We start from the raw sequence: 232,244 nt of genomic DNA, 5'->3' as shown, positions 1-232,244 counted from the left end.
GTTTAATGAGTGTTGGGTATACTATGAGACAACACCATGATGATCAGTAATGGTGGAACTTGGGTAGTGTTTAATTATATTTAAAGAACGGCTCAACAAAAACTTATTTACATTAGACTTGAAAACAACCATGTTATAGTCAGCAGGGAAGCAGCTTCATGGACAGATAATTATAGAAAACAAAGACGTAACAGTGCTCATTTTTTTTTTCTAATTAAATCATAAGTATCCTTTGTAAAAAAAAAAAAAAATTTAATCCTGATTTTAAATCATTTGGGAATAGTTTAAGTAGTGTGGTCCATTCAGTAAATGTGGTATTTTGGTGACTGCTGAAGTGAAAGTATTGAAACAATGAAAAGAACAGTGCTAGGACGAATGTTTGGACCTTAGCTTGTTTAGATAGTGACCGAAATTTTATCTTAGAGAAAATGCTAAGATTCACTCTGGCGATTAAATTGTTATTAAAATATTAGAAAAATAATACAAGCAGATAAAAATATGAAAATTGAACGAAAGAAACCAATGTTTAACAAACACAAGATGGTTTACTGTTGCATCTTCTACTGATCTCTTATGCTTAAACAAGGTCAAAAAAAGAGTCTCCAATCTAATAGATCTCACACTATCAACTAAGCTACAACGTCTGTCCCCTCACCGCAATGTTGCATACCTGTGCTTGTTTTATAAGTACTTTAATGGAATATACTCCAATGAACTCATAGCAGTTGTGTCCCCTCAATGAACATACCAGCAACTTACCCAACAAGCAGCAAAATCTCACCTCTTTACTGTTACCTTGTCTATAGCAATTTTCAGAAAAAAAAACCCTTGTCTAGAACTGTTGTTAATTTTAGATACATATTTTGAAACGGTTAATCACTGATGCTAATTTCACTCTATGACATAAAAATTACTCCAGAGAATATCTTATATCTTTATAAAGTCACCATTCACCCATGCATGGGGTTCTGTTGCCACATCTGGACTGATGCATTTATCACTAATCTCTCTCACACTTAAACAGGGTCCAAAAAGAAAGTATCAAATCTCACATTATTGGCCAAGCTCCAACATCTATTATATTGCTGCAATGTCACATCCCTGTGCCTGTTTTATAAGGACTTTAATGGAATCTGCTCTCATGACACTTGTACCCGTCAATTTACATACTCCTGACTAACCCAACAAGCAGCAAAATCCCACTCCTTCACTAGTCCCTAGTTGTTAGAAAGTTTTCTACTCTAATAGTTTCATCTGTCGTACTGCTAGACTTTAGAATATCCTCTCTGTTTACTGCTTTTCTGGCTGTACTAATATGCAGAAGTTTAAATGTAATGTAAACAGGCATCTTGCTGCACAACTCCCCATAAGGCGTGATCCCAAATAGTAGCCTCTTATGTCTAAGAGGCAATATGCCTTGTTTTGGAGTGAAAAAGAGTAAAAAGTTTTGAAAAAAAAAAGATATTTATAAATTTACCAAACATTTTATGCAATTAATTGCTACTTTGAAATCTCCAGAAAAGTAATGACATGTCTGAGATTTACGACTGAGATTTATGACTGTGTGTATGCATGTGTGTGACTCTTTGGAAACATCTTAAGCGAGTCCAGTTCCTACAAAAAAAAAATCATGACTAAGAATTATGTGTATGCGATTCCATATAAATATGGGAAACTATACAAAGGTAAGACATATCACCCACTAAAAGTAAGGTTAGAAGAACACAGGAAAGATGTAATATGTGGATATACTGAGAAGTCATGTATAGCTGACCACATATGGAGGGAAATGGAAAATTATGTGATGAAGCAAAAATTATGAATAGAGAAGAACGGTAGAAAAATAAGACGACTCAAAAAACGCAGTTGTCGGGGAATATGGGTAAAGACCACCAGTTGATATATACACCAAAGAGTGACTTCCCTTGAGACACAGATACAGACATAGCGAGCCCCGACTTTGACAAGGGACGGTACGTTTTTATCCCTCATGGGAACTATGCCAACTAGAGACTGAGTAGAACTCTAACCACTTCTAAAGTGAGTACCGAATTATTGTTGTTCTATATTGTGGTTACTTTATTCTTTACGTTTGTCAATTTGTAATAAATGTGTATTTATGTACTTGCGAAATATTTGTGTTTATTAAGTATTTCTGTTTGTTTAGTATTTTTAGTTTCAGTGAATCAATAAACTATGAGACCCTTAATACTTGCAACACAGCATATGCTGAGCGATGATCTATAACTAAGCAGGCCTAGGATAGAATTTAATACAATATGGGAAACATTAATTATAAATGATATATAAGGTCACCATTCAATCCTGGCTTGAGGTAGTTGCCTGTCTAGCCGCACTAATGAGCTGTGAAACAGCGAAACAGTACTGTATGTGGATGAATATATATATATATATATATATATATATATATATATATATATATATATATATATACAGTCCTGGTCAAAATCATAAGACCACTTAAGAAAGTAAGCGTTTACACATATTATAGAATTTTTAATCAAACAAATGGTTGAAACCCTTGCCAAAAGGGAAAATATGATGGAAAAAAATGAAATCTGCTTCATTCGAAACCTTAACCCTGATCTAATAATTATTTTTTAAAAAACAAACATTTTTCCCTGGTCAAAATGATAAGACCACTTTAATAAAATCGGCTAGTTTTGAAAAAATGAATACGAAAAGCTTTCTATGTTACTAAAAGCAACTTATTAGTGGATAAAAAACATCTTACTAAATTATAAATGGCAAAAGGGAAACCATTATCAGAGTTTGAGAGAGGAAGGATCTTTGAGCTTAATAGGGGTGGACTCTCCCATAGATCCATTGCAAACGAAGTGAATCGTAGCAAAACGGTCATCACAAATTTTTTAAGAAATCCAGATCAATATGGGCACAAAAAGAATCCAGGTCAACCCAAAAAAAAAATAACCCCATCACTGGATCGCCATATCAGAAGAAGTTTTAAAAAAGCGACTGCAGAAACCACGTCTTCTTGAACAGCACAAAACTAACCGACTTAAATATGCCGCCAAATACAAGACTTGGGATGAAGAGAAGTGGGAAAATGTAATTTTCTCCGATGAGAAAAAGTTTAATCTAGATGGTCCAGATGGATTTCAACACTATCGGCATGATAAAAATTTGCTCAAAGAGACTTTTTCAACTCGGCATAGTGGAGGAGGGTCTTTAATGATCTGGGGTGCTTTCTCGTCAGCTGGAACCCTAAAGTTGCAAGTAGTGAAAGCCCAGCAAACATCATTGAAGTACATTTCAATGCTTAAAAATGCTTTTATCAGGACTGAAGGCCCACGTCTGTGTGGAAGAAATTGGATTTTCCAGCAAGACAATGCTGCGATACACACTTCTCGACAAGCACGAGAATACTTTTCTTCAAATAATATAGAATTGGTAGATCATCCAGCATGTTCTCCGGACCTCAGTCCCATTGAAAATCTTTGGGGATGGATGGCAAAAGAAGTGTTCAAGGATGGAACCCAGTATGATTCAATAAAGGAACTTTCTGATTCAGTTTTCAGTACATGAGATAAAATTCCTTCGCAACTGATAAAAAAAACTTAGTCGCAAGCATGCTGAAGAGAATTTTTGAAGTAATTCGTAATAATGGAGGCTATACTAAATACTGAGACCCTTTTTAGTAATTTATAATTGCCTTTTGTTAGATAAATTATCATTTTGACCAGGTGAAAATGTTTGTTTTTTAAAAAATAATTATTAGATGAGGGTTAAGGTTTTGAATGAAGCAGATTTCATTTTTTTCCATCATATTTTCCCTTTTGGCAATGGTTTCAACCATTTGTTTGATTAAAAATTCGATAATATGCGTAAACACTTACTTTCTTAAGTGGTCTTATGATTTTGACCAGGACTGTATATATGAATCTATTTATTAAACATTTGGATATTTTTATTCAAATATTAATTAAATTACAAATATTAATTAAATCACAAATATTAATTAAATATTTTTATGTGCATAAAAGTTATCCATGGACATGTGTTTCTAGGTATCACCCGTCTTCAATATGGCTAAACTTTTAACAAGGATCAAACTTGTAATAGCTCGATTGACAGCCTGATGTTTAGGCCATGCTACCTCATCAAATTTTATGCACAATTTTTATCACTTTTAAATGTAAGATCTATTGTTGATTTATTTATTTTTTTTTATTAACGATTATGTGATAATAAGATCCTGTTGTAGTATTATATTAGCATGCCGGGGCAATTATTACACTGGTCAACAAAAAGAAACTTTTTAAAAGGTGTCTGATATTTTTTAACTGATTTACTATATTTTTGCCATGCTAAATCTAGAAATAACATCCATTTTGCTCTCGCAGGTCAAATTTTTTTGTAAATTTGAATTTAAAATTATGCGACTTATATTTTTAAAACAATGTTTTCAAGATTTACTAATGATGTTTTAATGGCAAAATGTCAGTTTTTATGAGTACATGTAACTAAAAATGAAAACTTAATGTTTGTATTATTACGGTCTAAATTTTCGTTTTTTTGATTGTCGCGAATGTTTTGGTGCTTGCACATCTCTTTTTAAATTCCAACAGTAGTCCGCCATCAACACCATGTCCCACCTTCACTGGTAGCGTGATTCCATTTCTCTCAAGTCCTGGTGAAAACGCTCTCCATGCTCATCGCTTAAAGAGCCAAGATTTTCGGGAAAGCGGTCCATCTGCGAGTACAGGTAGTGCATTTTTATGCTTACATTGCAGCCAAGGTTCCTAAAGGCCACTAACATGTTTGCTACTAGATCTTTATAGTTCTCTGCTTTTGTGTTGCCTAGGAAATTCATCGCGACCTGAACAAAGCAATTTCACGCTTGTTGCTCAACAGGATTCATGGTCTCCTCAAACGCAGGAGAGTTTTTGATCAGCTGCCTAATTTGAGGACCATCAAAAATACCGCTTTTAATTTTTCGGTTGACAAATTGGGGAAGGTTTTACACAGAAACTGAAAACACCGTCCATCTTTATCCAGGGCTTTTGTGAATTGCTTCATCAAACTGAGCTTTATGTGCAGTGGAGGAAATAAAATATGTCCCCTGTCAACTAGAGGCTTGTTTATCAGATTTTTTGCTCTACAAATTGCAAGCTCTTCACGTACTGGCCATTCTTTTTTCAGGTAATGTTGAGTACGATCCCTACTATCCCAGAGGCATAAAAAGCATGGGTATTTGGTAAATCCAGACTGTTGACCAAGCAAGAAGTTGACCATTTTTAAGTCAACGCAAATCAGCCATTTATGTTGGTCATAAGAAATTTTTTCTAGGACGTACTTAATTGCTTCATGCTGTTCTTTTAATGTTGTCGAATGTGCCAATGGCACAGATTCAAATTGATTTCCATTGTGTAACAACACACATTTCAAAGACCTTTTGCTGCTATCGATAAAAAGTCGCCAGTCCTCTGATTTGTATTCAGGTACGCCGAGATGTTTCAGTAGCTCTACTATATCATTGCAATAGACTAATTCTTTTTCTTGAGCAAAATATCTTAAAAATTCCTGGTGCCTGGTACGGAAGAAACTTACCTTAACTTTACCATTTAGCATGTCCTTGTCCTTTAAACGAGATGCAAGAAGTTCAGCAGAGTCTTTTGGCAAATTTAAATCGCGAACAAGATCGTTTAGTTCGTTTTGGGAAAACAATTTTGGCTGCTCATCATTGTCATCGAGAAAGGATGCATCATGATGATCATCGGTAGTGGTAATGCTTTGAGTTTCATCCTGGCTACTGCTGCTTTCTTCAATACTTGTATCTTCAAATACAGGTACGGGAATTTCTTCACTATGAGGAGTAGGGCACATAGCTGACGGCAGATTGGGATACTCCAGTGTTGTGCGATTTTTTCTGTTAATCCCCATTACATTGATAGCACAAAAGTAGCAATCGGTTGCATGATTTGAAGGCTCTCGCCAAATCATGGGGATGCCAAAGTTCATGGACTTTCGTGTGCCTTTGCTCCATTGACGGAGATGCTCTGTGCATCTTTTGCAAATCATGTGAGGTGCCCAACTTTTGCCTTGATCGCCGAGCTTCATGCCAAAATATGCATAGTAAACACGCTTGATAAAGGTGGTGACAGTATTGCGATTTGGTGCAAGTATGTATTCACCACAAACATAGCAAAAAACATCTGGCTTATTTACACACATTCTTCGAGTCGCCATTGTATACCTGAAAAAAATTAAAAATTAAATTTGTGTACGTTGTTTCCATGAAATTTAAAGTCTGTATCAAAAAAATTCGGCACAATTATATCTATGTCCTGCGAACAGTTTTAATCGCACAGTAATGAAATAATTTGACTCTGAAACACACAGAACCAATACGTAAGACTTACCTTCTCGTCTGCTTTCATATGTTGGTGTGTTTTAATAACAAGTTTTACCATTGAATTCCCGTATGGGCCAAATAGAGTCTTATCTTATCTTTAAATATCGCATAATAATCGCAAAACTTAGACTCCCTAATTAAAATTCAATCAAAAATTGTTTATTCAAATGCTTTCTTCTTTGTATTGCTAGTGATAAAAAATTTAAATTTGTTCAGGTAATAGAACTTTAAACGCTAAATGGTTAATACTTCTGTTGTACCTTTCTCGGGTATTTAAAAGTTAAAAAATAGAAAATTAACGATAGCTTAAAATGTCGACCTGACCCAGCAAAAAGAGTGTTATTTTTGGATTCAGCACATCAAAATTGTCCAAAATCAGCTTACAAAACTGAGACACCAAATTTGCTGTTGACCAGTGTTATTTGTTAAGTGTTATAGAGAGAAAAATATTCAGAGAAAATATTTTAATAGAATGGAATGCTACAAAATAAAATATGTCAGTTAAGAATTTTAATTTTTAGATAAACAAACATATATGCTTGTGAAACTTGGACTGTATATGCCAAACATGCCAAGAAACTGAATCATTTCTTTAGGAACTCCTTCTCTAGATTGTTGAAACTCAAGTAGCAAGACAAGATACCAAAGACAGAGGTTTTAGTCCCGTGAAACCTTCCATCAATACACACCATGTTACAGAAGTGGCAGATTTGTTGGGCAGGTCATATATGCTGCATGCCTGACTCAAGGCTCCCCAAACAACTCCTTTACAGTGAACTGTCCAAAGGGAAAAGAACAGCAGAAATGGTTCAAGGACAAACTGAAAGTCTTTCTCAAATAGTTTGGTTTGTATTCTAACTCATGGGAAAAACTAACCCAAGACAAAAGTTTCTGGCATGCTGCAACTCACAAAAGGGCTACAACTGCTGAATCCGCACGCAATGAAGAATGCAAGAGAAAACATGACATTAGAAAAGACAGAGTCAACACCTCTGATACAGAATTATCCGACTGGTGTTCAACATGTGGGAAATATTTCAGAGCTCAAATCAGTCTAGCAAGCCATCTTCGAACCCACAGAACAATTGCACGATCATGGTCATCTTCACAAGCGATGGACAATCATCATCATCATCATCATCTAAACAAAATATGAACTATTTGCATCAGGTGATTTGGATTATTTTGTTATGTGGATGGTATATGTGTATTTATGTGACTTTGTTTAGTTAGAGAGTGTATATATGAACTCATGTGTACATTAGTTCATTTAGAAATAAAGTGTATGCATCTATGAACTTGTGTACATATGCATCCATTGAGATTGTGTACATGTGCTTCACCGGGGCATCGTGTTTCTCATGTGTGTGCTGCTTTTCAAGGAGCCTTTCACCCCACAAAAGAATTATATTGTGCACAAATACTGCTGTCAGCTGTGGTCTCCACAAAAAGTAACAGAAATCTACAAAATAGAAGCACCCCAGAGAACATTCACCAAAAAAATATGTGGAGTAGACCAAATGAATTACTGGGAGAGGCTGAAGAATCTGCAACTGTATTCACTACAACACCGAAGAGAATGATATTTTATCATCTACATAGAGAAAATCTTGGAAGGAAGGGTCCTAAACACAACAATAGTAGAAATAACCCACCAGCGGCGAGGAAGGCTCTGCAATATAAAAACCATACCTGAGACTACACACTGAGGATCAAGTCCCTCATCCACCAAAGCTTCATCTATAGTGGTACAAGCTGCAAAAGAGAAACATAAAGAAAGTGTCCCCCGACACTTTCAAAAAAATAACTAAATATCTGGCTGGAAAAGATACCTGACCAACCAGCAACACCAGGCTACCCTAGTCCCAATCTCAATCATCTAGTGGACTGGACTTCTGTATGAAGTGGACAGCTTGGGTGCAGTTGAGCTCCAGCTCAGCTGTGTCAATAACTGACAGAATAACACAAACTACAAATTACAGACTACAAACTACAAACTACAGACTACATGTCTGTTGTCTGTCAATAAAAAGAAAGAAAGATGTGTTTACATTTTTAAATCACGCTCTGAAGTTTTCTGAGTGGGTGAAAGAAACTGCTGACTGCAGATTTTGTCCAATCAAAATTCAATATGTAAATACAATATATATTATTGCATCCTCTTCAAACAATAGAAATTGTATAAAATAAGACCAGTAAATTGGGAGAGGGTGAAAGAAATAGACAGAAAAATAGTAAGAGATGGGTGTCTTGGTGAGTTAATGGCAAATTATGGCTAATTAGAATAATTAAAAGGATTTTTTTTTTTTCCCAAATATAATTAAATTCTAAAACAAAGGAATATTTTAATATGTATTTTTGTGCAATTAAAAAATATATAATAAAAAAAAAAACTTTGGGAAACAAACAATGATTAACTCTGCTTTTGTATAATAAAGAATCAAAATCTATTTGACCCATGCAATATTATCAAAGTTAAGTTAAAAACAACAGCAAAATATTTAAATGCGAATACAAAGTGTAACAATTTTATCTGATGATCTCTCAGGATTCCACATAAGCAAATGAAAAACTACCATCATTATTTGAAGGTAATAAATTATCACGGTTATCTCCCTTAGATTTACAAACACTAATTGAAAAGATTTACGTAACATAGGAACGTTTTCTGGCAAATTATATTTTAAATGCAATTACTTTATTTTTAGCTTTAAAGTGTCGTCTTGGTACTATTATTATAATTTAAAAGCGGGAAAATTGTAATTGTTAACAATTTTGGAGCATTTTCATCTCCCCAAGAGCCAGACTAGATTATTCTTGGGGTCATCAAGACTTGATTCATAAAACCACAATGTAAAGCAAACCTACACACCTCGTTTAGCAACGCAATAACACTCTTTCACTACAGGTTCTTAAATGCTGGAAAGCCTTCTACTCTATTTGTTTCTTTCCTGGGACTGTTAGACTTCAGAATTCCCTCCTTCTTACCTGCTTCCCTGACTTGCAGAAGTTTAAATATAATGCTTATCTTGCTCATCTCCCCTAAACATGGTCCCAAATAGTATTCCTTTACGTCCAAGTGCAATATGCCTTGTTTGGGGTGAACATCAGTAAAAAAAAAAAAAAAATGGGGGAGGGGTCTTAAAGTTCAAGAACACTTCCATTGTCTTTCCAGTAAGTTTTCGCCTAAGAATACATTTTTAAATTTTATGCAGATTCTTTAACTCTTCTTTCTGTAAGAAACATCACAGACACATGCACACATACAAACATTGAGTTTTATATAGAAAGATTTGGGACAGCTTTTTAAGTAGCATCCTGCAGGAAAAACCTTTTTTTTTATTATTCAATTTTAACCTCAAACAAAGCACAGTGCCACTTTGATGTAGGGTGTTATTATCAGGGAGATAAGTTGCAAGGATACTATGTAGGAAGTTGAGCAGCAAGATGTCTGTTCACATTGCACTTGAACTTTTGTATGTCAGTACAGTTGGGAAAACAGGAACCCAGAAGGGAGTTCCAGAGTTTAGCAGCTCTTTTGAAGAAACTATTAGAGTTGGAGGCTTTCTTAAATCTAGGGATTTCTACTGTGTAAGGGTGAGATTTTGCTGCTTGTCGGGTTTGTCAGGGGCATTTACATCGAAGGGCTTGTAGTTCGTCAGATCATCCACCATTAAAATACGTAGAACAAGCAGAGGGAGTCAACATTTCGTCGATGGGACCGGTTGAAGCTTAGATGACAGTTCAGGACCTATCAGATTGGCGACTCTCTTTTGAACCCTGTCCAGGAACGAGAGACAAGAAGCAGATGCACCAGCCCAAATCTGACAACAATACTCCATACATGGGCGAATGGTGGCCTTATAGAGGTACAGGATACTTTCAGACATAAGTAACTTTTTAGCGGCTCTGGCAATGCTTTTGTTTCTCTGGTTTTTTATAGTATGTGAATCTCACAGACATTGATTCTAATTTTTTGTTGATTTTTTGAGCACTTGTTGGCCATTTTAACAGGTTGGTGGGTGGGGTGTCTTGGCTTGCAAAACAAAAATGCAAAATGAAAACAGAAACAAAGACAAAGAGGTAGGTGTGTGGTTTCAATTAGCACTAGAGTCAAACTCTGTACCGCTAGCCTGCTTTCCAGCTGACTGCAATATTGTCATCTTCAAGTCCAATGTAAACAAGTTCCCGTTGAGCCGTCCCCTTAAATAATCAAATTATACCCAATTTGAACCACTAATGATCGATTACTACACTGTCGTCCTGGTGACTACAGTGCACTTTTTTTTTCTTTTTTTTTTACATGGGGGTCACAACTTATCAAGGCCCGTAGGCCACTCAGGGATAAGGGTTATTGTGTGTACAGTAATCAATGAGATAGTATTTTAGTAATCATTAGTATTGGAGATTTGATAAAGCGTCTTACTTAAGGGGGCGGTTCATCAGGAATTTGTTTATGTTGGATTTGAAGACATCCAAGTTGTAGTCAGGTGGGAAACAGGCGAACAGAAGAGAGTTCCACAATCGTGCACTTCTGAGAAAGAAGCTCTGCTCATGGAATCTACGTTTGGATTTAGGCACAGATAAAGAGTGGGGAAAATTATTGACAGTAGTCTCAGCCAGAGGGGTGTTTCTCGTGAAAGATTGGCGAGGGGCATTAACCTTTATCTTCAAGTAGCTTTCCGAATGTTCTTTATTATTTCCAGTATCTCATTGTGCATGCCCGGTAGTCTCTTAACTTCTGGGATGCAAGGGAGGCAACTAATGACAACACTAAAGTCTATTTAAAGGCTATTTAATTGACAATTATTTTTATGGTAAATAGAAAGAGGTTATTTATTTTAAATGATTTTGAAAACTGCTGGGTCCTTCAGCCTCACACCCTGAAACTCTCTTTTGAAAGGAACTTTTCTCATCTATCACCGGTTATCTGTCTTGGGCAAAAGCATAGCAGCTTATTTGTTTGAGTTTGGTCTTTTATCCCTCTGAAGTGTTGGGAATTCTCATGGTAAGTCATGCCTTTTTCCCAACCACGCCTACTGCTTCTTCTTCTTCTTCTTCTTCTTCTTCTTCTTCTTCTTCTTCTTCTTCTTCTTCTTCTTCTTCTTCTTCTTCCAGCCCCCACATATCGACAGCAGACAGAGCAGACCTTCTGTCTTTTAGAGGTGAGTGCGTAAGAAGAATTACTACTGCAGATTTAGATTGTTATTGTTAAATTTAATTTAAACAAGCGTTTTTATTTATTCAAAAAATATTTAACTGAAACTGAAAAAAAAGTTTATATTGTTGCAACTTTTAATAAATGGAGACATATTCGTTTTATTTATTTTAATAATATTTAGTTGAGAATGACAATTATATTTTTTCATAACCTTGGCAGAGATTTATTATTTCAAGAGAAATGTTATTGTTAAGGATAAATTATATAAATAGATGAAGAAATCCACTGTGGAAGTTGTAAAAAGACTAGCTGTACTCACATGACAATAGTCTTTTTAATTTATAAATAATAAGAAGCTAAAAGCCAGGGGTGCATTTAGCAACCTTGACATGGTCCCTCCTGTAAGTACCTGATAACCTTCTAGAAAAAATTCCTAATAGAAAGATATCAGGGAAACGAATGCCAATACAAATTATCATCTATTATGCTGCTCAACAAACAAACAAAAAAACAAACAGGCAGTATGACAGTAGCAATCCTAATAATAGTAGCAGAAACAATTCAGAATAGGCGATTTTGACTCTGTGACTAATTGCTTAGCTTGGCGCTGATTAATGCAAGCATTTAACTTCCTTTCAGGCTTGCTCAATCAGAGGCTATCTCTGAGGCAAGTTGAGTATGTTATCAAAATTGATAAAAAGAAGTGTCAGCTAAACTTTTCTTAGACTAAGGTGCTGACTCATTCCACAGCATTTTTTGTTCAACTGGACAAACTTCTTTCTTGGGCCGCAGAACCACCTCTACCAAAATTCAACAAAACGATCCATGGACACAAGATGGCTACATACACCAGTACATGCATGAATTTAATATAACACACACACACACACACACACACACACACACACACACACACACACACACACACACACACACACACACACACACGCACACACACACGCACACACACGCGCGCGCACGCACATACACACACACACACACACACACACACACACACACACACACACACACACCTGGGAGAGAAACTGAATATCTATTAGATACTATCCTCGGATGTCTTCGGTCTCTCTGTACAGGGGTTTCTCAAAGGCTCTGACATGACAATACTTCTCAGCGTAAGTAAATCCTGACAAAATATTAAAAAACATTGTGTGCTGTCTCCTCAAGTCATTCAAAATGTGTCTCTGGTTGCGAATGAGGACACCCCCTCTATTAATAGGAGGCAGCTTAATACCAAATAAGAAGCTATGGACAATAAGGAATTAACTAATAAAAAAAATGAGTAATAATAAATTTACATACCGGCAGGCCGGCACCCAGGATAAAAAGGGTCTCTCAACACATTTATGGACCAAGTGGGAAGCAATAAGTAATGGTATACACCTTCTCTCCCGTGAAAGTAACACTATGATTATGACAGAGGCCAACAAGGATCAGCTATCAAGCCTTGATAAAAAAAAAGGCCCTGTATTCCTATCATTATCAAGTCTAGCAACCAAAAAACAAAATATTAGAGGGTTAAATGCATAACCAGTTGCAGAAAAGAAATTCCTATTGTTTTGCTACTACTATTCAAAGTTTACAGAGGAGATCAGAAACACACACACACACACACACACACACACACAACTACTTACACACACCTTGACTTCAGCACCTATATATGTAAAAACATTGTCAAATATGAACTCTTTTCCTTTCCTTACAAGCAGGATATTCATCCTACCCTTTATATATAAACCCTTTTCTCACTTCTCTGCTAACAGGACATTTATTTAACACCATGTCTTCATCCATACACATACAGATATTTCTTTATTAACATCTGTGCCACCTTTTATCGGCCATTTAATTTAATAATTGGTCAACTTCTTTGTAGATAAAGGGTTTTTAGTTCTCTCCCACTGCAAGAACATAGGCCCAGAAAGTGGGATTGAGAAGTCAGCGCCCCACTCTGACCTGCAAAAAGTGGATGCACAGCCCCGTTGGTATTCCCTGGTGATGGTGCCTCAGGCGATCAGCAATAAACTAAAACCTTCTCAAAGAGAGAAGGCAAAGCCTGGGAGGGTGGACCTTCTAGAACTGCACAGAACTAAACTCCCACTGCAAAATCAACAGGGATCGGACCATTATAGGAATAGTCTAATCTCTGTTGATTTTAGCTGACTTCTATGTAGATAAAGGGAACACAGATAAATACGTTCAAAGTTTAAAGTAAACTTAATATATTACAAAATATTAACTTCAAAATGGAATGTGAAATTGAATTGTTCATTAAGGAAATGAAAGAATGAAAAAAAGTAATTGATTAATTTGTTTACAAATGTACTTATTATTATGTTTTTTGAGATATCTTCTTTCTGGTTTTTCAATGAGAGTGTATTCGTCTCTTACATTAAGAGCGGATTTTTCTCTCTACCGATTCCTGTGTTTTCTTTTTTTTTTTCTCTCTCTCTTTTCTTTCTTGGGTTCACAAAAAAGTTTGAATTTTCATATGCCTCTTTAGGTTAAAAAAAAAAACAGTTAACTGTCCATAGTATTATTTTGTGTGTGGAAACTTTTTGTTGATTAGAAATTAATTTTATAACTATTTTTTTCTTTTTGACTGGAAGAATGTGCAAAGTCTAGCTGTGCAACAACGGGTTTTAACTTTTTTTATCTGGCAATCATTGAGTTAGCATCCGGTTGGGAGTGTATTTTTATTGACTAGTCTCCACATAACCTTCTCTTTCATTCCACATTTATGTACATATTAATAAAGACAACTGAAAAAATGTTTTGAATAAATTTGTCCCCCTTTTTTCTGTATGCATACTATTTCTTTTTTATTTTCTCAATTATTTTACTTTTTTTTTTAAAATAGTATTTTGAAACTTAATTTTATTCATTATATTTTTTTAATTAACTGTTTCAAATAAGTTATTAGTTAATTAAGCAATTTTTTATTTAACAGTTATTTGTAGTTACAAGATTTGATCAGCTATTTTTATAAGAATAATCGCAGTTATCTCCCTTGCAATAATCAGTAATAATTAAAAAGAATGATTTTGAAAAGGACGAATGGATCTTTTTAGATGCTTGCAAGCATCTCTTTAAGAGACTCTCTTTAACGGTTGGTCAATTGGGGAGGGGGCAGTTTGAGATATCCTTTTCGTCAGTCTGCCATGCTTAAGTTTGGATTTTTTTATCAGTTTGTTACTCTTACGTTTGAAATAGCATTTTCAATGTTAAATGTACAACAAAGATGTCTTGTTTATAGCTGTGAATTCTTTCCTGTAATGTGAGCTATTTTGGATGCAAATATGTGTGATGTCACTTTTATTGCTGCTTTTATCTCTGCTCAGATTCAGTGAATGTGTAAAGGCTTGGTCTTCACATGGATTGTAAGATTAAATTCTTTAATATTTCAGGCTAGGAACAAAGTGCAGTATCTGTTCTGATGCTAGACTCACTATATAGTGAAGGAGGAGGCAAGAGAGAGAGGGTGTCTTAAAAAAAAGGGAGAAGCCTAAAAGCACAAGTCAAAAATCATGTGAATTCTATCTAGAAGAATGACTCACGCTCTCAGCTCTTGGGCATCGACAAAAAGAAAAGATGCATGTTGCAGGGTTTCCGTAGTAGCCAGTGCAAGGACACATGGGGTTAAAAGTCAGCCTACCTAAATATGTAAATGATATCTCTCCTTTCAATTTATCCCTCCTGAATCTCTCTCTCTCTCTCTCTCTCTCTCTCTCTCTCTCTCTCTCTCTCTCTCTCTCTCTCATATATATACGCATTTGTTTTCTAGCTTTGTTCTGCCATAAATAAAACTCTTTAAAACTAAATCAACATCCGCATGGTTCTTAATCAATACCCGAATTGATGAAACCTAGTTTATGACCGAAGATGCATGGGTATACAATGTTTACTCACCCGTGATGGTAATTTGTGAAAGTAAGCAGGTATGTAATGCACTCAGTCTATTCTGTCCTCAGTCAGAGAAGGAGAAGACCTTCTAGACTGAGAAAATATTATATTCCCATTACAGTCCAGAGTGTTCCTCTTGTCTAACTTTGCCTTCATGTGGAGGCAAGTAAATAAATGCAAAAGAGTTATCAAATGAACAGAAAACAAAGCTCATAAGTAAGAAATAGTATATTTATTTGAGCGACCTACACAGTGTCAAAAAAAAAAAAAGTGTCATAGTGGAGGAAGAAAAAAAAAGTAAGAAAGTCGGCCACACTAAAATATTATCTTAAGCCGTATATCTTTCAGTAGAAATAATTTTGATCCATGCTAAGTGAGAGAGAAGACATGCTCCTTGTTAGTGCTATCTGTGATCACTGTGTAAATCAAAATAAAAAAAAAATAGTCTGGACGTAGTCCTTCAAAGGTTGAGTCGAAATTAATATGCTCTGAAGGCTAATTGGTCATTATGTCACCTGAAAAGAAATAAATGTTAGTTTTTATAGCTGCTGCAGATGTAATGAGATGAAACCTAATTAAATGTTCTAGCGATAAAAAAGAGAAAGAATTGTTTAATATCTTTTTATTGAGGCAAAAAGATTGAAGTTCATTTGTTAACTTAGGCATGGAGCCCTAATAGTTTGGGGTGGGGTCGGAGTAGGTTGTTATACAATTTGGCGATACTTTTTTTACTTACCTTACATTAGACTCTTTTGTTAAAACACCTCAAGCACTCTGTGGATTGATCCTACTTATATAATTATCAATTTGTTTTAAAATTAGTTTATTTACAAAAAAAAGTGTTCATGAAAAGATTATGAAAGATTTCATCGTTATGGATGGGACAATGTTGGTTATATGTACAATGTTGGTTAGTATACTAACTAACCAAGTACAGATCTCTCACTGTTTTTCAGAATATCCAAAAACGTACTAGTCAGTCTCTAAATGGGAGTGAATGCTAAATGAGTTATGAAAAATAAAACAGATCTTGTTGGGGTGTGGGCATAGATGATGTTCTCCAAGATTTATTATAACAGGGGTGACTGGGGATAAAATGAAATGCAGAAGTAGGCATCTTTGAAGGTTCTCTAATACAGAAAATAAAATGATATCAACACTCCTTCACTCCACTAGCGAAGTGTCAAATCAAGAACTAGGTTTATTTGAGCAACCTACACCATTGAGTGTCTTGCAACAAATTGGTAGATCTTTGACTTTAGATGATCACAGATCTTGCAGTCACAGAGGATGCTGGTGGTGGTGTATCACCTGGGTCACATCACACTGATGCGTGCAGTGACCACCGATAATGTTGCCATTATTGCTGAGTGTCAAACTGAGGTATTTGAATGCTTGTGTTCATGGAAGATCCTGTCTATAAACTTGAATGGTGCTATGTTCGTTTTTATTGATGGACAAATATTTTGCATTCAGCCCCTAAAACAAATGCCCAATCTGTCCCTCCTGAACTAGACTTGTTGTTGCAGGTTGGATTTACTCTTTGACACAAGCAGAACCTTGTTGAGCACAGACTAATGCAGGTCCATGATGCGTCCATGACAAGAATGAAGAGAAGCTGGAAGAGGACACACACAAACATACAAACCAACGTTTGAGATTTATATAACAGATATAAAAGGCAGTGATCTGTGTGTATGTTTGTATGTCCGACTAAAACTAAGAAATCGACAAAACAAATGCCCACAAAGTTGGTATATTATTGATTGGTGTTGCCCTGGATGAATAATATCTAAAATTTAGGAAAAATTATTTATTCTTTAACTCTTAACTGGGGCAGATTTCATTGTCGTTTTCCCAGCTAGATTATTTACTAAATAAAGGAAGATGATTTTTTTATTTTTAATCAAGGACTTGATTCCTATATGCCAACTCATTCCTCAAGGAATCTATGAAAACGAGTTGCATGTGTGGATGTGTGTGTATGCCCAGAAAGAGAAATGAACTGGGTGGAAAAGGAAGATATGGTGAGGAGAAGGAGAGGGAAACCGGAGGAGAGAGAAAAATAGAGAAGTATTACAAGTTTTAATAGAAATATGTTACCCTTTTGCCCTGGCTAATGCCAGATAATAACTCTACTAGTTTTATCTAAATAGCACAAATAATCAACATTGCTGGTAATCAGTATAAATGATTGGCTAGCAAGAACTAAACAGCGATTTATCATATGCCATGCTATTTATGACATTGATAATCCAACTGACTTACCTTTATGTATTTGTTCTGTCTATCATCAAATAGATCTCCTATCACTTATCTCCCTTTGCTCGCCTTTTTCTTTTTAAAGAGATTTCTTCAGACTTCTAGTACTTTTCCTGATCTGCCTTCTTTATATCTTTTATCATTCAATATTTTATCTCTTTAAGTATCTCGACATTTTGAGCATTGCCAGTAAGACGTATTGCTTTTATCTTTCAAAGAAGAGAATTAGATAGTGTTAGCATAATTTTTAGAATTATTTCGTTTCTCCAAATGAACTTTATTTATCTTCTTACCTAATGTGAAACTCCATTTAGTCACTTGTGGGTCGGCTATTACATAACATAGCTTGTATTTTTACTTTCTATCTAGCATTATTTTTTTTTATGTTGAAAATATCTTTATTTCTGCATATCATTTAGTCTAAGGCCTCTTTAGGCTTTAGTGAACTCTTTGTCTCTGTCTTGTCTTCATTTTATGTTTACATGTTTCTGAAACAATGCTTTCTTTCTTTTTTTCAGTTTTATTTTTGTCGATAAGCAATAAACTTGTATCTAAAATATACCATGTCTCAAAGTTTTGATTGTTGATAAACATTTACGGTAACTGTCCAAAGTTTGCACATATTTCCACAAAATGCGCACATCCAGGAAACAGTATGATATTATATAAGTGAAGTAAAAGTATTTGTTGTAAGTCTTGGCAATTGACCCCATGTCATATTTGATGACTCTGAAAACAATTTCTACCTTTCCTTCCCAGACCTTCCAACGTCATGAACTTCTGACAACGATAACATCAAAGAACCACACAATTAATTATTAATATAATGAAAATAATATAATATAAACTGGGTATAAAAATTATGTTTATATTGCTTTCTGGTTGTTGTTTAGAAAAGAAAATGGAAAAGTTACTGGTTCATGCCAGAGAGCATCCTATATCTTTACAAAGCCACAATTCGCCCACACAGAATATTATTGCCATATCTGGGCTGATGCATCTACCACTAGTCTCTCACTCTTAGACAAGGTTCATTAAAAAATATCAAATCTAAAATCTTCCACACTGTTGGCCAAAACTCCAACCTCTGTCCCATCACCATAATGTTGCATGCCTGTGCCTGTTCTACAAGTACTTTAATGAAATGTGCTCTGATGAACTTATAGCACTTGTGTCCCCACAGCATACATACTCCTGACTAACCTGACAAGCAGCAAAATTCCACCCTTTCACTGTTTATGTCCCTAGATGCTGAAAAGCCTTCTACTCAAATAGTCTCTTGCCTCAGACTGCTAGACTTTGGAATTCTCTCCCTGTTTCCCACTTCCCTAACTATACTAACCTGCAGAAGTTTAAATATAATGTGAACAGACATCTCACTGCTCAACTCCCAATAGTCCCTTGTTAGATTCGATCCCAAATTGTAGCCTCTTATGTCCAAGTGACAATATAGGTTGGTTTGGGTGAAAAAGAGTAAAAAGAAATCCCTATGTTTGTTAATTTGTAATTATAAACATACATGTTCTCACATTGATATCAAATGTTGAATAATAATAATATGTTGTTTCAGCTTGGAACATACATATGATTCAATAATAATCTGGGCTTGATCTTTACTCCTGACCTGAAATGGAACACGTATATCAAATCCATTGCCTGGAACAATGGTGGGATTCTTCTACCGCTCCAATAGATATCTCACTCCTGATGCAATTTTCTACCTATATAAAAGCCAGGTACAGCCAACAATGGAGTATTGTTGTCACATCTGGCAAGGAGCTGCTAGAAGCAGCTTATCCTGCCTTGACAGAGTTCAAAATAGACTTCGTAGTTTAGTGGGGGATGCCCTTTTCTCTTCCCTGCCACCTCTTTCCCATAGAAGAGACGTTGCTAGCCCGCCTCTGCTCTATCGTTATTTTCATGGCAAATGCTCAGCTGAGCTTCAATCTATAGTCCCCCCTCGCCAAACTTTCATGAAAAACACTCCTCAAGCCAAAACCACTATCAATAATTTCTCACACTCTTTATCTGTGCCTAAACCTAAATGCAGATTCCATGAACAAAGCTTCTTTCTTCGAACTGCACGCCCATGGAACTCTCTTCCAATTGCCTGCTTTCCAGCTGACTACAATATGATTGTCTTCAAGTCCAATGTAAACTTCTTGATGAACCGTCCCCCTAAGTAATCCAATTGACAAAATTCCCACTATTTATGTTTACTACACTATAATCACATTGACTAATGTATACCCATTAGCCCATGTCCTCGAGTGGCCTCCGGGCCTCGATAAGTGGTGATTCCTGTGTAAAAAAATAAATAATAATATTTTAGCATAAAATATATTTTTTTTCTCTAAAGAGTTTCAACATACTGATGAATTAATCTCTCTCTCTCTCTCTTCTCTCTCTCTCTCTCTTTCTCTCTAGTTGAGTTAGTTTTTTTCTCATTCTGATATTGATATTAAAAGCCTACCTTTTCTACCTAAAGATTATTAAAATGAACTTCTTAATATACTCAGTAATGGATATGCGAGCGACTACATGAAGTCTAACTAATTTGCATAATTCTTTGAAAAACAAACGTTTATCAATGAATTATTCATTTTTTTATGTTTTCTTAGATGATTATTTTTATTTAACTATCATGTTAAAATCTATTTATGCATCGTGTCTACATTCTTCATAATTGCATAGAATTTGAGATAAAAACCTTCTAGCACATAGAAATGTAGAAAAGTGATCTTATCGGTGTGTGTGCGAAAAGTCTTTACCAAACTTCTCTCTGAATAATTGGTCTACAAACTTGAAATTTGATATATATATAAGGTATTTAAATATCTAGCACACTTTTGATTGGGTTTTTAGCTCGCAAAAATTGCTGCTAAGGGGTCAAAATTGAAAACAAAACAGCTGACCTTGGCAGGAGTAGTCTACTGAACCTGTTTGGATGCACAGATCTACTTTCATATCTTAAACAGCATTATTTTTAACTATTGACTATTTATAGGCGTGGCTCAGAGGCTAAGAAATAAGGCTGGAAAATTATATGTTCTGGATTCAATTCTAGCCAATGATACCCAAGCCATATATTTTTGTTTTATTTTCGAAAGCACTACTATATATTGGGTACAATATAATAATTGACAGAGATTTAACTCTATAATCATAAATATGAAATCTGCATAAATTAATATCATATTTAAATATATTTTATGACCTGACAATGTCAGGTGGCCTACTAGTAAATATATATATATGAGTGATCTTGTCTGTCTGTGCATGGAACCGTCTCTACGAAATTACTCTGTCAATTTTTTATCTACAGACTTGAAACTTGATATATAGGGAATTTGAACCTGGGGAACAAATTCAATTTGCTTTTTAGTCAGTAAAAATATGTGCTAAGGCGTCAAAATTGAAAAAATTGGAACTTAGCACAGTGTAAGTCAACTTAAAGTGCTCCTCTATGTATGCACAATTAGACATTTACATATATATGGTGAAGTTGGTTAATTTTTAAAGTTTTGATAGCCATCTTTCATTAGCTCAGATGGTAGCAAATAACACCGTGGTGCTAAATGTTGTAGTTTCAATTCTAGCTGATTGCACTCAAGTCATATTTTCTTTTTAATTTTTGCAATCACTACTATGTATTGGGTACAATGTAATAATTAATAGAGAATTGGTTCTATAATAATAAATATGAAATCTGCATATATTAAAATATCATATACACTTTACATTCATTGCCATTGTAGGTAGAAATAGACTTGTTTTTTTCCTTTGTTTTATTTTTTCCCCTTTTTCTCTCTTTCTCTTTCTTTTTCTTTTTTTCTCTTCATTCTTTCTTTTCTTTTGATTATCTATAATTTATGTGACCGAAAGATGTTTGCAATTAATTCCCATTTCAGTCACCTAAATTCTTTCAAGTTGAAAACAAAACACACACTCAATTATTTTGTGCTCATTCTTTTTCCCACAATGCAGACGTTCACTATTTCACCTAAGCAGCAGCAGCAGCAGTGGCGGCAACCCTTTTCTTCTTTTTCCCCTCTAACTAACAATAAAATCAAATGAAAGTAGTGCCCAAAAACTGAAAGACTCCTGTCAAGCAAAAAATTCGTCTTTTTATGCTGCAACCTCAAACTCCCAACAGCACTCAAATTTGCATAGTCATATTATTCTTGCGTTTGAAGGATTTCAGATTTACATGCCACTGCTTCCGCACAGCAGACACATGCCAACCGCGGCCACTTAATGCTCTCTCCACAACATTATAACACTTTTTTTTATTATGAGGCTGTCATACATCATGCTGAAAAATCATTTGCAGCAGTTATATGATTACAATCTATTTTCTTTTGCATTAGCTTATATACACTCACAGATTGATTGATATAGCGACAAACAAAATGGTGGCGGGTTGTAAGGTTTGTTTTGACAGAGTCTATCTTTAAAAATCTACCAAAAATCCAGTAATTTTTCTTTACCTTGACCCGTATTTGCATTTGATTATTCTAATTCCTTTGAAGATACACATGTGACATAAGTGGTATGTACCCTCCCCTGACATAGTTGTACATTTAACCTCTCTTCCCACTTTTTTCCTAGGTTACATTTCAGTGAGGATATTGCTATAAAAGTGTTAAACGTTATTCATTTTCTAGTCAATTAACTTCCATATAGAAGTTTGCATTTTAAATACACTTAATTTTAATTTTGAGTCACAGGGACCCTTTTAATTTGTAACTGGGGATTGTATCCCTTGATATTTTCATGGCTCAATATGCTGTTTTGTTTGTGCTATGGGAAAGGAACTTTATGCAAATACCTTTGTAACCTTTGTGTCTGCATTTTTTTGTGTATAACATTTGAATGCCTATTTTTTGCATTTGTTTGGATTTAGTCCAAATTTTTGAAAAAAAAACAAACGCTGCACGATGTTGGTCACTCGTTCTTCCGGATTTCTTGTAAGGAAATGAAAGTTTTATTTAGGGAAGATTATCGTTGTCTTAGATTTGTTGGGGTTGCAGAGGGAATTACCTAAGCCTTATTTTATGACAATGAAGGCCGATGTTGATGAATGGTTATCATCAGTAGATAATATAACTGAATTGTTGGATGATCGTTCCTTACATGAGGACGTGGACTGTTCGCTAGTAGAAGCAGATGCTGTTAATGTTGTAGTGTTCTCGTCCCAGGTTCAATTCATTCTTTCGAGGTTGGCAAATGGTGTGGAGTGTGATTCCTTGTGTAACCCTGTGATATTCGAAACCCCTAGGAAGATGCTTGGCGAGTTACCAACTACTAAACCCAAATGTCCAGACTCTGAAGACTGTTTGCTGAGTGCTGGTATGTTTGGCTTGAAAAATATTGCATCACAGTCTGAAAGCAGTGTTGCAAATGCCACTTCAGAGGATCTGCGTAGTCAGGTGCTGAAGTTTGATTTTTCTAGTGGGCAGTTTGCCAGTGATATTTTAAAGAAAAATGTATTGGGAGTGAGATTCCCAGGTATCATGAATTATACCACTCGTGTCCACGACTTGTTAAGTGTGGGCATGAATATTGTGAAATTCATGGAGGGATTTCCATGGGATGTTGGAATTGTTTTACCCTCTAAAAATGTGAGTTTGAAAACTCACATATGTAGTTATTCCCCACAACTTTGTCAGAATAATGAGGAACTTAATCATGACGGGGAGATATTACTCAGGTCATGTAGTTCTGACAATAGCCAGTAGTTAAAGGACAGGAGTCTATCCTGTGTGAAAGTGCAAGCTTTGTGCACTTCTTTAAGTGCTAATGTTAGCACCGGGAGAGAAATTCTCCATCAAGGATATAGGGCAGAAAGCACTATATCCACCTGTGAAGGTGTAAAAACCAAGAGGAGAATGGTTTTGGAAGAGTTAAGTGAACTCGAGATGGACTGGGGCGTCCAGATTCATGTTGAGTGTAACTCGATAAAGAATCCCATAATGGAGCCTGTCGAATTTGCTGACTACATGGTGTATAGTTCAGCTTCTCCGAGTTCCCATGAGAATGTAGGATATGTTGGGCAGAGATCACTTGCAGAACCTTCATTCTATAAGGTTGCTCCTTTAAGTAGAACGTTTCCTGTTTTGGAGTCACATGCAGGTGTTATCGTGTTTAAATGTTTTTTGAAGATCTGCCTTGATGTAGCTTACTGCAGTATTGCAAGAGCTATCAAAGTCAAGCTTGATTTGTCCAGGGGTGTTTCTGAGGTGCTCAGAACCATCTTATACTTAGTTAGAGGTGAGTTTTCTAATGCTGAGATGTTTGTTTCAGTGCTGAACACAAGAAGATTGGATCTCTCCTTGATAGGGGTCTTCCATAAGTATTACATCTCCAGCTACCTAGGTGTTTCTGACACCTATACTCAACTTTGTTTGTTTGGCTATATGTATATAGCTATACAAACGTTTAAAACTATAATCGCCTTGCATAATTTGTGTAGGATTTGTGTTTCAGTTTTATTTCATGCCACCAAGTTGAAGAACTTATCAAAGCATAGGGTTGATTGGATTCATCCCTCTTGTAGCACCGGTGTTGATCTCACTGGGCTCTTGTGGTTACAAGGGAGCTGAGATATTTTGATGTTCGCCAGAGATCCTATAGGGATGGGGAGGTTGGATGGTAAATTATGTGAACTCTCCAAGCCTTTATACTCTTTTATATGCAAATAGTTAATTATCTGGTGAAATATTCTCTGTTCAAACTTCTGTTGCAACCTTGCATCTGATCATTAGTTTTAAATTTATGAATCTGGTTAGGCACTCCTCTGTTTAAACATAAAACATGAAGGTTTTCATGTGAAATTTTATAGTATAAGCCTATTTGAATTTTTCTGCTTTTTTATTCTGATATGTATTTCCTGGAGTTCTTCTGACCATACATTGTGTGGTATATGTATATATAAAGAAAAAATTTGTATTATAATATTTACAGGTGTCATCCAACTGTAGGTTGACTGCCATTTCTTGTTGGGGGAGAATGTTGGATTTTTTTTGTACCAATAGTAGTACATCCCCTCTATTTACATTTATTATTTTTTATCTGGTTCTTGTATTTGATTTTTTGTATTTTGTATCTTTTTTGATTCTTAGTTTCGTACATTTTGGGTTTGTACAAAACTCCCTTTAATTGGAAGAAAAGGGAAATGCTAGTTCTGTGATGAGGTTACGAGCCCAGCGCGAGATTCGCCCTCTTTTTTGGTTCCAGTGACGTGGAGATTGGACATGTTCATTACCCGCCGCAGACAAGGAATTTTGGAGCCTCCTTCAAAGAAGAAAACCTGGCAAAAATACCCCAGGCATGCGACGAGGCATGCTTCTGAAAACTATCTACGTTGCTACGTTTTGCACGTAATTTGAAGGAGTGTAATTATTTTTTAAGAAAAGGCCTTATTTTACGTGACAAGGAATTTTGGAACCTCCTACAAAGAAGAAAACTCAACAGGAATACCCCGGACATGCAACGCGGCATGCTTCTGAAATCCATCTGTGTGTCTACGGTTTGCACGCAAATGTGGAAGGAGAGAAATTTCTAAAAGGATTTTAAACGAGAAAAAAAAAGAAAAAGGCACACGCCTGACTGGCTTTCAATTTGTGAGTACACTCCTAAAATTTACTACATATGAGAGTGTGATTAGAAACTAATATTTTGAATCTTATTATTGTATTCGTTCATGGATACAACATTTTCATTATAAGAATCAGTGTTATTTCAGTATATGTTATCTTGGCGTTTTTTGAATTTAATGCCCACAAAGGGAAAAATTTGCAACTAATTTTATTGTGAATAAAATCTCTTCTTCGTTTCAAAGCAAAACTTTTATATTTTATTCTTTACCGCCCCCCCTTTTTATTCCATGCTGTTATTTTCTTTCAGGTTAGTTACTTCAGCGTCGAATTTATCTGGAAACAAGATAAATTTCCGACAAGGTACATTTTTTTTCATATTCGATATATATATATATATATATATATATATATATATATATATATATATGAGAAAGAAAATTAAAACTGTAAATTGAACTTTACAATCAAAATTTATTGTTTGACTGAATACTCCAAAAAACAATTTACAAAGTTCTTATTCTGTGAAGTTTCAAAGAATGCTATTCTTGTTATTCTTCTCATCAGAGGACATAAAGCAGTCAGCAAATTATATTTGTAGCAATGCTAGAATTTACTAGTTACTGCATTAAGTGAAACCACAATTTATTCTGGCTATAAATTGCCAAATAAAAAAAGAAGTGAAAAAATGTTGGATATATAAAACAAATATAGAAACAAACCACGCATAATATTTCAGCTTGCACGAAAATCCTCTCAAGTTGATCCGAAAATAATTCTTTAGAGAGAATGGAGTCCAAAATAAGTCCAGCGTGACAATACATATAATCCGATTGGAAAGCCTTCAAAACAGCTGAAATAATGAAAATTGTTTTTTTCCGGACAGTGCAGTAACTCAAAGAGAAGTCGGTCTCCAGTCAAATGCGACCAAGCAATAGAAGGAGAGAAGACCAGTATGAGAACCTTCATCATCGGCTTAATTAGAAAAAGTGATTTCAGATTAAATTTTAAAGAAATTAAGATCAGACTAAGCGAAAAAAAAAAAAAGAATCAGTCCGTGAAAGCTCGTATTACTCTGACGGGAAATTGTCTAGACAGAACGAAACAGATCTTTCTATAAAGTGTTAAATTTGATGCCATTATTAAAACAAAGTTGGGGGAGTGAGAATTATAAAGTTTTAAGTGTGACAGAATCTTAGCTTATTAGTAAGTATAGGCTGTCGAAAGGCATGTTAATGATAAAGATGACAAAATAATAATAATAATATTATTATTAATAATAATAATAATAATCATAATAATAAATGAAAAGTAATTCTAATAATAGTATAGTCAATGATCATGTGTAATAATAATAATAGTAATTTAGTAATGATAGTAACAAATTTAGTAATAATGATAAAAATTTAGTAATAATTATAAAAAAATTTAGTAATAATGATAAAAATTTAGTAATAATGATAAAAAAATTTAGTAATAATGATAAAAATTTAGTAATAATGATAAAAAAATTTAGTAATAATGATGAAAAAACTGAAATAAAGATGGCAATAATAATATTTATAAAGCTACTACTGCTAAAAAAAATTAGTAATAGAACTAAACATAATAGCAGCAAGAGTAATAGTGTCAATCATATATCAATATTGATAAAATATATATATATATATATATATATATACATATATATATATATATATATATATATATATATATATATATATGATGGCAGCAAACTCGTTCTCGAGTATTGCCATTACTTAATACATCTCTGGCTCAAATGAGGCAAACAAGAGTGCCACTAGCAGCATATGTTGGACGGTCACTTCTATGAACCTTCTATAGCCCTGCACATCTGCTGATGACCGGGTCCAGGTTGTGACGCCCTGAACACCTGCCGGACCAGACCTTGGATGTTCCAGAGCCTTTATTTCGATTGACACCCATATCCGCATCAGTCCTCATTGAGTGTCCGTTTGCCGTTTCAGGCTACAGCCAGCCTTTTTGTTATCGAGATACACACTGATGGTAAAATGTGTATTCCATTGCATATCAAGTAATGTCTGTGCTTGAAGCTTTTTGTAGTGAGGAAAGACTTTGCACCGAGGCAATCCCACTCTCTGAACAACTGCCACATTGAACTAAAAAGAAGAGCAAGTCAACATCATTAGATGTGGCAGTTGCCGCAGGTTTTATATCAGGGTTTTCCTTCTCCTAGAGAAGTTGCCTTCAACATGGCTTATGGAGCCCTCTCCACCCATCATGCCATTTGATCCATGACTGGGACAGGTTGCTGGACACCAGAGCATATTCCACACACCGATGGGTCATGTATGCTGCAGCTTACAGAGCCTAAGCTCCTCTGGAGGTTTCTGTCAGAGTTACCTCACCCTTAGCCTTTGGTTGAAAGAACCTTGGCCCACAAGGCAGTGGAGGTCCAATTATACGGCGCAGGACACTCACCGTTCATCAGAGCCCCGTCTGTGTGGCAGTGGTCACGACATGCATGTGGGGTTGATTTGTCTGGGAGAAGCACAGTATGACTCTAAGACATCTGTGTGCTTTTAACACACGTCCACACCAGACCTTGACCATCATATACATACATACATACATACATACATACAACGTCTTGTCAGACGAGTGCCACTCCCTCAGACACTTAAAGTCCATGAGCCCAAAAATGACTTCTTTTTTTTTTTTTTTTAGTCGTACCGGTGAATTCACACGTTCAAGCAGGCATGATACTGAAGACGGTCATTGAGATCAATTATTACATGTTTCCAGTATTTCAAGCCTCCACACGTCACAACTTTTCCATCGCCACAGGACCATTTTTACAGCCAAATGCCTGAGGGAGTATCTATACACAGATGATGATACAGAGTCTTAGCTTTGTACGACAGCTAAGTCTCTCCCTTGGTTCAAAATGTTGAGATCCAGCAACAAGCAAGAGCAAGATAGCCAGCAACAAATTAAACTGCAGACCAGCTTAATGCAGGTACTGGTCTCCTGCTTTATGCTTTTTTAAATCAGAGATTTGCTTCTCCTAGAAAGGTTGCCTTCACCACGGCTTACGGAGCCCTCTCCACCCCAACACACACATACATACACACAAACACACACGGTGCTAGTTGGCTGTTGACCCCGAAAAAGGGTTCATTCTCCCTTTAGGTCTTGTTTTTAATCATTCAGGGAGACTAGCCACCCTTCTCACCAAACAAGTCTGGTGGAGGAACCAGTTTAGTCGCCGGTGACCAGACCATGAGGCAGGTAGTACTAGGTTACATGGTACCAGTAGCATATGACATGACCTGACATACATACATACATACATACATACATACATACATACATACATACATACACATATATACACAAACATACATATATATATACAACGCACAAACACATACATAGACATATACATAGACATATATATATAAAAAACCTACACACACACACACACATATATATATATATATATATATATATATATATATATATATATATATATACACATACATAGACACACATAAGGATAATTATATACACATATACAAATTATAATAGATGCTATTACTGCTACCACCACTACCACCACTAATAATAATAATAATAATAATAATAATAATAATAATAATAATAATAATAAAATAACTAGTGAATAATTAGTAATGCGCCTAAAGAAAATTAAAAATTGAAAATAATTCCTACCCTCTGACGAGAAGAAAAGTATTTCTTCAAAACTCCGCGGATTAAGGACTATCCACTTATTAGGTGTTTCCTTTTCAGATTAAATATGTTTTTAACTCTTTTTCAAAGTGTTTTTTTAACATGTTTTATTAACTATTTGCTCTTATTATTTTTTTCCAATACATTTTCAATTTTTAATATTTTAGATTGTTATTAAGATTAAGACAGGATGTAGGTTAATGAATGGGGATATTATTACTGAACTGGTTTCCAAAGTTATTATGATGGGAGTTGTTCTGTAAAGGACTATTTGTATTTATATTATTAGTACTGCTATTTATCAAGCTTATTAGAGGAGGGGGATGTTAAAGTTCATTGCCATTTGATTGACCAAAGATTGGCTGTTCGGAAAGATTAGTGGTGTTTCTTTGGAAGGATTTAGATGATATCTCAGTTACAGTACATGAATAAATCACATTTTTATGGATACAGTTATTATCGAAAGGGCATTCTTCTTTTTTGGCAATTACATTTGCTTTTCTTGGCCAATGGAAAAGGAATTGCTTGGGCATCTTTAATTTTCTTGTTAATAGAGGCTATGATAGTCTGGGCTAAAGTAGGCATTGTAACGTATGATATCTTGATAGAATTTTTGTTACACAAAGTGCTATATCTATGCAGGTACCTAAAAGAATTTTCAACAATATTGAAGAATTCCTTGGGGATATTAGTTTTTACAGTGGAGCTGAAAGGGGGATTAAACAAAATATTATTCTTTCTCCTCATCCTTTTTCTAGTGGAAGATCTGTCTATGTTAGTGCCCTTGTGGTTAGTATGGTTGACATTATTATTGCTATTACTTGAAACTTTATGGTTTCTTTTAGTTCTGGACATGTTATGCGTAATTAATAAGGGTAATCAGAAAGTTTCTTGGTTTTTATGGTTGTATTTTATCTTTTCTGTATAACCCGAATTTCTAAGGGCATTATTATAAAACATGGAGCTTTGATCAAAGGTCTTTATGTTAACTGATAGCCTAGAGATTTTGGTAGAGATTGAAGGTATTATGGATTTAATTATTGAATTAGGGTGATTTGAAAACTTATGTACATATAATAGTGTGACGTTTGGCTTATGGTATGGGCTGTATGTTTCAGAGTTAAGGTTAAGTGAGATATCTAAGAAGTTAGCTGTTTTCTTGTTAGGTTCAACTGTTATGTTGTGTATATATATATATATATATATATATATATATATATATATATATATATATATATATATACCATTTTGCATACAGAAACCCCCTTCTTCAGTTGTTATCTCCCTTTTCCAAATTACTTCAAACTCTTCCCGCTATAAATAGCGTTTTAAATTATAATTTATTTCAGTTAATTTTTTAAAAGTTGGTATCTGTCTGTTTAATTACATTAAAATGCTTAAATAAATATTCAGACGCTTTTCTGCTTCTATACATTTAAAAAGCTTATAATTCAAGATGGCGCTAATCAAGTATATTATTGACTAATCATAAAAAATAGAATTATTTGAAATTATTTGAAATTTAGATATCAATATTCTAATACTTTTGCATATTTTTTTTTATAGCAAATCATCCTAAATCTTATTTAATTGATTCAAAAACATTCTTAAAAATATTAAAAGTTTTTCTTAATGTTTATGTTTTTCAGCAAAAAATTGGTACTTGATTATTTTTTGGAAAAATCTAAAATTTAAGCTTCTATTAAAAATTATAGAAAATGTATTATATTATTCTGCTTTTAATATGACAAAATTCAAAGTTTTATCTTTCTGGAAAAATCAAAATTTGTTCAGAAACCCGTACTGAGGCGGTGATTGAGGCTGAAGGCGACTACATTGAAGAGATGTCAGCTATTCTATATAATCAAGTTACCTGAATATTTTTCAATAAAAGTTTTAAAATAAAGCTGTAGTGTTGTTTTCTTTAGGGCGACAAATTTATTGTTCCACCCTGTATTCAAGAACTTTAGAATTTTTCAACAAACTTTGGTCTTTCAAGGTATGTTTTATATTTCTGTAAAATTGTTGATGTAAAAATATATTTTGTGCATTAATTCATATTTTCTCATCTTATTTTCAAATCCTGTTGTTGAGTTGATACTTGCTGGTGATCCATTTGTAACATTCGTGTTCTTTTTATTCATCTTGTCAGTCACTAATTCAACTCCATATTTATTAATTGTTAGCGCTGTTCTTGGCACTTCCCAAACATGTACTATCATGAAAATATACTACATGTAGCCAAGAACAGCACTACAGAGCGACTCAGACTCAACCCAATGCTTTTAGAATGTGCACATCTACAAACTCAACATATTTTTGTATTATTGTCTACGTAAATCATTTAAGGTTGTTGTATTGATAAAGCTGTATGAATAAAATTGATTTAAATTGTGATGAAGAAGTTCGTCCTTTTAGTCTGTAGTGGACCAGGATATAAATACCCTAACTCACTACAAGAAAAAATAATGAAACAAATTGAATGAAGGAAACAAAGAACTCAAATGCTGGAATAAAATAAACATGTCATTTATTTTCTGTTGAGAAATGAAAGTCTTGGGTGTACACGTGTCCATTAGGCCATTGATGACTACGTGTATGGAAGGAAAGGGGAATGCAATAGAGAAACGTGAAGTGGCAAGCCGGCCTGTAGAAAGAGAGGGTTAAGCTCAGTAGAGAGTCGCGCACATGTCTGTTTTGATGGACCAAAACGAAGGGGAGATAGAGTGAGAAAGTCAATCCAAGTTATGGAGATAGAAAGCGTATAAAGTGTATGTACTGTCTGTTGGCTTTTTGTCCCACATAGTAGCAAGTGGTGTGAGGTACGCACGTGCGTGCATGCCGAAAAGGCATGCTGTCGGTCCATAGACTGTACAGCTCAAAAGCTGGTCCTAAAAGGGAGAAGTTGCTTATTGCTCTTTCTTTTATAGGTGTTTCCGGTGGTCTTTTGCGCATGTGTAGATTTCCTTTGAAAGGGGAAGTGACGTTGTCCATGCGTGCGTGTATGTGAATACATATGTGTACGTTAGCGTGTGTGTATATACACGTGAATGTGAGTGTATGTATGCAAACGTGAATATATGTATGTGTGTGGACGTGGGCGTGTATGTTTGTGTGCGCGTATATATATGACAAGTAATATAGCTTGAAATGTGAACGCGTGTTTTTGTGTGAGACTAGAAAAGGCTCGCGCAAGTCAAACTATGGTAATCCATTTTGCTTCCTACATAACGACGGCCAGAGTTTGTATATATTATATATATTGTATATTGCAATGATTATGTAGCAACTGAAACTCGCTACAATCACAGTCAGGAGCTACATCTTGCGATCCGAGATTTGAAGTCCATTTTCTCCCTGGCTTGTCCAATCACAAGCCAGCTCTCAATCATGTGACTGAGTACATAAAAGGCGAAACCATAAACCTTTTTCCTCTTTCCTCCAGGCTTCAGCTTGCAGCACACCTTAGCCTGGGGCTTTGGCCCCCAGGCTGAACATGAGTACAACAAGCTAAAATGGCGACCTTCTAACTCCCATTTATTTCCATGTGTGGTACCCACACAAACTTTGTTTATCATTCTACAGGACTACTCTCGTCGATACACCAAAACACACACTGTGATTTGGCCCTTTCTTCCTCCATCTCGATGACTACTAGGCGTAAACACGTGTAAATGGAACTGAACTATTCTCTCCTTCAACCAGCCGGCATGATATTAAATCTGTCTTTACACTTCAACCTACTAACCCGTTTCTCTCTTCTACTAACGCTATTAACGAAATAACAAATTAAGTTGTTTATTCATATAGAATGAAACTCCATTTCCTTGTTTCTTATATTCTATGATTACTTTTTACATTCAATTCGCAATTCATCTTCATCATGCACATTAATACCGAACAGAAAAAATCAATGCAACAAACTCATGATTTGTATTATTCTGACTACTGTTTTCATTTTGAGAGATATTTTCACAACATTTCGGTCAATGTAACGGTCGACTTTCTTCACGTGTATCTTGTCGAACTCAGGAATGTTTCTGTTGAACTCGAGAATCTGCAGGGAATTCTGAACGGAATCCTTTATTTTGTCATGATTTCAAAATCACCGTCTCCATTTTTCTTTGTTTTTTGTTTTGTTCATCACCCTCGCTGTTCCTCTCCGCCTTTCCCTTTCCTTAAACAAAGGATGCGATAGGCTAACATGAGTTAAACATATGAACATATCCGGGTTCAGTGAATACATTCACCTTCCCTTTCTCTTTTCATCATCGACGTCACTACGCACGTTGGAATTCAAATATATCAACAAAACGCCAATAAAACAGGCAATTGACTTTTTACTTTTTAGACAAAATTAATTTAAATGGAATCAACAAACTCCCAAGTTACTTTTGATTGTATAAATTTTGTCCTGGAATTAATTAGAGTCGTTTGTTTGTCTTATTAGGAGTGACACCACTCACATCACGCTGGCCAAATGAACACAGCTTGTTTCGGCCCAGTCAGGCAACTCGGATAGGGAGTAGGAGGAGGCTCTCGAAGCGACGACTGACGCTACCAGTCACGTCGACCGAATCCACCAGTGCCAAAGGATTCCAGCAGCAGCAGTGACAGCAGCCATCTCAGCAGCAGTTCAAACAGCCCTTATCAGGGCTAAACAACCATCACTTATCAGTTTTTCTACTAATGTGATTCACTACTGCTTGCCTCCTGAGACCCACCAGCAGCGAACTTCACTCCCAGTCTCCAGCGCTTCCAGCTCACTCTAGCGGCTTCCTGCTCATTCCCGCAGTCTTCCAGCCCTTGGAGCTTCCAGCTTGCTCCAGCGCCTCGAGCTTCCTCCTGCAACTTTCCTGCAAACTTGCCTGCACCTCGCTCCTCCAGTCTGCTACCTCGCTCGCACCTTGTTCCTCCAGTCTGCAACCTCGCTCACGCCTGGCTCCTTACCGACCATCCGTTCCTTAACACTGATCCTCCGTTCTCAGTGTCATCCGTTCCTTAACACTGATCCTCCATTCTCAGTGTCGTCCATGCCTTAACACTGATCCTCCGTTCTCAGTGTCATCTGTTTCTTAACACTGGTCCTCCGTACTCAGTGTCATCTGTTCCTTAACACTGAGCCTACGCTCCCAGTGTCGTCCGTTCCTTAACACTGACCTCTTCATTCTCAGTGTCCCCCGTCCGTTCCAGATCGCCCTGACATCCAGCCGATTGTTCCAGACCCAGTGAGCAACCCTGAACCACGCTACGTCTAGAGTACCTGTTCCAGACCTCCAGACATTAGCCTCCAGTGATGTGCGAACTTCCGGACAACCAGCATTCAGATGATATGATTTTTTCACTTCCTTTGCAAAATAAAGGCGAACCCTCGTCTTTAACCAAATAACCTGTGTCTGTCTTTCTTCTTTGCCATTTACCTTTTGCCCGTGTCTACCTTGTCAGTTGTTGGGTCGATTGTATCCGGACGACCGGCCCCACAACAATTTAATCCATGTAGGTAGCATACTCTCGTTCCATCAGCCATGGTAAGGTAGAAGTTCTAAATAATTCGCAATTGTATTTTGAGTATTACCCACACTGAGGATTGAAACTTCAACCTCCGGAGAGTGTAAGTTTACAACTAAATTTTACCAAAGTACCCTATCCACTATGCCACAGTTCTTTATTGAGTTTTACAAGATATGCGCAAAGAAGATCAGAGATTACATCAATCGAAACGTTGGGAAAATAATACTCAAGATGAGAACAGTAGTCTAAAGAATTCAAATAATACCAATAATCAATCCTCATCTTAAAAATTCAGAAACGTAACAAACTCATGAATTTTTAATTTTTCAAATTCTTCTTATAAAGTTTTTGGGGAATTAAAAAAAAAATTTTTGTTGAATATAATGAAAAAATCCTGTTGCCTATCTAAAAATTATAATTATAATAATTAATTTCAACCAATTTGAATTTTATTGTTTTCAAAATCCAATAAAACAAATCCAAAAATAAAGAACATTTTATTTATTTGTTTTAAAGAAATGTTTTGTTTTCAGCTTTTTTTGTAAGTTTTCATAAAAACATACCCCAAAATTAAAATCACGTGATAAGATATAGCCAATGAGACGCGTTTGATCTTCCCCCTCGCACCCACACTTCCGGTACACAAAATATTAAACGGATATGACGTCACAGTCGGTACCATTCACTTCCGGTGTTCTATTCCGTCTTCTATAGTTTTCCTCCTCAGTCTTCAGCCACTTACTGTTGGCTGTCTTCCCCTTTTTTTTATTACTTGCTTCGATTCATCCCCGGTTTTTAAAAGTTGGTTTTTGTTTGTTGTGTCGTTCCCCCTTTTCCCTTAATCAACCTACAAACCCTCGTCTATATATATATACCTACGTACGTATATATATAAACCCTCGGCTTCTTTCGACACGAACGGGCGCCGAGATGATATTACTGGAAATCAGCAATCGTATCATTGCGGAGACACTAACGAACAAGTTTCAAAATGCTTTGGATAGGTGAGTCCATTGAAATTATTATTATTATTACCAACTTTGTTGGTTTTGTGTTTTTTAAATTCACGTTTAAATATCGATCTGTATTTATGAAACCAGACGAATTGTTGATATTGACATGGGGTATTCGTTTCTTTTCAATTTCTAAAAATGGGTGGTGACTTTAAAACTCGTTTCAAAAGATCCGGTTCCTTTTATTTTTATCGTTTAATCATAGTATTTTATTTTTTAGATAGAAGCTTGCTTTTTGTCCTAATGTGTTTATGATTTTATGATCAAGCTAATCAATTATATTATAGTTTTAACATGTTAGAATGTTTTCTAATTAGAAACTTTGAACCTGATTTTGTTTGCTAATAAAAACGAGCATTTCCTCAGCTGTATTCTTGTACTCCTTACTGGGAGTTGGCTTAATATTACTATTTTGTGCTGGGAGTTATAATAATAATTAGTCGTATACTTCGATCAGTAAGTGAAGATAATATTCCTATTTATTTTCCTCCTGACGAGGGCAAAGTTAGATACAAGGTCGATTTTTAGGGACACTCTAGATTGTAACAAAAATTAAAATTGCCTCTGTCTAGAAGGACTTCTTGTTCATTGACTAAGGGCAATATAAACTAAGCGTAGTATCAAAACAGATGCTAAACTTTGTTTCTAGTCGAAAGGCCAAGGTTTTTAAACTAATAATGTTAACTTTGTTTCGTTAGAAAAAAGATTACGTTTAAAAATGAGTAATGTCATCTTTTATCGGACTCGTCTTGCTAAAAAGAAAAACAAACAAAAAAAAAAAAATGCTAATGCACTTACTGATCCGCGCTATTTTTTAAATCGTCTTTCCAAGTTTAATTAAAGTTTTGTTTGTTTTTTATTCAATTGTAAGTTTAAAGTACAGAATAGGTACAAAACACTCTCTCCTCCCTATGTTAAGAATGGTTTTTTAAATAATAACATTATTATTTCAGCACGGATCACTCTCTGCATGAGAACCATTTTTTTATTAGTTTTAATGTCAACTTTGATTTTAAAAGTTTGAGTTTTTCTTTTTATCTATTGACTTTTCTTTTCGTGAAAATAAAGAGAAAGTTTTACTTAATTCATATTGATGTTTACAAAATTATTTGTAATTACTTTAATTGTTTAATACCTAGCAAATAAACTTGTGGATGTTAACTTTTCTCTATGCAATTTAAGTATTTGCTAAAAGTGTTATCATTTTTTTTTTTTTTTTTTTTTTTTTAACTGAATCTGCATATATGTGAATTTGTTTACATTTTTAAGCTAAATAATAAATTACTTGTGTAATTCAATCATATAGAATTTGGGGTTGCGTATCTTTCCAACGTCCTAAATTCTTATTTTTTACTTTTTTTTTTTAATGTCATTCTTATAGGGTTATTTATAATTTTAAAATGCTACCTCAATTTTATATATCCTGTCAAAGTAAAAAAATATCAATATTTAATTTATTATCGATTCTGTTTTTTTTTTTTTTTTTTCTACGAGAATTTTATTTTGCTAGCTTTAATGTAAAGATTCTTTACTAAAGAAACAAAAACAAGTCGACCTAAGATTAAAAAAGGAACTTATATCACAAGGAATGACGATACATCCGGATTTAAAACAAAAACAGCCTCTCTTAAGAAAAAATAATCGATAATTAAATCTTTATGAACATTTTTACCATAGGACGATATCTTAAAATTGCAATTTAAGTTAAAAGCTACAAATACGCCGAAAGCGTATACGCACGAATTTGGAACATCACGATGAACGACGCCCCTCAAAACTGAAGATCGATAAAGATTAGTTTTATTTGAATTAATTTAATTTCACATTAAATATTTCGATGGTATGGCATTCACGAATTGATAAGTTTTTCAATAAATTTCAATAAATCAAATATACCCTTTTACTTCCTCATTTTAACAACATAAATTAATTTAAAATACTTTTTTCTTTTTTTTTTTTTTTTTTTAAATACTACCTGTTTCTACCTGATGTTACCCTGGAGCATTTTTTGTTTGTTTGTTGAAAAGTGTTTTTTAATAAGATTAAAAACAAAAGTTAAATTAATTAATTAGGGTATTGTTTGGTCATTAAATTATTACTTGAACCAAATTGTAATAAAACTATGAACGATAATTTTGTGAAATTTTCAAATATCTCCAGAAATTTATTACATGAAGATTTTCCGTTTTTCAATTGTAGAAGGGGCATTATTTTTGGTATTATTATACAAACACCGTGACAGCGTTAGGGTTTAGGGTTAGGGTTAGGGGTAGGGTTAATTCGCTGTCACGGTGTTTGTATAGTTTTACCTTATTTTTTGTTGTACTTATGCACTTTCGTTACCGTGCTGAAATAACGTTATTTTGAAAGCCATTCTTAATATGGGGAGGGAAAGGTGTTTTGTAACTATTCTGTGCTTCTGAAGGTCCACCTAACAACTTAATTAAAAGAAATATATATCGTGAAACTTGAATTTAACCCGAAAAACTATTGAAAAATAGCGCGGTATCAAAAGTGCATAAACACCATTATTTATTTATTTATTTATTTTTTATTGACAAAAGTTTAAAATTGCTGATTTGTTTACAAATAAACTGAAATGTTTTTGGTGGATTTCATTTTGTAATTGTTTTTGTTTTTTTTTTTAAATAAGATAATAATTCTAAATTATTTTTTTGTAATTTGAATAAAGAATCGATGATTAATAATTAACTTAAATGTTAAAAGCGTGACACACAGACACACACACACACACACACCCACACACACGAAGTGGCCGCACATTTTTTATTAATATAAATATTCCACGTGACCTCTTGGAATTATGATCTCTTTTTTTTGTTTCTGAAAGAATTGTCAGTTCATTTCTTGTCAAAAATACAGCGCACACGCATGAATTAAGACTGATATAGGATCAGTTTGAAACCAAACTATCTCCATTCTTTTAGATTGGCAAAAAATAAGGGAGTGTTAATAATATCCATAAAATACAAATGCCGCGTGTGAATCTACAGTAATTAGATCTCAAAATTGAATAACATTAACTTTAAGCTTTTACTCCAATTCCACTGACTCCAGATTAAAATGTAACATTTGAATGGTACTACATCGCGCGTTACATAATTTATTACTCAACCACACTTTTGTGTTGTATTAAAGTTCATTTTTAAAGAATTCATCTAACCATTTTTTTAATAAAATCTTTAAAAAAGCAAATCTTTCAACTTTTGGTACTCCGATGTCAAAATGAGATTGTCACATGACATAGCAACACACACACACACACTCTCTCTTTTAATGTTTCGCAGACTTTCTTGTATGGAACTAACCAACTTGGTTTCAAAAAAAAGCGCTTCTATTTCTCGGCTTTAAATTAAAATATTTATCATTTTCTATCGACGTCCAGTTTCTGTAAAATGAGTGTATTTAACTCAATTAAAAAAAAAAAAAACTCGTTTAAATTATCAATTTTATATACATCCCTTGAACTTTGTGTTTGATATGCATTGCATTAGCCAATCTCTTACACAGTGTGTGTATCAACCATTTTGGCTCTTTCTGTGGATTTGCGCCCTTATTAAAACATTACACTCAGGTTCACTGTGACTATCCGGAATGTTAGTACCTGCCAGGTTCCCATAATCACTTGCAAACAAGATATGAAGCCACTTGTGTAAGGAACTAGCGAAAAATGATTATCGCAAAGACTGGAGTTGCATTGGCCTCTCTCGGCTTTAGTCTCGAAAAAAAAAAAAAAAACCCAAACAAACCAAAAACACACAAACAACAACAAAAGCAAACAGGCTTATAGGTAGGAGGTAAACAGTAAGCGTATCTCAAAAATTGATTTATTATTATTAAGCCATGGTTAAAAAACCATTAGAGGCTACCTAGCTAATTAAGGAATGCATAAAATTTAGGAACATCACAATAGTTAAACAATACAGAACTCCGAAAATGTGACCGTAATACATGTTCAATCATTCAGTCATTCATTCACACAGTTCTGAGACAGCATGTTCAACAGGAAGAGAATTCCACAAGCTTGCAGTTCTATATAATATTAAATAGAATTTGTTACCGCGCCATTTTTTAAAAATAGTATTTTCAAGTTAAATTCAAATTTTACGATATCTTTTACATTAAATTAAGTCAAAGTAGAAAGAAATTAGAAAATATCTCCCCTCCCCGTGTTAAGAATGGCTTTCTAAATAACGTTATTTCAGGACGGTAACAAAAGTGCATAAGTACAAAAATTGATAAAACTATTTCTGAAATCTAAAGGAACTTAAAAAGTAGGTTTTTATTTAGAATTCGACTTGATAAAAAAAGATACAGAAAATAGAAAAATGTTTCTGCTATGTACGTACCCATCATGAAACAAAGATGTCATATTCAAAAAATTACGTAAATTGATCACTAATTTTTATATAGAAAATTAGTTTTGCGATTTTAAGACTAAATTGTATCCATTAAAAGGCTGCTTTTGATCTCGATAGTTCGAATTGTCTCCCTTTTATTTATAAAAAATGGCGGATCAAAAATAGCGCCTGCGTGTGCCTCACTGCCTTGCCTCGCTCCGTAATGAAATTTGATTTCTTAAAAAACAATATTTGATCAATTTACACGATTTTCGGAATATGACATCTTCGCTCCGTGGCGGGTAGGTAAAAGATTTTTCTGTAATTCTTAATTTCTAAACAAGAATAAAAAAAAGTATTTAAATTAAGTCAAATTAATAGACCCCCCCCCCCACCATCACCACATGTCGGAACAATTTGATCAAAGAATTATGAAATAGATTGGTTCTGGTTTTTGTCAATCATGTTTCAGAAGTGATTTAACCCCCCCCCCCAAAAAAAAAACTGCAGACGTTCTATTTCACAGCCAGTGTCAGTTGTGGTGGGGAGCATGCGTCTAAATTTGACTCAAATTAAACAGCTAAACAATCTTTAAGTTGTTTTTTGTCATAAAAGTCGTCTTGCACTCACACATGTTTCTTTGTTGCTTCAACTTTTTTTATGTTGATGAATCAGAATTTTGTCTAACGTCAGCTTTCCTCCTTGTCTATTGTTGTTGATACCTTTTTACAGCAATAATAAAGAGGGAAAGAAAACGCCCCCCCCTCTCTACTGCCAAGGCCATTACATAACAGCAGCTACTGAGCCGGTACACACACACACACACACACACACACACACACACACACACACACACACACACACACACACACATATATATATATATATATATATATATGCGCATATTTTTTAATTAGATTCCCTTTCACATTCATTAACACTCACGTTTCATATCGTTTATTGCATTTTTTGTTATTGATAAGTTGTGTATACTTTTTCCTCCTTTGATCTATTGGAGTAACTGAACTGGTGCGTGGTGCACAGGCTGTGTGTGTGTGTGTGTGTGTGTTTTGTCTACGCAAAACTGTAAGAAATCTGTGGGTGTTTTTTAGCCTGCCAAAGTAATTTCTCGAAAAAAAAAAAAAAAACAATAACAAAAAAAAAACAAGAGTAGTCTGTTTTATTTTTATTATTATTATGTTTTTTTTTCCTTAATTTCTTTTATGTTTGACTGCCTTTCGCAATCCTCCCATTATGCAACCGTCGGGTTATCCAACTTTAAAAAAAACAGTTCATCATTTTTAGTGAGAAAGTCAACTTTGTTTTGTGTTAAATCTGTTTGTTCAATTCCTGGTAAGGTTTGAAATATATGCCCCCCCCCCCCCCCAAAAAAAAAATCATGTTCTGTAATTAGATAATATGGAATTTTGATTAAAGGAGTACATTATCAGTGGTCTGCGTTCATTTAAAATTGAAAAAAAAAAAAAAAATTATCCCAAAAGAGGCATACTGCCATTAAGGGCTACTATGATAGGAACCAGATTTATAGAGAGAAAGCTGGTTGTGGAGTTGAGCAACAAAATGTTCATATGTGTATCATCCATGCAACGGTTTATTTTATACTATAAAATTGTATAATTTAAAAAGAAAAATGTTAACGACATTAGGTTTTTGCAAGAAGGTGTCAATATCGTCCTTCATAGAGTGCCTAGTATTCCTAAATGGTCACCAATCTGGTCACCTAGGCCATAGTGGTTGGAGCCAGACAAAACAAGAGTTTCCTTTTTTTTTTTTTTTTTTCCTCTCCTTTTGAAATGTCAGGTGTGACTGGAGTAGGTTAGAGACTATAAATTTATCAAAATTTATTTAAAAATCACATCCTTTTTATCATAAAGATTGATAGGTATATTTACCCCCCCCCCTCCCCCAAAAATTGAATATTGTAAAATGGTAATGGTAATAGATTGGCTGCAAATGGACGTGCTTATATATATAAGAATGTAAAGGAATTAATACCATCGGAGAAAAACAAAATTGTATTTCATGAAAAACGTAATTTGTACAAAAAAGAAACCAATATAAACCAGTATTTTCCACACAAAAAATGCGTAAACCCTAATTCTGTAAACCGTAAGTATGTAGATATTCTAATATTAGATGGAATAATTGTCCCAGCATTGATTCATAATATCAGTGCAATACTCTTAACATTTTGTTCTTTTCAAAAATAAGATCCCCCCCCCCTCACCTATTGCTGTAATAACAAAAAATTATGAAAATGAAGCCTACAGATGTGAAGTTATGGGTTGACGAAAGAAGTTTTAAGCTTCTCTTTATTAGTTTTAAAATTATTGGGAATCTATTCAAATTTGAAAAATCTGAAAAAATTCATGTTCATTTTAAAGAGCAGATTGAAAACTGTTTCACCTGATTTTCATATGGTAAGACAAAATATAAAACTTGACCCTTCCCTCTCCTCACTTAGCCTGCATGTGTAGGGGGACCTTTGCTACCAAATCTTTTGCATTCTTAGGCATGAATAGTTACAAAAATGTTTAATTCTTTGAAGTGAGAATCGTAAGAAAAGACAGAATCTGAATGACGATTCTTTTTACTATAACTTATCCAACGCAGATGGCCCTGTTATATTCAACCTCCCCCTCCTTTACAAACAATCCCATGATAATCAGTAATTATAATAGCATACCATACCAAAATGGTATTCATTCTAAGCAGGTTGAACCAGCTTACCCCGGAATAAGGAAATTTTATGGGAATATAAAATTCACAGGCATTCTCCAGTCGCTTGTATATCCCCGTCAGGGGAGCTGACAACATTAGTTTTTTTTTTTTTTTAGGGAGGTGTCAACATCGTCCTTCATACAGTGCCTAGTATTATTAAATGGTCACCCAGGCCATGTTGCTTAACATTCTTGCTCTAACGAGAACCAGTATAATTATGCAGTATATCATTATGATAACCAGTAATTCATAGTGCACAGTGTATGAATGACTGCTAAATGTTTCAATACACTTATAGACATGCACATTTTTTTGGAGGGGGGGGTAAGAATGAAACCTCAAAGTTTAATTTCTAAAGAATTGCAACGAAATTGTTACTTGAAAGTAAATACTTAAAATAGCCCCATTCCCCCCCAAAAAAAACAAATTGGTATTAAACAAAATGTAATTTTTTTTTTCACAAAAAATATATACAATAAAAGAGACCGTCAACTTGTGCTAACGACCATATCACTGTTTTATTTCTAAATCAAATAAAAAATGCGGTCTATTCAAATAGTTCAGGAAAATGTGATTAGTTTTAGGAAGTTTCTGTTCCAAAAAGATATTGGGTCATTATTTTTCATATTCAAAATGCACACTTTCATGTTTCTTTATTATGCACATAAATAGCATTGTTGATTCACAAATAATTGCGAATCAACAATGCTATTCATATGAACTGATCATGAACGCATCGTATAATCTGAAAGGTTCACTCCGAATGTCTGTTATTGGTTGCAGTATTGTGAGGTCTTTCAACTCTCTTTAATATAGGCATCAAAACAAAAACTGTTGATCAGATTAAAATATAAAATCAATGTATACGAATAAAAATTAAATTTGTTTTTAAAACACTAACCAATAATTGACCTAAATTGTTAATGCAGCAAATGTTTTTAATCTTTTTGTTATTCTGGTTAAAAGTAGGAACTTCACAGCATTACTTTATAAGATACATATTTGATTTTGTATAAATCAAATCTTAGTATCAATAAAACTATCAGACAAGATAGTCTTTTTGTCAATAATTTTGAATACATGTTAGCGTTTTTATGTGATTAAATATTTATTGAAACAAAAACCAAAATAAGGGAAAACTAAAATGTATTTAAAAACATCTTATTAAAACAAAATTGTAAAACTTTAGTTTGAATTTTCTTTAAGCCCATCACCCGACCACATGAGGTTATCAAAAGAATGAATTGTTCTAAAAATTTGAGAAACGGACAATAAAAATAACAATAATAAAAATAAAAATAACAACAATAATAAAAATAACAACAATAATAATGGATACGAAAAGGACATATAAACCGATAAACTGAATATTTAATAACTGCAGCACAAGGTAACTCGATAAGAACCAACCATATCAAAGCAAGGATCGATAAAACACAAGAAAACAACAAATGCAGATTCTGTGGACAAAGAGACGAAACGATAAACCATATAGTAACTGAATGCAGCAAACTGGCCCAAAAGGAATACAAAAACAGGCATGACCAAGTGGGGAGGGCGGTGCACTGGGAATTATGCAAACGACTGCATTTTGAGCGTACAGATAAATGGTATAAGCATAAACCCGCAACAGCACTCGAAAACGAGAACCATAAAATCCTATGGGACATGGACATACAGACGGACAAACCCATCCAAGCAAGAAGACCAGATGTCGTAATAATTAACAAGAAAGAAATCCTGTCAAATCGTAGACTTTGCTGTTTCAGCTGACCACAGGGTGAGTATGAAAGAAAAGGAGAAACGAAGCAAATACACAAAACTAGCCAGAGAGTTAAAAAGAATTTGGATGATGAAAATCAAAATAGTACCGATAATAGTAGGAGCACTAGGAACAATTCAGAGAAACCTGGAAAAAAGAATGGCAGAAATTGGAATCAGGAATAGCTGCAAAAATACAACGCCTAATGATAATGAAAACTACTGAAATATTAAGAAAAACCCTTGAATGCGGAGAATAACACAAGACAATATAACGAAGCGTTACAGGGAATGAGGAACATCGAAACTGCAGATCTACATGTTCTACACTCCCATCATGCACCCCCTTCCATTGTTTCACCACCGTTCCCCCCAATAGAAAAGTGATACCAAAGAGTCGAGAAGGGTCAAGGAGGATGGAAAAACCGAGGAGGGAGCACTGGTCAGACCTCTGCTGGACAAGTGCAAAGAGAACTGGGATCTTGGGGAAGCTTAGTGCCACTCAAATTCCAGTATAAACAAATGCCCACTGCCAGCGAGAAATCAATGGTAAGAGGCTGTTGCAATGATGCAAATTTATTTGCAAATACTATCGAAGGAGGTGGAGAGAGCTGGACGTCTGGGGAGACTTGTTGTCACTCAACTTCCAGAGACCACCACAGGTCTCCAATCAGATCGTTTGTTGACTTGTGTGAAAGCTCCATGTGAGCCAATAATAATAATAATAATAATAATAATAATAATAATAAAGCACCCCATCTCCTTTTAATAATAAAAATAGTTATTCAAAATTTATGGGAGAAAAAAGTATATTCCTAAATGAAGTTTTTGTCACAATCACATGCCAAGTATTAAATAAAACTATTAAGATGTGTCTGTTCAATTTATTGCAAACTTGATGTGACCGACCAACCAAACAACTTTCATAAAGAAGTTAGGGCATTTCTGAAAAATTGTTTTGAAAACACAAAAACTGAAACTATTATAAAAAAAAGAAAAAAAAGAATGATGACTCATTTTTTTCTTAGCTTATCTGCGTCCTGCACAGTTTTCTCCTCAACTCTCATAAGTTTTCAACACAGCTGCATTTTGTCTTCTTTTTACGGAGACAACTCTATAAACTGATAAACTCTATAAACAAGATAAACACTGACTCATTTCAGCTGATTCTTCAGCAAAATATAATGGAGATTTCGTGGTTCTCTGCCCCCCCCCCCAATCGGGATTGGGAAGACGAATTGTGACTAGAGATGAATGAAAATATGTTTTCAGTTTACCTCAAAGTTATGTCTCTAACCTAAACTGAAGATGCGTCGTTTTAAAATATGAAGCTGGTGGTCATCCATCCAATATTGTTATTCGTTGTCTATGGATGAAAGGGAATGACAATCAGGAACGAACAGAAATCTGGATGAAAGCGTATGCTTGGAATGAACATTTTGGGAAAATGCTTGTGTCAAGTAGACAAAATTCAAATGTGACTTGTATGATGATCTTTAATATTATATATAAAAAAAAAGAAATTTGTGTGTATGTCAGTTCGTTTCCTATCGACTCAAACTGCTGGGTCAATTTTTATGAAATTTCACCCAAAGGTACTTTATGTGTCTGGAAATGTTCTTAGGTAGGTTTTGTATTGGAATGTCTTTGATAAGTATCAATAATCGAAATAATCCAATGAAAGAAGGAACAGGCGATTTTGATCAAAGTTAACACCTTACACAACCTAACATCACAAGTGCATCTCATAATTTTTATTACTATACAGGCTGAAAGACCCAACATATAAAATAAAGTAGGTTCTTTGATATGGCATGGGTCCGTTCAAAATTAATATTTCTGTTTAAAGCACAATTTCCCAATGATACTCGACTTTCATTTTAAACTTAAATTCAAGCCATTATCCCTGCACAACCAGTAATGTCAGGTTCATAAAATCAACAGTAGGTTTTTTGATATGACAAAGGTGCATTCAAAATGAATGTTTCTGTTTAGAACACAGTTGAAGCATGATACTTGACTTTTGGCATTTTAAACTTTAATGCAAGCCATTATATATAAAAATAATTTTATAAAATAATACTTTCTCTACAGTGCAATGTAAACTACAATATATTGTGACCTTAATCACTGCGAGAGGCGTGTGAAGCTTCCTCTAGGTGCATCGCGATGGGTCCCCAATTAGAACAGGTAATCAATCGATTTGGTTGAAAAATGGGCTATTTCATCGATTTTGATGACAATAAAAATATGGGAGTGTGAAACATTCATTATCGTTCAATCCCGGGCAACGTCGGGTCACCGTGCTAGTAGTAAATAACCAAAAGATTCGGCAGCAAATGTGTTAATCACGATAGAATTTGTCTTAACATTAACATCTACTTAAAGTAACAAACGTTTCTTGTGTTGCATGACTGTCGAATGGCTTAAAGTTTTATAATTTTCTTAGTGTTAAATGAAGCGTCACATGAACATTATGTTTATTCTTTCTCTAAGAAGCTTGCAAATGACTTGTGTCCAACAAAAGAGATCAACTTTTTCTCAAGTCCAAAATTTGACCTTCACATATGAAATTTCTTTGTGGCAAATGCCTCTTTCTACCAAGTGATGGCTGCTCAGGGGAACATAGGTTGTTAAAGGTTAGGTACAGGCAAAAATGGACAGACAAAAATCGGGGGGGGGGGGCTAGTGTTGAAAGCCGATTTATCATAATTTTTTTGTAGGTTTCCGACTACTTTTTGATTGTATTTGAAAGATTAAGGACTAAACTTAATTACCAAAGGGGAAAAAATATTTTTACACGTGAACAAAAAAAAGTTATGAAAAATGTTTTCACGGCGAGCTACTCAATTCAGCTAAATTTTAAAGTTAAATAAATTCATTGTAAAAATCCTTTAAAAGATAAATATTAGTTTTCTGGGTCTATTTCAAAGATAATTAGTAAAGTCCTAAGATATTGAATTAGATAAAAGAAAACACCTTGTTTGTACAAAACATAAATTAATTAGTCCAAAACCGAGTCATTCTGCCCTTCACAAAACTTAGTGATTCTGGCGATCGCAAAACGCAACAAACTAAAATTGTGTAAACACGAAAATTACGAAGGCCCAAAATTTCAGGCAGTCGAAAGACTGTGAAAATGACGTCATGTAATTAAAAGGGAGGAAGTTCTTTGTTTTTCCCAATCGTGCATCCGTACATTCCTTTTTTAACGTTTGTATTAATTTTTGCATTTTTTAATTTAATTATTTTTCTATATTTCTATTTTTAAATTAATTTTTTTTCTTAATTATTGTTCAATATTATATAAAAAAATACGTTAGGCCGAAAGTTTCACATTCTTGTAAGCAAGGAAATTATTAAAATCTTGCATATAAAAATTATGCGAAACCTGTAATTAAAAAAAAAAAAAAAAAAAAAAAAAAAAAGTAGAAATATTTTTTGCAATTATAATTTTTTTTTGCGAAAATATTAAATAAGCAATACTTAATTCAATGGTAATATCGGTAGTTCGAAAAATTCATTTTTCTTTGAGTTATATAGAATTCATTAATACAGATTTGGGACTTTTTTCGTAATGTTCCTATAAAAATTATTTTATTTTTACAAATTACGATGTTTTATTTATATAAAAAAAGCAAAAATAAATTTTTTTTTTATTTACTACTGAAAACCATAACTTTAGTAAAGGTAATTTTTGTTTAAACAAAATAATACATTTCCACTAGGATTTAAATAAAAATAATTAGTTCATGATATTCTGCGATTATTATTTGATAAATACTGAAAATTTTATTGAAATTGGTTAGTTTCCTGATTTTTGGTGATTTTTTTTTTTTTTTTTTTTTTTTTTTTTTTTAGTAAAGGGAGAGGTCAAAATATTTATACATTTTGAGCATCGCCATTCATTTTGCCCGTACCTATTAAAGGTTATTCCAGTTTTCCTTTTAGACGAGCTGCTGTACTACTCTATTTCACCCATAGCTGGAGAGAGAGGTTATATTGATTTGTACCTTTCTCAATGATATTATTGAAAGTGAGTGATACAATGCAATAGTTCCAATGGAATTCTACCACAGCACGCTTAGCTAAAAGTCTGCATTTGGTACCAACTACGCCATCTTCAGAATCTAACAGGAAAAGTTGCAAGATGATTAGTCTTAAATTGATAACGAGCATTTTCCACTTTTCTCTTTATACTTCTAAAAAAAGTCTACCCAATTCCATCTCATTTCAAAGAATCTCTCTTTTGAGATTTCTGATTATTCTCATTAACAGAACCCTCTATATACCTCCTCTCTCTTTGCAAAAGCAAAATTCTAATAATGATTTTTTTTTTTTTTTTTTTTGCTGTTAAGCCATTCACAAGCTTTACTCATAAGTGGCTTAACACTGGCAAAATAGCTTCTAATCTATTAATGCTTTTTCACTCTTTCTGAACTAAAACCACCTGAAATGTTTTGTATTTGTGTCTTTTTGTTACGTAATAGCTACAAATTATCAGTTATTATCCCCTCCCACATTTTTTTGCAGGAGGATATTTGAGATGAGCTATTGTTGCTTCCATGTTTTGGACTGTTCACAACATTTCGGTCGTTGTACTCTACCGCCTTCTTCGAGTGCCTTTTGTTATAGTTTGTCTTACGAGAATTCCAAACTCCATTATTTAATCCCCTGAGCTTGGTGGATTTAATGGGGTTAATTTAAGGTCGGAAAATGAAACGGCAACACACACAAAAAAAAAAAACTTCCCAAAACCTGTTAATAAGATGTTTCCATGTTAAAGTTTTAACCAGTTAACATTTTCACAGGCATTGCTCAGTGTTGCTCGGGAATCAAATTTGTTGAAGGTAAATGCAGGCAGTGATGAGGTTTGCATAATATTCATTAATATAACTTTAGTTACAGGTCAGTTTTTTTACTTTTTCACTAGGATTAAAGTGGGCATAAAATCAATATTGTTGTTCTTTTTTTTTTTAATTTACAATTTTAAATAGAATAAATGATATATATAAATTTTTTAAGTTTAAAGCTTTATAAACTGTTGCAAGTTTTATCAACTTTTTTTTTTTTTTTTAATTTTGTAACACAGGGTGAGGACACCACCATAAAAAAAAAAATTCCTCTCGTATATTTAACGAAAACTGCTTTTAAAATATAAGTATATTTAAAGATGAGTAGGTATCGAACATTTCATGAACAGCTGACCATTAGTTGATTTTTGCTAGATATTTTAAACATGTGTATTTACGCTTTCTAAAATGGTCACTACATAGGAATGTTGTTTTAAGGCGTTGATAATGTAAACATGATTTTAATCTCGCATTTCAATTATCGTCTGCTGAAAATTAAAAAGAAATGATTAGTTTATTTGAAGCTTCTTCTTTTAAATGGTACAAAAGTTATGATTACAGTTACATCATCTTACATATGAGGGGGGGGGGGTAAATCTGTCACGTGCGTTGGATAAACTGCTTTGACCATTTCCGGAGTAAACAAAATAAATATATGTAGATATTTGAACAACTTACAAGGAATCTTGTTTTTAAAAAGTTTTTAAAACAAAATCGGAAAATCTTACGGATTGTGAAAAATAAAGTGTTTTGTGATCGAACGATATTTTTGCAGGAATTAATTAACTATCTGATTTACCTAAATTCTTCTTAGTTGAAAACAATCGGCGTTGAAGTTCTGTTTTTGTTTCTCCTAAAAGGAAATGAATAGGTTTTTGTGATCGAATATTTTTCAAGAATTAATTTCTATTTCAGTCACGTAAATTTAGAGTTGAGATTGTATCCATTTTATAATAGTGATTTAAAAAAAATACATATAAAAAAAAGAATGAACGCAGCTTCCATTCCAAAATTCGATTGGTGTGTTCTGGTCATAAAATGCACTTAAATATGATATTTTATTTTATCAAGATTTCGTATTTATTATTGTAGTCAATTCTCTATCCATTATTTCATGATGTTGTACTCAATATATAGTCGTGATTTCAAAAGTTAAAAAAAAAAAAAAAAAATTGTGACATCAGCTTTTTTTGAAACCGAAAGCAAAGGTGTAGCCTTTGACGTTACCACTCACTGGGCTATTGTCAGTCGGATATGAAATCGTTAAAAATAAACTAGCACGAATGTACAAAATGTATAACGATTTGCACTTGCGTATCAGAGCAGTTTTAGTTGACTCATGCTTGGCAGGTTGTAATTTCTGTCAACTTTGACCCTTAAGCAACTATTTTAAAAAAACGGCCCACAAAAATTCAGTCATTTGATCTTTATTTTTAATTTAATTTTAGCTGTACTTTTTAGCTGTTTGCTTCATGCACTTGTATTCAATCTAAATCCTATGTGTTATTATTTAAAGACCCGATCTTTCTGAAGCTAAAAACAATGAATAAATTAGCATCAAGTATTTGATCACATAAACGATAAATCTCAAGCAACAAATTAGCATTTCTTTATGTTTATGTAACACCGAGTGTTTATAACACGTCATGGCATCAACATCCAAAATGAAACCCGCTTCAATCAGACGTAAATATGCAACAATGAACAAATGTTTTTTATAGCTTGTCTAGTGGCAAAAGATGGTGACAGTCTCGCCTAAACCATCGAAACTGTTAATCGACCCTTAGCAATTGATGAGGACGAGGTATTACACTTGTCAAATTAAAAATAAAAAATAAAACAGGATCTTGTAATACAGTTATCATTTTATGATATTGATCTTTATTTGCAAATATGTACCATATCGGTTAATATGTCAATAGTGTACATATATTTAGCAAAATATTTAATTTTTCATCATATCCAAATAAAGATAGAATCAGATTTTTATCGATTGTGTTTCTTTTGAATTTTTTTCAAAGTTGATTTCATATATAACAAGAAACTTCAATTGTCAGTGATGTCAAAATGACAAATTTTCTGTTTATTTTATTTATTTTTTGTTTTTGCAGAAATCAATTTCTGTGAATTTCCTGTTTTTGAGAGAATGTTCAATTATGTTTCAAACAAGTTCTTTAAAACTGAATAAACATTTCGAATGTTCATTTCTATATAATATATCATTCCTTTTTTTCTTTTTAATTTTAAATTTTCATTTCACATTTCTTATAGACAAGGAAAAAATATTTATTTTTATGGAATCTGAATGAATCTGTTTTTCTTATTTGAATTCATTTTAATTATTTTGCTAAAAAGTTAATATTCGATGAAGGAAATAGAATTTTTTTTTTTTTTTTTTACAATAACTTTTTGCTTGATGTAATATTTCTGCATTTGCTTATTTAGGTTTATTGAAAGTCATTAGTTATTATAAACCTATTGACTCCATTGGATTTCAGTGTCCATGTAAAAAAGGGTTTGGTTTTTGTAAAAGAAAAACAAATTGGTTAGGAGCAAAGTTAGTATCTGTTCTGATACTGCACTTCACCTTTCCTGTTCTCAGTCAGTGAATTAGATGTCCTTGTAGACTGAGGCAATTTAAACTTTGTTCAAATTTTGAATTCTCCATTTTGGGGAGCTGGATTTTCCGCACATTAAAAATTGCCCTCATGAAGACCAACTAAATCGAAACAAGTTGGTAAATTAAATTGGACAATCAACCCATGATTCCTTAAGGGTAGTATTTTTTAGATGGATTTCATTATTAACTCGACTCTTCATTATTCAAGGTCAACTTTTGAGTGCAACACTCATTAACCGGTTTCCTCATGTTATTCAGGTTGTTTATAAAAAGGGATCAGAATACACTTATTTGAAGACAATCGGCATGGATAATGCATGATGACTTTCTGCGTCTTCTTTCACATTCATTAAGAAAATTTTCTTTTTATTACAAAAATAATTCGAGGCAATTTTCTCTCTCTCCTATGTTTAAAATGAAACTTTAAAAATGATATACTCCCGGTGGTATGGTCAAATTAACCAGAAATGAAAAAAAAAAAAGAAAGAGACCGTTTATAATGGACTATCCCAATATTTGTTTTTCTTGATTAGCTTCAACTATTAATAAACAATAACTGGAGAGGATGAAAATGATGACTATAAATGTAGAGATAAGTTGGTAAGTTAATTGCAAATTAATTAGAAATTAAGTTTTTTAACCCTACAAAATATTTGAACACATCTTTTGTTTGATTAAAATATATTGGAAAAATTTCTCGGAAACAAGCGTTGATTTACTCTGCTTCAATATGTCTGTGGATAATTAAATATATGCATCACAGACACTTCCGTGTATGATGACATTACATTGGTGAAGAGATAAAACTATTCTCACTGAGCATTTAGGTAAAATGCTTTTCTATTTAATTCATCTTTAACATAAACAAATAGGTGCTAGTGCATTTTATAAATCAGAAGTCAGTCCTGATACATATTACAGACCGGATTTCTCGTAAATGAGCTCCAATCTATGTCGTCTCCCGCCCCTTGCTAAACTTTTATGAAAAACTCATCTATCTGAAACCACTATCAATAATTTTCCTTACTCTTTATCTGTGCCTAAACATAAACGTAGATTCCATGAACAAAGCTTCTTTCTTTCTCTGTAACTTATGTCCCTGATAGTAACCCCCTATATCAAAGTGTGCCTTGTTTAGGTTGAAAATGTAATAATAATAAAAAAAAAATAACACTTACTGGATAATTACAAAAAAGAAAAAAAGTGAAAAACTGTAAAATTAACTATAACAACTTACCGTAAGTTTCATGGATAAATATTTTATTTTTTTGTGCAGATACACATATTTTTTGTTTTGCATGGTTAAAAATTAAGATACTATTACACCTTACACACCTTTTTTTTGTGGTAGTGCTTTGTTTTTTGGGTTAGGAATTAGGACTTGCTTCAGCATCTGTAATCTAGGCTGGTTAAATTCATTGTCATGTGCTCCATTTTTATAACTGATTAAAATTAAAGAACTTAATTTTTTTTTTTCTTCCAATTTATGAAGTCGTCTGCTTTTTTCCATATTAACTGATCGTGTCCGCTATCGCTTTCTAATTACCTGATCAGCAACATGATCAGTTTCCGGTTCAGTCATACTGGACATTTACCAGAAATTCGGTTCATAAAATGCAGCAGAACCACACATAAAATCCCCCCCCAATACATGCACATATATATATTAGTGGTCTAGCAAGGCTACAGGGGAGACAACCAAGCAAAGAAAAAACTCCAAACAAAATTCATCCCAAAGCAGCAAAACTGAAGCCAGCCTGCCAGGACACTATACATTCAAATATAGACAAATTTGGGCATATTTTATTGGACTTAAAAATAGTTTTTTTTTTTTTTTTACCAATTGTCATAACATTTTACCCATAGAATAGTATCATTATCTTAAAAAAGCCTTCAAGTTTTCATGTAGTTTCATCCCATAGAACCAAAGATATGAGCGTTTCAATATTCAGTTTGGCTAAGAGTATAGATATGTCTATATATATATAATGTTCCTACACAGAATTTCTATAGCAAACCCCCACCCTACCCAATGGTTTACTTTTACTTGCGCAGCTGCCATTGCTCCGAGGCAACATGCATACCGCAGATTTATCCGGCATAAGTCCGGTACAAACAGACAAAAGTCTATAGAAGTAATTGTAAGAAAGAAGTAGCAACAGCTAAGAGAAAATATACCGAAACCTCCAGAAAACGCATTGAAGCACGGAAATTAGGAACTCGTGATTTCTGGAAAATCTATAACAGTGTAGTAAATAATGGGCAATCAACAATTCCCCCACTATCCAACAATCATGAGGTTGTTTGCATGGCAATAGAGAAAGTTAAAATGCTTACCCATCAGTTTGCTTCAAACTCTACTTTAGACCCAGCAAACCACTCCCTCCCTGATTTCAGAAATCACAATAGATGATCTGAAAATCATCCCCCTCTCAAGTTCATGATATCATAAAAAAAACTAGACACCTCAAAAGCATATGGACCTGATCTTATCCCGGCTGTACTATTAAAAGAATGCTCCGCTGAGGTTGCCCCAGTTCTCTCCAAACTTTTCAACAAATGCCTTAACGAATGCTGTTTTCCTGACTGCTGGAAAACTGTTTCTGTGGTACCAGTTTACAAAAATTCTGGCAAAAGAACTGACCCATTAAATTATCGCCCCATTAGCCGCCTCTCTCTTTTTGCCAAAATATTTGAGTCTTTAATTAATCAAGCTCTAGTCCATCACCTTACAGTTGTTAAACTTCTGTCTGACCATCAATATGGATTTAGGCAAACCTGTTCTACTGCAAATAATCTGATTGTAGTCTCTGAACATATATACCAAGCACTGGATAAGGCAGGGGAGGTCAGGGCAGTAGTCCTAGATATATCTAAGGCTTTTGACAAGGTATGGCACTATGGTCCTATGAAAATCAGATTTTATAGTGTTACTGGATGAATAGTTATAGGTTTTTGTTTGTTGAATGAAACATTTCCTTTCGTTGTTGTTAAGGTGGCGCTCACAAAGATTCTACAAAAGTAACAGAATAAACAAAAAAGAATGTTCATAAGTATTACTTATTCTTTTTTGTTGATTTGGTAGTGGTCACAAGGCAGTGTGTTTGCTGGCTTCAACATCTCTCCTGACTGTATGTTATCCTCTTGGTATTTGTTTCTCTTGTCTTTTGTTTACAAAAATGTGTGTCTTTTTATCTATTTTTAACTGCTCCCACAGGTTGTTAAATTTATTTTAGCGGGCTGCGCTCCCATTGGCTAATTAATATTTATTTTTCTCTTTTTTGACTGGATGGGTGTGTCAAACCTATGTGTGTTGATATGTTTACACACTTTGACAGGACCTTTATTATTCCTGATATTCATAAATATCCTCCCTAATAAAATAGTCTCTGAGATAATTATCTTTGCTGACGACTCCATGCTCTATAACAGGCACGAGGGGACAACAAATGAACACATATCCAAGGCAATGGCGGAAACACTAGAGGAAGACCTCCAGTCTGTAGTGGAATGGGATCAAAAATGGATAGTAATGTTCAATGCTGCTAAGACTAAGCTTGTTTCCTTTAATAATTACAAGAAACCTTCTCAACCACCAATAGTTATGGCTAAAGATACTTTACCCGAAAGTATTTCGTTCAAATGCCTCTGCTTAATGTTCACAGGAAACATGAATTGGAACAGATACATCAAGACCATTGCTAAGACTGCTGCAAAGAAGGTGAACTCTCTCTCTCTCTCTACTGTGCTAGAAAGTTACTTACGTCTGAATGTATCCTGTACCTCTACAAGGCCACCATTCACCCATGTATGAAGTATTGTTGTCACATTTGCGCTGGTGCATCTGCTATTAGTCTCTCACTTTTGGACAGGGTTCAAGAGTTGCCAACTGTCATCTAAGCTTCAACATCTGTCCATCAATGAAATGTTGCATCCCTCTGCCTGTTTTAAAAGTATTTTAATGGTAGATGCTTAGACGAACTACAAGCCCTTGTACCCTCTCAACATAAATTCTCCCGGCAAGCAGCAAAATCCCACCCCTACACAGAGATCCCTAGGTGTAAGAAAGCCTTCTACTCTAATAGTTTCTTCCCCCAGAACTGTTAGACTCTGGAATTCCACTCAAGGTTCCTGCTTCCCCAACTGTACTGACATGCAGAAGTTCAAGTGTAATGTGAACAGACATCTTGCTGCTCAACTCCCTACATAGTATCCCTGTAACTTATCTCCCTGATAGTAGCCCCCTACATCTAAATAGCACTTTGTTTTGTTTGGGATGAAAATGTAATTAAAAAAAAAAAGAAGATATACCACCTTTTTGGGCAATTTTATAAGTTCAAAATCTCGGCAACTATTGACCAGAATTAAACAAATGAAGGCTTCTTGAAAAGGTAATGACCTGAACTGTGTAGTGGGCTGTGTGACTTTTGCCATAAAGGTCACACATTAAGGGGATTATCTATCATCTAGAATCTATTTTTGGCAAATTTTTACAGCCATAAAATGTTTCGTTAAAGGTGCAGTATCTTTCCACCCTCCAAAAATCCTTTAAAATTACCACTATTATAGATTTTCGAAGGTGTTGAAAATGAAAATGTTTAAAATACGAGTAAATGAGTAGTTTTTAAGAGATGAAATTATAGTTCCAAAAAATGAGGATCCACTTTCTATATTAATTTAACGTAAAATGAGCACCCACTTTATGGCCACCTTGGGTGGGGGGTGTTTATTGTGGCCTGGTAGACCAACAGAAAACCGACCTTAAACTTATTTTCTGAAGGTTTTCGGGTGTGCTGAAATCAAATATCGCATTTAAATTTTCCGCAAATTTTTTTTTTCTGGGTATTAAGCAAAAATATTTGCACTTGTGTGTACAACAATGGCCACCACTTATAACATAAAAAGTTACATTGCTTAATGCCCAGAAAAATACTTATTTGTGGAAAATTTAAATGCGATATTCGTTTTCAGCACACCCAAAAACCTATGGAAAACAAGTAAAAACTAAAGTTTAAAAAGTAGGTTTTGTATTGGTCTCCCATGTCACAATTACTAAATAAACACCACCCCTAAAAAAAAAAAAAACGACCCCCCCCCCCAAAAAAAATAGGTAGCTATAAAGTGGGTGTTCATTTTATGTTAAATTAATATTGAAAAATGATCCTCCAATTTTTGAAACTATAATTTCTTCATATCTTAGAAACTACTCATTTCCTAGAATTTTAAATGGTTTAGTTTTCAACACCGTCGAAAATCTATAATAGTGGAAATTTTAAAGGATTTTTTAAGGGTGGAAAGATACGGCACCTTTACCAATGTTTCAATCATAGTCATTTGTTTTCTTAGTTTTGCATTTGAATTACAAATTATCTGATATTTCCCCAAAACTTCTGGCCTTGATGGAGGGGAGAGTAAAACGTGCTCTATGGTTTCAAATGAACTGAAATAACAGCAAGGGGAGACTTGATTCCAAATATTTCTCATGTTATATCTTTCCTCTTTGGTTTTCATACATAAAGTAGTTTTCGCAGTGTATAAGGATTATTTGATACTGGAGATATTCATAACCGTACCCTATTTCCAAAAGAGGGGAGATATAACATGAGAAATGTTTGGAATCAAGTCTCCCCTTGCTGTTATTTCAGATCATTTTGAAACCATAGCAACAAGTTTTAGTCTCCTCTCCATCAAGACCAGAAGTTTTGAGGAATATATATATATATATATATATATATATGGCTGCAAACTTCTGTTTGGAGATTATCATTACCAAACTCTTAAAAGTTTTTAAACAATGTTTGTGTAATAGCTTGAAATTCAGAAAGGCTTTGCTTTCCCACTTTTAAGCTGCTGCCAAAAAACAAAATAAAACATGCACAAATGTTTTATCAGTTTTCTTAGATGACTACCTTCATGAAACTGAACGGATATCTTTGCTCGTGATTGTACCACACCTTCAAACACCAACCTGAACATTTTTTCTCAGTACACATCTCTATCTATCTATCTTTCTATATTATCTCTATATAAATAAAATGAACTCATTTTTTCCCGTCGGATTTTGACCTTAATAGGATTAAAAATCAAGATATTTCATGCAAATATAATATGCACAAACGGCACAACAATATCTGAGGTTTGTTATAGGCTTATTATTTCTCAAATTCCTCGATAATCTTAGATTTCTATACTTTTTCTGCTGAGAAGTCACGGCCAAAATCGGTTAAGATCAATGGAAGTGGTAAAATATTTTCTCTCTAATAAATTCCCCCCCCCCCCGCCACCACTTAACACCGTTTGGGGATCGTTCACAAGGAACAGTTGAGAAGAGAACACCAGTTTGGCTTCGTAGTTCTTTCATGTGAAGTTATTTAAAATCACTAAACTAAGCTGCAGTGCTCTGTGGCGTAGTGGTTAGCGTGCTGGACAATTCACATTATATTTTCACGTTCGCGCCGACCTACCGTAGTCTTTTTTTTTTTTTTTTTTTTCCTAAGCAACTGGAATGGACTTTTCTTGGTGGCCGAACTGTTAACGTTGCAGATGTTTTTTTTTTTTTTTTTTTTTTCACACTTTATTTTCCTACTTTTACTCATGACTCCGGGTTTGATCCTTCCTACTTACCTACCATAACATTTTTTAAAACTCCCCCCCCCCCCGTCCCGGAAACAAACACTCGGGCAACGCCGGGTACCCCCGCTAGTATTATATATATATATATATATATATATATATATGTGTGTGTGTGTGTGTTAGTATTCTGATTTAATTAAGGAAATATTAACCCAAGCGCCTGTTTAGGTAAACTTTTCATTTGTTTTTAAAGTTAACCATTTGCTTGATAATAGCAAAGTGTACTTTGCTTGCTAATCAGTGTTTTTAGTTTATTTTTAGCTTTTTTGTTTTAACAAATGCATTAAGTATATTTCCTGGGATGCAAATTTTGCTAGTGTGTGTATATACAAATATGTGTGTGTGTGTGTATACACACACTCACACACACACACACACACACACACACACACACATATTTGACTTAATATAACAAATAATACATGAATCAATTTCATTCTGCTAGATTTTTCTTTATCCTCTCTCCTCTTCTTCCTCCTTTCAATTATCTAGTCATAGTCCTACATTGGATCAATGTCATTACAGTTCAGTTCTAGGAAGATAGCAAATATCTGTGTAGACAGGGTCAAATCTATGGCCTTAAATGATATATTTGATGCAACTAGAACTTGCAGGATACGTTTTTTGGCGCACTATGCATGTTTCTTCTCAGCATTGATGTTTTAGGTTCTAGTGTTTCTTCTGTTTTAGTTATTCTCAATGTTATGTACTGAATTACCTCCCTTAGTATCATGTACAGTTTATACATATTAAAACTGTCACAAGTCTCCTTAATTACCACATGGTAGTAATATGCTTATAAAGTATAGATGATTTTTCCTAGTGCAACAGACATGATTCATGAGTAATGTCCTTAAGAGTCAGTTATGGCTCAATATGACGGTAGATGTATGATTGATTCCAGACGATTAGTTTTTTCTGAAATTTTGCCACAAATTGTATTTCATTAAATAGATATGCACAGTAAAACATTTTTCTTACAAAAATTCCCCTTGCGACCCCAGGGGCTCAAAAGGGGTAAACATTTCCCCAAAATGGTAAAAAATGACACGTTTTGCCCCATAACTTTTGATCCATCCATTAGATTTTTCTGAAACTTGGCCAAAATGAGCCCATTGTTCTTAATATAAAATCCAGTATGGGTGACCCTGGCAAAATTCTAGTAAATGATTGGTGAATATGAACTGTTTATTGCTTGTGGAAATTCAGGGGTTCATACCTTTCCTAAGGTCTAAGTGAACATTATCTGACTGAATTTGATTTTGGATTGGAAATTCAAGATTAGTTGAGTGACCATAAGGCTAAAAGTAACGCCTTTTTTTCCTTGGCAATCTTATCATTCAGTGCAATGTTGTGTGTAGTAAAACAAAAAGATACTTTTTAAGAGAAAATATGAGTTTTATACTAGAAAACATTTTCTTTATTTTTGAGTTAAAGTCTACCTTCATATTTTTAGCACTCCTTTTCATAAATTCCTGTCTTTTTTGTCTTTTTTTTTTTACTTGCAAAATCTCGCCAATTAGTCTTTTTTTTATTTTTATTTACATAATCATCCTATCACCAAATGGAATTTTTAAGGATGAGAAATCACAATTATTTTTTTTTTTTTTTGGCAGATATTTTATAATTATGACAATCTATTATATAGAGGGTGGCACAGCTAAATGGTCGGATTTTATTTTTTTAACCCTCATATGCAGGCATTATGTGAGGAATTACTTGATCCTAATAGGTTTCTGGAATGGCGTCTTGTCACATAAACAACTGTTTTGTTGATAGACCATAGATAGTTAGCTCAAGTTATTACATCTTTCTATTGTAGCAGTGTTGATCTGTTTTTCATTTTTGCTAAGAATTGTTAGCAACATGACAATTAAAAAAAAAGATGCGACATGTTTCATGTTCTTGGTACAGATTTAATCTTATTAGAAATACAATTATGCTACATAGAATTTGATATTGCAGGAAAGTATTGCACATTAAACTTGACAAAAACTGTTATGATGAAAATAGTCTTATGAATTATCGTGGAAATGGCTTAGAAAGTGACAAATTATGGGAAGGAGTGAGAATATAAAACCAAAGGAAGGTGTTTTAAAAAAAAAAAAAGTTTTAAGCAAAGAAGATTGGCAATAGTTAAGAGGAAAAAGAAGATAGTTGAGACATTATTTTGCTTATAATTTGGACACAAATAATAAAAAAAAAAAATGATAGCAATCCAAATACGGACATTTAAGTCTGTAATCTTGTGCATTGCCTTTTGAATTTGCTTAAAAAAAACAAAAAAAAACCCAACTAATTTACTTGTTTAACAAAGGGAGCTGTTATTGGCGAAAACTAAAAAACTGTGAAATCAATAATTTAGGTAATTTTTTATCTTTATCTTTTATTTAAATTTAGTTTCAGTGTCCTCTTGGCACATTCGTTTAAAAAGTGAAAATTTCAAGTTAATACATAATACAAAATTTCATAGTTAATACATAAACTTTGTCAAGTGTTTTCTATTAAAAAATATTTTATATTTACTCTGCTGATATCGTTGCCATTCCTAATTTAAATGACTTCCTGCTTGATATTTAGCATCAGCAATTATTTTATCAAATACAAAACATTAAAGGATTACATTAACTTGGATTTTATTAGTTTGATTCATGTATTATCATTACTTTGTCCACAAACTGCATATTATGATCTTTGATGTGTTAACTGTTTCCAAGACCTTTCACTGTTTTAACTGATGTATGCGGAAGTCGGGGAGCAAACATTATCATGCCATCTTCTAGACATACTAGGTCAGCAATCGATTTATGCTTTTGTATACGTTTTCCAAGTTAATTACTGATTTGAGATTAAAAATGCAGTCACTTAAGTGCATTTTGTTTCTTTGTTGAATTTTGGATCATACTTTGGAGTTAAATATGTTTTTTTGACAAAGAAAAACTCTTTTTTTTTTATCTGAAATGTCAAGGGTGTTTAATGTAGCCGCATTTTGAGTTTGTGTCTGTATTAGCATTAAATTCTTTTTTTTTTTTTTTTTTTTTTTTTTTTTTAATTATAGATTTGAAATAGTTTTGAATTGCCCCAAATTGTTTTTTCAGGACACGAATTACTCCAAAAGATTAATTTTAATTTAAGACATTTTTAGATAACACCCACATATATATATATATATATATATATATATATATATATATATATATATACACTGATTTTAATCCCTTTGTTTCACACTTATTAAAATCAACTTTTGTATACTTTCATTTTACATTTTTATCTTGTTCTAAATTTAAAATAGCAAACGGTTATGGAGGTTCTAAAATTGAAGAAAAAAATTAACTGAATTTCAAGATTATTTTCATTTTGAGTTGTTAAAAAAGGACAAACCTTGAATTTGTCATTTTGAATAACTAAATTGACTTTTTCCACAAACGATCGTCGTCATTTTCTAGAAATGTGAATGTTTATGAAACAATGCTTCAACAAGCAACAGATATTCTAGATTTGACATTTTTCTAATTTTGATAGCAACATTTCAGCTTTAATGAATTTACAATAAGTGATTTTAATGTTTCATTAATGTTGAACTCTGCAAAATTAGGGAATAAAAAGATAAAATTTTAAATTCCAAAGTTTTTGGAAATTATCTATTTCTTTAAATGTTCACATGAACAGGATTGCAGAGTCGGTCGGATTTCTAAGAGTACTGGGAATCGGAGTCAGAATTTTTTTTTATCTGACTCCGATTCCTTAAGTCCAATAAATATATTTTTTTCCATGGTTTTCCTGTTTGGCTTTAACAATTGCACAATTTAGTATGGTTTTGCTTTTATTTTTGGTGATGTATCATATTTTGTACTGCAATGCTTTTACTTCGACATATTTCGGTTTATCGGATCACTGCAAATCCTGTCTGGACAGCTGTTTTCGTTTTAGGTGTGACGTCACACAGGATCAATGAAAATTCTATCTTTAAGTGAGATCACTGTGGATTACATCGGATAATAATCAGATTGTAATCCAAAAGTTATCCAGTTCCTGAATCAAATGGAATTTGGCAATTGGATTCATCCGGGATCAATCCAGAATTACACCCCTATTTGAAAAAAAACAAAAAAAACGGGCCTAAATCAATTCACGCTGCCACCAAGTGACTGCATTGTGTGTGACTAACTAATCTAAACAAAAAACAGCTGATTCTGGTTGAAGCAGTGTCTCCCAGTGTTTATTTCCCCCCCCCTTCATTTTCAGTAGTTTATCACATTTTCCGTTAATAGAAATATGCTAGATTATGATAAAGCTACTTCAGAATATGAAAATCGTACATTTATCAAAGAAATTTAGTGGTTTGAAATATACAAAATAGAAAACAGGGGTTACTAGTGAATATGATAAGCCTACAAATGAAGCAATGAAAAATAGGAACCAGAGTAAAGAAATTCAGGAAGCATCTTAATCTAATTAAAAACTGATTATGTTATAAATACAATTGCAAATTAGACCTTAATAGATATTTATGCATTAACCCATAATAATAAAAAGAAAATATCTAGGCCAAATCTTGTACATTGTGTAATGTGACTTTGATAAAGACAAATAGTCATATGCTGGTTAGGGTAGGTCGATTTTGGAATGGTAACAAGGCTGGGGGTAGCAGTTGCAAATTACCAGAAAAAACTGACCACATAATATATTTTTTCCTTAAACATTGTTGATATTTAAGGAAATGACCTTAAATTGTAAAACAATTTAGGATTTCTGCTAAGATAACAGTGTTATCAAACAATGTCCGCCTGTAAAATTAAACAAGGTGTGGCTGCCGCCAGATACATCTTTTTATAGAATAGATGGACTTTGGTATTTTGGCCCTTTACATCTCACAGTGCCAAATATCAAAAGCAAATAGATTCTAGCTAAAATCCGTCCCCGTAAAATAGGTCCCAAAGATAAGGTAAAAAGGTTAGGAAAAATACTGGTCTAGCAAGAGTAATAGTGTAATGATGGCATAAATACATATACGATAATTAGTTCTTGTTTTATGCTCTGTATAACTTGCAAATTAAAGTAGATACCTGTGTACTCAAGTAGTGATTCAGCCCGTGGCGAAGGGATACAATAAAGAGATGCCAAGCCTTTCTGAGGTATGGCTCTGGTTGGGAGCAGGTCGCTTTGTTTCGATCTTTGTCAGTCAGAAGTTTTTCTTAGCCCCTGAAAGTGCCAACGAGGTAAGAATTGAAAACATATACTTAAGATTTAAATATAGAGTATAAGTTCTACAATTATGAATAAGGTTTATTTTGGTAATGTTCACAAATTAGAAAGTTTTAAAGATTTGAGCTTTTTTTCCGAATATTGTGATAGGTTTATGAGAATTGATAAATGCAATAACAGATGTTTTTTTTTTTTGAAGGGGAGGAGATAAAGTAAAAAGAAAATAGCTTGAAGTGGCAACACTGCCATGGCAGATTTGAAAGTGCTCATAGGCTGGTAAATGATCATGAGCATAAATAATACCATTATATATTTAATATAAATATATATTGGAATACCAGTAAAATAATGGTATTTCAATAAGAAGCGACCCATGCTATTTTATAGCTTTTTTGCTGTTTTTCCTTTGACCCTCTTTCCATAAAGACAATATTATCTTTTAAAAAATTTCTATGTATAATATGTGTCTTTACTCCCCTCTTCTGATGAGAAGCATTTGGCTTCGAAATGCCATGGTCTTATGGTTTTCCTATCCATAAATATTGTACTCCCTTTTGAGCTGATAGCATAATAAAATTTCATTGTAAATGTTTTATCCTTTTATTAACTTATTCTATAAAACTAGCTGAGTGTATATGTGAGTATATTTATCATACAAGTTAATGTTAAACATAAAAATTATATACATAAAAAGTATTTATAAAATGCTTGCTGAATAAGGTGTGGGAAGCTGGTATATGGATCTGTAGAATAGATTTCTACATAGGGGTCAAGGAGTTGAAGATATCAAAGGAGTCAGAATTCTAGCAGTCAGACTTTTACCATCCGATTCCGCAACCCTGCATACAAGCTGGAGAGAACAGTGTAGTTGAAATTTTCAGGTATGGTTTCACTTATAGATAAAAAAAAAAGTGTAAATATGTAAATAAATAGCAACCCATCAGGACTGAACTGACCATTGTTGAATGACCCAGCTATAACATTTATTCAAAGGAAAATAAAAAAAATTCTTGTCGAAAGATGAATGTTAACTTTCGTTTTTGACACATACACACACACTCACACACACACACACACACACACACACACACACACACACACACACACACACACACACACACACACACACACAAGATTGTTGGATGCAATTATTAGAAAAAAAAATCTGAGTTTAGTGGGTGTAAAAATGAGATATTGATTTCTAAACTTCGTTACTGTTTTCAAAATTCAATAGTCATTGGATCATGTCTGGGGTCCTTTGACCTAGTGATCTAAAAGAGAAACTATTCAATTCTTATCCTGAACATAAACATGTCTACTAAATCTGATAAAAAAGAATGTCAGCTAATAAATTAAGTATAAATCAATTAAAAAAAAAAATGATCTAATGTTTATGTACTAGCTGAAGTAGTCATGACAGAATGGGTACATAATATCTTAAAAGACCTTTTTTTTTTTTTTTTTAAATAAACGCAGGAGGAGGGGGGTTTATACCCCAAAATATTTGAAAGCAATTAAAAACGTTTGGCTTTGAAAGAAAAATAACTTTTTTTTTTCCTATTGAATGATATTTTGCTGCAATGTTCCACATGAGTTTTGCTATGTTCTGACCTCTTGCATATTTCCCTACCATTATGGAAAACTTGAAAACAAAAGTGTAAACCAATACAACAACTAACGAGGACTCTTATTACCAAGTTTCCTTTTTCTACATCAGGGGGGGGGTCTGTGAGATTTGGAGAATGACAAACCAGGTATTGAACATATATAAGACAGCTCTCTTAGTCATCATTAATGACCAATAAGATGATTTTCTCAGCGTTTGATAGATCAAAACTATTTGGAGAGAACTTAGCTAGAAATTCTAATTTTTTGTTATTAGGGTAACCAACTTCCAGAATTTCCCTTTTGGACTGAATATTCTCTTTGTGATATACATGTATGTCCGGCACTTTGCCAAATTTATCAGGAACTTTGATGTCAGCAAGGCAACTAGACATAACAGCATTCAACTGTGTTTAAGAACTTGTTTATATCCTAACACAATTAAACAATCATTGCTTAAACGATAAATGCTATCTTTTTGAAAAATATTTGTTTATCCAGTATTTAAAAATACTTGTGATCAGTCATGCATCTGAATATAAGTTGTTTGAGTTAGTGATGAATTAAAAAATTGTCAACCACCTCAGAAAAACTAAGTAACAAGCAATATGGATTTTGACCTGCAAGGCCAACTGCTGTACTTTTGCATGAGATGAGCAAACTTCTCTGAAGCCATAGTCCTCAATCTATCGAAGACATTTGATGTAGTTGAGCACAAAAAGTTGCTTCACAAACTTGCTAACTATGAATCCTTTCTCTCTGCTAAGTCTATAAAAGTACTTGTTGATGGACAAGTCTGAAGCAAATCTTATCAATTCCGCAATTTTTCAATGACAAAGAAGGAAAAATTGTTGTGTTCTGTGTCAAAATCTATTCGATTTAACACTTTTTGTTTGACAAGTTTTTGACCTTGAAGTACTTTTTTCTTAAGCTCCTTGCGTCAAGTGGTTTCATACCGTGTCTGGAATGATTTCCATAAAACAAATCAAGTTATTGATGTTGATTTAGAGCACTTGGTACAATAATGGGGGAGGGGGCTTGTTATTATGAACACCTAAAACCAAGTTTCTCTCCTTTCACTACCAATAATTGGATCTTTTTTTTTTTTTTTTTTTTTTTATCCCAGCTGAAATGAATGACTCCATGAAAAAGCCTCTTGTTTTGATAATTTCTTAGGACTGACTTTCACTCTATATCTAAAATTGGACACTTGCATTCAATCTATTGTTAAGGCTATTGGAAAAATAGTTGGATCATTCTACCACTCTAAAAAATGCCTTACTCCTGGTGTAATACTATATATGCACCCGAAGATGGACTACGGTTGGGAAGTGTTTTATAGACAAATTTATTAACGGATAATCTCGTTTGTTTCTCTTGGCTCTTTTCTCACAGAAGAGACATCGCTCGTCTCTCTCTACTGTTCATATGAACTGATCAAACTTACTTCACCCCATTATTAACCATTCCCAATCATCTCATACGCTTTTTCATTATTCAATCTCGGTAACTTTTATCCCCGAGTGGCTTATTGTCTGAGTTTAATCAATAAAAAAAAATGCACTTATGTTGCACATAATTAAATCTTCCCAAAATTTGGGCAAATTTTGATTATTTTAACTTAATTTTTGAATTGAGTTAAACCTTTCTTAGACAATAAGTTCATTTATCTTAGCTGTATTTTCACATTGTTTATGGCTGTAGTTAAATATTTTGCAACTTTTACAGGGGCCACTTGAGTCATGCTCCCTCCCTTACGCACATATTGAATCTGTATATCGATTGTATAAATGTGAGATTTGCTCATTACAAACATCCCTCCTCCACCTCTAAACTTTTGTTTTTCGAAATGAGTTAACACTACAATTGGTTGTGTGTTGTTGGCTTAATATGTCAACTCTTCTTCTTGAGTGTCCGACTTGGTGTGCCTGTAAAGGAATGTAGATAACCAATCCCCCCTTTATCTCCTCCGGAAGGAAAGTAGAGTCAGTTACAAACATGGTGAACCTCAATAACTGGCTTACAGGCTATGTAGTCATCAATAGGAGTGTCCTTACGTTAAATGCACCTTATCCCCCCTCTCTCTCTGCGCCTCTTTCCCACTCTTTCTCTATCTTTCTCTCTTTGCGACTGTGCCGTTGTCTCCCTCTCTATGTGCGCCCCTCCCTCTCCCTGTGCGTTGCCCTCTCTCTCCTTGTGCGTTGCCCTCTCTCTCTCTCCTTGTGCGTTGCCCTCTCTCTCTCTCCTTGTGCGTTGCCCTCTCTCTCTCTCCTTGTGCGTTGCCCTCTCTCTCTCTCCTTGTGCGTTGCCCTCTCTCTCTCTCCTTGTGCGTTGCCCTCTCTCTCTCTCCTTGTGCGTTGCCCTCTCTCTCTCTCCTTGTGCGTTGCCCTCTCTCTCTCTCCTTGTGCGTTGCCCTCTCTCTCTCTCCTTGTGCGTTGCCCTCTCTCTCTCTCCTTGTGCGTTGCCCTCTCTCTCTCTCCTTGTGCGTTGCCCCCTCTCTCTCTCTCCTTGTGCGTTGCCCTCTCTCTCTCTCCTTGTGCGTTGCCCTCTCTCTCCTTGTGCGTTGCCCTCTCTCTCTTTGTGCGTTGCCCTCTCTCTCTCTCCTTGTGCGTTGCCCTCTCTCTCTCTCTCTCTCTCCTTGTGCGTTGCCCTCTCTCTCTCTCTCTCCTTGTGCGTTGCCCTCTCTCTCTCTCTCTCCTTGTGCGTTGCCCTCTCTCTCTCTCTCTCCTTGTGCGTTGCCCTCTCTCTCTCTCTCTCCTTGTGCGTTGCCCTCTCTCTCTCTCTCTCCTTGTGCGTTGCCCTCTCTCTCTCTCTCTCCTTGTGCGTTGCCCTCTCTCTCTCTCTCTCCTTGTGCGTTGCCCTCTCTCTCTCTCTCTCCTTGTGCGTTGCCCTCTCTCTCTCTCTCTCCTTGTGCGTTGCCCTCTCTCTCTCTCTCTCCTTGTGCGTTGCCCTCTCTCTCTCTCTCTCCTTGTGCGTTGCCCTCTCTCTCTCTCTCTCCTTGTGCGTTGCCCTCTCTCTCTCTCTCTCCTTGTGCGTTGCCCTCTCTCTCTCTCCTTGTGCGTTGCCCTCTCTCTCTCTCCTTGTGCGTTGCCCTCTCTCTCTCTCTCTCCTTGTGCGTTGCCCTCTCTCTCTCTCTCTCTCCTTGTGCGTTGCCCTCTCTCTCTCTCTCTCCTTGTGCGTTGCCCTCTCTCTCTCTCTCTCCTTGTGCGTTGCCCTCTCTCTCTCTCTCTCCTTGTGCGTTGCCCTCTCTCTCTCTCTCTCCTTGTGCGTTGCCCTCTCTCTCTCTCTCTCTCTCCTTGTGCGTTGCCCTCTCTCTCTCTCTCTCCTTGTGCGTTGCCCTCTCTCTCTCTCTCTCTCCTTGTGCGTTGCCCTCTCTCTCTCTCTCTCTCCTTGTGCGTTGCCCTCTCTCTCTCTCTCTCCTCGTGCGTTGCCCTCTCTCTCTCCTCGTGCGTTGCCCTCTCTCTCTCCTCGTGCGTTGCCCTCTCTCTCTCCTCGTGCGTTGCCCTCTCTCTCTCCTCGTGCGTTGCCCTCTCTCTCTCCTCGTGCGTTGCCCTCTCTCTCTCCTCGTGCGTTGCCCTCTCTCTCTCCTCGTGCGTTGCCCTCTCTCTCTCTCTCTCTCTCCTCGTGCGTTGCCCTCTCTCTCTCTCTCCTCGTGCGTTGCCCTACCTCTCTCTCTCTCTCCTCGTGCGTTGCCCTACCTCTCTCTCTCTCTCTTCCTGTGTGTTGCCCTACCTCTCTCTGTGGCCCTCTCTCTCTCTGTGTCTCTCTCCTGTGCATTTCCCCCCTCTCTGTGTCTCTTTCTCTGTATGCGGCCTTCTCTTTCTCAGTCTCTCTCTCTTTGCAGCCCCTTTCTCCCTCTCCCCCTGTGCGTTCCCCTCTCCCTCTCTCTCTCTTTCCGTGCGCCCCTCTATCTCTCTCTCTCTCTCTCTTCCTCCGTGCGCCCCTCTCTCTCTTCCTCCGTGCGCCCCTCTCTCTCCTCCTCCGTGCGCCCCTCTCTCTCTCCCTCCGTGCGCCCCTCTCTCTCCCTCCCTGCGCCCCTCTCTCTCTCTCTCTCTCTCTCTCTCTCTCTCTCTCTCTCTCTCTCTCTCTCTCTCTCTCTCTCCCTCCCTGCGCCCCTCTCTCTCCCTATCTTTTTGTTTGGATGTATGAATAAAGCGTCAGGTATATATCGGCAAGTTGAAATGCAACTTTTTTTTTTTTTAACATGGGGGTCACCACTTATCAAGGCCCGAAGGCGACTCAGGGATAAAGGTTATTGCGTGTTCAGTAATCAATGAGATAGTATTGTAGTAATCATTAGTATTGGGGGTTTTGATAGTGTCTTACTTAAGGGGGCAGTTTGTCAGGAGTTTGTTTATGTTGGACTTGAAGACGTCTAAGTTGTAGTCAGGTGGGAAACAGGCAAGCCGCAGAGAGTTCCACTGGCATGCACTTCTAAGAAAGAAGCTTTGCTCATGGAATCTACGTTTGGATTTAGGCACAGATAAAGAGTGGGGAAAATTATTGACAGTAGTTTCAGCCAGAGGGGTGTTTCTCGTGAAAGATTGGCGGGGGATGGGGGGGCGGGGATTTGGAGTTCAGACGAGCACCTGCTATGGAAATAGCGATAAAACAAAGACAGGTTTGCAACGTCTCTTCTGTGGGAGAGAGATTGCAGGGAAGAGAAAAGAGCATCCCCCACTAAACCACAAAGTCTATTTTGTACTCTGTCAAGGCAGGATAGGCTGTTTTTAGCAGCTCCTGCCCAGATGTGGCAGCAATAATCCATCCTTGGACGTACTTGGCTTTTATAAAGATAGAGAATTGCATCAGTAGTGAGATGTCTTCTGGAGCGGTAGAAGGATCCCACCATTTTCCCAGCGTCTCTGGCAAAAGATTTGATGTGCGTGTTCCATTTTAGATCAGGAGTAAAGGTCAAACCCAGAAGCTTTTCAAAACATGGAGCCTCTCCAAAACGAGAGCCATCCATTTCAATTGATGCCAGATGGGGATCAGTGCGTTGATGATGTAAAGATAGAAGCTTGATTTTGAATGCATTAAAAGTGACCAGCCACCTCTTCCCCCATTGTATCACGTGCTCAAGATCAGAGGAGAGAGAATTAGAGAGAACTTTGTCATTTACGGCCTTTGATGTGTTGCCATATATGGTCGTGTCATCAGCATAGATGTCAACGAATGATTTAAGTATGTGTTTAGGGAGATCATTGATATAGATCAGGAAGAGAGTTGGACCCAGGATGGACCCCTCAGGGACTCCAGCATTAATACTGTGGGCCTCTGATTTCTGCCCATCAACCACTACTCTTATGAACCTATCGGAGAGAAATGATTTAATGATTGAGAAAACATTTCCAGTAATACCGTAGCTGGAAATCTTGTGAAGTAGGCCCTTATGCCATACCTTATCGAAGGCCTTTGATATGTCAAGAGCAATTGCCCTGGAAAGGAAACCTTTGTCAAGAGATTCACTAATCCTGTGTGATATAACCGTTAGCACATCTGCTGTAGATCTTTCTTTATATATGCAAACAAGAAGCAGATGGTAACTAATATTCTCCAAATTACAAACATTTTTGCTCTGAAAGTTATTGACAAAAATTTGTAGAAGAAACATGTTGAGAATACAGCTCTATGACTTCAATAAAATCTTTTTATATTGAATTTTCTGAAAATCTGTCATGTTTTTTTTTTTGTTTTTTTTTATGGATGTTATTTTTATTTGGGTATGTTTATAAAAAAAGTAAATATCTATCAAATAACACATTTCAACTTGAAATAGCAGTTTCATCACTTAACACGTCTAAAGAAATTTTGTTTTTTAAAAACTTTCTTGCTTCTTAATCTATATGAATAAAACAGTAGATATGTGTATGTCTGTGTGAAAATATTTAACTGATAAACTTTTAAACTACTGGTCACATAACACTGAAATTAGCAGGAAATTGTAATCGTATACCAAGGATTGTTTATAATGAGTAAAATCTTTGTTTGGATGGATGAATAAAGCGTACGGCAAGTTGAAACGCAAACTGTTAATTTCGCCTTGCTGACATAATTTTATACTATCTGCGCATTCCCAATTTCAATTTCTTCAAGTTATTTATTAAATCTTTCTTACCTCTCGATAGGTGCATTTGTGCTGCATCTTTGTGCATGTTTTGCAAGTATAGGATATTTTTTATTTTTTAAAAATGACATATTTTAAATTGACAACTCTGTTTTTTAATTGCAGATTTGTAAACTGTTATTTTGAGTCCAGCTTGGTTTTGCAATTCGTCATGTGGTTTCAGCAAGGTGGAACCACATGCTATGCAATCCAATCAATTTACTGAGAGAAACATTTGAACAAATAATTTCACAAAATGGACCTTCCAACTAGCCAATGCATTTACACTATTTAACCCTATTAGATTAGCAGAGTTGTAAAAATTGGACCGAGATAGCATGTGCTCGAAATTGTATTTAAATTATAAATGCCAAAATTAATCTTTGGATATAAACCATATATTTGTATGATAAAAATGTTTTTCTGTGATTATTTTATTTTAAAGTTTATCCCCCTCCCTCTTAAAAAAAAAAGACATATTAATGGAATGTGCTCTGATGAGCTTGTAGCAATTGTTGAACCTTTACGTAAATACCCCTAATCAGACATGTAGCAAAATTCCGCCCGGTTCACTGTAAAGATCCCCAGATGTTGGAAAGCTTTTTACTGTTTCTTCTTTCAAACTACTAGACTTTACAATCCCCTCTTGATTTCCTGCTTTTCCTGACTGTACTAATATGCTGAAATTCAAAAGTAAAAAACATCTATAATATAAATCTCACCTGTCTGTTTAAATGTATGTATGTATGTATGTATGTTTGCCTAAAACTTTTGACAGAGGTGATGAATTTTTACGTGATTGGTATCGTTTTGAAGCTCGACCCTTCAGACGACAAATATTGAAAAATTGGCTAAAAACATTAATTCCTTCATCTTCAACTGGACACTTTTCTACAAGGAGGGATTGCTTTTTTTGAGAGTCATCCCCTCTTTTCAATTGACTAGCCTTAATTTAAATATTTGTCATTTCCGGTTTGGCAACAGCAAAGATGTCATTTTTTTTTTTTTTTTTTTTTTTTTAATTTTTTCACGTTCTTTTCCTTTTTTGAGCCTGCCTGCCTACTGCATTTTTTTTTTTCTCAACACAGACCTCCAAACACCTGGGTAACGTCGGCCACCCAGGCTAGTTTTTTTTTATTAAAAAAAACTTTAAATTTCCTTATATTCTATTAAAACTATTCAACAAATTTTACATAATCTCTCCATTTCCTTTTCTACTATATGATACAAATGACAGACTAGCCATTTCTGAAATTTCTCTCCTCTACAATTAAAAAAAAAAAAAAAAAATCTGATATCTTTAAATCTAATATGAATGTGTGTTTTCTTTTTAAGTTGACTCAATGTGGATGTCAATATCTATGAGAAAAACCAACAAAGATGCGATTCAAGTCGAGGCTTACAATCAAGAACCTTGTTCTATATTTGGCCATGGCGATTTCAGCTCTTTTCTTTATTCAACTTAGCACTTAATTGATAACAGCTTTTCGGCATGGCTTCATCTAAAATTGTTGCTTAACTTTTAGATAAAAAAAGAAGAAAGACATTCTATTATACTTGCATACTGTGGGCGTCTTCTGCATCTGTGGCAGAGAGGGGAAAATGTATACTGTACCCTTCCCCCCATATTTGTTGCATCATTTTCAAAAAGCCATTTTGAGGTCATAAAATTGGTACTTGTACACGTCTTTCACCCTTAGGTCAATCTTTTAATGCTAAAAGAACAAGAATAAGATTCAACAATTGCTGGCACCGAGTTCAGTGAAGTGGAGGGAGTGTAAATAAACATACATTTTTTTTTTGATATTTTACTCTTATTTTTTTAAAAATGCCAATTGATAGTAAAATTTATCTATTGCCTTTCATATTTTAAAAAACATTTTTATTTAAAAACTGGAAAATCTCGTTGATCTTGGCGAGAAAATTGAATTGAAGAGAAGAGGTTATAATCACCTCAGTTGTTTAGAAAGATTTTTTTTTTTTTTTTTTTCTAGCTGAGGATGGGATATCCTCCTGAATGCCAGACATTCACCAGCTATCTCATACATTCCTCAACTGAAAGATCTTTTTATGATTCTAACCGTCTCTTTAAATGCAGTTGTTTGTATCTCTTTTGCACTTGGGTATATTTGCTAGATAATTTTTTGAATTCTTTATCAGGAGTCCGGTTGCTCCTATAATTACTGGAATGATGATCTTCCCAAGATTCCAGTTTCTTTTCATGTCCTACATAATACGTTGGTATTTCATTATCTTTTCCCTTTTTAGCTCTGCTTAACCCAGCATCATTGGAGAGACACTGTTGTGGATGTCCAATCTTCATACAAACATTGGAGTGTTGTTGATTTAAATGTTTTCAAAACTTTTTTGAAGATTGTCTTTAAGCAATGCCTTTTTATTATTTCCATAATTCATATTAATTAGTGCAACCTGTGGAAATAACACATTTGCTTCATTAAAATTTATTTTAATCTTTATCAAACATGACAGAATGTAAGAATTATGGATTTTATAGTAAAAGTTCAAATTAAATTTCTAGATTTATTTTTATATTTTTGGTCCCCTGACAAAGGAGGGATTGGACCTAGTAATTCACTCCTGTTTGTCCATTCATTCATTTGTTTGTTCGCACCTTTTTCAATAATCAAACCTGGGATTTTTATTGTTGAAATTTTGCACAAACAGGAGTTATGGTGAGAGTAAATTTTTACCAGAACGGATTTTTCAAGATAACGCTTATTGACCCCCACCCCACCCCAGGGGGCCATTATAGGGGTAAAATTGCCCCAAAATCGTTTTTCTGTTTGTTTGAATTTTCTTTTCAATAACCATGCCTTACTTTTTTTAAATTTTGCACAAACATTAGTCATGGTGAAAGTAAATTTTTTACTCGTTGACCACTTGTTTTGCTACAAATTATGATTTATAATTTTCTTTAGCTAAAACTTTTGTAATCTATATATCAATAAAAGTGAACGTGTCTGTGTACATTTCCCTACGCAATAATTCTGTCAATTTTAAGTCTACAGACTCGAAATTTGATATACAAGGTACTGAGATTTGGGAAAATCTTTGTAATTCGTTTTCGGCCAGAAATTTGTCTTTTAAGGAGTCAAAGTTCAACGATTTGACCTTTGAGAACTCTACCAAACTCCTCCAACAATTTTGGGTCTAAACACTTGAAATTTTAGATATATGTTCCTTGGACATGGATCTAACTTAATAACTTGATTTGAGCTCAAAACAAATTTTATGGGGTCATAATAGGGGGTCAAAGTTAAAAAAAAAATTTAACCTCTGCAGTCTCTACCAAATTACTCAGACAATTTGTGGTCTAAACATTTGAAATTTTACATAAAGGGTATTCAGAGCTAGGGCAAGCTTGTTAATCAGGTTGGATCGAACATTTTTAGTTACCAATATATAAATGTATGTATGTTCGCATGTCTGCCTAAAACTTTCGACAGAGGTGATAGATTTTACCAAGATCAGTATCGTTTTGAAGTTCGACCTTTCAGACGACAAATATCGAAAAGTTGGCTAAAAACATTAATATCTTCACCTTCAACTGGGCACTTTTCTACAGGGGGGGGGGTCGCTTTTTCGCCGATATTTTTGAAAGTCATCCTCTCCTTTCGATTGTCTAGCCTTAATTTAAACATAAGTCACTTCTGGTTTGGTGGTGGTCGTAACAGCAAAGACATCAGGTTTTTTCCCGTTCTTTCCCTCCTTCGTGGTACGGGTTCAAGCCTGCCACTTCTTTTTTTTTGCTCAACATACACATCCAAACACCTGGGCAACGCTGGGCTGAAATGCTAGTTAGAAATAAAAAATCGATTGTCTGCTTCTTATTTCTGTAGTTGTGTTAAAATTGCTTAGTTTTGATTTAGTACATGCATAGTTGCGGAGTTAGGATGGGATAAACACAATTAGCCCGCAGTGTGCATATGTTTGCTAATGTTTGATTCGTAATATTTAGAAAATGAAACTTTGAAATATAAAGTATTCTTCAACTTGAGAGATAGTTTTTTGTTACAGACATGCAGATACAAAATATATATTTTATTAATTTAATATACAAATGTATATAGTTAGATAATATTAGTTATAAATGTTCGACAGTTTGCTAAAACGTAAGGTTAAATAAACAGACTTTACTTGATAATAAAGAGAAAGTCATTAAACCCCTCTTCTCGCACACACCTGCTATTTCAATGATTATAGGAGCCTCATGAAAATAAATTTCAAAAGCTACCTGGCAAATATACCCAGTGAACCAAGTGCAAGGGAGATTCAAACAACTGAACTTAGAGGGACGGTCAAAATCTTAAAAAGATCTCTGTTCGAATATATAAGATAGCAGGTGAATGTTTGGCATCCGGTAGTATGCCCCATCTTGAACAAACGGAGAACATTGGGGGGGGGAAGCTTTGTCATTATTTGTTTCTTTGCTCACCAACTCAACGTCTCTACAGGCTAAACTCTGCGATACTTGTTTTAATTTCTTCACTTCCAATATATGATGAATGAGATGGAAATATTTTACTCGTTGAACTGGCAATCAATAATAAATTAAATTTTTTTTTTTTTTCAATTAATCAAATTGAAATAGGTTGCAAAATTTTTTTTTTTTTTTAATTAATCAAATTGAAATAGGTTGCAAAATTTTTTTTTTTTTTTAATTAATCAAATTGAAATAGGTTGCAAAATTTTTTTTTTTTTCAATTAATCAAATTGAAATAGGTTGCAAAATTTTTTATTTTTTTTCAATTAATCAAATTGAAATAGGTTGCAAAATTTTTTTTTTTTTTCAATTAATCAAATTGAAATAGGTTGCAAAATTTTTTTTTTTTTTTCAATTAATCAAATTGAAATAGGTTGCAAAATTTTTTATTTTTTTTTTTTTTTTGACATTCAGCTTCAAAAGATCATAACTCCTTTCATAATAAATTTTATTAATCGAAATAAGAACCATTAGAATCAACACATTTTTGTCAACGAGAAATAAGTCTATTTATTCCATTAGCATAGAAATCCGGAGTTCTGGAAGCAATGAAGTCATTGAAGGCCAAGTTGGCATCATTTCTGCATTTTTAGCATTTTTTGCATAAGATGTTGAGATGCCTGAAGAAGTGATAATCGGTGGGCAAGAGGTCTGGTGAATATGATGGATGAGGCAATCTCGTAGCCCAATTTATTCAGCTTCTGCAAAGTCAGTTGAGCAACATGCAGGCGAGCGTTGTCATGGAGGAGATTAGTCCCTTCATATTGACCAATCTTGGAGCTTCTGTCTGGTGCATTTCGTCAATTTGATGGATGAGACCAACTGCAGACCACCAAACAGTCACTATAACCTTTTTTTTTTTTTTTTTTTTTTTGTGTAATTTCGACTTTGGGAAGTGTTATGGAGCTTCTCTGGCATTCAACTACTGTGCCAAACGTCGCCGGTTGTAGATCTACTACTCATCACAATCTGCTCGAGAAATAGGTTGTTTTTGTTGCGCAGAAGACACCTCAAAACAAGAATTTTTTTTATTATCGTTCAATTTATGTGGCACCTATTTATCCAATTTTTTTTTTTTTACTTCCCTATTTGCTTTAAATGGCGAACGACTGTTGAGTGGTCGACTTCGAGTTCAACAGCAACTTCTCATGTGATTTTGCAAGGATTGGCTTCAATTAAGGCTTTCAAATGCTTGTTATCAACTGCAATCGGTCTGCCGTGACCATCTTCATTTTCGAGGCTCTCGTCACCATTGCAAAATTTCTTGAACCACCATTGTGCCACACTTTCGTTAGTGGTTCCACATCATTGATATCACAAGCTGTCTTGGCAGCTTTTTGGCCTAGTTTGAACTGGAACAGAAAAAATCTTGCGGATTTGAATTTTGTCCATGCTGTTGAAAAGCCTGCAAAAAAAATGAATGAAGAGATTGAGAACGGTAACAAATAACATGATTGAATAGAGCAAAAAAAAAAAAAATGCGCTTCAAACTGATATATAACATGGCTATATATATATATATATATATATATATCCATGAATTAATTCAGAAATCACATATAAAAGTAACATGTGAGAAAACGATATTATTTTACACAAACCTAATAAAAAAAAATTTGTTTCAGATTATATTCCTCTTTATTTTCTATTTGAACGGGCCAATTAAGACTAACAATATATTTTGCCTTGTGGTATGATGTCACGTCTGTTTGGTGAATTAAAAATGGCAATATATATAAGTATGATTGGGAAGAACTCTATCAGCCTGCTTAAATCTATTTTAGATTTAAGCAGGCCGATAGAGTTCTTCCCAATCATAATTATAGAGAACGAAAATATTCAAATCCAAACTTTGTCATTCATTAGTGATCAAATTTGAATTGTTTTTTTATTTTTTTTTATCCATTTAAATTGAATGTCATTTTATTTTCTTGTTTGAACAATATTATTTCTAAAAGTGTTTTTAAGTTTTTATTTACCATATTGAATATATTATTTATATTACAAAGATAATTATATTTCCAAATATTGTACTGGTATTTTATTTTCTTCAAATTAATCATCCCAAGAAAGTCCTGAAATAGACGAAACATTGAACATATAATTTGATTTGTTCATTTTTCATCTCTTCATATATATACATATATATATATATATATACACACACACACACACACACACACACACACACACACACACACAATCAAGGTCAAAGAATGTTTGCAATAATCTTATGCAAGTGAGATCGGTTCACTTTTAGAAAATAAACGATATAGATAGAAAATAAATGATCTTGAGTTGAGATACATTATTCTCACAATTGAATAAGTGAATCCTAAAAAGTATACAGGTGTCCTCAAAATAACAATCTATTTTGGGACATTGTCTATATTGTTGGGAATAAAAGTAACGATGGCAGAGTGAGTGGGGGAGGGGATACCACCCACCCATTCCCAAGCTATGGGTGAAATAGTAAGGTAGCCTCTGCACACCAATGCACTCTTAACTTGTGGAAAATTTATACCCCACACTCAACAATACATAATGCACCAATTTGTGGAGATTGTCCGATGGATTGAACCTTTATTCTTGTACTAACGATATTTTTTTCTTTTTGACTTGGTCCGGCTTAATAAGCTTTCCTATACAGTGTGTCTTCTGTATCGATCTATACATCAATAGAATTAAACCTTTAAATCATCCAGGAAAATGTTTAAAAAAAAGTCCTCATTCAATGAATGGTTGTTAAAACTTTAACTAAAATCTATACAGGTAAAAATTTATTTTCAAATAAGGAATACAAATATTGAGTAATACTGTTTATTTGTCATACAAATCTTCAGTAAAAAAAAAAAAAAAAAAAAAAAAAAAAAGCAGATAATCTTACTCAGAGACCGGATGCTTCATATGCTTTTAACTTGCTCCACTATCTGAAGTAGAGCATGTGACTTGTGACCTACCAAACGAGCTTATAAGTTTACATTTTCTTTTTTTAGCTCAGACCAGCAGACACACCTCAACGGGAACACTAATATATATATATATATATATATATATATATATATATATATATATGAGAGACTTTCTTCAAATACTTCCTGTGTGTTTTTTTTTTATTTTCTCTGCCACCCCCAGATTTTTCATATCAAGTAGGTCAGAAGAAGAGGTGGAGGTGGAGAAAGACAGCTGAGTGGGTAAGCCAAGAAAAAAATTTATGTTCAGTTTATGGTCGTTTACAAGATGGTATTAAGCTGATTTCTAATATTTTAAACAATAAGATTTTTTTCTTTCTTTCATCAAAGAATCTTTGTTTTTATTTGGTGGGAGTTAATCTTTAGAGTGCCACACACACCACTGGCACTCTCTTATCCTTCACTCTTAATGATTACTAAACTCATTCAGCTCTCTTATCAGTCACAGTTGTTTTAAGAAATCTTTTTTGTTGTCCATATAGATGCTTCCTCCTCGCATTTCTAAAACATCTGTGTTTGTCATTGGTTGGTGGTGCCTACATTGCATTTGAAATAACTGAAATGAAATTTTATTTAGTCAGTCACACTTAGCTCTGAAATAACGTTTTCATGCTATATATTTATTTTCAACAGCATGTGAAGTATCACTTTTGGCAACACACACACACACACACATCAATTTGGCAAAATCGGGGGGGGGGGGCAAATCAAGAGAGCAGACCTTGCATGAACAAACATCCTATCAGATAGCTGTTTATAATAATAATAATAAACAATTAAAAAGGTTTGTGCTAACATTTTACTTCAGTGTAATTATCTCTCTATATAGTAAAATGACTGCAGAAATTCCCTTATTGACCAAAGTATTGCAGGTTTGCAACAACAGATGCCACATACAAATTCAATACATCTAGGCACTATCTTATGTAGTTTTCGAACACCATTTCAGGCATATTCAGTTGTGATAATAAAATTTTGCATTGCACCCTACAAGGAACACCATCACAGGAAGGAGTTCCTATTTTTCTCTCTAAATGTTTACTTGTACCACTGCTACCAATTGTCACCGGGATGAATTCTACACATTCCACAGATTCTGTTATTACACCGACCATAACTGGCTCAGGCATACATGGACCTAACATAATCTTTCCAATGTCCAATTCATAAATAATAAAGACTTCTTTGCCAAAGTCCATCCATTCTGATTGGTTGAGCTCGGAAAATTCTTATATTCTGGAATGCAGTTCTTTGCTTTATAAACAAACGCCTACTAACATTTAAATATGGTGTCACTAAGATACATAGGTACTTCTGCAGTTTAAATCCTATTTTTTTGTGTGTCTTGTTCGGCAACGCCCAGCGCACAACATAAATTGCCGGATTATACAGAGTGAGCTAAAAGATGTGAGCGAGCAGACGGTAAAAAATTAGAAGAAAAAAGGGAAAGGATATTTTTTTTATTTTTTTTTATGACCTAACCCAACATAGTATAATCATCCGCAATCTTGAAAGCCATTCTTAAGATAGCTGTTTAAACATATTAGGTAAAAAGTAGATTTGCATTTTTTTTAGGGTTTAGTGACACGGGATTATGTCATAGAAAAAAATACCAAAATAACTTTGCATACACAGACAAATCAAAAATTATATGTTCACTAATACGAAGAAACAAAACTTTTACAAAAAAAGGCAAAAAACAGTTGGTATTACAGAAAAAAAATAAAACAGTAAAATTTATGGATTTATTACGGTATGTTGTTTGTTTTATTTTCTTTCTTTTTTTGTTTGTTTTTTTTTCCGTCGGGCGTTGCTGAGTGAGACTTGCGGAAAGGGAGACCTTTTAACGGCTGGCGACAGCATTAACAACTGAAGTGAAAAACAAAGTGTGTGCTCCATTTGTTAGAACGTTATCATTACAAATTGCTCCCCGACTATTACAATCATTAAAAATACTACCTTAAGTTTCTTAAGCTTGTACTCGATGATAATCGGTGGAAAAAAATTACGACAAAGTTAAAAGAAAAAATTTAAAGGCTACAAGAATCATTGTTAAAGTCTGCTGCAGTGTTTTTTGATTGTTTCTTTTTCTTGTGACACAGTGTTCCTTCCGGAATAAAGGCACCGGAGTTAGCATTACTTTTTAGTTCATTCTTTTATTTTCATTATACATTACGGTAACAATTGCTATGTACTGGCCACATTACCCTACTTTTATTTGACACGTTAGGTGAAAGCATGGAATTATCACAGCACATAATCAAATCTCCATGTTAAGAATTGGTTTATAGATACTAACATTGTTACTTCAGCATGGTACATTCATTTGAGCCATGGGCGTCAGTGCCCACTATTTTACTGGATCAGCAGTGACTCTCATTAACAACCATAGTTTAATTGTTTTTTTACAGGTGGGGTGGGAAGCATACTTCCACGGGCAACACTGATACACGGGTCCTGCTAGTTTATTATAAATTTGTTTCCATGTTGTCTGTAGACTTAAGCATCATGAAATAATCATCAGAGAAAGATACCCCTTCCACAAAATGTGGAACTTGCGATCTTTACATTAATGTACAGATTAAATTCTCTTAAATTGTAGTGCTCCCCTCCAAAATATCTTTATAAATTATTCATTTTTAACATTTCTAAATTAAGATGCTATTGTTAGTTTTTTAAAAGCTTTTTTGAAATTTTATCCATTTATTTCCCAGTGAATAGATATTAAAAAAAATCTGTTTCATGTTTGAAGATCTCATTAATTAGTTTGATGGTCTCTTTTAAGTGATGCCCCTCTTCATTCTTAATTGGTAAAGTAATTAAACCATAGGATTCTATTTTTATAATTAAATCCTTTTCATTGCTTTTAATCTTGTATTTTAATTGCCATGTGAAATTTCTAGAAAGTTTCTGGGTTTTCTTTCTCAAAGACTAATGCAAGATAATCTGTGATTCAGAAAGAATGACAACTACATTCCTTCAAAGAATAGGATGAGAAATTTTCTGAAATAGTCATCCAACTTTGCAGGAATTATTTCTTTGACTACATAATCTTACATGAAGATGGTCTTAGGATCTTTCAGTTCAATTGCAAATTTTTATTTTTTTATTCTGATTTATACATTTTTTTTGTTCTTCGTAACCTTTATGAGAGTTTTTTTTTTTTTTTTTTTAATTATATAATCTGGCTTTATAAAAATTGGTTCAATTTGGGTTCAATTGAATGAAGTCTTGAAGTTATTAAAAAAACAAGAAAGTGATTATCTTTGGTCTGTCATGAAATAGTGATTCCATCATTAAACATGCCGATTGGATGCTTTTATGAAAAACTGTGCTGGCTATGAAACTAGTGTGCTCATGTTGTCAAAAATGGTGTCGGGTTTTTCTCCTTGCTTCCCAACTTTGGTCCATAACTTTTTTGTCTTAACAAACAGTACAGTTATTATCAAACAAATACATCTAACAACATAAACATTTTGGCACTGTAAATTTTTTACTTTTAAAGGATTTGCTCAACTTGTGTGCAAATCTTTATAAAAGTTGTCAAACAAAACTCATTTCTTCCATAAAAGCTTATTCCTGACTTGTATACAATTTTTATAATTCACTCACAAGAACCCCAGCTGCCGTCTTGTCTACAGCTGCTGATTGTTACATTCACTGAACAATATTCTGATTTATCTCCCTTAGTGTTACCGGCAAAGGAATCGATATTTATAAAAATACTAGACTACCTGTGACCTGTTGGGTTAGTATGTTATATTAGCTATGGAATTAATGTATGAGCGTGACACTTGTGATGTAAAGAAAATATTTTTTTTTTGACATAACAGAAACATTTCTATGAAAGTATATTAAAATGAAAAAAGAACTTAGATAGATTTCTAGGAGTCGTTCTGTTCACAATTGTTTATTTTTGAAAAAAAAAAAAACTTACAGCCATTGAATTAGAAGTGGTTTGCCATACTTATAGTTAAATGTGCACTGAACAGATACCACAATACTTAAGGTTCAAATTTTGATATATCTTTTAATTTAAGCGCGAAAAAACAAAAAAAAACAAAAACAATTGGGACAGTGAAAACGTACACAGTAAAATAATACGTTTCATTGTCGCGTTGATTATTCATTTGTAACGCAATTTAAAAAACATTTTTGGAGTTATTTATGTTGGTAGTTTAGAAGAAAATGTATGAATGTTTTTAGGAAAGGTGTATTAAAAAATGGAGAATAAAAAAAAAAAAAATGAAGGCGGTGGGTAAATCGCTGTTGTAAAATGCTCTTATGGTTGTCAACAGGTTAAAGTAGATTTATTTATTTTTTTTTTTACATGGAGGTCACCACTTATCAGGGCCCGGAAACCACTCGGGGATAAGGATTATTTGTTAGAAAATTGCATTAAAATAACTTAAACGTAATACGGAAATGAACGAGGTAAAAAAAAAAAGCAGAAAGTATTAACAATTGCTTATTTCGATAATTTAAACGTGAAAAAAAATTGGGACGCTAGAAACGTACACGGTAAAACAATAAGTTTTACTGTCACGTTCATTTAGTATAATATATATCGTATATATGAAACCGATCGATGATTATACGTACTATTTGTAATCACGTTTTTCGTTTGCTTCCCATATCTTGAAGTTTTTTATTCAATAAATTTAAGAGATTCGCTTTTCTAAGGACGTCCGTTTGTTCAAATGAAACCGGTCCAGCGATTTGTGTTTATTTGTTTACGCTGTTATGGGTTTATGTTTATGTATGCATGCGCCACCGGAAGTTGTAAACAGGATGTTGGGTTACAACACCTGTTACAAGGTCATTTGAGTTTTATAATTATATAGATTGAAACAAGTTGAATGTGTAAATATTTTAAAAATCCTAAATTCTGGTTTAATATTGGGGAAAAATTGTTTGTTGAATGATAAGAAACTCATGTGAGATGCTTCAAGAAGGATTGAGCCATTTTTGTGGGGGACTTTTGTACTTGTGTGTTTATGACAGTTTTGTAAATAATGTCAGTTTCCTCACACAGGAACCTTTGGATCTATTGTTATTTGGAATTCTTTCCTCAGTCTTTTAGTAGTTGCTTACCACGTTCATTGTTTACAGGTCTTTTGTAAAAATATTATTTCATGGCATTATGGAGAGCGTAGGGGTGGGTGACCGATGCAACTTTGAAACGTCACTTTACAGATGCTAGAATGTGCAACAAGTTTAGTATTAATTTATTGCAGACTATTATTCTCATCTTTATTAGTTGTTGTTTCACGACTCCTCTCAATAATGAATTCCAATTAAAATAATATATAAGTTCAGTATTGTTTACCATTATGCTTATATCCCCCCCCCTCTTTGTCCTCTTCCAAGTAACTTGATAATTACAATGAAACAAATACATCGTTTACATGGTGATCAGAACTGCAATAAGCACAGAAGTTTATGTAAAATTAGCATGACAATCTGGCGTTGCCTGGGTTAATAGTAATTTATTTTTATCAATAGCAATTGACTTTCACATGTGAGGGAAATTTTATTGTAAAAATCAAAACTAATTGAGGTAAAACAAATATACAAGTTAAATTGTAAAAAAAAAAAGAAAACATCCATGTAAAGTTTAAAAAAAAAAATAAAACAAAGTTTAAAAAAAAAAAATTCTTTAAAAATCTTTAAATGAAGCGTCATAAAAATATCAATGTTTTTCTTTTTCTTTTTTTCTTTTTCTTTTTTTCTTTTTTAAACTTTCAGAATGACTATTTGAATTTGTGTAGCCAGTACAAAGTTTATTGTGAGAAATCGTTTTATCTAAACTTTATGGCAAGAAAATGTGTGTGGGAGTTTGCAAGAAGTAGTAATGTGTCGCTTTTATGGTTCGTTTTTGTGTCTGTGTTTTGTGACTTGTAAATTATCAGTTTTCAGCGTGGGAAACTTTGGCGCTGTCTTCACTTAGAATTCTTACCTCATTCTTTTTGTGGCTGTCACTTGATAATTCCATTGTTTATCATCTTGAAGAAACACTGTGATATTTTGACTATCAAAAGTTTATGCTAGCAAACATTCCAGTCTTTTCCTTTTTTTGTTTTTGACTTCTCATTTGTTTTCATTTCTTATCCCCCTTTTTTTCTTTGCTGATCACCTTATTAAAGCAATTGTGTAGTACCATTAAAGATAAACCTCATATATATATATATATATATATATATATATATATAAAAAGGCAAAACGGCAGCTCACGTTTTTGTATGTCCAGCAAAGGCTTTTTTCGTATGGGGTTAGGGTTACTATATTTTAGAACTTTTTATATTCTCTCTAGATTGTAATATTTATGATTTGCAAACGGTCGTCATCTCTACATTTATTTTGAGCAAGTTAAAAAAAAAAAAAAAAACCTGTTTTCCAGTGTTTGTCTTTTTCGTATAAATAAAGCAAAGTTAAATCAAATCAAATCAACTCGCTGACCTTCGTGGCCAGCACGTCTTGAAGGCAATCAGCTTTGATCAATGTGGGGAATACCCTTCATATCGGACAATTGCTATTCATTTGAGAGCTCCCCCTCTTTTGGGGGAGCTTGGTTTCCCCAACATCGTGGGGAAACAAATAAATGAAACAGCGGAAAGCTAAACTGGCCTTCAGCCAACATTCATTTCTGCACCTGCGTATTCACTTAACAAGTAAACATTGATTGACATCGTTAAATTTGAATGCTTTTCACTTCTCCTGGCATACCGGTAAAGATGTCACGTTTTCTTTCACTTTCTTTTCCGCCTTCGTGTCACCCCGTCAATCAAGCCTGCCTGCCTGTCTACTACCACTTTTTTTTTTTTTTTGTTTTTTTGCTCAACACACACCTCCAAACACCCGGGCAACGCCGGGCACAGAATAAAATATCGTTTTAACAATAAAAATGAGCTTTTTTTATTACTAAACCATTATAAGTGGTTTCAGACAATTTCACTATTTGCTGCCGTTTAAAACTTATAGGTCACCACATCTGTTATATTTGTATAGTGCACATCTGCTATACATCTGGTCCGTTTCTTGATTACTGGAGATAAAGAAATAGATGAAGCACAAGATTTTATCTAGATACTTTTTTCCTTTCTCCAATGTCAGGTTATTAGTTTTAATGACAAATTCAAATGAAGTTTTTCTTAAATTATTAAAAAAATCTTTTTCTTTTCTTTTTTTTTTTTCTTTTTTTTTTTTTTTTTTTTTTGCAATTTGTGATAATTGGTGGATAAAACAATGAAATTCGAAACCTGAAATATCTGGCATTTAATGATTTCAAAAACGTTGGTTTTTAATTAATCTTAGTAAAATAACTCGGTTACATTACAAAATAGAATTCCACCTTGACCTTCGGGACAAGATCAAAGTGTAATATCTGTTCTTCAGATGCTGCACTGCACTTCTATTTCTTGTTCTCTTTCGGTGGAGGAGAAATTCTTCACGACTGAGACAATTTTTATTTTTGTACCTTTTCTCCACGTTAAAAAACGACCCTGGTGTCTAACTCTGTCCCGTGGGGAGGCATAGTAAATAGGTACATTACAAAATAGAAAATATTTTTATAGCCGCTGTTTTTAAGCATATTATTGTATCTTATTTTATTTATTTTTTAATCCATTTTCTTTTACTCCTTAGCAGGGTTAAATCTTTTTAATCGCTGTTGCTACACTTTTCTATCACGTCATAATCCTTCAATCTGAATTGTCTTATAGCATCAACTACTGTTTTATATTCTTTCAAGATTTACCAACTTGTAATTGAAACTATTTTTGTCTTTTTATATAAATTGTTACATTAAAAAAAAAAAAAAAAAAAAAAAAAACTCGGTTTAACATATCAATTTGATGCTAACTTTATTAAAATTTCTCTAGTTTTAAGTTACTCTAAAACTAAAAATAGAAAAATCTTTAATGTGGTATCTATTTCCCCCCTTCACTATTTTGCAAAATTTTCTGTTTTTATCTTGTTTGTAATAATACCCCTTCCCCGTTTTTCTGTCTGGTCAACTGGAGTGCACATGTCTGACTGACTAACCGGATTTCAAGACTGTAAATGATATCCTTACATTTTCTTTTCCCTTTCTCTACCTCCCTCCCCCGTTTTTGTTGTGGAGATTGTGAGGGGAGAGAGGTGTAGTACAGTGCCAAATGACTTGCTCTTTAGAGTCCCCTGAATTTTAGAATTTTTAAGATTTGGTGAGTCCTTTTTATTTTATTTCATTTCGATTTTGTACATGAATGCATTTGTGTAGTAAATTTTTATAAAAATAAAAATATTTATATTAGTGATTTTAGTGTAAACATTGTGTAAATTTGAATTGGAGTCTAGGAAGCCAATACAACACAGAATTTTTTTTTTTTTTCTTTCAAATAAATATTTATTTAAAATCAACTAAGTTTTGACAATATAACATCTTAAGTTATAGAAAAGTTTGTGGTTTTTCTGTTTACTTTTCTTTGTCATGGTGTCACTAGAAAAGTAACATCGATATGATGTACACCACTTAATGATGTTCTTTTTCTTTTATATATATATATATATATATATATATATATATATATATATATATATATATATATAACGTTTCTTATGGATGGCCTGTACTTATTTATTGATTTATTTATTTTTTTAATATTATGGTTGATTCTATTTGGATTGTACATTATTAATATTAGGATAAGAATTATTGATGCTTGAAAAAGCAGATTTTGTTAAAAGAAAGATAAGTCTGAGTCATATGTAATATTTCTAAACAAAAATAATGACATAAAACTTGAATATCTTTCTCAAAGGTAAAAAGAAACCTTCATTTGCATCAAATTTTAAGTCTGATGAGAAAAGAAATTTTATGTTATTTATAATAAATCTGTTCATTTAGACTACTGGTATTTTTTTTTTCTGTCTTGATAAATGGTGGTAGCTGAATTTTCCAGATGAGAGATTAAAGATTCTTTTTTTTTTTCTCTCTCTTAATATTCAAGATTTGTCCAATGTTTAATGCATGTTCTGTTGTAATGATTTAAAATGTTTTTAAAGCAATTAACTTACTGAAACATTAGGTTTGCAAATAAAACAAAAACGTAAATAACTATAGTGACATCAGATGAAATCTTTCTGTGCATTTGAGGGAGTCCATGATTCCAAGTAAGTAAGAATAGGTGACAATGGTCGTAGGAATGGAGGATTAAAGAAAAATATTCTTTTGTAAAGAAGAATTATGAGAGAATGCAATTTCATTGCTATTTTTGATGCCATCTTTTGTTTTTAAGAATATGACAAAACCTTTAATAACTCATATGCAAAAACATCAATAAAATTATCACCGATTTTTGGTGAAACTTTACATATTCTTTTTATTTACTATGAATAAATTTATTAAAGTCAATGTAATAACATAAAATACCAAAAGGAGCTTGTTAAAAATCCTATTAAAAAAAAAAAAATTACGAAATTAAATTTATTAGAATGCATTTGGACTTCATTTTACATAAGTCGGCCATTTTGATCTATTGTTCCTATTTACTATGCCTCCCCACGGGACAGTTAGACACCAGGGTCGTTTTTTAACGTGGAGAAAAGGAACAAAAATAAAAATTGTCTCAGTCGTGAAGGATTTCTCCTCCATTGACAGAGAACAAGAAATTGAAGTGCAGCATCTGAAGAACAGATAAATAATAATAGATGAAAAAAAAAAAAAAAAATTATTTTATGATCCTTCTGAATTTGAAAATATTTAAACTGTTGAATAAAATGTTTATGGCTTTAAAATTCCTAGCAAATCCTTTTGTAAGACTCAAAATTTTGAAAACTGTTTTATTTTTCATCTAATAATTTTAGCTTAAAGACATTACCGTAAAATTTTTTATGATTTTATAACAATTTGCTTTAATTTAATTAAAGGATATTCTAACTTCTAAATCTGACCCCCAAGATCGCCATGGGCATGGAATATGTGCCTATATTAAAGATGGCTTTCCATGTCGTAGGGACATCTCCAGGGAAGATCCTAGCTTACCCTATATGTGTTTCCGGGTTGCTTTAGCTCACACTACTGCATTTATATTTACTCTCTATCGCCCCCACAACAGCGGAGTTACTATCTTTAAAAGCATATCTGAGAAAATTGACCAAGTCCTATCTGCTTATCCTTCAGCTAACATTCACGTATGTGGAGACTTCAATGTTCACAATGTCGAATGGTTGACCCACTCAAACAAGACCGATGATGAGGGGAGGTTCTGTCATGATTTCTCCATTGCTTATGACCTCACTCAGATTGTTCATGAACCCACCCGTGTGCCCGACAATAACGGCCAGTATGCAAGCCTACTAGACCTTTTTCTCACAACTTGCCCTGAACTATGTTCAGTTTCTGTTCTGTCTCCTCTTGGATCTTCCAACCACTCTGTTGTATCAATTAAGATAAAAATGAAATGTAATAAGTCCCCAGACGTACCTCTCCATCGATACACTAAGGTTGACTGGGATAGCTTCCGTACATTTATATCTCGTCTACCTCTGCGTTCCATGTTTAAAAAAGAAGTGTCCTCTATAGTATCAGACCTAACAGAATGGTTAATTGTAGGTATAGACCGTTTCATACCCTCGAAAAAGTTCCAGCAAAAACCTAACAGCCAGCCATGGTTCTCTCCAGAATGTGCTGCTGCCATTGTGCACAGAAATCACTTTTTCCACTGCTTCCAACGTAATAGATGTATGGAAACTAAAGCCGCTTTCAGGACTGCCAGCAACCATTGTAAGAAAGTAATAAAGAATGCAAGAGAGTTGTATGCTCAATCCATTAAGTCCAAAGTAGCTGAGCAGCGGCTTGGTTCCCACCAGTTTTGGCAAATAGCAAACAGAATTCACAAATATCCGTGGGCTTAGAACTAACTTAGCTGATGTTGAAGCATTTCTCTTAACAAATACCCCGGATATCTTAGCACTAAGTGAGACTAACCTACACTCCTCCATTCCCTCTAACCACTTTAACATGCCTGGATATCTCCCACTCTGCCGTAAGGACTCTGACAGACATATGCACGGACTTGAAGTTTACATTCGTAATACCCTTCCCTTGACTAGAGAAACAAACCTAGAAACAGATGATCAAGCCTTTATGTGCTTTAGACTAAACGTGCAACACAGTATTAGCTACTATTATTTTCTCTACCGCTCTCCCTCGACTCAGGACTGCTCCATAATAAACAAAGTATCTGACAGCATAGACACGACACTGTCCCTCGACACTAGCGCACAAATACATGTGTTTGGTGACTTTAATGTCCACCACAAAAACTGGCTTGGATTCTCTACTCACACAGATGCAGCGGGCAGCACAACCCATAGCTTCGCTATATCTCACTCCCTATCACAAATTGTTACGTTTCCAACCCGTTTCCCTGACCAGGAAGAACAACACGCATCACTTCTAGATCTGTTTTTGACCACAGTTCCCGATGACTGCATAGCGAAGGCCCACAGCCCACTCGGGAACGCTGATCATGCAGTGATAATGGTTGAAATCGCCCTAAACTCTAGTCCCAAAACTGAAGAGCCAGTGCTCAAAACAACGAGATATTATAATAAGGCTGACTGGGAAGCCATCAGGGAACTAATTAGATGCTCCATGGAAAAATATTTTCTCTCTCCCTGCTGAACAGTGTGCAAACGAGACCACTGACTGGTTCAAAACTGCAATCGAAGCGCATGTTCCCATGCGGAAATTTTATAGTAAGCCCCACTCTCCCCAATGGTTTACGTCGACTTGTGCAACTGCCATTACTCAAAAGCAGCATGCATACCGTAGGTTTAACCGACATAAGTTCAGTTCAAACAGACTGAAGTATATAGAAGCTAGAAATAACGTTAAGAAAGAAATAGCGACAGCTAAAAGAGAATTTACGGAAACCACTAAAAAGCGCATCGAAGCACAAAAACTAGGAACTCGAGACTTCTGGAAAATCTACAACAGTGTAGTAAATAATGGGCAATCAACAATTCCCCCACTAACCAACAATCACGAGGTTGTCTCCTCAGCAACCGACAAGGCTAACATGCTTGCCAGTCGGTTTGCCTCAAACTCCACACTGGACCCTTCCAACTACCCCCTACCTGACTTTCCTATGCGGACAGACGCCACACTAGACGATCTGAAAACCACCCCTGCTCAGGTGCATGCTATCATAAAAAACCTTGACACCTCAAAAGCATGTGGACCCGATCTTATCCCAGCTGTGCTATTAAAAAAGTGCTCAGCCGAAGTAGCTCCAGTTCTCTCCAAACTCTACAACAAATGTCTTAATGAAGCTTGCTTTCCGGGCTGTTGGAAAACTGCTTCTGTTGTACCAGTATTCAAGAATTCTGGCGAAAGAACAGACCCATCAAATTATCGCCCCATTAGCCTCCTCCCACTTTTTGCCAAAATATTTGAGACCATAATTAACCATGCTCTAGTCCATCATCTTACAGATGCTAAACTACTGACTGACAAACAATATGGATTTAGACAAGCCCGTTCCACAGCAGACATCCTCACCGTGATCTCTGAACGTATATACCAATCACTGGACAAAGCGGGGGAAGGCAGAGCGGTAGCTCTAGATATATCTAAGGCTTTTGACAGGGTATGGCATGAGGGTCTCCTCAGGAAGATTAGATCTTACGGTATCACTGGTAGAATACTTAACATAATTAAATCCTTCTTAGATAAGAGAAAAATCCAGGTAGTCCTCGACGGTCGCACATCTAAACAATATGATATAAATGCGGGAGTGCCCCAGGGTTCTATCCTTGGACCTCTATTGTTCCTGATATTCATAAATGACCTCCCCGACAACATTGCCTCTGAGATGGGTATATATGCTGATGACACTACACTCTATGGCAGACACGACAGGAAGACGAATGAACACATTTCTAAAGAAATGGCAGAAACACTAGAGGAAGACCTCCAATCTGTAGTGGAATGGGGACAAAAGTGGTTGGTCGCGTTCAATGCTGCCAAGACTAAACTAGTTTCATTCAATAATTACAAGAAACCCTCTCTACCACCAATAGCAATGGCCAACGACCCTTTATCTGAGAGTCCTTCTTTCAAACTCCTTGGCCTAACGTTCACAGGAAACATGAGTTGGAACAATTACATTGAAGGCATTGCCAGGGCCGCTGCAAGAAAGGTAGGCTCTCTCTACCGTGCTAGAAAACTACTAACACCCGAAAGTATCCTGTACCTCTATAAGGCCACCATTCGCCCATGTATGGAGTATTGCTGCCACATCTGGGCTGGTGCATCTGCTACTAGTCTCTCGCTCCTTGACAAGGTTCAAAAGAGAGTCGCAAATCTGATAGGCCCTGAACTGGCATCTAAGCTTCAGCCTCTGTCCCATCGACGAAATGTTGCATCCCTCTGCCTGTTCTACAAGTATTTTAGTGGTGAATGCTCTGATGAACTGCAATCACTTGTGCCCCCACGACGCGAGCACCCTCGACAAACCCGACAGGCTACTAGATCCCACCCCCACACTGTAGAGGTCCCTAGATGTAAAAGATCTTTTTACTCCAATAGTTTCTTCCCCAGAACCGCAAGACTCTGGAATTCCATTCCAGGTCCCTGCTTCCCCAACAGTACTGACGTGCAGAAGTTCAAGTGTAACGTGAACCGACACCTTGCTGCCCAAATCCCTACATAGTACCCCAGTAGTTGTTGCCCCTGATAGTAGCCCCCTACACCAAAGTGGCAATTTGCCTTGTTTGGGGTGAAAATGTAATAAAAAAAAAAAAAAAAAAAAAAAAAAAGAATCCTGAACAGAAGCGTGTGCTCTATCCCAACTATCATCAATGGACCTGAGGTAATCTCGTCAGCATCAGACAAAGCCAAACTCTTTGCCAAGAACTTTGCAGCTAATTCTACCCTTTGCGACCAAGGCTGCCAACCCCCAATATTTCCGCCTGTATCAGAAAACATGCTATGTGATATACGTATATCTGTATGTGATGTTGCCAAGCTAATCAAAAACCTTGATTCCAGTAAAGCAGCTGGCCCTGACGGTATTCCAATTATAGTACTCCAAAAACTTCAACCTGAACTAGTGCCCATACTTACAAAACTGTTTAAACATTGTCTTAAGGAGAATAGCTTCCCATCACCCTGGAAAATCTCATCAGTATGCCCTGTATTTAAGAATTCAGGTGATCGCTCATCCCCCTCTCAGTACAGGCCAATAAGTCTCCTGTGCGTCATGAGTAAGTTGCTGGAATCTGTTAAATACAGAAGTAATCAACCATCTCAACAAAATAACCTTCTTAATGACACTCAATATGGTTTCCGTTCTGCTAGATCTACAGCAGATGTGCTTAGTTATATCTCATAGGATTAGCAAATCTCTTGACGGAGGTAACCTTTCTAGGGCAATTGCTCTTGACATATATAAGGCCTTTGATAGGGTATGGCATAAAGGTTTACTTCACAAGATCTCCAGCTATGGTATAGCTGGAAATGTCTGTTCAATTATTAAATCATTTCTTTCTGATAGGTTCATAAGAGTAGTAGTTGAGAGGCAAAAATCAGAAGCTCACAGTATTAATACTGGTGTCCCTCAGGGGTCGATCCTGGGCCCAACTCTTTTCCTGATCTACATTAATGATCTTCCAAATCATATCCTTACATCATTTGTAGACATTTATGCTGATGACACTACCATTTATGGTAGCACATCTAAGACAGTAAACGACCAAGTTCTCTCTGATTCTCTCTCCTCTGATCTGGAGCACGTAGTACAATGGGGAAAGGAGTGGCTGGTTACTTTTAATGCATCTAAAACCAAGCTTCTCTCTTTACATCAACATTCTGATCCACATCTGGCATCAATTGAAATGAATGGCTCTCGTCTTCAGGAGGCCTCAAGTTTTGACAAGCTTTTGGGCTTGACCATTACTCCTGATCTTAAATGGAACACATACATCAAATCTGTTGCCAAGATCGCTGGAAAAATGGTGGGATCTTTCTATCGATCCGGTAGATATCTCACTGCTGATGCAATTCTCTATCTATATAAGAGCCAGGTACGTCCAAGGATGGAATACTGTTGCCACATCTGGGCAGGAACTGCTAGAAAGGACTTGTCCTGTTTTGATAGAGTTCAAAATAGACTTCGTAGCCTCGTAGGAGATGTCCTTTTCTCTTCCCTGCAACCTCTATCTCACAGAAGAGATGTTGCGAATTTGTCTCTGCTGTATCATTATTTTCATGGAAAGTGTTCGACTGAGCTTCAATCTATAGTCCCTCCTCGCCAAACTTTCACAAGAAACACTCGTCTAGCTGAAAACACTATCAATAATTCCCCCCACTCTTTATCAGTGCCTAAACCTAAACGTAGATTCCATGAACAAAGCTTCTTTCTTAGAACTGCACGCCTGTGGAATTGTCTTCTGCTTTCCGGCTGACTACAATATGGTTGTGTCCAAGTCTAACGTAAATAAGTTCTCGATGAGTTATCAAATTTACCGAATTTTCATTACTAATGATTACTATATTGTCCAATTTCTACTGTACACTTTTTAACCCTTATCCTTGAGTGGCCTCTTGGTCTTGATAATGTGGTGATGCCTGAGTAAAAAAAAAAGAAAAAAAGTGCCTGTCCATGTTTCAGAATTGTCCAGAAAAGTAAATTAAGTCAAGAAATTCTGTATCCAGCTTTATCGCAAACCCAGATCCCATAATGTATATTTTTTGTCATTTTTTGCTCAACGATCAAAGTATTATTAGTAACAAATAGGATGGTTGTTAAGCAGTCGGAACTAGTATTGCTGTAGATACCTATCTCATGTACCTCTACTTTATGTACTGATCTATGGCATTAATTTGAATAAGAGAAAATTCACAATTGAATCTACCTATAGTATATCTGACACCTTCCTCAATTTAAAAAATTCTAAGTATTTTTATTGCAAAATAAAGTTGTGGGGGGCGGCCATAAATGGATCAACTGACCAATTTGTTTAATTTTTTACCCAACTCGAAGTTCTTCGGTACTTCCCCCCTCCCCCCCCCTGTAGTTAGCAGCTTTGGAAAATGCAATTGATTGACCTGAAATTTTTTATGATAAAGTTGTCTCATCCCCTACTTGTTTGTAAAACATCACCAAAAATTGAAATTGAGACATCACTAACATAGTTGCCAAAACTCAATTAACTTTTGAAGATGGGGCATACTGGGTCATCTCTTATTAGAAGGTTTACTGATTCAATTCCATGTTGGCAATAGTCAGTATTCAGAGGGTATGGAATGATATGAAGGATTGTCTATGTGAAAGTATGTGTTGCTTGAACGCTTGTATTTTTGACATGCGTGATATTCTATATTTTGCTTAGTAAAAATGAAATATTTTGCGTAACTAATAAACAATATAATGGTGATGTTGTGTATTTTTTCTGTTAAATTTCTGTTATAGTAGTGGTACTTATAAAATATAAAATTCCCCACAGATTTATTGATTATGTTGCATATTGGAATTGTTAATCGTCTTTTTGTTTTGATAGAATGACTTTTTTTTTCTTCTTGAAGATACACAATGGTGACTCATTTAAGGGTTAAACTGTGGTTTAATATTAATTAAAATGGGTCATTTCCTTCCTGTGATGAGTTATTTTGGAAGGACTTAATTGCAGGAGAGTGAAATTCTTTGTTACCTTTATGAGAGTAATTATTTGAATGAATCCGTTTAGTCTAATCCAACTAACAATTTGTAAAATGGGATGAAATGTAAGGATATTTTCATTAAACATACTTTAGGAATTGCTGTAAGTGATGAACGTTAACAATTTGCATAGGAAATGTTTGGTTATTTTGACTGGTTTCAAGGCAAAAATATTGAGATTACTTTATTACAAGATGACAAAACAACACCGTAATAAAACACTTATTAAAAACGAAAGCAAGATGACTCTCGGGTGATATTTTCTGTTGTCGAACTGAAAAAATGTACTAGCATGAAAGTCGTTCATCAGATCATTGAAACTAGCCGAAGTGCCCGGGTGTTTGGAAGTGTGTGTTGAGCAAAAAAAAAAAAAATAGTATAGTAATAGGCAGGCAGGCAGGCTTAAACCTGTACCACGAAGAAGGAAAAGAACGTGAAAAAAAAAAAAAGTGACGTCTTTGTCGTTGTGTCCATTGCCAAACTGGAAGTCGCAAAGATTTAAATTAAGACTAATCAATCGAAAAGAGGGAATATCTTTTGTTGATAATTGGTGAAAAAAGCGACCCCCCCTCCTTGTAGAAAAGTGCCCAGTTGAGGGTGAAGAATTAATGTTTTTAGCCAATTTTTCGATATTTGTCATCCGAAGGGTTTAGCTTCAAAACTATACCGATCTCGTGAAAATCCGTCTCCTCTGTCAAAAGTTTTAGGCAGGCATTCAAACATACATACATTTAAACTAGTGTTGGGACGATTCCTAATTTTTATACGATTCCGATTCCGATTCCAGGAAAATATTGATTAACGATTCCGATACCAAGTACGATTCCGATTCCGATTCCTAGGGAATTATTGTTTTGAAATATACCAGGTAGTTTTATGCTTATGGTCGGGTAGTTCCCAAATATTTTCTCTAACTTTGGAAGAGATATTTTATGCCTACACAGTCGTGTTTTGGTTTAAATAAAATTATTATATAGTAAACTAAACGGAAAAATTAGCAAAATTTATTTTAGAGAAAATTTATTTTACTTAATTGGAATACAGAAAAAAAAAACAAAGAAAATAGAATTAATTTTCTGAGCAAAAACAAATAAAATAGAATTTATATAACAGAACAAAAACAAGAAAATTAGAGAATAAATTAACACAATTCATTATTTTGGTCCTCATAATTAACAGATTTAATGAATTAAATAAAAAAAATATTCATATATACTAATTAAATATAAAAAAAAGATAAATATTTAATTTAATAATTTATAAATGAACGTGCATAATTCACAAAGTGTAGTTAACACCTATTGTTTTTTCTTACCTTTTCATTGCTTTTACACGTTGTTTCTAACGTGAAGAATAAGTTTAGCCAAACTAATTTTGAAATAGGGTATATCAAAGGAACACATATAAAAACGATACCACTATAAAAACAAATGAAATACTAGATAAAATTGAGCAAAAATAATTACCAAAATTACAGAAAAAGATAAAAGAAAAACAAAACAAAACAAAAAATGGTGAAGTTTGTTGAGTGAAATGAATTATTGAAAGAAAATTAATTGAACTAATAGAAATGTTAAAAAAAAAATGTCACATTTCAATATTTTTTTAATAATTAAATTCTCAGGGTTGTCGAAATTAAAACTTAAGTGATTTTTTTTTTATTAGACTTCTTTCGAAGCTTGTTACCTTGAAAAATACATTTTAAACCCTGTTTTTTTTAAAATAAATTGAAAATAAAACGCAATTAAAAAAATTTAATTGATAATTGAAACTTTAAAAACATATTAAACATTGAAAAATTACTTATCTCACAAATTAACGTCCAATAAAGTAGATCCAGTCTTCATACAGGAATTCGGTTATAATAAATATATCTTTCCCAAACCTTAAAAATTAAATTTTTTTTTTTTTTTTTTTTTTTTGAGAGAGAGAGTTCTTTAAAATCGCCGGGGAATGCCGCCTTAAATTTTAAAGAAGTAAATTTTAGGAGTTTAGTGCCTTTCAAAGACGATTATCATAATTTATTATCATCATTTAATTTCCTTTTTTCCTCCCCCTCCACACCTTTCCACGTGGTTCAGTAGTTAACCAGTGCTCCTGTTGCTGTCAGTCAGCTATCTTTTAATTTCTAGTTAAAAGAATTTTTCATGAAATAGAATCGGCATTTAAAAAAATTTTTTTTTTAGTTGTATATATTGTATTTACTCTTTGAAGTGTAGGAGGGTTAAAAAAATTGGTGACACCTAGATGGTGACTTAGGCAAAAAAAAAAAAAAAAAAGACACTGCGATTTCGACCCTCACTAATAAAACTGCTCTGAGTGACTAGTTGGTAATTTTGCTAAGTCGTGGACCAAAGAGTTAAAAAAAGATTTCAAGAAATTCAACGAATTTTCATTTGGTCCAAATTTCAAAATTTTGCGAAATAATACAACGTGATCAATTTCATTTTAGAGATATTTCTTTCAAAAGCCTTCTTTGAAAAAAAGAAAAAAAAAGTATATTGTTCTATTAAACCTTTTACTGTTTAAATAATTTGACTTTGCTCGTTTTATTTTAAGAAAATATAAGTTGAAAAAGCATTTTCATTCAGTATTAGAAGATTTGTTAGTAAAAAAAAAAACAGTCACCAAAAAGATAAGCGTATTTTTTAAAATTTTTACTCGCAATATAGAGCCCTGCATACTTCTTTTCAAGTTAACTCTTTTGTAGTTTTGATTACAATAGATCTGAATGAATGAATCTTGTAAGGGAGGGGGCACTAAGCATTGCCCTGTTAGTAATGAATTTCTTTGGTTTCTTTTTATAACATGCTACATTTCTCTCTTGCGATTAGAAATATCAGGACATTTTTTTCTTTTTTTCAACATCAGACTAAAAGAATCGTAATGAAGGAATCGGAAAATTAAGGTATTTTTTAACGATGCGATTCCGATTCCGATACCTCCCAAAATACACGATTCTTACGATTAACGATTCCGATTCCGATTAATCGTCCCACCACTAATTTAAACAGACAGATGAGATTTATATTATAGATGATATTAAGCTTTCTGTGTTTTATTAGAGTAATTACTTCAGTGAATCAGTTTAGTCCGATTACATATAATAATTTATAAATGGACAAAATAGAAGCATACTTTTGTGAAACACGCTTTAGGAACTGCTGTAAGTGATGAGCGTTAAAGATTTGCATAGGAAGTGTTCGGTTGTTTTCCTATTTTGACTGTAGTTCCAGGGCAAAAATGTTGAGATTTTTTTTTTTGTTTATGAGATGAAAAAACAATACTGTAATGAAACGCTTATTTAACAAAAGCAAAATGACATCCGGGTAATATATTTTTTGCTTCATTTGAAATGATATTAAGCTTTCAGTTTTTTACTGCCAATGCAATACATAAACAAAATTAAAAAAAAAAATAATATTCAAACCAAATTTTGTCTCTTATGATTTCTACTAGACTTGTGATCACATACAAGGAAGAACTGTTGTCCGTGTAAGAAATGGTCAGATCCTACCTGATTGGCGGTTTGACCTTTTTGAGATAGTTGCCATCATTCCGACAGAGACGTAAACAAACCATATTCTGATTTACCGTTGTCGTAAACAAACGCAAATTATATAAATAGAAAATTCTAAACAACTTGCTCGAATGAATAAAGCTGGAGGGGGGAAAAAAAATTATATAAAAATGATGCTGATGTAAATTCAGATAAGTAAAACTCAAAACTTTACTATCAACGTTTTACCAAATCAGAATCTTCAGACATCATCTACAATAATATAGAGACATCTACTAATCCACTTATGAATAGCAGTAACACCATGAAACTGCAGTAAAATGTCCAGATTGTTATGCATGAAGAATTTTATGCTACTATATTTTCGAATGAAGGAAAATTACTATCATAAGGATCACGACTAAATTCAATATATATATATATATATATATATATATATATATATATATATCTATACATATATATCTAGCTAGCTACGTACGTACCTTGAAAATGGAACTATTAAATTTGACATAGTGATATGGGATAAGAAGGGAAAAGAAGCAACCTTAGAAGGTAGTGTCCCCTATGATGCTGTTAAATAGAGCTAAAACGAAAAAGATGAAATACCAACGTTTTGTATACAACATGAAAAGAAACTGAAATCTTAGGAAGATTTTCATTATTCAGGTAATTATAGGAGCAACTAGACTCTTGAAAAATAATTTTTTAAAATTACTTGGCAAATATACCCTGTGAACTAAGTGTGAAAGTGATTAAAACAGTTGCACTTATAGGGGTGGTCTCTCGGTTGGAATATATAAGAGAGCAGATGAATGTTTGGCATCCAGCAGGATGCCCCATCCCCAGCTTGAACAAACTTATAAGAAAATATATATGATTGCAACTTATCAAAAATGGTTGTTTTAGATAGTATTCTCAAATGTATGAAATCTACTGCCTTGATTAGACTTGATTCCAATCATTGTTACCAATCATCACGGTGTTGACTCACCATTAATCCTTGACCTTGAGTGACTTGTGGTCCTTAATATGTGGTGACTAGTAAATGAACACAAGAATTTTAAGATAAAATAAGAGTTTAAAACATACTAGTAGAATCTATGGAAATTCTATGGAATTTTAAATATATTTGATCAACAAATGCTTTGATAAAGCTGATATTTTTCTGGATAGCGCAAAACACTAGTTTTAAAAAAAAATTTTTTTTTTTACAGAAAAACCAATAACACTCACCAAATATGTGTTTATTAACATTTCTATGAAAATAGTGTCCATTGTATTTTAAATATAGAACTGATTATATATAGAATGAGATAAATTAATAAATACTCCGAAATTAACATTGTGCTACATAATTCAATGCAAATAATTAAATTACATTGTAAGAGATTTTAATTTACTCATTCAGTTCAGCATCTCTTGGCACAGTTTTTCCCCCTATTTCTTTTGAATGTTCCCTTTTTACTTAACATTTTACTGACTTTCTTTGGTAAAGAACTGCTGCATGTCGAAATTACAAGTTCCTTTATCACACCATTACTATAATGATGATATTCGAAAACGAGGCTACATCAAAGGGATGCTCTCATATATTTGTCCAGGGCTGCCAGATTGGCCTTTTTTTTTTTTTTTTGAAAGCTGTTTGTCATTCAAAAATTGTATTTAACCTTTTTCAAAGCATAACATATGGACTAATCAAAGAAATAACGAGCAGAATATTATATAGATGTATTTCTTGACTGATTTTAAAATGAATTCAAATAAAACTGCCTGTGAATTTTTTTACTAGAGATTTTAAATTATGCCCCTCCCCTAAATAAAGATGATAAAAATTTAAAAACTGATTGCAAAAAGGCAAAATTTGCAATTAAATTTATGTCCATCCAATTGTTTTGTATCCCTTATTTGATCAGAATGAAAATATTGAATCATTTAATTCTTTTTGATTAAAAAAATTTTTTAAAAATAATTTCGATTAGATAACAAAATGGCAACAAACAACACTATAAGACTTAATTCAGAGTATTAGTTATACAACTTATTAAGATGTAATACAAATGACTAAAAACAATCTGAAAATGTTACTATTTGTAAAATAACAAATTTACAAATTTTTTTTTATAATTTTTCAATTCATTATACAGTACAGTACAACCCTCCACTTATGCAATAGGTTTCAGATCGTGGCAAGAGAAATTCCAAGCATGGCCATATCATATAAATCTGCATTTTAACCCATTAATTCTACAGAAGTTGAATGATGTGGGTATTTAGGTATTATAAGAGAATCTGACATGTGTCAGCTGTGTGTATTGTAGGAATTGATTTATTTTTTTTAGCAAGACTTATTTGCATTTATTACATTGAAACATTTTTTTCAAATGAATTTTTTATTTTATTAAATTTATTTTATTAAATTTATTTTATTAATTTTTTTTTTTTTTTTTTTTTTTTTTCAGAGTCAAACCCGAAGCTGTAAATATAACTATTGCAGGTAAGCAAATCCATTCTTTCTTGTCTTCAATGAATCCAAATGACATTTTTTTTTTTCGATTGTATTCATTTGACTTTCATGTTTTTTAATTTTAAAAATTCTGAACTTGCAAATTCCTTCTGTAAAGTTGGTTTAATTTTGAACCATTTTGATTCATAGTGTTCCAATTCATTGCATAGTTATATATATGGGATGGTGGAAAGTCTTGAGTATGACCTTAATTTAGGATCTTTGGTGCCTGTATAGTTGGCCCTAATCTGCCATTAGTTACTCTCAAATCCAGTCTGACCCGAGTAGTAGTAGTTCCTGTCAGGGTCCCATCTGTCGTTTAAATAGATAGACGCTATTGTTTACAGATGATTTGCAAAATGTCTACGGGCAAATTTATCTATAAATCAATAAAGATATTAAAAACTTGAAGTATAAAATTCTGTACAAAACTAACTAAACGATTTTAATGAAACAAAACTACAAATCCATTTGTGGGTAGGAGGGAGGATTCGATTGATTCCTATAAATGTAAAATTTCTAAGCAGACTCTTGAAGTTTCATCTCCATGGCGAAACAGGATACCGAGCTGATCCTGGGCCTTCACTTCTATGGAGCTTGTCAAACTTATATCTACTACAGCGGTGCATCGTCGTGCCTGGTTGGCATTTATTAAGGATAGTAAATTCTCTGGATGTCCTAACTTTTCCAGGCTGAATACTGAAACATGCACTTTTTTCTTAAGAGGTAAACAAACAAAAAAAAGCTAAAACCATGCTTATGACAATAGAAGTAGATTTATTTATATTCACGAATAAAATATCTGAACAAATGTCACAGATTCTTAATGCGTAGAGATATAAAAAAGGTGGATTCATTGATATGTTTAAGGACAATGTCAAACTTTACTGGTGTGAATTTATAAAATGAATGAAGCGGCATTCACCTTAGTTGAAGTTTCATGGAAATATCAAATTCACGAATCTCCCCAATCACATGTATATCCTGGTTAGTGGAGATGATGACATAGTTTTTGCAGTTCTTGCAGGTAGGTGTCTGTTCCCCTACATTGCTTGGTATTCCCAAATGGTCACCCATCTAGTGCTGACCAGTCTCAACGTTGCTTAACTTCACTATTCTAACAAGAACCGTGAACGTGATTATACCGTGTATGGTATGGTTAATGACTGATCGCATGAGTGAAGGTGAAATGAAGCAGAACAGCTAAAGGATGTTGTGTCAGCTACTAAACTTAACATTGGTTCAGTGCCCCCCCCCCCCCCCAAAAAAAATAGGAAAAGAAGTGGACTTGAATTATGCTTTTTATATTGATGACCATATCAACCAATGTTTAACAGTTCTGTTATGATTTGAGACTTCTCAGAGCAAGATAAAGTGATGGTTGAAGCCAATCTTTGAAAGATAGGAACTCAACATGGCTGTTAAACCGGAACAATCTGATATACTTGTATAGCAGCAATAATAGTGCTGATTCTTGAGAACCTCTTCGAAAACAAAAACACCTTTGACAAAACATAATCATGGCAATGCAAATGGGTTTCCTCTTGTGCATCTATATGAAGTTCTGTCCATCCATGGTCACTCTTAAATTTGCAAAAGCATTTTTATTGCTAAATACACTTAAGAATGAATAGGTTTTTTCTTTATTTTTTTAAATTTAATTAAATTGCTAGCAATTAAGAAATGACTTGAGCTTAAAATTTAGAAAACCGCAGCTGATACCCTAAAAATATTGTAATCAATGATTTTTATTTTAACGCATGAAAATCAAAAATCTTTTTCTTATCTTTTTAGATTTTGATGGTGTTCTATACCATATATCGAATCCAGATCAACAAAAAACAATAATTAGGGTAAGTATTTTTTCTGTTCCTTTTTTTCAAAACACAAATAGAAATTATTTTTTGTGGAATAAAACTACTGAACAATTTCAATCTTGAAGAGATGTGTTAAAATATTGTTTAACAAAAAAACAAAAACATTCAATTTACATGAATATTGAATGTCAAATTAATGCACAGTCTTTAACATAAATATTCTATACAAAAATTTAATGTACCCAAGTAACAAAGATCATGGATTTTTTTTAAACAGTTTTCTTGACTAGGTTTGTATTTTTGTTTTGAGATGGAGTTAATAAAAAGTCTTGAGAAATGATCTTCACTTTTAGTCATTCAGTTATGGTTGATGTTTTGAATCTGCAGATTTATTTACGTTATTTCAACTGTTGAATATTTGCATAAAATATTTGTTCTGTATTTGATTTGTGAATGTGGCAGCATTTTTAACCAACTTTTTATTCAATCCAATTTTGACAATAACTTCTCCAACTGAAAGAAATTTTTTTTTTTTTTTTTTTACATTGTTATAGAAATTCAAATTTTTCTGATCAGTCAACAATAAAAACTCTGCAATTTATTTGAGTTCAATTATATGAAGCCTTTTCTTTTTCTTCAGTTCAAACAAGCTTTTTGATCGATGGATCGAATGTCCATTCAGTTAAGTTTAGCTGACTACCAGTAAAACAATAAAAAAAAAAAAATGTGAATCTATTAAAGAAGACTATTAAACACGTCGATGATTGCAATATATTGTAATTATTCAGTGAAATACTTCTCCAGCGTTGGGTTCATAACTAAACATACTCGAAACGTTTAATAAGAGACATCTCAAAATATTTCAAAGCCATTAAAACATCTTTATGGTGAAAAGTCTACGGAAATACATTAAAAACTGAAAAGTTAAAATGTTGATAATGTCTCTCGATGAGCACAATTTTTAATTATTTTTTTAAAATATTTTTGGTTTAAATCTGATTAATATTAAAGATAGAACTTGGAGCGTTTTATGATCCATGCAGTATTCATTTAAAAAGTGTAAGAGGTTTGGCCCCCAAATACTTTAATGCAATCAAAATAGTGGAAACTGAAAACTATTGCTTTTAAAATTAAAGTTATGGGTTTCAAAAGGTTTTCATTTTGTAGAATTAAACTTCTATTAAGAGTGGTGGCTAAAAATAATCCAAATTTGATCATGAATTTTGTATAATGTATGCTTTAAATTAGTAGCGTTCATGTGTGTGTGTCTGTCTGTACAACTCTCCTACAGCTTGCACTACTGGGCTGATCATGACTAAACCTTACATGATGATGGTTTCCAACTCGGAGATGGTGAACACCATTTTTCAAGGTCAAGGTCAGTCATATTTGGTGAGGCTCTTACAACATTCACATTAATCCCGCAAAGCGTGGGTATCTTTGCTAGCATATACTAAATTAATAAGAAGGTTAGATGAAATATAGTGAAAATATATACATACAAATAGAATAAAAAAATAAATATAAAAATAAACAAATATAAATGCAATAAAATAATAAAATAAGTATATGCATATGTGTGTAGGGACATATATGTATGCGTATACATATTGATGTATACATTTAAACAAGGGAACCAATATACTTACACGGACAGTTATTTCTCTTAGATGATTCTCATTATCGAAGACGGATATAAACACTGCACTAACACAGTAGGTATTAACACTCCTAAGTAATTATAAGTGTAACATGCAACAACTAATCATTTATATACATAACAAAAAGCAATAGTAATTCCTAACAATACTTAATATTCATCGCAACTCTTATCCTGAAAATTGATTTGACAGCTCTACTGCGACACTGACTTCTGGAAATAAATAAAATTTAAAACAAAGTCAAGCATTGTGAAACAGTTTTTCTCCTCTGAGGAAGAGATTCTACCTTTGAAAGTTAAGGATATCAACACCTATCATCATGTACGACACATTATGTTGCTAAGTAAACATAATATAATTGAAAATTATTGAAATTCCTTCTAATATTGTTATTATTTATGTACTAACTCATGTCCATGGTGTTTCCCCACAAACTGCATTGACATAGCCTTCAAACACAACTCCTTTCACACTACGTACAATGTTTCAAGAAACTACAACATCCTTCTCATATATGTGCGTGTATATATATATATATATATATGCAATGATGCTGATGAGTTTTTAATATACGGAGTCCCAACTAAAGTTTCTTAATAAATTGTAGTGTTAAATTACAGAGCCCCATACTAATTTGATTTTATCATAACTAATTCCGGAGAAAACATTGCCCCAATTAATTGACATAACAAAAGTTGAGTAAAAAAGAAAACAAAAAAAATGACCAACGTTCTTAACTAAATTGATTTAAACCTTCCTTTTTTTTTTTTTTTTTTTTTTTTTTATATCACTGATGAACGAAAATGTATCCATCCAAATTTAGATCTGGATTCTTATTGTACCCCCACCCTCCCACCTTGTGGTACTCTTATTTCTACGACTGCTACATCATGAAAAATATTTTCTTTTTAATTTAAAGAGAATAAAGTATGATTTAATGTTATTTATTATTTGTTAGCTCAAGCTGATGTGTTTTTTTACGAATGGTTTTTATAATTGTTGTCAAATTTTTCATACCAGAATGTATATGCGCACACTCTTTTACTCGGTTAGATTAATATGCCAGCAACCATGTCTTTCCAAGCAAAGAGAGTAAAAAGTGGATGTTGGGTTTACTTCCGACAGCCTTGTAACTCTAGCTTCCCTTATTTGTTTCTGACAAAGGAGAAATTGTTTTTTAAGGCAGAATTTATTCATATAATATTTAAACAGCTGTTTTTTGTTTTTTTTTACTTGATAATTTTTTTTTTTTTTTTGATAGCTCTGAACATTAAGGAGTTTCATGTCTTGTCTGGGAAGATTTTCATAGAAAAAAAATTCTCTTGTATTTTATGACAGGTTTTCAAGAAGGTTTATAGGGGTAGTAAAAAAAAAATCGTCACAATTAGTATAATTTAAAAATGCTATCTTTCTCCTAGATGAATTATCTAATAAAGGTTGGAGTCTACCCTACTATTTACTGCATAGGTGATAGTAGGTGGACAGCAGAATTCATACATTTCTCAAGACTATAAAAGTGATTCAAAATACTCGTGGTAGATCTTTATCCCCAACTGAGCAGAGTTTGCATTGTGCACTAGTAATAACTGTATCTGCGCCATTGCACCATGACTGGCATCTGTTTTCTTTTACATTATAAATATTGACACAACCGATACTTGATACACCCATTTCTGCAGGTATCGTCCAAAATGCTAACCCAACCTGCCAATCTTGAGATGGTTTCTACACTGTTTTTTTGTTTTACCTTATAAGAGAATTGAAGGCGAATACATAAAGGCCACTCACATTTCATTCCATGTGCAGACAATGAATCATTAAACATTAGTGTTTGATCTTTTTTGCTTTGTTGTTCCATAGTTTTTATTTTTAGTAAGACGAGTAAACTAATAACGTGTTTGCTGTGAAATGCCGCACTAAAATAACTGTTTTTAAAAAAGGAATACCAAAACTTGGGTTCCGTTATGAACTGACGTATAAAATGGCTTGTTTCATTTAATCCTGTTAAGACTTGGCTCTTGTCTTTTAATAGTAGAAATAGCCTTTTCTTCCGGAGATTCTTATGGACGGCTCTACTCTGAGAAATCGACTCTAAAACATATTGGGTTTTTCTTTCTTATCAAATCTTTCTTGAAGTTCATATATTAAATCCATTGCTCTTTCTACTTCATGTAAAATCAGTTCTTTCTATAGCTCTAAACACTTTCTCACACTGGAGAGGGCAAATCTACTATCAGGTCATGTACTGCTGTCATTTAAGCTGGTGAATCTCTTGTCCCATTTGAAGATTCTTGATAAGTGCAGAAACTTATCTGTAATTTGTTTGATCTCCACCCTTCTTCATTGCAATCTTTTTCTCACACATATGTGATGTTGCTAGCCTCAGTCATTTTTTTTATAAATACTATTATGGCATGTGTTCTTCAGAATTGTTTGATATATTCCCTGCTTCCTTTGTTCCAGCTGTTCGACTTGTTGGTGTAGTGGTCTCCATCAATTCATTGTTTTTATATCTCATTGTAATACAGCATCATATTCCGCAAACTGCAAGCTTGTGGAACTTTGTTCCTGCTGACTGTTTTCCTCTATGTATCGCGTTGGTCTTTTTAAGACTAAGACCAATAGGCATCTCCTGTGTTTGTGATAACCATCTTTCATTTTTGTTAGCTCCTTATATCAAGTGTTTTCATGCCTTGTCTCAAACAATTTCCATAAAATAACTGTTGCAGCAGCATCATTATATTTGTGATTTTTTTTTTTTTTAGATAAGGATTGATAATTCATATTTGAATTATTCGGGTTAGTGTTTTCACGTTTTGGTCAAAAAAATCATGACTAAGAACTGTACAAGAGATTCCACATAAATGTGGAAAACTATACAAAAGTAAAACATGTTGCCCACTAAAAGTAAGGTTAGAAAAACCATGAAAAGCCGTAATACATGGAGATATTGAAAAGTCGAGTATGGCTAACATAGAGAGAAAAGGGAGGACACCATCTGTCCTTATAGGGTGAAGTAAAAAATTATTATAAATAGAAAAACGGTGTAAATGTATGTTTGTATATCTACCTAAAACTTTCCACAGAGGCGACGGATTTTCACGAGATCTGTCTCTTTTTGAAGCTCAACCCTTTGAACGACAAATATAGAAAAATGGGCTAAAAACATTACTTCCTTCACCCTCAACTGGGCATTTTTTTATGGGGAGGGGTAGCAAAGTCGTTCCTTCATGACAATTTAGCCAAACACACATGCGCAAAAAACATTCTTGAATTAAATAACCTTCTTAGTGACACACAATATGGTTTCCGTTCTGCTAGATCTACAGCAGATGTGCTTACAGTTATATCTCATAGGATTAGCGAATCTCTCGACAGAGGCAACCTTTCTAGGGCAATTGCTCTTGACATATCAAAGGCTTTTGATAGGGTATGGCATAAAGGTTTACTTCACAAGATCTCCAGCTATGGTATTGCTGGAAATGTCTTCTCAATTATTAAATCATTTCTCTCTGATAGGTTCATAAGAGTAGTAGTTGATGGGCGAAAATCAGAAGCTCACAGTATAAATGCTGGAGTCCCTCAGGGGTTGATCCTGGGCCCAACTCTTTTCCTGATCTACATTAATGATCTTCCAAATCACATCCTTACATCATTCGTAGACATTTTTGATGATGACACTACCATCTATGGTAGCACATCTAAGACAGTAAACGACCAAGTTCTCTCCGATTCTCTCTCCTCTGATCTTGATCACGTTGTACAATGGGGGAAAGGAGTGGCTGGTTACTTTTAATGCATCTAAAACCAAGCTTCTATCTTTACATCATCAACGTTCTGATCCCCATCTGGCATCAATTAAAATGAATGGCTCTCGTCTTGGGGAGGCCTCAAGTTTTGACAGGCTTCTGGGCTTGACCTTTACTCCTGATCTTAAATGGAATACGTACATCAAATCTGTTGCCAAGGCCGCTGGAAAAATGGTGGGATCCTTCTATCGATCCAGTAGATATCTCACTGCTGATGCAATTCTCTATCTATATAAGAGCCAGATACGTCCAAGGATGGAGTACTGTTGCCACATATGGGCAGGAGCTGCTAGAAAAGACTTGTCCTGCCTTGATAGGGTTCAAAATAGACTTCATGGCCTGATGGGAGATGTCCTTTTCTCTTCGCTGCAACCTCTGTCTCACAGAAGAGATGTTGCGAATTTGTCTCTGCTTTATCGTTATTTTCATGGAAAGTGTTCAACTGAGCTTCAATCTATGGTTCCCCCTCGCCAAACTTTCACAAGAAACACTAGACTAGCTGAAAACATTATCAATAATTTTCTCCACTCTTTATCTGTACCTAAACCTAAACATAGATTCCATGATCAAAGCTTCTTTCTTAGAACTGCACGCCTGTGGAATTGTCTTCTGTTTTCCTGCTTTCCAGCTTTCTATAATATTGTTGTCTTCAAGTCCAACGTGAACAAATTTCTGATGAGCCGTTCCACTTAAGTTAACAAATTTACCGAACTTCCATTACTATCGATTACTATATTGTCCTTTTGACTACTCTACACTCTTTAACCCTTATCCTTGAGTGGCCTATCGGCCTTGATAAGTGGTGACGTTTATGTAAAAAAAAAAAAATATATATATATATATATATATATATATATATACAAAAAAAAAAAACGACCCAACTTTGCTGATGCGATCATTGACCAGTCGTTATAGTGGCAGCATCGTTATCTTAAGATTGCACATTCAAGCCTAGATACTGGATATATATTTTTTCGATTTTTAAAGTTTTAATATTGGAACGGTTATTTACATTATTTTTTTTTCATTTTTTTTCTTCATTTTTTTTCTTCATTTTTTTTTATATTTTTCCATCATGTCTGCTGTTTTCGATTTTTAATTTTTTTAATTTTTTTTTTTTTTAAACGAAGTTTAACATTTAAACAGGGTTATTTATGCCATTTCTTTTTCGTTTGCTTATTCTTTATTTTCCATTTTGTTTTGATTTACCCTCCACATCTTGCCAACGCCAAGTACCCCCCCCCTCGCTAGTTAATTATAAATACTAGATGAAATCACTATATATATGAGAGAGAGACTTGTTCTCACATCTTAAGAGATTTTGTAGATAAATTAAAATTATTTGAAAAACAGAAAATACTAAGGAAATTTTTATTAAATGATAAAATCTTTTTTTTTTTTTTTTTTTTTTGCGGGTGTGGGGGGAGGGCTTTTGGTGTTAACATACCCTTAAAAGATGGTTTTATCATTTAATAAAATTTTCCTTGGTATTTTCTGGTTTTTAAATAATTTTAATTATATATATATATATATATATATATATGTGTTTGTGATTATAAAAAATTGTGTTGGTGGTAATATTCGAATGTGTGCCAGTTTTGGACTAAAATTCGCAACACATAAGGAATAAAAGTTATATATAACTTTATTATATCATCAGAACAATAAGGAAAAGTTTAAGGGGAAATTAAAAAAAAAAAAAGAACTTCTTTAAGCCATGGCATTTCAAAGCTAAATGCTTCTCATCAGTTGAGAAGGCTCAGCGTTATACAAATATAGAAAAAAAGTGGATATTTAATGACATTTAGTAATGAAATGGGAATGAAGGAATAGGATGAGATGGTAAATAGTAATTATAAGTAGGTACAACATATCAGAATCAAGTAATATATATGTAGGTAATATTTTTTATTTATATCTATTTATATATGTATTTCCGTATCCCCTATTTACTGTTTCTGCCTCCGCCCTCTCTTTCTCCATTTTCTCTTCTATCTTTAATTTTTCCTTCTTTTATTATTAGATTTTCTTTAATGATCCCAATTATTTCATAGTGGCCTATATTTTTTTAAAACGAATATACAAGTATGTTATTATACTAATGTATATGGTATAGCAATATTTATTTTTTGATGAATATTAACAATTATTTTTATACCTACAGATAAGTATTTCGTGCTTATACATATTTCTTAACTATTTCATGTGTATACACTTATAAAAAACACTTGTATCATAACTTTTAGGATTTACTTCAGCAGTGCTCAGTATTTGAATAAAGCTTAGTACTATAAAATATACTTATGTCAAGTAAGCTATACAAACGTTTTCTTCATTCCCGAGGGAAATCCGCATTGTTATGCAACAATTTAATTTCTTCTGTTTGATCCTTTTTTTTTTTTTTTTTTTTTCATACTAGCGATCTGATTTATAGTTTAGAGACTAGTCAAAATGCAGATTAAAAAAAATTTTTTTCGTAAACATTTAAATTCTATTAGTCTTCATCAGGAAAAGTTATAATTTTAAAATTTCGATGCATTCAAACCGTGGAAATACTTTCACTCCTCACTTGCATGTGCATACCAGAGCACAAAACTACTGGAGTTGGACATGAAAATTTCTATCTTCGATAAGAACAGAAGCCTATGGATAAGTGACAACATGCTGCATTAAAAAAACAAAAAAAATATTGTCACTATTTTTCTGACGAAGACTCTTTGAAAACTAGAATTTAAATAAAAATACTTATAAAAAAAAAAAAATTAGGATTTTGACTGGTCTCTAAACGCGGTTATAATTTTCAGATTTCAAGACGTTCAAACAGTGGAAATACTTTCAATTACAATTGATCTGATTTAGTTTTAGTAGAAATAAACTGATAAATTGATATGTCAGTGTTGATAAAAAATTTGATTACTTCCAGCCTCAGTGAAGATCCTCATGAAGAGAATAAACAAATACGCATGAAATGTGGTAGCGTGTGTCTGCTTTACTTTTTTTCTTGTCATAATATTAATGTCTCTTATGTAATAATTAGTCTTGTTAACAGGTGTTAGTGGGTTCGAGGTAAATTATGTTGAATATTTCAAAGCATCTGATTTAGATGGTGTTTTTAATTATTTTCATTTCCTTTACAGGTCAGTATTTCCCTGAAATTTTATAAAGAACTTCAGGAACATGGTGCAGACACAGTAAGTTAAAAATTTCCATTACTCTTTCAGACTAATTAAAAAAAAAAAAAAAAAAAATCTATATTAATTTTGTCTATTATCAAAATTATTTGCTGCTCCATAACAATGTTTGTCATTTTAATGGTGTTAATGGGGGGGGGGGCTTATAGATGAGAGACCTCGGATAAGTTAAAAGAAAAAAAATTGTGGCCAAGTTGTTCAGCTCCAACACCAACTATGCCGCTCGTATTCGGTGTTGATGTGAATTCTTGCAACACCTATTTCCTGTTATCTTTAGCATCTCTGTTTTTAATAAGCAAATTGTTTGCAATTCATGGCAACGTCTCAAATTGCACGACATTACTATTATTTTCTTCCTGGGTGTGTCTGATAATTATTATAGCAGACACGAGACTGCATGCCGGCTAATTGATACTCCTTACTAAAAAAAAAAAAAAAAAAATGAGTATTTTATGTTGGCTGCTTGACTGTCAGGAGTTATGGGCTATCATTGGTTGAGAAATCATAAAAGAATTTATTGTATTATTATTGATGCTCTTCATGATGATGAGTCATATTGTTGGAGAAACTGATGTTTTTAGATTGGGATGGTGGACGAACCACTTCACATGATGAGCTTGTGTTAGACGGTTATGATGCCATGATCTTGTCTCTGATGAGAAAACGACAATATTTGTTTTCATATTTATCACTGGCATCTACACACAGTTAAAAAATAAGACTTGTATACTATTTCTAACAATCAGAATGTCATTTAATAGCAAGGATATTGGTCGAAAGTGTTGCTTTTGTCATTTCATGAAGAAAAGGAAAGCTGATGATGAGTACTAGGGGTACAGATTGATTGAGCACTGTCAAGTGTTAGTCTCATTGGTATAGCTAGATATTAATGGCAGTTAATGGCATAAAAAGAAAAGTTTTAGGAATCCATGCTGTGATTAATAACTAGAGAAATTCTGGTGAGGACGAATAAAACGACCTTGCAATAATGTCAGACCTTCTATCCTCACTAAAATCCTCTCCCAGTAAGGAGGTATTTTTTGCAGATAAAAATCACTAGATATTCACCAAAAATGCTGTTAATACAGTTTTTCAAGATGGCTGCATTACAAGGCATCTTTTCTTTGGATTTAAATTCTCTCTCTCTCTCTCTCTCTCTCTCTTATTTATATATATATATATATATATATATATATATATATATATATATATATATGAGTGTGAGGACACTTTTCAACCTACTCAATGGAGTTTTGATCTACAGACTTGAAATTTGGTAACATGAACAATTTTTAATCAGTTTTCATCCAGAAAAAAGAGCTGCTGAAAGGTCAAAATTGAAAAATTTGTACTTGGAGATCATCAGATTTTTATCTGTTTGTCAACTGTTTCACAAGGTTTGAAAACGCTTTTTAAAGATCATGGTAAGCTGGTCTAATGGTTATCATACTTGACTCACTGTCTTTAAGTTTTGTTTTCGATCTCTGAGTATTTTTTTTTTTTTTACTTACAAGAAGTGAACTGTTTAGAAAAAACATAATATTCACATGTATATATCTCAGTTTCTTTCTGTGTGTTTTTTAAAGGAATTTAACCTTATGTTTAATACCAAACAATGCTAGGTACATCTCGTATGTGTATGCATATATATATATATATATATATATATATATATATCCACATAAAAAGTTATAAGGAGATATGATATTTTATGTACTGATTTTCAGTATTTACCTTAATATTCAGTGCTCAATAGTGGGTAGAACTAGGAAGTAAGTTATGAAAATATATGGCAATTAAGCTACATAGCAAAATGTTGTGCAAATAACATTCAAGATGAGACCAATAGTTCAAAGCATCCAAATAATGCTAATAATCAATCCTCATCTCAAAAATTCAGAAACATCAGTTATACAGACTCTTCATATTGCAGCCACCGTAAGGAATCGTCAGGCTAAAATATATGAAATTCTTAGTATCTGATGTTTTATCTAATATATAAATGGCTGTCTCCATATTTTCAAACTCTATCTCCTCCCAAACTAAAAGTCACAGAGTGGTGATAAGGGCCTCAAATGATTGGATTTTTTAGGGGCCATTCTTTTATGGGTTGTTAAAATTGTTTTGAAGTAGTCAAAAATGAAAAAAAATCATTAAATATTTTGTACATTAATCTTAGTTTATTTTTAATCAGTTTATATGCATGTCACGTTGGTACAGTGATAACATCACCAGGTTTGAATTTTAATTGATGGCACTTTTACTTTTGAAATCATGACTCGATAATAATATATATATACAAAATCTGGACAAATTAAAAGATCATATTTAAGCGTATTTTACGCCCAGGCAAAGCCCCACCCCCCACTATATATATATATATATATATATATATATATATATATATATATATATATAGCTTTGAACAAGATATCCAGAGACATGCCAAGCTGTGAAACAAATAATTCATTAAGAGGAAAGCAACAATTTGTTAATAAAAACGATTTAAGAGTAAATTTATATATTTATAAATTAGCGATTATAACAAAAATAAGAACCTAAAATATACCTCGAGATATCTTTCAACCGATATATTGTTAAGAGAAAACATTGGTGGTTACGATTAAAATTTTTTTTTTTAAATTAGGATCTCCCCCCCCCCCCCCTTCTCTAACGTGAGGTGGGGAAATGGAAAGTTAGACAAGAAAAAGCAAAATTAATTCTCGCCAATATAAGGGTAAAAATTTGAAAAAAAAAAAAAAAAAAAAAAAAAGGTAACACCCAAAACCCAAGCTGATATCGATAGAATGTAGACAGATAATTCGATATACACATTCAAAATATGTGTATAAGAAAAACAACAATCCTATATATATATATATATATATATATATATATATTAGCGCTCCTTAAACAATTCCAACTTGTGTGAGAGCTCTTTCTGCCTACAGAGCGATGGCTTACGCATCGTTACACACAAAGCCTCCAAAATATTCAATAAATGTTTAGAGCAAGCCATGTGCACGATACAAAAAAGACCATCTGAATAGGCATCTCCATACAATTTATTATCGAGCAAATGTTGCCCGATCGCCGACTCATGAATCGGAGAGTGCCCAGATGTGCTAAGTAAGCGTCCGGAAAAATAATATATACACCGCTCCCCATGTGGGGGTACCAAATTGGGTAAAGGGAAAATTATTCCCAACTCACATTTAGGTAAAAATGCACTTTCGTAAATAATTGAATTCATTCAAAACATCGCTAAAACCAAAATAAACAACATTTAAGTAAATCGCGATATATCCAGACAGTCGTGCGAGATGGGTCAGTGGTAAGGGGTTTAGGTTCATTACCGTGGGCTCCCGATTTCGAAACGCGTGTCAGTGGATAATTATATTTTAAAAATAATATATATATATATATATATATATATATATATATATCTGGTGGTTAATTAACTAACCAGATTCATTATTATTCTCTGTTAATATTTTCATCAGTCAATGGCTGGGCTTCACTCAGACAAAGGTTCAGATTACTTATACTTCCTATTCTATTGTGCTGTATTGTATACTAGCAGGGGTACCTGGCATTGCCCGGGTTTTTAGAGGCGAGGGGTAAAATTATTACAAAGCGAAGTAATGACCCTGTTTAAATATTATAAAAACAATGTTAAAACTTCTAAAAACCAAAAACAGTTTGTGGGTGGGAGAGGTTTGAACTCGAATCCTTGAGGTGAAAGCGAAAAAAAAAAAAACCTGATGAATTAACTAAAAAGTGAATTAGGTCAAATATCAATCCTGCAGTCAAGTTTGTTTTGGCTTAGTTTCCTCAAGATGTTGGGAAACCAGTTCACCATAAAATATAGGGGTGTCCATATGAAAGCAATTGTCTGATATGACGGTTTCCATCGCATTGATCAAAAGCTGATTACTTTCTGGACGTTCCGGCGCGAAAGCCGAGAACAGGGTATTTATTTGCTCCCCCACCGAGCAAATTAGGCACAAGGCCGATTACAGGCACCGTTTGAATTTAGTTTCACTTTATTTATACTAAAAAGCAGGACAAACAGACGACACAGCGAAATAGCGCGATTTTTTTTATAAAAGTCAATGTAAATAAGTCTAGATGCGACGGTGCGTTCCCAAATCCTAGATATTATTATCTAGGGGGTATATAAACACTTCTAAGAGATAGTACCCCCCCCCCCTCAAATCGCGGCGAAAAAAGCCTTTTCGAGACATACAAAAATGCGCCCGACACACCCCATTGTTTTGTGGATGGGTTGAATTAATAGTTGAGGTTATTTAAACATGCGCATGCTTGGAGTATTTTGTTTGGTTTTGTTTTTAATGTATTGTTATTCTAAAGTTTTTTTTTTCCCCCGTGCATACATTTGTTTGCTATTTTACTTCCACAGTTTAATAGATTTTTGGGGCCCTGAATTTCAAATTTTTCATTTAGACATGATCTACACCGGTTGTCTAAATTTCTACATGTACTGCTCTGTCCTATTATTTTTCACTTAACTTATGGCAAAAGCCTGCTTTTTTTTTTTTTTCTTTCTTGAGCTTCCACTAATGCTATTTTTATTCAGTGCTTTTTATAATTGAATATGCTTTTGTTATAATATCTGGTTTTAAAATCTAGGGAGGTCATACCTACATAATATTTCTTGTTATTAGATTTCTTTAGCAAATTTTGTGGCTTGATAAGCAATGTTTCGGATTTTGCATTTCTTTTGTAGTGGTTAAAGTGCATAAGTTCTAGAATTTCAATTTTTATCTTCATTATTAACTTATTTCTATTTGGATGATCGCTGTTAGTGTTTGAGTTATTTCCAGTGATTATGTTTTTGTTCGTGGTGTTATTGTTTCTATATTGTTCACTGTTTTATGCATTTTGCTATTTTTTTCTATATTGTTTTTATGTGCTTTAAATAGCATCTCTAAGTTTTCTAAACAACTATAGGACAGTTTTATGCATTTTGCTATTTTTTTCTATATTGTTTTTATGTGCTTTAAATAGCATCTCTAAGTTTTCTAAACAACTATAGGACAGTTTTTTTTTACGCAAGTGATTGCTTACGGGAAAGTGTTTTTCAATGAGATTTAGGAATTTCTTGCCAAGTTTAGTTTTTAACATCTTATTATATACCAACTTTTATTTCTTTTTCTTGTATTTTTAATTTTAGTATAATTATTGTTGTCCTGTTGCTTATATTTAATTTTGATATTATATGATCGCTTTTTTTTTTTTTTTTTTTTTTTTTTTCAAGACCTGTTTTGTAGATGTTACTTGATTTCTTAAATACATTTTTGTCGCTCATTATTCTTAATTGTATTTATGAAAACCAGATTTATTTTCTGAAAGGAATTAAAAGTAAATTGTGGAAGATTTCTACAAAAGTGTCCTCACAATTTGGTGCATTTATTTTTGTTCCTTTGTTTTGCTTTTAACATTTTTCAAGTACTCTTTTAACAGAGTATTATATAAAAAAATATGCACAGAAACAAGATTTAAAATTAATGCTGAACACACTCTACATGTTTGTTTATATACAAATCTGTATTTGTTTTCTTTTTGTATTGTTTCTTTTTTTTTCTCATCAATTTAAATTTGTTTGCTGATGGTGCAGTATATTTTCTGTTTAAAATGATGCTAAGTTAAAAACTTTGACCGAGTTTATATTTGTAAGAAAAAAAAAAACAAGGAGTGAACATGTACAACTTTGAACCCTCCCCTCCTTCCTTACTCTAAATTGATTATCTTTTGTATGAATCAGCATCTAAGGTTTTTAAACTTTTATTCTCTTGTTGACATTGGTCCCCTCTCTCATTTATTTTTTAGAATCTGCTACTCGCTGTAGGGACCACATGTGATGTTGCCATAGTGGTGCTACAAATCTGACGTGATTCGAAACCCTGCACACCAAGTTATCAGTCTGTCAAATATCAACTTTATCGCCCCCAATTTAATACAAATTGATTTTTCTTTGATTCTGTCGTATACTAATATGTTAAGCACCAATCTTTCTTGATTATCGTTTTTCTTTAATATATCTGCTTAGAAGAGAGATCACGTTTTCCATATTAAATAGGACACATTTTCCTATTTCCATTTATATTTGTAGTTTCTAAATGAGAGGAGGAAGAGGATCATGTTTTGATAATTTTGTGAAATAGCAACGTTTGAAATGACCACCCTTTCTCCATTTTGCAAGTAATGACAGATCGTAAATTACAAAATTGTCCTATTTATTTAAAAAAAAAATTTTTTTTTCTAAATTGATATCAAATTTAGATTTAAATTAAAATCGATCTGGAGATCATTTTTTTTAACCAATCCATTTATTTTCATTTCTAGTAGCATTTTACTTGTCACATTCAGCATTTTTTTTTTTTTTTTTAATCATGTCCATCAGATGAGTTTGTTTAGAAAAATTTAAATATTTTTCAGCAAGTTAATTTGATTTTCCCCTCCTTTTTTGTTTTCATTGCAACAAGTAGTGATGGTGCCTTGCTTCATTCCTCCCCTTCTCTCTTGCTTTGTCTCATATTCTCCCCCTCTCTCTTTCTCACTGAAAATACAAATTTTTACCAAGCTTCAAATGATTCATCAAGGTAGAATAGTTTTGCTTTATCAAAGAATGACTTCCTGTCTCCTTGTCCACACATTGCACTTGTGTCTTTCTTTTAATTTTAATTTTAAAGTTGTGAATGAAAAATTGTACCTTTTTTTTTTTTCATTCAATATTATAATTGCTGATGACCATACAGATTTTCAGTGTTTAATCGTTAAAAAAATTTTGTTTATGCAAAAAAACTAATTTTTAACAAAATTAAGCAAAGATAAAACATCTGTTAAAAAAAAAAAAAAAAATGGCAACACTCTGGGGGGGGGGGGGGCTTTACCAGGTCATAAAATATGCATAAATATATTTTAATTGGTTGCCCAACAAAGGAGGAATTGGACCTAGTAATTCACTCCCATTTGTTTGTTTTTTGTTTTCACACCTTAATAACCACACCTTGGATTTTTTTTTAAATTTGCACAAACATTAGTCATGATGAAAGTAAATTTTTGCCAGAACAGATTTTCTGGGATAATTCTGATTGCCCCCATGAGGCATTATAGGGGTGAAATTGCCCCCAAATCGTTTATCTGTTCACACATTTCTCAATAACCACGCCGTGGATTTTTTAAAAATTTTGTACAAACATTAGTCATAGTGAAAGTAAATTTTTCACTCCTGGAGGGGGACCAGCATGCTCAGTTTATTTATGCAGATTTCTTATTACAGAGCCAATTTTCTATTGAACATATATATATTAGTACTGATTTGAAAAGGTTAAAAAAGAAAATGACTGATACCATCAGCTAGAATCAAAGCCAAAACATTTAGCGATCTAGCTGCATTCCCTCGCTCCAGCCATATTCCTTATCATTTGAGTTTATTCAACAGATAAGAAAAATTTTAAATTAAACCACTTGCTATTCTAGCTTAAAGTTAGTAATAGTTAAACAACGGTTTGTTTTGAGGGGCATGCCACTCGAACTTAAGGTAAGTTTTATGGTTAATGGAGGTGATTTTGGTGGGGAGTTTGCCATGCAGACAAGGTTAATGGTAGGATTTTTTTTTTTTTTTACAAACTCTTAAGCATGATCCCCTCCTCTCAAATATACACACAATTTCTCCTATAGAAAAAGAAAATCTTTGGTTAACTGTCCTAAAAAGCTAGAATGCCCAGAAATGAGATCATTTCATATTAAATTTTAAGGGAGGAGTGGGTTACCCAGATTGGGAAATTGGTGTAGTGGGAATTTGTCTCAATTTCAGATTTTTTTTATTTTTTGTCATTGACCACTATTATCTGTGATTGCATTTTGATCATCAATCTCAAGATTATTCATAATCTGATGGGACTACGAAGTCTGTAATCCAAACCTTTGACTCCAGCTCTCATTTCTGAAATTTTTAGCATAGAAATCTTGTTCATTAATTCATATTGTGGCACATATAATTTGAAGCATTTCTGATTTTAAACAGGAGGGTGTTTTCTTTTTTTTAATGAAATAAATGTAAAGAATTCAAACTCTGATGTGGAGTCGGTCACCTAAACGCTCAATGCTGATTCTGGCTCCTGCTGTTGCTCTTACTTCCCATTCCTGGTTGGTCGTCTATATAAAAAGTAAATTTTCTCCCCTCTTTGCCATTCAGAAAACAAAATTAATTTTAATGTTTGTTTGATTGTTCTTATTATCTTTGGTAACCTGAGAATGGCACGAGTTGGCCTTTTGTTAGAAAATGGTTTCTCTGAAGAGATGACTTAAGCATTGCTTTATTCTCTTCACAAATGGAATCGGATAATTCTCACTTTTCTTATTTACTCGTCACTTTCATTTTTTTTTTTTTTTTTTGTGTTTATCTTCATTTTGTTCAAGTTAGAACACAATTGTATTTGTTTGGAAATTGGAACAATAAATTCAAATAAACATTCATTTTTTTTTTATCAGCAAATTTTTTTATTGCCGTTTTTCATCTCTATGCACAGTTTTGTCTGTAGGTCAGTAGGTTAATGTGTTTGAAATTGTGTTATAAAGATTGAATAGACAGATTTTATTTTACTTGTCTCCTCTCATTGCAAATACCTTCAATTAACTTGATAAGCAACAGAATCCCACCCCTACACTGTAGAGATCATTAGATGCCGGAAAGCTTTCTACTCGCATAGTTTCTTCCCTCAAACTGCTAGACTTTGGAGTTCCTTCCCGAATCTTCTGCTTCCCTGACTTTACTGACATGCAAAAGTTCAAGTGTAATGTAAACAGACATCTTGCTACTCAACTCCCTAGATAATATCCCTACAAATATTTTCCCTTATTGTAGCTTCTTGCATCAAAGTGACACTGCCTTGTTTGGAATGAATATGAATTAAAAAAAAAAAAAAAAAAATGAAAAAAGTCGCCTATAGCACATTTGTTTGAAATATTATTTTCATCGACAAATGTGCACTAATCTTAAGAATAGATCTGTTCTTCTTTTTCTCTGGATTTCTGTCTGCAGAACCACAAAAAATGTTTTAAGAATTTGTGATGAACGGGGTAGTTGTATCCAAGCTAGAAAAAGAATTTGCATCGTAATCATTCATGTTATTGTCTTATTTCCTTTTGTCAGAGATTTGTCATTTTCTGGCTGCTCGCAATCCAATCTCCAAGCCTGGCAATCTGAGAACTGATTCCATTACATTCTATTATCTCAGATCCTTGTTGCTGGTTTCCGCCAAAGTTTTTTTTTTTTTTGGTCGTCTAACTTTCCTACGGTCTTCTGCCTTAATGTCTGTTTTTTTTTCTGATCCTCCACATGACCAAATTAATATAACCAGCTGATTGGCAATAGCTCATCAACACAACAGTATATTTAACCTCGCCAATGTCCAAACATTTGTATGCTTGTTAAGAGTTAGACTTCAACATAGAATTCAGAGATTCTGCTTCAGGATTGTTGTTGATCACATCTTTTTGTTAACTTGCCTGATTGCAAATGTCTACCCCGGACACAAGAACAACAAGACTCGGCATAAAAAAATCAGGAAAGATTTGGCGCAGTAGTTGCCACTTTCATTCAATTGATTTGCGGTTCTGTGCCTGACACATTTTTACTTGTCACATGCAGGGGCAAAGACAACCAGATGATGTCAGATCCTGATGCTAACTCCTTCTAGATTTTCACCAAAACTTTGTAGGTCTGATACTCCGTTGTTGCCATTATCCCTACCACGGCGAGGAAGGGAAGAGTGTGTCTACTCTGGCTCAGCATTTCATATCCATTTGATCATTACACTGAAGTCGATTTCTCCTGTGCAACCCTGTAACACTCTTAACACAACTGCTATATACTCTCCCTTGATAACGAGGAGAATAACGCGCAATGTCAGGACTCAAAACATGTTCATTTCTTATGCGTCGTCATCATTTGCAAACAAAAGCTTTTGTCTTTGATAATAAAAAGCCAATAGATTCTAACGATGCAACATTTTAGTTTTAAATGAGAGGTAGTTTGCTTGAAGCATTGTGTGAGGTAATTATATAGAAGAAATTTAGAAGGCTATCACAATACAGAGAATGGAATGTAGTCGGTGTTGTGTAAGAAAGATGAAAACTACAAATTGTCACTTGTTTTCATCTTTCTTCCACAACACCGACTACGTTCCATTCCCCGCATTGTGATAGCCTTCTAAATGTTTTATATTTCTTTTATTTGTTTATTAGTCAAGATTGCAGGTGTATGTTGCTGTCTGACATTTCACTTGAGACATCCTCCTCCTCCTCCCTCCCTCCTTCCCTCCCTCCCTCCCTCCCTCCCTGCCTTTCATCAATAATTTACCCAGGAAAAAGTGTTGTAATCTTTGCCATTTGTTGTATTAGCCTCCAACAAAAAGTTCTCACTTAGAGAAAGTTACTACTTTCAATCTAAATGAGAAAAAACAAGCAATTTCTGAAATCAGTGCCACCTTGATTAGATAAGTAAAAACTGGGTGATTATCAGTCGGGCTATGACAACAGCATACTCTTTTCCTTGTTTTGATTCTCAGCTATATATCCATTGATATTTTATATGCTTTTATATAGAATGATGTGATCCTCGGTTGATTGTGTCTGTGTCGGATATATACTCAAGAGTAAAAACAGTGAAAAGAATATGCTGTTGTCCTAGCCCTAATTATCAGTTATTATCCTGACACTCCTTTCTGTTTCATTCTCTTTCTCTCGTATGCACACACACACACATACATACACAAATGTCATTGTTTTGTTTGTCAAATATTGTACATACATCATTACCCAATTTTACACATTGGATTCCCTGGTATTTTGAAAGATAAGAACGAATTAAACAAATTATTTACTATGTCAACAAATGATAATTACTGAACATTGTTTTAATTTATTGTTAATTGGTTAAAGTTTTCTTTTTTTTTTTTTTTTTTTTTTTGCCTAAGTTGCTTTTTATTATAAACTGCTTTAGTCTTTTTAATTATAACTAGCCATACAAGTTTTATTTAATTTTTTTAACTATGACTGCTGTAGATTGTTTTTCTCAGAATTACTTCAACAAACCTCCTACCTACTGAGCACTTTTCTTTAAAATGTATAGATTGAACCTTTCTCGAGAGATAAGAAAATATCTGCATTATTTGGAAATTTTAACCAGCCATTTTTTATTTTTTTAATAGGCAAATAGCATTTTCGGCAATTAAGTTTTTCTCAACATCTCTATGCTGTAAAAAATTTTTAAAATAACAAACAAAAAAAACAACAAATATTGAAATAGGATTTGAAGGAAATAAACTTGTGGCACAAGTACTTAAACAAGTAGAATTCTAATAATAAAACTTTTATGTAAAACAAAAGTTTTTATTGAAACTTTTCAAAATATATATTTAGTTTTTTTTTTGTTTCTGGAAAATATTTTAAAACATTTCTTTTTTTCTTTTTTTTTTTTTTTTAAATAACTTTATAAAATTATTTTTTCACAAAGTTATTTGAAATCTTAACTATTTGTTGACTTGACTGTTCTTCAGTTAAGTATTTAATGTTTACCAGACTTTGGAGGAGGGGTAGGCATGTCCATTCAATGTATGTGTTGAGCTGATAAAAATCCTATCGCAACAAACTGATCAACCAACAGAAAAAACCTCTCGTTGAGATGTGCGTGCATACAACTCTAAATATAAAACCAATTTATCACATCATTATCTCTTTCAAGGATATTTAAGAACTAATTGCAATTAAGTAAAAACTGGGTGATTATCAGTTATTAACCTGACACTCCTTTCTCCGTTTTGTTCGCTTTCTCTCACACGCCATTGTTTTGTTTGTCAAATATTATGCATACATTATTACCCAATTCTACACATTCGATTCCCTGGTATTTCGAAAGATAAGAACGAATTAAACAAATTATTTACTGTGTCAACAGATAATAATTACTAAACATTGTTTTAACTTATTAATTGGTTAAAGTTTTTTGTTTTGTCTAAGCTGAATTTTATTATAAACTGCTCTTGACATATAAAGTCTTTCTTTTTAATTGTAACTTGCCATACAAATTTTATTTTTTTTTAAATCTATGAGTGTTTTAGATTGCTTTTCTTAGAATTACTTCAACAAAACAGTTTGAATAAGCAGTGAAAATTATATTTTATAAGGGGGACAGGAAATGATTGGTCTAGGAATAATCCTGTCCTGTCTAATACAATTGATTATTCCATATTTAAATAAATCTGTTTATGTATTGCTATTACAATTGGAAAAGATATGTGCCTCTCTCTCCTTTCTCTCCAAGGCATGTCTAAAATAAGCAACTTCTGTTCAATTTATTGTATACATTTGTTTACAATATTTGTTTTGGCATGAAAGTCCTTTTCCAAAAAAAAGGTTGACCTACTAGACAAAAAAATAAATCAAAACATTTCATCGCATTTTTCTGTAAAATTCAAAGTAAAAATTTTGCTTTGATATTTTCTTATTAAACATTAAATGAGAAATCTATCCCCTTTTGCTTTCACAAATCTATATAATAATACATTAATACATTTATGCTTGTATGTACATTATCACCTTTCACACATTAACAAATGAGATGGTCTGATTAGCAAAGATGAATAGTGATTAATCCGATGTCACTAAGGTTAAAAAAAAAGATTTAATAATAAATTGTTCCAAAATCAGATTATTCCGTTTCATCGACTGAAACAAATGTGAAAATTGTTTTACATTTTTGAAGATTATTTAACTGACAATTTTTTTATTGTAAAACAACAGAATATTTTTTTAGACAAGAATTAAATCGCTACAATTTTAAATATAGATATTTGTTTTATTTATTTAAAGAATATTTAGCTGACAATGACAATGTTAAAGAAACAATGTTTTTTTTTAATAGCATTGACATTATTTAAAAAAGAATTTCATTATCAGTAAATTGAACAGATTGATGTAGAAAATATTGCAATTCCCATGGTGTCCCGCTAATATGTATTGAAAAAGAACAAAGTCCATAATATTTATAATGTTTTAAGTAGGTTAACCATCGTATGATTTAGGGTGATTGAAGAAGGCAGTGTAGTATAAATGTGGTCTTTTAGTGAGAGAAGAGTGATTGTAAGAACTAGGTTAGCATAAATTTGTCATAACCACTTTTCCCTCTTCTTCAGCCTTGTGCCAGATGTTTTAATATAAAGTAAAACTTTTTATTGAAAATAAATATTCAAACATTATGATAATGAAAAAAAGGGAAGGTATTAGTAATAAAATATGTCCAGGAATAAGGACGCAGAAAAAGATTGGGAGATTCATGTGTGGGATAAATGCTTTGTAAGAAACAGAAGAATTCATATTAGGAGAATGTCCTTAGAAGTTTATACACAAGTATTCGTTAGATGCAACCCAAGTTTGTATGTCATTTCTAAGTGTGTATATTGCAATTGTATAAGTCCACGTATATGCAACTGGTTATGTTGGATATGGAAATTGTCCTGTTGACACTGGTGATTCTGCAAGGTTGGTTTGAGTCCCAAGAGAGAAGTTTGGTAGCTAAACAGAATGGCATGGATGAGTAAGCAGCAGGGTCATGCTTGCGGCCCAAAAGATATGACCGCTTCCTTTTATAAACTCTGAAAACCTATATCTGCTCGCATGAGATTGCTTTTGATTTGGCAAATCAGAATTTAAGTTAAATGTTTGCTCCAATCAATGCCCAGCTTAGAAGTCAAGCCAATCTTTCAAACATTGGTGATGGTTATTGGGTCTGTTGTCGCCATTTTTAGTACTATTGATACATATATTTATGTATAAAGGGTAGATTTCTCATATACAACAGAATAAGCTTGCCTAAATCCATACTGTTGGTCAGAAAGAAGTTTAGCATTAACACAGTTAACTATTGCTGAAATCATGGAGTTTTTAAACTCCATGATTTCAGCAGAGAGTGAGATGGGAAGCGATAGGATGATAGTTTTGCGGATTTGTTCTTTCATCAGAATTCTTGATCACCCATACCACAAAGGCAAATTTTCCATATGTAAGGGACCACTGACAGTAGAAGAAGTTCTAATGCTACATGTTTCTCTTTATTTACATATATTTTCCCATACTTTCGGTAACCTGAGAAATCTATTCTTTACAGAAGATTGTACTATGCTACTAGAGAACCCATCCCGATAAAATAGTGTGTGTGCGTACGTGTGTGTGTGTGTGTGTGTGTGTGTATATATATATATATATATATATATATATATATATATATATGAGTGTTTCTAAATGTATCCTTGCTGCGATTCAAAATACAAATGGTGTATATATCTCTATATATTAGGGTAGGTCAATTTTTAAGCTGTAAATAATTGCATTTAAAGAAAGTTGCAAAATGTTAAAAGTTACAAGAAATGTTTGTCTTTAAAACTTTGTATTTATTTGAGCAATCCAAGACCAAATAAACCTGAAATAAATTGAGATTTTTTTAATCATTTATTATACTTGTTACTAGCAACACGTGTCACTTAAATGAAACCCAGTTTTAACAAAAATAAAATTGTACAATGCACTTAATATTTTTTTAAAATTTATTTCTTTTCTTGAAAAATTAATGTATAAAGGAATAAAATCATTATATTTAATTTCATATACAAATAACTATTTACAGAGATTTATCGGAAATGTTTTTGTTATTTACCGGTTGAAAACTCTTTTAACCAAGCACTTCCATTTTGTGTTTATTGCTTACTCTTTAATTTTCATGAATATCTGTTGAATTTTTCATTAGAATAGACTTACCTATTAAAAAATACAACTAAAATAATTATTCTGATTGGTTTTAAAGTTAGTTTTTATTCATTAGAAAAAAAAATGTTTACGAGTTAAACGATCATGTTCGTCCTATGTTTTAATTTTAAAGGTATTTTTTTTATTTTTTACTTTCTTTCTATCTCAACATTCACTTTTAAAATGACGACTTTAGGTTTCGGGTATGCTGAAAACGAATATCATATTTAAATTTTGCACAGACAAGTAGTTTTCTGGATATTAAGACTTATTATTCAATGTAATCCATTGTTTTCACTGGCGGCCATGTTTTCCCCCAACTGAACAAGTACTAATGTGCATGCGTGTTACAAAACAACCCCTCCTCCCCATGTTAATTTGAAAATAATGAATATTTTTATACGAGTGATATTATTATTGGTAAATGTAAAGTTGACAGGGCAAAAACTAAAATGGAAGCAACTGCCCAACAAAAACATGATGAAATTGTTGAAAATCTGATATGTTTTGCAGTTGATGGGAGAATGGATAAAGACACATTGCTTTATAAGGAAATTGTAGAGGAAAATGGACAGAAAACTATGAAAAAAAAAAAAAAAATTAAGGGATTTGAACACTATTTAATTTTTACAAAAGAGACATCATATGAAAGTAAATATCTGAGAAATAGAGTTCTTCCTAATACTTGATGCAACAGGTGCTGTTTATGCAGAGAAAGTGGATATTTTTTATGAATTCGACAGTGAGAACACTGTCAAGGCATCCTTGTTGACAATATTAATGTCAACACCGGTTATTAAGGTGGAATGATTGCAATTTTAGAAATAAGTTTTTAAATCTTCATACAATTGGTTGCTCTTTGCACCATAATGAACTACCTTGCAGAGCCCTTTTTAAAATCATGGATGTTTGCACAAAAGGCTCTACAACATTCAGTGACTTCCTGTTCCAGAAATTGTGCTCAAATGATTGCCATAATTAACCCCAAATATCATTTTCCACTATTAGCAGTCCTCGAGAGTTAATTTTGAAAATTGATGAAATACACAATCTCAGTTGTAACCAAAGACTCTTGTATGAATACACAGTAAGTATTTCTAGAGGTAATGTCGATTCTGGAAAATTAGTCCTTTAAACCAAGTAAGATGGTTAACTTAGGCTCATGTGTTTATGGACTCGTGATGCATACACACAAAGGCTTACAACAAATCTCCACAATTTAATAAATTTTATTGTAAATGTATATGCCACTTGTTGGTTTGAAATTAAAAGAAATAATTCCACAATCAGCAAGTGTGCATTTTTAATCCAGAGGATTAAAAGGCAGTTTCATCCAACAGATCACTTTAAGAAGTATACAAGATAATACATTTTGTTTACTACCTAAAAACATTCTATATTCCATGGTCAAATCTGAACGAGTTGATGTAAGAAAAACATTTTTAAAAAATAATTTTAGCCATTAGGTAAGTAAATATTTATTCATATATCACTGACTTAATTATTTATTGCAATTTGTAGAATTGCTTTTAAAGATTTTATCTAATTTCACTATAATCATTGATGTAGTACAGATTCGAATTTTTTTATAATTAAATTTTTATATTCATTCAGGATTGAGGAGTCAACCAGGAAAAGGTTAAGAAGAATACAGCATATATAATACAACATATTGGATACAATTAATAGATTTTACATAGTGGCATTTTTGAATCTCACCAATGATGGAAGATTTTTCTGAATTTTGAGAATCGTTGATAAATGGAACTAAGCTTGATTTGCAAGATTTGTCTTCACTTTTTCAGGGCATGAAATGGGCAGTTAACAACAGAAGCTTCACGAACTATACATGGTTTGAAGCAAGGCATCAACATATTACAGCCAAAGTTTTTAGTCAGGAATTGAGATCAACATTTTAGTGTAAGGGCTTTTATATGGAGCAATTTGACACTATTAAACTCTATTAAAATAGTGTTTGTTTTTCCTTATTTGTTTGTTATATTTTTAAGATATTCAAATATTACTGCTAAAAACAATTTTGAAGATATTCAAATATTACTGCTAAAAACAATTTTGAAGATATTCAAATATTACTGCTAAATTCACGTTAAAAAGTAGTTTGCTAAAGCAGATACTGAAAATGGGGAAGGGGCAGATTTTCGATTTTAAGATTTTTATAGTTAATATCATTTTTCATAAAATAAAAGGGCATTCTCTGATTTTAAATACTAAAATTATTTGCTTTCAACACTAATATTAAAGTGAATCTTGCAAAAATAAGGAATTTTTAGTTTGATGCCAAATGCTAAAAAAACTGTTGATATATTTGATCTAATTTCTTACATGAGTACTTAACAGGTCCATACACAACTTTTGGTCAGTGCGATTTTATAATATTTTCAGAAAAGTGAAAAATTAACCTACCCTAATAAATAAATAAATTAATAAATAAATACATATATAATTTTTTGTATCTATTTTCAGTATTTACTTTCACAATGCTCAATACATAAGGTCGAGCTAGATGCTTTAGAATATATATATGTGTGTGTATGTGCGTGTATCAATTAAGCTACAAAGAATAAAAATTAGATCATCAAAGAATAGATGGTTCTATTCCCTCCAAAAAACAAATGGGTGAATTACAGGTTAAGTGAATCTTGGCCTGATTAATGCATACCCATAAATGAGTGTGTGAATAACAAAGAATCTGATTGACTAACTAGCAAACTCAGTACAATATGAATATATAAAAACATGTGGGAACATCAATTCCATGCAAAAGCCTGATGAGTCCTGATGAAACGTGGAAAATTCTGTATGGCTCCATTGCAATATATATTTTAAAAACTTTATAGCGGATTAGTCTTTACTCAAATGAAATGAACTGCATAATTTTTGTCATTTGTATTAGCTGATATTTGTTGGCTTTCTCACATGCAAAAAATACATTCTTGCTATCTCACAATCATTGTTAAAATTTCAACTTTTTTCTTTTCTTTGCAGTTAATCAAGCGAGAATATGGAGATTATCTTACAGATCCTGAAGAAGGTAAAATGCCTAATGTTCCTTATTTGTCCAATTCTTTTCATCTCTCTTTTCAAATTATGATACCCTCCCTCACCCCATCAATATAATTGCATGGGTTGGGTAAACTGCACCAGATATGGATGTAATCTACGGTTTAAACAGCATTTCCACATTGGCAGGATGTGGGTGAACCACACATGTCGATTTTTAGATTGGACAGAAGTTAAAAGTAGACCCCCATGAATTTTTAATGTTTCCAAATCGTATTTCATTAAATGAAATAATTTGGGGACACTATTACCTATTATTATTGTTACCTATACAAGACCCCCCCCCCCCCGGTTAGTTTTCTCTCGAGTATTTTAGTCTTGAATTACAGCATTATTTGTTTTCTACTGTAAAAAAAAAAAAGAAAAAAAGTCTTATGTTGGTGGTGTTCTAAGTAAGGATGAACCAATGTTTGAAAGATGGACGTGCATTATTTGTATCCCTTCCTCACCTGCACCACAAAACAAAACGTTTTTATAAAAGCATCATCTCTTAACCGTTTTATCTATGTTTTGTTTGCTAATTATATAGAATCGCTCCCATATCCAATCAGGTGTTTGTTTTTTTCTTAAGTGCCCTGAGAACAATCAATTTTCATATTTGGGAAAGATATATCGATCATAAACCCTAACACTAACCGTCAATCTGGAACAATGGGATTAAATATTTTTATGGAAAAAAGTTTGGAGACAGGAACACTAATTGTTCTATAAAAGTACACTTAAAAGTTTTGTTATATTTTTGTGGTGATGGTTTTCCAACGTTTGTAACAGTTATAAACATATAATGCACGGTTTATTTTTTTTGGGGCGGGGGGCGGGGGGGGGTAAATTTTTCAAAAGAAGGAAAAGAAAAAGTATCTCAGCTAAACGTATTGATCACATCATTAAAAAAAAAAAAAATAGAAATGAAAAGCTTACCCAAAATGTTCTTTGTAGAATAGGCTTGTAACCAAAGTAACAATTAACAGTACAATAAAATATGTGTTTTTATAAAGTGCCAAGATAATTATTAGCCATGTTTTAATTTAGGCAGGAGAATATTGTGTTCGGAATTATATGTGTGAATTAGTTATTCTGCAATGGCTGTTTAGCGATAATGAAACAGTTCTGAAGAAGAACAAGAGGAAAATCTAAATAAATAGCTTAAATATATCCAAAGTGACCGGGGTAATGATCTTTTTCTTGTTACATAAATAATATAATGAGAAATGTGTGAAATGAACTTAAATAAGAAGAACTTAATATGGATAAATATTAAAAATGGAAGTGACTGAAACTGAACTGCTATTTTTATATTTTATGAATTAGAAATGTGAAAGGGAGTATTTGTAATAGACAATCAGAACGGATTGGAAGAAAGAAAGCATAGTTGAAGGCAGCACACATTACTTAGGTTAAGAATGTGCTGTACAAAAATGACAATAGAACAATCATAAAAATGAAATACCGAGTGTTTGAAAAACTGAACCTATCTATTTTATTTATTTTTTTTATTTATTTTTTTATTTTTTTACAAAGGAATCACCATTTATCAAGGCCCAGAGGCCACTCGAGGATAAGGGTTAAAGCTTGTGCAGTGGTTAAAAGGACAATATCATAGTAATCGTTAGAAGTGTAAATTTGGTAAATTGGATTACTTAAGGGGAACAACTCATCAAGAACTTGTTTACATTGGACTTGAAGACGGCCATATTGTAGTCAGCTGGAAAGCATGTAAACGGAAGAGAGTTCCACAGGTGTGCAGTTCTCAGAAAGAAGCTTTGTTCATGGAATGTACGTATAGGTTTAGATAAAGATGGTATATCTTTCTTTTGATCACTTGGTTTTACTGGATTCCAGGACAATTTTAAATTCAATTTTCACCCCAAACAAGGCACAGTGCCACTTTGAAGTATGGGCCTACTATTGAGGACTTAAGTTGCAGGGATATTATGAAGGAAGATGAGCAGCAAGATGTCTGTTCACATTACACTTGAACTTCTGCATGTCAGTACAGTTGGGAAGGCAGAATCCTAAAAGGGAGTTCCAAAGTCTAGCACTTCTGGGGAAGAAACTATTGGAGAAGAAGGCTTTCTTACATGTAGGGATCTCAACTGTGTAGGGGTGGGATATAGCTGCTTTGTCGAGCATATTTACGTTGAGGGGGGTACAAGTGTTTGTAGTTCGTCAGAGCATTCATCATTAAAATACTTGTAGAACAGGCAGGGGGACACAACATTTCACTGATGGGGCAGAGGCTGAAGCTTAGATGACATTTTAGGACCTATCAGGTTGGTGATTCTTTTTAACCCTGTCCAAGAGCAAGAGACTAGTAGCAGATGCACCAGCCCAAATATGATAATAATACTCTGAATGGTGGGCTTAAAGAGGTACAGGATACTTTCAGACATAAGTAGCTTTCTAGCATGGTAGAGAGAGCCCACCTCTTCACAGCAGCCTTGATAATGCTCTCAATGTATCTGTTCTAACTCATGTTACCTGTGAACTATTAATAACAGTACCTGGTAAAGTGGGTGGCAGTGGGAGTAGATGTTAGCGTGAAAGTGAAAATATCTCTGAAAGACAAAACAAATGCATGTTTTGTGAAAACCGGCTGAGGAATTGGCCTAAACAGATTAGCAATATGAAGATTTTGATTTGAAAACTATAATGGTCAGTGAAATAGGGGAAATTTTACTTTATTTTATTTGAGATGTAACTTTGTGAATCTCTTAAATGTTTAATGTAAACTTTTTTTTTCTTTTCACTTATCATATTAAACTCTCTTTCTCCAGGTTATAATATCTCTTTAGTATATGACCTTGAGAACATTCCAGAAGACTATGTAGAAATTGTGAAGAAGGCTGCTCTTTTGAAAAGGAACTGCTTTGCATCAGTCTTTGAGAAATACTTCCAGTTTCAGGCAAATGGGGAGGCTGGGCACAAGCGAGCTGTCATCCATTACAGAGATGAAGAAACCATGTAAGTATTGGATGTTGTAAAAACCACAAAAATTTGTTTTTGAAAAATCCCTACAGTGAGAATTTGATTACCCATGTGTGTTTGTGTGTTTAAATGCATGTAGATATTTTTTATGATGAAGGAATTTGCTTTCATCTTTTAAATATGAACATTTGTTTCTCACAAAAAACAAAATCTAATTTAGCATTAAAAACTAATTTTTTGCCATTTTAAATACGATTTCAAACAGAGGTAGAACAAGCAGGCGTGCTGACTAAAGGATGAAAACTCTTATAGAAATGCATTATTTTGTCTATTTTAGTGATGAAAATGTTATGTACAAGGAAATGTTAATTCAAAGTAAAGTTTGATAAAGCAGCAATCAACTAAAGCCTCCTTTTCGATGATTGGACACATTTTAAAAATCCTGAATTAAAAGTCACCAAATAAAATTATAATTTACTTTATGAAATATATCTTTTCTATCAATTTAATGCCAACGTTTTTTTCATAGATGACTGCCTTTAAATTGTAGAAATCAACGACTGATGATTGAGCTTATAGGTTAATAAATCTTCCTGATTACAATGTAGTCTCCTGCGTTTCATATTTGATTTTTAAAGTATCCACATTTCATGACCCACTAGTTCCGTTAAAAGACAACATATTTTCATTGCTTTCCTACAAGGAAATGCTCAATTCAAATGGGATAATTGTTAACTCATTATCACGTTATGCACCAGGAAGTGAATAACGAGCTCCAATGGATGCAGAGATCAAAAATGCTTAATTGAAATGTTTGGTGCCTATTAGCTTTTTTATGCGATGTGTAATTTCTATTTTTGCTTATCAACCTTAACTTGCAGAGTTGAGTGTAGAGCATTGTTTCGATGTGAACAAATTTCCCTTTTTTTTTTCAGGTATGTTGATGCTCAGAAAGACAGAGTAACGGTGATTTTCAGCACAGTTTTCAAAGATGATTCGGATGTTGTAATTGGGAAGGTTTTTATGCAGGTATGAATTCATTTTTTTTTTGTCTTTTTTTTTTTTTCGATATAGAAACTTATTAAAGTAGCATTCCTAACTGATCAGTTTGCATGTTCACTTGTTGAACTGTGAATTTCTTATTTCTAATTAAAATTGTGATGTGGTAATGGTGGTGGTTTACCCTTACTCATTGTGACATCACCAAAGTTCGATGTTCCTGAGTTCCAGTTGATCACTTAATACCTACTTGCAAAACGGGTTGCTACTCTGGTCAAGATTGTAGATGTTGAAGGATCGGTCAAATTTCCGTTCTCTCGATAAGTCAATTGTCTGACAATTATCATCAAAGTTGTTAAGGAGCAAGCATGAAAACTAAATAACAATTCAAGTGTTTTCTTTTTTTCATTTTTCTTATATAATAATTATTCTGAGTAAAAGTTACAATGTTGCATTTGTGTAGAAAACTTCTAAATGCACACTTTTTACTGTTCAAAGTGTTTTTGGATTGGCTCTATTATAAAGTTCTGGGCGATTTTAGTTTGACAATATGAACCCTAACTCTGGGATTTGTGTCTTAATGACATGAATTCGAAGGGCGAGCAAAACGGTGCCTTCAAAGCTTGTTACACTTAATCTTATATTGTATGTTGAGCAAAAAAACAAAAAAAAAGTGGTAGTAGGAAGGCAGCCAGGCTCGAACCACAAAGGAGGAAAAGAACGGGGTAAAACCTAACGTTTATGCTGTTACGACCACCACCAAATCGGAAGCAACATTTTTTAAAATTAAGGCTAGAAAATCTAAAGGACAGGATAACTTTAAAAAATGGTGGCAGGACTCCACCCCTTTTCTGAAAGAATTTACAATTTTCAAATTATTTTATCATCAGAAGATTTTGGTAATATTACAACTTTTAATCAGTGGGGATCCACCTTTCTAGATTTGGAATGGTTAACGGATTTCTATCCTGCCTTTTTCTTCTGCATCTGTTTCTGTCTCTCACTGTTACTTCAGCAGACCGTGGATATCTGCCTTTTTTTTTTTTCACTTATTTTTCATCTTTTACTGTTACTTTGACTGGGGAGGCCCCCTCAACTCAACCCAAACCACTGTGACATGAAAAAACACATTTTTTCTAAAATGGAAATTATTCAGTTGTTCCCAAACTATGGAATATATCTCTCAATAGTCAGTCATCATTGTCTATTCACCTTAAATGACCTGCGCTGGTTACGAAAGCCAGATGATTCGATTCTCATTCACATAATGCCATCAGCATTTTTGCAGACTCAGTAACAGATTCTAACAAGGTCACAGTTCTCATTTGTTATCAGAATTTTCTATTTTCCTAAATCCTGAAACAGCAAGACAATTTTCTTCATCAGATTTTCACATTTGCTTTAATTTGTAAATTTCTTTTTTTATCTAGAAAAAAAAAAAACTGTTTGCATTAACTGATAATATCACAGTAGTGAGACAAAAAAAAAAAGATCATGTTTTGGGCTTAATTCAAGTTATTAAGTTAGATCCATGTCCAAGGAACCTATATCTAAAATGTTAAGTGTTTAGATCCAAAATTGTCGGATGAGTTTGGTAGAGTTTTCAAAGGTCAAATCGTTAAACTTTGACACCTTAACAGCCAAATTTCTGTTCGAAACCCGATTACATAGATGTTCCCAAATCTCAGTACCCTGTATATCAAATTTCGAGTCTGTAGACTAAAAATTGACAGTTATTGCGTAGGGAAATGTACACAGACGGACACAGACAATTACACAGACACACAGGCACGTTCACTTTTATAGATATAGTAGCATTTCAGCCCGGCGTTGCCCGGGTATTTGGAGGTGTATGTTGAGCAAAAAAAAAAAAAAAAAAAAAAAGCGGTCAATTTTTTAAATTTTGACCCCTATTATGACTCTTTAAAATTTATTTTTTTGGGCCCAAATCAAGTTATTAAGTTAGATCCATGTCCAAGGAACCTATATCTAAAATTTCAAGTGTTTAGACCAAAAATTGTCGGAGGAGTTTGGTAGAGTTCTCAAAAGTCAAATCATTGAACCAATATTTTTTAAAGTTATCCTGTCCTTTAGATTGTCTAGCCTTAATTTTAAAAAATGTCGCTTCCGATTTGGTGGTGGTCGTAACAGCATAAACATTAGGTTTTACCCCGTTCTTTTTCTCCTTTGCGGTTCGAGCCTGTCTGCCTTCCTACTACCACTTTTTTTTTTGTTTTGTTTTTTTTGCTCAACATACACATCCAAACACCCGGGCAACGCCAGGCGCCCATGCTAGTAGTTAACTAAAGATGATCATCCCATAAGAAAACCAAAAAAACTAATATGGAATTAATTAATGTGAATGTTTAAAAGAATATGCAAATTAGCTAGATCTTTTGCTAGTGAATGCAATCCACAACCCATATATAAGAAAATTGTATTTTCTTTTTAAATAAATAGAAAAGATGGTTTTTAATATCAATATCAATACACACAAAAGAAAACGAATTTATAGGACTATAGATTTTTAATATTTATGAGATTTCATTGAAAAGAGACGTTAAAACAATTTAATTTTACTGTAGACATTAGAAATAAAACCGGCATTAAAAACAAAGTTGTCGTTCTACACAATAGTCTGAAAGTCTATTACATTTCTAAATTTTTTAGATAAGGATTGTTTATTTGTATTATTTGGATTCTTCCAACTACTGCTTTTATCTTGTGTCATTTTCATAATTCGATTGATGTAGTAGTCTTCCTGCTTCAGGTGTTTCTTGTCGAACTCGAGAATTTGGATGGAATTTCGAACGGAATGCTTTATTTACTTCACGGGGGTAGCATGTTCTCATTCCATCAGCTATTAGTAGGTAGAGATCCTAAGTAATTCACAATTTTATTTTTTGGTCGCTGACACTGAGAATTGAACTCTCCACCTTCAGGAGAATACCATTTTTTGCAATTGAATTTCCCCAAATACTCTCACCATAGCACCACGGGTCCTTTAACCCGTAACACAGTGGTTAAAGTACTTGTGATCAGCGTGGGCAGCCAAAAAAATACTGATTTTTATTTACTTATTTTTCTGCTTGGTTAAATATTCTATAAAGCTGGACATGTATTCATTTTTCTTTCTCTAACATTCTGATGAGAAACATGTATGCTTGGAAAAAGGACTGATTAATTTTCTGCCCTTTTACCGACTTGAAATAAATGTTTCGAAATATGTGTAACATTGTTTATAAAAGTCTTCCATTTCTGAAACTTAATTTAAATGCATTTTAAATCAGTACCAATAATATTTTTTATAAATAAATATTAATTATTTTTATACCTACAACCACTAGTGATTCATGTTTATGCAATCATCAGGGTAGGAAGTGACAATTACTGCCAATTGGAAAATTTGAATCCAGTAACAAAGTTGATCTTGACTCTGCAGGTTAGCATTTTACCTCCAAACTCCCAGCAATTAACACGGGAATTGAAGGAAATTAAGTACCTATAAATGCCGAATCGGTGATCATAAATAATAAGCATTGGGGAAATGAAGTCAAAAGATTGCGTTTTACGCTTGCGTTAATCACTTTATCTTAATTTCCTGAAGAGGGCACAACTTTTCAATGGAACTTATAACAATACTTTTATAAATATTTTTTTTATACCTTCAGACACTAGTGTTCCATATTTTTTTAATGAAATATACTAATTTCACTTCTTTTAGGATGATTTGTGTTTTTAAAAAGAAAAACAAATTTGCGACAAAGATATTTTTTTGCATCAAACAAAATAAATCTGTTTCTAAAATGTCCAATAGTTTGTTCAGATAAAATCCTTTAGTAATTTAGTTTCTGCCTTTCCCTATTCCTAAATGTGGATCAAAGTTTCTGGAAAGATCCTTTGGAAGGGTCTACAGAAACTTCCAATGATCTTTTATTGAATAAAGCAATAAAATTAAGAGACGGGTAAAAGAAGTGGAAAGTTGGTGAAAAAGAGTTATGTCTGCATTTAACGCACCAAATTTCTGTGGTGTTGGCTTGATCAGAAGCTGACCTAAACTGCCAGAATATACTGAGCATCGATCAAAGTAAAAAAACACTAGGGAAAAATAACATTGGATACTAATTACAATGATAAAAAAAAAAAAATGGAAAAACAATAAAATAAAATATAACAACCTACTATAAGTTTCATGAATAAATATTTTTTGTTTTAAATAAACATTTTTTAAGAGAATTTTAATGAAAAAATTTAAAGTTTTTATTGTTTATTGTTTTCAAGAAAAATGTAGAAATTGTTTTTGTTTTCAAGAAGAGTTGTAAGATTATTTTGTGTGTGTGTGGGTGTGTGTGTGTAACAATGTATATTTTTTTAATATTAGTTTCTTTCTCTAGAAAATAAAATATGTTAGAGGACAGTAGGAATATTTTCAATCGACTGTAGGGCAGCTCTCGATGACAAAGAGGGATGAGATGGGTTAGAGGAAATTGAAGGAAGCTTTCTAAGATGTGGTTTATGAGGACAAATGGATTATTTCTAAATTTTTGTCGCCACATAAATTCCAGTAGGTTGGTATTGAGAAGCTTTTCGCTGATTACACATTCTTTTTTGTATTGTTTTACTTCTTTCACGTCCTATTCAAATGATTTGTAGTAGCCTTCATCGGTGCGTCTACAAAATTCAGGCTGTGGTTCAATGTTAAGTGGTGGGACCCTTCTCTTTGTATGCTTCCCAACAGTCTGATATGACTGGTCCACGGCAGAATGTATTTTTAAAAATTTTTTATATAGAAAAGATGGTTTTGGTGTTGTGATTTGGTATAGTGACCAAGAAAGCCTCCAATCTTGGTAGAGGTCACATCCTCTGAAAATCCAGTATAGTTTGAGGTGGCTCCTGATATGTTTTTCTTCTGTTAAATAGAAATTTGTTGATCTCCACTGTATGCATGGTGCCTGACAAATGTCTCTCATAAAATTCCTCCAGTCGGTGTAACTGTATGTTCTGAGCCAACTCCACATTCTCTCTGGTGATTTTTGGTCGTGGCCATGTCATGTGACCATGTAACCGCAAGTAAATTATTTTGATGATTTGGGAGATTTCCATTCTTGATTTTGAGAAAGGTCCACTTTCTGCATTACATGTTTGCGCACCACCAAACGAAACCATGGTTCACAGAAGCTAGATTTTTAGCATGCATTTTCTTCAACATTTCCTACACCTCAGTTTGGATGCTATTAATTTCCTTTCTTGGCAAAAGCTTAGTGCTTGCTCTGACATCTGTAACAATTAATCAAAGCTCAATAAATTCATTTTTTGTGTCTTCTATTTCATCTGACCGATTAAATTTGTGCGTGATTAAAAACTAAATATTTTTTCCCCCAATTAAGTCATCAATTTCTACTGATTTTCCATTGGCTGATCAACTTGATCAGTGCTCGGCATAATCTAATGGTTTACATCAGCTGCCGGTCGAATCCAAGCTAATGTTTATGGAAATCCAGTGTGCTAAATGCACATGTACTGAAAAAAAAGTTTGATTCTTGTGAGATTTAAATAAGTTTTCATCAGAGAAAATGTGAATAAACGAACAAAAATGTTTTTGTTGAAGAATTTTTTCACAAATTCCACTTACGAATGAAAACCATAAAAAAATATGCATTTCTTATTATTTGTTTTTTTTCCAGGAATTCAAAGAGGGTCGACGTAAGTACCAACAAGCGCCTCAAGTATTGTTCAGTCATAAAGAACCTCCGCAAGAATTGCAGAATACAGATGCTTCCGTAGGTGACAATATTGGCTACATTACGTTTGGTAAGTACTTTTCTTCTCATACGATCAGTTCATATCATCTTTTTTGTGGAAGAACATATTTCTGAGTTCTCCAGATAAAAGTGGAGTATCATAAAACTTTGATCAATAAAAACGTGTGTGTGTGTAAGTACAAGAACTTATTAAAATATGTTGGAAAACACTTCAGCCAGAGTTAAAAACATATTTATTTTTTGGAAGCGAAACACAATTAAAATAGATTATCCTTAATTCACGGAGTTTCAAAAGAAATACTTTCCTTCTCATCAGAGGAGAGAAGTTATCAAAATGCAGAATAAGATTTTGTTTGTAAAATATTTAATGAAACCGCAAATATGAAATAGATCATACTAGCATAAAAATGAAAAAACGGTGAAAAGCAGAGAAAGTGGGGGAAAAAATGAAATATAATTTCAGGTGAATGGATGTTCAAGTCAATAATGAGTGGAAAATCCAAAGACGATAAAATCCAAATTGTTAGTAAAAATAAAGAATTCAAAGGTAAAAAATCCAAAGACATCTCGTTAATGGACGTTGTTACAAAATAATTCAAAAGGCAGAATTCTGTGTAATTAATCACAAATGGGTTTAAGGAGGAAAGTGAGTCTGAAGTATTTTTATAAAAAGAATGAGAAATTGTCAGGAGAGTAACTAAATGTCAAGTTTTAATGCACTGTCGAGGCCAATATTAAACTAAAACTAAAGGAATTATATACATATGTACATATATAATATATATATATATATATATATATATATATATATACACACACACACACACCCCCTTTTCTGTGCTGATGAGGAGATTAATATTTGAATACAATTATTCTCAATGATTGTTGTCAATTGTAAATGAATAGTGTTTCCGAAATGATCGTACACTCAAGTTGATTGTCTTTCCTGTTGAAATTGATTCATAATTTATACTTATTAATCTTTATAATCAATATATACAGTGATGATCATATTTATTGGCACGGTAAAATAAAAGTTAAATTTTGTCTAATAAATTCTAAAAAAGGGATTAAATTAAAGAAAATAGCAAAGTATATTATGTATTTTTAACTGGCCTTTCCGATGCAGCAATCGGATTTTAGAAAAAATAAATAACAAAGGAACAACAAACATAATTGCAAAAAACCCTTGTTCAAAATTATTGGCACGGCTTTGTTTTTCTTTTAGTATCAGTATAATATCAATCAATTTCCGGTTTACGTGCTTTCTGAACTTTTTTATAGCCATATTATGCTTGTTTAACGCTAATTCAGTGAATAATTTTTTTCAGATAATTTTTAGATAGCGATTTATTAAAACTATTATAAGTGACTAAATTATAATTTTCAATCGCCATGGTTAAAACTAAGGAACACAGCGAAGACGTCAGGAAGCTTGTTGTAGCATGCCATACCAATGGGGAGGGCTATGATAAGATTTCAAAGAAGCTAAACCTTCCCAAATCCACTGTTAGAGCCATAATAAACAAGTTCAAATCGCAAGGCCACGTTATGAGTTTAGAGGGTAGAGGGAGAAAAAGGATTCTTTCCCCAAGAGATGAACAGAAAATTATTCGACAAGTAAAACAAAACCCAAGGATCTCTGTTGGGGAGATTGTTGATGAACAGAGCACCTCTGGAGTGAATGTATCTCGACATACAGTTGGTAGAGTTTTGAAGAGAGCTGGTTTAAAAGCGTCGTCCGAGAAAGACTCCCTTATTGAAGCCTATGCACCTGAAAGCAAGGCTAGCCTTTGCAAAACGTCATATTGATAAAGATGTTGCATTCTGGAAACGTGTTCTATGGACTGACGAAACGAAAATAGTTATTTGGCCATAATAAAGTGTCTTATATTTACAGAAAATCTGGCGAAGCTTTCCTGCCTAAGAACACCATACCCACAGTGAAGCACGGTGGAGGCAGTTTGATGTTTTGGGGATCCTTTGCTGCCTCTGGACCAGGGCGACTTATTAAGGTCACAGGTAGCATAAAAAAGGAAGATTATGTTAAAATATTGGATGAAAACCTGAAAGACTCTGCTAAAGAGCTCTCACTTGGTCGTCGTTGGTGGTTCATGCAAGATAATGACCCAAAGCATTCGGCTAAACTGACTAAGAAATGGCTTGAGGACAATCATATTAATGTTTTGGAGTGGCCATCACAAAGCCCAGGCCTTAATCCAATTGAAAATTTATGGAGAACATTAAAATTGAGGGTAATGCAAAGGAAGCCTAAGAATCTTATTCAATTGGAGGATTATTGTCAGGAAGAGTGGGCTAAAATTACTACTGAAGAGTGCAACAACTTGGTTGTAAACTATGAAAAGCGACTGAGGAAGGTAATCAAGGCCAAAGGCTATACAATTGATTATTAAATAAATCGTGCCAATAATTTTGAACAAGGGTTTTTTGCAATTATGTTTGTTGTTCCTTTGTTATTTATTTTTTCTAAAATCCGATTGCTGCATCGGAAAGGCCAGTTAAAAATACATAATATACTTTGTTATTTTCTTTAATTTAATCCCTTTTTTAGAATTTATTAGACAAAATTTAACTTTTATTTTACCGTGCCAATAAATATGATCATCACTGTATATATATATGTATATATATATATATATATATATATATATATATATATATGGTAGCTTCCTTCAGTTTTGACAGACTATGGATATCCATTGCAAGGGTACCTATGTGTGAAATTTTTGTGGCAAGAGCTGCAACATTGGTAAATACCAGTGACAAGTGGAGGTTTAGGACGACTGGAAACGATGCCAAAATAAGTGGAGAGCACATACAACGTCTAGAATTCCCAACTAGTAACTCATCTGGTACTAGCCAGGCTCAGCGTTGCTTAACTTCGGTGATTTGGTGAGAACCAGTGTGTCAACATGATTATGCCATATATATATATATATATATATATATATATATATATATATATATATTATTAGGTACAGGCAAAATGAATGTCGATATTCAAAATGTATAAACATTTTGAACCCTCCCTTCAACAAAAATCAGGAAATTAACCAATTTTAATGAAATTTTCAGTATTTATCAAATAATGATCATGGAATATAATGAACCCATTATTTTTATTTAAACTTCAGTGGAAATGCATTTTGTTTAAGCAAAAAATATCTTTATTAAAGTTATGGTTTTCTGTAGTAAAACAAAAAAAAAAAATGAATTTTTTTATTTTTTATGAAAATAAAGCATCGTAAATTATAACAATTAAATTAAATCTTTTAAAAAATCTTGTATACTAGCATGTAAAACAAATGTTAAACCAAATAGGATATTCGGTAATGATAAATAATTAGAAGTGGAATTCATTTACAAGGTAAATGTTTTACTATACAATCGCTCTTTAGGGGTAAAGTGTTTTCATACTGTGATTTGAAACTCTTATCGCTAGATCACTCCTATCTTCTGTGATCAGTGGTGACAAGTCTGATCTCTACACGACAGTTCTTGACTCCAACAATGAAAGATTATAGCATTTATGTCTTTTGTTTACAGGCAATACCACCAGTTATTTAGAGGACTATTAGGGAAGAGTAATGCTTTAAAACTAAATGGGAACCATTATTTCCTCTACCAGAGAGTTTAATCTGTAGGTAGAGAGCTCACACACATCCACATGTGAGTGTTATCCACAGAGAACTGTTCTGGCAGATCATAGCTCTTCAGTTTGGTTATTTATAAGTGGTAATTGCTTTCGCATACACAAATATATATTCATATAATTTTTTTCGTCTGTCTGTGTGTCTATTATTTCAACAACTGAGATAGAAAGTAAGAATTGAAAGGGATGCATGTGTCAAGAGGAAATGGTGTGGATGTGTGTAAAGAAATGCCATTTTTCTAAAGAATTGTCTGCACACTTTATTGAGAAATGTCATCAACAGATGATATCTACACTGTATAGATGATGGTAAGCAAAGACAGACACTTGTGACTGTGATGATAAACCTGTTGAAATAAACACCCAGCAAATAAGCATATAACTATAATTTACATGACATTTATGCAAAAATGATTTGTGTACAGGCCTTTCAAATAAACAGATTTTTTTGTTGAAAATAATTTTTTTTTTTTTTCACAAAAAAATGTAATTCTTCTTTCTTTTTACAGTCCTCTTCCCTCGACATACAAGTGGACAAAATAAGGACAATACCATCAACCTGATTCACACTTTGAGAGATTATTTACATTATCATATTAAATGTTCAAAGGTTAGTTTCAACTTTTCAGCACATTCTAATCTTTATCTTTTTCTTCCCTTTATTTCTATTAAGGAAGAATATCTTGAAAATAATCTTATAAAAATTCTTTTTTATTTTTTTTACAGGAAACTATAACATTTTTTCTTTTGTTTGGTATTGGAAGTTGAATCAAATATCTTGCAAAAGAAAAAAATGTACAAAAAATATCGGTTATCTATTTCCTAAGATTAATTTTTTTTTTTTTTTTTTTTTTTTTTTAATTACATTTTCACCCCAAACAAGGCAAATTGCCACTTTGGTGTAGGAGCTACTATCAGCTTGGCCTTCGGGACAAGATCAAAGTGTAGTATCTGTTCTTCAGGTGCTGCACTTCTCTTTCGGTGGAGGAGAAATCCTTCACGACTGAGACAATTTTTATTTTTGTACCTTTTCTCCACATTAAAAAACGACCCTAGTGTCTAACTCTGTCCCGTGGGGAGGCATAGTAAATAGGTACTATCAGGGGCAACAACTACTGGAGTACTATGTAGGGATTTCGGCTGCAAGATGTCGGTTCACGTTACACTTGAACTTTTGCACGTCAGTACTGTTGGGGAAGCAGGGACCTGGAATGGAATTTTTTTATTTTTTTTATTCAATTTTCACCCCAAACAAGGCACAGTGCCACTTTGAAGCAGGGGGCTACTATCAGGGACTTAATTAGCAGGGTCATTATGAAGGGAGATGAGTAGAAAGATCTTTGTTAACATTACACTTGAACTTCTGCATATCAGTGCAGTTGGAAAAGCAGAATCCCGGAAAGGAGTTCCAAAGACCCGCAGTGTTTCTGCCATTTCCTTGGATATGTGTTCATTTGTTTTCCCCTCATATCTGTTATAGAGAGTGGTGTCATCGGCAAATATATGTCTTTTAAATGTTTTACTATACAATATACCCATCTCCGAAACAATTTTATCAGGGAGGTCATTTCTGAATATCAGGAATAATAGGGGTCCAAGGATAGACCCCTGAGATACTCCTGCATTTATGTCATATTGTTTAGATGTACGACCATTGAGGACAACTTGGATTTTTCTCTTACTTAAGAAGGATTTAATTACATTATGAATTCTTCCAGTGATTCCATATGATCTAATTTTCCTTAGAAGACCATCGTGCCATACCCTGTCAAAAGCCTTAGATATATCAAGGGCTACCGCTCTACCATCCCCTGTTTTGTCCAATGAACGGTATATACGTTCAGAAACTACAGTTAAGATATCTGCTGTTGAATGGGCTTGCCTGAATCCATATTGTTTGTCAGTCAGGAGTTTAGCAGCTGTTAGGTGCTGAACTAGGGCTTGATTAACTAAGGACTCAAATATTTTGGCGAAAAGCAGGAGGAGGCTAATGGGGCAATAATTTAGTGGGTCAGTTCTTTCACCAGAATTCTTGAAGACTGGTACCACAGAGGCGGTTTTCCAGCAGTCGGGAAAGCAAGATTTGTTAAAGCATTTATTGTAAAATTTGGAGAGAACTGGAGCAACTTCAGCAGAGCATTTTTTTAATAGCACAGCCGGGATGAGATCTGGTCCACATGCTTTTGAGGTGTCTAGGTTTTTTATAATAGCATATACCTGAGAAGGGGTGATTTTCAAATCGTCTAGTGTGGTGTCTGTTTGCTGAGGAAAGTCAGGGAGGGAGTGGTGTACCGAGTTCAGTGTGGAGTTTGAGGCAAACCGACTGGCAAGCAGATTAGCCTTGTCAGTTGCCGTGCAAGCAACCTCATGATTGTTTGATAGTGGGGGAATAGTTGACTGTCCATTATTTACTACACTGTTGTAGATTTTCCAAAAATCCCGGGTTCTTAATTTCTGTACTTCAATGCGTTTTCTGGTGGTTTCAGAGTAATCTGTCTTAGCTGTCTCTATCACTCTCTTACAATTATTTCTAGCTTCTATAAACTTCTGTTTATTTGACTGGACTTATGTCGGTTGAATCTGCGGAACGCATGCTGCCTTTGACAAATGGCAGCTGCACAAGCAGAAGTAAACCATTGGAGAGAGTGGGGCTTGCTATAGAATTTCCGTGCGGGAACATGTGCTTCAATTGCAGTTTTGAAACATTCAGTGATCTCATTTGTACACTGTTCCGCTGGAAGAGTAAAGATATTTTGCCATGGGGCATCTCTGAGGAGTTCCCTGATGGCTTCTCAATCAGCCTTTTTGTAATACCTCGTTGTTTTGAGTAGTGGGTCTTCAGTTTTAGGGCGAGAATTTAGGCTGATTTCTACCATTATCACAGCGTGATCAGCATTCCCGAGTGGGCTGTGGGCATTTATTGTACAGTCATCGGGAACCATTGTCAGAAAGAGATCTAGAAGTGAGGCATGTTGATCTTGCTGGTCTGGGAAACGTGTCGGAAATGTAACCAACTGAGATAGGGAATGGGATATAGAGAAGCTATGTGTTGTGCTACCAGCTACGTCTGTGTGATTATAGAATCCTAGCCAGTTACTGTGGTGGACATTGAAGTCACCAAATACATCTATTTGTGCTCTAGTATAATTATGTCTGTGATGATCCATCTATCTGCAAGTTGGTAGAAATTAGCTTTTCTGCGTTGATAACTTGTAATCTTTTCAAACAAATGTTTTTGATTTTTTTTTTTATCTGCTTTATCATTGCTACTTATCAAACATTTCTAGTTTGTTGTAATTTCAAGCTCCTTCAATGGACACATTATATTGTTGTCTATGTATTTTATAAACACACAAAAAGCTGGTCAAAGTATATACATTCTGATGATTGTGGTTTTTGTAGTCAAACAATAACTTATTAAATCAACAAAGTTTTATTTATTTTACATATGATAATCTGACAAGCGAGAGAGTTTGTGTCAGTAAGGGGGGGGCATGGCAGAAGTGTGTCCGTGGTTTCTCTCTCTTCTCTCTGCCTCTAGTTGTCTTTGTTTTGACTTGTTTTTATATTCAAAATTCAGTAGGTTGGAATTACTCTTCAATTATTTTGACATTAATCTTAGCAATTTCAATGCAGAATTAAATATTTTGCTTGTTCTTTTCTAATCATGATTCTTCATTCAAAATGAAAGGTTGATATCATCGCCAACAATCCGATTTACAACTAGTTTTGACTGGCGCTGATATTTTCTGGCGTTGTCCGTCACTTATGCGACAGATGTTCCAGCTAGCAAGTCTATTTATAAAGAAGCTGACACAAATCATCAGTCAAAGCAACAGCAAAAGATTTTCACTCCAAACAATATTTTCATTTTTTGTGTTAAGAATTTTTTTTTTTTATTCTGATAAAAGCAGATTATTTGAAAAATTGTCTTAGAAAACATTTTTTGTTTTTTTTATTAAAACTCATCTTGGGAATACTGTAAGAGCAATACTATGACAATAAATTTTCAACAAATTTACTAAAATGCGGTGACTTTTACAGATTATAAAAGTTTAATGATTTAACATGTTTGTAAAACATAAAACTGAAGGTGATGATGAAACCTACTTTTTATGAGCCATTTTTTAAAATTTGCTATTGTGTCAAATGTTTACATTCTTGTTTTTAAGTATAAATGTTTTTTGACATGTATGCATGAAGTTATTCCATATTGTTGGGGTTGAGCAAAAAAAAAAAAAAAAAAAAAAGGCTCAATTTGAAATGGATAAAAATATTGAAAATAAACTCAAATTCTAAGACTTAAAACTATATTTTAAACTAAAGTGATCACTGATCTTATACTAAAATAAAAAATCCTTTCTTATCCTATCAAAAATGGTCAACAAAGAAACTAGTCATTTGATATCTTGCTTATCTCCCTTTTATCACACTGCTTATCATAACAACATAAAAAAATACTTGGCCTTCGGGACAAGATCAAAGTGTAGTATCTGTTCCGGCAGATACTGCAAGCTATGACTAGCTATGACTAGCAAAGACCAGATGTGGGGGCAACCCCACATGCCTGACCTTTAACCAGCTCCCATTTCCCACCTCTCGGGAGCTGGTCCCCTTTTCCCTTCCCCCTCCCTTCACTCCTCACATTAAAAATTGGCCTTGTGCCTAATTTGCTCGGTGGGGGGAGCAAATAAATACCATCTGTTCTTCAGATACTGCACTTCAATTTTTTGTTCTCTGTCAGTGGAGGAGAAATCCTTCACGACTGAGACAATTTTTATTTTTGTTCCTTTTCTCTACGTTAAAAACCGACCCTGGTGTCTAACTCTGTCCTCGTGGGGAGGCATTGTAAATAGGAACAACATAAGTAACCGTACTACAGGCAGATGATAGTCAATCTCAAAAGATTGCACTAACAACTAAAGGCTTCATTGTTCTTTTTAGTAGTAAAACAACCAAAATTTCTTAGAACTTGTTTTTTTTTCTTTTTCAAATTTCACTCTCTTACAACCAGACCAGAACCAAAAGCAGTAGAAAAGAAAACCATGTCGTAAGTGTGAATGAAAGAATGAACACTGGATATATGTATATGTGTGTGTGTATATATATATATATATATATATATATATGCCTTGAATGCTTACAGGATAAAACTTGAATGCCTATTAGACACTGTCCTTGAGTATCTAAGATCTTTCTGTACATCGGGTTTGTTGGAACAACCTGGCATGAGGATACTTTTCCCTAGAAGTAAACGCTGACTAAATGAAGCGCTGAATGTCATAACTCGGTAAGCGTCACAAACAAAAAACTGAGAAAAACGCTGATAAAGTGTAGTTTGGTGGGTATAGTGTGCATTTGTTGATTTCTACTCATATTCTGGTCTTAATTCGACCATAACTATTCTTGTACGTGTTAGAGGAGACTATGGAGAATAAAATGGTATACTAACTTGATATTTTGCCGCGATGGCACTTACCAAGTTATGACATTCAGCACCTCAAATATTTAACATCACATAGTATTCACAGCCCAAATAGGATCTTCTTGGTATGGCTAACACACAGCATCTTCCACAAATGATGTTATCTCAAGAAACGGCACAAAACTGGATACTCTAGATAAATTCTTGTCCTGGAATCCAGTAGACAAAAAGAAAGATATAGCATATATAAATGGTCAATTGGGAAGAGAACATAACTTTACTAACTTTGTGTTTAAGATGTAAAGGAGAAATTTAATAGAATGTTCGAATATCTATGTATCTCATATAAAGATCAAGTGTTAGCTCCAAGGAAGGGGGCCTCCTGATTTCTGAGAACTTTGACTAGAATAAAATGAAGCAAAAAACACATAAAGTAATTATTTATAAGATGTTGATGCATTAGATTTGCATCAATAAATTTTTTTTAAATGTTAAACTTGATTTAATCAAGTTTTATTTATACTACATTAATAGAAGATATAAACAAAGATGTACAAATATGGACATGTATCAAAAATTCTTTTACGATTGATCAATTAGTTTTAACATTAGAATAAACAGTGACACTTTTCACTGATGGCACTACTTTTTTTTTTTTTTTCTTTTTTTTCTGTTGAAGTTAAATTATATTTTTTTGTTTCTTTAAAGTGACTGTTTCTTGATGAAATAGGTTTAATTTAATTTTATAATAAACTAATATGAATTTCTTTTCAAAATAATAATTTATGGAAAAGTTATGAGTTTTTTCCTTTGTATGTGTATATAACACACATTTATTCTTTCTTTTATATATATATATATATATATATATAAGAAAGAATAAATGTGTGTGTTAGAAGACAATTCTTAACCTATATACTTAACAAATTTTTGATCTGCAGACCTGAAACTTGGTATATAGGGTATTCAGACATGTGGAAAACTTTAAGCGGTTTTCATCTGGGAAAAAGGGCTGCTAAGGAGTCAAAATTGAAAACTAGGGCTATCAGGTTTTTGTCTATTTGTCAACTGTTTTACGAATGTGCATGCGTGAATAGTTTACATGACAGATTCCTTATGTTAAGCATAAGTAGATTTGAAAACACTTTTTAAAGATTGTGTCAAGTTGGCCTAAAGTGTTATCGTACTTGGCCCAGTCTTTAGGTATTAATTCCAATCGCAGCTCAAGTATTTTTTTTATCTACAAGAAGTGAACTGTTCAGAAAAACAATACTTACATGCACATGTCTCAGTTATTGTATGAATTAAAATATAATATTTATGCATATTTTATGACTGGGCAACGCCGGGTGGCTACTAGTGTGTGTGTGTGTGTATATATATATATATATATATATACTAGCAAAAGTACCCGTCGTTGACTGGGTTCAAAATAGCCTACAGAAAATGGACTCTGATTTATGAAAGTATAATAGGTTATGAAATGGAAGGGTTGTAAAGAGATAGCTTCGAATTTGGGGGTATTGAAACCAAAGCAAAATATGATGAAAATAAAATAGATAAACCCCATAATTTATTATACCATACCTATTCACACTGAAACACTTATCACAATATTCTGTGGATCTATATTAAAAAACGTTGTTAAACTTTGTGACATATTTCCATTCTATGGAGATCAGGCGCAAACGAACACCCCATAATTTTATTATACCATATTTCTTCAAACTGAAACATAATTATCAAAGTATACTTACGCATATAGATATGAAAAGTCTTCATTAAAGTTTGTGCCTATTTCCATTCTATGGCGGCCAGGCGCGAACGCAGACCACATAATTTTATTATACCATCCCTATTTAAGTTAAAACATACTTATCAAAGTATTCTTATGTATATCTATATTAAAAACACTTGTAACTTGAGGCTTGGGTTTCAAATCCCAAGTTCAGATGTGTCTAACTGATGAGCTCAAAAATAAGGGCAAAACTCAAGTCTTAGACTTCCAGTTTCTTTGGTTGTCATAGCTCTTATGAGCTGTCACATTGTCTGGCTGTGGAATATATAAAATGTCGATATGTTTTTTTTTTTTTTCAATAATTAAATTTGGTATAAGCCAATTATCTTCCTTAGGTCCAAACTATCGCCCATAGTTTGAATGTAAACAAATATATTTTATTTATAAAAGTTATGTACAGGTGTCTCGCCATACCGTATATATATATATATATATATGTATATATATATTATTCCATTATATTTATTTTATTTATTTATTTTTTTTTTTGCGTTATCATTTTACGTTTAAATACCAAAAATATTTTCCACTTCAGTTTGACGTTAGTGTTTTTCGTTCATCAAAATGAATTCTTACAATATTTTTTATAAACTTGTCTTTGCAGGCGTATATACATTCTAGGATGCGAGCTAAAACTTCCGATCTTCTTAAAGTTCTGAATCGAGCCAGACCAGAACCAAAAGCAGTAGAAAAGAAAACCATGTCGTAAGTGTGACATAATTTCTCCTTTTTTTATCCCCCCCCCATCCTTTTATGTTTCTTTCGTGTTCTTTTCTTTAGCATTTACTTTTAATGACAGATTTATATCATCAGAATTGGTTCTTCTTTTGTCCATTCCTTTTTCTTTTTTTTTTCCCCCATTTGTTAAAGAAAAAACAATTCTAGTTAGTTTCTTTAAAAGATAGAAATTATTTCTATTTACTGATTCCTCTTCAAAATGTTTCCTTTGCAATTGAAACATTAATGATCTGAAAGAATTCCGTTTTCAATCAATACGTCAATACGTGGATTCTAATATTGCCCCCCCTCCCTCCAACACCTTGTGTGCGAAAATGATTTCCTGTTGCTTTGATCTGCTTACTTTGTTTCCTTTCAGCGGCCGAACTTTCAAGGTGAATTCCAACTGAGTTTTCAGCCAGACATTTTGTGTGCTGGTGGAAAGCTGCCCACTGCTGGTATGAGGTCATGAGGAGCTTCTTCTGCAGGATGATCAGTGGAGATCAGCATAGAGAGGAGGAGAAAGAGGATGAGGAGTTGGAAAGCAATCATGGCTGCTGCCTGTTTGCTACGAACGACGATTATTACATCACCCCGACCCCCTTTTTTATACGGGGCCCCTTTGGTCTACATATATGCACACACATACACACACATACAGTTTCCTTTTAATATTCAAGAGGGACCCTGAACCAGCAAATTTTTTTTTTTGATAAAAAAAACAGCAAAAAAAAACTTAACCATTTCTCTTGTCCCTGCTCTCAAATCCATTTAAAGATACAAACTATTTCCCTTCCTCTCTCTTTCTCCCTCCCCTAAACACAAAACAATCTCTCCCATCCCTCACATTTTTTTCTGTTTTAATTTTAAAAGAAAAAAAAAAACCTGTGTATTTTCTTGGTTGAAAATCTGACTTGACAATAAATCCTTTTTACTAAGTTAATCTGACCCTAATCCTTTATAATAATAATAACCGCTCACTGCCCAATCAGCTGATTAAAGTTTGCTACAAAGATTCAACTTCTTTTGTTGTCTTTTCTTTTCATCCCCCTCCACCTCCCGGTCATCATGAATTCTTCACTGACATGCATGATGGCATTTGACATTTCCTCATAATGTGTAATGTTTTTTGAGTTTGTCGTCATCATCTTCGTTGTCGTATGATTGAGGAATGTTGTGCACGTGAATTAATCCTGATTAGTAGCAAAATGATAAGCAGAGTGAAATGCCAAAGATGTCCATCATCCCGGTCCGTTTGCGTTCCCCCATCGCCCGCAGTCCGTCTGCATTCCCCCATATCGCCCGCGGTCCGTCTGCGTTTCCCCTCCCCCCCATCGCCCGCGGTCCGTCTGCGCCCCCCCCCTCGCCCGCAGTCCGTTTGCGTTCCCCCCCATCGCCCGCGGTCCGTTTGCGTTCCCTCCCATCGCCCGCGGTCCGTTTGCGTTCCCCCCATCGCCAGCGGTCCGTTTGCATTTCCACATCATCATTAAACTAGTAATAATGAGTTTAAAAATTCTCAACCGATTAGAAAGCTTCTTTTCAAACATACAACCTTGCAGTAAACTTGTCTGCAAATGTTAGTCAAATTTGTGAATCTGCAAGGATAACTTTTTGGGATACTTATACAGATAAAGACAGATTAAAATCATATTTCCGAATAAAAACCATTATATATATATATATGTATATATATATATATATATATATATGAAGCAAAAATAGGAAAAATTATTGAGTTAAAATTTTATTTAAAGCTAAAAATCAATTATATCATATTCTGAATGAGTCGTCCATTTAAAAAAAAGTGTATATATTTGCCAAATGACCAACTGAATTATCTCCCCTTAAAAGCTTAAAATATTTACTGTTTTAAAGTATCATTAAATCAACAAATATAATTAATTTGTTCATATTCGACAAAAGTTTAAAGTTGATTATTTTCATTCAATTCTCATCAAATTCTATTATAAAAATCTTCATGTTTACGTTTTCATTTTTAAAAATTAGCCTTTTTTTTTTCTACACATTAAATTTTCTGTGTTCATACAGTCAAAATGTAAAATTTTTGATTTTATGGTTTCAAAATTTAAAAATTTTAAGTGTACACTGCACAGTCCTCTTACTATCGCTTTATTTGGTCACTTTCCCTATTTAGTCACACACACACATCTACACATATACATCTTCTATGCTCGTCCAAGAAAGAATAGACAACTTTTTAGTTCTCGACAAAGGAGGCATTGGACCTCGTAATTCACTCTCGTTCGTCCGTTTACACTTTTCTCAATAACTACACCTTGGATTTTTTTTTTTAAATTTTGCATACGCATCAGTCATGGTAAAAGAAAACTTTTGCCGGAACGGATTTTCCAAGATAACTCTGGTTGAATCCCTATCTGCACAAACATTAGTCATGATGCAAGTAAATTTTACACTCATTTTACCCTGCATGCTTGGCTATTTTTTTTTTTTTTTTTTCAAATTATTTTGAAACCTAATGGGATGCATTGAAAAGATGTCGACAGATTTTCTGGCACTGATTTGCATGCGACGAACAAAGAAAGTTGTGAAGAACGTATGATACAAACCACAAATGTTTTGTCACCATTTTATTATTGCTGGAAGATTTTTTTTTTGAAAATGTAAAGTACAACATATTGAAATTAAAAATTCTAAAGTTGAATAAATATCAAAACTTGTTTTATGGAACGGTTGACAGTTGGAAATAAAGATCTGCTAAAAGAAGCAGAACAGTGTAAGGGCAGAATTATTGGAGGTGATTTCCTTGAATCATTAGAAACTAACAAAAGAACACAGTGATATTTCTGAAAAATCCAAACCATAATTCTACCCTCCAATCGGTAATTAGAACCAAATATTTTCCTCTTTCTGATTTGGATGCTTAAGTAATCAGATGCATTTCTATTAATCAGACCATCTTTATATAGCCTTCACAATTGTGATGCCATTATCAAATGTTTTCATGGTCAAGAAATTTTCAGAATGGTCACTGTTAAATAAGTCTCCCAAAGCAGTTTGCTATCTTTTCAATGGCCTTCCATAGTAACAGCCATATTGGCTCAAACATCAATAAAGGAAATCATATATACTAAAATATGGCCTGTGCATTTTCTTTGATTTGCTTATCCTGGCAACATTTGTATTTGGGTTGCAGAGAACATTATCATAGATTTTCTGTGTGACGTTATTTGATGTCTGATTTATCAACCCTTTATTTAACCTGCTTTATATATTGTTCACACTTGTCTTTGACAAATAATTATTTAAACTTCAGTAAATGTCAGGAACAATCTTCATAAATTGTTTTGCATAGAATTGTTTCAACCCAAACCTGAATTACATAAATCTTCATGATATGTAGAATATTCAGAGCATAGAAAACAAATCTTTCTTGAAGGTAAATGATTAATGAAGATTTTGCCTTACACTTACTGATGCTTACATAATATTACAAATTTGTGTGATTAAATAATCAATTGTTAACTATTCTACACTTTCCCAAATGGATTGTTAACTATTCTGCACTTTCAACTCTGATTTTCCAGGCTTAAATCCAACACACTGTGTCAAAGCTTGCTACTCCAAAATCTGACACCTTACTATATAAATTCATTGCTAAGATCTGAATCAACTTAGCCTCTGAAAAACAGTTTTTTTTTAATTCAAACTGGCAGCATCTTATTTGCATATGAGGTGACGAGAAATCTTGTTACTTCATGAAATCTTCAGCATATAAATAGATGTAGTAGCCTTCTTTTTTTTTTTTTTTCCTTTAGTTTGTCACTGGACACAAGCCGCATAAAATCAAGGTTGTACCAATCTTTAAGGCATTTAATGATAATTATCGTTCTAGTTTTGCACTATTGAGCTATTACAAAAACCTTGTGTTATAAAAGTTTATATTTAAAAACTAAATATATCCCCCCCCCCCGTTTGTTTGTCTCCCACATTTATTGTATTGTTGGTCAGCTTTGTAGCTGGGTTCTCCATGTGTGAGCTCTTCTGCCTGAATCACCAACCACATAAAGCCAGTGAACAATAAAATATGATCAGATTTATGCATTAATACTTTAATTTGTACTCAAATAACCATATTTATTGAATCGCTTGTTGTGGACACTAAGCAACATAAAAAGCCATAGTTTGATAAAATACTAAACTTTTATGGAATAACTAGCTGGATATACTCAGCATTGCCAGGTCAAAGCATATTGTCGGGCAAAGAGTTTAGTCACATACTATTTACACTGAATATCTTGTTACGATTTTCCTAAATGTCGACCACATATTGAATTTATGGAAGCATAAAACACATACATCTTCATCTATAAATATCAAATGGGAAATAACTCGTTCATAGCTTAAATAAATAAACCTTCTATTTTTAAATGCAACTTCTAATGTTGGTTAATAATAAATTAAAAATAGATTAAATAAATCGACTTTATTTATTGTTAAACAGAACAAATAAAGCAATTCTATTTCTAATAACCATTAATAACATCAAACTAATTAATAAAATAGATTTTCTTTAATATGCAAATGACGTAACTTTAATGCAGATTTCCTTTGAATAAAAAGTATATATATATATATTTATATATATATATATATATATATATATATATATATATATATAAATAAATAATGCTGGAATAAAAGTTCGTTCTCAGTATGGAAATTTATTTGTGAAACTGTGTATCTTTTGTACATATTAAATTTTTAATAAACAGACAAGAATACAGCTTTATTATAATAGATAATTTAATTTGTTGCTAACTGAACAAAACCAAATCAAACCAAATTCTCAGTTAAGACATTGAAAAAACAAAACGTTTGACCATTTTCTGTTGTGAGCTGCATCCAAGAAGCAGATCTAAGTAAAATCTTTAAAAAGGATTAAAAAAAAAAATTGTTACTGCAGCTTTGGCATTCTCCCTCCTCTAACAAAAAGTGTTAAGAAATAAACAAAGAAAAAGTGGAAATAAGTTGAGCAGCACAAAAGTATAGAAACTGAGGTTATTAGAAAGATAATGAGAAAGCTGGATAACCAAGGTGCACAAAGGCATTCTAAAATAGGATTGTTAATCAAGGTGTGGCAATAGCTGGGACAAAAGATTGAATGTAAAGGCTAATATATCAAGAGTTTAGACACTTTTAGGAGTGGGGGTGATTCTACAACAGTTTAGTCAGTTTTGAGTTTGCAACTGTTTCCAGTTTGGGATAGCTCATGACAGGTTATGATTTGGACCAGATAGGAGCACTTTAGGAGGCTGAGATAAGATGAATTAATCAGCTGATGAATATGACCTTGACAGACGACTAAGATGTGGACATTAGCATTATTATGCATGCACTCAAAGCCCCACAGATATCAAACTGCATCAGAGTTTGTTTTGGGTTGTTTTATTTTTTATACTTATGAACCAGTGGTTACCTTCGACAATTGCCAATGTGAGAGACAACGACACAGCCAGAACTAAAATGGAAGTTGAAAGAGAAAAAGGCCATGGAAACAGTGTTGGGTCGACGATTGTGGAGAGGGTGCACATGGTCTCATATAACTATGAATCTGGTTTATTAGTTATACCATATTTGAATCAGATAAAATAACTGGTTTCTGCTCAGCAAATCCACGATCTCAGACGAAAAACCAGCATCCTTCCACCTGCATTACTGGAATGAATCGGACAATGATGGCCTTCTAGTAGCAAAAGATCTCCCAGCAGCCTTTGAACTCTCCCAGAAAGACTGGGTAACACTCCACTGGGCCCAAGCGAAGATTGCTAAAATGCGGGACAACCAGCATGAAGGCTATTTACAGGATGCTGTGTCCCTATGGCGGCATTGACATGCAGACTGCCTGATAATGAAATGAAGCACTATGATGAGTAAATTCTTTGACAAGATCATGAAATTTTTTTTTTTTTTTTTTTTTTTTTTTTTTTTAAGCCAGACACCCATGTCGCTGTTACTCTAATAAGGTGTCAACAACAATGTACGTAAAAGATACCTTAAAGAATTGTTACCTATGCCTTTAACTTCCACCGCTACTGCTTCTCACTACCTGTAACACTAGTGGAAAAGGTAAAAATAATGGAACTCTAAACAAATGCACACACATACATGCTAAGAAACATTCAAACACATACCAAAATATTAGGTTTATCAAACTTTATAGGATTTTTGTACAGTAGAACCCAGGTTACGATGTGGAATACAATGTTTTTCTGGCCCCTGGTCATGGTATTTGCTCTGCCTTACAATGTGTATTATATACTGCACTGTATTTTGTTACTAATTTGTAATGCCGTATCCCGTAACGATCTACTATAACAATAAAATGTTTTAAGACAACAATGTTGTTCACTTCTAAATTATTTGGCATCATATGCTAAATCATGACCCTTGCAGCCTTTCTCATTGGAAAGATGGTTAAAAGACTGTTAACCTCAGAAAGAAGTTACTATAGCCACTTCTGGTTGGAAAAAAAGAAATCTATAAGCCAACACGATGGATAATTACAGATTTTAGGAGCTTTATGTATGTGAGCAATGAATGTGTGAATTGTTAACGAGTAGTGGTTGGCTGTGGTAAAGATAGGTTTACAGAACATTGGTTCTGCAGGCATATCTTTACCACAGCCAACCACTCAAATTGAAAGATTTTCCTATTTTTCTTTGTTTTGCTCTTTAAAAAAATAGTTATCATGGATTACATCTACAGGACGATCGTAGTGTGATATAAGATCGCATATAGCTCAGAGTAAATAAGCATTTATCAAACTTAACTGAGTATTATGATCCAATATCGTCATGCTTAAGACTAGACGATGCATTCTTAAAAGTGTATGTTTGGTCTGTCTTGTTATATAGCTGCTGAAGCTGGATTGTCGGCCCCAAAATGCATAAACGTATTAATAACGCAGAAGTTTGGTTTCTGAGACAAACGTTAGGGGTTGTTTGGAAATATTGCATTTCTAACAAGGAAATTTACTGTTAAAGAGGCATCAAACATCTAGTATTAACTGGTAGAATGCTAGGATAAAAAAAGCAAGGTCAATCAAGACGCACTTTGGATGGAATTATTGTCAAAAGTCAAGCTGATTCAAGCTATCTAAAGCCACCCGCATTGGAGATCTGTGGTTGCTGACGCTGTTAAATGGCAAGGCCGCTGGTGATGCTGAAAACGAATGAAAATAAAATTTAATGGACCAAATTGTCAGATAGACAAAATTATGATCAGTATTTTTAAAAACTTATTTCTTTAACATTAGAAAATTTAATACATGTTGATTTATTAAAGAATTTGAAACATATACAATCAAAATAGCTTCTTTCTTTTTTTTTCTTGTTTTACGACTAAATTGATTGGGTTAAATTTCTCAAATTTTCAATGTTCAAAGGGCGAGAACTCTCTTGTACCCATTGCTTCTTGCTCTTCTATTTTAAAGTCTTTAGTTTCATTTCATCTGCGATTTGATCTTCCATTTCAGCAATTTCTGTGTGAAAATCGTCCCTGGAAGAAAATTGGGGGAAAAAAATAAATAAATAATAAAAAACGTCTGAATAATTGAATGCAAACATTTTCAAAGGGAACTCCATTCTTATTTTTACTAACATTTAGCAAACAAATCGATGTTAACATTTAAATGTTTTTTAATGTCACTCAAGTTTTGAGATGAGGATTGATTATTCGTATTATTTGGATTCTTCCAACTACTGTTCTCATCTTGAGTGTGATTTGCACAACGTTTTGGTCAATTGTAACCTCCGATCTTCAGGTGTATTTTGTCAAACGGAACCCTTTATTTAATCCACAGGAGTACTATGCTCTTATTCTGTCAAGCATGACTGGGTAGAAGTCCTAAGCAGCCCACAATTGTATGAGTAAGGTTAAAAGAACATCAAAAAGTCGTAATAGTTGGAGAAATTGAAAAGTCATATATGGCTGATCACATATGGAGGAAAGCGAGAAACCATCTATGGTTATGGGATGAAGTAAAAATTATAGATAAGAAGAGTGGAGAGTAAGACAACTGAAAGAAGCAAAGCATATGGTCGGTGACAATCACTTCCTAGGCAGAATTTAACACAATATGGGAATTGTTAATTAAAAATAATAGATTATATATATATATATATATATATATATATATATATGTAGCAATAAATACTATTATAAGTAGTAACGTTGTACATCTTTTTTAAAAAAAAAAGTTTAAAACTCCTTAAAAAGGTTTCTGAATTTTTGAGATGAGGATTGGTTATTCATATTAGTTTGGATTCATCAGACTACTGTTCTCATCTTGAGTGTCATTTTCACAACGTTTTGGTCGATGTAACCTCCGACCTTCTTCAGGTATATGTTGTCAAACTCGAAAATGTTTCTGTCGAATTCGGGAATTTAGATGAAATTTCGAGCGGAACCCTTTATTTACTTCACGGGGGTAGCATGCTCTTGTTCCGTCAGCCATGACTGGATAGAGATCCCAAGTAATTTGCAATTGTATTTTTCGGTCGCCCACACTAAGAAGTGAACTTCCAACCTTCAGGAGAATATTACTTTTTGCAATTGATTTTTCCGAGTACTCAAATTCATACTAGAATCGTCCATTAGGGGATAAAGTACTTAGTAAAATTCAGTTGTAAGGTTACACTCTTCTGGAGGTTGAAGGTTAAGTTTTCAGTGCAAATGACACTAAAAATACAATTGTGAATTACTTTGGACTTTTTACTCCGTCATGGCTGATGGAATGAGAGCATGATACTCTCGTCGATTGAATAAAAGGTTTCATTTGAAATTCCATGCAGATTCCCAAGTTTGACACGATACGCCTAAAGAAGGCTGAAGCTTACATCAGCCAAAACATTGTGAAGATGAGAACAGTAGCTTGAAGAATTCAAATAATATGAAGTTTATTTGTAATTAAATTCTAAACATTTTTCTATTTCCAGATCGACAGTACAATCAGTTCTAAACAAGTTGAAACATTAAGTCATGACTACGGCTGTGACAACAGCATATTCTTTTCATTGGTTTGACTCTTGGATATATATCCGTAAATATCTTATGTTTTTATATAGACTGATGTGGTTCTCAGTTGATTGACTGTGTCTTAATGTGTCGGATATATACTTGAGTCAAAAGAATGAAAAGAATATGCTGTTGTCATGGCCGTAGTCATGACAGAATCAGTGGAAGAAAAACTTGTCATGAGATGAAAATAAATTTAAAAAGTTGTTTTGAAAAATATTTTTAAGAAAGTTTGCATCCAACGGCAAAGAACGTAAATATTTGCATGGTACAATGTTGTTGTCTTAAATAGAAACGAAAGAGTGCTTGTACATTATAAGTGGATTTCTAAAAAAAGTCAAAATAATGTATTTTAAGCAAAAACACCAGTACATACTTCAATATGTTGAAATTAGTAAAAATTGTAAAAGTTAGAAAAATTATAAGCATTTTTTTTACATTCTTTGGAATTTTTACTAATTTCCACATCACACGCATATAGGTACTTGTGTTTTTACTTAAAATACATTATTTTGACTTTTTGGGAAATCCACTTACAAGCGCTGATAAAAATAACAACAAAAACAAAGAATAATCCGTAGAGTAAATATGGTATTGCGGTGACTGCTGAAATGAAAATGAACAAATTATGAAAGAATGAACACAACAATGCTTGGACTAATCAGTCATAATGCATCTAGTTTAGAGTAGGATAGACAGGAAATAACCAACGACCCCCCCCCCCTCCGATTCTCCACAATTTGGGGGATCTTTTTTCCTAACTTGTAAAGTTTGTTTATTTTTTTTTTTTTTTAATAAATCAAAATGTAAAAATGTTTTATTATTATTATTAGCAACAGATCATAGCGGATTTTAATTTCTGTAAAGTATGTCAATTACAGAAGAAATAAAACTAAAACAAAATAATCTACGTAATAATTTTGTCATTGGAAATATTTAAATTCATTTTAGGAAAAAAAATCACAGTTAAAATACTTATGCTTGGGTTTGAACTCATAATCTCTGCCTTTATGTATGGTATGATAATCAGTTCAACCACCAAATCAATTCTCTGTCTACAAAGGATTGTGTAAAAAAAAGAAAAAAGAAAAAAGTGGTAACTGTTGTATGACTACATGATTCAAAGACATGCAAAGAAGAAATTATTCTTTCTCTCTTACAATTAAATGTTTGTTAAAAACTATAATAGGAATTTTATTTTGTCTGCCTTCATTTCTTTTTTTTACTTTTTCTTTCTTTTCTCCTTGTCAGCCAAAGACAAAGGAAGAACGGCGGACAAATGAAGATAAAAACTTTAGACGCATTCAGACTTTTTTCTGCCTTCTTTTATATATGATTAATAAAAAATTTAAAATATTGATCAGGATTAAATATAAAAATACATTAAATATTTGCTATAAACTATTGATTTTTTTTTTTTATATGCAGCTTGTAGTTGTAATAGAATATACTACTCACACAAGTGCCAGCGCCTCTGTTTGGCCTGTCACAGGATCAGGGAAGTAAAAAGAAAAAAAAAGAACTTTGTAAATGGATGCTTTACATGTAAGAAGGACAAATTGGAGAGGACAAGGAGTCGAATTTTCGACAACTGAAAGAGATGTTAAGAATCGATGTTGTAAATTACGGTTTCAGTTCAGAGAAGTTGGTATAAATTGGTGAGAATATTGCTCTATTATTATATTGAGCTCTCTAACTGGGGCAAATATGTAATGATGATGCAATTAAATATGTAAACCAAACTGTCTATTTTTCTTTTCTCTCTCTTGGGGTTTTTTTGGAGTTTGAGGTTAGTCAGCCAAAGGTCACAAAAGAAAGAGAAAAAGATTTTCTTTTCCAATTGTCATTAGTAAACATTAACAAAGTCATTGATTATTTAATTAGTACTTAATAATTTGGGTGGCAGTAGTAGGACTTTTGACTATGGGAGTAAGAACTCCTCCACCTTCTTTTATTTATAATTAATAAAAAAATCAAAATATTGATCAGAATTAAATATTGAAAATCGATTGAAAATAAAACTTGTATTTTTAACAACATTCAACGATATTTATATGAATGACAAAAACAATTGTTTTATGTAGGTTGTAGTAAAATGGCTATTGATTACAAAAGTACAGGATTAACTTTACTTTATATATTAGATGTACAGTTGTAGTCGTAGTAATTGTTTGTTTTAGTTTTTATTGTGTAATAAATTCTTTAAGATTTTCAATCGTTCATCTCTTTTTGGTGTTTTTTTTTCTCATAAGCATACAAAGCAAAATGCAAGTGTGCTCGATTTTTACCTGTTGAGAAAATCGTCTTCGTTAAACGTCGCATTTTGACTTTTTTCTTCATCTAAAGAATCGACACTCAATTTGGTCAAACTGCTAAAAACAGATTCATGATCATCTTCCTTCAAGCCAACAGCAAGTTTCTCATTCTGAGACGGACTTAATTGGACCAAATCTGGAACTAAAAAATAATTTCAATCCAATTAATTATTTCGATATTGTTTATAATAGTTTTTGTTTTTCAAAAAGCAATTCTATGTTTCATTTGGAAAAAAATATGTTTGTGTGTTTTTTTTTTTTTTAAATAAAACCAGGATTGTCTTTTGGAACGGGTCTCAATCTGAAATATGAGATGAGCTTTCTGCTTGTCAAGTTGCAGTACTGGAAACCAAAAAACACAAACATAAAAAATGGATTAGACTTACCCGTAGAGGCTTGTTCAGCATTTAATTTCATGGCTTCAATGGAAATAGCATTTTTACTTCTGAAAGAGCAATAAAGGAAAAAAGTACAATTTGGATCAATTATACTTGAGGCACTCTAGAATAAGCAACAATCAAAAGAACATATTTGCCATAACCTTGTTTTTTTTATTTTTTTTAACTTTCAGTTAAATTATAAACAAAATAAGATACACACATGCCTTCACAGATTATTTTTTGTATGAAAAAAGGCTTTGTTTATAAAAAGTTTTACTAATAGTCTAAAAAATTTTATTTTGTTATCATCGTCTCTGTTCATTCTTGAAAGACAACGGATACCTCCTGTGAGGATGACTGCACATATGATTGTGAAACAAGTGTTGCACAATCCCTAACCATTCTTCTCCTGAGTCAGCACTTTATGATTGCAGTAATAAGAAGTCCAGAATGGCTGGAAATAATACCGAGATATAGAGAGAACATACAGCACCTAGTATTCCCAAATGGTCACCCATTTTAACACTGATCAGATTCAATATTGCTTAACTTTGGGGGATCTAATAGGAACCAGTGTGTCAATGTAATTATGCTATATGTGTCTGTGAATATATATATATATATATATGTAGATTTCTTGTTGATTTTTTTTTAAACGATAAATATGGTTAAGGAGCATCTTCGCCTTAAAGCTCATTTTTTACTTAGAAAATCGCCCTTACTTTATTTGGACGTAAATAAATAATATTTATTTATTTATTATTTTTAAAACAGTAATCTACAGTTGATTGAGATTGTCGGACTGACTTCCTCATCTTGGTTGTTATTGTCACAACGTTTCGGCCGTTTTGCCCTCCGCCCTTCGTCAGGTGTTTTGTATCGAACTGGGGAACCGTTTGTTATGAGTCTCGAACCCAACCCTTTATTATTATTACGAGGGTACCGTTTTCGGACTCCAGCTAGGCTTTGGGACATAGTTGCTGACATTTAATCATATTTAATAATAAAGGGTTGGGTTCGAGACTCCTAACAAACGGTTCCCCAGTTCGATACAAAACACCTGACGAAGGCCGGAGGGCAAAACGGCCGAAACGTTGTGACAATAACAACCAAGATGAGGAAGTCAGTCCGACAATCTCAATCAATGAAAACACCTCATCTCAAAAATACAGACAATTACTAAGTAATCTACAGACATGCATGTTTCGAGGTTACTACCTCTCATCAGCATAGCTCGACTGTGTCTCTCTAAGAATCAAACCTTGGACAATGTGTATTATAGATCGGGGTGTTTAACTGTTACTCCGTATATATTGTTATATGCATATTTTTAATTAAAAAAATTATTTACAAAACATTTTCTTTGTAAACTGTGAACATATGAAAAAAATATTTTTAAGGTTCTTCTTCATTAGTGTATCGAAATTTGAAAGTTAAAATATTGAATTTCAAGTGAAACCAATGATATCTATTGAATTGTTATGTCACAGTAATGAACATATCCAAAAATTATGAAAAACACAATAATGAACATATCCAAAAGTAAAATTAAAAAAAATAAGGTAAAAAATGAATTATTAATGAAAATAGTTTCCGAAGACAACTAGTGAAAATTGAGTTTTGCAAAAAAAAAAAAAAGAAAAAAAAGAAATTGGAGAGTTCTAATTGTAACAAAAGGTAGGTAAATATTTATTAACAAAACATTTTCTGTGTAAACTGTGGAGAATTAAAAAAAATCATTTTCAAGGTTCTTCTTCATTATTGTAGCGAAATTTGAAAATTGAAATATTGAATTTCAAGTGAAACTAATGGAATCTATTGAATTGTCATTTCACAGTAATAAAAATATCCAAAAATTATGAAAAACGATACGGTAGAAAATTAATTATTAATGAAAATAGTTTTGCAAAATATGAAACTGGAGAGTTCTAATTGTAACTAAAGGGAGGTAAATTTTTTTCTGAAAACAAAAAATCTTTGGGCAATTTAGCAAAACCTAATTTTCACTAATTGTCTTTGAAAACTGTTTTCATTAAGAATTCATTTTCATCATGTAAATTGATCAAGTAGTTTTATTTTTTATAAATAAAATAATGTTTAAGTGATTAATGGGAATTCATAAGCATTACAAGTCTGAATTATGTTGAGTTATTTCCCTTGTTTTCTGAAATTGTTTTCAATATGGTGTCACAAAACAGTCGCTTCTCGGTTAGCCATAAAATTTGATTTTCTTATTTACAAAATAAAAGTACTTTATCAATTTACTTGATTTTTGGAATACGATATTGTCTTTCTTTCTGGATTATGTACATCATACAGATGTTTTTTGTTTTGTTTTGTTTTTTCATGAAAGGGAATTCTGGATTAGCACCAAAACGTAAAATTTTCATTTATTTTAGAAATTAAAAAGTTAAAATAAAAACGGATTCAGGTTTGAGGTCAGCAATATAAAACGGCCTCCATTCATTTCTGGGCAACATTGTAGATGCTTCTTAGAAATATTATATTTGAGGCCATTTGTCCCTATTAGCATGAAAGTTAAGATATTTTCAAGAATTTTCACGACTTTTTTTTTACTGAAAGAAAATGGAACTTTTATACGAAGGGCGTGCAATAAGTAATGCCCCTGACCCACTTCCAGTTGTCTGATCTAGCTGAAATTTTGCATGTGCAATGAGCTGTATCCCTACGGGTTATGTGGCAAATTACAGCTCTGAACTAATTGTGGTTTCTGTTTTACAGGTGTTTGAACTGAGTCAGGTGTGAAATGGAGCCTGTTGAATGTCGAGCAGTGATCTGGTTTTTGTATTTGAAAGGATGCACACCACAGGAGACTTTTGATGAAATGAAATAAACTTATGGTGATAATGCCCCATCATATGACTTTGTAAAACGCTGGCATCGTGAATTCAAACATGGCCAGAAGTCTGTGGAAACAGTTCCAGGACCTGGTCGCCCCCTTCTGCCATTGATAAGGCATCTGTCCATCAAGTTGAGGCTGCCAGTTTGGAAGATCGGCACATTACTATTTGCCAAATAGGCCAAGATGTCAAGATTAGTACAGGGTCTGTGGAAACTATCATTCATGACCATTTGCATATGCATAAGGTGTCTGCCAGATGGATTCCCAGGTTGCTCACACAATTTCAGAAGCGAGAATGCGTCATGTGCTCGAGGATGAATTTGGAGATGTTCCAAAAAGATGAGTCAAAGTTTTTCAAAAGACCGATTACACAAGATGAAACCTGAGATCAAAGCCCAGTCAATGCAGTGAAAGCACTTGGACTCACCACCTTCAAAGAAGGCAAGGTTGCAGCCCTCCACTGCCAAGGTCATGCTCACAGTCTTCTGAGACCAGGACGGAGTAGTGATGACAGATTTCCTGGCAAAAGGTACTACAATTACAGGAGCCTATTATGCTTCACTTTTAAGGAAATTAAAATCAAGAGGCGGGGCAAGATTAGCAAAGGTACCCTCCTGCAGGACAATGCTCCGGTCCACAACTTGCATGTCACCAGATCAGAAGCACGGGCATGTGGTTATGAAATCCTATCCCATTCTCCCTACTCTCCTGACCTTGCACCCTTTGACTTTCACCTCTTCCCAGCCATGAAGTTGTTTTTGAAAGGAAAGCGTTTCCCAGATGATGCAGCCTTGATTTCTGAAGTCACGTCGTGGTTGGAGGACCAACCTGAGGTGTTCTACAAAAACGATCTCCAGAGCTGCCTGCATCAGATGATGGGAGAAATGCATAACTCTGGGTGGTTCCTATGTAGAGAAAGAGTAATGACTGTGCCAAGTTTCGTTGCTCTACTGCTATGGGAAGCGAGTCAGAGGCATTACTTATTGCATGCCCTTCGTAGTTTTGTTGTTTTTTTTTAAACTTCAGCCAAGTCATGTTTAACTGCAAGAGTCAAAGCATGATAAGCAAGGTTTTATGGAATTCTTCCCTTCGAATATATAAAATTAAGTTAGTCGGATTTCCAAGTCAGACCTAAATGTGTGTGTGTGTAAAATGGCACTAACCTTATTCGAGTTTAACTGGCTTCTTCGAAAGGATGAAGTGCCATAGAAGTATGAAATTCCCAAGCAGTTCCCACTTGCGTATATAAGTCAGACCTAAATAACAATGCATCTCACAAATCAATATTTAATTCTATCTAGTCAATTTGATTTATGATTGTTGTACCATGTCCTTTGCTTGAGTTTCTTTAAAAATATTTATTCCGGTCTGGAAGATTGATAAAATGCAAACATTTTTCAATTATGACCTTAAAAGCAAAAATTAGCTTAACTTATTAATAAAAAAATAATTTTTGCTTTATTTTCGCTATCAGATAAACGATTGTATTTTTTCACTAAATAATAGACTATTCATTTCTTATAATTATTTGAATTGTATAACTGGAGGTAAAAAGTTTTCCTTTTAAAGAACTATTTAAACTGTTGTTTTAGTATAATAATGCAAGCAGAAGACACAGCATTGATAAACTGTGTGTTAATTCAAATAATGCCAGGGAGATAACTCCTATTTTAGCTTGAAAATTAAAATAAGAGTTATCGCCCTTACACAAGCATTTCTTTTTCTGTATAATAAATAGGATTGTATGTGATTTACAGATTATCATTAAAAAGTTGACATTAATGAATCCTTGGCAATGCCAGGTGTTGTTTTCACTATTTTTTATTCTAACCGACTTCAATTTTTTTTACAATGGAATCACTATTTATCAAGGCCCGGAGACCACTCGAGGATAAGGGTTCATGAGTGCAAGGTGATCAGTGATCGTTTTTGGTGGAAATTGGGAAGAATTTGATTATTTAAGAGGATGGCTCAACAAGAATTTGTTTATATTGGACATGAAGACGACCATGTTGTTATCAGCTGGAAAGCAGGCCAGTGGGGCAGCAATAATGGTTGATACTTACTGATTTGATTGTTTAAAATGAATTCTTTTCATTTCTAAACTGCTTGAAGTTGAAATCGAAGCTGAGTTAGGGTGTAAAGCATCGCTTCTTGGAGAACAGAAATTCTGCTGTTTGGTTCCGTCATCCGGGTGTTCTGGTGGGCGAGGTATGATGTATTTCTTGGTCGGACTCGGATTTCTTTTCAGTTTTACACCTGCATCATGAATGGGCTCAGAGCCCGAACTATGCAGCAATCCATCTGCAGGGTACAACTCAGAGTTGCACATGTAAAATATTGTGTTCATTTTATCATGGGTTGCGGGAGTCTCTTCTGAGTTCTCAGGAGGATTGACCCCAGTAGTCAAGGGAACAGAATTAGAAGATGAGCGATTCACATCTGAGGAGCTTATAGTGCATATGTGGCTGGTTGTATTTGCTTCCATACACGTTGGTATGATTTGTGTCGAAGGTGAAGGAGAGTTCTGTTGCTCAAAGTTGATTTCATTTTCTGTTTGATCTGTATCAAATGGCGCTAGAGAGACGACCTCCTCATCCTCAGAGTCCAAACTAAAAGAGTTTGATTCATTATTAAGCATCATTTGATGGAAGAGTGATTTATACTCTTTGTCTTGAGGGTCACTTATTGGAGGGCTCCTTGTTCTTGTTTCACTTTTCTGTCTTTTTGGTGTATCGCTCATAGAGAGAAGAGAAGTAGATATACTCTCTTGAGCATCAAATTTTGCGGAAACTGGAGGTTTTGGCGTGCTCTCTATATATATAACACCAGAGATATTCTCCTTGCCATCAAATATTGGAGGAACTGAAAATTTTGGTGTGCTTTTCATAGACAAAAAAGGAGTATCAGAGTAAATTTCATGGTTATCCGGTATTGTGGGTATTGGATACATTGACATATTATTCATAGAATTAATAGGCGTATTGGTGGTACTCTTTTGAATGTTAGTTATAACAGGAATTGGAGATACTGGTGGGTACTTCACAGACATAACAGGAGTATCTCTAATATCTTCTTGCGTGTTAATTATTGCATCAACTGGGGATTCTAATATGCTTCTTACAGAATGAATAGGAGTATCTCCGATATTTTCTTGGGTGTCAATTATTGTAGGTATGCTCCTAACAGATATAGTGGAGTTATCTTCTTGGGTGTCACCTGAAGAAATTAGTGTGTTTCTCAAAGATGAAACAGGAGTATAAGAGATCCCTTCCTGACTATTAATTATTCTGTGATCTTGAGATTTTGGAATGTTCTTCTCAGAAAAAATAGAATTATTAGAGATACTCTGCTGGGTACTAGTTATTGTGACTGGAGACACTAATGTACTCTTTGCAGTAAGTACAGGAGTATCAAAGAGACAAGGTTGGCTGTTGTCGATTGTAGGAATAGGTGAGTATGTTTTATTCTTTGATGTATCTTCCTTTGAGAGTACAAAAAGGGATGAACTATTTTTAGTTGTTGTTGCAATTTCAAGAGGAGTTTTTTGCATGTCTGACATTGGCATGGCAGATTTACTCCTTTGCAGATTTCTTGGTGAGAAGACAGGAATCTTGGAGAGATTTTCATTTGAGTCGATTTGGGAAAGTCTTGGAGTCAATGCATCAGTGATTTTCATTTCCGGTTTGAAACTTGCAGGAATTGCTGATGCACTTTTAGATCGAGGAGGGTCTTTAAATGGATGCACAGCTGTGGCATGTTTCACGTGAAAGTTGACATCTTGCTTTGGAGTAATTTCTGTGGAATTGCTGAGGGAAGAATGGTTTTTATGTTTCTTTATTAATTTGGGAACTGAAGACTTTCTATCAGTTCTTGGAGTATTTGTTGTCGAATAAATGGATATGTTTTGAAAATTATCAATGGCATCAGTTCGGCTTGAGATGCGAGATTCAATTTTTTCCTTTTGCCTCTCTTCTATAGAGTGCATAGAAAGAGTAGAACCTGTTGCGGACCTCATAGAACTGGCGTGTTCTTCTGATCGAACCGATAAGATGGTTTTACTTCTTGGAGAATATTTTACTGAATGGATAGGAGCCACCAGAATATCTTGGATTGTTTTTGCCATAAAATCAGGAGACAAACTTTTATTTCTTTGTAAACTCCTTGCAGAATTTGATTGTCTCTCTTCATCAGTTGCTGAAATTTCTGGCATGGTTTTACTTCTGTGTGTGTTCCTAGCAGAACAAACAAGAGAGGGAGAATTCATTTGTGTAGATGATGAAGTTTCACTTCTAAAAGAGCTGACCACTGAATGGATCGACGTCCGGCTTTTCCCCTCCAGATTATATGGAAATATTGGTTCGTATTCTTCTTCACATTGTGACACCGTTGCATTGTTGTTTAAACATGCCAATATTTGAGGTGTTTCTGACAATTCAAGTGGTGAAACCATTCTTTCCACACCCTGATTGTACAATGATTGCGATGCAGGAAAATTTCCAACTTCCTCAGTAGACATTGACGTTGAAGACTTCTCGTCTTTAATTGTATTTGGTGAAGAATTGAAAGCAGGAGGCAACACATACTGAGCCTCTCCAATTGAAACAGAGCCACCACTTGTATTGCTATTTTGATCTGGTCTTGACCAATCAGACAATGAATCACTTGGATGAAATTGATTCTCTGCTAAATTTTGGCTGATACTTTGGTCTGGATGCCAGGAACATGGGCTCATTTTATAAACTGAAAAAATAATGGATAAGAGAATGTTATAGTTTGCTTGAAGCATTGTGTGTTTTGTATAGATAGGTTTGATGTTTAGAAAACGATATGACAATGCAATGCGAGGTTATGGGCATCGGATTAATTCAACAAATATCTAGATGAGAAACGTGAAGAAAAAATATATAAAAAGACATTATGTAATAAATAGGCTCCCTCTATTGAACTAGAAAAAACCTCACACCTGTCAATATCCTATATCATTACAAAGCCACCATTCGCCTCTGCATGAAGTATTTTGATTACATGTGAGTTCTAGCATCTGTTTCATCACCACAATGTTGCATCCATGAACTTGTTTTACAAGTACTTTAATGGAATGTTGCACTATGGACCCCTTGACGTAAATACACGTGAGTGACCCAACAATAAGCAAAACAAAAAAAAAAAACCCAAAAAACTATTTCATTGTTGTCGTCCCTAGATGCCGGAAGGCTTTCTACTCTAATAGTTGCTTTTCTCAGACTGATAGCTTTTGAAATTTCCTCTCTTCTGTCAGGATTGTACAAACATGCAAAAATTTAATGTAATGTGAACAAAAATCTTGCTACACAACTCCCCACTTAGGATATCCCTGTAAGTATGGTTCCTAATTAACAGTAGCCAGGCCCTTATGTCTCAGCCTCAATATGTCTTGCTTAGGGTAAGTTTACGTAAAAAGAAAAACAACTTTTTTTTTTCTATTTACTATTTTTTACATCTTAAATCAATCATGTATTAAGCGATGTCCAAATTATTTTGATATTTCAAGGTGAATTACCTCCTTTTCAAAGTGTTTCATACTGGATCCTAGAATATCAACATAATTTTTAGTGTATCGTCTTCCAATCTAACATATAAGTACATAATAAAGTTTTTATGATATTTTGTTTCTTTTTACGAGCAGTTTTAGACATTGGAACAAAAGTATAGAATCACCAATTGTTGTAAATGCTTTCAAACAAACAAAAGCAGCGAAACAATGTGTGCTGATGAATTCATATAATTTTCAGAATGCTTAAAAGAAAAGAATGCGATGAACTTACGTGTGTAACTGACTCTCATTTCATTGTCTGATCTGTTGTTGCTCTTACGTCTTTCACGTGGACTGACTTCATTCTGGCTTGTTGCATCCTTGCCAAGGCCAGCCATCAAGAAACTCGGCTGTTGTTCATCATTTTGGCCGTGTTGGTATTTGATAAGATGAGAAACCATTTGCAACGATTTACTGGGAGTTGTGGTCAGATTTGAGGGACGTGCAGGTCTGCAGGGCAAAGATCGACAAGGAGTAAAGGTTTTTATTGCTTAGTTCATACTTTTTTTGTGTGGTTTGTATATGAAAATAATGACACACACATAAAATGATAGCGCCCACACACACACGTAAAATAATGAGAGATACACACATAAAATGCTAATGCACACACATGCACATAAAATGACATGCACACACACACACACACACAGATAAAATGATGATACACATGTACACACACAGAGAAAATGGTGACTCACATACATAAAAGGATAACACAAACATAAAATGATAACACACACACACACATAAAATCGTGACACACACATAAAATAATGACATAAATACATATAAAATGATAACACACACACACACACATAAAATGATAACACACACAAAAGGATAGCATACACATACATTAAATAATAATACACACACACACACACACACACACCAAACATTTACTAGTCTATCTGTGACCCGTTGAGTCACAACCGCTATCACTATTTGTTTGAATTTGATTTTAAAATTCACAAACTGTGATATATTGCTTAATAATTCTTCCAACATAACTAAAAATAATAAGTCTCTTTACTTCAATGATATAAAAGTAAAACAATCTATGATTTTTGCTATCTCATTCACATAAGTGATTACGGTGTGTATGGACACAATGTAAATTAGCTGAAAACAAAGAGATTCACTCTTTCTATAAATTTTCACAACGACATTAAGAAACATTAGAAGGTGCTTGTATTTGCATACAGTAGGTAAGTGGAAAATGAATGGCTGATCCCCAAAATGTATAAACATTTTTACCCCTCCCTTCACTTTAAACAAAAAAAAATCACCAAAATTCAGAAAATCAACCAATTTTCATAAAATTTTCAGTATTTATTAATTAATAATCACAAAATATAATGAGTGTATTATTTCTTTTAAATCTTAGTGAAAATGTATTATCTTGTGTAAAAAAAAAACACCTTTGCTAAAGTTAAAGTTTTAAGTACTAAAAAAACATATGCATTTATTTTTGATTTTTATAAAAATAAAGCATTATAGATGTTAACAATTAATATTTTTTTAAAAAACATTTCAAGAAATAATTCCAGATTACAAAACAAAGCTCCTAAAGTCTACATTAATAAAATCAAAATAGCTTGGAGAAAAATTAATTTCTTGAACTAACGATATTATCATTGAATTAAACATTGTTTTTGACTCCCCAAAATAATATAAATGCAAAAAATATTGCATATGATTTTAATGATAACAAGTTTCGGGATTGGGTCACAGACGTTTATGACCATCCACACGTCGGGTGACATAAACAAAAGACTATTTAATATGTTCACTATTGATGTCAAAAAAAAAAAAAAAAAGAAAGAAAAAGAAAAAAAAGAGCTGAGAGCCTTACAACAAAACTGACCCTTACAAAAGAAGAAAAGAGAGTCACTATGCACAATCATGCAAGTTTAAGACTTATTTGTCCATTTGAAAATAAATTTATCTAAGAAATGAAAAGCATTCTTTAATAACCAGAGGAGAAAAATTGCTCCTTTTTATGTCAAGAAAGTACTTAACTTGAATAAGTGTGCTTATACTATACAGATACGTTTTTGACAACCAGTCTGACAAGGTCATTGTGGATTCTTCTAACATTGCTCTAATTGTATGTTCTACTTAGTCTCAGATCTGCCTTCGTAAGCTTTATCTTCTGTTTGGAAGTTTTTAATTTATTACTAATCGCCTGAGATACTCTGATTAGAGAATGCTGATGAAACTGCTCAGTCATGTTTTGTTGGCTAGAGCACAATAATCCTAGTGTGCTGATTTTTTAACACCACGCCTGCCGCCTGACATTACACCTAACCTCTTAGAGAAAAGAAAGTAAATAAAATATTAAGGGAAGCAATTCACAACCGCCAACGGGAGTCGAATAGATAAGCTGAGTTGTCTCCCTTAAATGTCAACACTTGGGTCAAACAATGAGCAAATTTTATGCAGGTAATAACGCTACAGTTGCGTCCCTTTGATTTTTTAAAAATATTTTTTAATTTTTTTTTTTTTTTTTAATATATTTTCAGTTTTAGTAAAGTTGGCTGTTAATCCCTTTATGGGATGTCGATTATCAGTTTAGGCAAATGTTGGTAACCAGCTTTAGGGATGTGTCTGGGGTATTACTTTAAGGTGTTTTGTAATGGAAGATTTGTTTTTGGGATGAGCCGGATCCAGAGAAATATTTTCAGTGAAAAAGGTTTGCAATTGTGAGAAAAATGAGACTTTGTCATACGGAAAACAAAACAAAACAAAATAATATAAGAAGATGTATATTTTACAAAACAGATATTTTATGTATGTTTAAAATGGAAGTTTACAGTAATAGGAAAATCAGTGAATGTTCGTGAATATTTTTAAGGTTATTGTAACAACAAGGGGATTCATTAGCTGAAACATTGAAGAAGTCTGAATCGATTAATTAATTTCAGGGGCCAGGAAAATCGTTTTTAGAACTTCTCTGCTCATTTAAATAAATTATAATTCATTGAGGGTTCTTTATATGAATCACTGTTCGTTTGATTTTATATTAGAAAAATAGTTTAATGATAAAGATTGGAAATATTTCAATGAATAAAGTTTACACAAATTGCCATACGATAATGAGTCGATACGTTGTATGTGTCTGTCTGTTCGCTAATATTTGTATGTGTGTGAGTGGAGAGATGTTGCAAAGATCAGCACCCAATTAAGGTGCCCCCAGCGATATCGATCCATAGGCTTGAGAAAATTGGGCTCCATTTGTTTATTGAAGAAATATTTAGCTTTTTAAAGGATTTAGGTGGCTCCCAGAAAGACCATTACAAATAAATTCAGAAAATTTTCTGATTGGACTAAAATATAATTGTTTTTATTTAGAATAGTGTATACGCAGATGACGTGTGCACAACCACGTTTACGCAGTTTGATTTTGTACGTCGATGTGTAAACATTGGCTACTACACCTTTATCTAATAGACCATATTGCCATGTTTATACCTTACTAAAACAACCTCTACTCTTCCATAATATTTATTCATAAGTACAAGCGATCCATAACAACAACTCCAGGGGGAAAAATTGATAAAAACTTACTTTGAAGACCTCCCTGATTTGGGTTTCTGCTTTTTTGGAGTTTTTGCTCGATTTGTCGGAATCTTCTTTCCAGTTGTTTCACTTTGGATCTTGTTCTTCTCATTGGATTCACTTCTTACAAAAGAAGTTGGACTCTTCGCTGGAAAGCTCTCAACTAACGGGACTACACTCGCCCTACAGCACCAAAATATACATCAATACATAATCTTAAAATATACAAGAATAAAATCTTTTAGTCAGACAATATGTAAAAGTTGATATTTAATTACATTTAATTAAAAAACACAAAAAATAGAGAAAATTTTTTATGTTGTATGTACTTGTGGCTGAACAAAGATGTCATATTTAAACAATCTCGTAAATTTCAAGAAGTTTTTATTTTAACTAAGAAAATAAACATTTACGATTTTTAGCAATTAAAAGGTTTTGAGGATTTTGCAAAGTAACTAACAAACAATTAAGGGGAAAAATCAAATATACAATGCATAAATGTTATCATAGGCAATAAAAGTTACTTAGAAGTTACTTTTGTACCTATCTGGTTCATTTTTTAGTTTTAAATGGCCTGTTTTCTTCTAAAATACTCATTTTTAGGAAGGCGTTAGTTAACAAAGATGGCTGCCAACACATGAAGCAGTCGGTGTGTGTGTGTGTATATATATATATATATATATGTGTAAATATATAGACTTTTCAAACTCTAAAGCTTTCTGGCATAAAAATAATAATATCAAAACTAGTGTTTCTAAAGGTATTTTAAAAATACTTGTAAGTCATCTTATTAAAGAATGCTATTTTCAAATAGGAAATAAACTATTACTCCAAACGATAGGTATCCCAATGGGATTGGATCCTGCACAATTTTGGGCAAATTTGTATTTACATAGACTCGAGTACATATATATGTCATCACTATTAAAAACAGATATATCTAAAACATATAACTTTCATGGATGTAGGAGATTTATAGATGACCTTATATGTATAAACGATAATGATGAATTCGAAAAAAATAAACATCTTATATATCCAAACGAATTAAAATTGAATTGTGAACATAGAGGACAACAGGCTACATTTCTGGATTTAGATATAAAAATTGAGGATGGGATTTTTCTTTATAAAATATTTGATAAAAGAAACGCTTTCCCCCTTAAAATAGTACGTATGCCCCATAAAGATAGCACCTGCCCTGTTTTTATGTTTTATGGAACCATTATGTCAGAGTTTTTGAGAATAACTCGCGTTACTTTAAAACTAACAGACTTTATACCACCAGTTTCTAGTTTAGTAATGAGGATGATAAAACAAGGTGGGGATAAAAATAAAATATTAAAACAGTTAAATAAAGCATTTGTTCGTTATCCTGATGCTTTTGAATCGTTTAAGATAAACCAGACTATATTAATAAAGGAAATCCAAAACTATATTAGCAATGTATAAAATGTATTTATAATTACATATAATAAATTTATATTAAAAAAAAAAAATGTATATATGTAAAAATATTTTTAACTTTTATATATCTAATTTTAAATAAGAATGTAAATATACTAAATACTAATCATAGTGGGGGTGATAAGTAGTTAAATGGATTCATCCTAATCTTATAAATACAAGACTGATAAATTAAAAAATTAAAATTGTATCCATTTTAAATGTCACTCGTATTATCAATGTCAACTCAGGAGAGATGTGGTTAGAGATTGCATAACTCTTGCCACAAAAATCCTCGTATTATCAATGTCAACTCAGGAGAGATGTGGTTAGAGATTGCATAACTCTTGCCACAAAAATCCTACGTGCAGGCACTCTTACAGTAGGTATCCATAGTCTGTCAAGACTGAAAGAAGCTACCATATATATATATATATATATATATATATATATATATATATATATATATATATATATATATATAGTCTTTGAAGTTTTTAACCTTTAAAACTATACAAAAAAAATATTTTTTCTCATTCGTTAGAAAAGCATCTAGTCAGTAAGTCATTTAATCACCTGCAATCACTGCATCAACTCGCTCTCGAATTTACTATAATACCAATAATTTATTTTTCAAGGGATCATCAGTGTTTACCATGAAACACTGTTGTGTGTATATATATATATATATATATATATATATATATATATATATATATATATATATATATATATATATATATATATAACAAATGGAAAATGGCTTGTCAGAAGCAAAATTTCATTCATCAGCTGTCCATACATTTCAATAGAAATTTGTGAATTCTTATAAAGATTTGTAAATTCCCCGTAATGTGCAATTAGTTTTCTTGCTAAGGATGAAGCTTTTAAGAATTTTCTTGACCAATACCTTCTGAAACGCCGGTATATATAATGATAATTATGATATATTCCGAGTTGAGACTAAATAGAACTTACCTTCGTTGGGGGAAAATTTCATTGGACGATGCTGAAAATTTGTCGCTTTTCATTGGTTCATTCTGTAAAAGAAAAAACAACAACAACAACAACAACAAAAAGACTTTGCTGAATGTTAAGCCAACAACAAATGATCGCATGGGATTTATGAGAAGAATTTTGAATTAAACTATTTTCAGTTTTAATAAAAAAAATACTTTTTAAAACAATAAAGCATATTAAAAATAGATTTCATCATTTATTCATTTTATTTATTGGGTTTTATATGATCAGTGGCGATCAGAGAGGGAGGGCATAACATGGTGGTTTCCCTGGGTCCCTAAATTGAGGAAGCAACCAACTTGGCGAGAGGGAGCATTCATTTAAAGATGTATATAAGATATTGATATTGAAATTTTTGGGGAGTCATCACCCTACAGAGGCATTGGGCAGTGCTTTATTGTTTTCCTTCCAGAGAAAACGATGCAACTACATAATGTACATGATGTGCGACCATTAATAAAAAAAGCAACAAACAAATTCTAAAGATGTTCTGCAGTATTTACTTCACTATGGCAGAGAAGATGTCTTATAGGTTTCAAGTTGTGAACAGTCATTTTTAAAACTGAAAATAATAAAACAAAAATTATCTAAAGTCTTTAACGTCACAAAAGCGATTGACCAACTTGGCATGAATAAGCATCGAAAAAACTTGAGCAGCAAAGGATGTGAGGAGACCTGATTCTGATATATAACATCATCAACTGGAATTTCAATCTAATTTTAGAAGAGATTTTCACCCCAATGCTGAGTTGTAATTTCTGTAGACATCTGCAGAGGATGTAATCTCATCATTTTTGTCTTAACAGAAGAAAGGCTACGATCTCTGTCCATGTTGCTGTTTCCTGAAACAGTTTACAAGAGAAAGTCTTGAGGATTATCTAACATAACTAAGTTTAAAGTCGCTTTGGACAGATATGCAGACGATATATAGATGCAACATCTGTCTAAAATAATTTTATGCAGTTGTTAGGAAGAGTTATCTCCCATGGTTTTTTTTTTTTGATCAATAAAAATTGAATTAAAGAGAATTTCTCATGATGCAAAAAAGAAAATAGTTAACAGATTTTCTGATAGAAGTTTATCATTTGGGCAAAAGTACTTAATAAAAATTTGATTTCAATCAAATAAAATGTCTATTTCATGTTCTTTTTTTTCATGCTTGCATTTTTGGTATTTTGCTTTCATTCACCTCAAACAAGTCACCAAGATATAAGGGACTGCTATGAATTAAAGGCCAGATCTACAAGAGCCTCCTAAGTGAGAATCTGTGCAGCAAGATCTTTGTTCACATTACATTTAAATTTCAGCGTGGTACAGTCGGGGAAACAAGAAGTATAAAGAAGGAATTCTAAAGGCAAGCATTCCAAGAAAATAAACTTGTCTTCCGGCATCTCTGAACTTCTGCCATGAAGAGATTGGATTAGTTGGTCAGGATTATTAACAATGCTTTAAGTTCATCCAAGCATATTCCATTAAAGTACTTGTAAAACAAGTGCAGAGATGCAATGTTATAACATTAGAACAGGGGCTGGAGCTTGGTAAACAATGTATTACTTATTATGTGAGAGACATTTTTATACATTATAAGAGAGAGAGAGAGAGAGAGAGAGAGAGAGAGAGAGAGAGAGAGAGAGAGAGAGAGAGAGAGTAGTGCTTATAGCACCAGTCCAGATATAGCAACAATACAAGATATAGGATTTTAGCAATGTAAGAAGTTTTCTAACCTGGTGGTAGAGGAATTCCATTTTTTTTTTTTTTGTAGCGAATTTGACTGTGTTTTCTATGTATTTATTCCATTTAATGTTACCTATAAATGTTAGGCTGAAGAGTTTGAAGGCTGGACTCTCGGATAGAATGGCAATTAGTGGTTGAAATTTTTTTTATAATTCTTAGAAGAAACAAGTTTTGTCTTGATCACATTAAATATAACCATCCATTTTTAATCCTATTCTACTAAGATTGGGGGCCATTTTCTAAGGATTAAACCATTGCCTTGGATATGTGTGTGTTTGATTTGCCTGCTAGTTGAGGGTAGAGTGATTTCATTAGCAAATATACCCATCTTGAACGTTTATGAAGATAAGGGATAATGATGATGCAATTAAAAACATGAAATGTTTCTTTTTTATTTTCGAATCAATTTTGTACCATTTTAGAATCCTATTGGTTATTTGTATAATTGCAGTTTCGATATAGAAAGCGATACCACTCTAGTTTCATTTGCCTTATCCAGTGTATAGTCCATGCATTCAGATTCATTGAGAGATTTGTCTGAGATAGAACAGCATTGTCTAAATCTATAGTGTTGGTCAGAAAGAAGTTTGGACTGTTATTTGATTGGTTGATGATTCAATGATTTTGACAAAGAGAGGAATAAAACTAATATTTCAGAGCAGCACTTTCACTATGGTTATTGACAAATAATACAAATCCTTTTTCAGCTATCAAGAAAACACAATCCGGCAAGGAATTTGAAAATGAGAGGGGCCAACTCAGCAAAGCATTTTTTACGGACATAATAAGCATTAGATCAAGTTCACATTTTTTGGAGGTGTCAAGGTTTTTTAATGTAATTTCCAGGACATGAAAAGTGCTGATGATCAGATCATGTCTGGTTTCTGTTGGTGATGGGAAATTTGGGAAGGAGTGGTCAATTAGCTGCGACTATTATACTCTTACATTGGTGAATTGATGCTATAATAATCAACGCTTCAAGTTCTCACAAACTGAAAACACATGTTCCCAATTTTACACAAAGACTTTAGAACTGTATCCCTTTATACAAAATCTTTTGCTTATGAACCTTTAATTCAGCCAATGCAAGATAAATATTATTGGAACTGACCTTTTCTAAATGAATAGGAAGGATTTCTTGTTTGTAAGAGTTGGAATTATTTGCATCCTCAGTGTCTTGTGCAACCAAATTATACAATGCAGAAAATGTTAACGGTTCATCAAGGTTAAGCCTGTCTGTTTCTGAAATGAAGCAATTGCCGATAAATTGAATGGATTTATAAAAGGAGTTACAAAAAAAATAAATAAATGAATAAAATAATGAGTTCATCAAATTTATAAAACTTATTTGGATTTCATTTACTGCTTTAATAGAATTAGTGAACTATTTTTTGGGGGGAGGGAGTTTCTGAATTTTTGAGATGAGGTTTGGTTATTCATATTATTTGGATCCTTCAAATTACTATTCTCATCTTGAGTGTTACTTTCATAACGTTTTGGTCGATTTAACCTCCAACCTTCTTCAGGTGTATCTTGTCAAACTTGGGAATCTTTTTGTCAAACTCGGGCATCTGCACAGAATTTCAAACAGAACTCTTTATCAAATCTACAGAGTTAGCATGCTCTCATTCTGTCAGCCATGACTGGGAAAAAGTCCTAAGTAATTTGCAGTTGTATTTTGAGTGTTGCCTGCATTGAGGATTGAACTTTCAACCTCCAGAAGAGTGTAACTTTACAAGTTAATTTTATCAAGTATTTTATCCACTAAACTACAGTGACAAAAAGATTCCCGAGTTGGAAGGCATATCGCCTGAAACATTGATGAGAACAGTTGTCTAAAGAATCCAAAAAGTATGAATATTTTTTTAAAATTTAAATTTGATGGATATATAAGACTCCACATTTCTCCTTCTAACAATTTTGTTATCCAATTTCTTTTTTTTTTTTTAAGTGAAGGATTAGTAACTAAGGAAGATTAGTGGTTTCATGCATTTGTTGGAAAGAGAGTTATCTCCCTTGGAGATAATTGTTTGTAGCAATAGATGGCGCTACTGTTGCAATATTTGGTATTTTCCTGCCTCTCTATCACCTCATATAGTTGTAAATACAGACCTTGATTTGACCTTCAAACCTGAACCTCTGTGCTTGTGAGCATATTTTTTAAAAATATTACAAGACTTGCCTGTTAAGGTTACTTTTCTGATCAAGTCAAGTATTAGCAGTAGTAGTAGTCATAGAAGTACTATTAAAACACTGACCCAACTGTGACATTTCTGCCATGTCAAGAGTGATTCGTGCTAAATTTGGTGCACTTCTAGCTAATAGTTTTGGAACCTATAAGTTTATTTTTACTACTACTACTACTACTACTACTACTACTACTACTACTACTAGTAGTAGTAGTAGTAGTAGTAGTAGTAGTAGTAGTAGTAGTTGGAAAATTTCACAGCTTGATTATGTAGTCTTTATTCAATTCTGGAATGAATGGCTATTACAGCAAAGGAAAAAGATTCTTTCATTTGTAAATGAACTTTTGTTCATTTTTGTTTCACCGGTTTAACAACAAATAAACTTTTTTTTACATTATATTTTATGCCAAAGAAGAATTTCTGTTGTAAAATATTCATTGGGCATGATTAATTGAACACAAGTTGCTACTTTTATTCATAACTGAGGAGGGAATTGTAAGTTCATGCCTTTCCCACCAATATAAGTGCATTACTAACGACCCTGGTGTCTAACTCTGTCCCGTGGGGAGGCATAGTAAATAGGTACTATAATAGATTTGATCAAATTTCATAGTTTATGACCACATCCATTTGGCCAATAATATTCCCTCCTCATTGATTTTAACATTATTTCATAATATTTTGTTACATTAAAAAAAAAAATAATGCACATGAGATCCTGCTAAATCTGTATTTCAGTATAATGGTGGTGGTGGTGGTGATGATGATGATGATGATGACGACGACAACGATATAATTTAAACTAGTTGCTCCTGTAGAAGTGATAAAAAACATGATAATGATGGTGATTTTGCTGATGATAATGATGATCATTGATTGTTACTTGAAAACAAATGAATGACATTTATAAAAAAAACTTTATACAAATTGAATAAAACTGTGAAAATAAGAAATCTAGTCTGAAATTATGGATCGTCAAAAAACAAAAAAAAAAAAAAAGAAAAGATTCATTACTTTTGGTTGATTCCGAAATCGTCAGAGATTCTTCTGCTTCCAATCTTTTCATTTCATCTAAATTTTCCTTTTTGTCACAGACGTCAAACATGCCTGGGTTATCTGATTCCCAGGAAATGGGAACTCGTCGATTTCTTTTGATCAATAATTGTTCTGCATAGGACAATGTGTGGGCCTGACTGTTTCCCATCACAGATGCAAGATCACCCGTTACGTCCACTGTACTTGTGCCACTCGTTGTGTACATTGCTGTCAAGAGAGAAATCCAAAATGTTTGAAATCAGATATTTAAAAAAAAAAAAAAGGTTAATTCTGTTATTGACATCTTTTAGACAGTTATCCTAGTTTTTATTGCTATGGTCACAATGTTTCAGATTTTTAACAGGACAAGTAGCATTATGGCATGCAAAGGTTTGAAATAAGAAAACAAAGTGGCTTTTCATTTTAATTTAAGATTTAGCTAAAATTAATTGTAAATATTGAAAGATTAATTATAAATAATAATAAAAAATAATTGTAAATATTAATAATTAATTGTAAATATTAAAGAAACAATTGTAAATATTAAAAAATGAATTGTTAGTATTAAAAAACAATTGTAAATATTAAAAAATGAATTGTTAGTATTAAAACATTAATTGAAAATATTAAAAAATTAATTGTAAATATTAAAAAATGCACATAATATTAAAAAAAAAATGATTGTAAATATTGAAAAGAATAATTGTAAACAGTAAAAAAAAATACATATAAATATTAAAAATTTAACTGTAAATATTAAAAATTTAACTGTAAATATTAATGATAAAAACAGATAATATTTATGAGTTGAAATATTTTGCATTAGTCTTTATTTTGAGTATATTTTAAATGAACACTTTCATTCATCAACACTTGTTTATATCATTGTACATTCTAAAGGTCTTGTATCAGTTATTTTTCTACTAGACACATTCAATATATGAGCAAAAAATCAGAGGATGAATTCTAGCCATGTAAAAAAAAGGTTGGGGGTTTATATAGAGAGGTAATCATCTCAAGATAAACTACCATGATGCTTTCAAATGTTTGGATGTCTGTAGGCTGACTATGACTTCCAGCAGCCCAACAACCCGAACCAAAAAAAAAAAAAGAAAAAAAAAAAGAAGCCTTACGCTGATTTAACTAAGATCATCTCCAGTACAACTGCTGTGATTTTCCATGATCCTCTTGCCAGGGAATTGGTGTGAAGAATAGATCATGCAGCTCATTATTATAGTTGCTGCACACGATGTTAAAAATGAGGATAGAATTGCCATGCAACTGTCTACATTCCAATGATTACAGCTTGAGGGCCTAGTCATGGTTCATAGTGTTCATTTGTGTTGGGCCAATGAACACAAGCCTCCAAATAAGATTCAAAACATCTTATTTGGATGCATACCAATATCTGTCTAAGAGACTCAGTCTATCAGCCAGTTAGAGACACAGTTTGCTTTAATTCTGCAATGCTTAGGTTTGAAATATCATTCTTATTAAATGTTCAGATTTAATGAATGGTAATATTCACTCAAAAAATATATGGAGATTCTTTGTTATGATAGCGAAAATTGAAATATAGAATTTCAAGTGAAACCAATGATATTTACTTAATTGTCATGTCACAGTAATAAACATATCGAAAAATGATGGAAGAAAACAGTTTTCTAAGGCAATTAGTGAAAATTAATTTTTGGTCTTAATTTTCAGAAAATATTTACTTCCCCTGTTATGATTAGACATCTCCCGTTTCTTTTTTTTAATAAAAAAATAATTTTTTTGCTCATTATCTTTAAAAACGATTTTTATTAATAATTAATTTTCTACCCAATCGTTTTTCTTAATTTTTGGATATGTTCATTACTGTAACATGCCAATTAAGTAGATACGATTGGTTCTACTTGAAGTTCAATATTTCGATTTTCAAATTTCACTCTAATAATGAAGAAGCACAAAAATCTGCTTATGAAAAAAAAAAAAAAAAGAAAAAATGTCACCTCTCCATTTTAGGTTTAGAGAGCAATTTTTTTGTTTTCATTTTTGAAGAATTCCAAGGGAAGACAATTCAAATAGTTACTAAAGTTTTGTGTAATGTATTGGTAAAAGCAAAAACAAACACTAAATTAACAATAACACAAAACAAAACATTATCTGAACATAAATAAACTTTTTTAGCTAGCTGGCAGCCTTGCATTGCCCGGTCGTACAATATGCTTAAACATGATATTTTAATTTATGCCGATTGTGTATGTATTATTATAGAATCAACCTTCTATTGAATATTATATATTACGAGGAATAATTTGCCTGGTAGACTAATTCACCAAAATATAAAAAAATAATAATGATAATGTCGTCCATCAAATTCCGTCTGTGTTTGTTTACAATATCACGTCAGCTGATATTTGGGCTTCACGATGAATGCCCTGAAAAAGTCACTTCTGATTAATGTTTAGTTTTAAAATATGCAAAGAAATGATTTGTGGCAATTTTAAATGGCACCTATTTGTTTACTGTAAACTGAATTCATCAATAAGAAAAATTAAAATAAAATGGTAAGGTACACCTGAGCTTAAACGATCTGTAGTTGAATGCTCTATCACTAGGCTATATCTCCAGATTATAATAAATCTGTTTTTTTTTTTAGGAAGAAATAATTTGCTGAAATTTTATTATCTCCCTTGACCAGTGTAACGTAAAATATTCTCCTGTAAAAAATTCTTCTTTTTATCTATAAGAGAGAAAAGTTATTTTTAAGATCGCATTTTTTTGATTTTCAATACTTATTGGATGAATAAAACATATCTAAGAACATTGCCAAACATATGAATTAGCTTTGTGTGAAATTTGCAAAAAGATAGATTCTGAAACGGCTGAGCCTATGAGGAACTCTCTCTCTTTGTCTCTCTCACACACACACACACACACACACACACACACACACACACACACACACACACAGTGACTTTTATATAACAGTCAAGAAGAGATAAAGATAAATTACAATGAAAATATACAACTTTACAAAAAAACAAAAAAAACAAAACTTTTTTTTGAAAAAGTATTTTTAAACAAACTTTTTAACGAACTGTATAAGAAAAGAAAATTCTGAAATGAAAGTGTCCATTACATGAAAATGTATGATTTTTTAAAACAACAACAACAAAAAAAAATAGAAATTTTACAAAATTAAACTTTTCAAATAAATCAAAATAATCATTAAAATTCATTAACTTTTTGAATTATCTCCCCTTTGAATTTTTCAAAATTGAAAACACAGAAAATTGTCTCCCAGGCCCAAAATGCGCAAGAGGCAAAAAAAAATTTACCAAGATATTTTTTATTCATGACGGTCTGATTGTAAAGAAGTATCACCAATTGGCATTTTTAATTTAAAAGTCAGAATCGAAAGATTTCGCAAGACAATTTGCTGCTACACACCTGCATTCTTTTTTGGTTTGTCCAAAGATGGCGGTCTTTGGTTCAAATCATCCGAGAAAGTTGCAATACCAACTGATGCCACGGATGAAGCTCCTGATGCTTCAGATGTTTGATAGTTGTTTGTTCTCCACGCCATTACAGCTTCCTGGAAAGAGGCTGCACTTTCAGCTTCATCATAATCATCATTCATTCGACATAACGTTTCCTGTTCATCCTTTTTCAATGCACCACTGGCACCAGAAGGAGATGAAGAACTACTTTGCTGGAAAACAAGAATCATTTTTATAAAACACTCTTTTATTATATAAGTTCGTATAACCATTCCTCGATTCGTATTCATAAAAATGTAATGCACATGAAAAGGTTGACAAGTGCACAAAAGATGAAACTCCTCAAAAGCTCGAAAACAATTTTATATCATATTTCAAAATTTTTTAGATGACGATTGATAATGTATATTATTTGGACTACTATTCTCATCTTAACTGTAAGACTCATAACGTTTTACCAGATGTAACCTCTGACCTTCAGATGTGCCCACATGAACATGTTGGCATAACAGATTAAGTTGTTAAGTAGTAATTAGTTCAAAATGAAGTCTTTTGAAGGTTGAAGGTTCAACCTTCACTACAGGCAATACTAAGAACTGAATTAAAAATTACTTATGACTTCTACCTTGTTATGCCTTATAGAATTACTCCACGGATTAAATAAATAAAGAATTCAGTTTGTAATTCCATTTAAATTTGAGAGTTTGACAGAAAGATACTCAAGTTTGACAAGATAACTCTGACCTGAAGAATGCTGGAGGTTATATCGGTAGAACCGTTGTTGGAATAACATTCAAGATAAGAATAAATAGTCTGACGAATATAAATAATACAAATTATTCATCTTTATCTCAAAAAAGTCCAATATAAACAGAAACACTTATTTTAAACTGTTTATTCAAATGTTTCTGCATTTTTGAGATGAGGATTGATAATTCTATTCTTTGGATCATTTGGATTAGTTTTCATTTTCACAACGTTTCGGTTGATGTAACCTCCAATCTTCTTCATGTGTATTTTGTTGAACTCGGGGAATCTTTCTGTTAAACTCGGGAATCTGCACGGAAGGACCCATGGGTTAGTGGATAAAGCACTTGGTAAAATTCAGTTGTAAGTTACACTTTTCTAGAGGTTGATGGTTCAGTCCTCAGTGTGGGTGACACTCAAAATACAATTGCGAATTACTTATGATTTTTACCCAGTCATGGCTGACAGAACAAGAGCTATAGTGGATTAAATAAAAGATTTTGTGTGAAATTCTGTGTAGATTTCCAAGTTCAACAGAAAGTTTCTGAGTTTGACAACATACAACTGAAGAAAGTTGGAAGCTACATCAGCGAAAACGTTGTTTATTCAAATACTCACAACTTCGTTCTTAAGTTTGACAAGACATGCCTGAAGAAAAGTGGAGGTTGAAACGTGTGAGAATAGTAGTCGAGATAATCCATAAATATATAAATAAAAAAAACAAAACATTTTGTAATGTTAAAAACTGAGTAAAATAGAGGTTTCATAACTAAAGTTATGGGTTTGAACAAGTTTTTATTTTAGGTTGTTAAGGTCAATTGATTTGATTACTGAAAAACTTATGTGAAAAATTTATTAAAAGAAAAAGAAATTAACAATTTGCTTTTGCTGAGAAGTGTAAAAACGTCATTGTTACTAAAAATGTAGTTGAAAAGCCTTTGACTAGCATTGAATTTATGAGGTCAATGCCACAGGACAAAATGACACCTGTAAGATTTGAGGTTTTTGATTTAAAATGTTACAGTAATGGACATATAAAAAAAATATATATGAAAAGCGATAGGTTGAAAAAAATTATTAATTTAATTATTGATGAAAACAGTTTTCAAAGACAATTAGGGAAAATTGAGTTTTGTTAAGATTTTCAGTTTTCATAAAATAATTATCTCCCTTATTACAATTCGACCTCTCCATTGTCGTTATTTAACAAAACTCGTCTTCCAAAACTATTTTCATTAATAATCAATTTTCTACCTAATCATTTTTCGCAATTTTTGGACATGCTCATTACTGCGACATGGCAATTAAGTAGATTGCAATGGCTTTACTTGAATTTTTTTGCTGTAGTAACGAAGAAGAACGAACAAGTCAACTCTCTTAAGTATCTCCCTTGAATCAACATTCATTCTTCAAAGGGAGATAATCTGTAATTAACTATTTTTTTTCAATTTAAAATTATGTAGATGAATCATGGGTGGAAAATATTAAGTAGAAAAGAAATCCAACAAATATACAACGTATTTACTGACTTTTGTTATTCTCCAAAATGTAATTGATCATGCACCAAAATCTCAGATTACAGCAAAAATGTTTGAAAATTAAATTTTTTTAAAAAGGTGAAGCAGTCACACGACATTTATTTTGTTTGTATGTACGTGCAATATTTTGCGTTATATTGAGATTTGATTAGGCTTGAAACATTTTGTTTGCATGTATATGCAATATCTTGCTTATGCTGAGACGTGATTAGACTTGAGACATGCGTGATGATACCTGAACTACATAGTTGAGAGGACATTTCTGTGCAAACTTGACACCAAAGATAATTCAGTTCCTGATTAGATTTTGTCATGGCAAGATGTTCTATCCTGTTTTCATTCTCCATCAACATCGTCCAGACAAAATGTAACTCCAGAATACACCATTCTGTTTTTGACTAAAGCCAGCTAAACATCTCTCTTTATATTCCACCGTCCCCTTTGAATAAAGTTGATTTATATTTTAGTGGAGATGTTATCATTTTCCATAATAACAATTTTTATTATTTAAAATTCAATTCCAATAAGATACATTCACACACGGATTACTCTACCAAATGGCTTTCTTCATCCGAACATTCTTCCAAACCAAACAGCATAACCTCTAAAAAGGCAAATTTAATAGGAAATGATTCATGAGTTGACATTTCCTGAATATTTTTTACCAAATTTTTGTTATTTATTATTAAAAAAAATATTTATTCATCATTTGCATATGAAATCCTCAAATTATTACAAAACATTACTGTTTAATTTTTAGAGAGGTGAGAGTGAGTTATACAAGTTTAGTATAAACTGTCCTCTCCTGCTTGAAATTCTTGAAAGGTGTCATGAAAAAGATTTTCTTTTGATAAAAGAAACAAACAATTAATGGAATTATTTTGACCAAAAACATTGAAAACCGAAATAATTTAAAAAAAAATTTTTTTTTTTATCTAAAAATTTGGCTCTTGATCAACAATTTTCTGAAGAAAGAACAAAAAAAAAAATTTGTTTTGAAAAAATGTTACCTGAATGAAGATTTGATTTCAAAGATTCTTACCTGACAATTCGCTTTGGCCGATGTTGTTGGAACCAAAGGTAAATCGAACAGTCTGTAAATGAATGAGAAATGAAAATTCAGAAAAAGTTTGTAATAAAAGAACGATTAGAAATTAGTATCAGTGTGCCAAAAGGTTCTATGACGACCAATCCGGTACATTATAATCTCTATAACAGAATGCACAATTACTTGCCTCCCCACGAGGGCAAAGTTAGACATGCGGTCAGTTTCATATGTAGGGGTATGTTCAACATCTTGAAAAAGCGCCCTCTGAATGGGATAAAAATAAATATTGCCCCAGTCAAGAAGGATACCTCCTCCTTTGACCAATGACAAAACAGATATTACATTTTGATTCTAACCTGAAAATCAACTTGTGAATCCATAATTATACTTTTCAGCCATTCCTATTCCTACAGATAATTATAGTTATATCCTCTTGTAGATCGAAGTTACCTATATAGACACACACATATCTATATAATAAAGCTCAATGTCTGTGTGTCTGTCTGTGTGTACACAAATAGGCTCCTATATTGTTTACTATTATAATAAACTGACCACATACAATGACAGAAGAGGTATCAAGGATCTGAAATGGGTATGATAAAGTGGGCCCCCAGGGGGGTACTTATAAGGAGGAACCCTATGCATGCTCACACCATTTCACGTAGAGCTGCCAAATTTGGCAGGATAATGCACCATGGAAAAGAGGAAATTTTGACGGGTTACACCACTTACTCCCACCAACTGGGGTGGGGATCCCAGGGGTGCCTCTTATAACTGTGCATGCTCACACCATTTGATGTACACTTGTAGAGTTACCAAATATGGCAGGATCATCCATTATGGGGTGGGGGAAGTTTTCCCAGGTTACACCACTCATCCTCAGAAATGAGGGTGGAGCCCCAGTGGTGTCACTTATAACTAGGAACCATATGCACACTCACACTGTTTAATGTAGAGCTACTGGACTTGCAATGATAACCCGCCATGGGAAGGGGGTTTATGGGTTACATCGCTCAGTCCCACCAACAGAGGTGAGCCCCCATGTAGGTCACTTATAATGAGGAACCCTAATTAGTGTTCATACGTTTGTATCAATAAAGATTCCCACTACTGCCCCCTCGTTCGTTTTAGCAATCCCATACCACAAAAATGCTCCAAGCAATGTCGAGTCTGTCTGTGTGTCTGTCTGTACATCTATAGAATGATGTAATAAAGCTCAGCATCTGTGTGTCAGTCTGCTTGTACATCTATAAGACGAAACAGAATATAGGATACAAAAAGTATGTAGAAAATAAATATAAGTTTTAAAAGAATTTAAAAGTTATTTATATTGTTATATAAATCAGAGTCCATTTTCAGAAAATAGACTCTGATTTATATAACAATATAAATAACTTTTAAATGGCAGGATTATATATATATATATATATATATATATATATATATATATATATATATATATATATATATATATAGCTATCAACAAACATGTGTTTCATCTTTTGAAGACTCATCAGTGTGGCCAGACACAGCTGATGCATCAATCTCAAGATTTGAACTATGAACCTTAATCACCAGTGACTATGAAAGTCCTACACTCTTTCCGTCTTGGCCAACTTAATATTGCTTATTAAGTGGAAACTGTTATCGATTACACCAGAGTGGTTTACCCATAATAGTGCAAACATGTATAAAAAATATTGCTATCTATAAAATTCGAAATGAAATGTTGGCAGCAAATGAAAAGGACAGGAGGGATGCTTGGAAATACTACGATGAAAAATTGTTGAATACTGAGTTTTTATGGAACCGTGAAAATCAAGAAGTTGTTGAAGCAGTATCTAGTTTAGCTATAAAAATCGAGAAACAAATGTTAATGGGAAGCTGTGAGTAAGATGGAGAAGGGTAAGTCTGAAAGACCCTCAGATATTTTTGCATGAGAGTAGAAAGTGGATGTTGGGTTTATTTTTGACAGCTGTGTAACTCTTGTTTCCCTTATTTTGTCCTTTAGTCCTCGCATTCAATGAGCAATGTTTCTGACAAAGAGGAAAGAATTGCTGTTTTCTAGGCCAGAATCTAATCCATCTAACACTTATTGTTGTCAAGGTTTATTTATTTTTTTTTTTTTTACTTCTTTATTAAATTTTCACCCCAAACAAGGCACAGTGCCATTTTGAAATAGGGGCTATTATCGGGGATATAAGTTGCAAGGATATTATGAAGGGAGATGAGCAGCAAAATGTCGGTTCACATTACACTTGAACTTCTGCATATCAGTACAGCTGAGAAAGCAGAATTCCATAAGGGAGTTCCAAAGTCTAGCAGTTCTGGGAAGAAACTATTGGAGTAGAAAGTTTTCTTACACTTAGGGATCTCTACTGTGAAAGGGTGGGATTTTGAAGTAGTATTTTTTTAACTCTTTACATCAAGTGGCTTCATGCTTTGTCTGAGTGATTTCCATAAAAAAAAAAACATATTGAAAGCTGTAGGTGAACAAACATTGAGATGCTCAAAAACTTGATAAATCATATAAAAGAAAAGGTTATCGTGAAAGTCTGAAAACTTTTTGCAATTGTGAATTGTTACAATGGTAAAAAGGAAGAACTAGATGAGAGTAAATATAGAACGTTTTAACGCGGATCGGGATGTAACTTCTTCAGGGACAGCTTCACATGGAATGAGGATGGCGAGAAATGTATGAAAGAAACGTGGAAATGAAGAAGTCAGTGGATAAAAAGTTTAATGAATATGGATGTTGAAAGAGGGAAGCAAGAAGAGTAATATAAAAAAAAAAACAAGAAGAAAGCTGAGAAAGCCAAGTTTCCAGACATAAAAATGATGATCAGAAAGAATGAAATATTCAACAAAGACAAATAGGGATATTGTTAGAGGGAAGTGCATTCAAAATGACAATGAAGTGTTTGCAACAAATGAACAGGACAAAAGAGATATTTGGAAATTCCATTATGAGAAATTCTTGAATACTGTGTTTGCATGGAACCATGAAAATCTAAAAGTTGCCGAAGCACTATCTAGTCCAGCTGTAGGAATTGAGAAAGAAATTCTAGGCTGTGATTAAGATGACAGTGGGTAAAAGCTGAAAGACATTGTTGCATAAATGTTGAAGGTTGTATATGGACAGAGATTGAGAGGATCACGCCAACTTTATGAATCGGATCATAAAAAGAAGAGGTTGTTCTGAAAGACTGGGATTTTACTAAAATCATCAAATGTTACACGGTTAAAAGCTAAACACTAGATAGAGGTGATTACTGAAACTTAAAATGTATGGCTCAGTTTCTAAAAGTGATTGAGAGAATAACTGCGTAGCAAATAAGAAGTTTAATGAATATAAATGAAATGCAGTTTTGTTTTATGAGCAAAAAAATATGACTGATGCTATATTCATCCTGAGATTTGTTTTGCCATAAAAAAGTAGAATTATTTACGATTCTGTTCTGGATCTGTCATGCTTCTACCGGGCAACGTTAGTTAACGGGTCCTGCTAGTATATAATGAAATGCAGTTTTCTTTTATGGGCAAAAAAAAAGTAGAATTATTTACTGATTCTGTGCTTCATTGCCTTGGAGTCAAATTTTGGATTTGAAAACATATCACAAGGTATTCTAAACGTCTTTTCTAAAACGGAGATACACATCCAGCATAATTCACGCCATGCACAGTTCCTGTTATTTGGTAGGGACCAAAGCAGTCCTTAATATTATAAGACCAGCCAGCTAGTTTTAAAATATCGCAGCACGCTGAGCACTGTTTTAAAGATACCCTTTAAAACAAGTGAATTTTGTTACCTTGTATCTGAACTGGCCGAATGCTTCAACCGAGGAGTGCTCGATACCTGTGAAAGATAGATTTTCGTTAGTTCATTTGTAACCATATAATATCACATGCAAGATAGAAACAACAAATAGAAATTTTAATAATCAGATTGATACGCTACTTCTTGTAAACTCATTGAAATTAAATAACGTTGACCCTGGTAAGAAATTACATGGGTGACCATTTGGGAATAGCTAGAAACCTTGTAAGCCAAAGACCGCTATTAATCAGCATCTACAAGGAACACAACAGGCAGGCTTAGCCCGTTTGTTGTGATCTGTTCCGACTAGGTAATCGTTGGCGATGACAAATAAATTTCAAATGTAATGAATAAAACAAAAAATTTCTCAAATACATAAATGAATGTATGTGTCCTTTCGACATAGTTTTACAGATATATCATGCCATTAAAAATAAGTTGTTTTTTTTCAAAATTGTTTTTTTTTACTTGCCTTAAAAAATAAATAGAATCCAATTTCATAACATTAAATATTTGTAATTTTTCTGCATTGATGACAACATAACAGTTAACATCTATAAACAAGAAACAAAAATGTGAAGAAATTTTGTGCTTGAAAACCATATTTGTTAGCATTATGTGATAAAGGTAAGATAACTTTTGATGTTAGTAATAATGAGTTATCTCCACTTGAAATTTTAAAAAATCCGCTTTTCTCTTGAAAATCAAACTTATTATATTTCCTCTAAAACTTTCGGTTATTCTTCGTTATTGTAGGGAAATTCGAAAAATCGAAATATTGAATTTCAAGCGAAATCAATAGTATCAATAGTAGAATTGTCATGCCGTAGAAATGAAATTATCCAAAAATTACGAAAAATGATAAGGCAGAATGTTAATTATAAATGAAAACAGTTTTCGAAGCTAGTTTCGAAGTTTTTAGAAAATATTTATCTCCCTTTTTGTTACAATTTGAACTTTCCGGTTTCTTTTCTTGCAAAACTTAATTTTCGCTAATGGTCTTCGAAATCTATTTTCAGTAATAATTAATTTTCTACCTTATTTTTTGTAATTTTTAGATATGTTCATTATTGTGTCATGACAATTCAGTAGACATGACTGGTTTCACTTGAAATTCAATATTGCAGAATAAAATTAGATTTTCTTGAAATAATAATAATAAAATACTTTATAATTATGTCATTTTAAAATTTTTTTCATCTTCGTCCCGTGCCTAGTACATACATTAGGGTCTGCCAAACGATTGTGAAAAATGGATCGCATGTTTCCGTGACATCAGATTTGTGTTAACTATATGAACTATGGAAAAGCAGAAGCGACTTAATGATTTTTTAACACCTTTGTTTATCTTTTTCAAACTGCAATTAATAATTAATCTTTGTTTTAATTTTGTTAGGTTTTAAGATTTACCCAGTTTAACGATTAATAATATTATAAACATTTGTATATTAAATATGAAATACGGTTTTACTGAATATTCATTTGGTTACCTACAGGGTTCCATATTTTGTTCGGTAAAAAGAGACAAACAAAATATGAGGAGGGGGGCTACAAAATGCTTAATATTTGTGCAATAATATTTTCAAATTGGTTTTAATCTGGCGATAAAATAGCTGACAAGAGTCATGTTTATATTAAAACTTAATATTTTAAAAAAAATTTAAACACAATTAATTAAAAATCTATGTTGTAATGGAACATTTTGAAATAATAGAATTTTAATTGTTTTAATCTTTTAAAAATTAATTAATCTTTACGAAGTTTCTTTTTCTTGACAATTCAACTGATTATAGCATATATTAATTCGAAAAAAACGCTATTAAAAAAAAACAACATAATAATATTAAGTTTATATCAATTTTTTAATTTCAACTTCAAGGTTAATTTTTGTTCAATATGTATATTTAAATTTTTAAAAAATAAATATTTTTTACTCATTTGAACTCCTATGTTTCATAATAAATAGAAATTTCGATAGATTTAAATATATTTTGTTCGAATTTCGAAAAAATAAATAGGGGTGTGGACACGTACTAAAAAAATATTTCCCCTCGTATATTTTACAAAAACTGCATTTTATATGTAATTTCATTCTAAAATGGATAAGTATCGAAAATTTCACGAAAATCTGACCATTAGTTGATTTTTGCTAGATTTATTAAATACGGGTATGTTTTCATGTTCGGAATGTCTACTACATGGGAACGTTATTTGTCAGCGCCAATTATGTAAACATGATTTTCGTCTCGCAATTTCATTATTTTCGTTTGATGAAAAAAATTATTACTGGTTTATTTTGTCCTTCTTTTAAATGGTACAAAAATTATACTGATAATATTAATTTATGATAAAGTTACATCGTGTTACATATAGGGTGGGGTAATTCTGTGGTAAATTTTGGCAGTCCCTAACATACATCATACAGACATTTCTGTATTTTTCTTTCATTTTAAATGCTGCCATAAGTGCCAATCTGAATAAAACCCAGATAAAGACATCCAAAAATTGCAAATCGAAACCTGACAGACTAAGAGACATATCTTCTCACATAAATCTGTGAACACATACTCATTGAATATTTGAGAGAAAAAAAAATTTTGAATTAAAAGCATTTTTTGTTTTAGGTGCACCCTTTCATGTCTAAATTTCAAATAAAATTTTCGTCGCTGCAATGGATGCAGCTTGCGAATATCAGTTCTTGCATTTTTGCTCTGCCATCATCTAACCGTTTTTCTTACCTCAAGTGAGATGGACCTGTGCTTCCTGAGGGCGCCCTTTTGGTGATAGGCAGAGAAACAGGCTGTGCAATAAACTTCCGTACATTGGATGCAACACTGCAAATCGAACAACGAAAATAACAAGATTGTTATTCTTATTTATTTAAAAAAATATATATGAATAAATAAAAAATACAATTTTTCTTACTTTTATTTAACCAAAAACAGCAAAAAAATTAAATAAAAGATCTTTCTTCTTATTTATAAAAAGAAGTGAAATTTAAAATAAAAAAAAATAAAATAGACAAAATAAAATGTCATATGGATAGAATCTGGCACAGAAAACAATATTTTTAATGGAAATTACTCCAGACAGTATAAGAAGCCACCTGATATAAGAACCTAAAAAAGTCCTACATCAAAGTAAAAAAAATACTACATCAAGGAAAAAAATACTACATCAAAGTAAAAAATACTACATCAAGGTAAAAAACTATATCAAGGTAAAAAAAAAAAAAAAATACCAAATAAAGGTAAAAAAAAAAAAACTACATCAAGGTAAAAAAATACTACAGCAAGGTAAAAAAATTATTACAGCAAAGTAAAAAAAATACTACATCAAGGTAAAAAAAGTACTAGAGCAAGGGAAAATACTACATCAAGGTAAAAAATCCTACATCAAGATAAAAAATCCTACATCAAGATAAAAAAAAATACTACATCAAGACAAAAACTCCTATATCAAGGGAAAGCAATACTACAGCAAGGTTAATAAATACTACATCAAGGTAAAAAATACTACATCAAGGTAAAAAATACTACATCAAAGTAAAAAATATTACATCAAGTTAAAAAATACTACATCAAATTAAAATACTACATCAAGGTAAAAAATACTACATCAAGGTAAAAAATACTACATCAAATTAAAATGCTACATCAAGGTAAAAAATACTACATCAAGATAAAAAAATACTACATCAAAGTAAAAAAAATACTACACCAAGTTAAAAATACAACATCAAAGTAAAAAAAAATGCTGCATCAAGGTAAAAAAATACTACATCAAGGTAAACAAATACTACATCAATGTAAAAAAATACTACATCAAGGTAAAAAATACCACATCAAGGTAAAAAAAATACTACACCAAATAAAAAAAATACTACATCAAAGTAAAAAATTAATACATCAAGGTAAAAAAATACTACATCAAAGTAAAAAAGTACTACATCAAGGTAAAAAAATACTACATCTAGGTATAAAAATACTACATCAACGTATAAAAATACTACATCTAGGTATAAAAATACTGCATCAAGGTAAAAAAAATACTACATCAAAGTAAAAAAATACTACATCAAGGTTAAAAAATACTACATCAAGGTAAAAAAATACTACATCAAAGTAAAAAAATACTACATCAAAGTAAAAAAATACTACATCAAAGTAAAAAAATACTGCATCAAGGTTAAAAAATACTACATCAAGGTAAAAAATACTACATCAAGGTAAAAAAATACTACATCAAGGTAAAAGAATACTACATCAAGGTTAAAAAATACTACATCAAAGTAAAAAAATACTACATCAAGGTAAAAAATACCACATCAAAGTAAAAAAATACTATATCAAGGTAAAAAATACTACATCAAGGTAAAAAATACTATATCAAGGTTAAAAAATACTACATCAAGGTTAATAAATACTACATCAAGGTAAAAATATACTACATCAAGGTTAAAAAAATACTACACCAAGTTAAAAATTACTACATCAAGTTAAAAATACTACATCAAGTTAAAAATACTACATCAAGGTTAAAAATACTACATCAAGGTAAAAAAATACTACATCAAGGTAAAAAAATACTATATCAAGGTAAAAAAATACTATATCAAAGTAAAAAAATACTACATCAAGTTAAAAAAAGACAGCCTATAATGAGTGTTAGAAGAATAGATTCCGAGCCATAAAAAAGCAGTTCTTCCTCCTTTGTCAGAATCATCATTTACGGAATGTGAGGACTAAAGGACAAAATAGGAAACGCATGAGAATCTGCAGGAAGTCAACCCAATGTCCACGCTTCACTCTCCTTTGCTAATAAGCTGACGCAAAATATGTTTGCAGTTTATATTACAAATTAATTATTCAAACGTTTGTCATGTGATCAATTAATAATGAATATTTTTAAATCAAATTTATTTGGCTAAAAATGAACAAAGTTCAACATAAAAAAAGATATTTACATCTTGATAAAATATGAATATTTATTCAAAGTAATTTTAAGCTTGAATATAAAAGGACACCGCTATGAACATTTCTGATAGTCTGTTCCAGGGAGCAATGCCATAGATAGAGAATGCTGCCTTTTTTCTGCTGAGACGAAAGCAACGGTAATACATCTTTTATGGATTCCTGCATAGACTGTGATTAGACGTTAGAGTGAAAAACGTCTCAAAAGGAACATACAATTTCCCGTGGGTGATGCTGGAGGTCGTTTTGTAAATATTTTTTTGAAACAAATGTTAGAGTTATTAGCAATAATGTTAATTATTAAGATCTAATACTATATTAGAATATCTAATACTATATCAGAATATCTAATACTAGCAGGGTGCTAGCACTGCTTGGTTGTCAAATTCATTTAAATAAAATATTTTAATTCATGCATATTTATTATTATAAAACCAATTCTCTATTAATTATTATATTGTACCCAATATATAGTAGTGATTTCAAAAGTTTCAAAAAATATATGATTTTGTTCCATCGGAACCAAAACATATAGCTCTCCAGCTTTATTTGTTACTGTTTAATCTAAGTTCATACACATACAAAAACTTTTTAAAAAAAATAACATTCTTAAACCTGTAAATGCATATTTGCACATGCATAGAAGAGTATTTTAAGTCGACTTACGCCTGCCAAGTTCTAATTTTGTTTTTAATTTTGATCCCTTAACAGCTATTTTTACTGGCTTAAAAGCAAATCCAATTTGTTTCACAGGTCCGAATCTCTTATATATCAAATTTCAAGTCTGTAGACCAAAAATTGAGAGTAGAGTTTTGTAGAAACCATTCTGCACACAGACCAACAGGATCACTCACTCACTCACTCTCACTCTCTCTCTCTCTCTCTCTCTCTATATATATATATATATATATATATATATATATATACTAGTAGGCCATTTGGTGTTGTTTGGTCATAAAATATGATTAAATATGATATTTTAATTTATTTTGTATTTATTATTATAGAGCTAATCCTCTATTGATTATTATATTGTACCCAGTATATAGTAGTGATGCAATAAAAAAAATGACTCGAATGTTAGCAGCTAGAATTGAAACCAAAACATTTAACACTCCAGCAAAACCTTTCAGCCTTGCAGCACAGCGGTGCTTCTTCATTATAATAGCAAAATTTTTAAATTGAAATATAGAATTTCAAGTAAAACCAATGGTATCAACTTAATTGTCATGTTTGAAAATTATCAACTTAATTGTCATGTTTTGAAAATTATGAAAAACGATAAGGGAGGAAATTAACCCAACTTATTAATAGAAAGCATTTTCTAAAAACAATTAACAAAACTTGAGTTTTGCTAAACTGACCTAAAATTTTCAAAGGTGTCAGAAAATGATTACTCCCCTTGTTACGATTCGAACTCATTAGTTTCTTTTTCAATTTTTTTTTTTTTTTTGCTAATTGTCTTCAAAAACTATTTTCATTAATAATTAATTTTCTACTTGATCATTTTTACACAATTTTTTAATATCTTCATTACTGTGACATGACAATTAAGTAGATATCATTGGTTTTGCTTGAAATTCAATTTTTCGATTTTCGGATTTTGCTTGATTAACGAAGAAGCACCACCATTCTTTGATGGTGGGAGGAAGCTTAATACCTCATAATCATTTTATAAGGTGAATTATTAACGAACTCGTCATACTAACATTACCCACTGAGCTTGGTTCAGACTATTTGAGACAAGAAAAAAAGTGAGTTTGCAAACCCAGTTACATTAAAAAAATAAAAAGACAAACGCCAAAATTAGTCTTTCTATTCCCTCCTCCCTTTATCTTCCCAGCTATGAGTTAAATATTATAGACACTTGTGGTGATATTTCCTATTATTTATAATGGACTATTCTAATCTTTTGCTTTTTTGAGTTGGTTTTATAACTTCAGATTGCTGAGAGAGAGAGAGAGAGAGAGAGAGAGAGAGAGAGAGAGAGAGAGAGAGAAAGAAAGAAAGAGAGACTATATAAAATAAAAGTGGGGAGGGGTCAAACGGCATCCAGTGAAAGAGGGTGAGAGTAGCAGACAGGAACTTAACAATAGAGTAGTAACTTAATGAGCAAATAAGAAATTATGACTAATTCTAACAATCAAAACAGATAAAAAAAAAAACATAACACAATCCTAAAACCAAGGAATATTTTAACATGTATTTTGTATGATTAAAATACATAGGATAAAAACCTTAAGGAAAAGAATGTTGATTAATTCCAAAGGCCAGCAATGACCAAGATCTTTCTGATTCTCCCTCTTCTGATCTCGAGCACGTGGTACAATGGAGGAAAAGGTGGCTCATTAATTTTAATACAGCTAAAACCAAACTTCCCTCCTTTCACCATAATCACTCTGACCCCCATCATGCCCCAATCGAAATGAATGGATCTCGTCTCGGGGAAGCTCCATATCTTGACAATCTTCTGAAAATGACCTTCACTACCGACCTAAAATGAAACATGTACATCAAATCTGTTGCCAAGATGGCTGGAAAAATGGTTGGATCATTCTGCCGCTCCAGCAGTTATCTCACTGCCGATGCAATCCTCAATTTGTATAAGAGCCAAGTACATCCTAAAATGGAGTACTGTTACTATATCTGGGCAGAGACTGCTTGGTGCACCCTAGTCTACCTCGATAGAGTTCACAACCAGCTTCCAAACCTAGGAGGTGATGCACTTTTTCCTTCTCTGCCATCTCTTTCCCACGCAGAAGAGATGTCGCGAGCCTGTCTCTGCTCTATCATTATTTTTATGACAAGTGCTCGTCTGAACTCCAATCTATAGTCCCTCTTTGCCAAACTTTCACAAAAAAACACTCGACTAGCTACAACCACTATCAATAATTTCCCCCACTCTCTATCTGTGCCTAAATCTCAAACTCAGATTCCACAAACGCATCTTCTTTCCTAGAACTGTACGCCTGTGGAACACAGTTCCATTGGCCTGCTTCCCAGCTGACTACAGTATGGTAGCTGTCAAGTCTAATGTAAACAAGTTCTTGTTGAATATCTCCTTAAATAATCAAATTGTTGCCAACTTACACCATTAACGATTACTACACTACCACATTACATTCATTGACCTTTATCCCCAAAAGGCTTTCAGATCTTGATAAATGGTGACTCCCTTGTAAAAAAAAACAAAAACAAAAAAAAAAAAAAGCTCATACTTAGTATAATAATTGATAATAGATCAATTTTATTTGTAGATGATTATCGTAGTTTAATTATATTTATCAATTTGTTGTCGGCAAATGCAATGAATACTCATAAATATTAATGAAAACGTTTAATGATAATAATAAAAAAACTGACTTACCAAGGCTGCTCCATTTGATTCACATTGACCACAAAGTTTTCCATGACTTTTGCTGCTGCTGCTGTTGCTCTTAAAAGTTCCGGTTGAATGATTAGATATGTCGCTTAGCTTTTTGGATAAAGATGAAAACTCGTTTCGATTTGGGAGATCTGCAAAATTGGAAAAGACATTAATTATAAGAATCAAAAGTTTGGAAAAAAAAAGGCAATTTTTAGATGCGGTTAGACATCTTAATAAGAGAGAGTCAATCAGTCTATCCTCCTTATGTTTAAATAGGCATTATCTTTCGTCTGTCATACTTAAATTTGAAATAGCATTGTCTTTTGTTTATCATGATAAATTTGAAATAGCATTGTCTTTTGTTTGTCATGATAAATTTGAAATAGCATTGTCTTTCGTCAGTCATGATAAATTTGAAATAGCATTGTCTTTCGTCTGTCATGATAAATTTGAAATAGCATTGTCTTTCGTCAGTCATGATAAATTTGAAATAGCATTGTCATTCATCTGTCATGATAAATTAAATAGCATTGTCTTTCGTCTCTCATGATAAATTTGAAATAGCATTGTCTTTTGTTTGTTATGATAAATTTGAAATAGCATTGTCTTTTGTTTGTTATGATAAATTTGAAATAGCATTGTCTTTTGTCTGTCACCCTCAAAGTTTGAATAAGCAGTCTTTCGTCTGCTTCACTTCAGTTTGAAATGGTTTTCTTTGGTCAATCGCTTGAGTATAAAATAACATTTAAGTTGCATCCATGCTTCTTTATAATAGCTTGTCACAAGTTTGAAATAACGCGTGTGTTGGATTGTCATAAGTTTGAAATAGCGTGTCTGTTGGTCTGTCACAAGTTTGAAATAACATTTTCATCAATAAACGCATAGATTGAATGGACGCATCTTAAGAATAAATTCCTTTTTTGTTCTGGTAATTAATTTGGGTTTCTAAACTTGTCATGCATCAACACTAAAGATAATGCAATTGAAACACCAAGCAGTGAAGGCATAATGCAAAATCTGACGCGATCTTTGCCTCACCCCCGAGGGGATCCCATGAGCATAGAGGCTCTGTGCTAATCTATTTATGTTTGAACTAGCGGTAAAGGAATTAAAAATACTTGTAACTCCCAGCAGACTCATCTCTATCTTATTGCAAAAATGAAATACCCCTTTAAATAAGAGGGACCCAAGTAAAAGTACTTTATTTTGATTGAAAGTATTTAGGTAGCAAACATCATCTAAGACATGTTTTGTTGCATAAAACTGACAAGAAGGAACTCTTTAGTTTTCTTTTCATTAATTTTTTATGTTCTCTTACAATTATTGATATTTTCTATATAATGGAATAAAAAAATTAACAACTGATGTTTCACTGTTTTATGTACATTTGTCCTACCATTTTCGGCTATTTTAGCAGTTATTTTCGAGGAAACATGTTAAGAATAATAGTTAATAACAGCATTACTACTGCTACTGCTACTACTACTACTACTAATAATAATAATAAATAACTTAAACTGCAAGAAATCTTATTTAAGGTGGAAATACTGAGGAGGGAGATCACTAACCAGACCTCCACTGGATGAGTATGAAGAATAGTGGGACTTTAGGGAGGCTTATTGCCACCCAAATTCCAGTAAAAACCAATGGTTTTTGTCAGCAAGAAATCAACGGTAAACAGCTGTTGTGATAATGCAAAGTCTTTTGCAATAGTTATCGAAAGAAGTGGAAAGTACTAGAAACCTGGAGAGACTTGTGTCATCCAGATACCAGGGAAGACCACTGGCTATTAATTATTATGATACTGTAGGATCCTTAACATGGAATTGCTAAAGTAAGAAGACCTGTCAAAACGTACACAAAATTATTGACCGAAGACATTGGCTTACAACTTAGAGATCTTCCTAAGGCCATGGAAGAAAGAGACCTGTGGAGAGAAAGAGTCAATTTGGTCTGGGTATCCCTCTTGATATGATAATTACTAGTGATGATGACGTGTGAAAACTTTTAGTGAGTATAAATAATAATGTAATGATATTTCTTGCAAAATTAGTTGACAAATATTTGATTTGAGCGTACAACAGCATCAATGGGAAGTTAAATCCACCATTTTGCAGTGTCAGCCATCTGCAAAATATTTACCACCATCGATTTTATTTCAACAGAAACAAAAAACAGCATTCTCTGTCTGTGTTTCAGCTCTGTGAAACAACCTGTCTACAGCAGTTATGAAAATGCTGCTTAGTCCAGATTTAAAATTGGATAAACATTTTCTTTGTGAATGTAAATATCTTCATGTCTTGTTGCAATTTTCTATTTTTTGCCTATTTGATTTGAAATTTTTTTTTTTTACTTGGGAGTCACCACTTATTAAGGCCCGAAGGCCACTCGAGGATAAGCGTTAATGAATGTAAAGTGGTAATGTAGTAGTCGTTAATGGTGTAAATTGGGTAGAATTTGATTATTTAAAAGAACAGTTCAGCAAGAACTTGTTTACAGTGGATTTGAAAGCTACTATATTGTATTCATCCGGGAAGCAGGTCAGTGGATCAGTGTTCCACAAGCAGGTAGTTCTGGGAAAAAAGCTTTTTTCATGGAATCTGCGTTTAGATTTAGGCACAGATACAGAGTGGGAGTAATTATATGTAGCGGTTGTAGGTAGTCGAGTGTGTTTTGTGAAAGTTTGGCAAAGGGGGACCATAGATTCGAGTTTAGTCGAGCACTTGCCATAAAAATAATGATAGAGCAGAGACAGGCTAGCAACGCCTCTCCCGTGGGAAAGAGGCTGAAGGGAAGAAAAAAGGGCATTACCTACTAGGTTTCGAAGCCAGTTTTGAACTTTATCAAGACAGCATAGGACTGCCACCCAGATGTGGCAACAGTATTTTATTTTAGGACATACCTGGCTCCTACATAGTCACCACCATTTTCAATCCACTTTTGCCAGCCTCTTTTGATGTCTCGATTGTAAAAGCTCACTCACATTTCTCTCGCTACTCTGAAATCAACGAACCCATTTCCTAACTGAACTGATATCAACTGCATCGGCTTTGTAAACGTTCAACAGGCGCTGGCAAATGCTGATCGGTTCAATTTTTTCTGCATGGAGGAGTTCATTGATGAATCTCTATTTCTGATGCACGTCTATGTCAGGTGACGTTTTCTTAGAGTCTCACACTGTCAATATCTGCAACAGAGAGATGAAACTTTCAGGTCATAAATGCATAAGTTCAGTCATCATAACAATGCAATTTGCAACCCCCCTCTGATCCATTTGGACGAAATAAAAAATAGAAGGTATTACTTTTAGAATGTCCCTCATATTTTGTTGATTTTAGGGGTTTACATCATGCAAGTCGACTTTTATTCGTTGCGCTCTCATTGTGAAAGAAGAATCCAAAACAATCTCTGATCGATCACTTACTGAGTTTTTCATCTGTCAGCATTTTCACTTTGCCAATCTAAATCAAATCAAAAAGAATAATTTAACACATTTAAAACAACAACCAAATTTATTGCAACTCCCTCTTTCTTTCTTTCACACACACACACATATCGTACTTTGGGATAATTGTGCCAAAAATGGAAGTAATTGCGGCAACTAAAAATGTGCTCTTTATATGCACGGTTGCCAAAAGAGCACTTTTAACTAGTTGGCGCAATTACCCCAAAGTATATATATATATATATATATATATATATATATGCTTTTTTTTTTTTTTTACACAGTGATCACCACTTATCAAGGCCCGGAAGCCACTCAGGGATAAGGGTTATTGCAAGTACATTACGTTAGTGTGGAGATTTGATGGAGTGTTTACTTAAGGGGGCGGTTCATTAGGAATTTGTTAACATTAGACTTGAAGACATCCAAGTTGTAGTCCGGAGGGAAGCAGGCAGACGGAACAGAGTTCCACAGGCGTGCAGTTCTAAGAAGGTCTATGCTTTTTATTATTTCAGCCTCGACTGTATTAACTTAATTCATTACAAGTTGTTGCAATAAACGGGATAAAGATTATCCGCCTATATCATCAGATGATTTAAACTTAAAATAAAAAGGAAAGATATTGCTTTATATATGGATATTAAAAGAGAAGTAAGAGATAGAGAGGGGAGGAGGGAAAAAAGGGGAAAGAGAGGAAGTGGGGGAAAAGACACCAGAGAAAAAAAGATTAAAAAAAAGAAAAAATATCTATATATAAATTAAGTTAAAATTTTATAAAGTTATAAATATAAGACAGAGCAAGAGATGAGGTGGGGTGGGGGGGAAAGAAGAAAAGGAAAAGGAAATAAAAGTGAGTGTGTTAAAAAAGGTTTGCTGTGTTTTGAACAGTGACTTGCATATGTCTCAAGGTCAGAACTGGATTAAGAAGTCAACAATCTTCCTTTCTTGGGCAGAAAGAGCTAAGATGCGTCCAGTTCACATGGGTGAACAGATGCGTCCAATATCGCTTATATAACATCCCTTTGAGTAGGGAATCAATTATGGATTCTATTGGGTATGTTTTAGAATTGGAGTTGGGTTTAGGGGAGAAGGGGAAAAAAGTGGAGTTTTGTAGTAGTTTCAGGACATTTAGAGTTTTAAGTACATAGGTTTAGTAATTTTATTTAAAAAATTGACAATTTAAATATAGTATATCTCTCTTGTAGTTTAAACTGACCATTTAAATATAGTATATCTTTTTTGTGGTCTCTTGGTCTTACTAGATTCCAGGACAAAGATTCACCTAGTCTGGTTGAGTATCCAGCTTTATGCTGTTACTTGAGGTAACATCACTTGGAGAAGGTGCACCATTCCTCATAGAAGCCAGTGTTGGTTAGTCATACAGAAGAGATCTTATTTGGGCTGTGAATACGAAATGTGATTTTGAATATTTAGTCAATGTTTACTTGTAGGGAAAAGTATCCTCATGCCAGGTTGTCCTGACAAACCATTGTATGAGGATAGAATCTAGTAGGTATTCAAGTTTCTTTTTCATTATTGCCTTGCATTATTACTACTTAAATCGTTTTGGTGAATGTTATTATCAGCTAAATTGACGTCGAAGAGTGATTATCATCAATCATCAACAACTTCTAACCAATGTTAATATTATAATCAAAATATTTTCATAAACCTTACAACTAAACAATGCAAACAATTACAAATATGCATTAAATATAAAAGATGCAATCAATTTATAAAATATCAACATGCTTACGTTTGTAATATTGCACTTAGAAAAAAAAATGAATCGTTTTTTTATATATACCTTTTTGTTGGAAAGTTTTGACTGTAGAATTGTGTTGGCATAAGTTGCTAGTTTGCCTGTTTGGCCAGACTTCCACACCTGCCCGCCACGGTTTCTGCAAAATACGAATTAGTGTGTGTGTATATATATATATGAGGCTTGTTGTCACATCTTAGAAGACATATCATAAGTAAATTAAAATTATTTGAAAACCGGAAAATGCTAAGGAAAATTTAATTTTATTAAATTATAAAATCTTTTATTTTCTGCCTGAGACTTTCGGTATTAACACATCCTTATCAAAGAAAACTGTTTCTTTTAGTGTTTTTTTCTTTTTTTTTTTTTCTTCATTTTAGATATTATAGTCTTTGGGGATAAAATCCACGTGGAGTGAAGAAAAACGTCTGTTTTTATTGACGACGGCAGTCAGTCTGAATTGATATGCACATTACACTGGTTGGTGTGAATTTTAAATAGGAGACTTGTCACATCTTAGAAGACATTTTCTAGATAAATTAAAATCATTGGAAAACCAGAAAATGCCAAGGAAAATTTTATTAAATGATAAAATCATTTTTATTTTTTGTCTTAGACTTTCATTTTTTTTTTTTAGGTTTTTCCTTAATTCATAGAATTTCGAATATATATATATATATATATATATATATATATATATATATATATATATATATATATATATACTAGCATTTCAGCCCGGCGTTGCCTGGGTGTTTAGAGGTGTATGCCGAGCAAAAAAAAAGATAAAATAAATAAATAAAGCGGTCAATTTTGTTAACTTTGACTCCTATTATGACCCCTTAACATTTATTGTTTTGGACTGAAATCAAGTTATTAAATTAGATCCATGTCCAAGGAACCTAAATCTAAAATTTCAATTGTTTATACCCAAAATTGGCGGAGGAGTTTGTTAGAGTTCTCAAAGGTCAAATCGTTGAACTTTGACTCCTTAACAGACAAATTTCTGGCCGAAAACGGATACAAAGATTTTGCCAAATCTCATTACTCTGTATATCAAATTTCGAGTCTGTAGACTGAAAATTGACAGAGTTATTGCGTAGGGAAATACACACAGACACACACACACACACACACACACACACATATATATATATATATATATATATATATATATATATATATATAGAGAGAGAGAGAGAGAGAGAGAGAGAGATAAAGAAATAATGATCTGAAGTCAGCACATGAGATCAACGAAGGGTGAATAATGTGAGTTAACGATGTTTCAGAACACTCTTGATTGTATTCATTGAGAATTCTTTTATATTATTGTGATTCAAAAAGTATGTTATCCATCAATTCGATGTGAAACCCTAATCCTCTTGATGCTATTAATCGTTAATTTTGAGTCACCCCTTCCTTGTGCTGATTAGAAAACTGTATTTAAATAGACTTAATATCGTCTCTGAAACGATCGTACACCATTCTAATTTGTTAATGTCTTTATTTCTTTGAACATATGTAAATCATATTAATTTATTAATTTCATTTACTCCCCATTTAATATATATATAGTAATTTAAAAAATATATATGGCAATTAAGTTACACAAAATTTTCCGCATTTCATCCTTGTAAAGATTCGTCAGGTTATACTTAGCTCTACTCATGTATCGAGCATTATCTAAGTAAATGCCGAAGAAGGGATACTCAATATTTTAGACAGACGAACTGAAGAAAAAATTAAATGATGACAGATAAATTGACATCATTTATTGAATCATCAAAAGTTCAAAGACAGGGAATATAGCAGAAGTTTTTCTTTAATCCATGGAGTTTCGAAAATTTATACTTTTCCCATCAGAGGATATAAATAAAGAAGAGTAGAATAAACTTAATGGTCAGTATAAAAGGTTGAAAACTCTGAAATTACAATTGTAGACATTGATACAAACACATATAATCAATTAATTCTTTTTAACATTTTTTTCGACTAAAACAAAGCACATTGTCAGTTGGAATGCAACTGACTACTATTTGGGATCGTGTCTAACAGGGGACTGTAAACAGTTGAGCAATGAGATGTTTGTCCACATTACATTTATACTTTTACATGTTTGTTAGTACAGTCAGGAGAGCAGGAAACGGGAAAGGTAATTCCAAAGTCTAGCAGTCTGAGGGAAAAAACTATTAGATCAGAAAGCTATCTGACATCTATGGATATCGACAGTAAATGGGTGGGATTTTGCTGCTTGTCATGTTAGTCAGTTTTATGTACATCAGCTCATCAGAGCAAATTCCATAAAAGTACTTGTAAAAAAAGCCCAGCGATGCAAGATTACAAGGATAGAACAAAGCAGTAAGCTTTTGTTTGATGCTTATATTTCATAGCTTTTATTAATTATGTGAATGAATTGTTTATGGCATCGTGTGTATTATTTCACCATGTGATGTGTTTATGGCATCGTGTTTATTATTTCATCATATGATGTGTTTATGGCATTGTGTTTATTATTTCATCATTTGATGTGTTTATGGCATTGTGTTTATTATTTCACCAATGTGATGTGTTTATGGCAACGTGTGTATTATTTCACCATGTGATGTGTTTATGGCATCGTGTGTATTATTTCACCATGTGATGTGTTTATAGTATCGTGTGTATTATTTCACTATGTGATGTGTTTATGGCATTGTGTGTATTATTTCACCATGTGATGTGTTTATGGCATCGTGTATATTATTACACCATGTAATGTGTTTATGGCATCGTGTGTATTATTTCACCATGTAAGGTGTTTATGGCATCGTGTGTATAATTTCACCATGTGATGTGTTTATGGCATCGTGTGTATTATTTCACCATATGATGTGTTTATGGTATCGTGTATATTATTTCACCAATGTGATGTGTTTATGGCAACGTGTGTATTATTTCACCATGTGATGTGTTTATGGCATCGTGTGTATTATTTCACCATGTGATGTGTTTATGGCATCGTGTGTATTATTTCACCATGTGATGTGTTTATGGCAACGTGTGTATTATTTCACCCTGTGATGTGTTTATGGCATCGTGTGTATTATTTCACCACCTGATGTGTTTATGGCATCGTGTGTATTATTTCACCATGTGATGTGTTTATGGCATCGTGTGTATTATTTCACCATGTTATGTGTTTATGGCAACGTGTGTATTATTTCACCATGTCATGTGTTTACGGCATCGTGTGTATTATTTCACCGTGATGTGTTTATGGCATCGTGTGTATTATTTCACCACCTGATGTGTTTATGGCATCGTGTGTATTATTTCACCATGTAAGGTGTTTATGGCATCGTGTGTATTATTTCACCATGTGATGTTTTTATGGCATCGTGTGTATTATTTCACCATTTGATGTGTTTATGGTATCGTGTATATTATTTCACCATGTGATGTGTTTATGGCATCGTGTGTATTATTTCACCATATGATGTGTTTATGGTATCGTGTATATTATTTCACCAATGTGATGTGTTTATGGCATCGTGTGTATTATTTCACCATATGATCTGTTTATGGTATCTTGTGTATTATTTCACCAATGTGATGTGTTTATGGCATCGTGTGTATTATTTCACCATATGATGGGTTTATGGTATCGTGTATATTATTTCACCAATGTGATGTGTTTATGGCAACGTGTGTATTATTTCACCATGTGATGTGTTTATGGCATCGTGTGTATTATTTCACCATGTGATGTGTTTATGGTATCGTGTATATTATTTCACCATGTGATGTGTTTATGGCATCGTGTGTATTATTTCACCATATGATGTGTTTATGGTATCGTGTATATTATTTCACCAATGTGATGTGTTTATGGCATCGTGTGTATTATTTCACCATGTAAGGTGTTTATGGCAATGTGTGTATTATTTCACCATGTGATGCGTTTATGGCATCGTGTGTATTATTTCACCATGTGATGTGTTTATGGCATCGTGTGTATTATTTCACCATGTGATGTGTTTATGGCATCGTGTGTATTATTTCACCATGTAAGGTGTTTATGGCATCCTGCGTATAATTTAATCATGTGATGTTTTTATGGCATCGTGTGTATTATTTCACCATATGATGCGTTTATGGCATCGTGTGTATTATTTCACCATGTGATGTGTTTATGGCATCGTGTGTATTATTTCACCATGTGATGTGTTTATGGCATCGTGTGTATTATTTCACCATGTGATGTGTTTATGGCATCGTGTGTATTATTTAACCATGTGATGCGTTTATGGCATCGTGTGTATTATTTCACCATGTAAGGTGTTTATGGCATCGTGTCTATTATTTCACCATGTAAGGTGTTTATGGCATCGTGTGTATTATTTCACCAATGTGATGTGTTTATGGCATCGTGTGTATTATTTCACCATGTGATGTGTTTATGGCATCGTATGTATTATTTCATCATGTGATGTGTTTATGGCATCATGTGTATATTATTTCACCATGTGATGTGTTTATGGCATCGTGTGTATTATTTCACCATGTGATGTGTTTATGGCATCGTGTGTAATGTTTCACCATGTGATGTGTTTATGGCATCGTGTGTATTATTTCACCATGTGATGTGTTTATGGCATCGTGTGTATTATTTCACCACTTGATATGTCAAGTGGTGTTTCATTTTGTGTTTTGTAATGATGTCCTTATGTTGCATCCGGTTCAATGCAATCTGAGGTGAATTAAATTAAAAACTGACCTTATGTCTAACTTTTCTTTTATGGAGACACAAATAAATAGTGAAGTGGGAGTCTGACTCGTACAGTTCCTAACTTAGAACCTAATTCCTCACCTGAAATATGGAGAGAAGTCTGACTTCCGATTCGGTAAAAAAAAGAAAAGAAAAGAAAAAGGAACAAATCTGACTTCTTCAAAATTTGTCGACTCCTGTCTCTGACTCTCTAAGTCAGTGACAAGGAGTAAAAACAAAAAATTGTCTGGTTTGGATTACTAAAAAAATTACCACTATGCTGACCCCCACTCCCATCAATGTTTCCTTGTAAATCCATGGAAAATGATGACTGCTCACTTTCTTTCTTTCCGTTCTCTTTCCAATGTCTGTTTCCACAGTTGCAGAGTTTCTTCCATTTTGTGCGAGTCGATTCCATCGAGAAAACCGTTGCCCATCGTTGCAAAACTCCTGTCAAAGACAAAAACCAAAAACAAATTAACCATTAAACTGATGCATCATATAATCATAAACTTTGATATTTTAATGGTTTTCATGCACGGGGCTGGATGATGTGAAAACTCTCTTCCTCCCTTTTTGTTCTTAACAGCTACAAATGTCAAGTATTTCCATCATATAAACTTGACAAACATATCAAGTTGTCGTGCATTATTATATTATATTATATATACAGCATATTCATGTTGACACATCGGTTCTTGTTAAATCACCAAAGTTAAGTAACGTTGAATCATGTCAAATCGGTGACGATTTGTGAGTACCAGGCGCTGTATGCAGGTCATCAACACCTTCCGGCAAGAACTGCAAAAACCTAGCATTGTTATCTCACTTGAGATAGCTGTGCATGCAACTGAGGACCGCTTAGGAATTTGATATTCCCATGAAACTTCCACCTACAGAGGAAGCCGGTTCAAGTTGCCTGGGGTGGGTACCGCTTTGAGCTGTGTAGTACATGAAGAATCATCTGCATCCACCGAACATTGCTGGGAGTTATTTTTACTTTCATTTTTGTCTCTCTCATTGACCTATTGTGCCTTGTCTTTTTTCTCATCTTATTGTTATATATATATATATATATATATATATATATATTTGAAGTCATCGACATACAGTCCTGTTTCGTTGTATCATAACTCATCAGTGCCGCTAGACTAGCACCTCCCCCAAGCTGAGAATTGAACCTAGAGCCATTCAGCAGTTCTACCAATCGACCCACAGGAGCGGCGCCTGTAAATTATCTTGCCGAATGTCTATTTAAACAAACATTTGTCCACCACTTTTACAGTGCTCTAACTGTTTGTTTATAAACAAACAGTGAGCGTTGCATATATATATATATATATATATATTGTTTTTAAAATATAATTATCGACTGACACGTGTTTCGTCATCTACGACTCATCAGAGTGGCTGAATGTAGCACTAGATTCAGCCACTCAGTGGATAATTATATTTTAAAAACAATATATATGCCGCTCTCCATATGGGGGTACCAAATTGGTTAAAGGGAAAATTATTCCCAACTTGCATTTAGGTAAAAATGCACTTTCGTAAATAATTAAATTCATTCAAACCATATCGCAAAAACAAAAACAAATAACATCTATATATCTATCTATCTATCTATCTATCTATCTATCTATATATATATATATATATATATTTAAAGGAGATTAGAATAATAGTCTAAAGAGCTAAGTGTATTTTAATGTAACAGTGAAATTACTAGTTTAATTAAAATACAGGAAATGCTCGTTGTAATTTAGATATATAATAAGCTCGATAGTTAAATGTCCTAGAGCTAATTCAATATTAAGTAAAGTGATTTTCAATTTAAAAATTAAAAAAAAATTTTTTAAATTTAAAAATCAAATTTTAATTAAATTAAAAATCAGTTTCATAAGAAGGAACAACAACAAAGTTAATTATCTGTACGATCGTTTCGGAAATCCGTGCTTTTTATTTGTGGTATACATGAAGTTATGTAGAACAATTATATATAGTTTTTTTGGTAAGCACGGTCTCCTCATCAGCAAATTTAGGAGGATTTTTATTGAATTTAAAAGACACCATAAATAAACCTAGCATTAAAAGTAAGGCAGATGAATCTGAAAAAATTGAAATAAAAGGTTTGGATTTAAAATTTATAAGAAAATTAATATAGGTTATAGATAGAAATGAGTAGAAAAAATATATATTTTTGAATTTACATAATAAATTTGATTTAAAAATATATAGAGATAGTTACCTTTTAGTTTTTCTTTTTTTGAAATCAGGAACTGTGTTTAAAGTAGTCATTTAGATATTTGCTATAGCTTTTTATTTTATTGAATGATGAATTTTAAAAGGGTGACGCTCGTGCAGTAAATTGTTTCCGTTAGCGTATTTTGATTTAAAGACGCTACAGTTAATATATATAGAGAGAGTATTTATTTTGCAAGTTTTTAAGGGGAGATAATTGTCATGTATTATTGACTTTATTTATTATTTGATTTACGGGTCTAAGGGAGGTAATTGGTCTAACGTACAGATAATTGACTTTGTTGTTGTTCCTTCTTATGAAACTGATTTTTAATTTAATTAAAATTTGATTTTTAAATTTAAAAAATTTTTTTAAAATTTTTAAATTGAAAATCACTTTACTTAATATATATATATATATATATATATATATATATATATATATATATATATATATATATATATATATACTGTCTTGCCTTGCTCACCGATGGTGGCATCATCAGAATGTTTTTCTTTGTTGACACCACTTGCTTAAGTTGCAAAGATCTTGCAACAGCAACACTAGGTTCATAGAAGGAGTTAAATCTAGATGCCATGCAGGATCATCCCCCTTTAACAAAGCCCCTTTTAAAGAGGAGACTTTGTTAGTTTGGCCATGCTGGAAGACTGGAGAGTTCATTTGCAAAGCAATACCTTCAGAACCACTCCAAGATTGGTGAAGACATCTAGGAGGTCAGCTGAAGACATGGTAACACACATTTAGAACCTCCAGTCCACAGATCTATGGTTGTTCTCTGTTGGTCTTGGAACTAGTTGCCTATTATTATCTTGGCCACTGTGAGCCATTGTGCATGGTTTGCATTTGTCCCGGGATGCTGTGTGTTCTATGGGAGTAGATGGCTCAACCTATCTTGGGTGAATGCTGTCAAGTTATAGCCAATAACAACAACAACATGATGATGGTTTAATTTCTTTATTTTAACCATAGCCAATAGGAGAAATATCTGATGAAGCATTACTTAAAACTGCAATTTTATTCATACAGGCCAGGAGATGTTTCTCAAGAATGCTCTTCTTATACATCTGCCTTGTATGACGCGGGGCTGGAAAAGCGATCGACTATTATCCCCACTTCTTGCAGTGATATCGCTCCAAAATCTCGTCCAAAAACGTGAGTAGTGACAGCAATAAAAGTTTAGGCATGCGTGATGCACAGATAATAAGACATAGATTTCTTTGTTATCGACACTTCTGACTGTTAATTCCTCCTTGTCTTGTAGAGGCTGGAATAAAGGGCTTCCAATATTGGATGGCATGTGAATCAACACATAATACTTTCTTTTGTTCCGACTTTATTTCAATCTCCACTACACCATAATGACCAGGATGCAGTGCCAAACTCTTCAAACATGAGTTGTGTCCCCTCACTTTCCAAAGAACCAAAACCCCTTGCCAAAATGAACAACTGTCTCTCCAAGTCAAAATCCAGTCTTTCCCACTTTGGTCCTTATCTATATGATTAACTTGTTCTTTTGTTCTTTAAACTATGAATGCTTTAGATATAAGACAATTGCCTCATTCTTTGACGTCCGAGATCAGCTGATTTATTATCATTATTGTTTGTGTATTCCTTTTGCCTTCAAATTCTTAATTTCTATTTATTTGCTTCAAATCTTTATATTCTTAATTCCTCATTATTAATTGTGTAAATTGCATATTTACTAAGTTAACCCTAATCGCTCGTTATCGTAGGATCTTAATTTGTCACAATACAATCTTCAAAGAAAATATTTATAGCTTTGAAAGTAGAATTCTGTGCAGAAATATTTCATCATCAACATAATTGGATTTAAAAATAAATAAATAAATAATAATAATAATAATAATAATGATAATAATAATAATAATAATAATAATAATAATGATAATAATAATAATAATAATAATGATAATAATAATAATAATAATAATAATAATAATGATAATAAAAAATCATAAACATATATGTGAAAACTTGTTCATTATATATGCATGCATTTGCAACAATTTAATAATATTTCAATATCTTTATATTTTAATTTTCTCATATTAAAAAAAAAGAAAAAAGAGATACAAAGAAGAAGAAGAAGAAGAAGAAGAAGAAGAAGAAGTAGTGGGGGAAGCCTCGCTAAAAGAGGATTTAAACTTTGAAAAACCTGAAATAAAGGGGGGCAGCGTATGCCTGTGTAAAGCAAAACTAACACATACATACTTAGAGCTTCATAAACATGTATGTGAAAACTTGTTCATTAGATATGTACGCATATTAAATAATTTATTATGCCAATACATGTGGCTGAGACAAATCAAGCCTGAATAAGATCCCACCATCAGCGCTCAATCTCCTGGACTCCAGCCAGGCTAGCCAGAGTAAGTCTTTCAAGAGTTCAATAGAGAAAGAAGAAATTGCGACAGACTAGCAATATGTTGTCTTCCAGTTTTATTATAAAGATGTCACCATTTCAAATTCAATGCCAACTAAAAATAAAAATTAATCAACAAAAGATATGAAAATATAGAAATCTCCCAAAGGAGACACTAATATGCAACGTGGCACTTGAAAATAACCCTGATATGCACCTAAAAATCTCTAGGAATATCACAGATGTTATAAAGGTCAACATTGGAATAATACTACTGCTGCTACTACTATTATTAGTAATGCTATGAATTAATAAAGGATGATATGAAAATATAGAAATGCTTGAAGAATTTTTCTTTTTTACAAGAGAGTCACCACTTATCAATGCCCAAAGGCCACTTGAGGATAAAGATTAATGAGAGTACGGTGGTCACCAAGACAATTGTTAGTGGTGGAAATTGGGTATAATTTGTTTATTTAAGGGAAGGGCTCAACAAAAATTTGTTTACATTGGAGTTGAAGACCACCTATTGTAAGCAGATGAAAAGCAGGTTAGTGAAACAGAGTTCCACAAGCGGACAGTTCTAGGAAAGAATCTTTGTTCATGGAATAATTATTTAAGAATGAATTTGATAAAAATGCATGAATCTGACTCAAGCAGTACAGAACTCATACAAAAAGTTGCTCAATTGAAAGAAATTTAGGACAAAATATGTGTGTTGTCAAAGTTCAATAAACGTGTAGGTTTTCATGCAAAATAAAAAGCATGTGTTGTTGGAGATAGAGCAATAAAGAAAAAAAAATTGAAAATGAAATGGGTTCACACGTGACTGATGAAGTTTAAAAAAAAAAATGATTACAAAAAGTCATTGGAATCTCTGTGCCCAAAAAGGAGATTTTTGCAAACAAAATTCATTATTCGATATATGCTGAAAAATGTCGGACTTAGATATCGAACGGATATCCATTAGAGACTTATTTTGGATTTATGACCATTTGGAGATTCAAATGAACCAAATCACAAGACCACGATGCCTCCTATTGTTTAAGTAAATTATTTTACTTGTTGCTCTCTACACTCTCTATTTCTACTCCTGTTTTCTTTCTATATTCCTCCCTCTATTTCTTTGTTCATATTTTGAAGCCTTTTTTAAAGCTTCATAAAGTAGATGAGAATTTGAATGATATACTGATGTAGGCAGTTGGCCATCGAAAATAATATTTGAACACTTCTATGGTTACCTTGATTCCAAATATGCCCAATTTGTAAGGAGTAGATCCTTGTCTGGAGGCGGAGTTTATAAGACCTGAAATAATGTGCTGCAATATTTTTTATGTATAGTAGGGTATGATTAAAGAAAGATGGAAGATTCTACTTATAGACACTGGCGATAGGAACTGACCAATTAAAAGGATCCGAGTTCTGCTAGCAACTAATCAGTAACCAGAATTGTTCCATAAAAATATTGAATCTTTTAGCATTCCTGCACAAATTTTTCATGTTCACACAAGATAAATCTTTTGCTTTTTTGCCTGCAAAATTTTAAAGTCTGAAACTTATACAGAACAGCTACCCACCAAAATCTTTTCATCACCAGGACTTGTACAGAATAGCTACCCATTGTAAACTCGTCTGAAATTGAACATGGCTTTCAGTTAAAGATAATGCATTACAAATGCACATAAACTTTGCATCATCATTAGTGTCGATTAATTTGAGCAAATCAGAAAAATGTATTACCTGGCTTTGCTTTTCGCTGCAAAATTCATTTTAAACTCATGACGATTCATTGTGAAACTGAAAGATAAAAAGACATCTTATTATTCAATTAATCACACTGAAAATAATCATTTACATTTGATGATGGATTATAACACATTTGAACAAAATGCATCACTAAATTGATTTATGTTTAAAGCAGGTATATTCCACAGTTGGACATCACTGCGGTTTGCTTGATCTGGGTTAGTCATATACTTTCTTGTATGTGCTACAATGGCTGAGGTGGCAGGGTACTTGCCTCGCATGCAGATGACTCGGATTTTGAATTCCAAGTTCAGATATGTTCAATTGATGAGGCCAAATGCAGGCGAAACTCGAATCTTGGACTTCCAGCCTGTAGCTTTCATGGCTTGTATGAGCTGCAATGTTGTTTGATTGTAAAAATAATCATATATTTCACATTCGAAATATATATATTACATATATCAATGAACCTGAAAAATAGTTTCATTAATAAAAATAAAAAATATTTTCATTAATAAAAATAAAAAAATATTTTTATTAATAAAAATTAAAAAGAAAATTTTCACGTATAAAAATAAAAAATATTAAAAAAATAAAAAATATTTTCATTAATAAAAATAAAAAAAATTCACGAATAAAAATAAAAAATATTTTCATTAATAAAAATAAAAAATCATGAATAAAAATAAAAAATATTAAAAAAATAAATATTTTCATTAATAAAAATAAAAAAAATTCACGAATAAAAATAAAAAATATTTTCATTAATAAAAATAAAAAATATTGTACAAATAAAAAATATTTTCATTAATAAAAATAAAAAATATTTTCATTAATAAAGTAGATTTATCAAGATATTATTTATTATTCATATTTTTTAATTTATTTTTTATTATTTATTCTTATTATTCTTTATCCTTATGTTTTTATTTTTATTTTTTATTTGTCTTTTCTTATTCTCTTACTCTTTTTTTTAAAAATATGTTTTTATCTTTGTATCTCACTTCTTTACTTTCTTTTTATTATATATTTGTTTTTAAATTTAAAATTAAAAAAGAAAACTGTATAATTTCATTTTGCTTCTAATCTGGACTTAATTGACTACCGTCATTGGAATCTCTCCAAGGTTTTTTAAAAAAATGTTTTTTTGCCATCTTCAAATTTTAATATAAATGCCATGTAATTAACTCAATGTTGAATTGTACATAAAGTTAACTTGCTAGTTTCCCCCAAAGAATATGAAATTTGTTTTCTTTGAGTTCAAAATTCCTCTATCTGCGGAATATAATATTTCCAACTCCTCTATTGTGCACTCTTCTTGAAAACATGCAGTTTTTTATATGTCTGCACAAATGAGTTATGCAGATCGACTATCAACATACAACATTTTTCATAAGGATTATTTTAACCAGCAACCGTACATTGGAGTATATTTTAGAGTCATTTTCGGATCGACTATCGACATATGAAATTTATTTTAACTTGAAATTTAGTACTGAAGTTTGATCTCGAGGCATTTTATATTGGACTACTTTCATTTTACACGGATTAGCTGCCTAAGGACTAAAGTTGGACTATTTATAAAGTTTGGACTTTTTTCTTTTGTTTTTACCTCTAAATTTTAAATTTAAATTCTTTTTCTTCATTCTTTTTCTTGCATATATTTTATATTCTATTCCTTATATGTTTTTATTCGTTTTCCCCTTATATTCCTTCCCAATACTTCCACTTTTCAATATTTTTCATACTCTTTTTTAGTCCCCATTATTTCATCCGCTACCTTTTTTTTCCTTTGTAAGCTAAATGTTTTGCAAATTCAAAGTCAAGAAGTCTGAGGAAAGAAGATATCTGAATAAATAAATTAATTAAATAATTACAATCAGCCACAAAGACTCAACGAAGAAATGCTTTGAAGTATCACATACTTCAGGAAACATGTTCTGGCTGGCAACTAGAAAGGACGACGAGTCAGAAGACATTTTTATTCCTTCATCTTTTCAAGAAATATTCAGATGATGATGATGATGATGATCATCATCATCATCATCAAATCTTCAGATCATTATCATCATCATCACAAAGGAGTGACTGTGGTAGCGATAAATGACACAGGCTGATGATCTGGGTGTCCTAATGTAGAATGCCGTTCGTTCCACTATCACATAGGACGTTGGCAACCTTCATGCGGCCCTTCCCATAATCCCCAATGTCTTTCTAGAAATAATTCTGACTAGAGGGATATTGGGGAAACCAATAATAGTATCTTCGGATTCATATGAACGATACGATGATGATGATGATGATGATGATCATCATCATCATCATCATCATCATCGTCGTCGTCGTCGTCGTCATATCCTCACCTCAAAAACAAACAAACAAAATAAAAACCAATGTTCAACGCTAGGTATAGATTAAATCAATGAGTTTGATATTTATCAAAAAAAAAAAAAAATAAATAAAAATAAAATAAAATAAAAAAATTGAATAACTTAAAAAGATAAAAACCGCTTTCTGATTTTTCAAAAACTGGTAAATCTCTGTAACATGCTTATTTTTAAAAGTCTTTTTTTGTATACAAATGAGCCACCACTTAGGAAGGCTAAAGAACCCTCGAGGATAAGGGTTAGGGAGATTAGTCAATAAAAATCTAATCAGACGACTTTTATTAAACTGGAAACAAAAAAAATTAGTTTTAATTGTGCACAACTTCAATCAGTCTAAAAATGGAAGGCATAAACATGAATTTATCGACTTCAGATAAAATGTTACATGAAATGGACATCTCTAAAATTATTAAAATAATATTCTTCTGGTCACATGACATGGTAACGACAAAATATTTGCAGAGAGAATGTGGTAGAAAGGTGGAACACAGCTGCCGACTGGAGACACTTTATAAGTGATATTTGCCAGGATTATTTCCTTAGGAATCTTCGGCAGATCTGAGGGCCAGAGCACACCGTAGAAAATTACGTCTTTGTTTAACAGATGAAGTTGGAAGGCTCCTCAAACCATTCTGAGTTTTTGGAGGATATGACTTCACCGAGAAGTGAGGGTTTCTTGGTGACTTTACCAAACTCTAACGTCAAAACTCTTCTTCCTATAATAAAATATATTCTGCCGGGGAATATGGTCATATTCGACAAGTTGGAAGAGATGCTGAATTTTGAAGAAAACCCTACAACGAAGCAACCACTGAAAATATTCCAAGGAAATATTCTGTCCTCAAAGTGAAATCCTTATATCCCCTCTAAAGAACAAAACACTAAAGAAAAAATCTCAGAAGTTTTATTCAAAGTAAATAGATAAATTCAAAACTTATCAAAAATAAAAAATAAATAAAAAATTTTCCTAACTATTCTTACATAAAAAATAATCCCACCAAATAATATATATATAAAAAAAAAATGTAATTAGTATCCGATATATATTATTTTAACCCCCAGCGTTTCTTAATTTGATCAGCGCTCGTCATATTCCAGCGGTTTACTAGGTGTATCAGAAATTTGGAGGAATTTTTGACACCTCTAACAGAAAACTGCGAATAAAATATAAAAAACTCGTAATTTCTCTTTTTAAAGTGGGCTGTTTATTTTCTGCATGGAATATACTTCTAAAATAAACTATTAAAGTTGTTTAAAAACTAGAAATATTATTTTTTATTTTTTAAAAAACAGTGTTTACAAAATGTTTACAAAATGCCGGCGTGCCTTCATGCAGCCATTTTTTACGTAATAAAATCAATAGAATTTTACGAGTTAAATATTTTTCAATTTTTCAATTTTAAAAATCTATCAAAATTTTTCTATTGGTTCAATTTTTACGATATTTTCAGGGTCAATATGAAATTAAACCAAATATAATATTATAGAGAAACGTTTTTTTTTCAAATTCACCTCCCCCATTTTGAAATGTCTATTAAAATTTTAATAATTAATTTATGTGCCAAAGTTTTATATGTCACAAATTGAAGATAAAAGATCAATAAAGAAAATATTCTAATTTAAAACAACAAAAAAAGAATAGTTTTTTGGAAATTTACCTGTAAAGTCCAAACAACACGTTGATTTTTTTTTTAAATGAAAGCTCATGTTATACTTACATCGTCAAGTAAATACAAGACGCTGACGGCAAATATTTCTATTTCATTGAATGTTTTCTTTTTTTAGATATTTAAAAAAAAAATTTAGTCGATAAAGAAGTATTAAAATATATCAATCAAAAACTCGTGTATTTCATTAAAAGAATTAAAAAAAAAAAATCGATGAAGCGGATTTTTTGTTCTAGGGGAAAAACTTATAAGTAAATGTGCGTTTCCTTTTTAACTACGGAGGATGAAAAATACTAATTTTGGTTAACACACGCAATAAAAAAGAGACATTATTTATGTCCCTTGGACGAATCCGTATTTCATAAATTTCATTTTAGCAGCATCTCTTTACAGCTTCACGCAAAATGCGATTTTCTACGACCCTCGTTTTAAAAAATCCTTTTATTTAAAAAATACATGGAATTTTAAACATAAATATGGATAAATTCTTTACAATGAAGAATGGAACTACCCATTTAATAGTATATTTTTTAAGTAAGTGATTTTTGGCATTTATATATATACATATATTTATAAGCAAGTCAAAATATGTTGATTTTCTGGTGCTAGTGCAGAGAGTGATCCGCGCTATTTTTTAAATCGTATTTCCAAGTTTAATTAAAGTTTTATGATATATTTTTTTTATTCAATTGTAAGGTTGAAGTATAGAATAGTTAAAAAAACACCCTCTCCATGTTAAGAATGGCTTTTTAAATAATAACGTTATTATTTACGTTCGGATCACTCTCTGCACTAGTACCGATTTTCTTTATATATATTTTTAAAGAAAACTGCTTAAAAAAAAAACAAATATTTCATAATTTGCTATAAAACCTGTTATTTTTTTTTTTAAATTTGGTCTTCGCTCCTTTAATTGAAAAAAAGTTAGGGTTTGAATTACATTTTTCAAGTAGTTATAAGCTTCAAAAAATAGTAAGTTCTGATCATCATTTGTAATGGCCACCTTTTGATAGACCTAGCGGTTTACGTCACCTGCCGGGTGAGCCTGAGCCAACATCACGGAAATCCAGGTCGGTAACTACAGAAGTACAAAAAAAAAAAAAAAAAAAAAAAAAAATGATTAAGTTACGTGATTTTTGGAATATGACATTTTGGTTCCATGTCGGATACGTAGAAAGATAAAGATTTTTCTGTTATTTTTAATTTTTATTTTTTAAATTATGTTGAATTCTGGATTTGCACCTTTTTATTTTCATACATACACCGTGTGGGGGACAAACCTTCTTCACTGTAAAATAAACGTTGACTTTATAGCTGGTAGAAAATATCATTTACGTTGTTTATATATAGGGTGTCCACAAAGTCTGACTGCATAATCTAAAGGGTGCCCATAAAGTCTGGCTACATAATCTAAAGGGTTATATATATATATATATATATATATATATATATATATATATATATATATATATATATATATATATAGAGAGAGAGAGAGAGAGAGAGAGAGAGAGAGAGAGAGAGAGAGAGAGAGACAGACAGACAGACAGACAGACAGACAGACAGAGAGTAAGGATTTAAGTTATACCGGTTATAATTTCTCTCCGATAGGCTCATAAGAGTAGTGGTAGATGGACAAAAATCGGAGGCCTGCAATATAAATGCTGGAGTTCCTCTGGGGTCAATCCTGGGCCCAACTCTCTTCCTGATCTACATCAATGACCTCCCTAAACACATACTTAAATCATTCATTGACATCTATGCTGATGACACGACCATCTACGGCAACACATCAAAGGCTGTAAATGACAAAGTTCTCTCTGATTCTAGCGTGGTTCAGTGGGGGAAGATGTGGCTGGTTACCTTTAATGCATCCAAAACCAAACTCCTATCCTTACATCATCAACGCTCTGATCCCCATCTGGCATTAATTGTGATGGATGGCTCTCGTCTGGGTGAGGCCCCGTGTTTTGACAAGCTTCTGGGTTTGACCTTTACTCCTGATCTGAAATGGAACACGTACATCAAGTCTGTTGCCAAGGTCGCTGGAAAGATAATGGGATCCTTCTACTGCTCCAGAAGATATCTCACTACTGATGCAATTCTCTATCTATATAAAAGCCAAGTACGTCCAAGGATGGAATACTGCTGCCATATCTGGGCAGGAGCTGCTAAAAACAGCCTATCCTGCCTTGACAGAGTACAAAATAGACTTTGTGGCTTAGTGGGGGATGCCCTTTTCTCTACCCTGTAACCTCTCTCCCACAGAAGAGACGTTGCGAGCCTATCCTTGTTTTATCGTTATTTCCATGTCAGGTGCTCGTCTGAACTCCAATCTCTGGTCCCCCCTCGCCAATCTTTCACGAAAAACACCCGTCTAGCTGAATCCACTGTGAAAAATTTCCCCCACTCTATATCTGTGCCTAAATCAAAACGCGGATTCCATGAACAAAGCTTCTTTCTTAGAACTGCAGTACTGCACGCCTGTGGAACTCTGTTCCGTCTGCCTGCTTCCCACCGGACTACAACTTGGATGTCTTCAAGTCCAACGTTAACAAATTCCTAATGAACCGCCCCCTTAAGTAAACACTTCATCAAATCTCCACACTAACGTAATGTACTTGAAATAACCCTTATCCCTAAGTGGCTTCCAGGCCTTGATAAGTGGTGATCACCGTGTAAAAAAATAAAAATAAAATAAAAATAATCACGGTGGCCGTGTTATAATATATGAAAATAAATATTATAAAAAATATTCTTTTTCGATAATCGTACTAAATGTGTTAATTAACAAAAATAGTTTAAATAAAACAAATAAACAAAACTCTATTTCGAAGCTCCAACATCAATTATTTGTAAAGATCATTATGAATAAATCAGGATTAAAAAAAAAAAAAAAAAAAAGAAAAAGATAATACCTTGAGTCTTAAAAATGTTCAAGTCGCTTCTTTCCAAACGAACGGCATTGAAAAGTCCGGAAGGGATTGTTTTGAAATCAACCAATTCAACCAAGGAAACGTCAACAACGTCGCCATGACGACTTAGTTTATAGAAATAATATTCAACGCATGCGGCATGTTACTGTTGTACGTCAAACGAACAAAGTATTATTGATGATTTACAGCGGAAAATAATCCACTTAATTATTTGCTTAACATTCATTGGATATTACTTCTGAGCTCTTTTCTAGATTAGTGGCCCCACCGATAAATACTCTTCATTGTTGGTTTGGAAACACAAAATGGTTGGATCATTGTACCGGCGGTACGGCGCTCCAGTATGGAAACTCACTGCCAATATGCAGTTCTGTATCTGTACAAGAGCCAAGTACATCCTAGGTGGAGTACGGGAGTACTACTGTTGCCATATCTAGGCAGGAGCTGCCTGCCTGCTCGACGCGCCTCATCTTGCCTTAATATATACGAGTAATAATGACGGAAAAATAATAAGGGGACATAATTTTGAAAGCCAGTTTATAATAATATTTTTGTAGGCTTCCGACTACTTTTTGATTGTATTTGAAAGATTAAAGCCTAAAGTTAATTACCAAAAAGGGGGGGGGTGATGTCCCCAATCATAGGGGGGATATTTGTACGCGTGAAAAAAAATTATAAGGAAAAATGGGGTTTGTATTACTGTACACATAGATTCGAAAATCTTTACAAACAAATATATAACAAATAAATGTTATCAAAGGCAAGATAAGTTACTTTTCTACCAGACTGGATATTTTTTTTGTGTTTTTATTCAATGTAACATGTTTATTCAGCTCGAAAAGCATACAGTGTTTACCGATGTATTGGAAAATTCAAAATGACGCCCGACTCTCTCTTTAACACGGTAAGTTCAGGAAAAGCTGTTATAAATAATAAACTAGACAAAATACTGTTAGAAATTCGCTCACCGTGACATAAGTTGATATATATTCGGTGTTTTTTTAATAGTACTTTGTCTAATTTATTATTTATAACAGCTTTTCCCAAACTTACCATGTTAAAGAGAGAGTCGAGCGCCATTTTGAATTTTCCAATACATCGGTAAACACTGCATGTTTTTCGAGCTGAATAAACATGTTACATTGAATATAAACACAAAAAATGTATCCAGTTTGGTAGAAAAGTAACTTATCTTGCCTTTGATAACATTTATTTGTTATATATTTGTTTTTTGACAACTTTTTCGAATCTATGTGTACAGTAATACAAACCCGAAAAATGTTTTCACGGCGACATTCGGAAACTGACAAGTTCAGCTAAATTTTGAAGTTAAAATAAATTTATGGTAAAAATCCTTGGAAAAATAAATATTAGTTTTCTAGGTATATTTCAAAGATAATTAGTAAAGTAAAGTCGTAAAATATTAAATTAAATAAATTAAAAAAAAAAGAAAAATACCTCGTTTGTATAAAAAATAGCTTAAGTAGCTCCCCCCCCCCCACGCGAAAGATTCTGGCTTCGCACAAACTAAAATAAACGAAATCGTCTAAGAATAGATTCTACGGAAGCCCAAAATGTCAGAAAGTCAAAAGGTTGTCTGAAAATGACGTCAAGTAGTTGGAGGGAGGTAGGGTAAACTGTTTTTTTTAACCCCCCTCTAAGTTGTGCATTCGTACATTCCTATCGTGAACATTTGTATAAGTTTTATCATTTTTTAATTTAATTATTTTTCTGTGTTCCTGCTTTTAAATTATTATTATTATTATTATTATTATTATTATTATTATTATTAAATTTTTTTAAGATTATATAAAAATTATGTTATCTTGAAAGTTACATGTTCATTCAGGCAATAAAAATAGTAAATTCTTACATATGAAAATTACACTAAAAATGTAATCTAAAAAAAATGAGGGAATATTTTTTGCAATTATAATTTTTTGTGTGAAAATATTAAATAAACAATGCTTAATTCAATGATAATATAGGTAGTTCGAGAAATTAATTTTTCTTTGAGTTATATCGAATTCCTTAACACGGACTTTACGGGCTTTTTTCGTAATGCTCGTGTAAAAATTAATTTTTCTTTTTTAATTGTTACAATTTACGATGTTTTATTTTCATAAAAAAAGTAAAAATAAATTCGCGTGAATTCCATATAGAAACGTTGATTTAATTTGAATAAAATAAAATATGCATAAAGTGCGCTTGAAAGCCAAATCACAACGTGATAATAGGAAAATAAACAAATATTTTACTTGTTTGAAATTTATAACATATTTCGGAGCTATACTCCATCCTCAGTGTGTTTTTTTCTTTTTTTTTTTTACCCTTTTATTCTTCCTTGCCATGTTTTAAAGTTGGAAAAAGAAAAATCTGTAAAGAGCCGCACATTGTATCTCAGCAGTTGTATTTTTAAATGTTGGAACTGTGCCTAGGCAACGAGAGAATAATGTCAAAGGTGTGAATTCCATATAGAAATGTTCAAACATTTCAAAATATTTTATTCCGAGATTTAAAATATTTTATTGCGAGAGTTAATAGAAATAAATGTTGCAGCAGGTTTGGAGGTGGCGTGCAGGGGCGTCAGTCGACTACAACTACAAGGTAGACACACAGGCAAAAAGAGAATGGCAATAGCAAAAGAAGAATGAGAGACGCTGAGGTTTATATTTTTTATTTTCCTGTAATGTACAAAAACAAAAAAACAAAAAATTAGGCACAAGCCACCCAAAAATTGAGGCCAGGGGGAGTCTATGGTCATCCTCATCCTTGCACTTTAGTATGTCTATGCTAATCCTAGCTTGGGTTCTCATTCACCATAATACCGCAAACACACCAGGGTTCGTCCTACTTAAGATTCTCCGGATCAGATGTTTTTGGTCCCCCGACAAAAGGAGAGTAAACCTGTAAATTCACCCTTGTCTGTTAGTCCGTTCGTCTGTCCGCACTTTTCTCAATAACTACGCGTTGGAAGTTTTTGAAATTTTGCACAAACATTAAACATGATATAAGTAAAAAAGTAACAGAACAGATTTTCTGGGAAAACTTTGCCCCCCCCCTCCCCCAAAGAGGTGCCTTTCGTATTAAAATGGCTAAAATCGACACTTTTGTGCTTCTTAAAAAAATCGATGCCTTGGATTTTTATAAAACTTTCTGAAAAGTTGTAACTAACTGATTTCTATATAATTTTGTTTGTTTATACTTCACGATAACTCTTGGGTGTGTCCCAGGGCTCTATTAGGGCTAATAAAAACACTCCATTTTTGGGACTATTTTGCCATTTTTTGTCCAAAATTTTCTGTGTATCTCTATTTAGCAGTTTTGCATGGTGCTGAACTCAAATTTAAATATGTTAAGGCTTTGGGGACATTTTGGGCTAAATGAAGGGGGGTGGAAATGATGGACTTAGTCATTTCTTTTTTTGCATAGTGCAGAATTCAAATTTACATATGTTAAGGCCTAAAACTGCACCGTTTGTTCATTTTCACCAGGATTTGACGTCCCCTGGCGACTTTTGGGGCTAAATGGGGGGGGGACACAGTGCTGAACTTAATCATTTTTTTTATGCCTCGTTCACTGTACACTCATAGGGGATCATCCATGCTTTACTTGTTTCTTTTAATAAATAAATAATAACGCATATATATTATATGTAAAATTAAAATTTTATAATAAAAATCGTTTGATGAATATTCCATTGGCGTGTAGTGAGGGAGAAAAGTCTGAAAATTAAATAAAAAATATTAGTAGGAACCTCCCAACCCTCTCTAAATGGTAGACCACCCACTGTTTTCCAGCTTAATGGAAGCTGAAAACAAGTAGGTCGATCTCTAAATTGGGCTGAATTCTAGACAGGAAAGAAAAATGGGGTGGAAGAGTTGGGGGAGGGGGTGTATATGATGTTGCTCCAAGATGGGATCAATTATTGGGGTGGCCGGGGGCAAAAAAGAAAAATGGGGTTGTGGGCATTTTGGAGGTTACCTATTGGGGATGGAGGGAGGCATTCACTCAGCTAGCTAAGAAACCTAATCTAAACACTTAAGGGGTCTGGTCTGACAAGACCTGGAACTATGTGTGCCATGCTTAGGCAGAGAACACAAACTCCAACTTGGCTCCTCTATGTATGCACAAGCTCATTATTTTTACCCACCTTTTGTCATAGGCTGTGGAATGTAATTTTTTCCTATCACTTTTGATCTTGACCTTCAATTTGTGCGTGAAGAAAGGGATAAAATCTTGATCAGTAAAAGATTCAATGCCACACTTCTCATTCAGTTGCGATGTCCATATCACCATTTTAGCTATGGCTAGGATCACAAGAAACACCATTTGTCTCTCCCTATTCCATGGCGGCTCGGCACTGTGGATGATGTACAACATGTTCAACAGGTGAGGATGCTCAAAGTCGATGCGAGTCATCATTTCGTTGACATACACTCAGTACCATCTGAGTTCACTGCATTTGAAGAATGAGTGTTCTGGCGTTTCCTTGGCTGGGGTCCTGCAACAGAGTCTCCCGGCAAACACACTAGCCAGGCACTGTGTTGTATGGTGTTGAGGAGCAATAGATTTTGGGCCAATCGCCAGGTCAAGGAAAATGTAAAGGAAGCAGTTGTTGAGATGACTCGAACCTGGTGTCCAGCTCCACTGAGAGCAAATCTCCACTCTCGACAACCCCAGACATTCAAAAAGTGGGTCGTCAGCAGCCCCTCTCACTAGTTCCTTATATAGTTTTTTTCTAGTAAGCCATGAAAGGTCGCTGGACCCTGAGAGGTTCCCGAGCACGGCTCTACACTTTTTCAAGAACTGCATGTCACCCCACAGACAGCAACATGCCTGAACCATATGGGTAAAGATGAGGTTGGTAAAGGTGTTTTTGACTATGGAGTTCCACACAGACTCTTCTGTCAAGGTTCGACTCAGGAATGCCAGCCTCTTGGCATCCTGATGACACCTCAAGGGCAGTTCCAAGCCTTCCTCACACTGACGTTGAACACAGGCCTGTCTGCAAACCCAATACGTGCCCTTGTTCCAAAAGAATGAGGAAAGCTTGTGCTGCAAGGATTTTACATAGTTCACAGAGGAAGTATGGCCAGTCGGTAAAGGATTAAAGGAAAGATGTAGGTGGTGTACACCTCTGCTCTACCCTTCAAGGAAAGTTTCCTTCAAACCCACGAGTCAACCGTGGCTTCCACATTTGACTTTATCTCCAACCAATTCTTTTCGAGCTGGAAACCCAGTCTGAATCACACGTCAAGAATTCAAATATATGTTAAATATATCAATTGAAATATAGAAATGATTTAATAAATATATGTAAAATCATTTGCATATTTCAATTGATATATTCAACACATATTTATTTCAACAAATCTATAGACAAGCATTGAGAATAATCTAAAAAGTTTGGAATCAAGTCTTCCTTTGCTGTTATTTCATATCATTTGAAATCATATTAGCAAGTTTTAGTCATCCCTCCATCAAAGTCAGAGATTTTGAGTGAAATAAAAGATATTTTGAAATTCAACTGCAAAACTTGGTTAACAAATAACGATGATTTAATGTGCGATATAAAGAGCAAAGTTTACACATGGTAAGCGTAAATTTTGCTCTTTACATTGCGCATTAAATAATAAATTAAGCTGAAGACTGGTCAAAAAACCTTTCCAACAAGCCTTCGTTTGTTAAATTCTGACCAGTAGTCAGTGGAATTTGGAACTTATAAAATTACCAAAAAGATGGTTTATATATATATATATACAGGGTGACCCCCCAAAAAAACAAAGGACATTTAATCGTTTTTCTGACCATTTTACAGTCAACAGAGAAAAAAAGGCCAAAGACCCTAGTGTTTTGATGTGATGTTTTGAATATGATAAACTAGTTATGACCAAAGTTTCATTTCATTCAAACAAAACACTAAGAAACAGGGCCTAATTAGAGCTGGGGCCCGTTTTTTTGGGTCACTCTGTATATATATATATATATATATATATATATATATATATATATATATATATATATAATGGGAGGCAAATCAAATATTAAAATGCTCACATCTTTGGTTCTATCAGAGGAAACTACATGAAAATTTTAAGGCTTTTTGAAGATTAAAATACTATTCTATGGTTCATATTCTATGACAATTCCTAAAAAGAATCTATATTTTCAAACCAATAAAATTTGCCCAAATTTGTATATATAGTGTCCTGGCAAGCCGGCTTCAGTTTTGCTGCTTTGAAATGAATTTTGCTTAGGGTTTTTGGCTTGGTTGTCTCTCGTGTGGCCTATATGAAATAAACTTGTTACCAGCTTGTTCATTTTTATAAAACTTAGAATTCGTGAAATGTCTTCCGTTTTTAGAGAAGGAGGATGACTTTATAGCAAATAGGTCTCATAGTCCAACAGAAGAAAAGGGAACAAATAAAACCGATTAAGACTATTGTATGACAAAACCGGAGAAGCTTTCTGCATTTCTGTAGTCGATTGACCAACTAAAAAGAAAAGGAGGATGAAATAAACATTTTTTTGTTAAATGTACTAACGAATTGCTGCTTATTAAAACCTAAAGGTCATTCGAGGATAAGAGTTAGTGATTTTGTCCGGAGAATTGGTAACAATGGTGTGGACTGGGCAGAGTTTGATTAATTAAACGGATGGCTAAAAAAATAATTTGTTTATATTGGGCCTGAAAACGATTATGTTGTAGTCAGCTGGAAAGCAGCCTCATGGTATTGTGTTCCACAGAGGGATAGTTCTTGGAAAGAAACTTTTCTTATTGAAGTTTCATTTAGTTTTAGATACACAGATGAGGAAATTAAAATTATTTTGAGTGGTTGTAGCTAGACGAGTGTTTTTTTTTACAAGGAGGAAGAGGGAATAGATTGGATCCCTGTCGAACCATAAAGATAACAATAGAATATAGAAAGAGTAGCAACATTTTTTCTATGAGAAAGAAACTAAAGATAAGAGGACAAATCCTTTCACTAGATTTCAAAGTCATTTTCATATTCTGCCAAAGCAAGAAGGCTTGCTCTGAATGACACCTCCCCAGATGTGTCACCAGTATTTCATCTTATGACGTACTTGACTCTTATACAGGTAGATTATTGTGTGAGATACTTTCTGGAGCAGTAGAATGATCCAACTATTTTTCAAGCGATTCTAGTCACAAATTCGACATAAGCTTGAAGTGAAGCTCAATTCTAGAAGCCTATCAAAGCAGGGGGATTTTCCAAGGAGAGAATCATTCATTTCAATTTGGCCAAAGTTGGGATCCGAGCATTGGTGGTGAAAAGAAAGAAGGTTGGTTTTAGATGTATTAAAAATAACATGCCACCCTTTCCCTCCACTGCAGT

General features: G+C 33.1%; 2 protein-coding genes across 7 annotated transcripts; one reads left to right on the top strand and one right to left on the bottom strand.

Moving 5' to 3' along the window:
• Nucleotides 1-35,216: 35,216 nt before the first annotated feature.
• On the top strand, nucleotides 35,217-152,408 carry LOC145291405 (actin-related protein 2/3 complex subunit 2-like). The gene is made up of 11 exons (XM_080137212.1): nucleotides 35,217-35,595; nucleotides 101,658-101,692; nucleotides 103,496-103,554; nucleotides 112,126-112,179; nucleotides 130,015-130,060; nucleotides 132,864-133,050; nucleotides 133,950-134,043; nucleotides 139,698-139,824; nucleotides 143,958-144,058; nucleotides 151,276-151,376; nucleotides 151,768-152,408. The coding sequence occupies exons 1-11, from the start codon at nucleotides 35,522-35,524 to the stop codon at nucleotides 151,796-151,798; spliced, it is 909 nt and encodes a 302-aa protein (XP_079993338.1). The 5' UTR covers nucleotides 35,217-35,521; the 3' UTR covers nucleotides 151,799-152,408.
• Nucleotides 152,409-158,686: 6,278 nt separating this feature from the next.
• Nucleotides 158,687-225,206, bottom strand: LOC145291402 (uncharacterized). 6 transcript variants are annotated; one of them, XM_080137204.1, is made up of 20 exons: nucleotides 224,866-224,912; nucleotides 222,951-223,025; nucleotides 217,888-217,944; nucleotides 211,841-211,951; nucleotides 206,800-206,893; nucleotides 204,972-205,008; nucleotides 201,548-201,696; nucleotides 195,946-196,041; nucleotides 193,200-193,246; nucleotides 189,382-189,433; nucleotides 186,005-186,266; nucleotides 182,546-182,794; nucleotides 180,454-180,584; nucleotides 177,567-177,628; nucleotides 175,152-175,325; nucleotides 171,811-172,028; nucleotides 168,070-170,746; nucleotides 163,147-163,205; nucleotides 162,734-162,902; nucleotides 158,687-158,927 (listed from the first exon to the last, which is right to left on the bottom strand). In XM_080137204.1, exons 3-20 carry the CDS (start codon nucleotides 217,935-217,937, stop codon nucleotides 158,852-158,854), a joined length of 4,713 nt encoding a protein of 1,570 aa, XP_079993330.1. In that variant the 5' UTR covers nucleotides 217,938-217,944; nucleotides 222,951-223,025; nucleotides 224,866-224,912; the 3' UTR covers nucleotides 158,687-158,851. The 6 variants fall into 6 exon arrangements, with proteins under 6 accessions (XP_079993330.1, XP_079993329.1, XP_079993333.1 ...); XM_080137203.1 differs by lacking the exon at nucleotides 222,951-223,025 and having other exon boundaries at nucleotides 224,866-225,206; XM_080137207.1 differs by lacking the exon at nucleotides 222,951-223,025 and having other exon boundaries at nucleotides 186,005-186,263; nucleotides 224,866-225,002.
• Between the last annotated feature and the right edge of the window lie 7,038 nt (nucleotides 225,207-232,244).

The sequence above is a fragment of the Euprymna scolopes genome, chromosome 12 (genome assembly GCF_053919585.1).
Source record: "Euprymna scolopes isolate OS-2025 chromosome 12, ASM5391958v1, whole genome shotgun sequence".
NCBI classification, from domain to species: domain Eukaryota; kingdom Metazoa; phylum Mollusca; class Cephalopoda; order Sepiida; family Sepiolidae; genus Euprymna; species Euprymna scolopes.
The sequence above is the reverse complement of the archived record's forward strand: the minus strand, read 5'-3'. Positions and strand labels throughout refer to the sequence as shown.

What these genes read in the sequence shown, in the direction of transcription:
- LOC145291405 (XM_080137212.1), top strand. Translation starts at nt 35,522, where the DNA reads ATGATATTACTGGAAATCAGCAATCGTATCATTGCGGAGACACTAACG. An exon ending in TGTAAATATAACTATTGCAG is followed by an intron (nt 101,693 to 103,495) that starts GTAAGCAAATCC and finishes TTATCTTTTTAG; the next exon opens with ATTTTGATGGTGTTCTATAC. An exon ending in GTAGAAAAGAAAACCATGTC is followed by an intron (nt 151,377 to 151,767) that starts GTAAGTGTGACA and finishes GTTTCCTTTCAG; the next exon opens with CGGCCGAACTTTCAAGGTGA.
- LOC145291402 (XM_080137203.1), bottom strand. Translation starts at nt 217,937, where the DNA reads ATGAATCGTCATGAGTTTAAAATGAATTTTGCAGCGAAAAGCAAAGCC. An exon ending in AAATCAGGGAGGTCTTCAAA is followed by an intron (nt 172,029 to 175,151) that starts GTAAGTTTTTAT and finishes TTTGCCCTGCAG; the next exon opens with ACCTGCACGTCCCTCAAATC. An exon ending in CATTTTAAACAATCAAATCA is followed by an intron (nt 163,206 to 168,069) that starts GTAAGTATCAAC and finishes TTGCTCTTTCAG; the next exon opens with AAGTAAAAATGCTATTTCCA.